Source organism: Aquarana catesbeiana, linkage group LG03 (assembly GCF_042186555.1).
Source record: "Aquarana catesbeiana isolate 2022-GZ linkage group LG03, ASM4218655v1, whole genome shotgun sequence".
NCBI classification, from domain to species: Eukaryota; Metazoa; Chordata; class Amphibia; order Anura; family Ranidae; genus Aquarana; species Aquarana catesbeiana.
Window position 1 is genome coordinate 118,406,489 of NC_133326.1, and position 262,194 is coordinate 118,668,682.

The window sequence follows — 262,194 nt, forward strand, 5'->3', positions numbered from 1 at the left end:
CAGTATAAATTTGCTGTCCCCTCAAAATAACTCAACACACAGCCATTAATGTCTAAACCGCTGGCAACAAAAGTGAGTACACCTATAAGTGAAAATGTCCAAATTGGGCCCAATTAGCCATTTTCCCTCTCCGGTGTCATGTGACTTGTTAGTGTTACAATGTCTCAGGTGTGAATGGGGAGCAGCTGTGTTAAATTTGGTGTTATCGCTCTCACTCTCTCATACTGATCACTGAAAGTTCAACATGGTACCTCATGGCAAAGAACTCTGAGGATCTGAAAAAAAGAATTGTTGCTCTACATAAAGTTGGCCTGGGCTATAAGAAGATTGCCAAGACCCCGAAACTGAGCTGCAGCACAATGGCCAAGACCATACAGCAGTTTAACCAGTGGCGGCTGGGGAAGTTTTAGGATGGGGGGCGCCAGACCCCGCACTTCCTTTTTGACCACTCCCACTTGGTGAAAATGGTGTGATTTCAGCTAAATAGTGGGCGTGGCTCTAAGATGGTGTGGTTAGCATCTAAGATGAAGGAGGGATGGAGGGAGAGAGGGATGGAGGGACAGCAGGCCCAGATCCTACACAACAATAGAATTATGTGTATTCTAGAAAGTTTAACAATCAGCAGATAAAGATATTCCAAACACCTAGTGTTAGCACTTCAATCATCCCGGCACCATGGTTGTTATGGTGTCAGGATGATTGAAGCGCATTATTTCTATTATTACATTGTTATATAAAATGAAATCATTCAACCATAATGCAGAATCAGTGGGAGCCCTGAGCATGTCACTAGCCACATTGCCTCCCACCAGATGACATCAGGTGTCCCCAGTGGAGTCCGTCCTTACATCAGGTGCCCCCAGCGGAGTCCCTCCTTACATGCAGCCTGTGTGACATAAAATGCAGCCTGTGTCACCACCAAATGCAGCAGCCTGTGTCCCACCAAATGCAGCCTGTGTCCCACCAAATGCAGCCTGTGTCCCATCAAATACAGCAGCCTGTGTCCCACCAAATGCAGCCAGCCTGTGTCCCACCAAATACAGCAGCCTGTGTCCCACCAAATGCAGCACCCTGTGTCCCACCAAATACAGCCTGCCTGTGTCTCACCAAATGCAGCCTGTGTCCCACCAAATACAGCCTGCCTGTGTCTCACCAAATGCAGCCTGTGTCCCACCAAATACAGCAGCCTGTGTCCCACCAAATGCAGCCTGTGTCCCACCAAATACAGCCTGCCTGTGTCCCACCAAATGCAGCAGCCTGTGTCCCACCAAATGCAGCAGCCTGTGTCCCACCAAATGCAGCAGCCTGTGTCACCACCAAATGCAGCAGCCTGTGTCATGACCAAATGCAGCCGCCTGTGTCCCCATGCAGCAGCCTGTGTCACCACCAAATGCAGCAGCCTGTGTCCCACCAAATGCAGCAGCCTGTCACCACCAAATGCAGCAGCCTGTGTCACCACCAAATGCAGCAGCCTGTGTCCCACCAAATGCAGCAGCCTGTGTCCCACCAAATGCAGCAGCCTGTGTCCCACCAAATGTAGCAGCCTGTGTCACCACCAAATGCAGCAGCATGTGTCACCACCAAATGCAGAAGCCTGTGTCACCACCAAATGCAGCAGCCTGTGTCACCACCAAATGCAGCAGCCTGTGTCACCACCAAATGCAGCAGCCTGTGTCCCACCAAATGCAGCAGCCTGTGTCCCACCAAATACAGCCTGTGTCCCACCAAATGCAGCAGCCTGTGTCCCACCAAATGCAGCAGCCTGTGTCCCACCAAATGCAGCAGCCTGTGTCCCACCAAATGTAGCAGCCTGTGTCACCACCAAATGCAGCAGCCTGTGTCACCACCAAATGCAGCAGCCTGTGTCACCACCAAATGCAGCAGCCTGTGTCCCACCAAATGCAGCAGCCTGTGTCCCACCAAATACAGCCTGTGTCCCACCAAATGCAGCAGCCTGTGTCCCACCAAATGCAGCAGCCTGTGTCCCACCAAATGCAGCAGCCTGTGTCCCACCAAATGTAGCAGCCTGTGTCACCACCAAATGCAGCAGCCTGTGTCACCACCAAATGCAGACACCTGTGTCACCACCAAATGCAGACACCTGTGTCACCACCAAATGCAGCAGCCTGTGTCACCACCAAATGCAGCAGCCTGTGTCCCACCAAATGCAGCAGCCTGTGTCCCACCAAATACAGCCTGTGTCCCACCAAATGCAGCAGCCTGTGTCCCACCAAATGCAGCAGCCTGTGTCCCACCAAATGCAGCAGCCTGTGTCCCACCAAATGTAGCAGCCTGTGTCACCACCAAATGCAGCAGCCTGTGTCACCACCAAATGCAGCAGCCTGTGTCACCACCAAATGCAGCAGCCTGTGTCCCACCAAATGCAGCAGCCTGTGTCCCACCAAATACAGCCTGTGTCCCACCAAATGCAGCAGCCTGTGTCCCACCAAATGCAGCAGCCTGTGTCCCACCAAATGCAGCAGCCTGTGTCCCACCAAATGTAGCAGCCTGTGTCACCACCAAATGCAGCAGCCTGTGTCACCACCAAATGCAGACACCTGTGTCACCACCAAATGCAGACACCTGTGTCACCACCAAATGCAGCAGCTTGTGTCACCACCAAATGCAGCAGCCTGTGTCCCACCAAATGCAGCAGCCTGTGTCCCACCAAATACAGCCTGCCTGTGTCTCACCAAATGCAGCCTGTGTCCCACCAAATACAGCAGCCTGTGTCCCACCAAATGCAGCAGCCTGTGTCCCACCAAATGCAGCAGCCTGTGTCTCACCAAATGCAGCAGCCTGTGTCCCACCAAATACAGCCTGCCTGTGTCTCACCAAATGCAGCCTGTGTCCCACCAAATACAGCACCCTGTGTCCCACCAAATGCAGCAGCCTGTGTCCCACCAAATGCAGCAGCCTGTGTCACCACCAAATGCAGCAGCCTGTGTCACCATGCAGAAGCCTGTGTCACCACCAAATGCAGCAGCCTGTGTCACCACCAAATGCAGCAGCCTGTGTCCCACCAAATGCAGCAGCCTGTGTCCCACCAAATGCAGCAGCCTGTGTCCCCATGCAGAAGCCTGTGTCACCACCAAATGCAGCAGCCTGTGTCACCACCAAATGCAGCAGCCTGTGTCACCATGCAGCAGCCTGTGTCACCACCAAATGCAGCAGCCTGTGTCACCATCAAATAAAGCAGGCTGCCTGTGTCACATCAAACCCCTGTTACTTACCTTGCTGTGTGTTGTCCTCTCCAGCGGTGTGTCCTTCCAGCGGCGATGGAGAGGTCCGCTCCTCTCATACTTCCTGTTTCCTCTCTCCCGGGTGCAATGGGAGAGAGAAAACAGTAAGCGACATCAAACTCAGATGTCAATCAACCCGCCCAGCTGTAGTAATACATACTACGAGCTCCGGGCGGAAGCTACTCGGCGCATCAAAAAGCTAAACGCCCACAAATGAAGCGCAACGTCTGCAATCTCGTGATTGCATAGACGTGGCACTTCCCATAAGTGCAAAGTGTCCGGCGTCGCACTGTGTCCAGCGCCCGAACACAGTGCACTTAAAGACTTTTTTTGTATTTTTTTTTCAAAGGGCCAGTTTTAAAAAAAATTTTTTGACATTTTTTTTGTGACTGCCTGGAGGGGGGGCGGCGCCCATGTGCCCCCTATGGACGGGCCGCCACTGGGTTTAACAGGACATGGTCCATTCAGAACAGGCCTCGCCATGGTGGACCAAAGAAGTTGAGTGCACATGCTCAGCATCATATCCAGAGGTTGTCTTTGGGAAATAGAGGTATGAGTGCTGCCAGCATTGCTGCAAAGGTTGAAGGGGTGGGGGTGGGGGGTCATCCTGTCAGTGCTCAGACCATACGCTGCACACTGCATGAAATTGGTCTGCATGGCTGTCGTCCCAGAAGGAAGACTCTTCTAAAGATGATGCACAAGAAAGCTCGCAAACAGTTTGCTGAAGACAAGCAGACTAAGGACATGGATTACTGGAACTATGCCCTGTGGTCTGATTAGACCTGATGAGACCAAGTTAAACTTATTTGGTTCAGATAGTGTCAAGTGTGTCAAGCGTGTGTGGCGGCAACCAAGTGGGGAGTACCAAGTCAAGTATGTCTTGCCTACAGTCAAGCATGGTGGTGGGAGTGTCATGGTCTGGGGCTGCATGAGTGCTGCCGGCACTGGGGAGCTTCAGTTCATTGCGGGAACCATGAATGCCATATTGAAGCAGAGTATGATCCCCTCCTTTCGAAGACTCTGCTGCAGGGCAGTATTCCAACATGATAACGACCCCAGACACACCTCCAAGATGACCGCTGCCTTGCTAAAGATGCTGAGGCTAAAGGTGATGGACTGGCCAAGCATGTCTCCAGACCTAAACTCTATTGAGCATCTGTGGGGCATCCTCAAATGATAATGATAATAAGCAGCATCGAAAGCTGTCTGCCTGTTTAACTGAGCATTAATGTTTTCTTGCAGCCAAGCCAAGAGACATGCCTCAGGGTTTGTTGGATTGTGCATTTATGTCCAACAGTATCATTTTATATCTGACCAGTTTAAGGGCCAATTCATACATATTTCTTTATTCCAGGTGTGTTTCTGCATACGAGTTTATGATGCGTTCCTGTATATGTTTTAAATGCTTCCTGCTGCGCTTTTCCCCCTCTTTTTTCTTTCATCTAAATTCAGCACGTGTGCAGCCAGTGCACTTTTGATGCATTTTGCTGCATTCTGATGCATTCCTTGCAGAAAAAATGCAGCATGTTCTAGTTTTGTTGTCTGCACTGGAACACACTGCACTGAGTACTTCATATTCATGTCCTTCATGTTCACGGTGCTCTGGTATAATAAAAGGGTTCTTTTTCACATATTTTAATTCTGGCAAAAGGAAAAAAATATGAAGGGTGGTTTCAACTGTCCAAGGCCTTGGCACCTGGGGTTGGCGCGCTTTATGCAAGTGGGTAGTGCAGGGAAAGGTACCCTGTCTGTTAGGGATAGTTCTAGTAGCAGGGAAAGGTTCCTGAGGAGGAGGGAAAGCGTATGGTCGCATCGCTTCTAGACATCTTCCCGTTTGGGCACAAGATGGCCAGGCCGCATTCTTCCCCCCTCTACTAGACGCTGTCACTCTGGCTGAAACCTGCTCTGTTCACGTTGCTGTAACTTTGAGTGCACCTGCTTGGGCAGTCTTCCCACCAGAATTGTTGTGAATTGTTGCTGCATTGCTTAAATACGTGTTTATAATTGCACCTGACTGTGTGAAATATTGTTGCCGAACCCACGCTGCACCCCACCTACATACATGGCCCCTTGTACAACCATGCCAATAAGACTGATAGTAGACTCCTGATAAGCTCCTGTGAAACAGTACCTAGGCACGGTCATGGGTATGCAAGTGCTCTCCTGGATCTAATGAGGGTTTATAGGATAAAACTTCTTACTGATTTGCTCTGCCACTTTAACCCCTTCTCACCTTAACTATAGCCGAAAGATGGCTACAGCGCAGTTCAATGGACGTCCTCCCAGAATCAAACCTTCTGCCCACCCCCCCGGCGCACGCATCGTGGTCACTCTGTGACCACTTTCGACACAGATGATCACAGATCGTGGTAAAGGGTCAATCAAATCGCCCTTTACCCTGATCAGCTTTGTCCAATCACAGCCAGACATATATAAACAGACTTGAGGGTTAATGGCAGTCCTTTCCTCATATGTTGTCTCTGTGTGAGGAAAGGAGAGCTGGTAACTGGCAAGCCAGAGAGGGCACACTGATAATCAGGGCACTAATTAAATCTACAGCCCCATCAGTGCAGATCAGTGCAGCCTCATCAGTGCCCATCAGTGCAGCCTATCAGTGCCCATCAGTGCAGCCTCATTAGCGCACATCAGTGAAGAAGAAAAATTACTTATTTCCAAAGTTATAGTCATTATATTATAGTCAATATTTCCAAAGTTTAAGCCATAGTTTTTGTTACATCCATATACAGAATAAAAACGACAATACAAATGGTTAAAATTGAGTCATCAAGAATGAACAGCTAAATTATTATAGCAATATACATATATTGGTGATACTATCTTCTCTACCTTCCCAACGCATTTCAGGAAAATTTTCAATCCTTTCTTCAGGGGTATTATGGGGAGAAAATCACACATTTTAATTTCTATAACAAAACATAACAATTGTTATAAAGAAGCAACAACATCATGAAAGCATGAATTCGACTGCAGTAAAGCTTAATGATAACATACTATTCTAGAAGAGCAGCATATGATAACAATTTCATTTTTGTTACGGTGTTGCATGACTGCGCAATTGTCATTCAAAGTGCGACAGCGCTGAAAGCTGAAAACTGGCCTGGGTAAGAAGGGGGTGAAAGTGCTCAGTATTGAAGTGGTTAAACTGCTAATGTCCTATTCCAGCCAAACTTTAGGTTTTAACTATAGACCTGCTATAACCTTTTTCAGCGACTACCAAACTCTGCAAAAAATGTAAAGTTGGTGGGGAAAATATCTACCTATGGCTCCATGTCTCCAACTGAGCTAAAGCCAACCCCTGAAGCAGGGCTGTCTTAATAGCAGCGTGGGCCCCTGGGCAAAGTAATGCTCTGGGGCCCCTACAATGGAGACAGTGCAGGTAAACAGACATCAAGTAGGTAGGAGGCAGACAAGCAGAGTTTCCCCTTTTGGGTGGAGCTACACATTAACTACAGTTTGGCCGGACGGCCAGCTCTAGGAAGGGTTCTGGTCATCCCAAACGTCTTCCATTTAAGGATTTTGGAGGTCACTGTGCTCTTAGGAACCTTAAGTGCAGCAGAATTTTTTTTGTAACCTTGGCCAGATCTGTGCCTTGCCACAAACAGGCAGTTCCTTTTACCTCATGATTCTCATTTGCTCTGACATGCACTTTGAGCTGTAAGGTCTTATATAGACAGTTGTGTGACTTTCCTAATCAAGTCCAATCAGTATAATCAAACACAGCTGGACTCAAATGAAGGTGTAGAACCAAGGATGATCAGAAGAAATGGACAGCACCTGAGTTAAATATATGAGTGTCACAGCAAAGGGTCTGAATACTTAGAACCATGTGATATTTCAGTTTTTCTTTTTTAATAAATCTGCAAAAATGTCAACAATTCTGTGTTTTTCTGTCAATATGGGGTGCTGTGTGTACATTAATGAGGAAAAAAATTAACTTAAATGATTTTAGCAAATGGCTGCAATATAACAAAGAGTGAAAAATTTAAGGGGGTCTGAATACTTTCCGTCCCCACTGTACATGAACAATCATTCTGTACAGCAAGGAAACAGTGGGAAAATACTACATACATAAAGTAACAAAGCTGTCCTGTGCATATAATATATCTGCTAGATTGATGCCTCCCCAGCACTATGGCTCCTCTACACCCTAGATATCCCCCCAGCGCTCTGACCCCTCTACACCCCAGATATCCCCCCAGCACTCGGACCCCTCTACACCCCAGGTATCCCCCCAACACTCTGACTCCTCTACATCGCAGATATCCCCCCAGCACTGTGACCCTTCTACATCCCAGATATCCCCCCAGCACTCTGACCCCTCTACACCTTAGATATCCCCCCAGCACTGTGACCCCTCTACATCCCAGATATCCCCCCAGAACTCTGACCCCTCTATACCCCAGATATACCCCTAGCACTCTGACCCCTCTACATCCCAGATATCCCCTCAGCACTCTCACCCCTCTACACCCCAGATATCCCCCCCAGCACTCTGATCCCTCTACACCACATATATCCCCCCAGAACTCTGATCCCTCTACACCCCAGATATCCCCCCAGCACTCTGACCTCTCTACATCCCAGATATCCCCCAGCACTCTGACCGCTCTAAATCCCAAATATCCCCCCCCCCCAGCACTATGACCCCTCTACATCCCAGATATCCCCCAGCACTCTGACCCCTCTACATCCCAGATATCCCCTCAGCACCCTGACCCCTCTACACCCCAGATATCCCCCCCAGCACTCTGATCCCTCTACACCACATATATCCCCCCCGCACTCTGATCCCTCTACACCCCAGTTATCCCCCCAGCACTCTGACCCCTCTACACCCCAGATATCCCCCCAGCACTCTGACCTCTCTACACCCCAGATGTCCCCCGAGCACTCTGACCGCTCTAAATCCCAGATATCCCCCCAGCACTCTGACCGCTCTACATCCCAGATATCCCCCCAGCACTCTGACCGCTGTAAATCCCAGATATCCCCCCAGCACTCTGACCTATCTACATCCCAGATATCCCCCCAGCACTCTGACCCCTCTACACCCCAAATATCCCCCCAGCACTCTGACCCCTCTACACCCCAGATATCCCTCAAGCACTCTGACCCCTCTACACCCCAGATATCCCCCCAGCACTCTGACCCTTCTACACCCCAGATATCCCCCCAGAACTCCGACCCCTCTATACTCCAGATATACCCCTAGCACTCTGACCCCTCTACATCCCAGATATCCCCTCAGCACTCTGACCTCTCTACATCCCAGATATCCCCCCAGCACTCTGACCACTCTAAATCCCAAATATCCCCCCCCCCCAGCACTCTGACCCCTCTACATCCCAGATATCGCCTCCAGCACTCTAACCCCTCTACATCCCAGATATCCCCCAGCACTCTGACCCCTCTACATCTCAGATATCCCCTCAGCACCCTGACCCCTCTACACCCCAGATATCCCCCCCAGCACTCTGATCCCTCTACACCACATATATCCCCCCAGCACTCTGATCCCTCTACACCCCAGTTATCCCCCTAGCACTCTGACCGCTCTAAATCCCAGATATCCCCCCAGCACTCTGACCCCTCTACATCCCAGATATCCCCCCCAGCACTCTAACCCCTCTACATCCCAGATATCCCCCCAGCACTCTGACCCCTCTACATCCCAGATATCCCCCCAGCACTCTGACCCCCTCTACATCCCAGATATCCCCCAGCACTCTGTCCCCTCTACGCCCCAGATATCCCCCCCAGCACTCTGACCCCTCTACATCCCAGATATCCCCCCCAGCACTCTGACCCCTCTACACCCCAGATATTCCCCCAGCACTCTGACCCCTTTACACCCCAGATATCCCCCCAGCACTCTGACCGCTCTACATCCCAGATATCCCCCCAGCACTCTGACCCTTCTACACCCCAGATATCCCCCCAGAACTCTGACCCCTCTATACTCCAGATATACCCCTAGCACTCTGACCCCTCTACATCCCAGATATCCCCTCAGCACTCTGACCTCTCTACATCCCAGATATCCCCCCAGCACTCTGACCGCTCTAAATCCCAAATATCCCCCCCAGCACTCTGACCCCTCTACATCCCAGATATCCCCCCAGCACTCTAACCCCTCTACATCCCAGATATCCCCCAGCACTCTGACCCCTCTACATCCCAGATATCCCCTCAGCACTCTGACCCCTCTACACCCCAGATATCCCCCCAGCACTCTGACCCTTCTACACCCCAGATATCCCCCCAGAACTCCGACCCCTCTATACTCCAGATATACCCCTAGCACTCTGACCCCTCTACATCCCAGATATCCCCTCAGCACTCTGACCTCTCTACATCCCAGATATCCCCCCAGCACTCTGACCGCTCTAAATCCCAAATATCCCCCCCCCAGCACTCTGACCCCTCTACATCCCAGATATCGCCTCCAGCACTCTAACCCCTCTACATCCCAGATATCCCAAAGCACTCTGACCCCTCTACATCTCAGATATCCCCTCAGCACCCTGACCCCTCTACACCCCAGATATCCCCCCAGCACTCTGATCCCTCTACACCCCAGTTATCCCCCTAGCACTCTGACCACTCTACATCCCAGAAATTCCCCAGCACTCTGACCGCTCTAAATCCCAGATATCCCCCCCAGCACTCTGACCCCTCTACATCCCAGATATCCCCCCAGCACTCTAACCCCTCTACATCCCAGATATCCCCCCAGCACTCTGACCCCTCTACATCCCAGATATCCCCCCAGCCCTCTGACCCCCTCTACATCCCAGATATCCCCCAGCACTCTGTCCCCTTTACGCCCCAGATATCCCCCCCAGCACTCTGACCCCTCTACATCCCAGATATCCCCCCCAGCACTCTGACCCCTCTACACCCCAGATATCCCCCCAGCACTCTGACCCCTCTACACCCCAGATATCCCTCAAGTACTCTGACCCCTCTACACCCCAGATATCCCCCCAGCACTCTGACCGCTCTACATCCCAGATATCCCCCCAGCACTCTGACCCTTCTACACCCCAGATATCCCCCCAGAACTCTGACCCCTCTATACTCCAGATATACCCCTAGCACTCTGACCCCTCTACATCCCAGATATCCCCTCAGCACTCTGACCTCTCTACATCCCAGATATCCCCCCAGCACTCTGACCGCTCTAAATCCCAAATATCCCCCCCAGCACTCTGACCCCTCTACATCCCAGATATCCCCCCAGCACTCTGACCCCTCTACATCCCAGATATCCCCCAGCACTCTGACCCCTCTACATCCCAGATATCCCCTCAGCACTCTGACCCCTCTACACCCCAGATATCCCCCCAGCACTCTGACCGCTCTACATCCCAGATATCCCCCCAGCACTCTGACCCTTCTACACCCCAGATATCCCCCAGAACTCTGACCCCTCTATACTCCAGATATACCCCTAGCACTCTGACCCCTCTACATCCCAGATATCCTCTCAGCACTCTGACCTCTCTACATCCCAGATATCCCCCCAGCACTCTGACCGCTCTAAATCCCAAATATCCCCCCCAGCACTCTGACCCCTCTACATCCCAGATATCCCCCCAGCACTCTAACCCCTCTACATCCCAGATATCCCCCAGCACTCTGACCCCTCTACATCCCAGATATCCAATCAGCACCCTGACCCCTCTACACCCCAGATATCCCCCCAGCACTCTGATCCCTCTACACCCCAGTTATCCCCCCAGCACTCTGACCTCTCTACATCCCAGATATCCCCCAGCACTCTGACCACTCTAAATCCCAGATATCCCCCCCAGCACTCTGACCCCTCTACATCCCAGATATCCTCCCAGCACTTTAACCCCTCTACATCCCAGATATCCCCCCAGCACTCTGACCCCTCTACATCCCAGATATCCCCCCAGCACTCTGACCCCCTCTACACCCCAGATATCCCCCAGCACTCTGTCCCCTCTACGCCCCAGATATCCCCCCAGCACTCTGACCCCTCTACATCCCAGATATCCCCCCAGCACTCTGACCCCTCTACACCCCAGATATCCCCCCAGCACTCTGACCCCTCTACACCCTAGATATTCCCCCAGCACTGTTACCAAATACCGTAAGATACTACTTGTATTGTGACCCCAATACATCCCTGATACCCCCTACACTGTGGCCTCTCTACATCCCTGATACCTCTAGCACTATAGCCACCCAAGCTACCCCAAGCATTGCTACCCCCTATACATCCCAGATCCCCCCTCAGCATTGTTTTCCCCCATACAACCTTAATATCCCCCAGCACCATTATTCCATCCATGTAGTACCCCCTTTTCCAGTGGAGATACAGTGCATCTAAACTTTTAGCTATGTGCCCACCTCCAGCACTGGACTCACTTATATCAATCAAGCAGGCAGAAGAAGGGGCAGAGGAGCGAGCATCCCTCTGGGCATTCCAAGCCCTTCAGTGCAAACAGTGCTGGACACCATCCACAATGCTACTTCCGCAGGTGGGCTCTCAGTGCTGCCGACTGGGGCATAGGTATCGTTCTGCACAGCATGGCTCACCGCTGCCAGCCTGCCTCCCCTGTGTATCCATTACTCTCAGTGCCATCAATTTTGGGGCAGCATGGGCTCAAGGACCAGCTGCTTTGGGGAAAGTGCAGGGGGCCCCCATGCAGCCGGGGCCCCTGGGCGGTGCCCAGGTATGCCCACTCATTAAGACAGTCCTGCCCTAAAGTATTCACGATGCTCCATCTACCTACACGACCTTCCTCAGCCATCTGCTAAGAATCTCCATCACCTCTTATTTTTGCTATGGATCATCCCTTTCTAGGCCTGAGTTCCTATTTCCTACACTTACTTTAGAATGTGAGCCACACTTATGTTTTGAGAATATTTACATTACTGGGGGGTTTTCTGCCTCTTTATTATAATACTATTTGTATTCAATTAACTCTTGATGTATTACCAACTTCCAACAAAAGTTCAGAATTCTGCATTCTCCTCATGTATTGCCTAATATAGTCATGAATATGGTTATTGTTTGGTGTCCCTTTGGTTACAGCACTATATAACATTTCTGGGTACAGAGACTAAACATCAGAGTACACTTAATTAGTGTTTAGGCAGATGATGTTTAATCCCCACTGTTCAGTCAGTGCACTGGGATAAATTAAATCTTTTACACTCAGACTACATATATTCAACCTCTAAAATCTGTCTGAGTGAGATAAGAATGGTAATGTGATTGAATGTCCTGCTGGAAGATGAGGAATCCTGTACTTTGAACACAAAGTTTGATTAGCTAAATCCTTCTTACATAAATGTTAACGCTAAAAAGTTTAGGTATTCCTATGTTGTTATCTCTATCCTTCAGTGGAATGGCTCAGACTATGTTTAGACAGTATTGATGGGAAGATGTTGAGGGCATGGCACTAATTTCTATTGTTTTGTTTATTTATGTATGTTACAATATTATTTTTAAAGACCCTATGGGGGAGATTTACTAAAACTGGAGCACTCAGAATCTGGTGTAGAAGTGCATGGTAGCCAATCACCTTCTAACTACAGCTTGTTCAATTAAGCTTTGCCAATAAAACCTGGATGCTGATTGGATTCAATGCAGAGTTGCATTTTTCACTCTCCAGCTTTAGTAAATAACCACGTATATGTCATCATTGTGTTCAGAACTGTAAATCATTGGTCTATAGCAGAGGTCGTCAACCCCTGGGCTGCGGCCCAACACCGGGCCGCTGCGCTTCTGCAGCAGCGCAGAGAGATGACCTCATCTGTTATTGCCCAAACCGATGTCCCGCCCTTATTTACAGGGCCATGAAGGCTGCTCTACACAGAGGAGCAGCCGAGCAGAGAGAGAATGACGTTATCTCTCACCGCCCGCCCTCAGTCTGGGACAGTACTGCTAACTAGTTTACCCGTGCTGAGGAGAGGCTGTCAGCACCTGTACTGTACTCAGGTAACAGTGACAAGCTGCATCTGGTGGCAGGTGACGTGGCAAGTGACAAGCTGAATCTGGTGGCAGGTGGTGTGACAAGCTGAATCTGGTGGCAGGTGACGTGGAAAGTGACAAGCTGAATCTGGTGGCAAGTGACAAGCTTAATCTAGTGGCAGGTGACATAGCAAGTGACAAGCTGAATCTGGTGGCAAGTGACAAGCTGAATCTGGTGACAAGTGACAAGCTGAATCTGGTGGCAGGTGATGTGGCAAGTGACATGCTGAATCTGGTGACAAGCTGAATCTGGTGGCAGGTGATGTGACAAGCTGAATCTGGCGGCAGGTGACATGGCAAGTGACAAGCTGAATCTGGTGGCAAGTGACAAGCTGAATCTAGTGGCAGGTGACATAGCAAGTAACAAGCTGAATCTGGTGACAAGCTGAATCTGGTGGCAGGCGATGTGACAAGCTGAATCTGGTGGCAGGTGACGTGGCAAGTGACAAGCGACAAGCTGAATCTGGTGGCAGGTGACATAGCAAGTGACAAGCTGAATCTGATGGAAAGTGACAAGCTGAATCTGGTGGCAGGTGATGTGGCACGTGACATGCTGAATCTGGTGGCAGGCGATATGACAAACTGAATCTGGTGGCAGGTGACGTTGCAAGTGACAAGCTGAATCTGGTGACATGTGACAAGCTGAATCTGGTGACAGGCGATGTGGCAAGCTGAATACGGTGGCAGATGACGTGACGAGCTGAATCTGGTGGCAAGTGATAAGCTGAATCTGGTGGCAGGTGATGTGGCAAGTGACAAGCTGAATCTGGTGGCAAGTGACAAGCTGAATCTGGTGACAAGTGACAAGCTGAATCTGGTGGCAGGTGATGTGGCAAGTGACATGCTGAATCTGGTGACAAGCTGAATCTGGTGGCAGGCGATGTGACAAGCTGAATCTGGCGGCAGGTGACATGGCAAGTGACAAGCTGAATCTGGTGGCAAGTGACAAGCTGAATCTAGTGGCAGGTGACATAGCAAGTAACAAGCTGAATCTGGTGACAAGCTGAATCTGGTGGCAGGCGATGTGACAAGCTGAATCTGGTGGCAGGTGACGTGGCAAGTGACAAGCGACAAGCTGAATCTGGTGGCAGGTGACATAGCAAGTGACAAGCTGAATCTGATGGAAAGTGACAAGCTGAATCTGGTGGCAGGTGATGTGGCACGTGACATGCTGAATCTGGTGGCAGGCGATATGACAAACTGAATCTGGTGGCAGGTGACGTTGCAAGTGACAAGCTGAATCTGGTGACATGTGACAAGCTGAATCTGGTGACAGGCGATGTGGCAAGCTGAATACGGTGGCAGATGACGTGACGAGCTGAATCTGGTGGCAAGTGATAAGCTGAATCTGGTGGCAGGTGATGTGGCAAGTGACAAGCTGAATCTGGTGGCAAGTGACAAGCTGAATCTGGTGACAAATGACAAGCTGAATCTGGTGGCAGGTGATGTGGCAAGTGACATGCTGAATCTGGTGACAAGCTAAATCTGGTGGCAGGCGATGTGACAAGCTGAATCTGGTGGCAGGTGATGTGGCAAGTGACAAGCTGGATCTGGTGGCAAGTGACAGGCTGAATCTGGTGGCAGGCCATGTGACAAGCTTAATCTGGTGGAGAGTGACGTGGCAAGGGATAATCTGCATCTAGTGGCAGGTGACATGGCAAGTGACAAGTTGTATCTGGAGGCAGGTGACGTGACAAGCTGCATCTGGTGGCAGGTGTCGTGGCAAGTGATCAGCTGCATCTGGTGTCAGGTGACGTGACAAGCTGCATCTGCTGGCAAGTGACGTGACAAGCTGCATCTGGTGGCAAGTGACGTGGCAAATGACAAGTTGAATCTGGTGGAATGTGACAAGCTGAATCTGGTGGCAGGCGATGTGACAAGCTGAATACGGTGGCAGGTGACGTGACTAGCTGAATCTGGTGGCAAGTGATAAGCTGAATCTGGTGGCAGGTGACATGGCAAGTGACAAGCTGAATCTGGTGGCAAGTGACAAGCTGAATCTGTTGGCAGGCGATGTGACAAGCTGAATCTGGTGGAGAGTGACGTGGCAAGGGATAATCCGCATCTAGTGGCAGGTGACGTGGCAAGTGACAAGTTGTATCTAGTGGCAGGTAACGTGACAAGCTGCATCTGGTGGCAGGTGACGTGGCAAGTGACCAGCTGCATCTGGTGTCAGGTAACAGTGACAAGCTGCATCTGGGGGCAGGTGACGTGGCAAGTGACAAGCTGAATCTGGTGGCAGGTGGTGTGACAAGCTGAATCTGGTGGCAGGTGACGTGGAAAGTGACAAGCTGAATCTGGTGGCAAGTGACAAGCTTAATCTAGTGGCAGGTGACATAGCAAGTGACAAGCTGAATCTGGTGGCAAGTGACAAGCTGAATCTGGTGACAAGTGACAAGCTGAATCTGGTGGCAGGTGATGTGGCAAGTGACATGCTGAATCTGGTGACAAGCTGAATCTGGTGGCAGGCGATGTGACAAGCTGAATCTGGCGGCAGGTGACATGGCAAGTGACAAGCTTAATCTGGTGGCAAGTGACAAGCTGAATCTAGTGGCAGGTGACATAGCAAGTAACAAGCTGAATCTGATGACAAGCTGAATCTGGTGGCAGGCGATGTGACAAGCTGAATCTGGTGGCAGGTGACGTGGCAAGTGACAAGCGACAAGCTGAATCTGGTGGCAGGTGACATAGCAAGTGACAAGCTGAATCTGATGGAAAGTGACAAGCTGAATCTGGTGGCAGGTGATGTGGCAAGTGACATGCTGAATCTGGTGGCAGGCGATATGACAAACTGAATCTGGTGGCAGGTGACGTTGCAAGTGACAAGCTGAATCTGGTGACATGTGACAAGCTGAATCTGGTGACAGGCGATGTGGCAAGCTGAATACGGTGGCAGATGACGTGACGAGCTGAATCTGGTGGCAAGTGATAAGCTGAATCTGGTGGCAGGTGATGTGGCAAGTGACAAGCTGAATCTGGTGACAAATGACAAGCTGAATCTGGTGGCAGGTGATGTGGCAAGTGACATGCTGAATCTGGTGACAAGCTAAATCTGGTGGCAGGCGATGTGACAAGCTGAATCTGGTGGCAGGTGATGTGGCAAGTGACAAGCTGGATCTGGTGGCAAGTGACAGGCTGAATCTGGTGGCAGGCCATGTGACAAGCTTAATCTGGTGGAGAGTGACGTGGCAAGGGATAATCTGCATCTAGTGGCAGGTGACATGGCAAGTGACAAGTTGTATCTGGAGGCAGGTGACGTGACAAGCTGCATCTGGTGGCAGGTGTCGTGGCAAGTGATCAGCTGCATCTGGTGTCAGGTGACGTGACAAGCTGCATCTGCTGGCAAGTGACGTGACAAGCTGCATCTGGTGGCAAGTGACGTGGCAAATGACAAGCTGAATCTGGTGGCATGTGACAAGCTGAATCTGGTGGCAGGCGATGTGACAAGCTGAATACGGTGGCAGGTGGCGTGACTAGCTGAATCTGGTGGCAAGTGATAAGCTGAATCTGGTGGCAGGTGACATGGCAAGTGACAAGCTGAATCTGGTGGCAAGTGACAAGCTGAATCTGTTGGCAGGCGATGTGACAAGCTGAATCTGGTGGAGAGTGACGTGGCAAGGGATAATCCGCATCTAGTGGCAGGTGACGTGGCAAGTGACAAGTTGTATCTAGTGGCAGGTAACGTGACAAGCTGCATCTGGTGGCAGGTGACGTGGCAAGTGACCAGCTGCATCTGGTGTCAGGTGACATGACAAGCTGCATCTGGTGGCAAGTGACGTGGCAAGTGACAAGCTGCATCTGGTGGTAGGCGACGGTGGCAAGTAACATGATCAGGGCTTCCTCTGATTCTGATTCTACATTATGGTTGAGTTGAACTATTTCATTCTATATTGTAATTCAATAATAGAAATAATGCGCTTCAATACTCCTGACAACATAACAACCATGGTGCGTGATGACTGAAGCACGAACACCAGCAATTGCCCTGACAAACTGCCAGCGAAAACCCGCCTTGGCATAATTTTCTTCCACGCAGCCGATCTCCGGTGCCAAAAAGGTTGGGGACCGTTGGTCTATAGCAATAAAAAAATTTTATTCCACAAACATTTAACACTGAAGCCTTCCAAATATCAGTTTTATTGCCTATTACTTTCTAACACAATTGTGCCCATTGGTGCACATAAAAATTGGGGTAAAATTGTGGTAGGATAAAAGGATATATACTCTGTTGGCACTGTAAGGGTTATCGGTTTGGCAGCCTTCCCACTGGGTTATTATTTAACTGTTCTTGCATTATTTCAATGCAAGTTCTTTCAATGCACTGGGACTGTGTTATTCCGCCGCACTGCGCTGGACCCCACCTACATGTCAAACAGAATTTGGCACTTGTCCCCCATGGCAATGCCCAGCCCCTATGATATTTGTTTGACAATCTCTTACCTATTTGTAGGCAGGCACAGTCTATTTTCTCCACTGTAGGTTGCACTCGACTGCAGCAGCATTGCAGTTGGAGGGGAAGTCAAGAAGGACATGGTTCCACAATGGTTACTTGGGTCACTGAGGAAGCTATCCGATTGAATGTTGCCACCCCATTTGACTCTGGCAGCCATCTTGGGTCAGGCAGAGCCTATTTAAGGCCCTGGCTCCTAGGCTTGGCACGCATTTCGCATGTGGGTAGTGCAGGGACTGGGCACCTGTCCAACAGGGACAGTGATTGGTGGCAGGGAGAGGTTCCAGATGAGTAGGGAAAGGGTAGGGCCTCGCCCTCCTTCCTGGAGACCACCCCATTTGGTCATCAACCAGTTAGGCCTCATTCTGCCCCTAAAGACTGTTGGCACATCTGACATCTGCTTCACTATACATTACTGTTTTATTCTGTGAGAATTCCCGGTTGGGTGCCGAACTTTAAAGGGTAAGTTCACCTTTACAAAAAATATGCAAGGTGAACTTACAGTGGACCCCCTCCCCAGCCCCCCCGTCCCGCTGTATGGGAGAACCCCCACTATCAGGCACCAGGACGCCGCTTCACCGGTCTGGGGATTTAAAAACCTCCTGGCTTTCTCTCCTCTATTCGCAGCGCTGATAGGACAGGCTAGACGTATTCTGATTAGTCGGCGCCGTCCATGTGACGGTGCTGACCAATTAGAATGCCTCTTGTCTGGACACTCTGAGAGGTACATATAGGAGATTAAGCTGCAGAAATTTCAGATCCCTGGACGGGTGAAGCGGCATACCGGTGCCTGACAGCGGGTGATCTCAGGACTCCAGTACAATAGGACCAGGGGGGCTAGGGGGGGTCCTGTATAAGTTCACCTTACAGATTGTCTGTAAAGGTGAACTTACACTTTAATACAAGTTCTGTTTTCTGCAACTGGACTTTGAGTGTTTATTGCTGCGGCACCGCACTGCCCCTCCCCACATATTAGCCTAGAAAATGTGCATTACTGTTTTGGGCATCCAAGGTTTACTCATGTTCGCGTAGCTGAACCCATGTACATGCGGCTCATCACTAGTCAAGTTTTTCTAATTGTCTGAATGTTATGTACAATATTGTACAATGTTCATATAAAACCAACAAATACAGATTGATCACAAAACCCCAATGAGTTTTTTCTGCCTGTGCCCCATTGAAGAGATTTTCAAATAGAAACGGTAAATCTTTCCAGCAGGGATTGTATTATTCATACAGCAAAATGAATAGGTTGTTCACAATTGAGTTTTTATTGCACTTTATGTTTACACATTAACCACTTCCGGACCGCCGGATACGTCCTGACTTTGACGGGGGATATCGTTCTGGCAGCAGCTAACTGCCATAACCCCGGTATCCTCATGTTCGGCCGGCGATCCGGTTTCTGATAAGAATTGTCTCTCCGGCGGATTCGCCGCAAGATCACTTTTATCGGCGTTGGGAGAGGGGGCCCCTACCACCGCGCTCCAGTGCCCTCCGCCGCTTACCGGATCTGTCAGCAGCAGCTGAGGCAATTGGATCTTCACCCTGGCTGGGCATGGAGACGAGTGAGGGGAAGATGGCCCCCACCCATTTCCATAACCATGCAGGGCAGAAGCAACGTCAAAAGTCACTTCCGCCCACAGCTCTTAAAGGGCCATTTTTTTAAATTTTTTTTTTAAATGACAATTTTTTTTTTTTTTATTGCATTTAAGTGTAAATGTGAGATCTGAGGTCTTTTTGACCCCAGATCTCATATTTAAGAGGTCCTGTCATGCTTTTTTTTCTATTACAAGGGATGTTTACATTCCTTGTAATAGGAATAAAGTGACACTTTTCTTGTAAAAAAAAAAAAAAAAAAAAAAAAAAAAAAAAAGGTTAAATAAATAAGAAAAAAAAAAATTTTAAACACACCCCGTCCCGCCGAGCTCACATGCAGAAGCGAACGCATACGTGAGTAGCGCCTGCATATGAAAACGGTGTTCAAATCACACATGTGAGGTATTGACGCGATTGGTAGAGCGAGAGCAATAATTCTAGCCCTAGACCTCCTCTGTAACGTAAAACTTAAAATTTTTTAAACGTTGCCTATGGAGATTTTTTTTTTTTTCGCCATTCCACGAGCGGGCGCAATTTTGAAGCATGACATGTTGGGTATCAATTTACTCAGCATAACATTATCATTCACAATATAAAAAAAAAATTGGGCTAACTTTAATACTTTCTTATTTTTTAACTCAAAAAAGTGTATTTCTTCCAAAAAAGTGCGCTTGTAAGACCGCTGCGCAAATACGGTGTGACAGAAAGTATTGCTACGACCGCCATTTTATTCTCTAGGGTGTTAGAAAAAATGTATAATGTTTAGGGGTTCTAAGTCATTTTCTAGCAAAAAAACCTGTTTTTAAACTTGTAAACAACACATCTCAAAAAGAGGCTCGGTCCTTAAGTGGTTAAAATATATTAGTATATAAATTCATAATGGTACTAGATAAAAAGATTATGCCCTGTACACATGGTCGGACATTGATCGGACATTCCGACAACAAAATCCATGGATTTTTTCAGACGGATGTTGGCTCAAACTTGTCTTGCATACACATGGTCACACAAAGTTGTCGTAAAATCCGATCGTTCTGAACGCGGTGACGTAAAACACGTACGTTGGGACTATAAACGGGGCAGTAGCCAATAGCTTTCATTCCTTAATTTATTATGAGCATGCGCGGCACTTTGTGCGTCGGATTTGTGTACACACAAACGGATTTTGTTGTCAGAAAATTTTATAGCAAGCTCTCAAACTTTGTGTGTCGGAAATTCCTAAGGAATAAGTGTGATGCAGCCTACACACGGTCGGAATTTCCGACAACAAGGTCCTATCACACATTTTCCATCGGAAAATCCTATCGTGTGTACAGGGCATTAGACACACAATGATCAAATCGAATGCTAAATTAGAAAGTTCTACATTTGGTGCTATTTATACAGATTTGCTGTGGATGCAACTAAAAATGACTTTGCTGTGCTTTACATTACATATTTCACATTCAGGAAATGGACATAAATTCCACATAGGTCTTTATATATGAGCCCTAAGTGACACCTGGTAATAGACCACCGGTCATAGATGACATGTATTGAACTATTTAGTTGCAAAGTATAAATCAGCTTGCTATTGTGTAGCTCTGTATAGCATTTACAAAAAAAGGGAAGTCATTTTTATAACCTTTCTTACTTGAAGGGACAGGACGGATAGACGTATAGTCATTGACTGTGCCTTAGGTCACCAGGTAACCTGGCTTGTCCCAAACAAACAGCATCCAGGTGAATGTGATCCTTCCTTCACTACCACTCCCTGCAGGTGTACAAACTTTTAGCAAGGACAAAAAAAAAAAGGGAGGGGGGAGGAATGAGAAACGCATACAGACAGAAGACTGTATAGAAAAGGAACAAGTGAATATGAAATGTATGGAACTTTGATTTTCTATTCCAAACATGCCAGTTCCAGCTGCACGACCTGCTGTCCCACCTGGGCCCCCTCGCCTGCGGTTAGAGGACAAGCTATTATCGTTAGAGTTCCGGCTCCTGGATGCCCAATTTAACGAGCCAGGACAGTACCAACTGCACCTTCGTGTAGAGAACCCTTTGCTGGAGAACTCAGTGGAAGGGATCACAGTGAGAGTCAACAATGGAGACATGATTGAGAGTAACCAGGCTGGGACTGACATTGCAGAGCAAGGAGATCTCACAGACACACTCGCATTTGAAAAGAATAGCTTCTTCTTTGTCCTGCCAAAAGGTAATGTCTTCAAACAATGATCTGATTCCTTTGTATATAAAAGTGATGGGTATGCTAGTATTTCTAGGCTTCTTACACACACAGAAAAAGAAATGTAGTGTTTGTAGCCATGTAGCATTTTTTTAATGGATCTGAGCACAGGTGTATTGTTGTCTCTGGGACAGTGCACATACCAGTTATGCAGCAGTGCATTCAGACCTGTAAAACAATTGAAAATGTTATGTTTGAGTGCAATAATGAACGCGTATATGCAAGTACAGTAAAACTTTGGATTGCGAGCATAATTTTTTCCGGAAACGTGTTTGTAATCACTCTTATATCACAGTGAATTTCCTCATAAGAAATAATGGAAACTCAGATGAATCTTTTACAATCATTTATTCATATAAAAATGTTTACATCAATACAAAATACAGTATAAAGTGTACTGTAAAACTAAAACAAATGAACCTGCACTTCAGGAGCTACAGAGTAAAAACAGAGAAGAGAGGCGGTTCACACACCGGCGACCTGAAAGTCAGCCAAGCAACTTCGAGGCAACTTCAGGGAATGCCTGGTTAATCTTCCTGTAATGTTAGATCCAAATCACATCAATTAAGATAAAGATCCGATTTGGAGGCAACTTCCATTAAAGTCTATGGGCACAAATCGGATAGAATGAAGTAGTACAGCAACCTTTTCTAAAGTCGGAGAGACTTCAGTAGTGCTAATTAAGACCGCTCTCATTTACTAAAATGGGATTTCACATGCCACACGACTTGGATCCAAGTCGGATCCAAAGTCGCGACAGTATGAACCGAGCCTTATACTCAGTTGTGATGTGGCACTACTCGTATTGCAAGACCTCGCTCATTTATCAAGTTAAAACTTATAAGCAAATCGTGCTCGTCTTGTGAAACACTCACAGACCAAGTTGCTCGCAATACAAGGTTTTACTGTACGTATGAGCTTATACCTGTAGATTGAAACAATGGCAGCTAGATGAGGATGAAAAAGAATTTGTGTCCCTGTATGTGTATATGTGCAAGGTCTTTAAAGTGGGAGTAAACTCCCAAGGATGATTTTTACCTATAGGTAAGCCTTATGCCCCGTACACACGGTCGGATTTTCCGACGAAAAATGTGTGATAGGACCTTGTTGTTGGAAATTCCGACCGTGTGTGGGCTCCATCACACATTTTCCATCGGATTTTCCGACACACAAACTTTGAGAGCAGGCTATAAAATCCGTTGTCGGAAATTCCAATCGTGTGTACACAAATCCGACGGACAAAGTGCCACGCATGCTCAGAATAAATAAAGAGATGAAAGCTATTGGCCACTGCCCCGTTTATAGTCCCGACGTACGTGTTTTACGTCACCGCATTCAGAACGATCGGATTTTCCGACAACTTTGTGTGACCGTGTGTATGCAAGACAAGTTTGAGCCAACATCCGTCGGAAAAAATCCTAGGATTTTGTTGTCGGAATGTCCGAACAAAGTCCTACCATGTGTACGGGGCATTATAGTAAGAGCCCTTTCACATGGACTGTACGATCAGGTCCATCTGTCAGATTTATAGGCAAACCTGATCGGACCCTCCATTCTACCCTATGGAGCAGCGGATGTCAGCAGTGACATGTCTGCTGACATCCGCCGCTATCCGATCTGATCCTGTCTGCAAAATCAACAGAGGGTGGTCCTATTTTCCATCCGTCTCGCGGATCGGATATGATTGAATGGAAACGGACCGGTGGTCCGTTTTCACCCGATTTCCCCATAGAGGAGAGCGGGACTGTGTCTGTCTCCGCTCTGCACAGTGAGCGGAGACAGACATGTCATCTGCCTGCTCAGCAGGGATCAGTGGAGCGATCCCCGCTGAGCAAGCGGAGTCCGTCAAACGGAGGCGCCCGTGTGAAAGGGGCCTAAGGCTTACCTGTAGGTACAGTAAATATCTCCTAACCATACAACATTAGGAGATATTGACTTGTGAAGCCTCCGGTAATGTCACCGGCGCATGTGCTCTGAAGGAATGGTATACCCGTGCCGTTCCTTCAGAGCCCTGTGCCGTGAACAGCAACTTCCGTATGCATGTGCAGGAGTGACATTGCGACTCGTCAAATCAAAGGACCAGAGCCCACCAACCCGGAAGGAAGACCAGGTGAAGATGGAAGCCCTGTCAGCGGTGACAGCGCACCACTGGAGGGCTGTGTTTTAAAGTAAGTTTCACATAATGTGCTATAATGCGATGCATACTAGCACATTATAAATTTGCCTTGCAGGTTTAAAAAAAAAACAAAAAATAAAACAGTGATTTACTACCGCTTTAAGGAACATAACTTGCATTTTATATTCAGGATCTTGCTGCCAGCCTCCACTAGGAAGATCCTAGGCATATACATCAGAAAGGCTTCATGCACTTCTACCTGTACATCCTAAAAAATTCTTCTAAAAATGTGCAAAGGGGTGCTGCATTCTAGACATTGTGCGCATGTGCCACTTTACGCAAGTAGCGCAGCATAGCTGTGCACAGCCGCCTTCACCCATTCATGTCTATGGGCAGCTGCACGTAGCACCAAGATATCTGGGCACAAAAATATGCAGCCCTGTGTGGGCAAATGTTCTCCTCTGCATGAAGCCTAAATTATTTTGTCCGTTTGCAAGAGAGGAGTAAACACTATAATGTTTTTACCTAGGTTTCCTGTGATACAGAGGCAGAATAAGATTTCTGCAACCATAAAACAAAACAGAGGGTGCACCAGCCTAATGCATTACCCTTAGATATCTTTTATTAATAAAATTAAAAAATGTAATATATGCTCACAAACAAACATGTGTACAAGCACGTCAGAACAAATCCAGGTACAGACCGCCTTGAATCCTTATTACTGATATTATCGCATGAATATAAAAGGGTAATAATGGAATAAAAATAAAAATAATAATTGTATATTTAATAATAAATATTAATAATAACAGAGGAAAAAAATAGATTTTCATGAGTTAATGCAATATAAGGGGTATGGTGAATAATGAGAGGAGCTCTAGGGATGTATCTGTTATGTCATTTGGATATTTAAGTGTAGCGCTAAGCCACAGGTCTTTAAGCTCTGAGGAAGAGGACAAGTCCCTCGAAAGGCGTTAGCCTTACAGATTCGTATAGGTCTTCTATGTGATGTGCTATAAATATACAGAAATCTGGCGGTCTGTACCTGGATTTGTTCTGACGACCTTATACACATGTTTGTGAGTTTGTGAGTATATATTCAATTTTTTGATTTTATTAATAAAGGATATCTGAGGATAATGCACTAGGCTGGTGCGCCCTCTGTTTTGTTTTATAGTTGCAGTCTATCTGGACTACCCCATTCTTAAGAGGGCAGCAAAGCGTGGCATTTCGAGTCAAGATGAGAACAAGAAATTAAGAGCCAGTAGAAACTGAGTACCACTTTCAAGCGTAGGAGGTCATTTTGTGTGGAATAAAATTTCTGTCTGTTTTTGATATGATGTAATGTTGCTTAACAAAATTTCCTGCAATGGCATGAACAAGTGGGGTAATAATAGAAATGGCATCATATGAGTTTAAAAAAGGCTAAGCTAAGAAAGGTGTTAATAAAACTTATAGGGTAAAGGAATTGTAAAGGTAATTTTTTTTTTTAAATATCAAACATTTTTACCTACCTGGAGTCGCACAGAGCGGCCAGGAACCTCCTCTTTTCGGGTCGCCCGCCTGCGCTCCTGGCCCCTCCCCTCAGTCCAGTGCCCCCACGGGAAGCCTCTTCCCCTGAGGGCACTCTTGCATGCTCGCACCCTAGTCCCTCTGCTGTGTCTATTGACATAGACAGAGGGACTCGGCCCTGCCCCCGCTCCCTCATCACTGGCTTTGATTGACAGCACTGAGAGCCAAAGGCTCCCAGTGCCTCATCAAAGCCAGCTAGACCCAGAAGTGAGGGGAGAAAAGATCTGCAAAGGTGCACGGCGCTGGATCGAATGAGGTCTCAGGTAAGTAAAAGGGGGGGGGGGATGCTGACACCTAAATGTTTTTTACATTAATGCAAGGAATGCATTAAGGTAAAACATGTTTAGACTTTACAACCACTTTAATAAGCTTCTAAAATTTTGTTTAAAAAATATATTTTTTTTACCAATGTACAAATACATGACTATAGCCTTCAATCCTAAATGAATGAAGAGTGTGGGCAGGGCTCCTCACCCTGCACACTTACGTGGGTACCTCTCCTCTCCTCTTGTGTACATGCTCATCAATGCCTGCTACCAGCAGGGGGCTGCGTCCACGTGTAAAGTCAACGTTGGGGCACAACCCTGGCTAAGAGATGAGCCGTATACTGTGTGTAGCTGTGGAACATACAGGGTTCCTCTGTGAGCATTACGTCCTATATCACTACACAGCTTCCTCATTGTTTGTTGCATTTAGGAGGGACACCGCTGAGCCTATGTACACAATGTACACCTTTGTAGGTTTATGTGCTTTTGTATGTATTAGCGTTTACTTAGCTCCAATGTTTTTATTCCATTATTGTTTGCCCTTCTGGGTTAACTGATGAGCTTATTGCACCAGGTGGAGATTAATCACTCTGCTATTTATTGTGCTGTTTCCGTTTGTAATAATTGTTATGAGTAAGGAGGATTAAGGCTGAAACACGTTAACTTGCTCTACTAAGGTTGTGTTACTGTGGAGTAGCTAATAAAGTGGAAGGGGAGACCCTCACCATGCCAACATCCAAAATATATATACAGTATAGGGATTGAACAAGTCAACAAATTGGTGGACTTTGTGGGCACATAATGCGAGGGAGAATCAATAAAAAGGTATAAATTTTATTACAACATAAATAAAAAAACATAAAAACAACATACAAACAACACCCTGTATGTTTTCCAGTTACCCAATAATGCAGTTACAGAGGGCAGGATCTACGGTACAAGGATTGATTTGATAATATATCAAAGTGATGAAAAGATTTCTGATCCAATAATGCCTCCAAGAACTTGCTCGTCTACGAGTTTCACTAAAATTTTAGCTTCCTCAGGACAGATACTGGGTAGGTGCTGGTATATTTAAAAACAAAAGAAGTACATGTGTAAGTATTTAATGTAGTATATATCTAAATAAGTATAGCTTTAGTTATTATAACATTTCTCCAGGAGGAGTACATATACACACAGATCAATTGCATGTAGAAATGACAACATATATGCTTGCCTGGTGAACTTGTGGCTCAGGGTATGGGAGAAACTCACAAAACTAACAGACAACCGGAAAGACAAAATTTCTAATTTCATATGTATGTGTGTAGTAGTGAAATACACACATATCATGTAGTCTATGGTAGGTACCACTAAATAAAACAGAAACATATGCATTATGGACTAGGGTGCTGCTATACATTTAATTAAAGTAAAAATCCCCAAATCAAAAAAGCGGATTATACTAGAATAGCTCTCACCTGATGTATAACAGTCATATAGATTGAGGATGTAAAAGTATTAGGGTATAGATCACACATAGAGGTAAGTGGTCACAGATTCCCACTATAAATGTTTCCAACACAAAATCTGAAAATAGATGAAGTCTATAATTAGGTGTTAACCCTTTGAGCAGGGTATACTATATATAGTGAAGCAGAATAAAGGAAAAATACAAAAAGTATATATGAGTGGTACTTACCAATAGTACCAAAAAATGGACCATAGGAATAGAATCAATGAATTAAATGGGTGAGTACAAAATCCCCTCGTATAGAGGCCAATGGTATGTCTAAGAGAGGGGGTATAACAACCTATTAAGTACTTTGCATATACGTAAAAACGCCCAAATGCAGACACAACTAACAAAGAAGAAAGGGACAAAGAAGAGAAGTGAGCACCTACCCAGTATCTGTCCTTAGGAAGCTAATATTTTAGTGAAACGCGTCGATGAGCAAGTTCTTGGAGGCATTATTGGATAAGAAATCTTTTCTTCACTTTGATATATTATCAAATCAATCCTTGTACCTTAGATCCTGCCCTCTGTAACTGCATTATTGGGTAACTGGTAACTGTGTCCATAGAGGGTGTTGTTTGTATGGTATGCTGTTTATATGTTTTCTAATTATGTTGTAATAAAATTTATACCTTTTTATTTATTCTCCCTCTCATTATGTGCCCACAAAGTCCACCAGTTTTTTAACTTCAATCCTTATGTAGCTAATAAAGTGAAGATTTTTTTTTTTTTTTTTTTTTTTTTTTAGAGCAATACACAGTTGCGGATCATCTATCCGGACTGTATTGAAGCAGCTCTGCAATCTCTGCTTCTACTTTCTTGTGTGCAGCTTCTGCCTCTGCTTCCATCAATGCTTGCTTGAGTGCAGTTTCAGCATCTTCTGCTTCAATCTCCACTTTCTTTTGGGCAAAGCTTGTCTGAATTTTAGAAACTTCAGCATCAGCACAGGCTGATAAATTGTTGGCTGAGAGTGGAAGATCTTGAGTGTAGAAACTTGATGGAGCTGGAGGAGATACAATTTCAAATTAATAAAGCACTTGGACTTTTAAGGCACCAGGTATCAAATAATGATAACCACATATCAGCATACATCATTTTATTTTTACATAATAAAAAGATTGTACAAAGGAGGGGAAAAGATTCTGAATCATTAAAGTAGTTGTATCCTAAACACATATCCAGCCCTGTACAAGCTTATTACAATTGTAAATCAAGATATCCAAATAATCTGTCCAAAAACCGACTATGTACAGCACTATAAGTAAATTAATTCTATACAAAGAGGGAGGAGAAGAGTCTCACTGATGAGCTCTACACCTTTCGCAGTCCAAGCCACTTCATCAGGAGCAGTACATATCAGAATCTATATTTCAATCTATAAAACAAAAACACTAAGTGTATACAATAACAGATTGGTAACAGTGTAGAAGCAAATACACGTCACATTTTTTCTTTACAACTTCATTTTCTTACCCAAGATGCATGTGACTATTCAGGCGTAACCATCAGCCCAAGACCCCCCAGAGGGGGAGAGATAGCTCCAGAACTATGCGCTACCCCCCCCCCCAAAAAAAAAGACCACTGGAGCATACTAGGACAGATCTGGAGGAGCGTCTCGTAGATGTGATTTAGATGCATGAAGCTGTGTGATTCTCTTCGTAGATTATGCTCATCAAACTCCTAGTGCTTTTGATACAGAGCGGGCCAATGTCACGCTGACAGCAGAGCTCTGCTGATTACAGTAAAAGAGTTGCTCTCCCAGAGTAACCTGCAGGACTGTGATACAAGTTTTACAGGTTAATCCTTCACATTGCAGGAGATGGCTGGGCAATATGGCTCAGAAGTAGAGTTGCCACCGCATCCCTTTAAACCCGAACACCTTTGAATTACGTAGGTTCTGAGGCTAATTGAATGCAGATAAGGCACCAAATGAGTTTAATTACCACCTTAATCAGCCACAGGACCTGTGTAATTAATATGTGCTCAGGTTTAAAGGGATGAGGTGGCAACCATACTCCATACTACATACTCAAAAGAGGCTTCTGCCCTTGCTGCACCCCACTCAGCACAGAGTCCCCAGGCAACCACCTTTCCTGCCTCTACTTTTCTCTGGCACTGAAAAAAATATGGGCTCTGTCATGACAAAATAAAATGGGAGTTTTACCAAAATGACAAGAGTACCAAGGTTTATATAGAAAAAAAAAAGAGGGAAGAAACTGTGCTTAAGTGAAGTGTATAAGGATAGATAAGCTGCAATTCCTCTATGCAACATAAACACATTGAGAAAAATTTGGAAAAAACGGAATTGCACTAAAAAGGACTCGTGACCATGCATATGGCCACCAATCCACAATAATCTTGAATTGTGTGAAAAAAACAAATTGAACACAAATTAATTAATAAAGTGACAGTCCATCAAATATACATTGCTATATGTGAAGTATTGGCAATATAAAACAAAAAGTCCATATAATCAAGTGAAAAGAATATCACCCATGTGATAAATAATCAATGTAAATTGTGATTCTTGTCAAGAGTAGACAAAAGTGCTTGTTCCACCACCTTAGGTAATCATTGGCCGCTTACCAGAAACTCATGATCCCCCGCCACAGAGGATCAGAGAAAGCTGTATAGAAAGATGGTAATCTGAAAACATGAAAATGATCATGGCTGAGTGAAGACGTGCTAGATCAGAGCTCCCGACCCCCCACCGAGCTACACCAGCTGCTAATCACTATCCTTGCTAGCCACTGCGGTATGCCCGTTACCAGAAGGAGGAAGGCACGGGGGAGCTTGCAGAGCGTTCAGAGCGTTCAGAGAGGGAGAGGGAAGACAGCAACGGAAAAAGCAAAGGCAGCAGTAAACTGCCAAAAGATGGATCATTACCTGACGGATCCTCTGGCTGCACTCAGCGCCTCTCCCACCTCTCCTGTCTCTCTCGTTCCCTCCCCCGCTCCGAGGACGGTGGAGCAACAAGACTCTCCGCTGGCTTCCCTGCTGGCTTCCCCTGATCTCAGAGCTCCACTGACGGCTGTTACCATTCATGCCGCTGCTGCTGCTACTACTGCCGTCCGCGCCTCCTCTGATTCACGCTCCAGCTCTGTGACGGCTTCTGGGACACTCACTGGTTCACTCACTGGGTCACTGCCGGGACTTCCCTCCCAACCACCCCCCCAACCTCCCCCCCAACCTCTTACAGTCCAGATTGACTCAGACCTGCGAGCATTGCTGCAAGCATTGCCGACTAAAGCGGACATTGAAGCCCTTATCGGTCGTCTGGAGGAGCAACACCGAAGGGACTTTGCTGAAGTGAGACGGGACGTGCAAGTCCTGTCGTCCCGTATGAACACCGGTGAGGCATCACTTGAAGGGCTGCAGCAACGACTTACCAACTTAGAGACGCTGCAGGACACCCACATACAGACATCAGCATCCATGCAGCTCCGTTTGGAAGAAATAGAAGACAGGAGCCGACGCAATAACTTACGGCTACGAGGACTGCCAGAGGTCACAGGCATGGAAGACCTGACAGCGAAGGCAATTGCGATCTTCCGACAGTTGACAGGTGAGGTTATCCCTGTAGACCTAGAGTTAGATCGGATACATAGAGCACCGGGTCCAAAGCAGTTAGACCCTAAACGGCCACGAGACGTCATATGTAGAGTACACCGTTTCACTCAAAAAGAAACCATCGCCCGTAAGGCCTGGGAAGTAGGTGCAGTGGAATACGAGGGTGCATCAATTAAAATTATGCCTGACTTATCAAGAGCAACGCTTTACAGAAGAGGACTGTTACGACCAGTCCTGGATATAGCCCGCCGCCAGGGAGCTACATATAGATGGGGTTTTCCCCTTTCAGTTATATTTAGGAGAGACAAAAAAACTTTTATTCTCCATACACCAGGCGATCTGCCGGCTTTTTTTGTTTTTATGGACACCGAGCCGATCCAAATGCCAGACTGGCTGCAGTCCATTCCACAACCGATGCACCGCTTGGGCCGCTCGGTTTTCAACGGCACTGTGATATAGTGAGGGAATGAGGGAGTCCCTAATCATGCTAAAAAAGGAAAACCGAGTAGCAGTACAGCAATAGTACAACACCGGATAAGACGATTATACATTTTTTTTTTTTTTTTTTTTTTTTTTTTTTTTGTTTTGGACTCATGTGAACTTTACAATATTGGCTGTTGAACAATATTAGTATTGTCATTGTTCCTTTTCCCTTTTTTTTTCTTTTTTCTCTCTCCCTGTGGTTCGCAATTGTATTACCCCCTCCTTTTTTTTTTTTTTTTTTTTCTCCTCTCCTCTGTGGGGAATCCCCACTAATTGCTCCTGGTAAATGCCCCTAGTGGAACTCCTGGGAAGCACATTGGATAAATAGACACATGGATATATGTATGATATATGTTATGAAATATGTATGATGACCATATTTGTTACCTTGTCTGGTGCTTTCTTGTTAGTAACCTCTCTCTGACTATCTAGTTATTGAGAACTTATTGCAATGACCCTGAGTAGTATTTTTTTCTTTTTTTTTTTCTTTCTCTCCCTCTTTCTCCCCTTTTTTTTTCCCCTCTTTTTCTTTCCCTGGGGGGAGGGGGGGGGGGGTTTATTTGAATTTCCTTCCAGGATTGAGACCTAGGGTCGATTAAGGGATAGGCCTATAGGACTTAGTGCTTCAATGCTGGAATAATTGCTGTTTATTATTGTTTGACTTATTTCCTATTAAAGTGTTATATTTACTTAAGGGTATTTACACTAAAGGGAACTATTATATATTGAGAATATGTATATAACCTCTCCCAGGGAATGTAGGGGGTGGATGAGGGCCATTGCTCGATAGATATACCAGTTGCCTCAGTGTTCCCCGCCTAGCTGCATCTAAGCCTACCATGATTATGAATGATGAAAGTATGAGATGCTTAAGAGGGAAATGGCTCTGGGTTCCCCTCTACTGAATAAGCTCTCCAGTGTGATAGAGGGTATCAGCCCCAGCTGAGCAGAGTGCCCTCTCTTACTGCGGAGGATGAGATGCTTGGAGACGTGGAATCGAAAATCTCAGAGAGGAGTTTTCGCTATTCCCTTAGTTGAGATGAGGTGGGGGGGGGTTGAGGCGGGGAATACTGAGGTAGCGACACTGGAATGATAAAATGTTCCTTACGATTCGATGCCCCGGGTTGAGTCGATTTCTGGTGGTGAGCTATGGATTAAGAAACCGGGTCTAAATCATCTCTTGGAGAGAACAAGTAAATTATCTTAAAGCTAACCCAATTCACTGGGAGAGGTACTTATCAGGGATATGGGGGCCCCCAACACGGGGCGGGGGCATTTCACGCACAGGAAGACATGGAGGACAGGGGGAATCCGGGGGGGGTCTGCTCCCCCCCCGGTCAGACAGGCCCCACCTTGTTTTTGGGGGTGTCGGGCTGGGGGGGGCTGCAGACCACTCCGGTTAATATTAATATTACTTTGAGATTATTGTTATTAAGTACCACTACCCGAAATACGGGTGGTAAAATGGTGATGTCTTTGGTTTAAGCTTAGCAAACGCTTTGAATATATATTCCTATAAGGATAGAGGTGGGGTGGGAAGGATAGGGGTGGGGGGGGGATATGGGACGCTCTCACGGAGTTTGTCCTACACACTTCCCCACATAGGTCGTCACACAAGCCCCCCAATTCAGTTGGGGGAGTAGATGTGACTTTTTATTTGGTGTTTACCAATTTAGTGGTTTGAAGTAGAGTGGCGTGTGGAACGGATTGTTTCCGTCCCCCGCTCCATTTCTCTTTGGATTTTTTTTTTTTTTTTTTTTTTTTTTTTTTTGAGATGGATGGCCTTAAGGTGCTTTCACTCAATGCCAAGGGACTAAATACCCCAGAGAAACGGAAAATGTTGCTACACGACCTGAAGGCCTCTAAAACTGATATAGCATTCATACAGGAGACTCATTTTAGAGCGAATAAGGTACCTGTACTAAAGAACAGATTTTTTCCTGAAATATACCATGCCACTAATAAATTTGCTAAAGCCAGAGGGGTATCTATTCTCCGATCTAGTAAGTTTTCATGGGTATGCAGTGAATCTCTGTTAGATGAAGGGGGACGTTTTGCGTTTATAAAAGGGTTTCTGGGCGGAGTACGGGTGACTCTAGCAACGATTTATGCGCCTAACGATCACCAGGATATCTTTATCCGTCGAATATTGGTCAAACTAATGGACTTCATGGAAGGCCCACTGATCTTGGGAGGGGATTTTAATGTCCCCCTGACCCCCCAAGTAGATACATCATCAGGGAAATCATCAGTTTCTATAAGCTCCCATAAACGGATTAATCAGGCTATACATAATGCCCAACTCATCGATGTGTGGCGCCTTCAGCATTCGGGCGAGAGGGACTACTCATTTTATTCTCCACCCCACAAGGTGTATTCGAGAATTGACTTTTTTTTAATCCCCCACGCCCAGTTGCATGCTGTTCGTGAAACCTCTATTGGTTCGATCACGTGGTCCGACCATGCCCCTATATCAATGACATATGCCTTATCACAGGTGGCTTCACATGCAACTCGCATGTGGAAATTGAATGAAAGCCTCTTGCAAATCCCAGAAGTAGTATCAGAAATTACCAAAGAATTGCCTCTATACTTTCAGACAAATCAAACTCCTGACAGTAACCCAGGCATAGTATGGGAGGCTCATAAGACAGTTATACGAGGCATTTTTATTAAACACGGCTCTAGAATTAAAAGAGACAAGGAACGACAATTAAATCTGCTCCTGACCAAACTTCAAGCTACAGAATCTAAACACAAAAACATACCTTCTCAGGTAATAGAACGAGAACTAGTCGAAATTCGGACACAAATCAACGACCTTCTACAATACAGAGCTAAGGCGGCATTGCAGAAATGCAGGAAAACCAGTTACGCATATGGGGATAAATGTGGGAAAATATTAGCTAAGTTAACTAAGGAACAAAGACTCCAATCATACATACCACATATTATGTCCTCAAAAGATCAGAGAATAGCTTTGCCAATGGAAATTTCGAAGGCTTTTCGAGACTTCTACGCATCTCTTTATAAAATACCATCTGTTACAAACCCCCAAACATTGATAGATGAATATGTGCAATCAGCTCAAATACCTACTATTACCCCTGAAATTAAAATGGAACTAGACAAACCAATAAGTTTAGAGGAACTGACATCAGCAGTAAACTCTACAAAACCAGGAAAGGCCCCCGGTCCGGACGGTCTTACCCTGCAATACTACAGAACCCTGCTTCCTATATTAGGACCCTTTATGGTAGACCTGTTTAATGGCTTGGGCAACGACGAGACTCTCCCTAGAGATATGTCAAAAGCATATATATCCGTTATTCCGAAGGAAGGCAAGGACCCGACTCTATGTGGCAGTTATAGGCCAATCTCCCTTCTAAACTCGGATATTAAATTGTTTACTAAAATTCTGGCGACTCGTTTAGCAATTCATTTACCAGATTTGGTGCATTTAGATCAAGTAGGCTTTGTTCCTACTAGAGAAGCAAGGGACAATACGACTAAAGTCTTAAATTTGCTACATGTGGCTAAAACTTCCCACACACCATGTGTATTCCTCAGCACAGACGCGGAAAAAGCATTCGATCGGGTGAATTGGCAATATATGTTTATAGTTCTTCGATATGTGGGCCTAGGAGATACGATTATTCAATGGATTACTACAATTTACTCACAACCTACGGCTCAGGTTAAGGTAAATGGGGTCCTTTCGGATCCCTTTCCTATATTAAATGGCACCAGACAGGGATGTCCGCTTTCCCCCGTGCTATTTGTTCTGTGCTTAGAACCATTTCTAAATAGAATTCGTCGGAACCCGGACATCCAGGGCATAAGTGTCGGAGGTGATCAGTACAAAATCTCGGCCTATGCGGATGATATGCTCTTTTCATTGACAAATCCTGCTATCTCCTTCCCCAACCTACTACGTGAGTTTGAGACCTATGGACGTCTATCCAATTTGGAAATTAATTTCCATAAATCAGAAGCTATGGGGATAGGGATACCCCTCTCTATGCTGTCTACATTCAAGTCTAGTTTTAAATTCAAATGGACAGCGACAGCTTTGCAATACCTAGGCACTTATATCCCGATGGAGACGTCTCGCATATTTGAAATGAACTTCCCATCACTGTTGTCAAAAACCCGTATGCTTTTAGAGACTTGGAACAGGGGCCTGTATTCGTGGTTTGGCAGAATTAGCCTATTAAAAATGAGTATCCTACCGAAATTTCTGTATCTGCTCCAAGCCCTACCAATTAGAATCCCCATATCCTATCTTAAACAAGTTAACGCACTTTTTATCAAATTTGTGTGGGCGTATAAGAAGCCACGATTTTCTTTTCATTTAATGACCCTACCTAAACAACATGGGGGACTAGCTTTCCCAGATATCCGAGCATACTATCAGGCAATCCACATAGGTAGAATTGTAGATTGGTGCCGCCATAGTCGATCTAAACTATGGGCTTTGATAGAACAGGCCCAAACATGTATCCCACTCTCAAAGGCCCTGTGGTGCTATGACCATGTCCAACCACCATTGAAAAGTCACCCACTAATAGGGATGACGCTCCGTATAGGATCGGTAGCTAGTAAACAATACTCTCTTTCTTCTTCGGACTCTCCGTTATTTCCTATTTTAGGGAATCCACAATTCTCTCCCGGCCTCTGCCTTCACACGTTCGGCAAACTACGCCGGACGGGCATAACTCAAGCATCCCACTTTTTAGTGAATGGCAGATGGCCTTCCATCAAGGAACTAATGACGGAGGAGGGTCCCTTCAAATTGACCCTCTGGCCAGCACTTCAGCTACGACACTTTCTGGATACAATACCTAATCCACGTAATTTCACCCGCTCCCTGACGAGATTTGAAGAATATTGCTCTGATGAAGGCAATATAACGCGGGTCCTATCTAAAATATACACCATGCTGAATTATCCGACAACTCTATCACATCCGTCGTTCTTGGAAAAATGGGAACAGGACCTACAACGGAAATTCACACCGGCACAAACCCAGAATATATTTAGATTAGCGTGGAAGACATCAATCTGTACAAAAACACAAGAATCTAACTACAAATTACTGACGAGATGGTATTATACCCCTTATCTTTTGCACCAATACTACCCTGATACCACTGATATCTGTTGGAGATGCTTGGGGGACAGAGGTACACTACTCCACATATTCTGGTCATGCCCCAAACTGACTAACTTCTGGACGACAGTCCGGGAAGTGTCTCAAAAGTTCACGGAATATAAGATACCTGGTGATCCGGCATTTTTCTTATTACATGTCTCTAATATTCCTGCCAAATGCTATCAAGAATCAATTCTGGGGCATCTTCTTAATGCTGCAAAGTCCTGCATTCCACTTTACTGGAAAAAATGATCATCACCAACGGCAGCCGACTGGCTACGTAAAGTGATAGACATTAGTAGAATGGAGGACTTGCTGGCGGCTGAGCGAAACCAACAAGACAAGTACTTCATGACTTGGAGTGGTTGGAAACAGTTCATAAATTCTACGGAGGGAATAGCCCTCCGTAGATAGGAGACTCATGTATGAATGCTATTCTTTACACACCTTGGCCATCCCTCTCGGCTTGAATTTTTTTTTTTTTTTTTTTTGTTGTGTTTTGTTTTGTTCGGTCTTGTTTTGTTTGTTTGTCTGTTTGTCTGGTCTTGTTTTCTTTGTTAATCGATTAGAAACAGGAAAAAAAAAGAAACGAGCGTAGTTGGGTTTTTCTTTTTTTTAACCTGAATCCCTTCTATATATGTCTCTCAGTAGACAACAAAGGGCGGTGCCGGTTGGGGACTGGCCCTAAAACAACTATACTGAACTCTATTGTAGACATAAACAGACGGGTTTATATTGTAGTTGTAATCCATATGTTATATTGTTTATTTTTTCTGTTGTACCGACCTGACTTTGCCCGTTGTGGGTGTTAATAAAAGTTATATTTGAAAAAAAAGAGAAAAAAAAAAAAAAAAAAAAAAAAAAAAAAAAAAAAAAAGAAAGATGGTAATCTGGATCACAACCATAAAAACGGGAGCCTTGGAGTAGGATAGTGCCTCAGAAACCTTGATACCGTAGTGAAGGAATTCCAACTGACCGGTAAGGGGGACCGACCCGCAGTAGAGTGGATATGATCATAAAAGATAAAAAGGCTCCAATAGTGTAAAACCGTAAAAACTTTTATTAAATATAAAAGAAAATCAATGCACTCACATGTGGGTATTGTAAAGTAAGCGCCTGAAAATGTCTGGAGCGCCGGCCGGAGGCTCACAGACAAACAACCCATCCTACTGGTAACCACAGCAGCGATGAGAGGTGACGCGATTGCGTCGCTCCGCTCTACGCGGCGTTTCGTAATAGAGTTACATCATCCAGGGGCACGGGTGGCGCATCGCGTCACCTCCCTTTATAGTACAACGACCTAACCAAGCCTCACTCTGAGTTCCACTGCATCTACGGACATGCGCAGTATGCCTATGTCCAAAGCAAAGAGTAACACCGAGTGCGCAGGTGCACCCACAGTGAGTGAGAATCCAATCCGTCAGACAGAGAGGACGAAACCTTCCTAATTAAAAGACATACTTTAGGGTCATAAACCAGGGAAACATAAAAAATCCCACAAATAAGGCAAAATTACGCCTACAACGAGGCATTGGATACACTTGCACAAATCTGTGTCATGATATAAAAGACACACAGAAAGTGCAGCTGGTGAATACCGATGGCCAATAAAAATATCTAAACAAAAAATATTTATGGGATAAATGAATGGGCATATCCAAATTTATATGCAGGGACAAAAAATGGATGTATTAAGGTCCAGAAAGGAGACAGACACCGACAGAGCCATAAATCCGATCACGGCAACCGGCGTGGTCCGTATCAAAGCCGGAAGTACTAAATAAACACACCAGGGGGACACGCTCCTGAAGAGCAATGGCCATCCAGTGGTCATATTGATTATTGCAAGCAACTCAACCATCAGATCATAACGAATGGTAATCCACTGCCAAAGTTGCTGAGAGTGAGGCCTACGGAGATCTTTTATTTTTGTCTTTATAAAATCATTTTTTTTCCACTCTCAGCAACTTTGGCAGTTTGCTTTCACTCTTTTATTTATTCTAGCTTGCAACTCTCATTTATTACCAGCTAGGCCTAGAGTTGTGTTCAAGGGAGTAGCCTCCCTTGGGAGTAAAATAGCACCCTCTGTTCAGGACCCTCCACGGGAGAACAGATGTTTCCTTCGGAACCTCACTGGATATTACAGATGTGGGAAATGCCAAGTCTGTTCTCTAAATGTCAATAGGGAAAGGCGGATCACTACGTTTACATCCACCAGTACCTTGTGTTCGTATGAGATTGAACCCTTCATTGCATGCACCTCCGAAGGGGTGGTCTATCTCCTACAGTGCCCTTGTGGGCTACAGTATGTGGGGAGGACCAAAAGGGCATTACGTGTCCATTTGAACGAACACATAGGGAACATAAGGAGAGGATATGACAAACATCCAGTCTCCAGACATTACGACCAGGTACACAAAAGGGACCCCTCCAACACATTATATGTGGGGATTGACAAATACAGACCACACTGGCGAGGCAGTCTGATGGTCAGGGAGATCTCTAAGCTAGAGATGTCCTGGATCCATAGACTCAAAACCTACGCCCCATTTGGCATGAATATCGACAGAGATGTAAATGCTTTCATTAACAATGCCTGATTGGGGTCATCATGCTGCCCCCGCCATCCCTATCTCTATGAAGCCTCTTTGACAACTTCATTTCTTGTAGATTCTATTAGAATTAGAAATTAGAAATATATTTTGGTAGTGAGCATTTTTTAGAGGCATTTTTTGTGAAAGCTTGGCTCTGAGTTTCCATGTATCTGGACTATTTTATTATCACCTGATGGTACCTTTGGCCTTTCACCCGTACACATTATGTGCATTTATATACACATTTATATATATTCCCCTTTTTTTCCCTTTCAGTTTGTTTTCAATTAACTATTTTTCAATTTTTATATTTTTTACCTTTTGTATGTGGACATTTGGGCCCAGTTATGTCCATACAGACTATGAATATTAATGAATTGCCTCTGGATGCCCACATCCTGAGGCCTACGGAGATCTTTTATTTTTGTCTTTATAAAAAAAAAAAAATTTCCACTCTCAGCAACTTTGGCAGTTTGCTTTCACCCTTTTATTTATTCTAGCTTGCAACTCTCATTTATTACCATTCGTTATGATCTGATGGTTGAGTTGCTTGCAATAATCAATATGACCACTGGATGGCCATTGCTCTTCAGGAGCATGTCCCCCTGGTGTGTTTATTTAGTACTTCCGGTTTGATACGGACCACGCCGGTTGCCGTGATCGTAGGATTTATGGCGCTGTCGATGTCTGTCTCCTTTCCGGTCCTTAATACATCCATTTTTTGTCCCTGCTATCTTGTGTGGATATATAAATTTGGATATGCCCATTCATTTATCCCATAAATATTTTTTGTTTAGATATTTTTATTGGCCATCGGTATTCACCAGCTGCACTTTCTGTGTGTCTTTTATATCATGACACAGATTTGTGCAAGTGTATCTAAGGCCTCGTTGTAGGCGTAATTTTGCCTTATTTGTGGGATTTTTTATGTTTCCCCGGTGTATGACCCTATAGTTTGTCTTTTAATTAGGAAGGTTCCGTCCTCTCTGTCTGACGGATTGGATTCTCACTCACTGTGGGTGCACCTGCGCACTCGGTGTTACTCTTTGCTTTGGACATTGGCATACTGCGCATGCCGTAGATGCAGTGGAACTCAGAGTGAGGCTTGGTTAGGTCGTTGTACTATAAAGGGAGGTGACGCGACGCGATGCCCGTGCCCCTGGATGACGTAACTCTATTACGAAACGTCGCATAAGGCGGAGCGACGCGATCGCGTCACCTCTCATCGCTGCTGTGGTTACCAGTAGGACGGGTTGTTTGCCTGTGAGCCTCTGGCCAGTGCTCCAGGCATTTTCAGGCGCTTACTTTACAATACTAACATGTGAGTGCATTGATTTTCTTTTATATTTAATAAAAGTTTTTACGGTTTTACACTATTGGAGCCTTTTTATCTTTTATTAATTGATTTGTGTTCAATTTGTTTTTTTCACACAATTCAAGATTATTGTGGATTGGTGGCCATATGCATGGTCACGAGTCCTTTTTAGCGCGATACTAAGATTTATATGCTCTCCTTGATTGTGTTTGCATTTCCTGAGTTTCAGTGTTCTTTTACGGGCCTTCAACAAGCTGTAATAAAAAGGGAAGACCTAGTCCACTGGATGCAGAAGAGGCTCTTGCCATGTATTCTAGTGATCTGCCCTGTTGGGGATGTTCAGTACTCTCTTTGAGCCTAGGGTGTCAGAGAGTGCTCAGATTTGACATTGTACACAAGGCCTAAAGGTAATCGGATTGTGCCAAGTATGTCTACATGGCTGAATTTGCCAGAAATTGATGTGATTGGTATACCAAAAGCTGTTTTTATTTTAAGGGCATTCAGCTAGGAAATATGTGAGAATCTTTATCTTGAAAATTTCAAGAAGTTAACCTTCTGATATTGACTCTCACATGTGTATAATAATGAAAAATCTTAGGTAGAAGCAAACATAAGATATTATTTTCTGTTCATTTATTTCACTTTTGCTCTTATTTTTTATCTTTTTTTGTATTTTGTGTCTAGGGCTATGTAAAAATGATAAACACCATGATGTCAGGCTGTCTATTGATGTGCTCAAGTTTGGAACAGGTCTTCTTAAGTCAAGCAAGATCGTTGGACAAGCATTATTTGCCATCTACCCTCGAACAAATCAGCCTCGCATTAATCTGCGTGCAGCCCCCTTTGAACCACTCTACAATTATCAGGGAGTGCTGGCACTTCTAAGAGTTGGAGGTGATCATTTGGCAATGCATTGTGGACGCCTTGCATATAATGTATGCTTTAGGGAATACCAACCTCCAAAAATTGAGGAAATTCCGGAATCAGCCTCTCCTATACCACCTGTGATAAGAACTGGGAACTCTCATCCTGGAACTGCTAGAACTGACCAACTCCAGCTAAGCACTCATCAAAATGTCACACCTAGAGTACCTAGTCCTAAATCCAGCGAATCTAAGCCAGAAACTAGTAGGTCAACCCCTATGCCAACAGATACACCAGCTCCAAGGTCACATCACAATATCCCTGCAATTTCTGTAGATCAAGAAACTGAGGAGTATGAATCTTCTGATGAAGAAGGACAAGGCAGTGTATCACCTCAAAGGGGCCATTCACAGAAAGATCAGGTAAAAGCTGATGAGTCTTTTTTCGAATATATGAGTATTGTGTAAGTCCTGCCTTACAGCAGATAAGGGCTCTTCGGTGTCTCTCTCTGAATTAAGTCGGCCATAGATGGTTAAAATCTTGGCCAGTTCAGCAGGGATCGGCTGAGATTCAAAACATCTATGGGCAGGCTAATTGTACCCAAGTCAATCAATCCATAGATCGACTTGGGTGCAACCGGCATGCTGGATTTTTACATGTGATTATTGCCATTGGCTATAGGCGCTCACAATAATCACTGTGTTCTCCTGGTTGGGACGGCTCCCTGTGCCCCCCCCACCTGGACAAACAATAGCTCCGTGAGAGGGATGGGTTGATGGGGAAATCAAGGTTGCAGGAAAGAAAATTGCATAATTTATGGCCTGCCTTAGTTCAACTTTGATACTGGGAATTCCCTGACTTCATTGAATCAGGGAAGATTAGCTTTCTAGTTGATAATAATAATAATAGCAGGTATGTGGTGGTGTCTGACTTAAGCAAGATTGTTACAGTTTAAATTGCAAAATAGAGTTCCGATCCACTTTAATATTTGAAAACACTCTAATTGCACTTTTTGGGTAGGCATTTTTCAACAGAGTGGGATAGAATTTATTTTGATGATTAAAAGGACCCCTAGTGTTTTATATTTAGTTTTTTTAAGCTGATGTTTTAAAGTGATTAATTACTCTACCTACCTGTAAAGTGATTGTAAAGTATTTTTTTTTAAATTAAAAATAACAACATGTTATACTTACCTGGGCCGCTTCTTCTAGGGTCCCTGCTGGCGCTCTAGGCTCCTTCTGCCTTTAAAGTGCCCCATAGCAGCCTGCTTGCTATGGGGGCACTCGTGCAGGCTAAGTACTGAGCTGGCCTATATGCATCCATTGACACACAGCACAGCTCTGCCCTGCCACCTGCTCCCTCCTCACTGGATATGACTGACAGCAGCAGGAGTCAATAGCTCTTGCTGCTCTCAGCCAATCCTGTGCAAAATGAGAGAGCAGAGTGGGGCTGCCGGCATGGACAGCGCTGGATCCAGAGTGGTGTCAGGTAAGTGTTTGGGAAGGGGGGCGGGAGGGAGGGCGATTCACAAACAGTGGAATGTTTTTTACTTTGATTGTAACAGTGGCTTCTGCTTGGAGGAACACTGTAATTGATTAAATGACATGAGCTTTCTGTAGGCATATTTATGGTAGCATTGATTTGGCTCTGAAGTGTGTGTTTTTGGTAAAATGTAAGTCCTCCCAAAACTGATGTTTTTGTTATGGAAGAAACGTGCAAGATGAATCATGTTTTGGTTTCTTACACCTCTTAAAACCTATAAAATCAATCATTTTTGTTTTGTACAATATTTACAATATTTTAACATCATTCTAATATATTATTATAGCTTTGCATATTATACCTTACTTGCACATGATTAGGTGTCCTTTACAAAATTAATTCTTAGGACTTAAATTATACCTGACCAAATAGGCAGAAAAAAGTCTTCACTGAACCCAAACAAATTCTATACACAGGCCAACCGCTGGGACACGTTATTGGCCCGAAAACTTAACCCCTGACCATTACGATCTGCAAAGACTGTTTCAAAACTTACGACGCCTGATGGCTCCCTTGCCCAGAACCCTCAATTGGTTCTTAGCCTCTTTTATGCATATTACTCTAAATGATATAACTAAATTATATAACGCCCCTGAGGGACTAGAGCCTTATATAATAGAGGAAGTCTTTGACCCTTTTGAAATTACCTTTTCTTTTGGCGGCACATAAAGATATTTTCCTGATCAATTGTGATTTCTTGTGATAGAGACTCTGGCAATAGCGATTGGATCCAATCAAGGTATCCAGAGTGTACAATGGGCCACAAAAGTGCTTTTTTTTTGCAGATGACCTGTTTATGTTTATTACATCACCAACCACAACTGTCTAAACCTATTTAAACTTTTAAGCGAATTTGGGGGCATCTTAGGACTCTGAGTAAACCAAGAAAAATTGGAAGCACTTAACATTAACCTTCCCGATGCAGTTTTGGCTACTCTAAAGTAATCTGTTTCCTTTAAATGGTGTACAGGTACTCTTTTATATTTGGGCATTAAACTTACCTTGGACTTATCTATGTTGTTTAAGGCCAATTATACCCCCTTTTATAATTTCTTGGAAATGGATTTAAGATGGAAAAGAAAAAGGTAACAGCACTCTCTGCAGGGACAACCCAATCCATACACCAGGTCCACTCACAAGTGCCGAGGCTCGATGTATCCCAACACACTCCAATGCAACAATAGTAAGAAGGGTCGGCAAGACTGTAATCCTTTATTGGTACATCAGAGTGACAATAAAACAATAATTCTGATGCGTTTCGGCAATAGCCTTAGTCGTAGCTAGTTTGAAACAGATATGGCAAGATATATATATACTCACATACACAAGCTCCACCTCTACATAATTGGCCTATCAGGTTAGTGTCACAGAAAATTAGCATATTTAATTGATACCACCAATCATTCAAGTGGTTGGTGACTACACCTGTTTTCAGCCAGCAAGAGAAGGGGGAGAGAAAAGGAAGATAATATAAAAATCGGTGAGACTAAAGAGAAGTGTGTAAAAATGCTACATGAGATGTTAGGACCTTATTATTCCAAGGGAAAAATGTATTCCTTAGAAGAAAGTGAAAGTGTAGATTAATATTTAAGTAAAATACTTAAACACAACGTAAAGTCAAGATTTATGGCAGGATCAAAAAAAAAGGGGGGAAAGATTCACAAATGATTGGTCAAAAATGTCAGGAGGAAAAAAATAAATAGAAGGCAGAAGACAAGCACAGAATGAACCTACTAAGAGAAAAGGGCAAAATCTAAAGCAGGTGAACAATAAAACTAAAGATGGGATAGGAAGGATGATTTCATTTGAGAAATGGATCCACGTCCCATCTGTGGTTCATGCCTGTGGGGGTGCGTGTCCATGCAAAACAACAGCCTTAATCTTGAAAATTCTCTTATGTGAGCAATAAGACCACGATTGACTTTCTAGATATCACACTCAGGGGGGACTCCAGCACTGGCCTTATAAATACTGGAACTTTCCGCAAACCCACAGGGTGAGTTCATTAGAGCCAAGCGCAACTGCTCTACCCCAGAAAGTTTTCAGCTAGAATGTTCCAACATCTCAAAACTATTAAGTGATAGAGGCTATCAGAGGTGGCATGTCGATAGAGCCATTTCTATAGCCCAGGACAGGAACAATCGCCCAAGGACAGGAACAATAGCCCAAGGACAGGAACAATCTTATACTGTATATAACAAAGAGAAATCCCCTTACTCTTTAAAATATATAAAATGTATAAATCAAAAGAACAAGGACAAAAGTTCCCTTACCTTTTTCACCAGAGAGTTTAATCAGATAAAACAGATCGTTAACAAACATCTTCCCATCCTCTATGACGACAAGGACCTAATAGATGTGCTTTTCAGAGGGTGCAATTTTTCTTGTCGTCGTGCCCCAACTTTAGGTAACTCTTTGTCCCCCGGTCTACATCAAACCACCACTATTCCCAAAACATGGCTCAGTATTAATGGCTCGTATAGTTGTGGTTTGAATACTTGTAGGTATTGTAACAAACATAACAAGAATCACAAGTCTATCACCTCGTACCATAACAATAAGGTATTCCCTATTAAGGACTTTATAAATTGTAGTACTCAATATGTAGTCTACGTGATAGAATGTGATGTTTGTAAATTACAATATGTAGGATGCACCACCAGGCCCCTTCGCACGAGGATTAGCGAACATTATAACGAAGCAACGTATAGTAATGAGAGAAGGTTGTCCAATGTATCAAAACACTTCAAATTTATACATGAAGGTAACATGGATTGCTTCTCTTTCTCTGCAGTTCAAAAAAACAGAATGTTGGTACGTGGAGGAGACAACTGGTACCGACTTGGTCTGTGAAGATGAACCATGCACTTGGACTTCACGCACCTCTCTGCGGATGAGAGAGCCCTTAGGAGGAGCGAGAGTTTGTGCCTTAATTGTGGTCAGGCTGGTCACTTTTTGAAGTCTTGTCCTACCGTCCAGGGAACGCCCGAACCTTGAGGTCCTGTCACGGACAGACCTTAGGTGGTTTTGTTTCGTCTCCAGTTTCCCAGAAAGATAAGCCCCTGGTTTCGGTTACCCTGTCTTGGGCTGAGTCATCCATCGAGATACAGGCTCTAATCGACTCTGGGGCTGCAGGCCTGTTCATTGATGCTGCCTTTGTATCGAATCACTCGAATCCGCTGCAGCTGTGTGACACTCCACTTGCCATTGAGGCTCTTGATGGGAGACCTCTACAGCCTGCCCATGTGACTCATGAGACTGTTCCATTGTCCATGGCCGTAGGGGCCCTTCACCATGAGATAATCCAATTCCAAGTTATTTCCCCACCTAAGTTTCCACTGGTTATTGGTTATCCTTGGTTACAGAGGCACAACCCTTCTTTTGATTGGCTCCGTGCTAAGGTTCTGTCCTGGTCGCCACAGTGCAGTGAGAGATGCTTCCAGAAGGTAGCCAAGGTCCTGTGCACCTCTTCACTCTCCTCCCTGCCGGAGGAGTACCGCGATTTTAGCGATGTCTTTGACAAAGGTCAAGCCGTTACTTTGCCTCCACACCGGTCGTATGATTGTGCAATTGACCTTGAACATGGTGCCATACCCCCTCGTGGCCGGGTTTACCCTTTGTCGGTCTTGGAGGATAAGGCCATGGAGGAGTATGTTGCAGACGCACTTTCTCGAGGTTTCATCCGCAAATTCTCGTCTCCTGCTGGTGCTGGTTTCTTTTTTGTGAAGAAGAAGAGTGGTGAGCTGAGACCTTGTATCGATTATAGGGGTCTCAATCGTTTCACGATTAAGAATGCCTATCCCATTCCGTTGATTATGGAGTTATTTGACAGCCTCAAGGGAGCAACGTTTTTCACAAAGCTTGATTTGAGAGGGGCATACTATCTCGTTAGGATTAAGGAGGGCGACGAGTGGAAAACTGTGTTTATTACCATATCAGGTCATTATGAGTATCTCGTAATGCTTTTTGGCCTTTGTGACGCTCAGTTTTCCAGGAGTTCATTAACAATGTCCTCCGAGATTTCTTGCAGTTATGTGTGGTGGTTTATCTGGAGAGCCACCATACAGATGTCTGTTGTGTGCTTGAGAGACTAATAGGGCGTACACACGGTCGGACTTTGTTCGGACATTCCGACAACAAAATCCTAGGATTTTTTCCGACGGATGTTGGCTCAAACTTGTCTTGCATACACACGGTCACACAAAGTTGTCGGAAAATCCGATCGTTCTAAACGCGGTGACGTAAAGCACGTACGTCGGGACTATAAACGGGGCAGTGGCCAATAGCTTTCATCTCTTTATTTATTCTGAGCATGCGTGGCACTTTGTCCGTCGGATTTGTGTACACACGATCGGAATTTCCGACAACGGATTTTGTTGTCGGAAAATTTTATCTCCTGCTCTCCAACTTTGTGTGTCGGAAAATCCGATGGAAAATGTCAGATGGAGCCCACACACGGTCGGAATTTCCGACAACACGCTCCGATCGGACATTTTCCATCGGAAAATCCGACCGTGTGTACAGGCCATTAGAGAGAACAATCTCTATTGTAAATTGGAAAAGTGCGAATTCCATTGTGAACAGGTTAAATTCCTGGGCTATGTCATTTCCACTGCTGGTTTTTCGATGGACCCAGAGAAACTTTCAGCGGTCCTACAGTGGCCTCGACCCGTGGGTTTACGTCCTCTGCAGCGTTTTCTTGGCTTTGCCAACTATTATCGCAAGTTTATTTGTAACTTCTCGTCTCTGGTTAAGCCCCTGACTGATCTGACCAGGAAAGACGGCAACCCACAGAGTTGGTCTCCGGAGTCTATTAAGGCCTTTGAGAGTCTCAAGGCTGCTTTTGTTTCTGCTCCTGTGTTGGCACACCCTGATCCTACGTTGCCTTTTATTCTAGAAGTTGATGCTTCTGAGAAAGGAGTTGGCGCCCTTCTGTCTCACCGTCCTAACTCTGAGTGCGCTATGCATTCGTGTGGCTACTTTTCCAAGAAATTGTCACCGGCAGAGTGCAATTACGAGATTGGTGACAGAGAGCTGTTGGCGATCATTTTAGCCCTGAAAGAATGGAAACATCTCCTTGAAGGTACCACTATGCCAGTTGTCATTATTACTCACTATAAGAATCTCACATTCTTGTCTGAGACTAAGGGCCTCTCTCCCAGAAGGGCGCGATGGGCTCTTTTCTTGTCGAGTTTTAATTACATTGTCTCATTATTACTACTAAGAATGTACTATTAGTAGTACTAATGTACTATTAGTAGTATTAGTACTAAGAATGTAAGGGTTGACGCCTTGTCACAACAGTTATCCTCCTTTTCCAAGATGGAGTTGGTTCCGGTTCCTGTGATTCCTCTTGATCGTATTGTTAAGTGCAATTCTCAACTGAATTGCCTCTAGTTTATATTGCTTTGCCAAATCTAGCTCTCAAAGAAGTAAGACACAGAATCAGGAGTATCTGTATGTCAGTTCCGAGCATTAAAGGTCCCGTACTGAACTGACCTGCTTTATTTAAAGCATTTATAGGGCTGGTTAAAGAAACATATATTTCAGCAAATTTCCATATAAGGTAACAAGCAGTATATTTCAACATACATCACGCTGGACTTTCATCTGGAAAACCTCAAGCTAGTCTTGCAACATATGCTGACACGTACACATAATGCAGAGAAATGAAAAACAACTTAAGTAGAACTCTAGTCCATTATTTCCAACCTTATCAATTTCCCCCTTTGACATCATCCCCTCCACGATTCTGGGTCCTTGCAAACAAGTGAACAGCCGATACTTCAAAGAGTACTATCCCTGACCGCGGGTTGTCAGAGGAGGATAAGTCTTCTCTATTTACCCTGATCCCTCAAATCCATACCTGCATCTTATAAGCAAAGAGAATAGAAAAGGGGTGATGTCAAGTTACCCTTTTTGTCATTAGAGTTCCTAATACCTTTCTCTTTCTATTCTGTCTGTTTGTGCCTTAATCTTCCTATATAAGCAACAGTTTATCACGGTAAGCAGTACAAAAGCTAAAATTAGAATAAGTATCGGATTGAGCATCCAGTTAAGAATTGCCGTAGCAGTGGGTGACCATCCAGCAAATACATCATACCAATGATGTGTTGTTTCATCTCTTATTTGTGAGGATAAATGTATTAATTTCCCTTTATCTATAACCGCAGATATTAGATTATTTTGAAGGGTATGTTCTTGTGTCTCTATGTGTTTTCTAAGTATTTCGGACTCATTTAAGATTTGCCGTAAGGGCTCTAATGATATTATAAAAGGTGTAGTATCAGTAAGATTATCTACCGTCCATTCTAGATTAAATATTCTATGTGCATCTGGTTCAAAAAGGAAAGTGTCATTTTGCCATTTAAGCATTTTAACATTCTTTACGCATCCTGAAAAAAGGGGCCGTTTTATTTAAACTTTCCATAGTTTCCTGATCATTTGTGACTAAACAAATATGTTGTGGTCCTATATCCATAAATCTGTTTCCTACACCTACTGGTAATCTCTGAAACTTACATATGTTAGATTGATGTTTCAATAAGCAAGGTTCATAGACTGGAGAACTTCTTCCACAGACTATTCCCTTATTAGTTTTAGCACATAAACTTAGATCATGAGTCATGTTTTGTGTATCTACATAGTGTCCATAAATCTCAGGGTACCAAAATTCAGGTAGATCCTTTCCTATCAGGAGTGGCATCACTATTAACTTACACATTACCTGGACCTCCTCCACTTTGTATACATCAAACCTTCCAGCACACCATCTTTCCTCACATTCAACTTCTTTTCCTGGTACTTCAAACCATATACTTTCTAAATTTAAACCCTTGAAATAGTTCATCCAAGTGCGATAATTCCCTAATCGTAGCTCATCTCGAGCTCTATTAATTTGAATGTGATAAGATAGTGTAGAAAAAGCACATTGAGTAGTGTTTATGAACTCCTGATTTGCTTTCCACAACTCCAGACTGGCTAGTGCTGTGTGATTAACCATAATATTGAGATATTTAGTTAATTGTACCTGGCTAATTTGTGTTTCGAATGTTGTAGGTAACCATTTGCTTGTGAATTAGCTTTTATCCACACTACTGGTGATTCCATATTCTGCATCATGTAAAAAAGGACCCTCCTGTCCTGACACCGTGAAATTTCCTACCGTATACCATTCGTAGTAAGGATATTGTGTTATACTCTTATCCTGATTTACCCATCTAAGATCACTATTTTCATGAACTGTTACATTGATACCGGGAGTCCATGTATAAACAAACATTTGAAAAAATTCAAGCACTATTATCATAGTTAGAAGGATCTTCATTCTGTTTATCTCGGTTCAAGACTCTTTTTGCAGTGTGATGCGTGGATCCAGGCTGCTTTTCCTTCCAATTTCCCTGAAGTGGCTGTGGTCAAAAGCACTTGATAAGGACCTTCAAATCTAGGTTCCAATGTCTTTCTGGTGTGTTTCTTAACATATACATAATCTCCTGGTAGCAGTGTATGTGTACCTGCTATTGAGTTAGGGTCTGGAAGAGAAGAATGCACACTTTTGTGGATCTTAGTTAGACGTTGTTGTAATTGTATCACATATGCAGTCAAACTATCACATTGCAATTGCATACTCTGTGGAAAGTATAGACCTAATCTAGGTGCATTCCCAAAAAGTATTTCATATGGGGACAATCCTGTTTTCCCTGTTGGAGTGTATCTTATGGAGAACAAAGCCAAAGGCAGGCATTCTGGCCATGGCTTGTTTAACTCTTGCATGGCTTTTTGTATTTTCAACTTTATTGTCCCATTTACTCTTTCCACTGATCCTGAACTCTGTGGGTGGTAAGGGGTGTGAAAACTTTGTTGAACCCCTAACATGGTCATCACATTCTGCATGATTTCTCCTGTAAAGTGTGTCCCCCTATCTGATTCTATGGTTTCAGGAAGACCAAACCTAGGTATTAACTCAGTGATCAGTTTCTTGGCTGTGGCTTTTGCTGTAGCTGATTTTACTGGATAGCTTTCGGGCCAACCTGAAAATAAATCGATACACACGAGGACAAATTCAAAGGGGCCGCTCTTAGGCATTTGTATGTAGTCAATTTGCAGTCTCTGGAAGGGGTATTGGACCCGGACCTGGTGTTTTCGTGGGGTTTTTACTCTCTGTCCTGGGTTATTCAGGAGACAGATTTGGCAGGCTGCACAGTAGTTTCTCGCAGTACTACTGAATCCAGGGGCGAGCCATCCTTGGTTCACAATCCTATACATGGAATTGGAACTGACATGTGTGGGTAGGTGAACTGCCGCTGCCATTGCTGGGTACAGAGAGGCAGGTAGGCATACTTTGCCTCCTTCCCTCCATACATTGTCAAGGCCTGGTGCTGCTCCCATCCTGACCCACTTATCTTTCTCGCTCTCCCCTGCTTGCTCCTGTAATTTACTCAGCTGCTGCCATGTTGGTTCTGGGATACTCACCTCTACCGCTGCTAAGGTCTCAGGGCTTCCTTCCCCTAGAGCTGCCTGTTTTGCAGTCAAATCTGCAAATGCATTTCCTTTTGCCTCAATTGTCTTTGCGCTCGTGTGTGCCGCTATCTTCATAATGGCCACTCGTTTAACCTTTTGAAGATTGTTCATGACTCTCTTAATCCCTTCTCCATGTTTTACAGGTGTACCTGCTGCTGTCAGATAACCTCTAGCCCTCCATATGTGGCCATAATCGTGCGCTACACCATAAGCGTAGGCAGAGTCAGTATAAATATTCCCTTCTCGTCCTTTTAAATATTCTAGGGCTTGTTCTAAAGCTTTTAATTCTGCTTCTTGTGCTGACATGTGGGCTGGTAAGGGCTGTGCTTCAATCACCTGTGTATCAGTCACTACAGTATACCCTGTGTGATATTTACCCTTATCATCAGCAAACCTACTGCCATCTATGTACAAAGTGTGCTCAGCATTTAAGATTGGTGTATCTGTAACATGTGGGAATCCCATTGTCTCCTGTTCCATGAGCTGAAAACAATCGTGCTCATCTATCTCTTTAAACAGAAGGGTGTCAGTTTCCTCATCTCCTTCCTTATTAGCACTATTATTCCCCCTTGCCAAATCTGGTGACTGAAGAGGCAAAAAGGTGGCCAAATTTAAGGTTGTACAGCGCTGAAAAGTGACATTTGGAGGTAAAAGTAAAGTACACTGTAACCTTAATTGCCTAGCCATTGAAATGTGTTTGGGCTGAACTTGAGACAAGATTGCATGTATGTCATGTGTGGTGTGCACTACAACTGGATTGTCTGATGACTTATCTAGGATTATCGACACCGCTGCTACCGCCCGTACACAGGACAGTGAACCTCTGGACACTGGATCTAATGCTGCTGAAAAGTAAGCATATACGGTACAGTTTTCAAACAATCGTATAATGGCTGCATCAAAGCGCTAGCGTGTGGTATCCATTGTCTACAATATGACACAATACCTAAAAACATACGCAATTGTTTGAAATTCCGTGGGGGTAACATTCCCTTTATCACTTGAACCCTCTCCTCAGTGAGATGTCTTGTACCCTGTGATATACAATGTCCCAAAAAGATAACTTTTTTCTGACACACTTGCAACTTTTTCTTATTAACCTTGCAACCTTTTTCTGCCAAAAATCGCAACAAATTAAGGGTGGTGGCCAAACAAGTTTCCTTGTCCGGGCAGCATAACAATAAATCATCCACATATTGTAACAATACACAGGAATCTGGTGGTACCCATTCTCCCCTCAAGTACAGGATATATCTTGTGTGGTTTACGTTCCATGTCAGTATATGGGGGTGGGATGGCTGAGCTGGGGTCAATCAGAACCTCAACATTTTTTGTTCTTCTATCTTTCATATCCCAACCATCACAATCTGGATTATATTTCCACCCCTCTTCTTTCGCTCTATTTGAGACCTTAATTAAGCATTGAACCTGACGCATCCATTGCTTCTCTAACACCTCTCCTTGTTTGTCCCTTTTTATTTCACTCCATACATCCGGGTCTAAACCCGCTGCTCCTTTCACCTTAAATTTATGAAGGACATCCTTTAAGTCCCTCGCTTCATCTTTCCCATAGATGTTTTTAATTATCTGTGGCACCGTATAATGCGCCACAATTCTCTGATGGGGTTTCGTGTTCTGCTGGCCCATTCTGACAGTCCGTGCCTAGGTAGCGTGTGGGACACTTAGTGTACAATACAAAGCACTAAAAAAGCTACACTAGTTCCTCATTGCCTTCCTCCTAGGGTGCCAGAATACTAAAAACCTCTCCGGATGAGATTTCTGAAATCGAAATTATATGCTAGCCAACTGACAAATATTATGACCAGACTGACGACTACAACATATACAAGCATTCCTTTAAGTGACCAGGTATCCGACTAGATCTCCGGGCTTATGGAGACCTTATTCCCCCCCGTATCTGGGATCCCTCTCGTACACTCTTATCCCTGCTTTATGGAGCAGACAGGGCTTATACTCTCAACCCGCCTATGGTTTATGAATTAGATGTGAGGTTAAGCATAAGCGTCAGACCCCCCCGGAAGGGCGCATTCCGTTGCTTAGTTCGGCAATCCCCTTCTAACTCATACCATCCTTGACAAGGCTCATTCACTTTCTCAACAAGACAGACAGACAGACAACAAATAATTCCAGCAATATAAACCAAAATGTGCAGTAATTCTAGACTCACCACTACAGAGGCTGGTGTTTTAAAACCAGGAGAACCGTAACTGACAGAACGAATAGGCACAAATCAGGGGAGCACAGAATATAAGAAAAATAAAGCTTTTTCTTACCTGGCCAGGTTTTCAATCTGTGGTTCCCGGAATGCCTGTCCTTTTGTTCCGTCAGTCTCATTCATCCACCTCTTGTAGTATCATCGGTAAGTCCCTGTTTTCGGGCGCCAGAAATGTTAAGTGCAATTCTCAACTGAATTGCCTCTAGTTTATATTGCTTTGCCAAATCTAGCTCTCAAAGAAGTAAGACACAGAATCAGGAGTATCTGTATGTCAGTTCCGAGCATTAAAGGTCCCGTACTGAACTGACCTGCTTTATTTGAAGCATTTATAGGGCTGGTTACAGAAACATATATTTCAGCAAATTTCCATATAAGGTAACGAGCAGTATATTTCAACATACATCACGCTGGACTTTCATCTGGAAAACCTCAAGCTAGTCTTGCAACATATGCTGACACATACACATAATGCAGAGAAATGAAAAACAACTTAAGTAGAACTCTAGTCCATTATTTCCAACCTTATCAGTATTCTGGCTACGGTTCGCACCAGTCTTACTTCTCCTTTGGGTGAGAAAATTCTTGCTGCTCAGGTCGATGCTCCTCCTGAGAAACCTTGTGACCGCTGCTTTGTTCCAGAGAGTCTCCATACTGCTGTGCTCCAGACTTACCATTCTAACAAGGCTGCTGGCCACCCTGGGAAGAATCAACTCTTTTGGGCCATTTCCCAACAATTCTGGTGGTCTAGTCTTTGTGCTGATGTAACCGCCTTCGTAGCTGCCCGTTCCGTGTGTGCTCAGAGTAAGACTCCACAACACCTTCCAGTGGGCCCCCTACAACCCATACCCAATGGAGAGAGGCCCTGGACCCACCTGTCTATTTATTTCATTGTGGAGTTACCCAACTCCCAGGGCAACACAGTTATCCTTATGGTGGTGGACCGGTTCTCGAAAATGTTGCATTGTATTCCACTCAAGAAGTTGCCTACTTCTAAGGAACTGGCTTCTATTTTTGCTCAAGAGATCTTCCGCTTACATGGGCTACCCAAGGTGATTGTCTCAGACAGGGGTAGTCAGTTTGTGTCTCGGTTCTGGCGAGCCTTTTGTGCACAGTTGGGTATTCAGCTTGCTTTCTCCTCTGCATGGGGCCGCAGAACGAGCCAATCAGTCCTTGAAGCAATTCCTATGTTGCTATATTTCTGACCATCATTACAACTGGTCAGACCTCTTACCATGGGCGGAGTTTGTTCACAATAGTGCCTTGACTTCAGCTTCCCGTTTGTCCCCGTTTATGGCGAACTATGGTTTCCAACCTTCCGTGTTGCCTGCCTGGTTTGTTCCGCATTAGAGGAGCATCTCCGTGGCCTTCGTTCCACTTTGGCACAAGTCCAGGAGGCTTTGCGACATGCTAACGATAGGTACAGACTCCATGCTAACCGCAGACGCCTGCCTGCGCCTTCCTACCAGGTTGGGGACAGGGTCTGGCTGTCGTCACGCAACCTCTGACTTCGTGTTCCTTCTTTGAAGTTCAGACCTCGGTTTATTGGGCCTTTCCGTATCCTTCGCAGCATTAACCCAGTGGCTTAGGCGTTGCACCTTCCTCCTAGTATGCGCATCTCTAATGTGTTTCATGTCTCCTTATTGAAATCTTTGGTCTGCAACCACTTTACCACCTCGGTGCCACGTCCTCACCCTATACAGGTTGAGAACCATGAGGTGTATGAAGTTCAATCCATTGTTGACTCCCGTAGGTTCTGTTGGGGCATACAGTACCTGGTGCATTGGAAGGGGTACAGTCCGGAGGAACGCTCTTGGGTCTCATCCTCGTACGTATATGCCCCTGTCCTCATCCGTGATTTCCATAGATGTTTTCTCCTCAAGCCCAGTGGTTCTCCGAGGGGGAGGGGTCATTGAGGAGGGGGTACTGTCAGGGCTGGGCTCAGCCCTTCCTTCTCTGAGCTGGCCGCTCAGCTGTCGGCTAATTGCCAGCTCCTTTCTGTCCACAGTGACTCAGCTGTTGATGATCTGCTTGTCAGTCCTGGCTACTTAAAGCCATCCAGCTCACTTCATCTCTGCCTTCGCCTTTGGTCACATCTCAGAGACTTTCTCCTGCTTTCCTGTTGAAGACTTGCTCGGCTGATGTCCCTTCTGGCTCCTGATCTTGCTTGCTGTACTACTATGTTGATTTCTGGCTCTCTGACATTGGCATTGGCTGACTACCCGATCTGGTTACTGAACTCTGGCTATGTATTGACTACGCTTACTCTGTTTACCTTTTTATTATTATTAAACAAGTGTGATTAACTGTACTTCTGTCCTGGTCTGATTCGTGGTTTCTGACAGATGGGCTGAATTGTCGCTATAAAAATGACCATACTTCCAAAAAGTTTATACTATCGCTTTTATCTTCCAGTTCCCTCCTCACCCTTAAAATATTTCAATCTCTTATCTTTAAATGTTTCTGGGGATCGAAAAGGCTGTAGAGTGGTGCATAAAACCCTGTATGCTATAATATTGTCAGGTGGTCTGGGGGCTCCACAACTTCAGAGATTTTACAGGGCGACTCAACTAACCCAGTTGACACAAATTATTCCTCTTTTTATAGTCATGATTGGGTCAGGCTGGAAGCCAAAGCGGGTTCTCTGCTCCCCACACAGTACCTTAAAAAAGTATTCATACCCCTTTAAATTTTCCACAATTTATCATGTTACAACCAAAAACGTAAATGCATTTTATTGTTTTTTTTGTTGTTGTGATAGACCAACACAAAGTAGCACATAATTGTGAAGTGGAAGGAAAATGATAAATGGTTTTCAACATTTTTTTACAAATAAATATGTGAAAAGCGTGGCGTGCATTTGTATTCAGCCTCCTTTACTCTGATACCCGTAACTTAAATCCAGTGGAACCAATTGCCTTCAGAAGTCACCTAATTAGTAAATGGAGTCCACCTGTGTGTAATTTAATCTCAGTATAAATAGAGCTGTTCTGTGAAGCCCTCAGAGGTTTTTTAGAGAACCTTAGTGAACAAACAGCATCATGAAGGCCAAGGAACACACCGGACAGGTCAGGGATAAAGTTGTGGAGAAGTTTAAAGCAGGGTTAGGTTATAAAAAAAGATCCCAAGCTTTGATTATCTCACCGAGCACTGTTCAATCCATCATCCGAGAACTGAAAGAGTTTGGCACAACTGCAAACCTACCAAGACATGGCCGTCCACCTAAACTGACAGGCCAGCCAAGGAGAGCATTAATAAGAGAAGCAGCCAAGAGGCCCATGGTAACTCTGGAGGAGCTGCCGAGATCCACAGCTCAGGTGGGAGAATCTGTCCACAGGACAACTATTAGTCATGCACTCCACAAATCTGGCCTTTATGGAAGAGTGGCAAGAAGAAAGCCATTGTTGAATGAAAGCCATAAGAAGTCCCATTTGCAGTTTAAAAGAAGCCATGTGGGGGAGTGTGGAACACAGCAAACATATGGAAGAAGGTGCTCTGGTCAGATGAGACCAAAATTTAACTTTTTGGCCTAAAAGCAAAATGCTATGTGTGGTGGAAAACTAACACTGCACATCGCCCTGAACACACCATCCCCACCGTGAAACATGGTAGTGGCAGCATCATGTTGTGGGGATGCTTTTCTTCAGCAGGGGGAAGCTGGTCAGAGTTGACGGGAAATTGGATGGAGCCAAATACAGGGCATTCTTAGAAGAAAACCTGTTATGCCCTGTACACACGATCGAACATTGATCGGACATTCCGACAACAAAATCCATGGATTTTTTTCCGACGGATGTTGGCTCAAACTTGTCTTGCATACACACGGTCGCACAAAGTTGTCGGAAAATCCGATCGTTCTGAACGCGGTGACTTAAACACGTACGTCGGGACTATAAACAGGGCAGTAGCCAATAGCTTTCATCTCTTAATTTATTATGAGCATGCGTGGCACTTTGTGTGTCAGATTTGTGTACACACAATCGGAATTTAAACGATCAGATTTTGTTGTCGGAAAATTTTATAGCCTGCTCTCAAACTTTGTGTCAGAAATTCTGATGGAAAAAGTCCGATGGAGCCCACACACGATCGGAATTTCCGACAACACAATCCGATCGCACTATTTCTATCGGAAAATCCGACCGTGTGTACAGGGCATTAGAGTCTGCAAAAGACTTGAGACTGGAGCGGAGGTTCACTTTCCAGCAGGACAATGACCCTAAACATACAGCCAGAGCTACAATGGAATGGTTTAGATCAAAAAATATTTATGTGTTATGCCCCGTACACACGGTCGGACTTTGTTCGGACATTCCGACAACAAAATCCTAGGTTTTTTTCCGACGGATGTTGGCTCAAACTTGTCTTGCATACACACGGTCGCACAAAGTTGTCGGAAAATCCGATCGTTCTGAACGTGGTGACTTAAACACGTACGTCGGGACTATAAACAGGGCAGTAGCCAATAGCTTTCATCTCTTAATTTATTATGAGCATGCGTGGCACTTTGTGTGTCAGATTTGTGTACACACAATCGGAATTTAAACGATCAGATTTTGTTGTCGGAACATTTTATAGCCTGCTCTCAAACTTTGTGTCAGAAATTCCGACGGAAAAAGTCCGATGGAGCCCACACACGATCGGAATTTCCGACAACACAATCCGATCGCACTATTTCTATCGGAAAATCCGACCGTGTGTACAGGGCATTAGAGTCTGCAAAAGACTTGAGACTGGAGGATGTTGGCTCAAACTTGTCTTGCATACACACGGTCACACAAAGTTGTCGGAAAATCCGATCGTTCTGAACGCGGTGACGTAAAACACGTACGTCGGGACTATAAACGGGGAAGTGGCCAATAGCTTTCATCTCTTTATTTATTCTGAGCATACGTGGCACTTTGTCCGTCGGATTTGTGTACACACCATCGGAATTTCCGACAACGGATTTTGTTGTCGGAAAATTTTATAGCCTGCTCTCAAACTTTGTGTGTCGGAAAATCTGATGGAAAATGTGTGATGGAGCCTACACACGGTCGGAATTTCCGACAACAAGGTCCTATCACACATTTTCCGTCGGAAAATCCGACCGTGTGTACGGGGCATTAGAATGGCCCAGTCAAAGTCCAGACCTAAATCCAAGTGAGAATCTGTGAAAAGACTTGAAAATTGCTGTTCACAGATGCTCTCCATCCAATCTGACAGAGCTTAAAGTGACACTAAAGGTTCCATTTTTATTTAAAAAAAATAACAAACATGTCATACTTACCTCCACTGTGCAGCTTGTTTTGCACAGAGTGGCCCCGAATGGTGTTCTCTGGGGTCCCCCGGGGCTCGCCTAGCTCCTCCCCATCTCAGATAACTCCCTGGGAGAAGCGCTCTCCCGGGGGGTTACCTTGCGGGCGTGCTCCCGAGTCCTGCAATAGCTGTCCATAGCCGAGTGCAGGACTCGGCCCCGCCCCCCGTTGCCCGCGTCATTGGCTTTGATTGACAGCAGCACGAGCCAATGGCTGCACTGCTGTCAATCTATCCAATGAAGAGCCGAGAAGACCGGGCCGAAATCCAGCGCGTTCTCGACGCAGGACTTTCGAGGGCTCAGGTAAGTAAACGGGGGGGCTGGGGGGCAAGTAAGCATCAGATGTTTTCTCACCTTATAGGATGCATTAAGGTGAAAATACGGGAACCTTTACAACCCCTTTAAGCTATTTTGCAAAGGAGATTGGGCAAAAATGTCACTCTCTAAATGTGCAAAGCTGGCAGAGACATCCCCAAAGAGGCTTGCAGCTGTATTTGCAGTGAAAGGTGGTTCTAAAAAGTAATGACTCGTGGGGGCTGAATACAAATGCACCCCACACTTTTCAGATATTTATTTGTAATCATTTTCCTTCCACTTCACAATTATTTGCCACTTTGTGTTGGTCTATCACATAAAATCCCAATAAAATACATTTATGTTTTTGGTTGTAACATGACAAAATTTGGAAAATTTCAAGGGGTATGAATACTTTTCAAGGCACTGTAGGTCTCCATCTGTGGATCTCCTCCAAAGACCGCAAGGTGATATTGTGCATGACCCGTCACATTCCCTCCATCTCTTAGACTCTATCTGTAAAACCCATGCTCTTAGGTCTGAACATACTCCAGTAGCTCCTCTTTTTAATAATCCTATGTTCCTCCCAGGCCTCTCCCCTCACTGTTTCTCGTGGTGAATCAACAAGGGACCATACAGAATAGGACATTTCCTTGATTGCAGAGGGATAAAAACTGAATATTTTCTTCGAACTCTCGCTATGCCCTCAACAGAAATGTTCTGCCTTTGCCAAATACTTTGTTTTCTGAATCTTCTTAAGCAAATATCAGACTACATTTCATCAAGGACACTCTTTTAGAATATTATATGCGGGACATTGACTCGAGACAGGGCATATTGACAATGTACCTTTTCCTTTCCGAAAATTACCCCATTAGTTAGCTTGGGGATGGGACCAGGGAACAGACGTAGATGTGTCTTATATAGTGCACAAGTGGATACTCATTTCCATGCTGGTAGGGGCAAATTATAAAGTTCTGTCTCGCTGGTACGTGGTGCCAATGAGACTTGCCAAGATTTTCCATGATGCTTCCCCTCTATGCTTCAGATGCTGCGGAAATGTACCATATTTGGTGGACCTGTTGGAAAAGCAAGTGCTTCTGTATCAGAGTTTATCCTTACTATGAATGCTAAAACAGCGTTCTTTAACGATTTGGTGGATGACATCTCTAGACACATCCAAACTCTTATCTTTTATATTATACACGCCACATATTATGGAACAGAAATAAACTGCTATATTTCAGCAGAAATTCAAAGCAAAGGGTAGATTTTCCAGGATATTGCAAAGGTACAATCCAATTTCTAAATATCCCTTGAAGTGGTAGTAAAGTCTTTTCTTGGACTTGTACCTGCAGGTAAGCCTATAATAAGGCTTACCTGTAGGATTATCTCCTAAACTTGCAGTGTTTAGGAGATCTTCCCAATGGATGCAGTTGGTGGCATCACCGGAGCATGCGCTATGAAGGTCTGGCATACCGTGCCGGACCTTCAGAGCTCCTTGCCACAGCCGATGGCTCCCGCGCGCATGGGAGTGATATCATTCCGGCCCGGCCACTCATACAGCCGGAGCCCACAAACCCAGAAGGAAGTCCAGGTGAAGATGGAAGCCCTGTCAGCGGTGACAGCACAATGCTGAAGGGCTAAGGTTCATTCTAAGGTAAGTATTTTATAATTATATTAATATATTAATTATATTAATTATATTATGCCTTTGCCTTTGCAGGGGATTTTATTTTATTTTTTATGCCAGCTGCAGTTTATTACCGCTTTAAGATAGGAGATCTATTTTGAGTTTAGATCTACTTTACCACAGCATGTCTTATCAAATACAAACAATATTAGAGTGCAGAAAAAGCCAACATGCTTCCGAACCAAACCCATTTGACTGAGTAGTAAATAAGTGAAAATCAACCTTTAAAAATCAATTTCAAAAACAATTAATTCCATAGTGTTTTCCAGGTTCACTATCAGCAACAAAAAAGCAAATACTCTTGCGCACAGGTGTGTTGATTAGGTAATCCAAGGGATCAAAATGGACAATGGCTTTCGGCCTTGCTGCCCTCCAGGGTAGGGATAGCCTAGTGATAGATAGAAACAAAGAAAAGAGGGCGCACCAGCCTAGTGCATTATCCTTTAGTACATTTATTCAAAAAGCAAAAATAGAACTACTCACAAAAGTAGAAAGAAAATCTAGCTTATAACAGTCTTTGACGTGTAGCAGTCTGTCCACTGGTAGCAGTCTCCGAGTCCTAGAGAGGGGACATGTGAACCACTTCTGGCTAAGGCGTTTCAAAGGTTGAACATTCTTCATCAGAGGCTCTTGGACACTAACTGACACTTTTGACACTTTTTTTGGGACCAGTGACACTAATACAGTGATTAGTGCTAAAACTATGCACTGTCACTGTATTAATGACACAGGCTGGGAAGAGGTTAACATCAGGGGTGATCAAAGGGTTAACTGTGTGCCTAACTAGTATTTTAGTGTAGTGAGGGAGGTGCTTTTACTAGCGGAAAACAATGATCTTTGTCCCTGCTTTGCAGGAACACAGAATCCGTGCCTTACATACTGACAGAATGGCAATCTGCCTTGTTTACATAGGCAGACTGGCGTTCTGCCTGTGTACAGAATGGTCAGCGGGTGCCGGTGGATATCGAGTCCATGGGACTTGTTGATCAGCTACCACTGTGTATAATCACAGCAGGAACGAGCCGCCAGTGGCACGCACTTGTGCCCGCTACCCAGAAGTACAGGATCATGTGTATATACAGTATCTCACAAAAGTGAGTACACCCCTACATTTTTGTAAATATTTTATTATATCTTTTCATGTGACAGCACTGAATAAATTACACTTTGCTACAATGTAAAATAGTGAGTGTACAGCTTGTATAACAGTGTAAATTTGCTGTCCCCTCAAAATAGCTCAACACACAGCCATTAATGTCTAAATTGCTGGCAACAAAAGTGAGTACACCCCTAAGTGAAAATGTCCAAATTGTACCCAATTAGCCATTTTCCCTCCCCAGTGTCATGTGACTCGTTAGTGTTACAAGGTCTCAGGTGTAAATGGGGAGCAGATGTGCTAAATTTGATGTTATCACTCTCTCATCCTGGTCACTGGAAGTTCAACATGGCACCTCATGTTAAAGAACTCTCTGAGGTTCTGAAAAAAAGAATTGTTGCTCTACATAAAGATGGCCTAGGCTATAAAAAGAATGCCAAGACACTGAAACTGAGCTGGAGCACGGTGGCCAAGACCATACAGCGGTGTAACAGGACAGATTCCACTCAGAACAGGCCTCGCCATGGTTGACCAAAGAAGTTGAGTGTATGTGCTCAGCGTCATATCCAGAGGTTGTCTTTGGGAAATAGACGTATGAGTGCTGCCAGCATTGCTGCAGAGGTTGAAGGGGTGGGGGGTCAGCCTGTCAGTGCTCAGACCATACGCCACACACTGCATCAAATTGGTCTGCATGGCTGTCTTCCCAGAAAGAAGCCTCCTCTAAAGATGATGCATAAGAAAGCCCACAAACAGTTTGCTGAAGACGAGCAGACTAAGGACATGGATTATTGGAACCATGTCCTGTGGTCTGATGAGACCAAGATAAACGTATTTGGTTCAGATGGTGTAAAGCGTGTGTGGCAGCAACCAGATGAGGAGGACAAAGACAAGTGTGTCTTGCCTACAGTCAAGGTGGTGGGAATGTCATGGTCTAGGGCTGCATGAGTGCTGCCAGCACTGGGGAGCTACATTTCATTGAGGGAACCATGAATGCCAACATGTACTGTGACATACTGAAGTAGAGCATGATCCCCTCCCTTCAGAGACTGGGCCGCGGGGCAGTATTCAAACGTGATAACGACCCCAAACACACCTCCAAGACGACCACTGCCTTGCTAAAGAAGCTGAGGGTAAAGGTGATCTCATCATGGAGGAGTGGAAGAGGAGAAGAGGACTCCAGTGGCAACTGTGAAGCTCTGGTGAACTCCATTATTATTATTATTATTATACAGTATTTATATAGCGCCAACAGTTTACGTAGCGCTTTACAACTTGAGGGTAGACAGTACAAGTACAATACAATTTGATACAGTAGGAATCAGAGGGCCCTGCTCCTTAGAGCTTACAATCTAAGAGGGGAGGTCAAGAGATACAAGAGGTAATAACTGTGGGTGATGTGCTGATTGAGAAGATAAATGTACAGTTGTTAGGTGGGGGCCAGATAGGCTTCTCTGAAGAGATGAGTTTTCAGGGATCGTCTGAAAGTGGATAAAGTAGGAGAAAAACGGACGGATTGGGGTAGAGCATTCCAGAGGATGGGGGAGGCTCTGGAGAAGTCCTGAAGGCGAGCATGGGATGAGGTGACAAGGGAGTTTGAGAGCAGGAGGTCTTGGGAGGAGCGAAGAGAACGATTAGGTTGGTATTTTGTGACTAGGTTAGAGATGTAGCTAGGGGCCAAGTTGTGGATGGCTTTGTAAGTTATAGTTAGTATCTTGAATTTAATTCGGTGACTGAGTGGCAGCCAATGGAGGGATTGGCAGAGGGGTGTAGCAGACGCTGAGCGGTTTGTGTGGTGGATGAGCCTGGCCGCAGCGTTCATGATGGACTGAAGTGGGGATAGCCTATTTAGAGGTAAACCAATGAGGAGGGAGTTGCAGTAGTCAAGGCGGGAGATGACCAGGGAGTGGATTAGAAGCTTTGTGGTGTCAATGGTTAGGAAGGGGCGTATCTTGGAGATGTTGCGAAGACAGAGGCGGCAAGCTTTGGATAGTGATAGAATGTGGGGTCGAAAGGTTAGTTCAGAGTCCAGGATTACACCTAGGACCTTGGCTTGGGGAGATGGGTTGATAGTTGAACCGTTGATCTTGACAGGGAGATCAGGGGAAGTGGCACCTGAGGGAGGAAATATCATGAGCTCGGTTTTGGATAGGTTGAGTTTGAGAAAGTGATGTGACATCCAGGCTGATATGTCTGCTAATAAGTTGGTAATGCGTGAGGAGACAGATGGAGAGAGCTGGGGGGTGGAGAGATAGATTTGGGTGTCATCAGCGTAGAGATGATATTTAAAGCCGTGGGAGGCAATCAACTTACCCAAGGAGGTGGTGTAGATTGAGAAAAGGAGAGGTCCGAGAACAGAACCTTGGGGGACCCCAACGGAAAAAGGAAGAGGAGAGGAGGAAGTAGAGTTGTAAGTGACACTGAAGGAGCGGTGGGATAGGTAGGATGAGAACCAGCGAAGAGTGCAGTCACGGAGACCAAAGGAGTGGAGTTTTTCGAGGAGGAGTGGGTGGTCCACTGTGTCAAAGGCAGCAGAGAGATCCAGGAGAAGTAGTACAGAATAGTGTCCATTGGCTTTAGCCATTAGTAGGTCATTTGAGAGTTTAAGGAGAGCAGTTTCCGTGGAGTGTTGAGGGCGAAAACCGGACTGAAGGGGATCAAGAAGTTTATTCATGGTCAGATGGTCACTTAATCGGTTGTAGACCAGTCTTTCAAGAAGTTTGGAGGAGAAGGAGAGTAAGGAGATGGGACGTAAGTTGTTGAGATTGGTGGGATCCAGTGAGGGCTTTTTTAGTATGGGGGTGACTAGTGCATGTTTTAGAGAGTTTGGGAAGATGCCACAAGAGAGGGAGAGGTTGAAAATGTGAGTTAGAGAGCGTAGAATCGAGTCAGAGGGTGAGCGTAGCATTTGCGAGGGAACAGGATCCAGGGGGCAAGTGGTTAGATGAGTGCTAGATAAAAGTTTAGCAACCTCAGTAGTAGTAGCAGGGTTGAATGAGGGAAGTAATGACTGTATCTGTGGACATGGGGTGTTGCATGCCCAAGAGGGTTAAGGCAGTGCTGGAAAATAATGGTGGCCACACAAAATATTGACACTTTGGGCCCAATTTGGACATTTTCACTTAGGGATGTACTCACTTTTGTTGCCAGCGGTTTAGACAATAATGGCTGTGTGTTGAGTTATTTTGAGGGGACAGCAAATTTACACTGTTATACAAGTTGTACACTCACTACTTTACATTGTAGTAAAGTGTCATTTCTTCAGTGTTGTCACATAAAAAGATATAATAAAAATTTACAAAAATGTGAGGGGTGTACTCATTAAGCTATTGTATATGTGATCCTGCGCTCTGTAGCAGTGAAACTGCTATAGGGCTGTGGGCAAGTGGTCAAGTGGTTAATCTTCATTGTTCAAATATATTATTTTGTTGTTATTCCTTTGTTAATGTGAACAGTTTTTGAGCTACATCATATATTTCTAGGAGCTAGAAATGTAGCTGAATTGTGGTATTTGGCTGAACAATCTACAGGGAAAGCCATGTGGACCATTTGATATTCTCAGATCGTACTCCTCAAGCTGCCCAAGTTTCTTGGCTCTTTATCACAAGTGATACTTAAAGCGGAGTTCCACACAAAAATGGAACTTCCGCTTTTCGGAACCCCCCCCCCCTCCGGTGTCACATTTGGCACCTTTCAGGTGGGAGGGGGTGCAGATACCTGTCTAAGACAGGTATTTGCACCCACTTCCGGCAAAGACTCCCATGGGAGTCTACGCCTCTTCCCGTCCCCACCGCGCTGTCTCCTGGGAACACACAGCTCCCAGGAGAGAGCGGGGACCATTTGGGACGCGCAGCGCGACTCGCGCATGCGCAGTAGTGAACTGGGAAGTGAAGCCGCAACGCTTCACTTCCTGATTCCCTCACCTATAATGGCGGCGGCAGCTGTCGAGAACCAAGCGGGTTCTCGGCGTCCCCTGCCGACATCGCTGGACCCTGGGACAGGTAAGTGGCCATGTATTAAAAGTCAGCAGCTGCAGTATTTGTAACTGCTGGATTTAATATTTTTTTTTTTTTGGCGGTGTGGGTGAACCCCCTCTTTAAAGTGGTTGTAAAGGCAGAAGGTTTTTATCTTAATGCATTCTATGCACTAAGATAAAAAAAACCTTCTGTGTAGCAGCCCCCCTAATACTTACCTGAGCCCTGTTCTATCCAGAGATGTCCATGATTGCCTTGGCCATCCAGGACCCTCCATCCTGATTGGCTGAGACACAGCAGCAGCACCATTGGCTCCCACTGCTGTCAATCAAAGTCAGTTAGCCAATCAGGAGAGAGAGGAGGTGGGGCCGAACCAGGGCTCCTTGTCTGAATGGACACACGGAGTTGCAGCTCAGCTTGGGTGCCCCCATAGCAAGCTGTTTTGCACTTAACAGGAGGGAGGGGCAATGAGCGCCGAAGAGGGACCTGAGAGGAGGAGGATCTGGGCTGCTCTGTGCAAAACAACTGCAAAGAGCAGGTGAGTATAACATGTTTATTATTTTTATAGAAAAAAAAAAGAGACTTTACAAATCAAGTTCATTCCTTTCTATAAACACGCTAACAGTTAAAGTGCATGTAAAGCCCTAGATTTTCTGTTTTAGGTAGAATGGGGAAGTGTTAAAATCTCTGTCAAATTCATATCACCATCTGTATCCTGTCTGCAGAGATTTGAAGATTATATTTGTTCTGGCAGTGACCAATGTCTACAGTGCAGAGAGGGATGGGAAATCCAAGATTTTTGACTTGGGGACACCTGTACTAGTGACAGCTTATCAAATGAAGATCCCTCTTGCTTTTGGGACACTTCCTCGTTCTTCCTGTAGTATCTGTGGTAGGGTCAACGGTGACAATAGGTTTCATTGGATCTTACATAAAATATGCCTAAGGACAGGCAGCAGAACTACATGGGATCAGTGTATTGGATAAAAATTAGTGTCTAAAAAAGTGAGAACTATAAATATCGCACAAATACAGCGCTCAAACCTGGAATGAAATAAAGTTGCAAAAAATACTGTATAATACAAAATAGCAAAACAAAGTGCTACAAAATAAGCAGTGTTGTCACTTGTGCATCACTACAAATGTTCAAAGATTAAAGTGTTACTAAACCCACAACAGTAAAATCTGTCTGTGTATACAGTATAGCATGCTTGTTATACTCACTGTGAAACTTAAGGGGTTAGTCCTCTGCATTGTGTAAAAAGGCTGTTTTATCCTGTAAGCACAGATCCTCCCCCTCCTACACTGTCTATCTGGGGAAGGCCAGCTAACATAGGCAGGGTAGCCAACCTGCACATGCTCAGTTGTGTCTTTTATGCTGGAGAGAATAATTACTTGTTCTCAGAGATAGCCAGGTCACATGATATTGGCATCACACATGTGGGAGTGTATACAGGCTGCAGTGGAAATCTCCACCTACCTGAACTCTCAGTGTGTCGGGGGGGGGGGGGGGGGGTCGAATGAGCTATTTTCATATTACTGGGTTTAGTAGCCTTTTAAATAACACCAAGAGTCTCATCCACACTATTTGTGGGATTAAAACACTCAAAAAAACTACGAAAAAAATGGAATTTCAATAAAATCCAAAAGCAGATGTTGCTGAATCTATTTCCAAGAAACACCTGATGAATCTTCAGATAATGGTGACTTTGCCTATCTTATTAAAGTGGTTGTTTTAAACCTTACAGACCACTTTTTGCTACAGGTAAGCCTATAATAAAGCTTACCTGTAGCTACCCAGGATATCTCCTAAACCTGCGCGGTTTAGGAGATATACCCTGTATTTGCATGTTCCAACGTCATCGGCACATACAAACTGAAGCAAACTGAAGCAATGGCACGTATGTGCCGTTGCTTCAGTGAGTGTGCCATTACCTGCGGCTCCCGTGGGCATGCGCGGGAGTGACGTCATCGCGGCTACGGCCAATCACAGCGTCAGAGCCGCGATACCCGGAAGTAACCCCCGGGAGTGATGTCGCCAGCTGGTACTGTGTATGGGCACCGCAGGGAGGGCTTCGATCTCAGGTGTTATTACATGGTGGTATTACATAACGAGCTAGTATGCTATGCCTTTGTCTTGCAGGTGTTAGTTTTTTTTTTAAGTGGGTTTACAACCACTTTAAAGAGAAGCTCCAGGCTCCTTCAGAAAAAAATGAAGTCAGCAGCTACAAATACTTTAGTGCTGGCTTTTAATATAAGAACACTTACCTGTCCACGAATCCAGAGGTGTCTTTGATCAAGCCAATTTTTTTCAATCAGCTCTGGGGTGCTGGCGCTGCCATCTCGGCTAAGGGAAACCGACAATGGCTCCACAGTCGGTTCCCTACTGCGCATGCACAAAGCACACCATGCTGTGTGAATGGCCCAGTGGCGGGGGAAGGAGGAGGGGGGCCAAACTTCCAACTGAGTTTGCACGGCGAAGCCAGCTGGAAATGGGAGCGAGTGCCTGTCAACCCCCCCCCCCCTCAGAAAGGTGCCAAATGTGGCAGGGAGGAGGCAAACAAGAAAGCACCTTTTGGGTGGAGCTCCACTTTAAAGTTTAGGCCGACAGGGCTTGTATCTCCTTATTCTGATTACGGCACGCCACCAAAACGGCCTCTAAAACCGCTGCAATCTTCCACTTTTAGACAGTTGTCACTGTAACAGGTCTCTCCATTGAAGGGTTTCCCCTCAACTCTTGTTCTGGTGACAGGTGTAAATGGTTCTATTTTTCATCGCTCTCTGTTTCGGTGACATCAGGACAAATAGAGAAGGTGATTATATTCAGTAGGGACACAGACAGTAATAAAAACATGACAGAGGGCCTAATTTCCTACTCTAGCCGAACTGTAGCCACATGCCCTATTTTTAAAAATAAAAGTGGACCTCCTTCACATAAAAATGAATGTACCACTCATCCAAATAAAGAATTGTGTGAGACACTAAGGCTTTAAGGGGTTCTAGTCCTGTGCCCACCGATGTGAGTACAGCTGAGTGCCGGCTGGTGAAGGAGCTCACCCCGGCTCCAGACATCAATGTATAGTGAAAGAAATGTCCCATGAGCCGCACATCAAGACAGACCCGCTGTAATGTAGTATGTGGCAACTACAGACCCGCTGTAATGTAGTATGTGACTTCTACAGACCCGCTGTAATGTAGTATGTGACTTCTACAGACCCGCTGTAATGTAGTATGTGACTTCTACAGACCCGCTGTAATGTACTATGTGGCAACTACAGACCCGCTGTAATGTAGTATGTGAGAACTACAGACCCGCTGTAATGTACTATGTGACAACTACAGACCCGCTGTAATGTACTATGTGTCAACTACAGACCCGCTGTAATGTACTATGTGTCAACTACAGACCCGCTGTAATGTAGTATGTGGCAACTACAGACCCGCTGTAATGTACTATGTGACAACTACAGACCCGCTGTAATGTAGTATGTGTCAACTACAGACCCGCTGTAATGTAGTATGTGACAACTACAGACCCGCTGTAATGTACTATATGACAACTACAGACCTGCTGTAATGTAGTATGTGTCAACTACAGACCCGCTGTAATGTAGTATGTGACAACTACAGACCCGCTGTAATGTACTATGTGACAACTACAGACCCGCTGTAATGTAGTATGTGACAACTACAGACCCGCTGTAATGTACTATGTGACAACTACAGACCCGCTGTAATGTAGTATGTGACAACTACAGACCCGCTGTAATGTACTATGTGACAACTACAGACCCGCTGTAATGTAGTATGTGACAACTACAGACCCGCTGTAATGTACTATGTGACAACTACAGACCCGCTGTAATGTAGTATGTGACAACTACAGACCCGCTGTAATGTACTATGTGACAACTACAGACCCGCTGTAATGTAGTATGTGACAACTATAGACCCGCTGTAATGTAGTATGTGACTTCTACAGACCCCCTGTAATGTAGTATGTGACAACTATAGACCCGCTGTAATGTAGTATGTGACTTCTACAGACCCCCTGTAATGTAGTATGTGACAACTATAGACCCGCTGTAATGTACTATGTGACAACTACAGACCCGCTGTAATGTACTATGTGACAACTACAGACCCGCTGTAATGTAGTATGTGACAACTACAGACCCGCTGTAATGTACTATGTGACAACTACAGACCCGCTGTAATGTAGTATGTGACAACTACAGACCCGCTGTAATGTAGTATGTGACTTCTACAGACCCGCTGTAATGTAGTATGTGACTTCTACAGACCCGCTGTAATGTAGTATGTGACAACTACAGACCCGCTGTAATGTAGTATGTGACAACTATAGACCCGCTGTAATGTAGTATGTGACAACTACAGACCCGCTGTAATGTACTATGTGACAACTACAGACCCGCTGTAATGTAGTATGTGACAACTACAGACCCGCTGTAATGTAGTATGTGACTTCTACAGACCCGCTGTAATGTAGTATGTGACAACTATAGACCCGCTGTAATGTAGTATGTGACAACTACAGACCCGCTGTAATGTAGTATGTGACAACTATAGACCCGCTGTAATGTAGTATGTGACAACTATAGACCCGCTGTAATGTAGTATGTGACAACTACAGACCCGCTGTAATGTAGTATGTGGAAACTCAGCCTGAGTTCCAACCAGGCCACGCCCCAATGCATTTCGCTCCACCCTTTGGAGCTTAACCTTGGGGATGGATACCACATTCCATACATGCTTATAACAGTTTTAGCAACTAGTTTCTTTCTTTTTCTTTTTTTTTTTTCAAAAAAGAAGATGTAAGTCATGGAATTATAATGAATTTACAGCGGTGCTGTAAATCGTCATAATCCCTAGACTGCCTGTAAATGTGGAGAATAAATGGATATAAATGAATATAAAGGAATGTGAAATTTAAAGAAGTGAATAATATTACAATCCAATCATGGTTACATACATACATTACAATATGGCTGTACAATTTACTCAATTTAGGTTGGTTAGTGCAAAAAATAAAATATCTTATGACAAACTGAAAGAATGATTTTAAGGTGTATGGTGTTTGGCTCAGTTTACAATATTCTTAGCTCTAATAACATATCCACCCAGTGTCTCCATATTAAAATGTTATAAATACAGTGTCTATTATATAATTCTACGCACATGTCTGTATAATTTTGTCAACTCTCAATAGACTGTGCAATCAGATTGTGACATGTGTGGCCAGTCTGTAAACATTATGGATGTTCGTTGTTCATCTGTTCTATGGAAAAAGGCTCCAACCTGACAGGCAGCCTGAAAGGGGAGCCCAACGCCATCTAGTGGTCATGAGGCTGCTGTTGTTTTAGCATTTGTTCAATGTAGTGCACCACTGCTAAGTATACAGCCATGACAAAAAGTTTTGAGAATGACACAAATATAAATTTTCACAAAGTCTGCTGTCTCAGTGTTTATGATGGCAATTTGCATACACTCCAGAATATTATGAAGAGTGATCAGGTGAATTGCAATTAATTGCAAAGTCCCTCTTTGCCATGAAAATGAACCCATAAAAAAAACATTTCCACTGCATTTGTGAAGAAGGCTTCAGGGCGCCCAAGAAAGTCCAGCAATGCTGGGACCATCTCTTACAGTGAATTCAGCTGTGATATCGGGGCACCACCAGTGCAAAGCTTGCTCGGGAATGGCAGCAGGCAGGTATGACTGCATCTGCACACACAGTGAGGTGAAGACTTTTGGAGGATGGCCTGGTGTCAAGAAGGGCAGCAAAGAAGCCACTTCTCTCCAGAAAAAACATCAGGGACAGACTGATATTCTGAAAAAGGTACAGGGATTGGACTGCTGAGGACTGGGGGATTTTCTCTTATGAATCCCCTTTCCGATTGTTTGGGGCATCCGGAAAAAACCTTGTCTGAAGAAGAAAAGGTGAGCGCTACCATCAGTTGTGTGTCATGCCGACAGTAGAGTATCCTGAGACCAGTCATGTGTGGGGTTGTTTCTCAGCCAAGGGAGTGGGCTCACTCACAACTTTGCCTAAGAACACAGCCATGAATAAAGAATGGTAAGGCAAAAGTGATAACTAATTGGCTTGGGAAACAAAACATCAAACTTTTGGGTCCATGGCCAGGAAACTCCCCAGACCTTAATCCCATTGAGAACTTGTGGGCAATCCTCAAGAGGTGGGTTAAAAAAAAAAAAAACACAAATTCTGACAAACTCCAAGCATTGGTTATGCAAGAATGGGCTGCGGTCAGTCAGGATGTGGCCCAGAAGTTGATTGACAGCATGCCGGGGTGAATTGCAGAGGTCTTGAAAAAGAAGGATCAACACCAGTGGCAGCCCATCCATTAGGGGCACGGGGGCACTGCCCCCCTATCCATGCGTCCGCCCCCTAATCTACATTAGGGGTGCCGGATGCATGGATTCCAATGGGGGGGGGGGTTTAAGCACATGATTAGAGCCAGAGGCTCTAATAGGCTTCAAAAAAGGGTGGGCTCAGGGCGCAGAGCTTACCTAGTTGTGTGATAATAGCAAATTAATATTCGCTATTGTCACACTGAATCTGCTCCCCGCCAATCAGGAATCGGGTCCTGAGACACGTTTCCCGATTGGACAAAACGACAATAGATTCTATTGGACCACAACCTGGAGGCCATCGGAGGAGACGCAGGGGACAAAGCTGCTGCCTGGGGGAAGCGCTGCCTGCGGCTAAGTGCGGAGTGCATTGACCGACTGATGGCTGTGGTGATTGTGTGGGGTGGGGGGGGGTAACCTGACCGACTGGGGGGGTGGCTGTGAGTGCATTTGTTTTATGCCCCCCCCAAATATACCAACTGCCACTGGTCAACGCTGCAAATATTGACTCTTTGCATAAACTTAATGTAATTGTCAATAAAAGCTTTTGACACATAAAATGTTATGTTAATATACTTCACTATACCATAGTAACATGTGACAAAAAGATATAAAACACTGAGGCAGCAGACTTTGTGAAAATTAATATTTGTGTCATTCTCAAAACTTTTGTCCACAGCTGCAGACAGATTCCTGCACAGTGTTCACTGCTTACAGCTTTTTAAAAACACATACAAAAACTGGATGCCCTACAAAACCCTTGCATTTATATTTACATATAAGAAACTTTATGTACAAAAATTGAATAGTGTTAAAGGATACGTTTTTGACAAAAAATAATAAATGCACATTTTTTTGCAGGTAAATAAATATGCACTTATTTTTTGTTGCAGGAGCCTGTAAAGCATTGCACCAGTGAGCAGATTACTGTTGCCATGTAGGTCTCCTGCAGACCTGTGATGTCGCGTACACACGAGCGAACTTTCCGGGAGACTTGGTCCGGAGGACTGGACCCCGTCCGACAATTCGATCGTGTGTGGGCTCCAGTGGACTTTTTTTCCCCAAAAGTCCGACGGACCTAGAAATAAAACATGTTTCAAATCTTTCCGACGGACTCGAGTCCGGTCGAAAAATCCGCTCGTCCGTATGCTAGTCCGATGCACTAAAACTGACACTAGGGCAGCTATTGGCTACTGGCTATCAACTTCCTTATTTTAGTCTGGTCGTACGTCATCACATACGATTCCGTTGGACTTTGGTGTGATCGTGTGTAGGCAAGTCCGTTCGTTTGAAAGTCCGGCGGACCTACGCTGCAAAGTCCTTCGGAAAGACTGTCGGACTTAGTCCGTCGAAAAGTCCGCTTGTGTGTATGCGGCATAAGTGTATTGGCTTGGTCGTACCTCGTACAAGCAACCTGATACACTCTGACAGGAAGAATCAATGAACTACCACAACGCTCACAGTGCCGTGGTAGTTAATAGAGAACTACAAGCCTACAGCCACAGAACATTCACGGAACATATAAAGGAGTGAAGTTTTTTTTAGTTGTGACAGCTAGCGGGGGGAGATGATCCCCCACTAGCTGTCAAAGCGGGGTAGCGAGGGCCGATCCTTTCATAACATGTTACACCCCGAATATGGGTGTAACATGAAACATGTTATGAAAGGTAAACTTATCCTATAATTGAATATCTTGAATATCCAATAAATGGGAAAGGGTCCACTCAAGGGCTTTTTCTGAATGCAGTGGGCCTGAGTACAAGATCATAAGGTGGGCCTACTATTAGCCCACAATAATGCAGAGCCATGCTTATGCTATACTCCAGCCACATATACAGTCATGGCCGAAATTGTTGGCACCCCAGAAATTTTTCCAGAAAATCGAGTATTTCTCACAGAAAAGTATTGCAGTAACACATGTTTTGCTATACACATGTTTATTCCCGTTGTGTGTATTGGAACAAAACAAAAAAAGGGAGGAAAAAAAGCAAATTGGACATAATATCAAAATGTGTCAATACACACAAAGGGAATAAACATGTGTATAACAAAACATGTGTTACTGCAATACTTTTCTGTGAGAAATACTTGATTTTCTGGAAAAATTTCTGGGGTGCCAACAATTTCGGCCATGACTGTACATATATGGCTTTTCAGACAACCAGCCCCCATACAAGGGCTGAATTGTGGGTGTTGTCAGATTGCAACAGTGGGAGGGTCTTAAAGGGGCACATTTAAACAGCACCTCAATTTAATAGACACATACTACACCCACCATTTTTTTTTAGAAAATGAAACTCTTCCATCACATGCTGTTCAGCCTACCTTAATAATACTCACAGTAAAAAATGTGGTCAAATGTATTGGTGGCAATTTTTTTTACCATTCAAATAATCATATGTTTTGTTTGAACATCAATTCGGACATGTTTGTGTTCGTTTGATTTATTTTTCAAACTTCAACACTGAGAGTGTGGCAATATCTCGTTTCATATATCCTTATACCCTTTCACCAGCTACACCTGTATGTTTACATACATATTTTTATATCAATTTAACAGGTGTTTTTAAAATATATATATATATATATATATATATATATATATATATATATATATATATATACATACATACATACATATATATATATATATATATATATATATATATATACACACACATACATACACACACATATATATATATATATATATATATACACACTGTATACACATTATATATATACATTTTTAGACATTGCAACCTTTTTAAACATGTCAGTAGAGCTGTTTTTGCATATAGCACCTCCCGGGACAGGTGTTTTTTGGGCATTGCCTAATTGGGGCGAACTCCTTAAATATCCGGCCTGGTAGGTGCTATCTTTGTTGTGAACAAGCAAGTTATCGCTTCTGAAACGCGTCAACTGCTTTTCCTGTCTGTCTGACAAATTCATGACAATAAAGGTAACATCAAGCAAACTTTGGAGTCTCAGATTGCAACCATTCCTTTGTCTTATTCGCGTTGAACGGTGGTGAGCCGGGGTTTGCACCTGATATCTATTTTGCACCTGATTATTGCTTGGAGGGGTGTGTTTTCCTTTTTGTTTCTCTTGGATAGTTGTAAGTGGCACTGAACAAGTGAGCCTTCCCGCCGGGCCTGTTTGTGGTGTTAAGCTGCTGTTTCAATACATCGTTCTTTGAAAATTGGGACTCTGACTGTTTACTACCTACCACACCACGCTGCACCTACCCAACAAGCTGATAAGTGGAGAGATAGATTTGGGTGTCATCGGTGTAGAGATAGCATTGGAAGTCATGCAAGGTATCAACTGGCCCAGGAAGGCAGTATAGAGAAAGAAGAGAGTATTTTTTTGGTGGAGAGTTGATTGTAGCTGTAGCTAAGCTGTGTGTACTGTGGAATTATACCCCTATTTGTACTTCAATAAATGGGATTTTAAGCTGTCAAGTCACGAGTTGCTTATCATGTCTTATATGAATTGCTATTGTACGGTGTGTGGAGGCCGGATAGCTTGCACCGGTGCGGAGTCTTTCCATCTGATTGGCTGTGGGTTTAGTAGCGCTTCTAGTATTTTGCATTTGTAATTGCAGCTGGAACACTGGAAACTCCTTTAGTTCTGATAAGAATTTATAATCATTACATTTATCTGTTGTTAAATAATAAGCCACCTCATAATTTATTGTTTTTATTGTGTGTGTTATTTTATTTTCATTTTTTTTTTCATTGCATTTAACTCGATTTGCATAAATGTTCATTAGAATATGACATCTTTATGTTGTCATTGGTTACCATATAAACCTCGACACAATTATCTGGTGGAATCAAGGGTAACATAAATCAATAAGTATAAATTACAGGAATTAATATATTTATTTGTGTGTATTTTCCTGTTGTTATTGTATTCTACATATTATCTTTTTATGGTTTCTGTTAACATTTGACAATTTTTTCTGAAAGGATGAACATAAAGATGAAACTCATAGAACTTTGCCTCCTACTGTGGTGTATCCTGTAACCCATAGGGCACCCTACGATGCTCCTTTGCTACTCCCTTCTCCTCCAAAAACACCGGCCTCCTTTCGAAAGACACACGTGAGTACGCACTTTTCAAGGGCAAATAGCAGCAAAAAGGGGGATGGGAGGGCAGTCAACTTTTATCAGGAATAGTCAAAAATGAGTCTCTACTCTGTTCATAACCTGCATATACTGTACAGTATATGGTCACTTGTCTCTATAATGTGAGATAAATTTGAGAACTGCAAATACCATTCCATTTATTCCCAAATTATGACTTTTCTATGATGGCAAATTACCAGCTACCCATTTGTTGCCCTGTTTTTATTACAGTTAAACTACTCCCTAAATGGAAGTAGCAATGGACATACATAACTGCATACCAGTTTTTAAATTATTTAAAAGGCAGCCATACATGTCTCTTTGTCTTCTGGTATGAGCATCCATCTCATAGCATTGAGCAGAACGGACGCTAGAAGCTGATCAATAGGCTACTTTTACACGCATGCCAACACACAGCCAACAAGCAGTCCACACGTTCTAGGGTCCTGTAGAGGCACAGGCCCTATCAGCGTTGTCTTCCAAGGACAGGCCTTACTGGCACCATCAACGGGTTCAAAATTAATAAATACATTTGTGTGTAAGGAAGGATATATATAATATATTTTTTAAAATGTTGCTAATACATGCAAGTATATAATTATATATACTATATATATATATATATATATATATATATATATATATATATGAATAATTCTCTCCCTAATAGGCCACAGCCGCAGGTGCCTTTAATGCGCCTCTCTGCCACTCTCCAAACAAGACTGGTTGACCAAAGTCTAAAGTGACCATTCATGTTTAGGGATGTGTTGGACCTCTTTGATGCCCGAGGACAGTTGCATTGCACTTGCATATCCAACCATCCTTTAGGATCCCAATTAAAACCTGCCCATCCCATTGAATTTCCACACAGGTGTTTTTCTCGCATTAATGTGTTTTGCATTATGACAGCCCATTCAAATTAATAGGCACTAAAACTGACCAAAAAGCAGTCATGCCCTTTTTTTTTACCAATCATTTTTATTGCAAAGTTTACATGGTGTACAAAAGCATAAACATTGTCAAATAAATGTCAAAGAGCCAAAGCATCCTCGTATACATTATAGACCAATGTGGTGACCGAGAAACACCAAAATCAAGAAAAACTTGGCCTAACGTTCAGGCTCTACCTATTGAAGCAACATGCCCTTTTTTTTTTTGATGAAGTAGAGCATGACTGGTGAGAGGGGCTGTATATACTGTAGCTTCCTGAAGTGCTCACAGCATCTTCCTTTAGTATTCCTCTTAGCTATCAGCCCTGATGCAAACAGTAGGCTGGTTCTTGGAAGGAGTAATGCAAATATCAAAATACCTTTATGGTTGGGTGTCATGGGTGGACATTCCTAGGCAGCGCGCATTTGCACGCAGACCATTCTAGGTAATGCCAATGTGTGATGCTCAGCCTCCATGATTGAATGAACTGAAGTCCAATAAATTAAAGGGATGGGCCAGGGACAGTAGGGCCCCTTTCACATAGATCAGCAGGGGATCTGTCTGCTGATCCCCTTCTGATCAGAGCAGAGCGGGCAGATGGCAGGTCCATATCTGCACTGTTCATGCAAGATGGACACAGAGCCCGCTGTGCTCTATGGGCAGCTGGATGTAAAGGATTCTGCTGTTGGTCTACACCCAACTACCCTCTGATCCGATCTGCCTAGATGGAGTAGGACGGATTCCCTTCCATTTTTTTTTAGCGGACCTAATCGTATCGGAAGTAAACAGGAGTAAATGACAAATGTTCATTTACACCCGCTGATACATAGGGGTGAATGGACCGTCTGATCAGGTCCACCTAAAAAACTGACAGGTGGACCTGATCAGATCACCTGTGAGAAAGGGGTCTAAAGCTGGCCATACACTATACAATTTTCTTGTTCAACTTTTAGATTTACTAAAACTATATAATATAAGGTCAAACCTAAATCCTTTCAATTTGTATGCAATCAGGCAGGCCCTTGCACTACATAGTTGAAGGCAAATCTAAAGGAAATTGAATAAGATACTTATATAGTGTAATGCCAGCCTAAGGCCTGGTTCATACCTATGAAATTTGCCTTTGATTAGTTTCTGCAGTGCTTGTTGCGGTGCATTTTGCATTTTTGCACACACATTTTTGACACATTTTTCGCACGTCTTTTGATGCACTTTGCATTTTTTATGCTTTTTTATAATTTTTTTGGCCAATTTGTTGTTGGGTGGATTAAAAAAAAACGCAAATTGTGGTAACATTGCGGCAAGAACACACTACATGCTTTTCTGCAGTTTTTCCAATGAAGTCTATTGAACCAAAAACGCACTGTTTTGGTCTTAAAAAAGTCCCTAAGCCCTGGTTCACACGAATGCGATGCTGGAAACGCACAGAATTTGCTGCGTTTTCCCGCATCGCACTCCAATGCAAGTGCGTCTGTGTGATCTGCTGCTGGTGTCAATGTTAGATTAACGACACCCTGAAACAGCAGTGCAATTGCCAGAATTACATTGCATGGGTGTGAACACCCATGCAATGCGATTCAGGTGCAAGAAAAAAAGGGTCTTGCAATTTGAGCACAGATATCGCATGTGATGTGTACATGCAATCACATGCAGTGTTTTCCATGCACCAGCGTGAACCTAGGCTCACCCTTTCCAAAAACGCATTGGCTGAAAAAAGCATAGATGTGATGGTGTCCCATGAGAAACCATGTTAAATGGACTGTATTGTGTTTCTGCAAAAAACATTAAAAACACATAGATATGAACTGAGCCTAAGGCTGGGAAGCAAAGTGCTAGATGTTGCTAGATGTCCTACAGTCAGGAAATGAATAAGGAACTTTCTGGCTTGCTGCAGCTTCTAATACACACTGTGTACTGCTCACAGTATACAGTGAAATCAAAATAAGTATTTTCAGTATAAGAGAGGAACCTATACAACTGTGCAAGACTGAAGGGAAGGCTATAGTTCAGCTTTCTCTATAAGAAAAATAAATGAATGTAGCACAGACATTAATGTAGTGCACCTTATAGGAACAGAAGGAAACAGCATGAAAGTTCAATATGCATAGCAAACTGGTACTGCAACATCAGTGTACAATCAGCTAGATAAATTCTGGGATCACAATCGCTATGCACCTTGCAAGTAAATCAGACCCCATGTGAATAATTACACTGCAAATAGATTAGGCAGAGCAGTACATTTGAATTTCTAGGTGCGGAAGAAAGGAAGCCACTGCCATAAGGAACTTGTTGAAATTACGTAGAACTCATATCCCAACAAATGTGTAGGGGAAAGTGCACAGTGCATTCAGATAAAGGAAAGTACAAGATGTCCAAGGAAGCGGCCTTTGTAACACTGCTCATGATGAAAGAGGCAGGATGTCAGATTAGATGGCAATGCAGATTGTAGCAAAGTATGGAACATATCAAAAGAGAAATAACTCCAGAGAAAAAAAAAAGTTTAATGTGTATTTATAACTATTTTTTTTTTTTTTTGGTTTTGAATAGGGTGGAGAAAGATTAAAACCCACATCAGGTTCTATTAGTGTCTGAAGCTCCAGTAAAGAGATTTCCCTGACTTCCTGTGCCAGGGACAATATTTTCACAGGAAATTAAGGAAAATCTCCAGCAACACAGAAAGTAGTAAAAAAAGTTTTTCCTGACAGACTCCATGGCAGCCTATGTGTGGGTTTACCCCGCCTCCTCTCCAATGCTATAGGATCCCCATTCCCATAAAGTCCTCTATGGACCCTATGTGCTTACCTACACAGCGGTGGATTGTCGTCCCAGTCTTCAGGAATAAGCCCCAAGCACAAGTGGCTGGATTCAGGCATCATGGATAAAAGCGTTGCAGCAGCCCAGGGCCCAGACACGGGTGGGCGAGTGGCGTTTCAGGTGGTAAATCTCTGTGATAATGGGTGGCCTGTATATGGCCATGATGGACATCCTCCCAGTGCAGCTGGCTGGCAAGGTCTGGAAGATGGAGCAGGATGGATGACAAGCCTCCATGGCAGCTGTCTGTGTTTATTTGCTATTTCCGCATCCCTGGATCTAGTTTTCGGCCTCTCATGGCGGCTAGAATGCTCCTGCATTCCAGGCTGCTGTGGTGCTTCCGGGTGCCGGCCACGGGTGTCCCCGTGCATGCGCAAAGCCTTGGGCGATATCGAGGCTTGGTTCCACGCATGAGCCATCCGCCTGGGACCCGGCGGACACGCAGGCGCTTATTGTTCGGCGGTGTCTGCGCTAGAGTTGCCACCTCATCCCTTTAAACCCGAACACCTTTGAATTACACAGGTTCTGAGGCTAATAAAATGCAGATAAGGCACCAAGTGAGTTCAATTACCACCTTAATCAACCACAGAACCTGTCTAATTCATATGTGTTTGTGTTTAAAGGGATGAGGTGGCAACCATAGTCTGCGCATGTGCGATGGAGGCACGGTGCTGAGGAGATTGAGGAGGAATAGTATAGTCAGCATAGGCAGTCTTTAAGGGATCCCAGATCCATAGCAAATTCAATCAGTTACATCAGCATCAGGTGCTTGACAGCTACTGATCCAAGACTGATTCATTTTGATGAATGTGAGCCTATCAACAGAGTCTGTGGACAGACGCACTCTTTCATCCATTACAAACCCTCCAGCAGCACTGAATGTGCGTTCAGAAAGCACACTGGATGCAGGACAGGCCAGTAGCTCAATTGCATAATGAGTAAATTCTGGCCAGTGGGCCATGTCACAAATGAGGCAGTTGGTGGGCAGGTTGCATTCCCTTTGAATGTCAGCCAGCTGAGCACTGGCATTGCATGACCGGCGAAAATGACCACAGACTTTTCTGGCCTGCCTCAGGAGATCTTGTAAGCCTGGGTACCTGCTCAAGAACCGCTGCACCACCAAATTCAGGATGTGTGCCAAACATGGAACATGGGTCAAGTATCCTTGTGTCCCTGAGAGAAGGTTGGTGGCATTGTCACATACAACCATTCCTGGCTGAAGCTGGCGTGGTGTCAACCACCTCTGAGCCTGCCCCTGCAGAGCTGACAGAACCTTTGCCCCAGTGTGGCTCCTGTCCCCTAGGCAGACCAACTCAAGCACCGCATGGCATCTTGTGTAGCCCCTTGAACGCTTACGGAGCACCACTGGTTCAGAGGACAAATCTGCAGAAGAGGCCATAGAGGAAGAAGAAGAGGAGGTGGTGGAGGAAAGATCTGTGGCAGAATCACCACTAGCATTTTGAAGGCGTGGTGGCGGAACAAGCTCCAACAACACTGAACCCTGTCCTGCATCCTTCCCAGCTACCAGCAGAGTTACCCAGTGTGCAGTGAAGGAAAGGTAACGTCCCTGCCCATGCCTGCTGGACCATGAGTCAGCGGTAATATGAACCTTACTGCTGACCGCCCTGTCCAACAAGGCCAAAACATTGCCTTGCACATTCCGGTAGAGAGCCTTCCATGAAAAGAAATTGCTTTGGGAACCTGCCACTGAGGTACAGCACATTCCACAAATTCACGAAAGGGGGCAGAGTCTACCAGCTGAAAAAGGCAGCAGTTGCAGTGCTAGCAATTTGACCAAGCTAGCATTTAGATGCTGAGCATGTGGATGGCTGGGACCGAATTTCTTTTGACGGTTCAGCAACTGGGGTAGGGAAATTTGCCTGCTAAAATCAATTGGTGGTGTACTGCTAGCAGATTGTCTGCAAGTACTTGGGACACCTATTGACATACCTTCATTCCTCTCAGTGCAGGTTTTTGAGAGGACTGGTGGTATAGTAGGGTTGGAGATCCCAGATGAGGAGCAAGGAGAAAGCACTGCGGAGCTCTGCGGTGTGATGCAATAGGGTGGCTGCCCTTAAGCTGCCCCCTAGAGAACATCTTGCCTCGTTAAAGTTGTGCCTCCTCCTCCCTTTCCTCCTCTCTTCTCTTAGGCACCCAAGTACAGTCAGTGACCTCATCATCCCCTCCCCCCCCCCACTGAAGCAAACTTGGCAGTATGCTGCAACTGGGGGAACATGACTGCCAGTTTCTTGTTCTTCTGTTGCACCTCCTTCTGTTGTCCTTCTCTAGGCTCGTTACTCCCTTCCTCAATCTGTGATCCAACATCGGAGCCTTCAAATCGCTGCGCATCCTCCAGCAGCATATAACTGACACTGTGGTCAAATAATTCTGGGGACTCCTCTGTGCATGATGGTGGGGCTACGGAAGGAGTGACTGTGGACAAGGAGCTGGTGGAATAGGCCACTTTGGCAGCTGCGTTGGAAGGCAAACTACTGTGAGCCTGGGTGACAGAGGATGAGGAGGATGAGGACGGCTTCGTTATCCACTCCACCAACTATTCTGCATGTTGTGGCTCAATAACACAGCCAGCAGCAGCAAAAAAAGACAAGCGTGCCCCGCGGCCACTTGCAGAGGATGCACCATGTCCACGACCACCACTGTAGACACAGAGGCTGCTTGCCCTCTTTTGGTGGCCTGTGAGCGTCTGCCTCTCCTTGGTGGCCTTCCGGACATGATGTATTTTTTGTTTTGCAACACCACACTACACTATTAGATACTGTGTACACCGCCTGCACTGTATTAGAAACTGTACAATGGCTGCACTGTATTGTATACTGTGTACACCACCAGAAGTGTAGTAGAAACTGTACACACTGTATTAGATACTGTGTACACCGCCCACCGTACACCGAAGTATATTAGAAACAGTACACTGGATGCAGAGTATTTATATATATATATATATATATATATATATACTAGACTGTATATATACATTAATACACTGCCTGCACTGACTGAATATAGAGTAAACACTGAATATATAGTCTATGCTAAATGCAGAGTATATATATATATCTATATATATATATATATATATATATATATATATACACTAGACTGACTGTATATATATATATATATATATATATATATCAAATACACTATCACTAACTGAATAACCTGCCTGCTTAACCACTTGCTTACTGGGCACTTAAACCCCCCTCCTATCCAGACAATTTTCAGCTTTCAGCACTGATGCACTTTGAATGACAATTGCGCGGTCATACAACACTGTACCCAAATGAAATTTTTATCATTTTTTTCCCACAAATAGAGCTTTCTTTTGGTGGTATTTGATCACTTTTGCGGTTTTTATTTTTTGTTAAAAAAATGTAAAAAACATTTTTTTTTTTTTTTTTTTTAATATTTTGTTATAAAATTTTAAAAAAGGTAATTTTTCTCTTTCATTGATGTACGCTGATGAGGCAGCACTGATGGGCACCGATAGGTGGCAGTGATGGGCACCGATGGGTGGCAGTGATGGGCACTGATGAGTGGCAATAATGGGCACTGATTTGTTACACTGATAGGCAGCACTGCTAGGTGGCACTGATTGGCACCACTGGTGGGCATTGATAGGTGGCACTTGTGGGCATTGATAGGTGGCACTTGTAGGCATTGATAGGTGGCACTCATGGGCATTGATAGGTGGCACTGGTGGGCACTGTGGGCACTGTCAGGTGGCAATGGCAGGTGGCACTGGCAGGGGGTACTGGTGGCACATATGAGGCATTATTGTGTCTTCCTCTTTGGGACCGATGTCCCTTGCTGATGAGCCGGTGATCGGCTTTTTTTTCTCCTCACGCTGTCAGCGCGAGGAGAAAAAAAATGATCACAGAGCTTTTGTTTTGATCATGTGATCAGCTGTCATTGGCTGACAGCTGATCAAATGGTGAGGGGCCGAGACTGGCTCCTTACTCGGATCGGTGATCACAGCGCGCTCCACGTGCGCCCTGTAGGGGCAGGGCGCAAGCATAGGGGAGGCCCTCATATGACGGCCTCCCAGGAATTCAGGTCCGCGCTGTAGCCGTCATTGGGCTATAGTGCGGATGTCAACTGGTTAATCTAACTCAAGCTATCTCTCTGTCCACGTCAACAACACTACACACGGCCACTATGTAAGCAGCCTTATATAGTGTAGGGTGTTGACTTAGTCCCCCTGAGCCATGATTGGCCAAAGGCACCGTGTCTTTGGCCAATTATGGCTCTCTCAGCAGAGCGCGCTGTGATTGGCCAAAGCATGCCGTTCAGGTGCATGCTTTGGCCAATCATCATACAGCAATGTACTGCGAACTTGCAGTGCATTATGGGGCGTTCCGCAGCGTTCAAATTTTCCGCGAATGCCCCATAATGTTCGCTGTTTGGCGAACACCTGATGTTCGAGTCAAACTTATGTTCGACCCGAACATCGAGCTCATCCCTAGTGAGCATTACTTAGCCCTCATTCACACTTAGGGTGGGTTTGAAATCGTGCGAGTTCAGCTGATTTCAAACCAGCATTTCAGTGCGAGTTAGGGGGCGTTTTGAAAGACATCTGTGCGGGTTCATGCACAGATGTATATTGAAATCGCCCCCAAAGTCGCCAAAAGTGGTGCAGGGACTACTTTTGGGAATCAGTGCGGCGCCGCAATGTCGGTGTTGCACCAATTGGGATGGTGCCATTTCCGGCAATAGGCTACGATTTGTAATGCCAAATTGCATGTCAAATTGGCCCAATGCGAACGGAGACTTAGGGTGACTGGTATGCAAATACAACCTGCCTATTAGCTCTCAGTCTTCCAGATTGACATCTACCAATCAAAGCATTTTAAAATGTGCACAACTCCTCCCAGTAGCCAATTCACTGCTTGCCTCAGGGCCAAAGGACTACCCAGAGAATGTGAGGCTTGATGTTTTCAGGAAGCTATGTATAGCACCCTATCATCCCCTCGTACTGGTCATGACCTGCCTGCAATGCATAGACAAGCACAGAGACCCAATAATGATATTTTGAATAAGGTATGTAATGAAAAAGGGAAAGGTTTTATTTAAAAATGTCATTAGCATGTTGATGAGGAAGGGGGGCCAGGGAAGGTAAAAATAATCAGATTACACTTTGGTATTAACATATTTGCTGAGCTAACTCTTTTCTCATGCTAAGCATTAATGAGAAGAACCTGCTGCAGCTCTACTGTGTGTACACGGGGAGAATGCCACGTTTCTTTATACTTACATATACTTTAGTGGTTCATAGTGCAAATTTTAGATGGAAACCGCACAACGACTGCTGGTCTTTTTCACCCTCCTCATTAAATGTATTATTATTTTTTTTCTAGGTTTCAGAGAAACCTCCAGCACAAGGGGACCTCATACTCGGGGCTGATAAAGAGAACAAACTCTTACCCTTACCTGGAATGGAGAAGATTGTTGTTACACTCCACTCAGCCAGACAGATCCCATTAAATAGTGCGGGTTCTGTGCCATCCCCATTTGTCAGTCTGTAAGTATGAGGTCATCATCCCAGGAGCCCCCAGGGAGATTACATTTCCAGCTTCATTTCCAAATTACTGGCTGCGGTGTTCTACGTTATCATTCTGAAAATCTCTATTGTATCAGGGCTTTCCGGCAAATATCTAATGAGAAAAAGTAATATGGAGAAACTTTATTTCAGTTACATGAATTATACAGTTTATATTTTATATTCCATTTGTACTTGGAACCACACAGCAAATATATCAATAGCCACCAATAAATGTCATTGTCAGGACTGGGTCTGAACCTGCAAACTCGATGTCCCTTCTTGCTGAGCCACCTGGAATGCTGGACAACTCTATGGGCTATTCCTTGAATGATCTTCCTTTGAACCCTGTTTTTCTTGCACTCTTTGCTCCTCTCATGAACTTCCTGATTTAAAGTGTTACTAAACCCACAACAGTAAAATCAGTAATATGCAGTATAGCATGCTTGTTATACTCACTGTGGAACCTAAGGGGTTAATCCTCTGCACTGTGTAAAAAGGCTCTTTGATCCTGTCTTCTCTGATCCTCCCCTTCTTCCACTGACTCCAAAACAGGTCCAGATAAGACAGTTACTGGAGTCGGAATGCACTTGTTCAGTTTGGTGTGTATTGCTAGAGAGTTTTTTTTTTTTTTTTTTTTTTTTGGGAAGAGTGCATGTGATCAGCACAGGGCCAATCAGCACTGTCCAGACAGAGTGTCAGTCCTGCATCCTAATAGGACAGCTCAGTGAAGTATAGACACTCCTACAAGCTTTAACCAGGAACTGATAGAAGTCACAAGACTGCTATATACTGCTGATGAGAAAAGGTATTTAGCAGTTTATATTTACTAAAATAATTGCATTTCCATGTTCTGTGTACTGTGGGAGACCACATATAGTGAATGCAGGGTCCTTGGTTTAGTAACACTTTAAGCCATGTCTCGGCACTTCCAGTTTTTTGTGCTCTCTCCAGCCAATATCTCACTCTTGTCAGTCCTGCTGCTGTCCATATATTCGCTACCACTCACTGCTGACCCTTGGCTTGTTCCTTGACTACGTTTCTGCTTGATCCCAATCTGCCACCACTCGTTACTGACCTTTGGCTTGTCTACTGACTACACTTTTGCTTATCCCTACCTGCTATACCTGTTACTGGACCCCAGTTTGCTCATCTCTTGGTGGGGTGATCTGTGGTGACCCGATACTAACATGCATCAAAAACGATCTCCCCTATCAAGAGCTTTGCTGAACACCGGTTAGTACAACTCAGATGAGATGAGCCCGTGTCACCTGCCAGGGTGACCTGCTTCTGTACTTATCCAGATGGTCAGTGGGCGCCTCTCTACTGCTATAGCTACTGGCCTCTGAGCCTGACTCCAGACTGTGAAAGTCATGATTCTAGCATTTCTACTTGATTACTACTGGATTACTACACAAATCTGCACTTAAATATCAGAAGTTGATGTTGACACACAAGAGCCAGGGGAATTTCAGCCTTCAAGTAAAATTCCAAATTTCATTTGACTTTTAAACAGTTGCTTTGGGCCAAGCTGGCCCAAACAAACTATTTTCAATGCATGTCTATTTGGCTGTTGTGCATTCTATTTCATACTGTTGTAGAATAGGCTACATACAGTATGCAGCACTTTGTCCTGGCAGCAGTACAGGCAACTTCCCATCTGCTGCCAGAACAAAATCAAGTTGGTCTAAATGCTTCTCTGCCATTCAGAGGAAGCCTTGTATTTTTATCAATTAATACAAAGCTTCCTGTGATTGGCAAAGGTGGAGAGGCAGGTGGATCACATCACAACTTCTAACCTCTGTCAATCATAGGAAGCCTTGTATTCATTGGTAAAAATGCAAGTCTTCCCCTGAATGGAGGGGAAGCATTCAGGCCAACTCGATTTTCTTTCGGCGCCTGTACTGCTGCTGGAACACAGTATAACATACTGTATGTAGCTAATGCTACAATATGATACAGTGCACACAGCAGCTGCATAATTTGTAATAGAAATAGTTTGTTTGGGCCAGCTTGGCCCAAACTAACTATTTAGGCCTTGTTCACATGGGCCTTATGGATGCCTGCCCCTTGTCACAAGTGTTCCGTGCATCAAAGTGCTGACAGTCCCATAGGCAGGGCAGGATTAACAAAGGAGCTATTGGAGCTGCAACCAGCTCCAGGCCCCTTACCTTAAGATAGGCCCATGTGCCCAGAAAAAAAAAAAAAATTCACAAAAAAAAAAAAAAGATCAACTTCGAGGGTCGTGGCTCGGCGACCAGGGGGATAGGGGGGTGGGTAGCTGAAGATCTACCCCACCACTGATCAAGATTTGGGGCTCCTATCATCTATGTTTCGGGAGATACGGAGCTCCTTGCGCAACCTGTCAGAAGCTACATAAAGAGCACACTGTGTTTGCAGCAGACTGAGAGGATGAGATCACAGTGCCTCTCCTCACTTATTGTCAGAAGCACAGAGCTCAATGGACAGCTTGGAGCCTGCAGAGTTTGGCAGTCAGCACTGCCTACCAAACTCGCTTTTTGATTTCAATGGGGTCACTCTGCAACTGCAAGCCAAACTTGCTTGCAGCAGCAGCATAGTCCAACAATGTAAAACTACCATTCAGCAATGTAAAAAACCCTCCACATTCCTCTCCTGTACATACTGCTCACTGTCATACTCCACACTCCTCTCCTGTACATACTGCTCACTTTCATACTCCACACTCCTCTCCTGTACATACTGCTCACTGTCATACTCCACACTCCTCTCCTGTACATACTGCTCACTGTCATACTCCACACTCCTCTCCTGTACATACTGCTCACTGTCATACTCCACACTCCTCTCCTGTACATACTGCTCACTGTCATACTTCACACTCCTCTCCTGTACATACTGCTCACTGTCATACCCTCCACATTCCTCTCATGTACATACTGCCCACTGTCATATCCTCCACATTCCTCCTCCTGTACATTCTGCCCACTGTCTTACCCTTCACATTCCTCTCCTGTACATACTGCTCACTGTCATATCCTCCACATTCCTCTCCTGTACATACTGCCCACTGTCATACCCTCAACACTCCTCTCCTGTACATACTGCCCACTGTCATACCCTCTACACTCCTGTCCTGTACATACTGCCCACTGTTTTACCCTCCACACTCGTCTCCTGTACATTCTGCTCAGTATCATACCATCCACACTCCTCTCCTGTACATACTGCCCACTGTCATACCCTTCACATTCCTCTCCTGTACATACTGCCCACTTTCATAAACTATTCTACTGTACATAGTGCCGGCTGTCATACCCTCCATACTCCTCTCCTGTACATACTGCCCAATATCATACCGTCCACACTCCTCTCCTGTACACACCGCCCACTGTGATACCCTGCACACTCCTCTCCTGTACATACTGCCCACTGTCATACCCTCCACACTCCTCTCCTGTACATACTGCCCCTATCATACCCTCCACACTCCTCTCCTGTACATACTGCCCCCATCATATCCTCCACACTCCTCTCCTGTACATACTGTCCCCATCATATCCTCCACACTCCTCTCCTGTACATACTGCCCACTGGTTTACCCTCCACACTCCTCTCCTGTACATAGTGCCCACTGTAAACCCTCCACACTCCTCTGCCGTGCATACTGCCCACTGTCATACCCCCCACACTCCTCTCCTGTACATAGTGCCCACTGTTATACCCTCCATATTCCTCACCCTCACCTGCTCATACGTCCTACTTTTATACCATCCATACTCCTCACTTACGCCTCTTACCCACAAAAACAGCTCTTTATAATTATATTTAATATCCTCAATGTTACCAGCTCTAGAATGGGCACACTTTGTTAGTTCAACTAGAGGAAATCTCAGTCCTCATATTTGTTCTGCCCATTATTAGTACTCATTTAATTTTTTTTTTTTTTTTTTAAATTGTTTTTATTCAATTTTCTGACACACAATACATATACAACTTAACAACAACTATGGTGTATGTCTGATATGATACATACATTGAATGACAAGGTATTACATTGTGGTAAGCGACTCGTTAATAAGCTGACTTATGGTGTATCTTTACCAATATATCTTCATATTTTCCCAGACAGACTTTCTGACTATTCTTTATAGTGATACCAAAAACTCTCAGGTCTGTAATACATAAGCTCTCCATATTGCAATGTACCTCAACCAGCTGTGTCTTCTTTATCTAGCCAAACACGCCAGACTCTTTCGTATTTTGCCGGGCACCCTCTATTTGAATAGGTGTCTTTATAAAGGGGAAGACTAGCATTTATCAGGTTTTTCCATTGCGTCAACGAAGGTGGGGCTTTTTGTTTCCATTTTAGAGCAATGGATTTGCGGGCATAAAAGAGCAATATACCAACCAGTGTACGTTTCGCTATCATTGGTATGTGTGTTTCAATTAGCCCCAGAAGACATAGTTCCATAGCACAGGGCAGTGCGGTGGATGCAACCCTATTTACCACTTCTAGCACTTCACTCCAGTATTGTTGGATTTGTGGACAGTGCCAAAAAATATGTGAGAAATCACCTGGGGAGATTCCACATCTCCAACACTCCGCTGAGCATGAAGGGTTCATTTTAGAAAGTCTATATGGGGTGAAATAAGCTCTATGGACTATTTTAAATTGTATAAGGCGATCCCTCATAGAAACTAGTGATCTAAAGGGAAAATCCCAGACATCATCCCAATCGTCGTTATCTAGTGCAGGGATATCACGCTGCCAGTTAGACCAAATTTTGTCAAGCGGTGGAAGAGACACATAAACCAAGTGCTCGTATAACTGTGAGGTAGGTTTTTCTGCACACTTCATTCTTAGCGTCCTCTCCAATCTGGATTGGACCATGATACTGGCAGCATGAGGAAATTGTGCGGCAAATGCATGCGACAGTTGGTGGTAGCGGAAAAGATAATGAGGTGGTAGATTATATGTCAAAGAGAGTTGTGGAAAAGAAAGCATTGACATTTGTGGTGCAATATTTGAGAGGGCTTTTATACCATGTTTGGTCCATGCATACGGGTCAGGAAGTTTGTACATATGAGATAATGTGGGGTTCAGCCATAACGGCGTATTAGGAGAGAACTCGTTCGCTTTATATTTTTCTATGGCCAAACCTGCCTGCCAAGCCCGCAGGGTGGTGTGCATTGAGGGAGTTAGAGGATACGGGGCCCGGAGACCCCTAAACAAAAGAAGTTGTAGAGCTTCCAGCGAACCTAATATCGTCGCTTCTAGTACTGTGGACGAGTTAGTTTTATCAGGGTGCAACCACCAGGCTGCTGTCACCAGTTAAGTGGCTAAGAAATATTTGTAGCAATCAGGAAATGCCATACCACCCTGCGTTGTCGGCCGCATTAATGTTACTAAATGATATCTGGGTGGTGAGAGGCCCCATATAAAGGATGAGAATAATTGATTTAGCTTATTAAAAAAGGATTTAGGTATCCACTGGGGGGAGTGGCGAAACAGATAAATGAATTTTGGAATTATTTTCATTTTGAGGAGATTCACTCGTCCCCAAACTGAAAGAGGTAAGTTACTCCATGTTTTAAATTTTTTCTTAGTTTCTAAGAGTACTGGGGCTAAATTAAGCGAGACATAGTCCTTTTCTTGAGTGGAAATGTGGACGCCCAAGTATTTAAAAGTTTCCACCCACTGTAGGGGACAATGTGAGGGAGATGTAGTTTTGGCTTCTTGGTCTATTGGAAAGAGTATGGACTTTGACCAGTTAACTCTTAGCCCCGTGACTTCTGCAAACTTGTTTAATACATCTAGAACTCCCTGCAAGGATGGACCGGCATCATTGAGAAACAACAACATGTCATCCGCATACAGGGCTAGCCTCTCCTCCAGCAAGCCAATACGGAGACCTCTTATATGCGGGGATGAGCGTAGTGCTTCCGCCACCGGTTCAATAGCTAAGGCAAATAATGCTGGAGAAAGAGGACAGCCCTGCCGCGTTCCCCTTGTAAGTCTAAAGGGAGCCGACAACCCACCCCCCAATCTCACTGATGAAGTGGGGCACTGGTATAGTATCTGAAGCCATTCAATAAACAGCAGAGGAAATCCCATTCTGCACAATGTTTCCCAGAGAAAAGGCCACTCCACTGTGTCAAAAGCCTTTTCTATGTCTAATGAAGCTATAGTCCTGGAGCCCGTGTTGTGATGTAGGGTATGTATATTAGTAAAAAGTCTTCTGAGATTAACATCTGTAGATCTGCGAGGCATAAAACCAGTTTCATCTGGGTCGATCACTGACGGTAATAGGGGATATAAACGTAAAGCAAGTAATTTGGTCAAAATTTTAAAATCATTATTTAATAATGCAATGGGTCGATAAGAGGCGCAAGATGTTGGGTCCTTAGGGGGTTTGTATATTAGGGTTAAATATGCGTGATACATAGAGTCAGGTAACTTTCCAGCTTTGAGACATGTACTATAGAGCTGGGCTAGCAACGGTGCTAAAAGATCTCTATGTGCTTTGTAAAAATCAATTGGAAGGCCATCTGGCCCTGGTGCCTTTCCAGTGGGAAACGATTGAATGGCGTTCAGAACCTCCTGCACTGTAAATGGTTGAACCAATGCCTCACGTTCCTGATCAGAGAGCCAGCCTAGCGCCAAGGGGTCCAACAGGTCCCGTAATTGTTCAGGCCTAAAATCAGAGGCCAAAGTGGAGGTGTATAGCTTGTTATAAAAGGCATTAAATGTTTGTAGAACCTCTGAAGGAGATGTCGCTATTCCACCGTCCGAGGTCTGGAGTGTGGAAACGAGTGTGAGGGGTTGGTCATTCTGTGCCAATAAGGCCAACAGGCGACCGTTTTTGTCGCCTTGTTCAAAAACCCTCTGCCTACCTTTATGCGTGTCAAGTCTTATGACCTCTGCCATATGTAGATTTAGCTCCCTCTGAGCCGCCATAAGCAGATCAAAATGGGCTGGTGTAGGGTCAGAGCTATATGTAGCTGTATTATTTATCACTGATTGTTGTAATAGTTGGGTTTCTTTTTTTTGTTGCTTTTTTACGTGGGCTATAAGCCTTGAAGGCATCCCATGTAATTTCAGGGGAAGTGGACCCTGTGTTCTGCTCCCAGAATTCGACTAGCAGGGGGGGCATTTTTTCGGTTAGTTCTGGGTGAGAAACCCAATGTGCTCCCAGCCTCCACAGTGCTGCATTGCGAGATGCAGGAGAGCGGAGCTTCACTGCCAATGGGCTGTGATCGGATAACCCACTGGGCAAATAAGATGCCTCCAGCACATCGGCCAACAGCGGGGTATTCGAAAATGCCAGATCTATACGGGATGCTGTTTTGTGTGACGCAGAAAAACATGAGTAGTGTTTAGTTGCAGGGTGTTTCCACCTCCAAATTTCCTCCAAACCCACAGCCTGGGCCCAGGCTGAAAGGTCCGTGCAGTGATTTTTGGGTGGAGTAGGTCTATCCAATACTGGTGACATTATAGCATTAAAATCCCCCATTATTAGAATTTTCCCTGGGCAAAAAGGTGCAATCTTATTAATAACCGCATATAATATTTCTGGCGAGAAAGGTGGGGGTATGTACATGTTAATAACTATATACCTATGCGACCAAAGTGTGAATACAACAATCACATATTTCCCTTGTGGATCCGTACAGACTTCCTCAATCATGCAAGGGAAGTTTTTATGTATGAGGATTGACACTCCCCTTGCATAAGTGGAGTATGTAACATGCACCGCCCTCTGTATACAGGGCTTTTTAAGTGTGAGGATTTTGCTGCCCATAAGATGGGTTTCTTGAAGAAGTATAAGTTGGGGTGATTGAGATTTTAAATACTGAAAAAGGAGAGCTTGTTTAAATTTTGATCCCAGACCCCTGACGTTCCAAGAAAGAACCGTGAAATGATCAGCCGAGGGGTTAGCCATCTGATATATGTCTCAGGATCCAATGAGGATAAGGGGGAAGTCTAGTCAGAAGGAAAACCATGAGCAGCAACATCCTCAAAATAGCATACCTTGTTTTAGTAACCGTTATAATATATTCCGGGTCATACACCAAAAAAAAAATAACAAACTCAAACCAAAATTTTTTAACAAACATTTCTAAACAACCCAGGCACAATGTGCCTTTCCTACTATGCCCCATCTCACTCACTGAAAAAAAAAAAAAATTTGACAAAAAACCTAGAACCAGGGAGACAGAAAGGGATAGTTTTACCCTTAAACCAAAAACTTATTAGAGCTGTAGTGGCGACCTAAGGTGATGCACTACACTCACACTCAGTCCAAAGTTAATGATAAACTGCAGTTTGTCTTTTGCAATTTGTGAGGCCTGGTAGTGGCACACTCAGTGCGGATGCAACCGCCTCTCGAGTCCACCACCAGGGGACGTAGACAAAAGAGATTTTCACAGGGAGGAGAGAAAAAGGGGGAAGGGGGGGGGGGGGGGGGTCGGGAGGAGGGACCGTCTCAAAAAAGACTTTTGTCTGGCATATCCACTAATGATTATACCTGCATTGTAAGGTGAGCAGTCCAGCTCGATGTAATGGTCCAAAAACTCAAAAAGAAAAGGGCTGAGAGAAAAAAAGTGAAATGAGGAAAATATAACAAATTAAAGGACCAAGAAAAAGGGACATCCATCCAGGAGGAACCATATAGGTCCTATTGAAAACTTGATCCTCTTTATGACAAGTGCGTCTATTCAGTTGCACCACTGATCCAGTCAAAAGAACTTAACTGTAGAAAACCCCAGGTAGCAAGAAACAAATAAGGGCCATGCTAGGTAATACATGTTCCGTCATAACTTGCAGGGTTATCCCTTACGACTGTCCAGCCAAGCTAATGCTGATTCTGGATCAGTGAAGAAATGAGCTCTATCACCGTCGATCACTCTTAACTTGCTCGGGTACAACAGGCTAAATTTCAAACCTTTCTCCCGGAGGCAGCGTCTGGCTTCGGTGAAAGAGCGGCGACGTTGTTGTATCTCTGGCGAATAATCGGGGAATAGCATGATCTTTCCGTTGTTATATTGTAAATCTTGCTTTGCCCTTGCAGCTGCTAGTATCCTGTCTCGGTCCCTGTAATTCAGTAGTCGCAAAAGAAAGGGTCTCGGAGGGGCCCCAGGGACCGGTGGTACCGGAGGTACCCTGTGTACCCTTTCGACCACGAAGGTAGGCGGCATGGCGGGCAAGTCTAGCAAGGATATCAGAAAGGTTTCTGCAAACTCTGCAGGCCTGGTTCCTTCCATGCGATCCGGGAGGCCTATTATGCGTATATTGTTTCTGCGAAGTCTATTTTCGGTATCAATAGACTTTTCTTGCAGGGCTTTGACTTGCAGTTGTAACGCACGTAAGTCCCTGGAGTCTGACCTCGTGTCGTCTTCTAATTGAGAAATGCGGCCTTCAGCCTCTGCAAACCGGGACCTGAATTTATCCATGTCATGCCTAATCAGGCTGACATCCGTCACTAGGTGGTCGATTTTGACCATTACTGAATCATTCCCCGTTTTTATGGCTGCTAGGAGTTCAGCATGAGATGCTGCCTGTGTTGCAGTAAGGTCAGAGGGGGTCTGAGTACTCACAGACATCGTGGCTGTGTGAGGCCTCGTTTGCAAGATGGCGGCCGACAACCAGGTGATTGCCGTGGAAGAGGAACGGAGGTGTCCCGGAGACGGCGGAGGAGCCCTCGGGGTGCTGGTGTTCCTCTTAGACCCCAGGATGCCGGAATGGAGCCGATAGATATGAGTTTTTAGCAGTGAAATAGCTGTCAGGATGGAAGTAAGAGCGGAGCTCAGCCTCAGCACGTCTTGTTCCTCTCACATCCGGCCACGCCCCATACTCATTTAATTTTGTGATTACTACTGTGATGTATAGAGGAACGTAGGGGATGTTAGCTAAAAAAAGTTAAAAAAGTGTCCCTGAAAAATTTTTGAAATGTTGGCAACTATGCACTTGGGCACTGCCCAAGGGCCACCGGGTCAGTAGGGGGCCCCATGAGAGGCTCCTGGTATCCTATGATATTAAAGCGGTAGTAAACTTCGCCAACATTACTACTTTTTAGAGGCCCTGAGGTAGGTTATGCCATAATGTACTAGTATGCACAGCATATTAGCACATAAGGTACACTTACCTGTCAGACTGAGCCCTCCAGCGCTGCGCTGTGATCAATTTGGCGGGTCCTGGACGCTTTCATCTTCACCCGGTCTTCCTTCCGGGTTCTGTGCCTTCGGTCACTTGCCTTGGCCGGGCTGCATTGCTGTAACTCCCACGCATGCTCATGTGTATCCTCTCTCTCTGTCATCCCCCTCTCTCTCTCATCCTCCCTCCCTTACCCTTCACCCCTCTCTCATCCCCTTTCTCTCTCTCTCATCCTCCCTCCCTTTCTCTATTTAATTTACGTTGTTATAACAAAAAACTTTTGCATTTTTATTTATTTATTTTTATAAAAAGCCCCACCAAAATCCTCAGCACCGGGCCCATGAAGTTCTTAATCTGGCCCTGCCCATAGGTGTCAATTGGGACACAGCAGCTACTCCCAACGTGCACCTGCACTTGCATGTTAGTCACATTGCGAGTAGTGGCTGTGTTCGTGCAGGCACTGCATCAGAATTGACAGCTATGGGACTGCCTGCACAGGACAATTTTGCATCCCCATATGGGTAAACACGGCCATCATATGGGGCATGGATTCATACTGTCCATGTGAACCAAGCTTTAAAGTCAACTGAAAATGGAATTCTACTATATATTTAATACACACTATTTTGTCAAAAGCATTTTACATGCACATAAAGTTTAATGGCATCCCAGTCTTAGTCCATAGGGTTCAATATTGAGTAGGCCCAACCTTTGCAGCTATAACAGCTTCAACTCTTCTGGGAAGGCTGTCCACAAAGTTTAGGAGTGTGTCTATATGAATGTTTGACCATTCTTCCAGAAGCGCATTTGTAAGAACAGGCACTGATGTTGAACGAGAAGACCTGGCTCACAGTCTCTGCCCTAATTAATCCCAAAGGTGTTCTATTGGGTTGAGGTCACGACTCCGTGCAGGCCAGTCAAGTTCCTCCAACCCAAGCTCGCTCATCCATATCTTTATGGATCTTGCTTTGTGCACTGGAGCGCAGTCATGTTGGAACAGGAAGGGGCCATCCCCAAATTGTTCTCACAAAGTTGGGAACATGAAACTGTCCAAAATGTCTTGGTATGCTGACGCCTTAAGAGTTCCCTTCACTGGAACTAAGGGGCCAGGCCCAACCCCTGAAAAACAAACCCACCTGATAATCCCCCCACAACCAAATGATTTGGAGGGGTGGCCTAATACTTTTGGCAATATAGTGTGGACAATTGTCAGCTGTACAGTGACTGCATCCCATTAGATCCTATCAGAAAACAAAAATAATACTAGATAGGTGGTGTTCAGTGTTTCTATTCTCTTTACAAACACATATTTTTCTGAAATGAAAAAAAAATACTTTGTTTATACATCTTACGTTGCAGTGTTCAATAGTCTTTTTTTATTGTAATTTGTATTTATTAACCGCCTCTGACATTTTCTTGGCACTACCATGTTTTATGCCAATATACAAAATCTGGGCAATGCGCCATATACAAAAGAAAGCTGTTAACCCTGATTTTATGTATATTCAGTGGAGTCTCCCCATCCTCATGTATGCTCACCATATCACCATAAGCAATTCAGCAGCAGGAAAATCAGATTTGTCTACATGACCTGCTTCTCACTTTGTATATTAAATTATGGTGCAATTTGCATGTACAAAGCATTTCCTAGCTTCCTGATGCCCTTTGTCATCATCTTTTTACTCATTTCATGTTTTCTTTGCCCTTTTTTCTCCACCCTCCCCCACTTATGCTATTCAATTCTCTGCCTAGCACAGCGGTCGACTCTTAGGCCCGAAGCCTTAAAAACATTTCCTTCAACAGCAGCTAATCCACACAGAAAATTGTTTGTGTGGTGCTGCTAATGGGATATAGCTGCCCCTCCTTGTCTTCTCAAGGGGTTCAGTTGGCATTAATATTTCATCATGTTAGTCCACAGCATGCAGATCACATGGCACGGACCCCAATCCAATGCCTCCCCCACTCATTTGTCAGTCTCAACCTGATGATTGACAGCATGGACAAAAATAGCAGAAATGCATTATTTGCTGTTAAAGAAATGAATGCTTACGTACGATAAAAAATTAGAAAAGACAAGATAGGAAAATACAACTTTAATTGCATGCCTAGCCATAAATGTTTTAAAACTCGTACGGCCAATGATTATTTATTGCACAGTTTTTTTTTTTGCTGATCACTAAAGTGTGAAACAATAACCAGTCATATCTTAAATTTTAAGCAAAACACGACATGAAATAACTTCTAAATGTGTGATTTACAGAATGAGCAGCATTGATGAGAAGACAGGAACTCCAGCAAAAAGTGTATCACATGTTGCCCTTACTTCAACCAACAATCCTGTGTGGGGGGAGACCTTAACTATGACAGTAAAGGAGCAAGAGGCAGATCAAGAAGGTACCCATCTATGCTCCTTCATGAAGTTGTTTATTTCAAAATCATTTTTTTTTTCAGAAATTTAACTAATTCCATTTACTTTAAAGGCAGTCCACCTGAAAGTGTTTTTTAGTTATTGGTGAATCTTAGTGGGTTCAACCCCTGGATTTTTGGATAGTCCAAAAGCAAGCTTGTTAGAGAAGTGTTGGGCTGTGGTTTGTCCTCAAGCCTGAAGGTGGTGCTGTGTCACTTCGTCAGACTAGCCGGAACTTGACTGGGACCAATGTATTCCTTATTATGGGCTCCAGGCAGGTTCATTTTGGGGAAACCGGTGTGTCTCCTACTGGATGCTAAAATCCTATGAGATTTAGGTGGCTATCTCTGATACAGAAGTGTTTAAATAGCTCTTCCTGCATCGTTCTGGTGCACCCACTGTGTGGGAGTAGGTCAAGGACAGAGCCTGCTGGGTAGGGAGAGAGCAGGAGCAGCATTATGGAAAGGTACCCAGTGAGGAGGGAAAGGGCAGGTTCCTCCTTACAGATCATCTCTTCCGTCAGCTTCTTGGAACTGTCTACTGTAGAGGGGCTGTACGGTGTAGTGAGGTGCATTTCCACTTTTGCAGCCAAACTGGGATAACACTACCTTATATTTGCTACATTTCCACATTAACATAGCGTAACTTAAAAAAAACATTTAAAAATGTCAGCTTACCTTTTTTAGATGATGTTTTCTGGAACGTCCAGCAAGGAAAATCCTGCTTAATTCTCCTTGTTAAAGCGGAGGTCCAACAAAATTTTTCTTTTTAAATGTCAGCAGCTACAAATACTGCAGCTGCTGACTTTTAAAATAAGGACACTTACCTGTCCAAGGTGCCTGCGATGTCGGCACCCGAGGCCGAACCGTCCCTCGGTCCTCGGGTGCTTCCGCCGCCATCTTCGATAAGGGAATCAGGAAGTGAAGCCTTGCGGCTTCACTTCCTGGTTCCCTATTGCACATGCGCGAGTCGCTCTGCGCAATCCGAATGGTCCCTGCTATCTCTGGGACCTGTGTGTCTCCCAGCAGACAGTGAGGTGGACGGGAAGTGGCGTAGACCCCCCGCGGGAGTCTATGCCCGGAAGTGGGTGCAAATACCTGTATTATACAGGTATCTGCAACCCCCCCTGAAAGGTGCCAAATGTGACACCAGAGGGGGGGAGGGTTCCGAAAAGCAGAAGCTCCATTTTTGTGTGGAACACTGCTTTAAGAGGGGGCTGAGAAACTGTGTTTGCCATAACCTACCCTGTATGTACTGTGCAGACAGATTCTTCGTTATCAATTGTAACTACATTTGAACACTCTGTTCTAACAAAGGGTTAAGGGTTTAGAGGCTGGGCTTTTTGCATTGTATGTTAATGAGGACAGACTTAGGACAGACTCACTCTGACATTTAAAAATTCTTGTCATTAGCCATGACACCTTCTCCTGAGAAACATCTAAAAGGTAAGATTAATTTTTTTGTTTACATGCTGTTTGAATGGGAACACATAACAAACGTATAGTGGCTTTTTCTCAAATTTGACTGCAGAAGTGGAAATAGCAATAGACAACAATTTGGATAGTAATTTCTGTAAAATTTCCCTGTATAAACTCACAATTGTGTGTGTATATATATATATATATAACTATATTATCAATCTGGTCTAAAATCTTGATGTGTAATAAGGCCTACTATTAGAATGTCTACCAGCATCATGTGTGTTACTACAAAAACAAGCAAAAAGTGGAGCCATTTTGGATAATGAGTTGCAGACTATACATTTTAAGACAGAAATATCTAAAATATTGATCAAATGTAAACAAATAAAATGTTGTGTAAAGGAGAAGTAGGGCCAAAGCTCTTTTGGTCATACTTCTCCTGTGGGTCAAAAGAAGTGCCTTTCGTTCTGCACTCCTGTGACCCACAGGAAAAGTAGGGCCTATAGGGCTAAAGCCTGCTGTTGGCTGAGATCACACAGCTGGTCCAGGCTCTGGATCGATCCCGACTTTAATGTACCGCACCGCTGAGAGGCTGAGCCAGCTGCTCCCGCCCCCCTCCGTCAGCCAGGTTTTGCAGTGAGCGCTCATCGGGCAAAGCAGAGAGCTGGTGTCTGCTGGTTACTGGCTCTCTGCTCACTGAAGACCAAGCGCTAAATGATGGGCAGTGTTTGATTGTTTAGTTCTCAGTGTAGAGGCGGCAGGGTACAGATGCAGCATCAAACTGATGATGCATTCACCTAGATGAGTATGTATATTTGTTTTTTTTTTTAAATACCACTCTTCTCTTTTAAGTAGATTGTTCCTGTGATCACATACTGTAAATATATATCGTATTTATCATTTTTATGTAGATCTTATCCTGACTGTGGCTGACAATCTTTCGCAGGAATTTCTCCTTGACTACCGACTACCTATACATATGCTGCAACCTTTCCACCCATATCATCTATGTCTGGTGCAGGTACTACAAGAGTGTGAGATTATCTGCAGTTACATATTCAAGACTAGTCTAAAATCTCCAATTACACACAAAAAAAAAAAAAACAACTGATCAAAAGGTTCCAAAATCAAAATATTTTCAAGAGTACCTGTTGTTTATGCTCTAAAATACATCAAAAGGATGACTGCTTCACAAGAACTTGAATAAGTCCAGTAAGAATTTATTTTACATGACAAAAAGTCAATCAACATCTTTTGGGGGGCTCCAAACTCTCGTTTCTCCTGGGCTTGAATACTGGTACTAGTAATAGATGCAAAGGAATACTGGGCAATATAGAATGCCTAAAATGGAAGCCACAGCACACAGGGGTTCATTTACTAAAACTGGAGAGTGCAAAATCTGGTGTAGCTGTGCATAGAAACCAATCAGCTTCCAGTTTTTTTTTTTTTTTGTTAAAGCTTAATTGAACAAGCTGATGTTAGAAGCTGATTGGCTACCATGAACAGCTGCACCAGATTTTGCACTCTCCAGTTTTAGTAAATCAACCCTACTTTAATATATTTCACTCAATAGGGCTTAGTCATAGATCTCTACAACTAGGCCCTATTCTGTTAAACTCATTAGCCTGTGAGAAGGACAGCTTGTATTGCCCCCAGAACTTGTTTTTTAGTGACAGTGGAAAGCAGCAGCTTGAAGCGGGGAACATTTACCTCTAAAGATACTGGACGATAGTTGAAAATCAAGTGTATAACATGGTACTGTATTTAGGTACCAGTCTGACATGCCAACTGGACTCATTCAAGTTCTTGTGGGACTCTCATACTTTTGTACTTTTGACTACTCCAGGAACCCTCTGTCCTGGGACACCCCAGTTAACAGAGCTGACTCTAAAAGTTGGACTCTAATTTTAAGATTTGATTACTTTGGGATTTAGTGCTCCATCAACACTTTCTATTGTTATTCATGCTCAGCAGAGATACAGGTTTATTGGTTAGCAACAATTCCAAAGGTATATTCTAGGTAGTGGTTCTGAACTTGATTACATAATGAGCCCACCTATGATATCAGATATTTTCAACGTACCCCCAGCATATGTCATTGTAATTCCCAAAGTCTGTACACTTTTTACCGTTTTCTCTGTGTTCACTTTTTTTTTTTTCTGTATTTTTTTAAAATAAACTTTCTGGAGGTCCTTCATAGAAGGCATAATAATGGCAAAAAAATGTAAACAGGTAGAAGTATCCTCGCCTTTGACAATACTCCTACGACCAGCTGAGAACTTATGCTGTAGGATAATTAAAATGTTCTCCCTTTCATGTGGTAAGATGAACGTTCTTTACATGCTCATGAGCACAAACAGATTTATTCCCTACTGATGAATAAATTATTCAAAATCCTGTGTGTGAATTCTGTGATCCTAATATGTTATATTCACTTCTCAGCCACATGATCAGGGTGCAGGTGAATGCCATCTTTATGCCAGCATTGAACGCAGAAGTAGCTCTATAGCTCAGCAGAGTGGGTTCACTTATAGCGCTTTACAGGTAAGTTTAACAGGTCAAAACCATTCGGTGCATTGTGGTTAAGTCTATATACAAAATCTCCTTGGTTTCCCCACTAGGTTCTTCTTGTCGGGATAGAGTCACCACTTCAGGGTTTTTCCCATCCTCTTTTGGCAGTAGCACGAATTGTTCCCAACTACAAAGATTACAGGTATGAATATTGTACATGGTACATCACAGATACAAACATTCAACTTCCCTTTTTCACTGTCTAGATCTGCCATACTCAACCAGGGTTCTGTGCCACTATAGGGTTCCTCCAGAGGTTACTAGGAGTCCCTTGAGCTGGGGCTGAATGCCCTCCTTTCTGATGGTGCCTGCATGCCTCTAGATTCAAAATCAACATAATCAGAACACCACTGATCTTAGCTGTCATTAAGAGTGGCATTATGACCACCACTGTAAAGGGTTATTCTTCCCACTGACCGCCAATGTAAAGGGCATGCTTCCCACTGACCTTTGATAAATTCATTTTAACAGGGGTTCCCTGAGACCTGGAAATTATTTCAAGGATTCCTTAGGGGTTTAAGGCTGATAGATAAGGATAATAAAAGCATCATAAAAGGTAAAATGTGTTCCCCTTACTGAACCAGATATGGAAATATTTATATAATTCAGTCTCAAGTCTAAAAAGCTTAGTCATCCCATCAAATATATTCTATATATTCTACAAGTGAAATGTTTCATATAAGCTATTCAAGTATAGGATTTAGACCTGAGGCCTTTAAAAAGACCCTGTTAAAAAAAATACAGGGAGGCACAGAAAAACCAAGTATTTAACATATTTATTTGCAATGTTTTCTCTTCCATACATTATTTATTATTCACTTGCAAGTGCATGTGCTTTTGAACATGATAGAAAATTTGACTGGTCAATTCCTAAGTACAGCCCTCTCCCTACTTGCACTTCATAACCTTCTCCTCTTCTGATAGTGTCTAGTTATTGTTTGTGCTGGCCCAGCTCCTCTGCTCCTCTGCCTCCCCACCACCTTCCTATATAACATTTTAAGCAGCTGTTAGGGGGAGGGGGTGGAGCTCCCAGGAACACTATAAAGTGTCACTTGAGTCTGCTGGAGCTGCTGCCATTACACCCATATTGGTGGACACCCAGCAGCAGTTTTAGGACTTTTGGATGTCTACACAAGGGAGGCTTTTGCAGGTAAATAAATGCATTAAAAAAATGTTAAATGTCATATAATCTTCTGGGAAAATATTTACTGAAAAAAAAATTATCTGGCAACAGGGTCTCTTTAAATTGAAGGTGTCCTGAAATTCCTAAAAAGAAGAGTCAAATAATTCTTTGATCTATTTTCTTTACAATGGGAAGGTATCTAATTGGCATATCTGCATTCCACGGCTTCGCACCCTTGTGCCTATGCCCATCACACTTGGTACCTCATGCAGACTGACAGCACGGCTTACACATACCAGAACACCAGTGGTTTGCAGGAGTGGAGGTCTCGATCTGTATCTAGTTTCATGAGAAATACCATAGAATAGAAATGGTCACTTTTTGTTGTCCTAACATGAGGACTCCTGTACATCTTTTACAAGACAGGTTGTAGTTTATTTTTGAGTTTATGTTCAATTTAAATATACAGTAAGTATTACTCAGCAGCAATCTAGAAACATAATTGTTGTTTAAAATGAAGCTGTCATATAGGTATAAATTATAAAAAACCTATACTTTGTATATAAACCATTTTTGTATTAGAAAAGACCCTCCCAATTTTCTTGGGCTAATCCCCAAATCCCAATTTTTGGACACGGAATTTGGCAGCAATGGTTCCTGTATGGCTCATGCAAATATAAGTAGATTGGCAGGGACTTTACAGAACGGGGACAGGGTTACAAGCTGAACACCAAGCAGAAAAAGAAAATGCAAATTCATGCGGTTATGTATTTATTTACAAACATCGTTAATTTTAACTTTAAAACCCAACTTCAGGCAAAATGTTTTATTTGTATAGACCTGGGGGGGGGGGGGATAGAACCACAGTAAGATTAAAATGCAGTCTGTGTCCCCAAAGAGAAGATTTCCCTTCATTTCCTGTTCTGTATGATGCTTATCACCAGATCAAGATGTAAAGTGGAATTTTAACAATGGTAACACAGACAGCAATTATAACTATATAAGGCTTGCGCAGTTTGTTCTCCCTGCTATAGGTGGTGCTGCTCAGCTGGCTTCTGTACAGATGGAATGGGGGTTGAGAGGAGCTTTGTTCTTCTGAAGCCTCGGTAGGCTTCATCAGGGGAGTGGGCATCCGATTGGACTCATTTGTGACATGGCTAGGGTAGGGACAGGATCCCCGCTGGCTAGAGACAGTGCACTTAGCACTAGGGAGAGGTTCTGGTCAAGGAGGGATAGTGCAGGGATACCATGCCTAGTCTTGTAATCTGGGAACTCTAGAGAGCAGTGGCAGCTGGTCCTCAAAATTTTTTGGGGGCCGCTAACAAAATGAAAAATTCTGAAAAAAAACATAAATTGCAGCCTCATTGTGCCCATAATATGCAGCCACTGTGCCCATCAAATGCAGCTACTGTGCCCATCAAATTCAGTCACTGTGCCCATAATATGCAGCCACTGTGCCCCATCAAATGCAGCCACTGAGCCCCATCAATTGCAGCCACTGTGCCCCATCATATGCAGCCACTGTGCCCCATCATGTGCAGCCACTGTGCCCCATCATATGCAGCCACTGTGCCCCATCATGTGCAGCCACTGTGCCCCATCATATGCAGCCACTGTGCCCATCATATGCAGCCTCACTGTGATGCCCCCCCCCACCTGCCTGCTCCTCCGCTTGCTGTCTGACTGGCACTTAACCCATCTTGGTGGGGGGTCAGGCAGCGGGTGATGGCGGCCTCTGGCTCTAATCGGTGCTTCAAAAAATCACCCAACCCGCATTGGAATCCATGCACCTGACATCCTGAAAGGGGCCGAACGCATAGATAAGGGGGTGGCGGCGATGGATAGGGGAGGCCCGTGTGCCCTTAATGGACGGGCTGCCCCTGATAGAAACTAATAAGACCCTGCTGCAGTGCACATACGCTGACAGTAAACATGCTTACAGGAGGGCAGAGTGAGCAGAGGGATACCCTCATCAGTCTCCTGCTGTTGCTATACTGTCAAGCTGGCAAGTGTTCTGGACCATCCTGCATTGTGCAGGGGTTCAGGCACAGCATAGCACAGGATAAATGGCACTGTAGTGCAAAAATGTGTACTGCGCACATTGCTGCCTATTGGGGCAATGCACGTAACCACAATGCCATTGTGTGAATCCAGTCTTAAAGTAACAAATAACATATTATAATAATATCTTTTAACCAACAGCCAGACCCACAAGCCCCCTGGTATGAGTGGGGTACCTCATGTCACAGCTACGTTTCCAGATCCTTCACCATCTTCATTCCTCGTGCCACAAACAGCCACACAAGGACACCCACAGGTAATATTGATAGCATAATATGTTACCTATATCATTAATATATCACTGTCTCTTCTGAGGCCTGGTTATTATTGTTCATGCTTTGATTTTCTGTCACAGAACTCCACTCCCTACATCTGTTGGCATAGAACACATAGTTACAGATTTCAGCACATCCCACACATCAAAGGAATTGTTTATATTGTAAAATATTAATGGAAACCTGTGCCTGTCCTTCAATCCATATTTGTAAGCAGCTACTCACCATCTGGGAGTCCTTACACCGGTGGATATTGTTTTTTGGGAACATGCATTAAAGTGGTTCTAAAGGCAGAAGGTTGTTTTATCTTAATACATTCTATGCATAAGGATAAAAAACCATCTGTGTGCAGCAGTCCCCCTCAGCCCTCCCTAATACTTTCCTGAGCCCCATCTCAATCTAGCAATTTTGCAGAAGTGCCTCGGCCATCCGGGGCTTGCCCTCCCGATTGCCTGAGACACAGCATTGATGCCATTGGCCCCCGCTGCTGTCAATCAAAGTCAGTTAGCCAGTGAGGAGAGCGATGGGGCGGGGCTGAACCGCGGCTCCGTGTCTGAAAGGACACAGAGCTGCGGCTCGGTTTGGGTGCCCCTATAGCAGGCTGGTTGCTGTGGGGGCATTCGGCAGCAGGGAGGGGCCAGGAGCATTGGTGAGGGACCCGAGAAAAGGAGGATCTGGGCTGCTCTGTGCAAAACCACTGCACAGAGCAAGGAGTGGGGGCATGGCCAAGCCACACTGTGTGTGTCTATGAATGCACGCAGCCAGGCTCGGGAGTGTGCTCACACAGGTGCCCCCTCAGCACATAGCTTGCTGAGAGGCCACTCGAAGAAAGGGGGGCACTAGTTTTAGTAAATCCCTCCATTGCTGTTGAAGAGATATGTAAAAAGAAAGGAAATATATAATGTTTGTAACAGGTATTTACTTGTAACGCTACATTAGTAAAATCTTAGTTAAGGATTGTCTGTGACCTTGTGCCTGAACTCTGGACTCTCTAGAAACTTAGTGACTGGGGTAAACTCACACCCCAGGACCCAGTATGTGAACCTGCATTAATCAAAGCTGGGGCCTCCAAAACTCCACAGGGAAGCATGGCAGAAACTGATAAATTCAATCATCAATCTAAACACCTCTACAGTGATTGTCTCCACATGTCCTCAAGATCTCCTTATGAGGAATATTTCTGAGAAATAAAGGCATGTCCACACTGGAGGACACTTGCCTAAACCAGGATTCCTTTATTATTATGAAGTTTGCAATATACAGATTTTCAGCATTTAATGCTGCTCTGTTACAGGCAAAATCTTTTTACCAACAACTCCATTAGGAGACAATCCCTGCTCCACAAGAGGAAAAATCCCTACGCTATGGGTTTTTTTTACGAAAGGCAAATCCAATTTGCACTACAAGTGCACTTAGAAGTACAGTCTCTGTAAATCTGAGGGGTAGATCTGAAAAGAGGGGAAGCTCTGCTGATTTTATCATCCAATCATGTGCAAGCTAAAATGCTGTTTTTTATATTCCGTGCATGTCCCTCTCGTATCTACAGTGACTGCACTTTCAAGTGCACTTTGCACTTGTAGTTTGCACTTGTAGTGCAAAGTGGATTTGCCTTTCGTAAATAACCCTCTATGTGCCTTGGGTGCCTTTTCCCCAGAAAACAGAGTCCCCCCCAGGTCTGCTTCCCACTTCAAACCACCAACTAACTGCACAACTACACCCCTCTCACCTTATATATCCTCAGTCTCAAGCCCAAGCACCTTGAGGGCAGGACATCAATGAGGAGGTACTACACTCTTCAGCATGTTTTATGTCAATTTTATTTATGTTACTTTCAATTCTTACTGTCAATTTTTTGTTCTTCTTGTATAACATTTTACTTTAGAAATAATGCTTAATGTAGCAAATGACAATGTTTAAAGAGCATTTTGGACTTTCTAAAAAGACAATCCAGCAGCAGCTGCTTGCTTTTGGACTGTCTCTCTCTTATTGATACTCCATTCAGAGCTCACTGAACTGGGAAGAGGTGTGTCTTATGTCTGGATCATTCAACTGTGTGTTCTAAACAAAGCTGAACAGCATGGGAACAAATTTCAAATGTGTTGTCAGCAGACTCTAGGGCTCCGCCTGCTGGCTGCATGTGCTAATTCTAAGATATGTATATCCTAATATGTCATATACACTTGAATAAACCAATAGTGAGCCCATCAATAAACTAGTGGACGTATTTAATCCCCACTGTCCTTAGATGTGAGTGTTAATACTAGTGATAATAATATATCATTGTGTCTGAATATAACAGATGACTGCACCTCCAATACAACTGCTACAACCCCTCCCCCCCTCCAGCAGTATTAGTGGCCGAGTCTGACCGTATCCATGCTCTGGAGTGCTTATACGGAAGTAATAGTGTGCTGGTGGGGCTGATAGGGAGTGCTAACAGCTCTCATGTGATAATGCGGGGGCCGGGTCAAAAGTATTAATTGTAAATTACAATATATATGTTTTTCCTGAACAGAAATCACATTCACAGTTACAGTTTTGTTTGTTCAGATAAGAAATGATAAAATATTTCCATCCCAAATTTTCAGACTTTCTCATTGCTAAAAAACGATCGTTGATATGACCCACTAACCATGAGGAAATTAAATGAATGACATAAAATTTAGGAACAAAAACTCTACACATGTATGGCCATCGTAAGTCTAGTTTTTTCATCTTGTTTATCATCTTTATCTTCCTCTCCTAGTCCAGGATGCCGAAGAAACTGATAATGTCCTCCAAAATTCTGTTTTCCTTTACACAATATTATAATAAAGAAGGTATAAATCACTACACATTTAGGTTTTGCCAGAGCAAATTTAAAAATCCTCACCCTTTTGGAATTAGTACACATCATGATGGCTATAGCGTGGTCGGCCAGTTCTGGGAGGGCGTCATAGGACGTCCTCATGTGATCGAGCGCGCTGTGGCCTACGGGCGGCCTGCTCCGTGATCGTTGTGTCCTTAAGACACAGCTGATCACAGATCGGGGTAAAGGGCCAATCACAGCAGCCCTTTACCATGTGATCAGCTGTGTCCAGTTACCGCTGATCACGATGTAAACATAACTGTGTGAAATTGTGAAATCAATCAGCGCAATCAAACCCTAAATAACAATTAATGTGACAGTGACTAAAAAATAGTAGCTGCTATCACTCAAAGTGTTTTCACTCCACCTATATAAAAATGCATAAATAAACAGTGCTGCGCTACTAAAAATACAATGTGCATAAACAATACAATAAAGACATGAACTAAATATTCCAGTCCATGAAAAAGGATGAGTAAAACAGGTGACAGAAAACAATCCACCATTCGTGTAAGGTGATCCAAATAAACTGTGCTCGTCTCCACCTGTGTATTAGGCTGCTCACCTCACAATTTAACCCGTGTTTCACCAGCCAGTCAAATAAAGCAGTTCTCCTTTGGGGATATCACAATGGACTGGCATAAAGCTCACACTGGAAGTCCTCAATTCCATACACTTCCTCTAAGTCAGTGGTTCTCAACTTCGGTCCTCAGGACCCACTAACAGGCCAGACTTTAAGTATTACCTTGGGGAGATGCAGACTAGAATACTGCAATCACAGAGCAGCAAATTATATCACCTGTGATGTGTTTCAGTTATCTTGCAAATCTGGCCTGTTGGTGGGTCCCGAGGACAGGAGTTGAGAACCACTGCTCTAAGGCCCCTTTCATACTGGGGCGGTAGGGGGCGTCGGCAGTAAAACAGTGGTATACCGCGGTATTGCCGCGGTATAGCCGCGCTGTCCCATTGATTTCAATGGGCAGGAGCGGTTTAGGAGCGGTGAATACACCGCTCCTTCACCGCTCCAAAGATGCGGCTGACAGGAGATTTTTTCTTCTCCTGCCAGCGCACCGCTTCAGTGTGAAAGCCCTCGGGCTTTCACACTGAACAAACAGCGGAGGCTGTTTTGGGGCGGTTTGCAGGCGGTATTTTTAGCGCAATAACGCCTGCAAACCGCCCCAGTGTGAAAGGGGCCTAAGTGGTTGATAAGCTCTCCAAGTGTACAACGATCAGCATATGTATAAAAACAGAATGGCGAGATCTAGTGCTCTCCGTTTAAAACCAATTTATTCCCATAAAAGATGAGTCAAACAAACTCACAAGTAAGGCACTATAAGCCATGCTAGCTGTACAGGCATAGATACAAATCAAACTGGATAGCCGCGGTGTTCTGACATCGTTGTATTGTTTATGTACATTGTTTTTTTAGTTGCGCAGCACTGTTTTTTTATGCACGATGTAAACAGAAGCCGGTTAGCAGCATTCCTTTTCTCACATTGTCAGAGGAGAGCGGGTAACTGGCTTGTGTGAAAGGGGCATCTACATAAATAATCAGGGCACTGATTACCAGTGTCCTGATCACCAGTGCTGCCAATCAGTTCCCACCAGTCCTGTCAATCAGTGCCCATCAGTGCCTCCTCATCAGTGTCACCTATCAGTGCTGCCTATCAGTGCCAATCAGTGCCACCCACCACTACCCAGTGGCAGCTGGTGAAGTTTTAGGGTGGGGGGGTGCCAGACCCCGCCCTTCATTTTTGGCCCCTCTCACTTCTAATAAGCCACACCCCTTATAGAATCCACCCACTCCGTCCCCTATATTCCACTTGCATCCACCCATAGTGCCAGGAGTATACAGCTCAGCATCACAGGACAGAGTATACAGCCCCAGTATCACAAGACAGAGTATACAGCTCAGCATCACAGGACAGAGTATTGTCAGGAAAGGGTCCATCCGCTGGTAAGATATATCGTTTGGCATGCAGTACTGGGGTCCGCCAGCAGGTGTCTCCTGGCAGTGTTGAACTGTCAGGAGAATATTTCCCTGCTGGTGTCATTTCATCTTTTGGCCGCAGTACTGATGTCCACCAGCGGATGGATCCTGGCAGTATGGAGCAGACAACACTCCCTGCGCTCAGGTGTGACTTGAAGTCAATCATAGTCAGTCCTATAAATACCCGGCAAGCCCTCATATGCTTGCCTTGGTATCTCTCTCCTTGAGCCCTGACCTTGTTCACCTGTTACCCGATCCTGAGCCTGCATCTGACCTTGTGCCCGAGCTTATCCTGACCCGATCCCTTCTGTGTTCCTGTACCCTTCAGCCCGATCCATCCCCTCTCTGTCCTGTTGGTCCCCTGTCCCTCATTTACTGATCTTCCTGTGTATGACCTTGGCTTGGCTAAACGTTTATGTCTCTGGTATATCCCTTGTTCTTGCTGACCTGCTGTGTATGACCCTGGCCTGGCTGACATCTGTGATTCCGGTATTGCCCCTTGCTCTAGATATTGTTGTTTGTAGTGTGTTTGTTGTGTTGGTGTTGCACTGTTTGTATTTCCTGAATTATCACCTATTTTAATAAATATCACTATTCACTTACATGTGTTTTGGGTTATCTCTGTGCAGTCCACACAGTCTGGTCTACTAGTCTCCTGACAAGTATATAGCTCAGCCTCACAGATCATGGTATACAGATCATGGTATACAGCTCAGGGTATACAGCTCAGGGAATACAGATCAGGGAATACAGATCAGGGAATACAGATCAGGGTATACAGATCAGGATATACAGCTCAGGGTATACAGCTCAGGGTATACAGCTCAGGGTATACAGCTCAGGGTATACATATCAGGGTTTAATACAGCTCAGGGTATAAAGATCAGGGAATACAGATCAGGGTATACAGATCAGGGTATACAGCTCAGGGTATACATATCAGGGAATATAGATCAAGGTTTAATACAGCTCAGGGTATAAAGATCAGGGAATACAGATCAGGGTATACAGATCAGGGTATACAGCTCAGGGTATACATATCAGGGAATATAGATCAAGGTTTAATACAGCTCAGGGTATAAAGATCAGGGAATACAGATCAGGGTATACCGATCAGGGTATACTGATCAGGGTTTACAGCTCAGGGTATACAGCTCAGGGTATACAGCTCAGGGTATACAAATCAGGCAATAATACAGATCAGGGTATACAGCCTCACTTATCTGTACAGGCTCACAGCTCCCGGAACTGACAGCAGTCCCCCCCTCACTGCTCAGAGCACCAACCCCCCCCCCACCCCGTGGGTGGTCCAGCACGTGCCGCCAGTGCTGAGTCCTGTGTCTCCACCAGAGCAGCAGTGGCGGGGATGTCCTTGTGTCTCCTCTGCTCCTGCCTCCTCTTCCTAAGCGCCAGGCATCCAATAGGATGGCCTGGCACTATGGCCAATCGGGTAACAGGTCTGAGTGATGACCTGCCTCCTGATTGGCAGGGAGGAACGTTAGTGTGAAAATAGCAAAAATTCTTTCGCTGTCGTTACACGATTGGGTGGGATCAGGGCGCACTCTCTGCGCCCAGAGCCCACCGTATTTTGAAGCTTATTAGAGCCTCTGGCTCTAATCAGGTGCTTCAAAAAATACCAACCCTCTCACCCCTGCCATAGGAATCCATGCGTCCGGCGTCCTGAAAGGGGCCCGTGCACCCACAATGCACGAGTTATCACTGCCATTACCCATCAGTGCTGGCTATCAGTGTCCCCTCATCAGTGTCCACCAGTGCCACCTCATCAGCACACATCAATGAAGGAGAAGCATTACCTGTTTGCAAAATTTTATAACAAACTATGAAAAATGCTTTTTTTTCCCCAAAATTTTCAGTCTATTTTCATTTATTTAGCAAGAAATCAAAAACCCAGTGGTGGTTAAATAACACCAAAAGAAAGTTCTGTGTCAAAAAGATGATAAAAATTTCATATGAGTACAGTGTTGCATGACCGCGCAACTGTCATTCAAAGTGTGACAGTGCTGAAAGCTGAAAATTGGCCTGGGCAGAAAGGGGGTAAAAGTTCCCAGTAGGCAAGTGGTTAAGAGTGAATTTCCATAATCACATAATTGGTGTAATGGAGATAAACAAAAAGTAACATTGTTTAGTGTTCTAAGTAGATAGAAATAAATTAAATTAATGTAATTGTGGACCTTTTTTTCTTTCCTTCAGATTTCCTCTCCTGGACTGCCACCATCCCAGCCTATATGGAATTCCTCCTATCTGTTTCAGGGAAGAGATGGGGTGACCCTCTTCAGCGAAGGAGCAGCACTAATCCTGGAATATTACCCTGTCACTTCCGGTAAATCTGATGTGCTACTATTTCATCTATACTAAAGAAAGCTTGAAAATAGCACACAAATATAAATAATTATTGATGTTAAAAAGGTTGTGTGCGCATTGCAATGCCAATATATACAAGATGACACCCCGATATATGTTGGGGCTTACAACACCCCTGTTACTATTAGAGCACAGCACCTTCTCTATTGCATCATAGTACAGTTGGCTACTCTCTGTTAGTCATTTGTGTTAGGTTGTGCCCATTGTAGCTACAACATTTTAAAAACGGACAATTTTTGAGGGCCTGTTTACACTATATGTGTTGGGCTGCACTTGCCACACAGTCACAAAGTATTGACATGGCAATTTGCCTTGAGTCCTATGAGTTCACTTCACACCACTGCACTGCAGTGTATAAGGATACATGAAATGTTACTTTGTGATATTTCAATATAATAAAAAAAGAAAATGAAACAATGCAATGTGTCTTTTAAAACGTGGCCACTTGTGTGAAAGAGCCATAAAGGAAAACTAAAATGGTTCTAAAACAATTTTATTGGCGTTTTTCATTTTCTAATCTGATACTTGATACCATTTTTAGTGTATACAGTATATACACATTTTTGGAGTTACCAATAAACATTTAATACATAACTAAATATTTACTGAGCACTGTGGCTAAGCTAAAGACACAGCACAGCAAATGTAGCTCCCTTTCAGGCTGGCCCTATCTGACCTAAACTTCAGACTGAATCGCCCTATAGCAGAGGTAGGCAACCTTGGCCCTCCAGCTGTGGTGAAACTACAAATCCCATCATGCCACTGCCTCTAGGAGTCATGCCTGTGATTGTCAGGGTTTTGCAATGTCTCATGGGACTTGTAGTTTCAAAACAGCTGGAGGGCCGAGGTTGCCTACCCCTGCCTATAGGGACAAATTCTGTAAGTTTCAGACTGAGCTGATCTCCTTAAACAACATCAGGTGATAGGGAGAAACATGCTAAAACCAATACAGTGGAACCTTGGTTTACGAGTAACGTGGTTAAAGAGCGTTTTGAAAGACGAGCAACTTTTTTCGTGTTGTCTCGCAAAACGAGCAGAATTCAAGCGAATGCAGTGTGCAGTACTGCATTTGGCCAGAGGTGCGGGGGTGCTAGTGACACACTGAATGGTTCGGAGCCGTTTGGAAATACTCGGAATCACGCAGAAATACTCTGAAACACTCGGAAATACTCCATTCCTGAGTGTTTCCGAGCCTTTCCGAGTTCAGCCGAGTTGTTCCCAAGCATTTCGGAGGCTCTCTGGCACCCCCCCAACCTCTGGCCACATGCGGTATTGCATGCAATAGAAGTCAATGCGGAACGAATTATCTTCGTTTCCATTGACTTCTATGGGGGAACTCGCTTTGATATGCGAGTGCTTTGGATTACAAGCATTCTCCTGGAACGGATTATGCTCGTAATCCAATGTTCCACTGTATACACTCCAGATGATACATTTGTTCTATGTGGAATTTTTCAAAACTAAATTATAGCATTGCCTTTTCAGATCAGAAGGTATTTACATATCCTCACTTCCAGCACAAAACCCAAAAACATAAGCTTAGTCTCTGCTAATAGGTTAGTGGTATGGAGTCATGAAAATCATTCCTTTTTGCCCCTTTTAGCCACCTGTGAATCCAGCATAGCTGGTGTATAGTAACCACATACACTCACTGGTCACTTTTTTAGGTACACCTTGATAGTCCTGGGTTGGGCCCCCTTTTACCTTCAGAACTGCCTTAGTTCTTCATGGCATAGATGCAACAAGGTGTTGGAGACATTGCTCAGAGATTTTGGTCCATATTGACATGAAAGCATCACACAGTTGCTGCAGATTTGTCGGCTGGTGAGCCTGTGTGAAATGTAGCCTCAGTTTCCTGTTCTTAGATGACAGGAGTGGCACCCGATGTGGTCTTCTACTGCTGTAGCCCATTTGTTTCAATGTTCGATGTGTTGTGCGTTTAGAGATGGTATTCTGCATACCTTGGTTGTAACGAGTGGTTATTTGAGTTACTGTTGCCTCTCATCTCGAACCAGTCTGCCCATTCTCCTCTGACCTCTGACGTCAACAAGGCATTTTCCTCCACACAACTACCACTCACTGGATATTTTCTCTTTTTTGGACCATTCTCTGTAAACCCTAGAGATGGTTGTGTGTAAAAATCCCAGTAGAACAGCAGTTTTTGAAATACTCAGACCAGCCCGTCTAGCACCAACAACTGTGCCGTGTTCAAAGTCACTTAAATCCCCTTTCTTCCCCATTCTGATGCTCAGTTTGAACTTCAGAAAGTCATCTTCACCACGTCTAGATGCCTAAATGCATTGAGTTGCTGCCATGTGATTGGCTGATTAGCAGTTTGTGTTATCAAGCAATTGAACAGGTGTACCTAATAAAGTGGCCGGTGGGTGTATAGCCAAATGCAGACAGCTGTTTTAGGCTTCTTAAGATTTCGCTGACTTCTGCAAGTTCAATGCTTGGTAAAAAGGGTGTGTTAATGATCTCAGACACTTTCATCTAACTGAATGGTGCTAACTACAAGATCTATTACCTAGAGGTCAGGTAGTGTCCTGCCATAGTTTACAGCTGTCACTATGTGCTTAAAGAAAACTGTTAATTATTATAATAATGGTCACAGCAGGAAATGGACAAAGAATTCCATTCATGGATGCGGTCTCTAGAATTATATGTCTTGGAAAGTTTTTTAATACACCGTATGATGCTTAACAGTGAGTATTCGGGGGGATCAGTAAAATCAGCGTATTAATATGAAATGCCGATTGTCTGCACTGGATACAAACAAATGTTTGAAGGATCAGCTTAAGGCTTTTAGTCAGTTTAAGAAATAAAGCACACTTTTAGTTATTCATTAGGCATGCCTGAAAACCAATATACAGTCGCACAGTGAAATGGAAGGGTAATTAAAGGTCATCTTTAAATAACCTCATTACAGATCAATCAATCAGCGTCTATAAAGATGCAATCCTGGTCACAAGGTTAATAGCTGCACTAACAAAGAGATGGAGAAATTTAAAAAAATGACACTTTTTGCATAACTCAATATATTTTTTAATCCCATCTTTCTTTTGTTTAGAATCCAGGCGTGTTCCGTGGCATCTTTCTGATCATTGTGGCTTCTCAGTTATCCCTTTGGACACGGAGATCTATCACAAGTTGATGATGGGCAGTAGTAACAATGCTCTCACTTTAACTAGTGTGCCGATACAGGTAAGTCTGGATGAAATCAGTGAAATGGTCAACAGCCTGTCAGTGTTAAAAGGTGTTTGTTATTGAACTTGGGGCTGTTAAAAAAGATTAGCCCTTTTTGGGAAGTAGATCAATTGCAGTTGATATTAACAGATAAGTGGAGCTGTTATCGATAGCATCCTGTAAATTATCATATGAAAGCGAAGTTGAATATATGCCCTCATGATGAGTCCCAGTGTATCCAGACGATAGCATCTAAAGTATAACTGCCATCCCATCTAAAAGTGTTTAAAAGGAGCATTCCACCTTTTGCAAATAAATAAATGCAATCATACTGCAAAAAAAGTGCACTTGTTATTTTTTTTTTTTTGCATTGCATTGCTTTTGCATGGCACTGCAACTGCAATTAGTTAATTTTGGGTGCATTACTCCTGCAGACTTTGTTATGGAGCTGAAGGATGTATCAATAAACTACAAGTGTAGTGACATCACTGCATTTGTGCTGCATTGAGAACCAAAGGCCCGTTTTTTAATTCAAAGTTGTTGAATTTAATGAATGTCCCCAAATTCAAATATGATAAGATCAAGCAGGAGGGGGGATGCAGTGCGGTGCGGCAGCAATAACACACACTGTCCCAGTGTGATGAAATAACTTTTATTGAAATAATGCAAAGATAGTTCAGAAACACCCCATGGGAAGGCAGCCCAGTCGGGAATACTCACAGTTCCAACAGCGTATAGAAAGCAGGTTTCAGCCGAACTGACAGCATCTGTAGAGAGGGGCAGAATGCGGCATAAAGCATAAAGCACTCACATAAAGCACACCAACCCTGGGAGCCAGGGCCTTAAATGATGGCTGCTTGAGTCCAAGCAGGCAGATGTCCAGAGAGGTTGTAAACCCCCCACACTTACCCTCACTCATCAGTAACCTTTCCCTAGCTCTAGTACTGACCCTAACAGATGCGGTACCTTTCCCTACCCTGTCCACTCGCATAAAGCACACCAACCCTGGGAGCCAGGGCCTTAAATGATGGCTGTTTGAGTCACATGAGGTGGCAGCCTCCAATGGGATAGCTTCCCCAATGACCCAGGAAACCATAGAGGAACTTAGTTCCTTTCGACTTCCTCTCCAACAACAGTGCTGCTATGGAGAGTGGCCCTGCCATGGAGAACAAAGACTCTACCTGCTTATAAGCAGGCAGGGAGAAGAGCAACCTGATTCTGTAACGGGGGGTGGAGGGGTGGTTTGGAAATGCAGGGCTACAGTGTTTTATATTACACCCTAAATGTGGGTGTTACATGAAACATGGTTAGAAAGATGGACTTAGCTTTTAACTATTTGTGTGATGTTGGCATTCTTAGTATATATCATTCTTTCTTATAAAAAGGTTGTTATAAGGAATTCCTTAAGTGGACCAAGATTTTTTTCCCTTTGACTCCTCCTCTTCAAAAACGGCAAAAGCACATTTTTCTATGCAATAAGTACCTACTGTATGCTTTTTTTTTTTTTTTGGTTTTTGCTTCCTCTATGCCCACCAGGATAAGGATGATATATCCAGCTTGATGTCTCAACATATCCTGCACATGGGTTTATACGTGTCAGTCTACAGGCACTGAAAGAGACATTCAGAGTGTCTGTGCATGTGTAAAATGTTATGATCTCCATGCATGAGCAGACACATTGCACATCTCTCTGTTGTTTTCTGTGCATGCAGGGGGAATTTAGCATGATTATGTGCATGCGCAGACATGTCAAGGGTCTTTGACAGGTCCTATGGATCTGGCAAGAGACCTGCAGTTTGTCTGCTTACACCTCCATCTTATTCCAAGATGGAGGCGTGTGAGGTACAAGCTACAAGAAGAACTTTGAGCAGGAAGAAGGGCAATGATGAACTCCATGGACTGGTAAATATGTTTTTTTAATCCTCATACTGGAACAATAACTAGGGATTACAAATTAAACTCTAGTTAGTTAGGATAAAGTTACTCTTTAAGCACTGAGCAATTTCTGCTTCCCAGATAAGTGACCACCAGGGTGCTCCATCAGTCAGGGTGGCTGTGGACGCACACCATACACACAAACACACACACACACACACACACCCTGGTCGCCTTACCTTGTGCTGGCTCGCCGGCGGTGGCTTCCCCCTTTCGTGTCCTGGCCTCCTTGTCTCTCCCCTCTCTGTCTTGAAGCCTACCCTGGCAGGGGATGGGTACAGCTGGCACAGTACACAATCATCCCCGGCTCCGTTCTGAGCTCCGGCTGGAGGGAGATGACAGCCTATAGAGTGCTCCTTCATGGCGACTAATGGGTCGGGCTTCCCCTGCGTGACGTCTCCTCCCTCCTCCTCCCTCCTCGGAGGCCAATCAGAACGCTTCTCCTATCGGCCAATAGGGAAACGAGTCTCAGACCCGCTTCCTAATTGGCCGGGAGAATCAGCGTGAAAATAGCGAATATTCATTCTCTATTGTCACACAACTGGGTAGGCTCAGGGCGCAGTGGTCTGCGCCCTGAGCCCACCTTTTTTGAAACCCATTAGAGCCTCTGGCTCTAATCCCATGCTTCAAAAAAAATAAATGCCTTATTGGAATCTATGCGTCCGGCGCCCTGCATGTAGATTAGGGGGCCAGACGCAAGGACGGGGGGGCCCCTGCGCCCTAATGGATGGGCCGCCACTGTTAACAAAATAAAAGGGGAGTGGGGATAGGACCCAAGGTGTCCTTACCTTCAGTGAAGGAAAAGGAACAAACTGCGGTTTAACCTGATATAACTTTATTAGAACAATTAGTAGAAAAACATTTTAATCATTGAAAGGAAAGCATAAACAATAGGAGATTGTATAAGGTAAAAACTGACAATGTTGTCACTTAAAAACGCATGCCCATGAGCTCAGCCATATCCCAGTCATCCACACGTGTCAATCATCTCAGGTCATTAAGTGTGACAATATATAATGCTTACATATGTTTAGGCAGGTGAGTTCCGGAAAACCTAGGTAGCACAAGTCGGTACCCGTATTGTGCTTAACCATGGACCTCCAGACTCTCTATATGCCTATAGAGTTGCTGCATTAAGTCTTTACAATGTTAAAGAAAGCATTGGTTATCTCAGACAAATAAATGCAATTTTGGCTAGAAAGTATTCCTGATAGTTAGTGAACAAGACAGGTTTGATTTCTGGATGTAGCACTGTCAATCATAGAGATAATATATATTAAAAAAAAAAAAAATGCAGCACGCTGTGATGCAAGCATGCGACTTGAGTCAAGGAGAAACAATAGATCCACAACAAGCCTGTCAGTCATTCAGCACCATGTTTCCATGAGACATTAACCACTTGAGCCCCGGACCATTATGCTGCCTAAGGACCAGAGGTCTTTTTCCAATTTGGCACTGCGTCGCTTTAACTGCTAATTGCGCGGTCATGCAATGCTGTACCCAAACGAAATTTGCGTCCTTTTCTTCCCACAAATAGAGCTTTCTTTTGATGGTATTTGATCACCTCTGCGGTTTTTATTTTTTGCGCTATAAACGGAAAAAGACCGAAAATTTTGAAAAAAAATGATATTTTCTACTTTTTGTTATAAAAAAAATCCAATAAACTAAATTTTAGTCATACATTTAGGCCAAAATGTATTCGGCCACATGTCTTTGGTAAAAAAAATGTCAATAAGCGTATATTTATTGGTTTACGCAAAAGTTATAGCGTCTACAAACTAGGGTACATTTTCTGTAATTTACACAGCTTTTAGTTTATGACTGCCTATGTCATTTCTTGAGGTGCTAAAATGGCAGGGCAGTACAAAACCCCCCCAAGTGACCCCATTTTGGAAAGTAGACACCCCAAGGAAATTGCTGAGAGGCATGTTGAACCCATTGAATATTTATTTTTTTTGTCCCAAGTGATTGAATAATGACAAAAAAAAAAAATATTTACAAAAAGTTGTCACTAAATGATATATTGCTCACACAGGCCATGGGCCTATGTGGAATTGCACCCCAAAATACATTCAGCTGCTTCTCCTGAGTATGGGGATACCACATGTGTGGGACTTTTTGGGAGCCTAGCCGCGTACGGGGCCCCGAAAACCAATCACCGCCTTCAGGATTTCTAAGGGTGTAAATTTTTGATTTTACTCCTCACTACCTATCACAGTTTCGGAGGCCATGGAATGCCCAGGTGGCACAAAACCCCCCAAAATGACCCCATTTTGGAAAGTAGACACCCCAAGCTATTTGCTGAGAGGCATATTGAGTCCATGGAATATTTTATATTTTGACACAAGTTGTGGGAAAGTGACACTTTTTTTTTTTTTTTTTTTTGCATAAAGTTGTCACTAAATGATATATTGCTCACACAGGCCATGGGCATATGTGGAATTGCACCCCAAAATACATTTAGCTGCTTCTCCTGAGTATGGGGATACCACATGTGTGGGACTTTTTGGGAGCCTAGCCGCGTACGGGGCCCCAAAATCCAATCACCGCCTTCAGGATTTCTAAGGGTGAAAATTTTTGATTTCACTCTTCACTGCCTATCACAGTTTCGGAGGCCATGGAATGCCCAGGTGGCACAGAACCCCCCCAAATGACCCCATTTTGGAAAGTAGACACCCCAAGCTATTTGCTGAGAGGCATGGTGAGTATTTTGCAGCTCTCATTTGTTTTTGAAAATGAAGAAAGACAAGAAAAAAATTTTTTTTTTTTCTTTTTTCAATTTTCAAAACTTTGTGACAAAAAGTGAGGTCTGCAAAATACTCACTATACCTCTCAGCAAATAGCTTTGGGTGTCTACTTTCCAAAATGGGGTCATTTGGGGGGGTTTTGTGCCACCTGGGCTTTCCATGGCCTCCGAAACTGTGATAGGCAGTGAAGAGTGAAATCAAAAATTCACGCCCTTAGAAAGCCTGAAGGCGGTGCTTGGTTTTCGGGGTCCCGTACGTGGCTAGGCTCCCAAAAAGTCTCACACATGTGGTATCCCCGTACTCAGGAGAAGCAGCAGAATGTATTTTGGGGTGTAATTTCACATATTCCCATGGCATGTTTGAGCAATATATCATTTAGTGACAACTTTGTGCAAAAAAAAAAAAAAAAAAAAAAAATGTGTCTCTTTCCCGCAACTTGTGTCGCAATATAAAATATTCCATGGACTCGACATGCCTCTCAGCAAATAGCTTGGGGTGTCTACTTTCCAAAATGGGGTCATTTGGGGGGGTTTTGAACTGTCCTGGCATTTTATGCACAACATTTAGAAGCTTATGTCACACATCACCCACTCTTCTAACCACTTGAAGACAAAGCCCTTTCTGACACTTATTGTTTACATGAAAAAGTTATTTTTTTTTTGCAAAAAAATTACTTTGAACCCCCAAACATTATTTATTTTTTTAAAGCAAATGCCCAACAGATTAAAATGGTGGGTGTTTCATTTTTTTTTTTCACACAGTATTTGCGCAGCGATTTTTCAAACGCATTTTTTGGGGAAAAAACACACTTTTTTAAATTTTAATGCACTAAAACACACTATATTGCCCAAATGTTTGATGAAATAAAAAAGATGATCTTAGGCCGAGTACATGGATACCAAACATGACATGCTTTAAAATTGCGCACAAACGTGCAGTGGCAACAAAATAAATACATTTTTAAAAGCCTTTAAAAGCCTTTACAGGTTACCACTTTAGATCTACAGAGGAGGTCTACTGCAAAAATTACTGCCCTCGATCTGACCTTCGCGGTGATACCTCACATGCATGGTGCAATTGCTGTTTACGTTTGACGACAGACCGCCGATTGCGTTCGCCTTAGCGCGAGAGCAGGGGGCGACAGGGGTGCTTTTTTTTTTTTTTTTTTCTTTATTATTTTTCTGCTTTTTTTATCTTATTTTTAAACTGTTCCTTTCATATTTTTTTTTTTTAATCATTTTTATTGTTATCTCGGGGAATGTAAATATCCCCTATGATAGCAATAGGTAGTGACAGGTACTCTTTTTTGAAAAAATTGGGGTCTATTAGACCCTAGATCTCTCCTCTGCCCTCAAAGCATCTGACCACACCAAGATCGGTGTGATAAAATGCTTCCCCAATTTCCCAATGGCGCTATTTACATCCGGCGAAATCTAAGTCATAAAATGCTCGTAGCTTCCGGTTTCTTAGGCCATAGAGATGTTTGGAGCCACTCTGGTCTCTGATCAGCTCTATGGTCAGCTGGCTGAATCACCGGCTGCATTCTCAGGTTCCCTGTTGAGACAGGAGAGCCAGAGAAAAACACGGAAGACGGTGGGGGGGGGGCATTCCCTCCCACGGCTTGTAAAAGCAGTCTAGAGGCTAATTAGCCGCTAGGATTGCTTTTACATGAAAGCCGACCGCTGGCTGAAAAGAATGATACCAAGATGATACCTAAATCTGCAGGCATCATTCTGGTATAACCACTCAAAGTCGTGAATGGCGTACCTGAAGACAAAAAAATGGTTAACAATAAAGCACAGTAAACGGTAAAGTATAAAAAATTGCATACCTGAAAAAGCAAACATGATAAAACATAATAACAATAAAACATTGCAGAATAGAATACAGTAAAAAAGAGCAGAACAATAGAGAGAGAATAGAGAGAGAGAGAACAATAAAACGACAACTATTTTTTTTTTATTTTATATATATATTTTTTTTTTGACACTTTTTTTGTAACTAACTTTTGTAACTGTAACCGGTTCCAGGTTCGGGTCTCACAAAATGCGATGGCATCTTGGGAGACCCTGTGAAAGTGTGCCTAGTCTGTGCAATGCTGTACCCTACGCTAATACTCAACTAGTGCATGGTAGCGTTCAAAACATTCACCAATGCAAAGACCAGGATTGTCAGGACAGGAGGGACAATAATAGCGGGTGTCACGCCTATATCCGCGCTTCCTGCAGACACAACATCTTTTTTGGGGGTTCGTTGGGTAGGGGTACTCGGGAGGACATAAAGAAAATGCCTCTCATGCAGCCGACTGCATTTGATTGGGGATGTGAATGGGGGAAGTACGGGCGCTGCAGAAGTGGTGGGTTCCCAATTAGGATTGGCGAATGCAGCAGGAAGGGCACTATGGGCACGACGGGCCTGTGTTTGTCTTTTTGGTGGCAGCGGGACACTACTTGTGCTTGTCACCTCACCAGCTTGAACTGCACTTATGGGACTCGCCACGTCACCAAGTGTTGCTGCAGTGCTGGTTTGACTACGAGCGGGGTGTACTAGGCCGCTGGTGCTTGCCAGTTCACCAAAACGCTACCAAAAAAACTGTTAGCGATCGCAGGGATCAAGGCCTGACTCTGCAAACGCTGCAGTTATGCGTTTAGTGTTTTGTAAGTGTCAGTGATCGATCGATACTGCACTTGGGTGGGCTGGGCTGGGCTGGGCCGGGCGGAGGGGCAAAACGCAGGTGCTAGCAGGTATCTGGGCTGATCCCGCTAACACTGCGTTTTTGGGAACCCTAAACTGCTGGGGACGCTAGTATAGATCTGATCGGATCAGATATTGATCCGTTCAGATACTATACCACTAAGGGAGGTGTATGCTGCATGCGTGGGTGTTAGCAGTACTGGCGCTAACCTGACGCTGCCTGGGGCTGGTGCTTGCCAGTTCACCAAAACGCTACCAAAAAAACTGTTAGCGATCGCAGGGATCAGGCCTGACTCTGCGAACGCTGCAGTTATGCGTTTAGTGTTTTGTAAGGGACAGTGATCGATCGATACTGCACTTGGGTGGGCCGGGCCGGGCGGAGGGGCAAAACGCAGGTGCTAGCAGGTATCTGGGCTGATCCCGCTAACACTGCGTTTTTGGGAACCCTAAACTGCTGGGGACGCTAGTATAGATCTGATCGGATCAGATATTGATCCGATCAGATACTATACCACTAAGGGAGGTGTACGGTGCGTGCGTGGGTGTTAGCGCTACTGGCGCTAACCTGACGCTGCCTGGTGCTTGCTTGCCAGTTCACCAAAATGCTACCAAAAAAACTGTTAGCGATCGCAGGGATCAGGCCTGACTCTGCGAACGCTGCAGTTATGCGTTTAGTGTTTTGTAAGTGACAGCGATCGATCGATACTGCACTTGGGTGGGCCGGGCAGAGGGGCAAAACGCAGGTGCTAGCGGGTATCTGGGCTGATCCCGCTAACACTGCGTTTTTGGGAACCCTAAACTGCTGGGGACGCTAGTATAGATCTGATCGGATCAGATATTGATCCGTACAGATACTATACCACTAAGGGAGGCGTATGCTGCGTGCGTGGGTGTTAGCGGTACTGGCGCTAATCTGACGCTGCCTGGGGCGACGCATATCACCGCCGGGCGATCAGGGGGCTAAACCTTTATTCGGTAATAAACGGCGGGTGCCCTGACACTATAAAAAATAAACGAACTAACCAGCGTCAACCGTAACGTTTATACGGTGATCAGTGGTGAAAGGGTTAACTAGGGGGCAATCAAGGGGTTAAAACATTTATTAGATAGTATATGGGGGTCCCTGACACTATAAAACGCTGACGGCGAACCTAAATATTTAGGTCCCTAACTAGCGTCACCAGTGACACTAATACAGCGATCAGAAAAATGATCGCTTAGCAACACTGGTGACAGGGGGTGATCAAGGGGTTAAAACTTTATTGGGGGGGTTAGGGGGTACCCTAGACCTAAAGGGGGGTAATACTAACTGTCCCAACACTGTAACTGTCACAAACTGACACTATGCAGTAATCAGAAAAAAAAAAAAAAAAAAAAAAAAAAACCTGCTGGTGTCAGTTTGTGACGGGGGGGGGGTGATTGGGGGGGGATCGGGGGGCGATCGGGGGGGGGATCGGGGTGTTTTGTGTGCCTGGCATGTTCTACTGTGTGTGTAGTGTGTTGTGCACTTACATTGATGTCTTCTCCCCTCGGCGCTGGAACGGAATACCGAGCCGAGGGGAGATGACATCATTTCCTTTGCTGCTGTTTAGCATACAGCAGCAAAGGAATGTTCCCATTGGCCGGCGGCGATCGCGAGGGGGGGGCCACGAACGGATGGCCTCCCCCTCATCTCGGATCGCCGGGGAACAGAACGGGACCGCCTCGGGCACCGGGGGGGGGTCCCATCGGACCCCCCACCCGCGGAAGGCAAATCACGTACATGTACGTGATTTTGCCTGCCCGTGCCGCTTTGCCGACGTAAATCGGCGTTAGGCGGTCCTTAAGTGGTTAAAGATAGCACCGCATATAGATTGGATAGGAAAATATAGTCAGTTGAGTCAAAATACAGAGCCTCCAAAAAAAAAAAAATTTTATTTTTTATTTTTTTATTTTTTTAAAAGTTCAGGCTGTGATTGCTTGCTGGATATACCAGTTGAAAAGAGACTCACTGTTTAGATGATATTAGATTGGTCCTCAATAGCAGTGACAAGGTGGTGAATCCAGAGTCCTTTGCAGGGGTCCACAGGTGTGCAGGATGCGAATCTCTGTATTCCTAGTCCTGGTGACATGCACAGGATGTTATCCACTCAAAACGAGCATGGGGCCACCTGGCCATTTACTTCCAGTTTTCGGTTGTTTGTGGATTTCCAGTTTGCGGAGATAGGATGAGGGCTAAGGAGTGATGAAAAGCCCAAGTTGGCTATCAGCAGAGGGCATGCGTAGGCACACACACCGACATGTTTCACCCACTTGTGACGTGGGTTTCTTCACCCTATAGGCATATAGGGAGTCTGGAGGTCCATGGTTAAGCACAATACGGGTACCGACTTGTGCTACCTAGGTTTCCCGGAACTCACCTGCCTAAACATATGTAAGCATTATATATTGTCACACTTAATTACTTGAGATGATTGACACGTGTGGATGACTGGGATATGGCTGAGCTCATGGGCATGCGTTTTTAAGTGACAACTTTGTCAGTTTTTACCTTATACAATCTCCTATTGTTTATGCTTTCCTTTCAATGATTAAAATGTTTTTCTACTAATTGTTCTAATAAAGTTATATCAGGTTAAACCACAGTTTGTTCCTTTTCCTTCACTGAAGGTAAGGACACCTTGGGTCCTATCCCCACTCCCCTTTTATTTTGACTACTTCTCCTGTTCTGACAAGGAACACCATCCTATTAGGTGAGCTGGTAACCTGTTACCTGAATTGACCAACGATACTGGTCATCAGGACCCCGCCCATTGCGTTTTTTTATTACGATCTGTCCGCCACTGTTAACCACTGACACAATTTACCGTTTTAGCCATCTGTAACGGGAATACGGTATACTTTTTACTGACCATCAATATAATAGTGTAATGAGGCCTTTCTACCACTGACCACCAATTTAAGGAGGTCCTTTTGTTTTTCAATGTAAGAATGCATTAATCCACTCACTACAATGTGAGAGAACACTACAATTATCACTGTGCTTTTTTTCTGATCAATGTTTTTTTTAATTTCATGAATATTACTAAACTCATTTTCTTGTATAGAACATCCCTGGGTGTCAAATATGGGGAGAATGCAAAATGTATTTTATATATTCTTATATCTAAAACTTTCTGTTCATGGTAATGTACCACGAGGCATAGATATAATAATTATCAGCAGGGGTTTCCTAAGAAATCAAAAAACGATTTAATGAGTTTTTCCATGTTAAAAATATTGAGAAAGGTTGGAATAGACAAAGCTAATACCCCATCTTACACCTCTTTAGGGAACAGAACTGAAGACTGCATCCGGTGGGACTCCGACTGTATCATTGCAACTGTTGCTACTGAAGTCTGAGGTAAGAAGTGTAAAGTACAATTATTCATATAATTCATTTTATTTTTATTTTATTTACCAATAGTTAAATACCTAAAAACACTAGCTACTTTGCTGTCAGTTCATGCATGACCCAGTGGTTGGATCATTAAAGTGACACTAAACTATAAACTTTTCCCCCAAAAATAACATATATTTATCCACTTCTTAATAGCCTTGTAATCTATTTTTAATGAGATTGTTTCTTACTGTGTTTTGCTGCCTCTTTGTAATGTCTTCAGTGAATTCCCAAAGCTCTCCTCGTCCCCCTTCACCCCAATAAGTTTGGGACAAGCTGTGTATATCAGTTGGAGTCATGTGCACTGCACTATGCACTCTTCAAACACCTTAGTCCCTAGTCAATCTTGGGAGTGAGCAAGAGAGGGTTGTTATATTCCTACATATACTTGAACCAAGGAGAACAAACATAGCCACCATGTAACAGGCAGTTTTATAAAAATAAAAGAAACTGTGAAACAAATGTGGAGGTTTGGAAGAGGGTGAGAGCAATAGAGGGTAGTTTTTAAGTTAAGAATGCATACTTGAATAGGATAGTTCTCTTTAACCGGAGTTTAGTGCAAATGTATTGTTCCAGTAAACACTGTAAAAACAGGTTTACATGCTTGTTCCTATGGAAATGGAAGGAGAGAGTGATCAGGAACCAGCCTATCATGGGGAAAACCATAGTGGTTGGACATGCACATTCCATTCCCAATGATTGACTTTCCATCTAAGATGTTTTGGCTAATGGGTGTCAAAGATAGCCTACAGACCTACAGAAATGTCCCAATCCAACCATCAACACCTGGTCAGCTTGTGATCTCTATTGCCTGTCGGAACCTTTACTCATATTTAGATTATGTGGAAGCTTGGCCAGAAATGTTTATGAAAAGTGCCTGAACAACTGGTGACAGTATGGAATCTAACCACCTGTCAATCTCTTCCTCTCCCCTCCTTATGTTCCTTAGCTTTTCTCTCTTGTCTCATTTATAATCTGAACTAACAAGCTGTCGATATCTTTTCATATCACCCCTCAGGGCTAGTGGGAGGTGGACAAGGGGAAGCTTCTGCCTAATTTCCCCCATGAGACAGTACAGAGTAAAAAAGGAGGGGTCCTGTTGAATAATTCAAGGAGTTTCCTCCCCTTGAGCTGCAATAAATAACATCCCTCCTGCTCTAATGTCAGGCACTGAATTAATTCAGAGACACGCCACTTAAACTCAATTTTTATCATAGTGGAAGATGAAATGAGTCTGTGAAGAAATGTCTATACATTTGGGATATTTATAAAGCTAGTGGGATGGATAAGGGGGTTATACTTCCGAGTGTCCCTGTAGTTATTATGCTATGTATAGTGAGGCTGGCATCTCATTCCTAAAAAACAGGTAGACCGGGTATGTTGTATACTAGGGAGAGATGGATTACCGTGAGCAATCGGCAGACTTGAGATAGAATTCATTGTGAATAGATAAAAAGTGAATGCTGGTAAATATTATTTATTTTTGTCCTTGCAGTACTGTGCTCTGAATTTCCATGTTAATCAGTATCTAATGAGCGGGGCTCATGCAGGCACACACTGTGATCTGCACACAGACAAATACACTCCAGATGTCTGTCTACCAACTAATGTCCCGATTTTAAGGGAAATCACAAAATATAGAAGAGCAAGATTGATCATTTTACTGTTGCAACACTAAACCTGTGCATACCAAGTATTTTCAATAAAAAAAGCGTGTTTTTTAAAATGATCAACATCTAATCCAGTTATGCATTCAATAAAAGAAAAAAATCTTAAAACTATTTCAAAATAATAATGCAACCAGTTTTTATATCAATCTGCTGTAATTCCCTGTAGAACAGAACTAGGAGAGAAAGGGGCAGCAAGGTAAACCAATCAGGTTCTACAACACTGAATAATGCTGTCAGTCTAGCACAGAAAGCTTGGTGATAGGAGGAAGAAGCACAGGGATGACTTCATAAATGTGCTGCTGTTCTTTCACTGTCCAATTACTGGCTTCAACAGATCATTTACAAAGTTGTATTGCTTTAACTGCAGTGGAGGAAATCAAAGTTAATGACCTGACTATGCTGTCTGACAGTATTTGGCGAATCTTAACAATTACCAATTTTCTGGTGCATAAAAAGATGCATATGTGTGTTTCAATTGTGCATGTACGGAACTGCTAGCCTATAGTCATGCTTTAAGTGCAAGAGCCCATAGCGTCCAATCAGAACTACAATACAGTACATTCCAATTAATTGCTATGAGCTCTTGCCCTTAAGAATTGCCACCAAAAAACTAGATTTATTTATTGAACTAAGCCAGTCACACATATCTAGGTGGTCTGCATTAACAAATTATTTGATTTTCTCAGCATCCAGAGGTTTTTTTGAGTCCATCAGAAGTGCAGTCTTCTATTGAACAACACCCTACAAACAACACACATGAGACCCTTAAAAATGCAAGCAGGGGTGAGGTGAGTGTGTACCAGGAAAAAAATACATATATACGTATATATATATATATATATATATATATATATATATATATATATATAAAGGAGAAGTAGAGATATTAGATCTTTGTGGTCAGTGTAACTGGTGCCGTGTCTGGTATGTGTCCTTTGCCTACATAGAGTGTACTAAAAGGTGTCCTTCTATATCATTTCAAAAAGTTGGGAGGTAATTTGATAGATCAATGAACAACCCCAAGCTCAAAAAAGATCATTCAATAGGCCATGCTGTGTTCTGTGTGGTCCCTATTACACAATGGATTTTGTATTGTTCATTGCTATTCTATAAAATCAAAGTGTAGCTGTGTATTGTGGGATTACTGTCAATAAATGCAAGACTACAGTCATCATAGAAGCCCCCCTTTTAACAATCATTGCAGCTCAACCAAAGTTTCTATCACAGAAACCACATTAACTTAAACATTCACCTTTTTTATTAGGTTAGCATAATGTAGTATTCTAGCATAAGAGACAGATTACATATTCACATCAAAATATTGTTGTTCTGTGTAGTTGTTGTTACAATCCATACACACACCTGCCATGCTATATAACCAGAAGGTAACATTTCTATTCAGTCTCAGCAACTTCCTGTGTTATCTACTGGTATGTTTCTGGTATATGGAGCTGTTAAAGAAGATCTATGGTTGCAGCATACACTGTTATTTTATAACATCAGCATTGTAATAACAATACAAATAATAGTTATATTTGACAATGCAGGCTAGGCTTACTTGAAAAATCTCCTTTCATGTTGTAAGTGGTGCCTATGTGCTGGCCATCTCTTTCCACAACTTCCTGAATTCTCTGAAAGCTTTGCAACTTCTCCTCTGCTCTTAATTTTTAATTTCTAAAGACTACATATCCCATGGTACCTTGCTACCTGCAAACTGATTTGTGTACTGACTCCCAAAACTCCTCCTCTCAGTACCTCTGTAGCTCAGAAGGCAGGCTTAGTGAAATGTGTGACACAGCAGTGCCTACCCACAGGGCATAACAAATATGTGTCACAGAATTCAAAGAAGTAAATGCGAGGCTATCTTCACAAAGTAAGTTTACATACTTTAAGATCATTCCGATTAGTAGGAGTAGTCTAGAAATAATAGAAATAGAATGTGGAAATTAATATTTGGTTTTAAATTTTGACCGTAAATGCGCTTTAAATTTGGAAGCAGCACCCATGCAGCAAAAAACAATTCCCCACCTTAAGCACCCATTTTCATTGGCCTCACTGTAATACTTACCTTAACACTAACCCTCCTAGTAATCCCATGTAGTCCTCTTTTCAGGGGTTATGAGAAATGGCCCTCTCCAAACAGGATATTGCGCTAAGCATGCAGGTAAATAAGAGAACCAGAATCTTCTGGAAGTGGAAAAGTGGGGTTCATAATAAAGTAGGCAGTGCCTCCACCCAGGACAGTGAACAGAGGGATTTCCTTCCTGGGAAATTAATCAGTATTCGTAGGCGTGCGCATGGGCTCTGGCGGATGTGCCTGGAAACACCCTAATCACCCCCTGTGCATTAGTGTGCCAGGTGTCTCTGGCTACGTGTTTGCCTTCTCACCTGCCCTCGCCCCACTGGAGCTACTGCTGTACAGAGCGACTGTTCTCAGTAGTGACAGGACAGCAGGTTGTGTTGTTGGAGAGCAGGCTGAGCTCTCGTGCCTTCACTCTTTCTCGCTCCTTAAGCCAGGAGGCTAAGGTATTGTTCAAGTTAAAGTAATGGTGGAACCTCTGCATGGGAAATTGCTATCTTTTGTGAAGTTTTTTAATTTCCTTTAAATAAAAGGGGGCTGCCATGCCCTTAAAAATACAGTTCTGGAATGGCACAACTTCTGGAATAATTAGCAAACACAGTGAATCAACTAGTGATAAATAAAGAGTTCAATAAACAAGTGTCCATGTGTATCAAAAAATATTCCATTAGTATTCCACCAACTGGATGTGCTATCCATCCTTCCATAATAAAGTATAACAATCCAAATTAAATTTAAATTGGCCTCTTACCAAGTCCCGATGATCTCTAAATTATAAGAGATCATCTAACGCATGAGGTAAGAAAATGCTGGATGCCTGGCCACATCATCTGTGTGTCTCCCGACCTCCAAGATGGATGGATGGATGGATCCAACAGCTCCAGGCTCAGCGTCCCAACACCTCTTATAGGGTGTACACACGGTCGGACTTTGTTCGGACATTCTGACAACAAAATCCTAGGATTTTTTCCGACGGATGTTGGCTCAAACTTGTCTTGCATACACACGGTCACACAAAGTTGTCGGAAAATCCGATCGTTCTGAACGCGGTGACGTAAAACACGTACGTCGGGACTATAAACGGGGCAGTGGCCAATAGCTTTCATCTCTTTATTTATTCTGAGCATGCGTGGCACTTTGTCCGTCGGATTTGTGTACACACGATCGGAATTTCCGACAACGGATTTTGTTGTCGGAAAATTTTATCTCCTGCTCTCCAACTTTGTGTGTCGGAAAATCCGATGGAAAATGTCCGATGGAGCCCACACACGGTCGGAATTTCCGACAACACGCTCCGATCGGACATTTTCCATTGGAAAATCCGACCGTGTGTACGGGGCATTACTCTGAACTCTGGCTCCACACTGAAAGTATAATCCACAGTGTCCCAGCACAGCTTGCCTCACTTAGGATGATCACTGTGCTTCACTCAGGTGTGTGTGCAGGATAACGGAACACAGAAAGAGAGCTCATCGCATAGTATGTAAAAACGGGGGGTTTATTTAAGCTAAAATATGCACTTACAACAGAGATGGTAATATTAGGCAGTAGAGAGAGGATGATCCAGCATGGAGATCACCAACAAATCTGGATGCTCATCATGTCACAGCTCCCGTCTCCTTCTATCATGTTTCCCCTTAACAGGCTACATCTGGGAATGGAAGATCCTCTCATATGTTGCTTGTCTGCCATGGGCTAATCCTCTGGTTGAAATGTTACAGTACAAGTTTTAGATATGCATCCAGTCTGTTACAGCAGTTGCTCTGAAAGACTATGGCTCTTGCAGTAAAGAACCCTTTGCATGCTATAGTCGTCTAGTTGGCCCCTTTTTCTGTTCCTCAATGGAATTCAATGAATCGGTGTTCTACAATAATTCTTTGTTATAAATATCTTTTTTAATTTTTTACAAGTCATCTTCATACATTTATTTTTTCCATATTTGGACTGTACCATACAGTTAAGGTTGCCACCTCATCCCTTTAAACCTGAACACATATGAATTACACAGTTTCTGAGGCTAATTTAATGCAGATAAGGCACCAAGTGAGTTTAATTACCACCTTAATTATCCACAGAACCTGTGTGATTAATATGTGTTCAGTTTTAAAGGGATGAGGTGGCAACTCTACATACAGTTTACAATTGTAAATATTATTTAAGTTAGTGAAGGTATGCTATTCTTAAGGCCCGTACACACGATCGGACTTTTTGACAACAAACATGCAAATTAGCTGTTTTGGAGCAACATCCGACCGTGTGTACGCTCCATCGGACAAACTTTTTCTGTTTTCATCGGACTTTTGTTGGCTGTGCGAACGCGCAAACTTTCCGGTAACAAAAGTCTGATGGAGCAAAGTCCGATCATGTGCACACAAAACCATCGGACTTTTGTACAAACTACAGTACGCAGCCGCGAGAATGTTTCCAGCGCGATCCCATCGCGCTGGTTGCCGGCGACAGGGTACTGTACATCTTGCGCTAGCTGCAATAGGAAAAACATATTTTCCTATTGCAGTGAGCGCAAGAGGGAATTCCCCTCTGGGAGCATACCAGGCCCTTAGGTCTGGTATGGATTTTAAGGGGAACCCCCTATGCCGAAAAAACGGCATGGGGGTCCCCCCCAAAATCCATACCAGACCCTTATCCGAGCACGCAGCCCGGCCGGTCAGGAAAGGGGGTGGGGATGAGCGAGCGCCCCCCCTCCTGAACCGTACCAGGCCGCATGCCCTCAACATGGGGGGTGGGTGCTTTGGGGGAGGGGGGCGCCCTGCGGCCCCCCCTCCAAAGCACCTTGTCCCCATGTTGATGAGGACAAGGGCCTCTTCCCGACAACCCTGGTCGTTGGTTGTCGGGGTCTGCGGGCGAGGAGCTTATCAGAATCTGGGAGCCCCCTTTAATAATGGGGGCCCCCAGAAACCGGCCCCCCACCCTATATGAATGAGTATGGGGTACATCGTACCCCTACCCATTCACCTAGGGAAAAAAGTGTCAATAAAAAAACACACTACACAGGTTTTTAAAGTAATTTATTAGGCAGCTCCGGGGGTCTTCTTCCGACTTCGGGGGTCTCTCCGGCCTCTTCTCCCGATGTCCGGTTCTTCTCCGCTCTCTCCGGCCTCTTCTCCCAGTGTCCGGTTCTTCTCCCGGTGTCCAGTTCTTCTGCCGGGCTCCTCCGCTATCTTCTGCTCTTTTGCCGCTCTCTTGCTAGCGGTGGCCCGGTCTTCTTCGCCGTCTTCTTCTCTCTTCACTTCTTCTGATGTTGACACGTCGCTCTCTCCCGCTATAATGCTGTGTGAGCGCCTCGCAATGACTTATATAGGCATGGGGCGTGGTTACCGGGTGATGTCATCCGGTGATCACGCCCCCTTATGACATCACAGTTCCGGGGCATGATGGGACTGTGACGTCATAGGGGTGGGGTCACCGGATGACATCACCCGATGACCACGCCCCATGCCTATATAAGTCGGAAGAAGACCCCCGGAGCTGCCTAATAAATTACTTTAAAACCTGTGTAGTGTGTTTTTTTTATTGACACTTTTTTCCCTAGGTGAATGGGTAGGGGTATGATGTACCTCATACTCATTCACATAGGGTGGGGGGCCGGGATCTGGGGGCCCCCCTTATTAAAGGGGGCTCCCGGATTCCGATAAGTCCCTCGCCCGCAGACTCTGACAACCAACGGCCAGGGTTGTCGAGAAGAGGCCCTTGTCCTCATCAACAAGGTGCTTTGGGGTGGGGGGGGGCCGCATTACTAGACATTACTACTCCAGTGATCTCCACTTGCTTCTGTATCCCATGCCGAGTGGCTGCCCTGCTGCATTCTCAACACAGGACATCGGCTGCTTGGTATTGGCACCATTTAGAGAATGCTTTCCATTTTCTTAATTAACACAAAATATTTTCTGATTGGACTAGCTGGGGAATGTTACATCACTGCTCCTCCTCTGCACCTCATCCATTCAGAGAATGCTTTGCATTTATTGATAAAATTAATAGTATTCTCTGAATGGTGTGCTGAGCAGCCGACCTCCTGTGTTCAGTAAGCAGCAAAAGGCACGATACCCGCAAACTAGGTGAGATCACTGTAGTAGTTGTGCCTACTACAGTGACTTCCAGGTTCTAGAGGCATACCACAGGTATAGAAACAAACTACTGTACTACTACTAGTACATACTACTGTACTACTCAGAAATTAGTAGTACATCGAGTCTGCCCATTTTTAAATTTTTTTATGTTATTAAGGTATGGTATATGTATAATTATGTTAGTGCAAGCTGGACCAATGGAACTATGTAAAAAATGCCATACCTGAAATTCTTCTATAGCTTTGGAAATGAGGTAAAATTCACGTTGCAAAGAATACAGTATTTTTGCTTGCAGATGATTAAATGATGGAAGTCAGTAGAGCTTCACTTCATTTACAAAGCTAAGAGAATTTCCTCTGCAAAGTGAAAAGCTTATTTGTCTAAGTAAACTTCAGTATGTACATGCATATCCTGTCACTTTAAGACCTTCACCAACACATTGTATTATATATTGTGAGATTGGTTTACTCCTGCTTGCTCTTATAATATGCAGTTATTTTCCTGTATTTCTGTAGCCCTGTACATGAGATTGTGTGCTATTAATGCTGAATTGTGGCAAGTCACTGACGTGTGTCGCAGAACATACTGAGAAATAATTGTTGTGTTCTCAGACACTGCTTCATAGCCCAAAGCTGAAATCTGTGAGATTACTTTACCAGTTAATGCTGTATTTTCGAATAGCTGCTCCTTCCAGTGATATAGACAGAGATTGGCTTGTGATGTATATGAAGAAATTGCTGCTTAGCTTTGTGTTCTTAACAGATTTTCAATGACATTGACAAAACACACAGGAAATTATCACTGAATTAGAAGTCGGATGATGGGGGGGGGGGGATGTTACAGTTGGGATGAGCTGAGGAAATGGAGAAGAGAGGACAGGGACCATGGTTTACTAAGCTCCATCTTGTCTTCCTTGGGGTGTCTCCACATTTGGATTAGTCCATATAAGCAAAGGATGAAAGGAAGGGATGAAAGGCAAACAGCAGCTTTATTGCTTATCGCTGGTGTCCAGAGTAGAAACTATATTCCTACAGAGACCACTGAGACTATTCATCTAGGCTTGTGTCTTTGAGGAAACTGCTGAGTCTGGTCTGTTGGGGCTGTTTAGCGCTCCTCTGTAATCTAGCTTCTCTTTTTGGGCACATCCTATTGATATGACACTGTTTAGGCTTAGATCTGTGTCGGTCACGTACACTGTGTTTGCTGTTAAACAAGCCTGTCTGTTTATTTATATGCTTTTTATGGGCTTTTTATGGGCTGTCACCAGGGGCGTTGCTAGGTCTGCAAAAGATTTGGGGCTAGAGCCCAAAACAGCGGTCACTAACCTTTTTGCAGGCCAGGCAGGGGGACGCGCTTCAATCATCATGGCACCATGGTTGTTATGGTGTCAGGGTGATTGAAGTGCATTATTTCTATTGTTACATTGTAATATTAAATGACTCACAGCTGGGAGGTGGGTAGAGGCAGAGCCATGGGGGCAGCTGCCGCTGACACCGGCAATGATAAGGTTACAATTTGGAGATCATGGCAGGCCCACTGCTAACAAAACTACAGTTAAAGTTACTTCTCAGCCAGCAAAAAACTTCCACAAACGAAAAAGGAGAAAAAAATTTAAATAAATAAAAAATATTTTAAAAATATTTTATTTATTGTAAATAAAAAACAAAAACAAATGCATACAATAAATCAATTAAATTGAATTGAATTGATGACTGATTCTAAATTGAAAGTCCATGAATAACACCACTGAAATGTTACAGTTCGCAAACTCATGTTTACAAAAGGCATTTGTCACTGCAAGCAGTCAACCCAGTGTGTCCCAGAGAGTCCACATCATATACGGAGCTTTTACAGGAACTGCAAGCAGAAAGAGCAAGGTAGCCAAAGTTCAAATAAATAAAAAAAATATATATAAAAAAAAAAAAGAAGAGAATTCACTTTATTAAAAACAATGATCGATAGTCCAATACCATATTTAGGTTGCTCTTATGTGTGTGCAGAACTTAGGATCCCCAGATGCATGGCTCAGCAGGTCTCCTGGCCACTGAGACAGAGAGCCACACTGCACACACCAGGGATACCAGGGGAATCTGAGTGTGTGAGATACCTGTTGCCAGGTCAACGTCAGGAGCCACCATATCCCGCTTATCCACGAAGGGCTCCACTGAAGAATGGACTGAAGAAACCATCAGGGGAGGATCACAAGTAACCGTCACAGGACACAGGGGTTGCCAGGAGACCATTTATGCGAGGAAAGCTCCGTCCGCCTGCTCGCTTCTCTCATCGGCTTGCCTGGCTCTCTCATGCAGCCCACCACACGTGCGGCCAGGCTTCAGAGACGCTGGTTAGGCAGGGACCCCTGAGGCAAGAGACTCGGAGCTACGGGCCCCAGATTCGGGGCTATAGCCCCAATAGCCACCCCTTAACTATGCCTCTGGCTGTCACAGTATTACATGCACAGCCATACTTGCGTTTTCTTCCTGCTTCACTTCATAGTGTGGGGGTTCCATAAGCCACCCATCCATTCATTGGATGATTTTTTTTGCATATAATGATGTTTAATAACTAAAGTTGCACTGGGCTTTCATGAACAAAAGATGTAAAAGATAATGGTTGAAGCAATTGTAGGAGATCTATACCTTTTCATCATATATGAACAGCTGTGTATATTTCAAATGTTTGCCATAAGTGACAAAACAAATGAGCTGCCTTACCCACTGCATATTAAAATGTGGCATAATGTGTGTTAATGTGTGTGTTTTAATGAACTGCACAGGTGTGACCTTAACCACTAGCTTATTGGGCACTTATAACCCATTCCTGCCCAGGCCAATTTTCAGCTTTCAGCTCTATCGCACTTTGAATGACAATTGTGCGGTCATGCAACACTGTACCCAAACTACATTTTTATAATTTTTTCACACAAATAGAGCTTTCTTTTGGTGGTATTTAATCGCCACTGGGTTTTTTATTTTTTGCCAAAAATACTTTTTTGAAAAACAAAACAAAACATGTTTTATAGTTTGTTATGAAATTTTGCAAATAGGTAATTTTTCTCCTACACTGATGTGGCAAAAAATGTGAACACCATTAAAGTCTATGGGACGCAAACGTGAAAAATCCAAAGTGCTAATTTTAAAGGCTTATATACAAGTTATTGCCATAAAAAGTGTTTGGGGACCCGGGTCCTACCCCAGGAGACATGTATCGATGCAAAAAAAAAGTTTTAAAAACGTCAGTTTTTTCGGCAGCAGTGATTTTAACAATGCTTCAATTAAAATGAAATATTCCTTAAAATATTGTGCCTGGGGGGTGTCCTTAGTATGCCTGTAAAGTAGCGCATCTTTCCCATGTTTATAACAGTGCCACAGCAAAAAGACATTTCTAAAAGAAAAAATGTAATTTAAAACTGCTCGTGGTTGTAATGTATTGTGGGATCCCGGCAATATAGATAAAAATACCAAAAAAAAATGGCGTGGATGTCCCCCCCCCAAAATCCATACCAGGCCCTTAGGTCTGGTATGGATATTAAGAGGAACTCCACAACATTTTTTTTTTTTAAATGGCATGGGGGTCCCCCAGGCACTATATGCTCTGAACAGCAGTATATATACTATACGGCCTACCCTTTATACTCTGCAGAAAAACTGGGCCTTAGATGTTGGTGGTACCAGCACACTGTAAGCCCTCACAGTTACTCTTGTTGGGGGCAGGAACGGGCCCTGCTGTGAAATATTATATCAAAAATTGTAGTTACATGTCCTTGTTAAACAGGGGCAGAAAAATTGGGCCTTGGGTGGTGGTGCCACAACACTGTAACCCCTCATAGATACTCTCGTTGGTTGCAGGAACTGGCTCTGTTGTGAAATATTATATCAAAAATTGTAATTACATGCCCCTGTTAAACAGGGACAGAAAAATTGGGCCTTGGGTAGTGGTGCCACAACACTGTAACCCCTCACAGATACTCTTTTTGGGTGAAGGAACAGGCCCTGCTGTAAAATATTATATCAAAAATTGTATATACATGTATGTATACATGCCCCTGTTAATTTTTGTCCGGTGCAGGAACGGGCCCTGCTGTGAAATATTATATAAAAAATTGTAATTACATGCCCCTGTTAAACTTGGGTCTTGGGTGGTGGTGTGCCACAACACTGTAACCCCTCACAGATACTCTTGTTGGGCACAGGAACGGACCCTGCCGTGAAATATTTTATATCAAAAATTTTAATTACATGCCCCTGTTAGAACACAATAGCACAGCAGTAAGATTACTGTACCAACATTGCATAGTTCCTTGCAAACGCCTCTGTTTTTTTCATTCACCCTGCTGGGCTGAACGAATAAGAAAACTTAGTGTGTACCAGGCATTACTGTTTGGCTGACTTTTTTCTGTTCGGTTTCTTTTATTTCTCAAGCAAAGTTTTCTGAGTAGGTTTGAATGTATCTGATTCACAGGAATCCGCCATAGTTCAAGATGTATATGACCAGCTTTAGTCACCAGGAAGTCAAAGGTTACCCAAGGACTAAGGCTGGGTTCACACTATTGCCACATGTGGCTCAGAGCAGGGGTCCAGTGCGTCCCCGTTCACGGTTTCAGGTTCGATTTCAGCCCAAAATTTGGGGCTGAATTTGGATCTGAAACAGACCAAAAGACGCACAGGACCCCTGTGCAAATTTCGCACCGGAGCCGCAGCAGAGATATGTAAACTGGCTCCATAGAGAGCCGGTCACAATCTCCTACCGTGGGAATTGGTTGGAGAAAACCCACATCCAATTCACATAGGTGTGAACCCAGCCTTACACGTCTCATTAAGAAATTTTTGGAAAGACATTCTCAAATGCTCTGCCATGGTCTTCTCGCCAATTCAAATGGCATACCTACTCATTCCCTTTTCTTCAAAGGAAAGAGAATGATTGGTATCCAATCATTAACAAAAAATGTTTGAGTATGATAATGTGCAATTCTGACAGAAGCTTACATATTTGTTCTCTAACTTGTATACAGACCAAACTTTATTTCATTGGTTGGGTTATCTAATCAAGCACATCCCTTGCAAGGATTGGACATGTATGGCTTTTTCCATATAATGGCCTTTTATGCCTTCAGTCAGGGGCAAATGCCATTGTAAAGCTTCCCTGCTTCTGGGAGAATCCAGTGCAGCAATTCAAGTATTGTACATCCTTCAGGGCCCATTCACACAGGGGCAACTTTGGATCCGACTTCAAGTCGCCCCAAGTCGCCCCTAGTCGCCTCAAGTCGCGCTACATGAATAAATCAATGTAAGTGAATGGATCTGTCTTAATGCACACTACTGCAGTCGCTCCGACTTCAGAAAAGGTTCCTGTACTACTTCAATCCGACTTGAAGGCAACTTGTACCCATTGATTTCAATGGAAGTTGCCTCCAAGTCTGATCACTGTTCATACTGAGGCAACTTTACAGGAAGCAGAAAGGAAACAGAAAGTAATTTCCTCTACTAAACAGCCAGCCCCCTCCTTCTCACACACAGCTGATAAGCTCTGATTGGCCACTTGTAAAGTTCCCTGTCCTGGAGGCGACTTCAAGTTGTGTTGTAAGTTGCCCCAAGTCGTGCTGTGATTCATACTCAAGTCGTGTCCAAGTTGCCTCCCAAAGTCGTGCTGGAAGTCGTGTTGCCCCTGTGTGAATGGGCTCTATGGCCAAGCAGGGTCTTACCTCAAATCGGATACTATGTATGTACATTGCTGTCTGTGGCTAGTGCATCTGAAGTACAGATTTATGGTCCCCAGGGGAGGCTCTGATTAAAAGCCAATTCTTAGTTTGTAAATACAGAGAGGAATAATGAAAGAGAGAGATTTATAGTGATGAAGGGAGGGGAAAGCAAAAGGTGTAAGGGAGGGGTGCTGGTTTAGAAGAAAGCAAAGGCTATAGTGACACAAGATACAGTTACATACTAAAACAAGTGTGCTTATTTATCTGTGTTTTTGATATGTTTCTGTTCCAATGAGTTAGTTCAATGTGTTTTAATGTCTTACAGACTAACCTGTTAAATATTCCATTTATCTAGCTTTTATTCGCTTTTATTGCAAATATTTTACACTTTAATGTATTACTGGGCCTTCCCTGCCCCATATTTCTCATTATCAAAACAGAACTGATTTAAGATGTTGATAAGCCCTAGGCAAAGTTTAAATTACTGAGCTGCCTTCGATAATATATTCATCCACTCCTTTTTTTTGCAGCTCTTCTGCTTCTCTTCCAGCAAAAAGAATATTTGCACTAAAGGCCTCACAAAGCAGCTTCATGCTGTGCGCCCAGGTCATGGGAGAGAGAGCTAGCACCATATAAACTGTAAAATGTCTTAAATGACTGAGGTATAAAAGCCATTATAATGGAGGACGTTCAGAAATAAAAAGGATGTATTCATATTAATAAAACCGTACATTTAACAACCAAGATCTGAAAATATGTTTTGCAAACAACTGGCTTCTTGTTGTGCAGACAGTGTATAAGGATCAGCAAGAAACCGATTTGTAGCAATGTCTGTGAGTAGGTCCAAATTGGGTAAACCTTTATTGAACACTCATGTGGGGGGGTCAGCTTACAAGTCTAGAGACCACTTAACCCCTCTTAAATTGTATAGGTATTATATACACAATATATTAGTATCAAAATCAAATTAAAAACAACTAAATACTCCATATCCTTCCAACGTTGAAATAATATTACATCAATGTTCATGAGTTGTGTCCTCCATGCAAGGGCGTCCGCAGAACTTTTTTCGGGGGGGGGGGGGGGACAGACTGAGAGCAGCCCCAGGCCAGCAGATGTAGAAAAAAAGTCCACGGCTGACGCGGAGGCGGCGGAGGCGGCCATTACGTTACACAGGGCAACTGTCTTCACTCTTCAACACCTTCTTATAGAGGTTGACCGATATGGGTTTTTCTCTGGCCGATTCTGATATTTAGAAATCGGGGCGGCCGATGGCGATATATGATGCCGATTTTTGCGGCCGTCATTTTAGGCCGATTTTTTTTTTTGGCAGGTGGCACTGGCAGGCACTGACAGGTGGGACTGGTTGGCATTGGCAGAAGGCACTGGTTGGCCACAGCAGGTGGCACTGACAGGTGGCACTGGTTGACACTGATTGGCAAGTGGCACTAATTGGCACTGGCAGGTGGCACTAATTGGCACTGGCAGGTGGCACTGGATGGCACTAATTGGCACTGGCAGATGGCACTGGTTGGCACTGGCAGATGGCACTGGATGGCACTGATTGGCACTGGCACTTGCAGGTGGCACTGACAGGTGGCACTGGCAGGCACTGATTGGCACTGGCAGGTGGCACTGGATGGCACTGGCAGGTGGCACTGGCAGATGGTACTGATTGGCACTGGCAGGTGGCACTGGTTGGCAGGTGGCACTGGTTGGCACTGGCAGGCACTGGTTGGCATTGGCAGATGGCATTGGCAGGTGGCACTGGCAGATGGCACTGGCAGGTGGCACTGGCAGATGGCACTGGTTGGCAGGTGGCACTGGTTGGCACTGGCAGGCACTGGTTGGCATTGGCAGATGGCACTGGCAGGTACCACTGGATGGCAATGGCAGGTTTCACAGCCGATAGTGTAACTGTGTAAAACTGTATGGAGAGAGAGGGGAGCTGACAAATTCAGCGTGATGTCGGAGAGGGGCGGGGCCCGGGGTGGGCGGGACCCGGAGTGGGCGGGACCTGGGGTGCGCGGGACCCAGCAGCTATCCAGCCAATGATTGGGCTGTTTAAGAAAGGGGCAGGGCCACATACACGTAGCGGCCCGCCCAGATCCCATCCCATTGGTTGGTGTTGGATAGCTGGGTCCCGCCCCCCCAGGTCCCGCCCACCCCCGACATCCAACCTCAATTTTGACAGCTCCTCTTTCTCTCCATACAGTTTCACACACCGCGGCGCTGCTCTGCCAACAGTGTGTGGAGAAGGGAGGAGGAACCCCACGTTCCTCCTCCCTTCTCCGATATATCAGTCGACCTCTACCTTCTTACGATTCCAGGGGGGGAATTCCCCCCCCCCTTGCCCTATGCTGCGGACGCCCATGCCTCCTGATGATTATTGATGGCTGGAGATGTCCTTGGCTTTGTGCCTTGAGGTGTTGACTTGTCTAGACTTGTTCTCTAAAATATAGAGACATCTCTAAAATGGCTGACATTGTTACCAAATGGCGGATGATGCGGTGATTTAGCAAGAATCATCTTTAAATTTCCTACACATCAGGTAAAGATTACCAGATGTCCCCGTTCTCCCTTCCTCAACTTCTGCCCTCTGGTAATATTTCCTGATTCCTCCCCTCTTCCCTACTGTTCCCTTTTCTCTACCAGTTTTCACCATAACCCGCCCTTTCCCACCCATTCCCTTCTTGCCCTGACCTACATACTCAAACTAATGGTCCAGAGTAAACCATCTATTCCTGATTTTGGGTCCAGGAAGGGTCCTTTAGCAGCAATCTCTGAAAGTTTATGGCATTGTCTTTTATCGATATCAGAAGGTTTAGCCCCTTTGTGGGCATGACTATTATTATCCCCTTCAAGAACCAAAAAACAATTGTATCAGAAAAGTTGATCAAACATATTCACTAGAACCAGTATAAGTTTCATATTATTCCCATTTGCTCAGTGGGGATATTCATTATTTTTTCAGACAGTTTTTCTTAAAATCTAAATAAATATAAAGTGCAGGGTGCAAAAAATAAATAGCTAAAAGGTATGAAATAAATAAAATAAAATACAAAAATTATTCATCATTCATATGAATGAATAATCGTGCATGAAAACCAATTCATACACAAATCAAACCAACAGTTTATTTGGTATGGTTTATTTGTGTATGAACTGGTTTTCACATATGATAATTTTTTTTATATATTGATGTATTATTATTGTATTTTATTTATTGCATACATTTAAGGTATTTATTTTCTGCTTTTTTCTTGAGCGGTGCACTTTACATTTATTTAATTGTTCACTGAATGTAAGATGTCACTTGTTGCCTCTGAAGCCAATGTGTCGGAGTATGAGAGGATGGGTCAAAGGGAACGTCCATATTCAAAGAAAAGTCTGAAGGAAGGACTTGGGCAAGTTGTCTGTGGCCCTCCTTACACCAAGGTCCAAATCTCAACCCCTGCAGGGCTGGGAATTTGGCGTATTGACCTGTGGTGCTAGCGGCTACTGTCCTCCACTGAGCACTGACTGACCATGTTTATATTTTTTGAAAATCTGGTTGTCCTTTGGTGGCCCTTCTCATCTACCCCTGCACCTACCTTCTCTTTCTAACAAGAGGGATTATGAAAGCAGAAAGATGCAAATGTTTCCCACAGGATGAACAAAAACACCTAACAAATTCCTTCATCCACACTATACAGCACAGATGGACAAATCCCCAGTGATTAAGTGGCAGCTGTTAGAATACTCAAACAGCGGCTTCATGTGATTGAATGCAGATGCTGTTTGGATGACAATTTTTCACCTGCCTCCCTCGATTGGAAAACTCAGGTGGGAGAGGGCTGACAAGGCCACCCACTAAGTGAATTTTGTCTGGTTGATCAGGAACCGGGCAAAATTCATACAGTGTATGGCTCACTTAAGCCTCCCATACACTGCTCCAATTTTGGCTGGTTGAAGCTCAGTAATCCTCCACAAAATATGGATTCACATACCCACCTAAAGCAACAGCTTATGTACATCCCATTAAATAAGGTTGCAGTGAACTTCAACAAATGTCTTCTACTGGCATGTAGGATCAAATTATTACTCTCTACTGTCTATATAGTATCTGTTCTTTGACATTCAGAGTCTCCCACCGTACATAAAATACTGTATTTAATGACTTGGTAATTGTTAAGCCATTTTAAATTATGGCATTAGTTTGATTGAAATTGCAAAAAAAGGCCATTGTTAAATTTTGGGCGATGAACATGTTGAATGAACATGAACATGTTCTCCCTGTAAATATGTAAGTCTAGATATTATTTTGTGCAAGCAATGTATTCACTTGTGATGGTGTGGCACATCCGATGTACTATTTTATTGTTTCTAAACGTATCCTTTAATTAGTAGTATGTAGCTGATCCCACACTGAGACACCAGCGATGGATTTAAACTAATTTTGGCTCTGGCTGCTACACCCATCATTGGGCCCCATGTCCACAAATTACTTTCAGTGCAATCTTATTTTTTATTGAAGAAAAGTGTACATTACACAAATAGATTGTTCAATAATACATAGAAACAAACAATAATGCATGTAAGAGTATCATATGTTCTTAAGGTATAGAGAATTCGTTAGCATCAACAGAAGTAGTTAAGTATATAAGCCTAAGAAGCTATAACATCTAGCATAACACATTAAGAGTCGATGAAAACCACTATCTACTCAACGAGCGGTGCCCACTAGTCGAAAACTTGATAAGGCTTTTGATATTGTGCTAAATGCAGTTTCTCGTAAAGGTAAACACTATATGAATTGTAGATTTCTTGTCTGGTAAGACTAGAGGTTATGGTTTGGGTGTTTGTGTAGCACTTCAACATATAAAAGAGAGAGGAGGGAAAGAAGGTGAAAATAATGGGGTCAAGAAAGTATAGTAGGTTGATATAGAAAGGGAGGCATTCCACTTAGGCTAATCAGCGACGTTGGTAGAGTCCTCCTCAGCCCAGGAGATAAATTCTGAGGAATACCTAAATATAGCCCACGAGGTCCAGGTTTTGGAGAATTGCTCCTCTTTACCCGATTCAAGTAACAGCAGTCGTTACAAAATATTAATTCGGTCCACTTCAATTGCCCAATCCCCCAGGGAAGGCAAGTTTGTCAGCCTCCAGTGTCTGGGTATAACCGTTCTAGCTGCTGCCAAAAAGTGGCGCAGAACATCTTTTTTGACCAATTTAAACGGTCCAGGGAGCATAGGTAACAGAACTATCTCAGGAGAGGGTGTAAATGAGGTCACCATGAGTCTGCAGTACAGGTCGAGGATCATTTGCCAGAATTTCCGCACAGGGAGGCAATCCCACCAGATATGAAGTAAAGTTCCCCTGGACAACAAACAGCCCCAACAGGTGTCTGGGAGCGTCAGGTTAATCCAGCATAAAGTCAAGGGGCATCTGTACCAATGGGTCATTAACTTGAACCCTTTTTCTTGAGCCTTGGATTTTAGGGATATTTTTGTTGTGTGTGTTTTACCATCCAGGCCTGTGTGTATGGGAGAAGGTCGGGATTAGAAGCCATATGTATGAGAGAGTAGAGTTGGGAAACCACATGCGTAGAGGGATCAGCTTTTTCTCCAAATCAGTTAAATTGGTAAGTATATCTGGCAAAGATGGGAAGGTATGAATGTAAGATGTCACTTGTTGCCTCTGAAGCCAATGTGTCGGAGTATGAGAGGATGGGTCAGAGGGAACGTACATATTCAAAGAAAAGTCTGAACGAAGAACTTGGGCAAGTTGTCTGTGGCCCTCTTTACACCAAGGTCCAAATCTCAACCCCTGCAGGGTCTCAAACAGAGGCGTCATAGATCCCTTTGTTGGAGATAAGACCTTGGAGGAATTCAGTCGGGTCCAGATTTGTATTGTTTTTCGGGTGAGGTCGCTAGGGAGTAATCCGCCCTTCAGGAATTCAGCAGGCGTCCACGACAAAGCTCGGAGATCTACTGGATTCAGATGGCTCTCTAGTTGTACCCATAATTTGGTTGAGAAATGGTGGAACCAGTCAAGTATACATGTGAGTACTACTGCTCTATAGTATATAGAGGCATCTGGAGCTCCAACTCCTCCACAAATCTTTGGGATTGATAGAGTTTCATAGCGTATCCATGGCCGAGCCCCCCTCCACATAAAGGAGGAAAACATTTGGTGGAGCTTCTTAAAGAAGGAGGAGGGTATGTAGTTAGGAATTGTCTGAAACAAATATAGAAACCGAGGAAGAACGTCCATTTTTAGAGCATTCACCCTGCCTAGCCATGACAGACATTTCTTCGTGCAGTTTGAGAGATCCATCTTGGTTCTAAGAAGAAGGGGAGTGAAGTTCATGAAGAACAATTGAGACCCGTCTGTGGGCACTTGGATTCCGAGGTAACGGATGGAAACGGAACCCGTTTTAAACGGAAACTTCATTGAGACTTGACAGAGGACCTCCTGGGACAGTGAAATATTCAGGATTTCTGACTTATTATGATTCACTTTGAAGTTGCTCATCTTCCCAAACCTCTTGAACTCCTGCATTATGTACGGTAGGGATAGATGGGGTTGGGTCACAAACATTAGTAGGTCATCAGCAAAAAGAGCCAGTTTAGAATGAGTGGGGCCTACTGAGATACCTGAGATGTTGGGGTTATTGCGCAAAGCAATTACCAGGTGTTCCATGACAAGGACATAGAGATGGGGAGACAGAGGACAACCTTCCGTGTCCCATTGTGGATAGAGAATGTGGGGGACAGTGAGCCATTCACCCAAAGTCTGGCAGATGGAGAGGAATAAAGAGACATAATTCGAGACAGCATATCTGCATTAGAGACATCTGGAGGAATTGCCAGTTGACCCGATCAAATGCTTTTTCCACATCGACTGTCAAAAAACATAAAGGGACAGGGCTTTCAAGGTGTTGTCCCTTGCCTTGCAACCACTTACAAAACCCACCTGATCCAGGTGTATGAGGTGGGGTAGCAGCGACTATAGTCTATTGACAAAGGTTTTAGCATGTATTTTTAAGTTAACACCAATTAATGATATGGGCCTATAATTTGCGCACAAAGTCAGGTCCTTCTCTGGTTTTGGGATAAGGGCAATGTGGGCTTCAAGTGTTTGTGGAGGAAACACAGAGCCTTCTGATAAGGAATTGAACACCTTAGTTAAGAAGGGGGTCAGTAGGGGAGCAAATATTTTATAAAATTTAGGAGTAAAGCCATTGGGGCCCGGGCTTTTACCAGATGGGGTGGCTGCTATCGCTCCTGCGACCTCGTCTTCAGTAATGACTGTCTCCAGCTCTTCTACAGTGTCACCGTCCAATGTAGGAAGTGCCGTTTCCGCAATATAAGACTGACTATTAGTCACAGGGGTAGGGGAGGGACTATAAGAAACGCTAGGTGATGTTATATAGCAATTGGTAGAAATCTCTGAATGTTTGTGATATCTTAAAGAGCTCACTGATCGTTTCCCCAGATGGGACCCGAATATGAGGTATATGTCAGGGCTGGGCTCAGCCTTTCCTTCTCTGAGCTGGCCGCTCAGCTGTTGGCTAATTGCCAGCTCCCATCTCTCTCCAAAGTTACGCTGTTGATGATATCCTGCTCGTCAGTCCTGCTTACTTAAGCCGTCCAGTCCAGAGGAGCTCTGCCTTCGCCTTGGTCAACATCACAGAAACTCTCTCCTGCGATCCTGTTCAAGATCTAAATGAACTGTATGTAGCCTCAGCTACATAGAGCATACAGTGTTGTTTTCCGCAACTAGAATGGGAACTTCCAGTCCCACTCCCAGAACTAAATTGAGTCAGGCTGTGTCAGAGATCTTCCCGCCTCGGGAAATCAGAGGAAGCTTTGTATTCATTCATAGAAAACAAAGCTGCTATGAATGGCTAAGCAGGGCTCAGTCGGACTCAAGATCAGCTCTAAGGGCTTGTTCACACATGTGTCAATACTCTGTGTTCAAGCATAATTTAAAGCGGGAGTAAACTCCCTTGGTTGATTTTTAGCTATTGGGAAGCCTATAATAAGGCTTACCTATAGGTACAGTTTAGGAGATATTTACTTTAGAAGCAGCTGGTGACATGACTAGCGCATGCTCTCTGAAGGAACGGCATACTGTTGCTTGTTAAATGCCTCTTGAAAAACTCAAGAAAAAATTGTCAAAAAATGCTATAGGCATTTTAATGAGCATTGTTTCATTCTTCATAATCAACACACATGTGAACAAGCCCTAGGGGTGCACCTGCTCTCATGTAAAATAACTGATGTGACAACCCAGAAGACATTCTGCAGGTGGTAGTTTAGGAAAAGATTTTTAAAGCATTGCCCTATTTTATTACATCAACTCCACATAAAAAGATTATTCCACATGGAAATCACCATGTAAAAATATCTAGACAAGGGTGTGGATAGGAGAAAAAAGAAACATAATTTTCCGTGTCTTTCATTCTCATCAGACACATTTGTTTATAGAAACGTTGGCTTTTAAATCACCCTAAATTGTATTATTTCTTATAATAAAGGATTGCTTTTTCACTCAACACAAGGTGTTATCTTTACTAGGACCTGCCCCTGTTATTTGAATGATTTAATGTCTGCAATAATATTAAGGCTCTTACTTTTGAATGTTGGACTGGTGATTGATATGCAGCATGCTAGCTTCTAAACTAAAATCCTCTGATGAACATTGGGATCCAACACTGCTTTTCATCTCTGGTGGCTTAGCACAGCCCAAGAACAATCAAATCAGTAAACTATGTTCAGACAAAAACACTAATATGAGGTTCTATGTAGATGGCCTAAAGCTCACCACACATGTTACAATCTTATTGTAATACCTCCTTTAGATCCATCAACAACTAACTAGTACAAAGGTCTGTCTGATTGAATACACATTGGTAGGGCCTCATATTACATCATTTTGGTAAATCTAGGGTTGATTGTACAAAGATTGTATGGCCAAATTTGAATGTGTATGATGGCATCAAGAATGATAGTAGATCCTTTATGCCACGTATACACGAGCGGACTTTACGGCATACTTTGCCCGGTGGACTTTTCGACGGACTTTACGACGGACTTTACGAATGAACGGACTTGTCTACACACGATCAACCAAAGTCCGACGGATTTGTACATGATGACGTACGACCGGACTAAAACAAGGAAGTTCATAGCCAGTAGCCAATAGCTGCCCTAGCGTCGGTTTCTGTCTGTCGGATTAGCATACGGACGAGCTGACTTTTCGACCGGACTTGAGTCCGTCGGATAGATTTGAAACATGTTTCAAATCTAAGTCCGTCAAACTTTTGAGAAAACAAAGTCCGCTGGAGCCCACACACGATCGAATTGTCCGACGAAATCCGGTACACCGGACCAAGTATGCCATAAAGTCCGATCGTGTGTACGCGGCATTAGGCTTACTACTGTAACAGCCCTGGAGGACTTGAGAGTTTATCCCCTCGTGACGCTGATGGAGGATTGTAAGAATTGTATGATTGTACTACATGGTGAGTCTTGAGGTGCCCTTACTACTCACTGGAAGCTTACCAGAAGTGTCACTCACTCAGGTTAAAAAAATATATATAGAAAAATAGGGGGGAAATACAGCGCTGTGTAAAATAAAACTTTATATAGCAGCTGACACAGCTTTGGACTAAAAGTAATATGTATGGGTGTGAAAAAGTGTAGCACTAATATACCAAAACAAGTATAACAAAATAGAAGAATGTATGTAAACGGGGGGGTATGCATAAAGTGCATAAAGGAATACCTTAGTTAGAATTAGTGACTTATACCAAAATAAACCATGCTACGCGAACAACATGATATGTGAAGAAATAAAACGTAGAAAAGCTAATGGGATCAGTGAATATTAACCAGGTGCACGAATATACTCATACCACAGCAAATGTTACATATGAAGACCAAAGTTGGTACATATATTAAATAAAAAAGTCCAAAAGTGCTAAACATGTGTTCACACGGATATTCTGAAGGACTGTAATCTCAAATGAACTACCACCAGTAAACAAGAGGCTTACCAGATGTCGATGACCTGGAGAGGCTTACGCCCCCTACAGTAGGTCATATAGGATTGTAAGTCAAATGACTTGATGGATACACCGGACTAGGCTGGCACAGCAGATCTTGAATCAAAACGCCGACTTAACACAGATGTTAGGGGTCATCAGATTTGAGGATAACATTCCAGTAAGTTAAAGGCTCAGTGTTTAAAGGCCATGCAGGGATAAATTAAAAATTCCCATAGTGTGATACCGTTTGGATAAATTTTATTTAAAAGAAAGGTAATAAACTCACATGTTAGAGGATCATCAATAAGGCTCGATAAATACAGGAACAAAAAGCGGTATATGTATGTGGGTCCACCCGACACGCGTTTCAACTAACTATATATATAATTGCTAACTAATATATATAATTGCCGTGAGCAATGCGTGAGTAAATGTTGGAGCAACTTGAATTCCCAAACAAAGAATATAAATGGTGAAAAAATATATAAGTAAAATACTTATTGTCAAGCAAGTGCACAGCGAAAGAAAGTTAAAAAAAATGGTTTGCAGGGATGTGTAAATCAGCCAATGGCTCACACAGGCCTGCAAACCATTTGGAGAGGATTTTAATATTGTATGTTCTCTATAGCCTGGTGCGCTGCAAGCACCCATAAAGAGTGAGTACCCTGATGTTTACCTACAATAAATTTCTATATTTAACCACTTCCGCCCCAGAAGGTTTTACCCCCTTCCTGACCAGAGCACCAGAGCACTTTAACTGAGTGAGTGATATATCACATGGCGCTGCATTTGTTGATTTTGAATATCTTATACACAGATTATGGGCGTTTGAATATGCTTAGTGGCTGTGGATTGGTTCTCTTACGTTTAAAACATTCTTTGGACATTGGTAGCTTGCAAGACATCTATCTATATCACACTCTTTACCAGAAGTGTCGCTAGGGTCATGTGTTCATGGGCTTTAATCCTAAGAACTTTGCGCCCCTCGCATATCCCGGTAGCTCCTCTTTTTGGCAATCCCCTGTTTCCACCAGGTGTGCAACCTAAAAGGGTTTGGTTGGTGGTTAAACAAGGGACCAAAAACAGATGCATGCAGGATGCTGCTCTGTGAGGAGGCATCTCCATGCTACACAAACTGTTTGTCGACTCCACTGCTAGATTATCTTACCAGGTGGCGTGGGCAAGGGATCTGTCCATAGCCCCTGAGGTGGAGAACTGGCTTAAATGGAGTACGCAAATCCATAAAGATTTCCTTAATGTTGCCTTGATAGAGGCAGGTCACAAAGTGCATGCCAGATGGTATTTAGTGGTGGTATTTAGTGTCAAAAATGTACCCAGGCACCTCGGCTACCTGTTTCACTGTTGCATGTGTGGTGGTCGTGCCCAAAGGTTTGTTGTTGTTGGATGAGGGTTCACTCATTTATTTTTTCAGTCACGATGGTCAACATCACCAAAGATGCAAGTATTGCCCTACTAAATAAACTTGTTGAAAATGTTCTGCGTCATACTCAGACCTTAATTTACTTTAAATCACTATAGCGACAGCGTGGAAAAGCCCTGTCATAGACGTTGCGAGAGTAAAACAAAAACTCTCATGGATCATGAGATAAAAAATCCGTTTTCGACAAAATATGGTCCCCTTGGCATGCTTACTTGTAGGTCCTGGATGAATAAATCTAATCGTACGAATAAGTTGATGCAGGATCCGCGGACAGAATCCATTTTTTTTTCTCTTCTCTTTTCCTCTTCTTAGCTCTTTCATTGTTTCCTTGACTCCTGCCAGCCTTGGCAACAGGCTCTATTAGCCCTTTTTTTGTTTGTTTCCCCTTTCTTGTTTAAGTTACTGGTATTTATTAAAGAAATAACAAAGACAGAAGTAAAGGCAGACCCCTGGATAGTATTACATCATGGGATAGGAGGAGAGGTCAAAAAGTATAAAGATTCCCTGGTACCACACCTGCTAAATGCGGCTAAAAAAATCATCCCAAAAAAGTGGCAGACGGTAGAATGCCCATCATCTTGGGAGTGGGTTGATGCAGTGGAAGGTATTCGCTATATGGAGGAAGGGAGATATGGGAGGGAAGGCGGCAAAGTAGAGGAAAAAAACAACTGGCAGTGTTGGAAGGAATTTAAAAAATTGTGGAGTATTACTGAGGGTCTGAAAACTAGATTTGATTGAAGAGAATAAAGTTAACCAAGTGTGCACAGATGTCTGGGGGTGGGGGGGGGGGGGGGGGGGGTAGGTGGGAATGGGGAAGGGTTGGGGGTCATAATGGGGTAGTGCTGGGGTAAAAAGGGAAAGTAAGGACCTCTAGTATGAATCTGTATTTTGTATTGTTAATAAATGATTTATATATTCGCAAACAAAGCTACAATGATGTGAAAATGAGAAGGGACATGGATGACACTGATAAGGTGGATTTAGTCTCTCATAAGACCCACTGAGGTGGCAAAAAAAAAAAAAAGTTACTGGTATTTACATTTGGGGGTCCATAGTCCCTTCTATGGGACCATTACAATGCTTGATAACAAGTAATACTTTGTGAACCATGGTCACTGGACGTGGGCTTTCCTACCTGTGGGCCTACATCCAGTGATTACGTATTAAGGTGGTCTTGACCTCGAAACATATGGATGACCACCTCTCAGTGTTTATAATGTTCTTGTTGTTCTATGCTTATGTTATAACACAAAACATGGTATTCCTGTCCACTTCTGTTAGTGGCCAAATGCTCACCTGTGGGCTTAGAGAAGACCTACCTAATTGCCAAGATTCTCTGTTGTTCCGTTTTCCCCCACTTACAGTATCTCACAAAAGTGAGCACACCCCTCACATTTTTGTAAATATTTTATTATATCTTTTCATGTGACAACACTGAAGAAATGACACTTTGCTACAATGTAAAGTAGTGAGTGTACAGCTCGTATAACAGTGTAAATTTGCTGTCTCCTCAAAATAACTCAACACACAGCCATTAATGTCTAAACCACTGACAACAAAAGTGAGTACACCCCTAAGTGAAAATGTCCAAACTGGGCCCCATTTTCCCTCACCAGTGTCATGTGACTCGTTAGTGTTACAAGGTCTCAGGTGTGAATGGGGAGCAGGTGTGTTAAATTTGGTGTTGTCGCTCTCACTCTCTCATACTGGTCACTGAAAGTTCAACTTGGCACATCATGGCAATGAACTCTCTGAGGATCTGAAAAAAAAGAATTGTTGCTCTACATAAAGATGGCCCAGGCTATAAGAAGATTGCCAAGATCCTGAAATTGAGCTGCAGCATGGTGGCCAAGACCATACAGCGGTTTAACAGGACAGGTTCCACTCAGAACAGGCCTCGCCATGGTCAACCAAAGAAATTGAGTGCACGTGCTCAGCGTCAAATCTAGAGGTTGTCTTTGGGAAATAGACATATGAGTGCTGCCAGCATTGCTGCAGAGGTTGAAGGGGTGGGGGGTCAGCCTGTCAGTGCTCAGACCATACGCCGCACAGGAGTATAGGGATGCAAAAGCAGCTTTAACCATTCTAGAACAATGTTAAATGCAGGTCAAAAGAAGATAAAATGCATATGTGAATTTGTCATAAAGTGATCTCAAATGCAAATTGAATTCCTCCTGAAAGCATGCTGCATTTTACCATCTACACCAGTGGTTCTCAACCCTTCTAGTGCGGTGACCCCTTGATAAAATTTCCCATGTTGTGGGGACCCCTAACAGTAAAATTATTTTCGTAACGTGGGTTGTCAGTCCCTTCCACTTGTACAGTATTATCTCTATCTATCCTAATTTCTTGGGGGGGGGGTTCCCCCATTGCTCTCTCTAGCCATCTTTCTTGTTCTTTCTCTTATTTTTTCTCTCCGTTTTTCTTTGTTCCTCCTCCTCTTTTCCATGTATTCTCTATTTTTTCTCCTTCTCTTACTCCTTGGTGGGGGGGGGGATAAATGGCAGTGCTGGGGGGAGTTCTGATCAGCCAACTTAGGTGCTCTTGATCAAGGTCATCTGCTGATCTGGTAGTGTTACTCATTGTGTCTCCGGCTTCACTGGTATGCCGAAATCAGGAGATGGTGTCTCCTCCAGCCCCTCCCACTTCACATTCCTCAACAGTCAGCTGACCTCTAGTCTCTGCCCCCCCAGCCATGCCATCAACTGAATGGACGGCTACGGGCTCAAGGAACAGCCCAGCTGGGCGACCGCAAAAAGACTGGAGAGCGGTGCGGGCTTCAGGAACAGCCCAGGATTCGGTGACCCCTGGCAAATCGTCATTCGACCCCCGAGGGGGTCCCGACCCCCAGGTTGAGAACCACTGATCTACACAAACCCACTGAAATAGTGCACAACTGAAAAAAAAAAAACTCCAGGCACCCTAAGGCCCCTCTCACGCTGATGCAGTGCGGTTTGTGTAGTGCAGTGTACCCGTGGGTTAGCTGTGCTTTCCTATAGAGCTCTATTATGTCCTGCAGTTTTGGTGAGATTTCTGAAAGCGCACCAAAACTCTTTTGGTGCCCTTTCAGGAGGCACACCATAATAGAACTCTATGGGAAAGTGCAATCCGCAGCTACACTGTGCTACACCTGCAGTGCAGTCAAACCGCACTGCATCAGTATGAAAGGGGCCTTAGGGCTTGTGTTGTCTGTGAAAAGCGATCCATGGTGGTACACAGTGGTAATGGGTCAGCTGATAGGTCTTCAGGAGGCAACACTGCCGCCTCCTGAATGCCTGTTTTTGTTTTTTTTTTACCACTTAATGGCCTTTGCTGGGAATACTGATCTGTAACTGCAAGCTGCGTTTGGCTCACAGTTGTGGCACGGCTTTATTTACGTAAATCATTTGCGCTCTGTGGGGGTTCTGCTTTCTGCACACAATCGTGGGGGAGGCGGTTGTGTAATTTGTAATTTTTGCCACACCATGATGCAAAGAATCGTGGCCACTGTGCATTGAATTGCAACCCTGGCATGTGTGCACCCCTGTCTATCCGCCTTTGCAGGTTAAGAGGGCAGTAAAAACACGGGTCAACCGCAGGTGTAAAAAAGCCTTAGGTTGCTTGTGTAGCACTTAATAATAAGTGCTAAGTACCACTGAAATAGTTTAAAGATTATGATTATGTAGGAACTGTTCCCTGCTGTGTCTGTACTCAAAATTATACATACACTTTATGCTGCATCACAAAAGTTTATGTTGTACATACCAGAGTCACTACAGTGTTTCCTTATTTTATACAAAGCTCAAATCAGTTTAATGTATCTACAGAGCACTATGAAGGTAGGGATGCAATAAGAAAGCAATCAGGGCGGCTAAAAAAAGACCATGAAAGACTAATAGCAGAGGAGAGTAAAAAAAATCCCAAAAGTTTTTTTTTTAGATATATTAACAGTAAAAAGTGAGTTCAGAGCACATTGGCCACATAAGACAATGAAGGGAGGATGGTTACAGATGACACAGAGAAGGCAACTGTACTGAATGCTTTCTTCTCCTCAGGTATTACACAGAAAAAGGAGGGGTATACCAACCACGACTGTATTGTTAGAAACACGTTGCAGGATGTACCCTTGTGGCTAACAGAAGCCAGCGCCCAGAAAAGACTAGAAAAACTTAACATGATTAAATCACCATCACCAGATGGCTTACACCCCAGAGTCCTCAAAGAACTCAGTCAGGTTATAGCCAGACTATTATTCCTAATCTTTATGGACAGCATATTGACAAGAATGGTACCAGCTTATTGGAAGAAAGCCCATATGGTACCAATATTTAAAAAAGGGCAGAGACATATATCTGGAAATTGCAGGTCAGTCAGCCTAACATTAATAGTATGTAAACTATTGGAGGGGATGATAAGGGACTATATCCAAGAATTTGCTGATGAAAACAGCATTATTTGCAGTAGTCAGCATGGATTTACGAAGAGTCATTCCTGCCAGACCATTCTATGAGGAAATGAGCAGCCATCCGTGAGCTGCCAGGGGAAGGCCTGTGGATGTGGTGTATCTGGGTTTTGCAAAAGCATTTGATACAGTTCCCATAAACGCTTAATCTACAAACTGGCATGGACCATGGACCATAGGGTTTTGTTCATGGATAGAAAACTGATTACAGGGGTTTGTCCAAAGGATGGTGATAAATAACATGCACTCTGCTCTGTCTTGGAACTAATTCTATTTATATTATTCATAAATTATATAGAGGTCGGTATAAATAGCTCAATCTCAGTTTTTGCGGACGACACAAAAATAAGCAGGGCAATAACTTCACATCAGGATATAGAAATTTTTACAGGAAGACCTGTATAAAATACTGGGGTGGGAAACTACATGGCAGATGAGGTTTAATGTTGAAAAATGTAAAGTAATGCACTTTTGTGCTAAAAATATAAATGCAAATTACTCACTAGGGATAGAACCTCTGGGGGAATCAAGGATGGAGAAAGATCAGAAGGTCCTGGTAGAAGACAGACTGAGCAATAGTATGCAATGTCAAGTTGCAGCAAGCAAAGCCAGCAGACTATTAGCTTGCATAAAAAGGGATATTACTCCAGAGATACAGTAAAATGATAATCCTGCCACTTTATAAAACTCTGGTTCTCTCACATCTAGAGTATTCCATCCAGTTCTGGTCACCAGTCCTAAGGAAGGATGTGCTGGAGCTGGAGAGAGTCCAGAGAAGGGCAACTAAATTAATAAGCAGACTGGAGGACCTCAATTATGAGCAACGACTACAAGCACAACATTTTTTCTCCCTGGAGAACAGATGCTTGAGAGGAGATATGATAGTGTTATATAAATACCTCAATGGTGATCCCAGCGTAGGAAGAAAACGTTTCAGTCTCAGGGAGTGTAGGAGGACACGGTGCCACACAATGAGATTGGAGGAGAAGCGGTTTAATTTTAAGCTGCATAGGCGTTTTTTCACTGTCAGGGCGATAAGGATGTGGAACTCTCTTCCGTAATTGGTGATGTCTGCCCATCATATGCAGCCACATGTGCCCATCATATGCAGCCACATGTGCCCATCATATGCAGCCACATGTGCCCATCATATGCAGCCACATGTGCCCATCATATGCAGCCACATGTGCCCATCAAATGCAGCCACTTGTGTCCATCAAATGCAGGCACTTGTGCCCATCAAATGCAGCCACTGTGCCCACCGACCCCCCCACTCGCGGGGTTTGCGGCTCTGGAACCCTCCCTTGCGCGGATCGCGGCTCTGGCAAACCCCCCTGCGCGAGGATCAGGGCTCTGGCACCTGAGGGGGTGCCAGAGCCGCAATCCGCGTGCGGGGGTGGGGGGGATGCAGCCGAGGGGACTTACCTCTCAGCGTGGTGGCAACCTCCACTCCAGCGCGAGACTCCTTGCTCCTCTTCCTAAGCGCTAGGCATCCAATAGGTTGGCCTGGCGCTTTGGCCAATCAGGAAGCAGGTGTGGCGTCCTGCCTCCTGATTGGCGGGGGAGGAAGGTTAGTGTGAAAATAGCGAAAATTAATTTGCTATCATCACACAAGTGGGTGGGATCAGAGCGCACTCTCTGCGCCCCAAGCCCACCCTTTTTTGAAGCCTATTACAGCCTCAGGCTATAATCAGGTGCTTCAAAATTTACCACCCTCTCCCACCCCCGCCATAGGAATCCATGCGTCCGGCGTTCTGAAAGGGGCCAGGCGCATGGATGAGGGGGCGGCGCCCATGCACCCACAGTGCACGGGCCGCCACTGGTCAGCGGGGAGTAATGATATTTTTAAAGGACTGGATGTGCATCTTAGTGAACACAACATACAGGGATATGAGAAATGATTACCAACATTGACACACATACACCTTCACAGGTTGAACTATTATCTTTATTCAACCTTACTTACTATGATACTGTGATACTATGAAATAGCACGTTTCCACTGTAAAATTTGACCACCTGTTGTAGAGCTACTAGAACTGCTAATTGCTATCCAGAAAAATTTGCAACTGTACTGATGAGCTTTCCCAGGCAACAAGGCATGGCAGTACGCTAAACAATACGCAAATTTAAAAGTGCATGCTCCAATTAGTCAGTGCAAACATACCTAATTAAACTGTTTAACATTTAACATTTAATACTAAAACCAGTTTTTGTTCCATGCATTTGAAAATATAGCTAAAGCTACCCTGTCACTTAACAGCACCTCTGCAAAATGTATTTCCTAACTCCAAACTAACTTATCTCCTAACTTGGGATGTATGTATACAACAGTGCCAACAGTGCGCCAACAGTTTGCGCAGCGCTTTACAACATGGGGGCAGACAGTACAGTTACAATACAATTCAATACAGGAGGGCCCGGCTTGTTAGAGCTTACAATCTAGAACGGAGGTTCAAGTGGAACAAAAGTTAATAGCTGTGTGGGATGACATACCTCCATAGACCCAGTCTTTCTGGACAGTATGGTCACCTATTGACTTGGCAACATCCACGGGCAGCTTAACTCTTCAATAAGACAAGAAGGTTAAGCCAACATAATTTTACTTCATCTAATTGCAGTACAGAAGATGTTTTTCCAGTCTTCATGCGTACATCTATAACCAAGAAAAACCTTGGATTGTAATGGCTATGGAACTTTTAACCACTTGCTTACTGGGCACTTAAACCCCCCTCCTATCCAGACCAAATTTCAGCTTTCAGCGCTGACGCACTTTGAATGACAATTGCGCAGTCATACAACACTGTACTCAAATGAAATTTTTGTCATTTTTTCCCCACAAATAGAGATTTCTTTTGGTGGTATTTGATCACGTTTGCGGTTTTTATTTTTTGTTAAGAAAATGTAAAAAGGCTGAATTTTTTTTTTTTTTATATTTTGTTATAAAAAATGTAAAACAGGTAATTTTTCTCCTTCTTTGATGTACGCTGATGAGGCGGCACTGATGGGCACTGATAGGCAGCAGTGATGGGCACTGATGGATGGCAGTGATGGGCACTGATGGGTGGCAATAATGGGCACTGATCATTTACACTAATAGGCATCACTGCTAGGTGGCACTTATTGGCACTACTGGTGGGCATTGATAGCTGGCACTTGTGGGCATTGATAGGTGGCACGTGTGGGCACTGTTAGGTGGCACTGTGGGCACTGTTAGGTGGCACTGTTAGGTGGCACTGTTAGGTGGCACTGTTATGTGGGCACAGATGAGGCAGATGTGCCTCTTCCACTTCGGGACCCTTGTCCCTCGCATCTGAGCCGGTGATCGGCTTTTTTTTCTACTCACGCTATCAGCGTGAGTAGAAAAAAAAAAACGATTACCGATCTTTTGTTTACATCATGTGATCAGCTGTCATTGGCTGACAGCTGATCACATGGTAAGGGGCCGGGACTGGCCCCTTACTCGGATTGGTGATCGCCCGAGTCTCAGTGACTTGGTGATCACAGCACGCTCGGCGCACGTCCTGCAGGGTGCGCGCAGGGCGCGTGCACAGGGGAGGCCGTCATATGCAAATCAGGTCCGCGCTGTGGCCGTCATGCGACCATAGCGCGGATGTCAAGTGGTTAAAGTGTTACTAAACCCACAACAGTAAAATCAGTCTGTATGTGCAGTAAAGCATGCTTGTTATACTCATTGTGGAACCTAAGGGGTTAATCCTCTGCGTTGTGTAAAAAGGCTATTCGATCACATCTCCTCTACAGTAATCATCTCCTTCTTCCACTGACTTCAATATAAATCCTTATATTTACAGAGCCAGGGGACAGACTGCACATGCTCAGTTTACTGTGTATTGCTAGAGCAATAAGAGCTAAAAATTTTCACAGCACACCTGAAAAGACTTAACAATTTTTGTGGTGAAGAACTTATTTATTTTTTCATATATATTTAATTTTAAATTTAATGTGAAGGATGTGCCTGCTTTCGAGAGCAAATCAGATTGAAGCGATTGTAATCTTCTTTGTACTTTCACTTGCTTCCTTGCTTTTCATTTAACAGTTTCTTTTTCAGAGTTCCAGACTTAATTAAGTATTTCTACATCGCTAAACAATGAACAAACTTTATTTATAAGCATCAAAGTTGGAATAAAACGATCTTTATTTTTATAATATAATTAGAGCGATCGAGTTCTCCCGAGATCTCACACAAGTCTCGCCTTACGAAAGGAACCAATGAATGAGACTGACAGAGATTGCATTTTTAGATGTGTTACTTTTTTAACTTTTCCGACATTGATTTACCATTTAATTTTTCAATATGTTCAAGGTTTCAAAATGCTAGCAATTTAAAAAAATGTTCAAAACTCCCATGGCACACCTGTAAATCTCACGCGGCACACTAGTCTGCCATGGGACACAGTTTGAGAATCACTGTGCTAGAGAGGTTTTTTTTTTTTTTTTCTTGGATGTGATCAGCACAGGGCCAATCAGCACTGTCCAGACAGAGGGTCAGAGGTCCTGCATTCTCATAGGACAATCATGGGAGAATGAAAACTCCTCCTACAAGCTTTAATCAGACACTGATAGAAGTCACAAGACTGATCTAACTGCTGATTAAAAAAGGTATTTAGCAGTTTATATTTACTAAAATGATTGCAGTTCCATGTTCTGTGTACGGTGGGAGACCAGATATAGTGAATGCAGGATCCTGGGTTTAGTAACACTTTAAGGTGGATATGCTCTCAAAGATGCAATACAAAATGCATATAGATTATTTATTTTCATCTTGAACATATTTGTTAGTTTTTTCTAACAAAAATGTTCAGGATGAAAAAAAAAAGTGACTTTTTAAATTAGTTAGTGATTGCAGTTGCGCTTTAAGTCACCAGTATGCAAAGCAAACGTTCTGACTTCCTTCTGACTTCAGTGGGTGCATGTTTCAGGTCAGTGAGTCTGAAAATACCGAGGCAAGGAAAGCCAGACAACAACCATTTTTAGAAGGAGGTCAGTAATGGATTCCTCACTACATGTGTTGAGTTGAAGTTTTCACTAGCTTAATTTCACTATCTAGATGAAAATTCTTTACAGTCCTGCATACTGGTCTCTGTGCATGTGAACCCCAAACTCCTCAGAAGCCCATAATATCAAAGTGCTGACAGGCCTTTCACTGAAGCTGGAGCCTATTCAAGGAGGAAAGTCTTTGTATCACTGTGATGCAAAGATTCTCATCTCCTTTAAAATATATTATATACTGTATATGTCCAGCATCACGTCCTAAACCGCTTCAGCTCTCGCACTTACCCTTTATGGACCATAGTAATTATTATATTTTAGCTATGGGTCTACTCATTTGCAAAAAACTTTGCCATTTCGAAATAATTAACTTAACAAAAAAAAACAAAAAAAAAACACGTATCATTTTTTTGGTACAAAAAAGGATGACTTTGGACAGAATTGTCTTGCAAAAATGATTTTATTTACTATGCAATGCATAGACAAAAGATGTAGCAATATTTTGAAATAATGTGCTTTTTCTAGTTTGATCAATGTTAGTTTTTAACACAAAAAGTGTTTTTGTAGATAAAAAGCGCACATTTTATTCTATAATCTGCCCAGTTTATAATGACACTATAATTACACCTCTTTTACAAAGGATGGCAAATTTATTTTCAAATGGCATAAAGACATTTTTTTCAATTGCATGCTTTTTAAAACTGTATCACACAAAATGAAGCAATGAAAATTCATGAGAATGAAAAAAATATATTGTTATAAAAAAAAATTGAAAATAAAAAAACAGCGGCAGAGAGGGGCGGGAAGGAGTTAATTAGGGCTGTTTAAGGTAACAAAGGGTTAATACGGGAATAAATGGGAACACAGTTTACTTATTTTGATGTGCAAAGTTGCTTTAAAGTGTATGTAAACCCTCACCTTGTAAAACAACCTATTCAGTTTAAAAAAGAAAAGAAAGGCAAACCATTTGTATATACAGTAGATATAAAAATATATCAATACCCTTTTTTCCTTTTTATATAAATGATCCCATGGCCTCTGTTCTCAGCAACACAGAGAGGTGAGGGAGGAGAAACAACTGAACACTGATCTTCCCAGTGATAGGCTGTACAGGGGAGGTGTGTCAGAACAAGTCTGGTCAGTGGAGGAGAGCAGGCAGTGGCGGAATTATCAGGGTCGCAACAGTCGCGACTGGGCCCTGTAGTTCTCAGTCACTTCAGGGGGCCCATCGGCCGCCCCCCCCGCCGCATGAGGGGCCCACCAGACTGTCCGGGGTGTGTCCCAGTCTCACTGTCGGGTTCATTCATGCCGTGGAGACGGAGGCTTTCACCCGCTATGCCAAGGGGAGAGACAGTGAGAGATAAGCGCTGAGTTTGTGGGCTCCGCCCCCGCCTATCCAGAAACAGAGAGACTGTAAGGGAGGCGGGACGGACACTGAAAAAACTCAGCAGACCAATTCAGTGAAGGTGGGGGAGGAGCTCTCCCCTCTGCTACTGCGCAGTGTGTAGAATACCTACCTGAGGACCTGAGGCAAGCAAGGCATTCCTGGAGGAGACACGCTGTGAAGGATAATCTCTGAGGAGGGGGGATCGATCGATTGATTGGCGGTAAGTCACCATTTTGCACTGCAATCAATCGATCCCAACCTCTACCACCTCTGTGGCTCTGCCTCTTACTGGTTGCATTGGTGACACAGGCTGCACTGGGGACACAGGCTGCACTGGAGACACCGGCTGCACTGGGGACACAAGTTGCATTGGTGACACCAGCTGCACTGGGGACACAGGTTTCATTGATGACACAGGCTGCACTGGGGACACAGGTTGCATTGGTGATGCCGGCTGCATTGGTGACACAGGTTGCATTGGTATCAAAATCATGCTTTTTTTGGGGGGGCCTTCATGATTTCTTGCACCGGGGCCCTGAGGTTTCTAATTACGCCTCTGAGAGCAGGCTGTGTTCCCAAGATAGCTAGAGAACTGACCATGATGTGTTCTGCTGCTTAGTGTGGTCAATTTTTAATAGGAAAGCAAGGGGACTGATAGGAACACCAGGTTTCACACAAAGAAAGCAGTACCAAGATAACAGGATACTTTTTCATGCAAGTACATGGTACAGCAGGCACATACCAGGTATATGAAATGTTGGGTTTACATGCTGTTTAAAGCGTGTTAAACTCTGTTAAACCACTTGTACCTAAAGGTAAGCCTATAATAAGGCTTGCCTGTAGGTACTGTGAATATCTCCTAAACTTGAATAGTTTAGGAGATATTCAGAATGCATGCAGCCGATGACATCATCGGGGCATGCGCTCTGAAGGTCCAGCTTACAGTGCCGGACCTTCAGAGTCTGTGTCAGAAACGGCGGATCCCGCGCGCATGTGCAAAAGTGAAGTCATCATGGCTCCGGCCACTCACAACACCAGAGCCCGCGAACCCGGAAGAAACACCGGGGGAAGATGTCAGCCCTCTCAGCAACAACAGCTCACCACTGGGAGGGCTTTGTTCTAAGGTAAGTATTTCATAATGTGCTAGTATACGATGCATACTAGCACATTATGCCATTGTCTTACAGGTTTTTTCTTTCTTTTTTTTTTTTCTTCAGCGGTTTAAAACCACTTTAACTGACTTTATTTGTTGAACCTCTTTGATCTGATATGAAATAACCAGAGTAGTTACAGTGTAGCAAACTAACATTGCTATATGTAACTCTAATGCCTCGTACACACTACTTTTTTTCCAGTGAACCGAGCTGGTTGAACAAAAAAACTGACAGCTCGGAGCTACTGTACTAACGATCTGACTAACAATCTGATAGCGATCTCTCCCGCTGAACTGTTGTGTTCTGACAGCCATTGGCTGAGAGTGCTGATTGGGAGCCAGTTGGCTGCTGGTTTCCCAGCATTTTTGTCCAATAGAAGCTGGCCAAATGGTCGCCTTCTGTCGGACTGGGTGCCATACACACAAGCCGAATGTCGGACGGTTTTTATTGAATTGGCCATTGTCGTCCGACATTCGGCCCATGTGTATGGGTCTGCCATACCTGTGGAAAAGAAACTCAGATATCTTTTTTTGAGCTTTGCACTTTTTAACTGCACATTTTTTCTCATACAAAACTGCATGTCTTGCTTCTGTGGTGTCATTAATAAGCCCTACAAGCGTAATGTGTTTTTGTGCATTTTGTGCCCACACACAATCTCATATGAGTGTGAATGATGCATATTGACACTGCAGACACTGTTCTGCAAGTGTCTTTTTACAGGGGAGCAGCAAGTTCTGTTTCTGTACTACATACTGTACATAAGTCCCGGGTGTCTAAATAACAATCACAATCAGGAAGCTGTGGGGGGACTAAACATGCCAAAAGATTAGATGATGTTTTCTGAACATGTATAGTCTCCCCAAAGTCCACACCTGGATAAAAACGAAATCTCACCAACTTTATTTTTAGTTTTGGATGGTGTGGGGAAGGAAAATAAATGATATCTCTGTTCCTGATGGAGAAATATTTCTGTCAAATTTTAAATGTTGTCTGTATATGACGTACAGTATATGCTGATATTTATTTACTCCCTAGTGGAGACACTGATATTAGCAAAATTTAGACAGGTTTGAAATGATTGCTACCAGTGTCCCCTTTCCTGTTATAACTCCAATCAAAACTACAAAGGAGAATTTCCCAAATAGAGACACAGACAGCAATACAAAGTTAGCAAAGGTTCTAACCCTTCCCCACCATACTTAAAGTCCACCTTTTGCTAAAAAAATAAAATTACATGCACATACAGTCAGGTCCATAAATATTGGGACATCAACACAATTCTAATCTTTTTGGCTCTATACACCATCACAATGGATTTGAAATGAAATGAACAAGATGTGCTTTAACTGCAGGCTTTCAGCTTTAATTTGAGGGTATTTACATCCAAATCAGGTGAACGGTGTAGGAATTACAACAGTTTGTATATGTGCCTCCCACTTTTTAAGGGACCAAAAGTAACGGGACAGATTAACAATCATCCATCAAATGTTCACTTTTTACTACTTGGTTGCAAATCTTTTGCAGTCATTTACAGCCTGAAGTCTGGAACGCATAGACATCACCAGACGCTGGGTTACATCCCCGGTGATGCTCTACCAGGCCTCTACTGCAACTGTCTTCAGTTCCTGCTTGTTCTTGGGGCATTTTCCCTTCAGTTTTGTCCTCAGCAAGTGAAATGCATGTTCAATCAGATTCAGGTCAGGTAATTGACTTGGCCATTGCATAACATTCCACTTCTTTCCCTTAAAAAACTCTGTGGTTGCTTTCGCAGTATGCTTTGGGTCATTGTCCATTTTGCTGAATATGAGCAGATAATATTGCCTGAAACACTTCAAAATTTATCCTGCTGCTTTTGTCAGCAGTCACATCATCAATAAATACAAGAGAACCAGTTCCATTGGCAGCCATACATGTCCACGCCACGACACTACCACCACCATGCTTCACTGATGAGGTGGTATGCTTTGGTTCCTTTCCTTCTCTATACTCTTCTCTTCCCATCACTCTGGTACAAGTTGATCTTGGTCTAATCTGTCCATAGGATGTTGTTCCAGAACTGTGAAGGCTTTTTTAGATGTTGTTTGGCAAACTCTAATCTGGCCTTCCTGTTTTTGAGGCTCACCAATGGTTTACATCTTGTGGTGAACCCTCTGTATTCACTCTGGTGAAGTCTTCTCTTGATTGTTGACTTTGACACACATACACCTACCTCCTGGAGAGTGTTCTTGATCTGGCCAACTGTTGTGAAGGGTGTTTTCTTCACCAGGAAAATAATTATTCGGTCATCCACCCAGGGGCGGATCCAGAGTCTAGTCTCGGGAGGGGCACTGCCAGAAAATATATTTTTTTGGGGTACATCTATCGGGTAAATGGCTGGTGTTGGCGCTTCAATCATCACGGCACCATGGTTGCTATGGTGTCAGGATGATTGAAGCGCATTATTACTATTATTACATTGTTATAAAAAATTAAATAGTTTAACTCACCATAATGCAGAATCAGTGGGAGCCCCGAGTGTGTAACTTGCCACGTCACCTGTCACCAGATGCATATTGTCACTTGCCACGTCGCCTGCCACATGTTGCGGATTGTCACTTGCCACGTCACCTGTCACCAGATGCAGATTGTCACTTGCCACGTCGCCTGCCACATGTTGCGGATTGTCACTTGCCACGTCACCTGTCACCAGATGCAGATTGTCACTTGCCACGTCACCTGCCACATGTTGCGGATTGTCACTTGCCACGTCGCCTGTCACCAGATGCAGATTGTCACTTGCCACGTCGCCTGCCACATGTTGCGGATTGTCACTTGCCACGTCGCCTGTCACCAGATGCAGATTGTCACTTGCCACGTCGCCTGCCACATGTTGCGGATTGTCACTTGCCACGTCGCTTGTCACCAGATGCGGATTGTCACTTGCCACGTCGCCTGCCACGTTTGCGGATTGTCACTTGCATGTCACTTGCCACGTCGCCTGCCACATGTTGCAGATTGTCACGTGCCATGTCGCCTGTCACCAGATGCAGATTGTCACTTGCCAATTGCTAAGGTGGTCTCTTGTGTCCCAGAGACAGGCAGCAGAGAGATGATGTAATCTCTCTGCTGCCGCAGCTGCCTGCATGGTGGGGGGGGAACTGCAGGGATGCAGGGCGGGCGGTGAGAGATGATGTCATCTCTCTGCTCCCCCGCCCGCCTGCTCCCTGATTGGCCAGCAGCCGCTCACAAACACGTCAGCGGTGGCTCTGTCACCTATGGAGCCGCCCGGCGGCTCTTTTACTCACAGAGCCGCCCAGCGGCTCTCTCTCTCACGGAGCCGCCCGGCGGCTCTTTTACTCACGGAGCCGCTCAGCGGCTCTTTTACTCACAGAGCCGCCCAGCGGCTCTTTTACTCACGGAGCCGCCCAGCGGCTCTCTCTCTCACGGAGCCGCCCGGCGGCTCTTTTACTCACGGAGCCGCCCAGCGGCTCTCTCTCTCACGGAGCCGCCCGGCGGCTCTCTCTCTCACGGAGCCGCCCGGCGACTCTTTTACTCACAGAGCCGCCCAGCGGCTCTCTCTCTCACAGAGCCGCCTAGCGGCTCTCTCTCTCACGGAGCCGCCCGGCGGCTCTTTTACTCACAGAGCTGCCCGGCGGCTCTCTCACAGTGACAGTGACACTCACCTGCATTTTTTTCGGAGGGGGCAATTGCCCCGTTGCCCCCCCCCTGGATCCGCCCCTGCATCCACCACGGTTGTTTTCCGTGGTCTTCCGTGTATTTTGGTGTTGCTGCGGTGAATTCTTTCTTTTTAAGGATGTTCCAAACAGTTGATATGGCCACGCCTAATGTTTTTGCTATCTCTCTGATGGGTTTGTTTTTTTTTCAGCCTAATAATGGCTTGCTTCACTGATAGTGACAGCTCTTTGGATCTCCTATTGAGAGTTGACAGCAACAGATTCCAAATGCAAATAGCACACTTGAAATTAACTCTGGACGACCTTTTATCTGCTCCTTGTAAATGGGATAATGAGGGAATAACACACACCTGGCCATGGAACGGCTGAGCAGCCAATTGTCCCATTACTTTTGATCCCTTAAAAAGTGGGAGGGACATATACAAACTGTTGTAATTCCTACACCGTTCATCTGATTTGGATGTAAATACCCTCAAATTAAAGCTGAAAGTCTGCAGTTAAAGCACATCTTGTTCGTTTCATTTCAAATCCATTGTGGTGGTGTATAGAGCCAAAAAGATTAGAATTGTGTTGATGTTCCAATATTTATGGACCTGACTGTATATTTGCAGAAATAAATGTACAAGTGAGCCTGCAAAGTGAAAGCATCGCAGATCAGTGGATTGCAAGTGCAATACCAGGCTCCTGCATACTTTTCCTGTACCTCCATGTCCATATCGGACTTTCAGTTAGAGAGCTGGAGGGTGTCAGTGGACTACAAGGGCAAGTGAATTTCACTGAGAACTAGTCTTGTATGCTTGCCCAGTGGTAGATGTGATTTGTAGTTTATTCATTCATAGATGTATGTGAATGAGTGAGGTGGATGTATGGGTGGAGCTCTGCACAGTCTTGCTGATTTCAAATCTGACAGCTGTTGCGGGGAAAAGAACTCCCACATGCTATCCTGTCGGGTGGGGGGGGTCCGCTTGGCACCATGTTACAACCTGAAAAGCTGTTGACCCATTTTGCTGCCACCGCCGTATGTCATATGTCAGTGGCAGCGGGGGGTAAAGTTTACACACTGTAGTAGCCAGGAGTGTGTGTATAGTACATCCCACATGCCGACTGTTGGCTTTATGTAACCCCTGGAACTGTGCCCCACCCTACGCTTCTCTGGGCTTCCAGGTGTTCCTGGGTGGAGGTGGACGGGAGGGAGACCAGTGAACATCTGTTCGCTGATCTCCTCTAACTCTAAGGGCCCTTTCACACTGGGGCGGTTTGCAGGCGCTATTGCGCTAATAATAGCGCCTGCAAACCGACCCGAGGGCTTTAACACTGGAGTGGTGCGCTGGCAGGACGGGAAAAAAAGTCCTGCCAGCAGCATCTTTTGAGCGGGGAAGGAGCGGTGTATTCACCGCTCCTTCCCATTGAAATCAATGGGGCAGCGCGGCTATACCGCCGGCAAAGCGCCTCTGCAGAGGAGCTTTGCGGCGCTTTACCGCCGACGCCACCCCCGCCCCATTGTGAAAGGGGCCTAAAGAACCCAGAAGCAACATGCATATCTTCACTTCTCTTTTCTGTTATCACTTTCCACGGCTGTTGTGGGAAGAAAAGAAACTAATGGAGTAATGGTTTTACAAGCATGACATGTTGGTTATCTATTTTACAGCTTCATCTTTTATAGTTTACAAAAAAAAATTGGTGTTTACAATAGACTTTGTCAGTTGTCTTGTGGTGGATGTCCCTCCTTATCTGTACCCTTTATACAGTTTTCTGTTTTATATTGTGAAAACTGTAAAAACAGTATATATAAAAAAAAGGGTTATATATTGTGTTTGTGTGCCCTAAAATGAACTTAAAGAGGTGTTCCCCCCCCCTTCGAAAAAAATGAAAAGTCAGCAGCTACAAATACTGTAGCTGCTGACTTTTATTATTAGGATACTTATCTGTCCAGGGTTCCCACGATGTCGGCACCCAAGTCAATTTTCAGAACGGCTGTCGGGTGCTGCCGCTGCCAGTCCTTGTATGGAAAACCCTACTGTGCATGCGTGAAGTGTGCTGTGCTTTCTAATTGGCCCAACGGCGGAGGAAGGATGAGGGGGGGGGCGAACTTCTGAGGGATGGTGACGCGGCGCCATCTCCAGAAGTGGGGAATAGTACCTGTCAAAAATAGGTACCCGTTCCCCCCTCCCTCTGAAAGGTGCCAAATGTGGCACTGGAGGGGGGGAGGAGACAGATGAGTGGAAGTTCCAGTTTTGGGTGGAACTCCGCTTTAAGTGTGAAAAGTTGTACTTGATAGATCATTGCACAAATATTATGTGACATAAAACAACTATTACCATTGTATTTTTCAGGGCATCTGTTTATATAAAATATGTTATGTTTGGGGGGTTTAACTAGTCTTCAGGCCTAAAATTATTTAATAAACATATGTGCAAAAAAAATTACAAAAATTACTCTGGCCACAAATTGGTTAAGTTGAAATGTAATTTAGAATTTCTTACAAATAATTTATAATTTTTTAGAAAGTAAATGATAAGCTATTTGATAATAATTATTTTTGGCGTGGACCTCTATAATACAAGGGTGGTTGTATTCATGTGTTGCTATTCTTGTACACATTTTAGGCATTTCAGCTACAAAATAGCCTTTTGATATCCAGGCCCTGTTGCTATCACCTTATGTTGCAGTCTGATTTGATAGAAATATTGTTATTAAATATAGACATGCTTGGTAATCTTCTCAATGAAATCAGACTCCTGTTCTTTCTTTGAATACAGGAAAGAGCATGCATAGAAATAAATGGCTGAGCTTGACAAGGCTTGATTGCAGTGCTGTGAGCTTATTACAGGCTTGTGGCCCGGGCCCTGCCCTCTTCCTCTTGGTCACGGTTTCTAGGGAGACTCAATGTTGTGACAACCTGCATTCGAAGCGAGATGTCTCTAAAGAATTAGACGACAGAAGAAAGCAGATATAGAGAAAAAAATATGAAAATATGTAGAAAGACTGGGTAAAAAATGATCTGGTGTTTACAAATTTAACGACCCAGACTATGAGGGAGTGAAAGCGAGGAGGAAGGATTGATCTTTTAACAGCAGAAACTAGACACATAGCTCAAGGCAGGGGGAGGTGGAACAGGTAAGCCTAACAAGGTATGAAGTAGACAGCCAAGAACTATAGATCAAAGGTAGTAAAAGTAAATACAGAACAGAACAGAAGGCGTGTATGTTTGCCCATCCTCTTAATTCTGCCCTCAAGCATACTGACTGCACATCTTAACCACACTGGCTACCTTACAAAAGGTGAGTAGGATGGCTGAAGTGAAGCTGTGGTTGCTATTTGGTGTAAGGCGGAGGGTGTGTGTTTGGATGGGAAGGTAACTGTGCAACCCTTATCTCTCTAGGATACTGTACAGGGTTGGGTGCTGTTATCCATCATTAGTCTGTGACAGGTACACTGTATAGTGTCTAGGGGAAACATCTTCTATCATACGCACAGCACAGCACACTTTAACCGATAATAACAGCAGGTCTAAACTACCTACATGGTGACCTTATCTTGATATACACATATGCAGCAGCAGTTTGCTAGCTTGGACCTGGGTTGAAAGTATAGATTTTCAACCTGTTATGATTAGACCTGTGAACAAAGCCTTTTAGACCCGTGAGCAAGGCTAATTCTTACTATTTAGACCTGTGAACAAGGCTATTTGTTACTGATATTGCTTGGGATTGGCTCATTACGAGTAGAGGATCTGCTAACTCTCATGGATGGACAGTTTTTATAGACCATATTCCTCCTCTGTAAGTAATATTGTTATCATTGTTTTGTTCTATATGGCTTGGTGTTTGAATGCTCAAATTGTTTTCCTTTTCTTTTTAGTTACAAAAAGATGGACCTTCTTTTCCTTCCTACAATGCACTGGCGGATATTCTTCCAGACCCATGGATTCAGCAGACACCAAGAGAACAGAAGCCTGCAAACACTGCGAGGCTTCCAGAACTTTCCAACACAAGCCTTCCTCAACAACACCTGAGGTAGGATCACCTTAATAACATTATTCAATATATGAAATAGACAAAACATTTCTTTTAACATTATAGTTTCAGAGTATTTTTAGAGACACAAAATGTGCTTAGGAATGTCTTTTTTTTTTTTTTAATCAAAATTTACATAATGTCAGGACTTTTATTACCATAATGGCACTCCTGGGGCCGTGCCTAAGGCAGTATGGTAGAGGCACAGCAATAAAGCTGGTCATATAATAGTAGAATTTACAAATTTTTAATTTTAAGAATATTCAGTTGATTTTATAATTGTTAGTGGGGTCAAATCAATGCTTGTTTTCAAACATAGCGATGAAAGATTTCAAACAAGCAGGATGAGAATTTGATTTGAACAGACACATTTTAACAGTGCATGTAGTTTTCATTTGGGAAAGTCCATTTATTCCAAATCGAATGTTAAAAGCAAATGCAATTTTGAAGTTGTTTTAAAAAATATTTATTAAATCATCAAATATACAGAGAATTTTCATACAAACATTCGCTTGAAAATCTACTAGCATATGGACAGCTATGGAGACGGGACTGTATTTACCAAAATGGCAGTCCTGGGGAAGCCCCTAGGCAGTATGGTAGGGGCACAGCACTAAGCCTGAAATATATTAACTGCGATATAATGTTTCCTTATTTTGCCTCCTCCTTCTAAACATCTCTGGACATTTGTGGCCAAGGAAATATAGCAAGGAGTGTGCACAGCGCAGGGGATGCTGCACAAGTTAGAAGTTTCACTATAGTTCAGAATCATTAAACCATCTCTCCTTTCCCTTGTGTGTTGTTATGTACCTGTATATTTATTAAGTAGCTGGAAATATATGGCAGACAGCATGTTTTTGAAACAAGGTTTGTATCTAGGGCAGCATGAAGTCTATATACAACTCTCCATATACTGTTAAGAGAACCACTATAGTTTAAGGCTGCGTGCACACCTGAACGTTTCAAAGTTGTGCGATTTTACTGCGATTTTGCAGCGATTTTGTTCAGGTCACCAATGTAAAAGGCAGAAAAACGCCTGTAATCTTCCCCAAAGAAGCTCATGTTCTTTTTTGAGCTTAGGGCGTTTTTAATGCGTTTTGCTTCAGGTGACAAAATGCTCAGATGTGAACAGGTGCCATTGAAATGAATGAGATTTTGCTTGTTGGGCATTTTTCTGGTGTTTTACGAGCGGTTTATGAGCTGAAAATGCTCAGGTGTGAATGCAGCCTAAAACTCACAATAAAGAATGATGAGAATCAACAAAATGTCCATTTTCCCTGATTGAATTTTTGTAGAGGTCTAGGTCTTATGTGAATATGGAAGTCAATATTTGCCCATGAAATTGAGTGCTTCCTGAAAAATGGATCTAACATTGCTCCCACCTCTTCTGTTTTCTAGTAATAATGTGGAACTGCCAGCTGACCCTGTGATGGAGCATCAGGAACAGGTGTGTACTATACACCATGTGCATGTACAGTTGTGCTCATAAGTTTACATACCCTGGCAGAATTTATGATTTCTTGGCCATTTTTAAGGGGATATGAATGATAACACAAAATCTTTTCTTTCACTCATGGTTAGTGTTTGGCTGAAGCCATTTATTATCAATCAACTGTGTTTACTGTTTTTAAATCTTAATGACAACAGAAACTACCCAAATGACCCTGATCAAAAGTTTACATATCCTGGTGAATTTACAGGAACTGGAGGCTTTTTGCCAATAGGAATGGGCAGCTTTACCATGTGAGAAGATAAAGAGCCTCATCCACAAATACCACAAAAGACTTCAAGCTGTCATTGATGTTAAAGGGGGTCAATACACGGTATTAGGAACTGGGGTATGTAAACTTTTGATCAGGATCATTTGAGTAGTTTCTTTTGTCATGATGATTTAAAAAGAGTAAACAATGTTGATTGATAATAAATGGCTTCAGCCAAACACTAATCATGAGTGAAAGAAAAGTTTTTGTGTTATCATTCATATTCTGTGAAAATGGCTAAGAAATTATAAATTCTGCCAGGGTATGTAAACTTATGAGCACAACTGTACGTATCATTGTGTGTGTATGTGTTAATGTATTTCTTTTAATTTTTTTAATTCCATATTTACAGCACAAGGCACAACATAGAGCATTAGTCTGAGGTGGTAAACTGTTATTCCTTACCAGCCTGAGGGTCTAGCTGACCTTTCTTCTAGTGAAAGGTGTCAGGTTTACTTGAAAAATTAATAGCTGAAAACAAATAATAATCATGCACTGCATGTTAAGCATGCATCCTCCATAGTTCTAGCAGAATGTTTGAGTGTGGGATTTTATGTGTGTGTGTGTATGTGTAAATATACAAGGTGTGACATTTAATTCCTGGGAATGGACAGTAAAAAAAGTAAAAAAAAATGTTTGTGCAGGAGCGTTGTCGTGGTGGGCAATCCACTTATTAATCCAAAGTTCCAGTCTTTTGCTCCAAACAGATTCCCATAAACGTTTCAGAATTTCCAATTAACAATGTTGGTTGACCGTCCTCGTATACAGATAATGTAGCAAAATACCTTGATCTTGCATGTCTGCCTCCTGTTCCCACCTTCTTACAATGATGATTAAACAGGGGTTGTGCGGCACTGCCCACATTGCAAAACCAATCTTTCTGGCAAGGCTTTTACAGCATGCATAAAAGTTGTAGCAAAAGAGGGGAAGGGGAGAGAGGCGCCAAGCGACCAATAATCTTAAACAATTTAAAGTGGTTGTAAACCCTTACAGACCACTTTTTGCTACAGGTAAGCCTATAATAAGGTAGCTACCCAGGATATCTCCTAAACCTGCACAGTTTATTCGAATAAGCGCACCTGTTAGCGTGTGAAACGCGTCTACCATTTGAACTGTCTGTAACACTTGGGATGTTCGTTCATTAAATACGAATTTTGATGGATCTTGGAGTGCAGCCATTTCTTCAGTGTTGACCGCAGCGAGGGCTTCAATCTCAGGTGAGTATTACATAATGAGCTAGTATGCTATGCATACTAGCTCATTATGCCTTTGTCTTACAGGTGTTATTTTTTTTTTTTCAAAGTGGGTTTACACCCACTTTAATGAGTGAATATAAAACAATGTAACGTGTTCGACCTACAGGGTTATAATGAGTGACTGTCTGTGCCCAGGTGGGCTGTGTGAAGGATCCTGCACAAGATGGTGGAATAGTCCTAGCCACAGCGGCAGCTCGGTAAAGACAGGAGGGAGGACACTGGAACCACGAGCTGCAGGGAGCCGAATGACAGCTGTCAAACCCAAAGTAGAACTGACCAATCAGAGAGCGTTTCAGAGGCAAGTCATGGCTCCTTCCTCAACCAATGACTATTCCACTATCTGGTGCCGGATCCTTCACACAGCCTACATGGGCACAGACAGTCTCTCATTATTACCCTGTGAGTTGAACATTTTACTGTGTTTTAGGCTAGGTTCACACTGCTGCAAATTTTATTGCGAATTTGAGCCACTGCGATCGCTCAAATTCGCAAGTCATTTTAATAACATTGTTTTCCATGAGTGCTGTTCACATCAATGCATTGCGAATTTAACCTGCGTAAAAAAAGGGTCCTGTCCGAGTTTGATCCGTGTGCAATGCGAATTCAGCTCCATAGATTGCAAAATTTGCAGTAGAATCGCAAGAACACACAAAGAATTCGCAATGCAAATTCGCAACGCAATCGGATCAAAATCGCGCTAAATTCGCACTGCAGCAGTGTGAACCTAGCCTTATAGTCACTCATGAAACTGTTTTACACTATTGGTCGCTTGCCGCCTCTCTCACCTACCCCTCTTCTGTTTCAGTGTGGATTTCCTAATCCCAGGGCAGGCTGCCAGGGTCCAATGGATACTACAGACATTCCCCACTGATTTTTTTTTGTCTTCCATTCCCATCCAGATGGAGTATATAGGAGACACTGTTTCATACACTATATAGGTGAATATAGGTGCATGACTATTTTAATTTCCACAATTCTGGACATTTCATTCACCATCTTTTGGACCATTTATCAGACAAGCTAGGACAGCTCTGGGAATTTCTGAATTTCTATGAATTGGCTCGCTGATTTTCCCAGAAGTCTACACCAAGATATAAGTCAGATATCAGGAATCCCCTGCAACAAAAATGACATTTTTGGTGAGATACTCCCAATAGGAAAAGGGATAAAGTCTAAAGGGATGCAGACCCTACAATTTTCCTCATTAGAGTCCTGCAGGTGCAGCAGCTGACTGATAATTATGAAAGCAGTCCCATTAGATTCACTTACCACATGGACAAACACACAGGGATTTCTTCAAAATAACAAAAGGCAGGAATCTGCAACAAAGTTTGTTAAAATCCCTGAAATGTACAAAGATCACCCAGAGGAGAATGTTTTTTTTCTCAACAAAAGTGGAGCTACACTTTAACCACTAGCTGACCAGCTCACGCAGATATACTGCGGCAGGTCAGCTTTCCTGCGAGAATCGCCATACCTGTACAGGCGCAGTTGCGGGCGCGCGCCACCAGGAATGCGCTTTCGCTTCCCCTGCAGGACCGTGCCCGCGGGTTGGGCGGACTTGATGTCCCCTGGTGACCTGCGATCGCCTAGTACAGAAGCAGAACGGGGATCTGCCAGTGTAAACAAGCGGATCCCTATTCTAAAAGGGGACCATGACAGAGATCTACTGTTCCCAGTGATCAGGAACAGTGATCTCTGTTATGTCCCAGTGAGCCCATCCCCCCCCTACAGTTAGAACAAACCCAGGGAACACACTTAACTCCTTGATCGCCCCCTAGTGTTATCCCTTCCCTCCCAGTGTCATTTCTATATTGATCAGTGCATTTTTATAGCACTGATCAATGTAATAATGTCACTGGTCCCCAAAAAGTGTAATTTTGGGTCAGATTTGTCCACCGCAGTGTTGCTGTCCCGCTACAAATTGCAGATTGCGGCTATTACCAGTAAAAACCATTAAAAAAAAAAAAAAGTCCCTAAATGTATCCCATAGTTTGTAGATGTGATAACTTTTACGCAAACCAATCAATATACGCTTATTGTGATTTTTTGTTTTACCAAAAATATGTAGAAGAATATATATCGGCTTAAACTGATGAATACATTTTTTTTTTATATAGTTTTTGGATATGAATTATAGCAAAAAAAGTTTTTAAAAAAAATGTTTTCTTTTCAAAATTGTCGCTATTTGTTTGTTTATAGCGCAAAAAAAAAAAACGCAGAGGTGATCAAATACCACCAAAAGAAAGCTCAATTTGTGTGAAAAAAAGGATGTAAATTTTGTGTGGGTACAGCGTCGCACGACCGCGCAATTGTCAGTTAAAGCGAGGCAGTGCCGTATCTCAAAAAAATGGCCTGGTCATTAAGGGGGCAAATCCTTCCAGAGTGCTGAACAATTAGTGTGCTGATGACTGTGCTCTAAGGACTCTACTTGATTTATCCTTTGTTGTAAAAAAACAAAGGATACATTTTTACAAAATAATATTTTTCCAAAATGAGCCACAAAAACTATGTGGGTGAATCAGTCATGTTTGCTGGGCTGGTGTTGTTTGGGGAACACTGCATGTCTAATTTTTATTTTATTATTTTTACAAAATGCTTGGTTGTATTAGTTATCAGCAGATGATCAAAGGTAGATTGAAATACATTTGCAAATCTCCTTCTTATGTGAATCGTCAGGAGACAATCGATCTAGTAATTTTAAGTGTTTACTGAAAGTACACTATAGGTTCCCTTAAGAATTCTGGTTGGCTTTAGTTTCTCTGCAGGGGGTCTAGGGGCTTTGTCCATTATTGGCCGCTTGACTTTTCCTCTGTGAAATCATCTAGTATCTTATGTCACCGCAATAATCAAAACTATGGTCCATCTCCAGTGCTTTACATAGATGGAAACAAGATAACAAATTCAGCCTCTCATGCTACAACCTCTGGCCATATGGATAAGAAAATGTCACAAGCAAACCTTTCTGAAGGCCTAAACTATTACAATCAGTATAAAAACAAGCAGAAAATACTGTATAAAGTAAAATTATTCATGTAAATCACTGGCTTTTGACAAACTATTTCTTCTTCTCTGGATATGAATGACAGAAAATGTGTGCCTGGAAAGTTAGGACATGCCAGTGTTAAATGACTGTTGTGTCCATATGGCTCTTTGTGATTATTTGGAGAAAGAACAAATATCTTATCATTCTTTATATTAGACAAATTATCTCTGTATATTTGCCCACTGCAACAGAGTGCCAAGAGTTTTTGTCAGGTGGTCACCGTTTCATTAAAGTGCATGTAAACAATAATTTTTTTCTTATTTTCCCCCTTTTTTATGTTATATTTACCTTTGAAAGTGTTTTATTATATCTGTTCAGTAAGTAAAAAATAGATGTGTATCCATCTAGACATCCAGTGACCTAATAACTTCCTGTATTCTCTGCCTCTAGACTGTTATCAGTAAGCATTGTTCCCATTCATCTACGTGGACTATATGTAGCACCCAGCTAGTTGCTAGGTGAGGTAAATTTAGTTGGCTCCTCTGTAGGCAGAGGAGCAGGGGTTAATGTGTTTTCGGCTGGGCAGTGCTTCAGTGCTGTGGCTCTGTTACCTTCCCCTTGCTTCTTGAACTCACGGGATAGTTCTAGAACTTAGAGGGTGGAGGAACAGAGGCTGCAGACTGAATGTTTATGGAGTTTCCACCAATCCTTGAGGGTGCAGGGCTCAGTAGGTGGGGAAATGGTTCCAAAAATTGAAGCCTGGCAGTCTGGGTACAGATTTCAGGGTCCAGTTACCTGGAGGGAACCCCTGGGCTAGGGGGCTCTACCCCTGCGCAGAAGGAAGGAATGGAGAAGGAAAAAGCCGGTGGAAGAGAGATGGCACAACTGGACGCCTCACCCCTTTTGCCAGTTTCAGCTAGGCTTAGCTGGAGCCATCCTGAAAGACAAGATTCAGCCTGTGTAGCAGAAAGCCTGTACAGCAGCCCTTTGGACTCCAAGCATCACCAAAAAGGGACTGAGCGAGGAACTTCCTCATCATCCCACCCCAAGCCTACAGTATATAGAGAGGACATCAAGGTGCAATATTTTGCTTGGCTATGACCAAGAAACAGCATAGTGCCAGCGCAAAGCAGCCAGAAGCCACTCTATATCTCTAGCATGGGACAAAAGCAGCCATGTGCTTTAACATTCCTGCAAGGAGCAGCGCCTACATTCTTCAGTTGGAACTCTTTGTTGTTATGTTAGCTGTGCCATCAATACCACAGGTGGGCAGCACCAATTACGTTAGTACTTAGCAGACAGAGACATTAGCAAGTCTTCAAGAGCTCAATCAAGTTCTACAGTTCTGGGCATCATATGCCACCCCATTCCCTATCCAAGTTTATCCCTTAAATAAACAAAAACAAAACCCAGGCTGTTCCTTTAGAGTCCTGTGCCATAAGTGGCAGCTCTGTGCGCATGCATGGGAGTGACATCATCACGGCTCCAGCCATTCACACAGCCACAGTCCGTGGACCCCGAAGGAAGACCAGGTGAAGGTGGAAGTCTATCATAAGGATTCAAGAAACTATGAGCAGCTGCAGTTAAACTATTAGAACATAGGAATACTTGCCTAATAGTCTCTGCTTCTGCTCCTGGTGAAAATACAGCAGCAGTAGTAGCTTCAGTTTGTATAAAGTTATGTGACTCAGTCCTCTTGTCGATTTTTCTCCACTTCCTCCGCCTGGATAGGGATGAGCCGAACGGTTCGGTTCACACCAGAACGTATGAACAGACAAAAAATTTGTGTGAACGTGCAAACACTGTTAAAGTCTAAGGGAAACGTGAAAAATCAAAAGTGTTCGATTAAAAGGCATATATGCAAGTTATTGCCATAAAAAGTGTATGGGGACCCGGGTACTGCCCCAGGGGACATGTATCCATGCAAAAAAAGCTTTAAAAATGAAATTTTTCAAGAGCAGTGATTTTAATAATGCTTAAAGTGAAACAAAAAATGAAATATTCCTTTAAATATTGTGCCTGGGGTGTCCCCTTAGTCTGCCTGTAAAGTGGCACATCTTTCTCATGTGTTTTACTGTGTCACAGCAAAATTACATTTCTAAAGGGAAAAAAGTCATTTAGAATTGCTTGCAGCTGTAATGTTCTGTCGGCTCCCGGTAATATAGATGAAAAACCATTGAAAAAAATGGAGTGGGTCCCCCCCAGTCCATACCAGGCCCTTCAAGTCTGGTATGGATTTTAAGGGGAACCCCATGCCAATATTTTTAAAAAATGGCGTGAGGGTCCCCCCAAAATCCATACCAGACCCTTATCTGAGCATACCAGGCCACATGCCCTCAACATGTTGATGGAGATAAGGGCCTCGTCCCCACAACCCTGGACCGGTGCTTGTGGGGGTCTGCGGGCGGGGGGCTTATTAGAATCTGAAAGCCCCCTTTAACAAGGGGGTCCCCAGATCCCCCCCCCCATGTGAATGGGTAGGGGTACATTGTACCCCTACCCATTCACCAAAAAAGTGTGAAAAAAGTAAAAAAACACAAAAGACATTTTTTGACAATTCCTTTATTAAAAAAGAAAAAAAAGTTTCCTGCGATGTCCATCCTTCTTCAATCACGGCGCTGACGGACCCGAAAAATAGAGAAAAAAAAGCTTGATGGGAGGCGTCCCACTAACTTCTGTCTTTTCACGGTGACAGCTGTTACATAGGCAAGGGCAGGGCCGCTCGGTGAAGTAACCGGATGACCCCGCCCCCTCTGACGTCACATGACGTAAGAAGTAGCTGGGGTCACCCGGTTACGTCACTGGGTGGCCCCGCGCTTGCCTATATAACAGCTGTCACAGCCAAGAGACAGCAGTCGGCGGGGCGCCTCCCATCGAGGTGGAGCTTTTTTTTTTTCCTATTTTTCGGGTCCGTTGGCGCCATGAATGAACATTGATGGATATCGCAGAACACTTTTTTAACTGTTAAAAACTGTTAACTTTTTTTAAATAAAGGAATTGTCAAAAACTGTATCCTTTACTTTTTTGGTGAATGGGTAGGGGTAAAATATACCCCTACCCATTCTCATAGGGGGGGCCGGGACCTGGGGCTCTGATAAGTCCCCAGCCCACAGACCCACACAACCACCGGGCAAGGGTTGTGGGGATGAGGCCCATGTTGATAGTATGTGCTCTTGCTTGCCGTCCCCCCCCATCTTGACCTGCCAGGTTGCATTCTTGGATAAGGGTCAGGTATGGATTTTGGTAGGGACCCCCACACTATTTATTTTTTTACATTTTGCTGCGGGGTTCCCCTTAAAATCCATACCAGACCTGAAGGGCCTGGTATGGATTTGGGGGGGGACCCCCGCAGCATTTTTATTTTGGCGCGGGGTTCCCCTTAACCATCTCAATACACTGTGTTATATATACTACACTGCCTGCACTGACCGAATATAGAGTCTACGCTGAATATCTAGTCTACACTAAATGCAGAATATATATATATATGCCTGCACGTCACTAACTAACCTGCCTGCCTAATCTAGCTCAATCTATCTCCGTCCACACACTATACACGGCCACTATGTAAGCAGCCTTATCTAGTGTGGGGTGTGGACTTAGTCCCCCTGAGCCGTGATTGGCTAAGCAGGGGTAGGCAACCTCAGCCCTCCAGCTATTTTGAAACTACAAGTCCCATGAGACATTGCAAGACCCTGACAATCACAGGCATGACTCCTAGAGGTAGAGGCATGATGGGATTTGTAGTTTCACCACAGCTGGAGGGCCAAAGTTCCTACCCCTGGGCTAAGGGCACCTGCCTTTGGCCAATTATGGCTCTCGCAGCAGAGCATGCTGTGATTGGCCAAAGCATGCAGGTCAGGTGCATGCTTTGGCCAATCATCTGATGTCAATGCACTGCGAACTCGCAGTGCATTATGGGGCATTCCGCAGCACTCGAATTTCCCACGAACGCTCCATATGTTCGGTTCGCTTTAGAACAAACGAACACTGCGGGCTTATCCCTATTGCTAGCACAAAGAGATGAAGCAACACATGATTTTCAGGAAATCGTTCAAATGTCAAACATTGTTTGCATTTGTTGAATGTTGATGCAATTATACAATCACTCGCAAAAGTCACTTTTTGTTGTATTGGGAGTAAAATATTTCATTCCACGGCCATCCTTGATTTTGGACATTATTTGGATCTTTTAAGGCTGGCAAATATTATTTTGAAAGCACATAACATGTTACTTTAGATGTAGATACTATACGACTATATATTTCCTGCTACCTTGATCTGCCTCAAGGACTTATGAAATATCCTGTACTACACTACAATAATCACATAAAATACACTATACATTCCCTTTAAGTGCCAAACACTATGTCAGCAGTATACAAGTAAATACTGTTAATCAATAAAAACGCATACTCTGCACAGTTATAGGTCTCCCTCTTATGGCCACAAACTGAACTTCAGCCAGTTTTATCTTTTTAACTAACTATACTGATAACTGTATTTGCAATAATGGCAATAATGGGTCAGTGCCTAGGACAGCAAAGATGTATAAATTGTTTATTTTCATTTTCCTTATTTTGCTTTCTTTTTATACCTACTTCTCAAACTGTATGGCCAAAGTCAACAAGAGAAATATAGGGATTGTAGGGAAGTCAGAAGGCTCTTATTTGTTGAGGAGAAAATAAACAGTTTCTCCTTTCTGTTTCAGTAGAACTTATTAAGGTTTTAGGCTTCATGTACATTAGCAGCTCCTAAACTTGAGTTTAGGAGCTTTTGGCATTTTGTTTGCCAAAGTTCCCAAACACAACTCCATAAAAGCCAATGGGGTTGATTTACTAAAGGCAAATAGACTGTGCACTTTGAGCAGATGCTCCAGAGCTTAGTAAATGAGGTTAAGCTTCACTTTGCAAAGAATACCCAATCACATGCAAGGAAGATAAAAAAAAAAGCATTTTTGCTTGTACATGATTGGATGATGGAAGTCATCCAAGGCAAATAGACTGAAATAGACTGTGCACTTTTGAAAGTGAATTTTCACTCTGCAAGTGCAGTTGCTCCAGAGCTTAGTAAATGAGGGAGAGCTCTATTGACTTCCATTGCTGCTTTTTTATTTTATTTGCATGTGATTGGGTGTTCTTTGTAAAGTGAAGTTTTACCTCATTTACTAAGCTCTGGAGCAACTGCACTTGCAGAGTGCAAATTCACTTTCAAAAGTGTGTAGACTATTTGCTTTTAGTAAATCAACCCCATATGCTTTTAGCAGAGTTTAGGAGCTGCCACGTTTAGGTGAGGTTAAACCTCCCTCAACTTCCCTCTCCTGAACACGGAAAAATCGCATTCGGGATAGGAACATTTTGACCAGAGGCCATGGGAAAGCATGGCAAAAAACTTGCCGCAATTTTGCGCTTTCCTGTGGCCGCGGTAAATGTAGGCCAAGTGTACATGAAGCGTTACAATGTAGCAAGACAATTGGTACTTAGCATTCAATCAGGGTAAATCATAAATGGTACTGTTGACACCCTTTATAATTTAGACGCGGCGCAGCACTGAAAGTGTGTACCTGCAGGAGTGATCTCCCCTGGATGCTAACATTTGTGTCCAGGGGCGATCATCCATCCCTAACCTCATGTAATCGCAGCATGTGTGTTTACTCACAGTCATATCTGGCCACTGTCAGCCTGTCATTCACATGAGCAGGGTGCTCACAGCTTAACCTAAGCACCGCTGTTTCCGTCTTCAAGAATCCATTGATTCCTGCTGTCGGAATCACCCATGTGAATGAGGGCTTATTGTTAAATTTATAGTAGTAAAACGTCTTAGACAATCCGGTTTGTTCTACAGGGAATTCAGCATTTTTAAATAGAGCCTTATGCCGCGTACACATGGTCGGAATTTCCAACAACAAATGTTCGATGTGAGCTTGTAGTCGGAAATTCCGACGGTGTGTAGGCTCCATCGGACATTTGTTGTCGGAATTTCCGACAACAAAAATTTGAGAGCTGGTTCTCAAATTTTCCGACAACAAAATCCGTTGTCGGAAATTCCAATCGTGTGTGCACAATTCCAACGCACAAAATGCCACACATGCTCGGAATCTAGCAGAAGAGCCGCACTGACTATTGAACTTCATTTTTCTCGGCTCGTTGTACGGGTTGTACATCACCGCGTTCTTGACGTTCGGAATTTCCGGCAATATTTGTGCGACCGTGTGTATGCAAGACAAGTTTGAGCCAACATCCATCGGAAATAAATCCAGGTCGAAATGTCCGATCGTGTGTGTATGCAGCATAAGTTTGCTAAGAAAAAAAAAATATGAATGAGCACCAGGGACATTAATTACTTACCTTCAGTGTCCCCTGTGCTGCTGGGTCCTTGTATAGCAGAAATATTCCTTCTCCGATGCCTTCCCCCACCCCTGCCGTCATAATCTTCCAGTATGGCAGGATTTAGTAGAACTAAGGGAAATGTCACAGGTGCTCATGAAAGTGTGCCTAACTATGCCCACCTTTTTTATCCAGCTACTTTATTTACAGAAGGCTTCTATGACTGGATCAGCTAGGTGGAAAGGGTGGGCATAGTTGGGCGCTCTTGATGAGTGCCTGTCACAGCTCCTTGATTTATTAACCCCCGCCACACCAGAAAATTACAGCGGAGGTGGTGGTGGTGGTGGTGGTGGGGGGGGGGGTGTAGGATGAAGATTTCTCCTTAACAAGGACGCAGCAGCATGAGGGACACATCTCACTGATGAGAGTTATACTTATTCTTTATTTAATTTTTTTGTAACCTTAGGCTTTAATGTTTTTGAACACCTTAATCATGCAGTGGCAATATATTCAGTATTTTTTCGTTGACATTTTACTCTCTTGAATTTAGATCTGAAAGTGGAGTTCCACCCAAAAGTGGAACTTCCACTCATTGGATTCCTCCCCCCCTCCGGTGTCACAGTTGGCACCTTTCAGGGGGGGAGGGGGGTGCAGATACCTGTATATTACAGGTGCCGACATCATGGGCGCCCTGGACAGGTAAGTGTCCATGTTTTAAAAGTCAGCAGCTGCAGTATTTGTAGCTGCTGACTTTTAAAAAAAAAAATTTGGCGGAGCTCCGCTTTAAAGGCACCTTGTGTTTTTTACCTGCATAAGATGTGCACTGATCATGTAGTTTCATGGTGTCATTTGTTGGCCTGTATGCACAGCCCTTGGTAAAATAAATTTTCGCATTCCAGTGTCAGATGTTTTTGTTTATCTAGAAACATGAGGCATGCCGTAGGGCACTGCGCATGATAATGCATGACCTCTGTAGTGTACGAACCGACACCCTGCAAAGAAACTACATATCCCGCAATCCCTTGGTCTCTTATGCCCTGTACACATGGTCGGACATTGATCGGAGATTCTGACAACAAAATCCATGGATTTTTTCCGACGGATGTTGGCTCAAACTTGTCTTACATACACACGGTCACACAAAGTTGTCGGAAAATCGATCGTTCTAAACGCGGTGATGTAAAACATGTACGTCGGGACTATAAACGGGGCAGTAGCCAATAGCTTTCGTCTCTTAATTTATTCTGAGCATGCGTGGCACTTTGTCCATCGGATTTGTGTACACACGATCGGAATTTCCGACAACGGATCCGTCAACGAATCTCCGAGTGCCGGGGCCACAAACGTTATATATTCTGGCTACCTTGGAGAGGATAGGGAGGGGGGCGGGACGAGTGCCGTACATACAGGAGAATTTCCTGTTTACGCAGCGGCCTCTGTAATTGGAAGTCCCATCTCCTGCGCTGCCATTGGACGACTGTTCTGTCCATCATAGGAGGTGGGAATTTGTATTAAATAGGCCTCCGAGAAAACAGGAGTTTCTCCTGTATGTAATCTGTTGGCGCTCATCCCGCCCCCCTACCTGTCCCCTCTGAGGCTGCAGATGGGCATCGATCAGGCTGCACTGATGGCAATGGTGAGTCTGCATTCATGGTAATTGGGGTGCTGCATTCATGGCAATGGGGGTGCTGCATTCATGACAATGATGGGGCTGCATTCATGGCAATGGTGAGGCTGCATTCACAGCAATGGGGGTGCTGCATTCGTGGCAATGAGGGTTCTGCATTCATGGCAGTGGTGGGGCTGCATTCATGGCAATGGTGAGGCTGCATTCATGGCAGTGGTGGGGCTGCATTCATGGCAGTGGTGAGGCTGCATTCATGGCAGTGGTGGGGCTGCATTCATGGCAATGGTGAGGCTGCATTCATGTCAGTGGTGAGGCTGCATTCATGGCAATGGTGAGGCTGCATTCATGGCAGTGGTGGGGCTGCATTAATGGCAGTGGTGAGGCTGCATTCATGGCAGTGGTGGGGCTGCATTCATGGCAATGGTGAGGCTGCATTCATGTCAGTGGTGAGGCTGCATTCATGGCAATGGTGAGGCTGCATTCATGGCAGTGGTGGGGCTGCATTCATGGCAATGGGGGTGCTGCATTCATGGCACTTGTGAGGCTGCAGATGGGCACTGATTAGGCTGTATTGATGGGCACTGACCCTTATTTTGCTTCACAGTTCTTTATATATACAAAATGTAATTTTTTTCCTGAAACTTCCCTCTTAAAGTGAAGGTGCGTGTTATATGCCGATAAATACGGTATATCCAAATAACACGCCCAAGATCTGCTCTTCACCACACAGCCACAAAGGCAGGAGAATTCTTGTGGGGCAGTGTATTAGTGCTCGGACGAACACACTTAGACCGAATTTTAATGGTTCAAAGAATGTCAGGCAAAATGGTCGGTCCTCTTTGAAAAAAGTTTGGACACCCCTGCCCTATAGTGTTCATGTCAAAAATCTGATGGAGAAGGGATTGAGGTTAGAGCCCACAGTTCAGTACTGAGAATCATTGTTGCTACTACCCTATCACTAGTGTTAATAGTAACCAATGCTAGCGATTAGACTTGCTACATATTGAAACCCTCTGACCAACTCCATACATACAGAAGGACTTACCAAGTGTCAAACAGATTTAACATTCTGGAGAGATACTTAGGGCCAAATTTACACCTTGTGCTGCCCCTATCCAGGTTCTCTGGATAACTTTAGTATGACCGAAAATCACGTCACAGCCACAAGCGGTATACCAAGTCTAAGAGCAGAGACTAAAAGAGCCAGTGTACCCACTCTACACCAGTACATCTAGAACTAATCACATCATGGGATTAAGGCAAGTTATTGCCCTATTCTGCTGCAGTTTGGTTCTGGGTGTACAGATGCAGAGTGGGAAGACAATCTACTATGCCACCAACACCTATGCCCAGCTGCAAGAATAGCACCAACTGGGGTGCAGTGGCACACATGGCAGCAGTTTGGAACCATTACTTATAAAAGGGAATGTTTTATGACATGATGTGTGATTGGCTGCCCTAGGCCATGGCCTGTGTTGGCTCTGCATAAATCAAGCCCTAGAGGCACTTCATGTGAAGCTTTTAAAATGCCAAGGACACCACCTTCTTGACTGGGCAGAAACATTAATAGCGCTTTACTGGAATCTGGGGAAACAATTGGCACTTTGCGTTAACATTGTTTGCAATCAAGCAACTAACGCAGTTAAGGGCCATTGCAATCTACTAATCCTGCCTAAAAATGTAAATTCTCATTGTATTATTTTTTTGTGTGTGTTTTTTTTTTTTTAGATGATCGCATTTTCACAGTTTGATGCTGAGCCTTTATCCAAATGCAAAGATTTTTAAGCAGTGCACACGCAATGTGCTGCACTGCATAGAGTTGAATGAAATGTCATTAAAGTGGTTGTAAACTTCAGGACATGAAATACGAGCAAAGCATATCCCTCTATAGTGTTTACTTGTCTCAATTAATAGCACTAAGTGTCATTTCTGTCTGCTGCTTCATTCCTCTGCTATCTGCATGAATCACTTTTGACAAGATTTCCTGTTACAAAGAGAAAAAAAATGACAGGGGAGGGATTTCCAGCTGATTGACAGCCTCAGCTCTGTTCCTGTGTGCTGTGTGAAGGGGGGTGTGTCCCTTCCCTCCAATCAGCTGTCAGAGCTCTGCTCACAGAGTGTAATTTCAGCTCCCTACCCCCTTTTTATCTGACCGCTCAGAAAAGCTTTATGTTTTGATAATGTAAGCAGCACTGTGCACTGTCCATATTATCACCTGCATAGGTGTTTGTGGAGCATTAAAAATGCCCCTAAAAACGCCCGCTTTCAATGCCAGTGTGAACTAGGCCTTAAAGCAAATTAGATACTGAATATCATTTACAGAATTTATTGTTTTACTGCTTGCTGTACAGTATCTTATTTCTCACTAAATGACATTTTACAATAATGTGTGATATTAAGTCAATGAACAGACAGAAGATTATTGCACGAAAACAAGTGCATACTTTTAAAATGTTGCTCTTTTGCATCTTCTGAATAGGAGTTGGCAAACTATCGGCTGGCAATGCAGCGTATGGCAGATGACATCATTACTCTTCGCCGTCAGATGAGTGGACTGGAGGCAGAAAACAGTGCTCTTCGTAGTGAACGTAGCCTAAACGAAGATCTGGGACGCACCCTCCTCAGTGACACAGACATTGATGTCATGACCAAAGCTGAATTAGCTGACCGATTGGGTAAGCAAGTTTTTTTTTTTTTTTCTTGCGCTAAGGATGCATTTAGCTTTCATCTTGTTCTATTTTAGTGTGTTCCAAAACAATTTTAAGTGCATTCCTTACCAATTTTAATTAAATCTGGTCAATTGGTAAACATCTAAGCGAGAGGCCTCCATAAGTAGAAATCATAATGACAAAAGTAGACTTGTACCATCATCCAGAAATTAATAAATAAAAAGATTGGAAGCCTGATCCCCAGTCAGGCGACCAAAAAAGTGGGGGCATGTTTGGACTATTGCGGTACAGTAAATGTTGGTAACACATTAAGGCATAAAACAATAATAATAATAAAATTGATAATTATTTATTGATGCAAAGGACAAATCAAGGTTGATGCAATGAAAACTTAATATAAGTACAAGTATGTCAACAATGGGATCATTGGTATACAGTACAACACGAGATCTCAGATATCATATTCCTCGACTAGTTTCGCGGACAACCGCTTCATCAGGAGGGAATCTGAGGATAGTTGATTCTGACTAAACAGTCTGAGCCTAACAGATAAGAAAACATATAATGAAATTAACCAAAAGACAAGAACATTGCAATTAAAGTTTATATTACAGCATCAAAATAAACAAAGATAATATACAATGCATGGGGAGAAAGGGGACGAGTCTGCTTACCCATGTCCCAACCGAGCCCAGGCGCAAAACCCCACCACCATGGGGTGATCTCCCACGGCGACCTGGGGGGGCTAGAAAATGACGGGAATAGAGAAAATAATATATGTCATAATAAGGTAAACTAGATTGCCACACACGGGATAGGTGAAACATATGGTGAGAATAGTGAAATTGGTGATGAAAATACGGGGAAGGTGAAAGGTGAGGATGTGGAGAGTGAGAAAATAAATGGCAGTGTGTAAAGAGTGAAAAAAATTATATTATTGTGAAAATCAAGGATAGGTATAGTTGTTAAGTGAAGAGTGTAGTGTGGTGTAAGATAAGAATTGGGTAGAGGAAGGAGATGGAGTGGGAGGGGAAGGGGTGAAGGACCAGAGGGGGAACGGGGAGGGAGGAGAGAAGGGGGAGAGGGGGGGAGGGGGGGAAGGGTGGAAACGGGATAGAAAAGGGGGAATGAGGAAAAAGGAGGGGAGGAAGGGGGGAAAAAAGGGAAGGAGGCAGGAAAAAACGGGGGGGGGGGGGGAGGGGGGCAAAAAGGGGGAATGGAGGGGCAAGGAGGGAAGGGATGTGGCCGTGAAAATTGTGAGGTGAGATTGGGCATAAGGATACCTGATGCTGATAAAAACATAGGAGGGTTCCCGGGGGAGGCGTTATGCCAGGAGTTGAAGCCACGATGGGGTAACTGAGGGGGGTAGAGACTGCAAGTGGCGGGCGAACACATGTCCACCCCAGCTTGGAGAATCTAAAGGAAAAGCACGGTATGTAAGATAACCCATGCTGGTGCCCTGAATTGCGGGACTTACATGAAAAGATACATTAGGTAATCCCCTCAAACTTACCAATGGTTGGCTAGCATACAAGGACCCGGGGACCAAGAACCAGACCGTCAAACAGACAGGTAAAGCCCGTCACTTATAGCCCCCTACCCTGCGACGCAGCGCCGCACGCCGAGACGCCGGCGCATTACGTCACAGGGTCAGAGGTCCCACACAGAGCGCGCGCGCGACAGAGCCGCGCGCGCGCGCATGCGCAACCACCCTACGGCCGTAGGAACAAGTCCCCGCCAAGATAGGTGCAAGAGGAGGGGGCGGTCCCGCGAGCGAGACCAACCCCTCCACCAGGGACCTCACCAGGCCGCCGCGGGAGAACACAGGGGGAGGGGCCCGCACCGGCGCCCCAGCCGGGAACAAGAAGAGGGGAAGCAGAGGGTCCCAGTGCAACGAAAGGATAAAACGACTGTTAGAAAGTGTATTGAAACATAGACAAAAGGATGAATAAAATTACATTTAAGATAGAAAATCTGAATAGGTGAATTAGGGATTGAAGATACCCTAAAGAACCGGTGCAATCGCCCCCCCCGGGACATAAACCCATGGGACCTAACTGCATAAAAATGCATAAACGTTAAGAAAGGCCACAGGCAAGCCACATGATCGGGTAGGAACATGTGAATAAAAGGGCGGGTAGCCAAGGTAATAATGCCTGGCCAAACTGATGGGAATCTGTCTCGGAGGGTTGCAACGGGGCTAATTAATAATAGACAATAATAATATGAGAGAATAAATTCAGTAGTAAGAGGCCCAACCCCCAGAGAACACAAACCATATGTGTCAATGGGGGTGAATTAAAAATGAGGGGTGGGACAGCCTGGGTCCATGAGGTGGAAGGCAATTAGCCATGTCCACTCAAACGGCTCACCCAAACATCCCACTCGACATGGTGCCGGGTGTGTTATCCACCCAATGTATACGACTAAGCGAGAGGCCTCCATAAGTAGAAATCATAATGACAAAAGTAGACTTGTACCATCATCCAGAAATTAATAAATAAAAAGATTGGAAGCCTGATCCCCAGTCAGGCGACCAAAAAAGTGGGGGCATGTTTGGACTATTGCGGTACAGTAAATGTTGGTAACACATTAAGGCATAAAACAATAATAATAATAAAATTGATAATTATTTATTGATGCAAAGGACAAATCAAGGTTGATGCAATGAAAACTTAATATAAGTACAAGTATGTCAACAATGGGATCATTGGTATACAGTACAACACGAGATCTCAGATATCATATTCCTCGACTAGTTTCGCGGACAACCGCTTCATCAGGAGGGAATCTGAGGATAGTTGATTCTGACTAAACAGTCTGAGCCTAACAGATAAGAAAACATATAATGAAATTAACCAAAAGACAAGAACATTGCAATTAAAGTTTATATTACAGCATCAAAATAAACAAAGATAATATACAATGCATGGGGAGAAAGGGGACGAGTCTGCTTACCCATGTCCCAACCGAGCCCAGGCGCAAAACCCCACCACCATGGGGTGATCTCCCACGGCGACCTGGGGGGGCTAGAAAATGACGGGAATAGAGAAAATAATATATGTCATAATAAGGTAAACTAGATTGCCACACACGGGATAGGTGAAACATATGGTGAGAATAGTGAAATTGGTGATGAAAATACGGGGAAGGTGAAAGGTGAGGATGTGGAGAGTGAGAAAATAAATGGCAGTGTGTAAAGAGTGAAAAAAATTATATTATTGTGAAAATCAAGGATAGGTATAGTTGTTAAGTGAAGAGTGTAGTGTGGTGTAAGATAAGAATTGGGTAGAGGAAGGAGATGGAGTGGGAGGGGAAGGGGTGAAGGACCAGAGGGGGAACGGGGAGGGAGGAGAGAAGGGGGAGAGGGGGGGAGGGGGGGAAGGGTGGAAACGGGATAGAAAAGGGGGAATGAGGAAAAAGGAGGGGAGGAAGGGGGGAAAAAAGGGAAGGAGGCAGGAAAAAACGGGGGGGGGGGGGGGGGGCAAAAAGGGGGAATGGAGGGGCAAGGAGGGAAGGGATGTGGCCGTGAAAATTGTGAGGTGAGATTGGGCATAAGGATACCTGATGCTGATAAAAACATAGGAGGGTTCCCGGGGGAGGCGTTATGCCAGGAGTTGAAGCCACGATGGGGTAACTGAGGGGGGTAGAGACTGCAAGTGGCGGGCGAACACATGTCCACCCCAGCTTGGAGAATCTAAAGGAAAAGCACGGTATGTAAGATAACCCATGCTGGTGCCCTGAATTGCGGGACTTACATGAAAAGATACATTAGGTAATCCCCTCAAACTTACCAATGGTTGGCTAGCATACAAGGACCCGGGGACCAAGAACCAGACCGTCAAACAGACAGGTAAAGCCCGTCACTTATAGCCCCCTACCCTGCGACGCAGCGCCGCACGCCGAGACGCCGGCGCATTACGTCACAGGGTCAGAGGTCCCACACAGAGCGCGCGCGCGACAGAGCCGCGCGCGCGCGCATGCGCAACCACCCTACGGCCGTAGGAACAAGTCCCCGCCAAGATAGGTGCAAGAGGAGGGGGCGGTCCCGCGAGCGAGACCAACCCCTCCACCAGGGACCTCACCAGGCCGCCGCGGGAGAACACAGGGGGAGGGGCCCGCACCGGCGCCCCAGCCGGGAACAAGAAGAGGGGAAGCAGAGGGTCCCAGTGCAACGAAAGGATAAAACGACTGTTAGAAAGTGTATTGAAACATAGACAAAAGGATGAATAAAATTACATTTAAGATAGAAAATCTGAATAGGTGAATTAGGGATTGAAGATACCCTAAAGAACCGGTGCAATCGCCCCCCCCGGGACATAAACCCATGGGACCTAACTGCATAAAAATGCATAAACGTTAAGAAAGGCCACAGGCAAGCCACATGATCGGGTAGGAACATGTGAATAAAAGGGCGGGTAGCCAAGGTAATAATGCCTGGCCAAACTGATGGGAATCTGTCTCGGAGGGTTGCAACGGGGCTAATTAATAATAGACAATAATAATATGAGAGAATAAATTCAGTAGTAAGAGGCCCAACCCCCAGAGAACACAAACCATATGTGTCAATGGGGGTGAATTAAAAATGAGGGGTGGGACAGCCTGGGTCCATGAGGTGGAAGGCAATTAGCCATGTCCACTCAAACGGCTCACCCAAACATCCCACTCGACATGGTGCCGGGTGTGTTATCCACCCAATGTATACGACTAAGCGAGAGGCCTCCATAAGTAGAAATCATAATGACAAAAGTAGACTTGTACCATCATCCAGAAATTAATAAATAAAAAGATTGGAAGCCTGATCCCCAGTCAGGCGACCAAAAAAGTGGGGGCATGTTTGGACTATTGCGGTACAGTAAATGTTGGTAACACATTAAGGCATAAAACAATAATAATAATAAAATTGATAATTATTTATTGATGCAAAGGACAAATCAAGGTTGATGCAATGAAAACTTAATATAAGTACAAGTATGTCAACAATGGGATCATTGGTATACAGTACAACACGAGATCTCAGATATCATATTCCTCGACTAGTTTCGCGGACAACCGCTTCATCAGGAGGGAATCTGAGGATAGTTGATTCTGACTAAACAGTCTGAGCCTAACAGATAAGAAAACATATAATGAAATTAACCAAAAGACAAGAACATTGCAATTAAAGTTTATATTACAGCATCAAAATAAACAAAGATAATATACAATGCATGGGGTAAACATCATAAAAACATAACAAGCACATACACTATATTACCAAAAGTATTGTGACGCCTGCCTTTACACACACATGGACTTTAATGGCATCCCAGTCAGTCCGTAGGTTTCAATATCGTGTTGGCAAACCCTTTGGAGCTATAACAGCTTCAACTCTTCTGGGAAGGCTGTCCACAAGGTTTAGGAGTCTCCGCTCTAATTCATCCTAAAGGTGTTCAATTGGGTTGACGTCGGGACTCTGTACAAGCCACTTAAGTTCCTCCACCCCAAACTCACTCATCCATGTCTTTATGGACCTTGTTTATGCACTGGGGCGCAGTCATGTTGTTCCCACAAAGTTGGGAGCATGAAATTGTCCAAAAATGTCTTGGTATGCTGATGCCTTAAGAGTTCCCTTCACTAGAACTAAGGGCCAAGCCCAACTCCGGAAGAACAACCCCACATAATAATCCCCCTCCACCAAATGATTTGGACCAGTGCACAAAGCAAAGTCCATAAAGACATGGATGAAAGAGTTTGGGGTGGAGGAACTTGATGGACTGCACAGAGTCCTGATCTCAACCCGATTAAACACTTTTGGGATGAATTAGAACAGAGACTGCGAGCCAGGCCTTCAGCATCAGCTTGCAACATCCATGCACAAAAGGTCTATAAAAGTGTATAAAGGATGTTGGACTTGAGAATCTCTTTCAAAAAGTTCTAATGACATGCACATTAATTTCTTATGGAATACATTACAAATGTCTTCTTTTCCGCAGTTTCTAATTCTTCCAAATAAAAGCTTAAATATAAGTTTCGCTGGTTGGCTTATACACAGATTTTTTTTCTATAACAGTATACAATTGTATCATGAAAGAGTGTGCTTGTTTTGCAACTGCAGGTGAGCAGAAAATAAAGTTTCTTTCCTTTTTCTTCCCCTCATAGTGACTCTCAAACAGAAACTAGCAAGTGAAACATCGGAGCTGCGCAGTATGAGAGACCGGGTCCAGCAGCTGCAGAATGAATTAGTCAGGGTAAGCAATGTAATGTCAATTGTCAGAGAATCTATGGACAACCAAAGAGGGCTGCCAAGCTGCACCAAGTCTATTGATTACAGATGAAAGGTCAGCAGACATATAGGTAAGGTTTGGATTTCCTTCAACTCATATTTGGGATTGTAGAGGTTGATATTTAAAACAATTCACCATATGCACCTTTAGCTCTGAGAGATTCAGAAATGCAGAAAAAGAATAGGGCTGCCAACTAACAAATGCCATTGTTGCTGTGCAGGCTAGAAAGCCAGCACTAGCAACTATGAAACAAAGGCATCAACTACTACATTAGCACAAAAAGTGACAAAGTGTAAGATTTAAATGCTATAAGCATAAAAGATAAATAACCACAAAATACTCTGCATATTTCTTATAACAAGAGCTAAATTAGAGTATTTTAAAATCCTTCAGTGAGATACTGCTACTTAGACCATGAGGTCTACGAGGTGCTACCGCAGTAGTAGATGAAGGTTGGGGTTCATCCGCAGACTGCCTGCATTGACTCAGGTGCTCATTCCAACCATCAGTTGCATCGGACATTGACATGGGAAGGACTAAAAAGATACTTTCCATTAAAGGGCAAGTGATGTCACAGGAATATAATCAAAGTGTCAAAAACATGTACACCACCTCATGTGAGACACAAGTTTAGATGCTTGTTAGAGGTCATCACAGTTAAAGCACAGAGCTTCAGACATTTGTTCCAAAAGCTGCCTTCTTACATATCAAAGCCTCGCTGCCAACAAAGGATGGATAATCACTCTAGTTAATTCAAAGTAAGACCTAAATAGGGAGTTCAATTGTCTGTCAGTGAAATGCTTATGGTAAGAGCGCCATCAACCTGTTTGATGGCATGCTTGTTAAAGGTGTCTGACTGGAATGTCTAGATTGGGCAGAGATGACGTAGCCGTAAATTCCCTTTAAAATAGAAATGGCTTCTTAGGGAGATGGGCCCAAGAGTCTATAGGCTGTTTCCCATTTTAGTGGTAGAATGTTTTAAATACTGAGTGTAGTGGGAAGTAGACTCTGGTGTATATGGTTTGCTTAGAGCCCCTGCAAGCAGATTTCTCCATTGCACAAACTGGATATAGATATAAGAGGCCTTGTGGACACAGGATAGGACTCAACCTCACCTGACAGGGCTACAGAAGATGCCAATAAGGACAACCTTATCATAATGGTGGTCCCAAGAACTAGGGTATCAGTTCTTTTTGAGGATTCCTAGAAATTGTCTCTAAAAGTAGAATAGGAGTATGGGCTGAGGTTAACCATTGCAGCAGGACTGTCCTCTGTGTGTCTTTGACAACACATGTTGCTTCACATAGTAGAAAACAACTGGGCCTGAGATGAGGCAAGGCCTTGCATGCTTAAAAACTCAAGCAGCAGGTGCTGATTAGGGTAGCAGGTGATCAAAGGTGGCCAAGTCACTGTAGGTGGGCAGTGGAAAGAGACTGGAGATGGGATAGTCCATGAGGTGCTTAAGCAGCAAGATAGTGCTTTTTCTAGGATAAATGGCAGAAGAAAGGGTGTGGAGCGTGCGTGTATTACACTCCATGATAATGATAGCCATTACTGGGGTAGGATGGCAGTGGCAGGAATTTTTAGAATAGCGCTCAACGATAACAACTGTGAAGTAGCTCCAAGCCCGACTGGCCTTCAGAGACTGGGTCACATTAGAGGCTGTGCCACGTTTCTGGACCTGGACATCAGTCTACAGATGTCTGGAAAGTGCAACAATGCAGAGTGCCCAGTACCCAAATGTCACATTTCAGGCTAGCCCTTCAATCTTCCAATTCAGCGGGGTCTGGGTACATCCTCCAAAAGCTGTTTCCGAGGATACATTAATCCAGATAGCTGCTGTGTAGAGCCTGTCTTGATTGAAGTCACCGGAAAAAAAAAATCTATAGTGTACTGAGTATCTTGACTGAAGAAGCAATACAATGAAAAATCAGGGATAAAAAAATATAGATAGAGGTTTTCTCAGAAAGCTAAGGAAAAGGTGTCCAACTTCCTAGAACACTAGCAAAAAAACTGAAGCCAGTTTAATGCTTCATGTCTGCCAGTGTCCCGACCTCCTGTGCAATCTGATTTTTTAGGAATTTATACAATTCCTGTGTCCCTCAATGTACAATAAAGGCATTTCTGATTTCCCCTTACTTTCTGTTTCAATTACAATGGTCACCAGAACAAATAAAGGGGTGACCCTTACCAGGAGGGACACTCTAACATAAAAAAAAAAAGTTTTACATTTTTTGTACAGTTTAAGTAATAATGTTATTCTTGATTCCCCCAGCAATATGAGAAATGTGTCAGCAAGAAATATTTATTATCCTTACATCTGTCAATGGATGGGTTGCTAATTAATACTATTGAGTGTGTTCATTTTGTGTGGAGTCTTTTGAACAGCTGCTCTCTAATGTTATCAGCAGCGAACAGCCCTGGAATAACTAGAGCAAATGACAAGGTTTTTGTCTGCGCTGTAGTTTATGAGCTCCAGAGCTTTGTTATGTCTTGGCCAATAACCAGCTTATACACCAGCACAAGTCAATAAGAATCTCATTATAAATAATTCAGCGCTCTGCCTTTACAGGACAATGTACTCACATGGAATTCAGTGTATCTATCTATTCTCAGCAAACTTTGTTATCTTAGCATTATGCATTGCTTGTGTTGTTTTCCAGAGAAATGATCGGGAGAAGGAACTACTCCTACTGCAAAGAGCACACCAACAGCAGCAGACTGTGCTAAACCAGTACCACCAGAAACTGGGACGGGCTAAAAATTTACAGGACACTGTGCGGAAGCAGGAGAAGGTGAGGCACCTGGGTTAAGATGCAGGCTAGAGTAATGCTTTCAAGCTTAGTATATATCAGTGGCGGCTGGTGGTTTTTTTTTGGGGGGTGGCGGCAAACAACCCCCCCTCCGGTCGGCCGGTGCCCACCGTGGTCGGTCATTCAGCCCCGAACTTACCCCATCTAGGTTACGGGCGGGCAGCACTCCTACGGGCGGCGGACAGCGGCTTCCATCACGTCCCCTCCTCCTCTGCATCACAACGGCTTCCGCTGTGCGTCTCCTCCCTCCTCCTCCTAGGCGTCCAATAAGATCGCCTGTCCTTTCAGTCAATCGGGTGATGGGTCTCATGCAAATATTAATTTGCTATTGTCACACAACTGGGTGGGCTCAGGGCGCAGTGTGCTGTGGCCTGAGCCCACCCTTTTTTGAAGCCTATTAGTGCCTCTAGCTCTGATCACGTGCTTCAAAAAAAAAACCTATTGGAATCCATGCATCTGGTGCCCTGCATGTAGATTAGGGGGCCGGACGCATGCATGGGGAGGATTGCACCCCTGCGCCCCTTATGGACGGGCCGCCGCTGTTATACTTATATATATATATATATATATATATATATATATATATATATATATATATATACATATATACACACACACAACTTCAGGGACAATTTCTCCCATGTACAGTCTATAAACACTCCTTGCTTCCTTCGGCACACTTGCTTGCAGAATTTCAGCTGCCACACTGCTTGTGGATCTGACAAAGCACTCGTTTAGATTTAGAGCAAACGCCTGTTATAGGCAGGAACCTGAGGCCCCTTTAAGTGTGAAGCACTATTGCAATGGTCAGCTTCATCACTCCTGTGGCTACTGATCCCAGTACCACCTCTTCAGGCACTGCCAGTCTGTCTGGCTGCAGCTGCCCCTTTCACTAGCCCTCCTGGCTACTTCTCCACAATCCTCCCAGACTGACACACTCTCTCTCTCTCCACAGTCCTCCGACTGTTCACTCACCACTCACCACCTGGATGTGCGGACCTGGTCCTGCTGTCCTCTCCTTGCTTTTGTGCCTCCAGGAAGGATTCCTCTGTGTTGTATAGGGTCCTTCCATCACCTGAGCCCCAGGCCCGAGGTCACCCTCCCCCCCAGACTAGGGGGCACCCTCAAGGGCCACGACAGTCTCCTCAGCACTCCTTCTTCATCTTCCACCCTACTGCCCCCTTCTGGCCTGACCCATGAGTATTTATGAGGTGGCCTGTCCCCTGCCAGCCTGGTTTGCTGGGAATTGGCTGGGGTCCTCATCAATACTCTAAGCAGCTCCTCCTAGACTCTACCCTCTACTTCTGGAAGCTTCTCCAAGGCTCCAGAAAGCAGGGGGAGTCACCAGAGATGTGTCTTGCTGAACCATCCAGCCTCCATCCAGCCTAATCTTGCACGCTAGAGGGTTCTTTTTTCTTAACCACTTCAATACAGGGCACTTTCGCACCTTCCTGCCCAGGCCAATTTTCAGCTTTCACCGCTGTCACTTTTTAAATGACAATTGCGCGGTCATGCTACACTGTACCCAAACTAAATTTTTATTTATTTTTTATTTTGTTCCCACAAATAGAGCTTTCTTTTGGTGGTATTTGATCACCTCTGCGGTTTTTATTGTTTGCTAAACGAATAAAAAAAAGACCGAAAATTTTTGGAAAAAAAAGTTTTTCTTTAAAAACGTGTTATAAAATTTTGTAAACAAGTACATTTTCTCCTTCACTGATGGGCACTGATAAGCTGCACTGATGGGCACTGATAAGGCGGCACCGATGAGGCAGCACTGATAAGGCGGCACCGATGAGGCGGCACCGATGAGGTGGCACTGATGGGCACTGATAGGCGGCATTGATGGGCACTGATAGGCAGCACTGATAGGTGGCACTGATATGTGGCACTGATGGGCATTGATAGGCGGCACTGATGGGCACTCATAGGTGGCACTGATGGGCACTGATAGGCGACACTGATGGGCACTGAAAGGCTGCACTGATGGGCATTGGTGGGCACTGATGGCTGGCACTGATGGATTTAACTGATAGGCATCACTGGTGGCACTGGCACTGACAGGCATTTTGATTTGGCACTAATTGGCAGCTGCCTGGGCACTGATTGGCATTACTCTGGTGGTCTAGGGTGGCATACCTGGTGGTCCAGTGTGGTGGAATCCCTGGTGGTCTGGTGACATCCCTGGTGGTCCTGGGCGGGCATTCGAGGAGGGCTGTGCTGATAAACGATCAGCACAGACCCCCCCTGTCAGGAAAGCAGCTGATCGGCTCTCCTCTACTCGCGTCTGTCAGACGCGAATGAGGAAAAGACGATCAACGGCTCTTCCTGTCTACATCGTGATCAGCCGTGATTGGACACGGCTGATCACGTGGTAAAGAGTCTTTGTCAGAGGCTGACACGCCACAACAATAATCGTCGCAATGCGCAGCGGCTTGATATCCTGAAAGATGTCATATGACGTCTGGTCAGGATTTCGCAACCACTTTTCCAACGTCATTTTATTATATGGCAGGCGGCAAGTGGTTAATGGTATGGAAAATGTATGTTGTGCTGGTGGCTACTGCCTTAGGTAAAATCTTCCACAGCAATAATTTACCAGTGCTGGGGGTGTTAATGCAAGCCATTGGACCTGTCACAGGCACTTGTCAAGGATGCAGACTATGCCTGCCCTTTCCACACCCCTCCTCCATTTATAGAAGTTGAACTATAGCTTCCATCAATGAAAGGGGCTATATGAATTGAAGAGGTGGACCTTTCATTCATCCACCTCCTCTATTCACAGAACACTTTGGGGTTGATTTACTAAAGGCAAATAGACTGTGCACTTTGCAATTGCAGTTGCTATAGAGCTTAGTAAATGAGGTAAAACTTCACTTTACAAGGAATACTCAATCACGTGCAAGGAAAAGAACAGCATTTTTATTTGCACATGATTGGAAGATGGAAGTCAGCAGAGCTTCTCATTTACTTTGCTCTTGAGTAACTGCACTTGCTGAATGCAACTGCGCTTGTAAAGTGCACAGTCTATTTTCTTTTAGCAAATCAACAGAAATAAAGTGTTACTAGATCTACTGATTACCAACATTACAGTTATAGGTGGGGGCAGTGGCCAGATTTTTGTTTTTGCTACTGTTCGTATATATGGTCCGGGGACACACTGGGCACCTTCGCTGCCATTGTGCTCTTGCTGGGTGTCCAATGTGCTCCTGTTCCTTTAAGGGGGCTTGGGCTGCCTCCAGGATCACCTGCCCTACATCTATCCATTCCATGCATGTGCTTCCACTGTGGAGACACTTATAAATTTGTAGTGTTAGGACTGCAAGCAACACAGGGTGCCGTGACGAGGCCTTGCAGCTTTCACATGCGCTTGTAAATGTGTGCTAATTAACCCCTGCTTTTAACAGACGGTTAGACAGGTTAATTTGGTTGGTCAGCAGACTGGTTGGTGAGTTGAGCTATGGAATTGTCTTTGTCTTACCAACAATACAGAACTGATCACAGATGTGGAAATACGGGGCAATTTAGGAAACAGCGATCACAGGTCAATTGACTTCAGTATAATTCACACAAATAGGAAACATAAGGGAAATACAAAGACACTGAATTTCAAAAGAGCCAACTTCCCTAAAGTACGAACCTTGCTAGAAGGCATAAATTGGGATAAAATCTTAGGAACAAAGAACACAGAGGAGAGATGGGTTCGCTTTAAGAGCATATTAAATAAGGGCATTAGCCAGTGCATCCCATTGGGTAATAGATTTAAAAGAGTGAACAAAAGTCCTGGATGGCCTAACTCCAATGTAAAAATGCATATAAAAGCAAAAGAGAAGGCATTTTCAGACTTTATAAAGAATGCAACAAGAAATGTAAGGGTGCAATTAGGGCGGCTAAGATAGAACACGAAAGACACATAGCGGAGGAGAGCAAAAAAAATCCCAGGAAATTCTTTAAGTATGTAAACAGTAAAAAAGGGCGGACAGACCATATTGGCCCCATAAAGAATGAGGAAGACATCTGGTTACAAAGGATGGGGAGATGGCGAAGGTATTGAATTTATTCTTCTCCTCAGACTTCACGAGGGAATTGGGGGGCTTCAGTAACCAAAACTGCAGTGTTTATCCTCATGACACAACACAGGAAGCACCTCCAAGGTTAACAGAGGACAGAATTAAAATTAGACTTGGGAAACTTAACATTAATAAATCACCGGGATCGGATGGCTTGTACTACCCTTAGGGAACTCAGTCAAGTAATTGCCAGACCATTATTCCTAATTTTTACTGACAGTCTACTGACTGGAATGTTACCAGCGGATTGGAGAAAAGCCAATGTAGCACCGATATTTTAAAAGGGCCCAAAATACATCCCTGGAAATTACAGACCAGTTAGCTTAACATCAATAGTTTGCAAGCTCTTGGGGGGATGATAAGGGACTATATACAAGATTTTAGAAAACTGTATCATTAGCAGTAATCAGCATTGATTCATGAAGAATCGTTCTTGCCAAATAAATCTATTAACCTTCTATGAGGAGGTGAGTTGCCATCAAGATAAAGGAAGGCCCGTAGACGTGGTGTATCTGGATTTTGCAAAAGCATTTGGCCCAGTTCCGAGTTCAGAGGGTGGTGATAAATGGGGAGTACTCGGAATGGTCAGGGGTGTGTAGTGGGGTCCCACAGGGTTCTGTGCTGGGACCAATCCTATTTAATTTGTTCATAAACGACCTGGAGGATGGGGTAAACAGTTCAATCTCTGTATTTGCGGATGATACTAAGCCAAGCAGGGCAATAACTTCTCCGCAGGATGTGTGTCATGGTTATGTTGTAATCTTTGTCTGTCAGCTTACCTCTCCTCCATGTGTTCACCTTTAGAGGCCAGCCACCCTCACCTGACTGCTTATATAATCTTCCCTCAGCATAGCTCCACCTCAGCCTCCAATTAGGAACATTATATTAACCTGTGCATTGCAAGCCAACCTTGCTGATCAACCATTGTGTGTTAACTTTCATGTGCAACTTGCTGTGTCTCCTACGTCTGATTCCAGTTACTGATCTTGGCCTGTTCTCGACTATCCCTGTCTGCTTGTGACCCTGACCTTTGGCGTGTTCTATATTTATCCTTGTCTGCTAGTCGCCCCCACCTTCGGCTTATCCCTTTACTATTCTTGTTGTTCCAGCCTGCTGCTTCCTTCCTCTTTCTCCTGTAGTCTACCGTGAGCGTGAGCTGTGAGACCCTGGGGGCCGCGACCTGGAGCCAGACTGCAGCACAGTCCATCCTCACCACTAGAGGCTCTGGTGAACACCTGCTGGCTCTTAGACTCTGCGCCCTGGGGAATCTATGCTCTAGCTTCCAGTGGGATCTGTGTTGGTGCTCCAATAGACCTGCTTCCTGAATCTCCCAGAGTTCAATCCGCAGCAGTCAGTCCTAGGGTCAACTACCATAGCGGTGCACTCCTGACTCCTACGGAGTGCAACTTTCACTTGTACTCAGGTGACCTGACAATGTGGAAACCTTGCAATAAGATCTGGACAAATTAATGGGGTGAGCAACTACATGGAAAATGAGGTTTAATTTAGAAAAATGTAAAATATTGCATTTGGGTGGCAAAAATATGAATGCAATCTATACACTAGGGGGAGAACCTCTGGGGGAAGCTAGGATTGAAAAAGACCTGTGGGTCCTAGTAGATGATAGGCTCGGCAATGGGATGCAATGCCAAGCTGCTGCTAACAATGCAGAATATTGGCATGCATTAAAAAAGGGATTAACTCCAGGGATAAAGCAATAATTCTCCCACTCTACAAGACTCTGGTCCGGCTGCACCTGAAGTATGCTTTCCCGTTCTGGGCACCAGTCCTCAGGAAGGATGTACTGGAAATGGACAGAGTACAAAGAAAGGCAACAAAGCTAAAAAAGGGTCTGGAGGATATTAGTTATGAGGAAAGGTTGCAAGCACTGAACTTATTCTATCTGGAGAAGAGAAACTTGAGAGGGGATATGATTTCAATTTACCGTACTGGTGACCCCACAATAGGGATACATCATTTTTGCGGAAGGGAGTTTAACAAGACTGGTGGCCACTCATTAAAATTAGAAGAAAAGAGGTTTAACCTTAAACTACGTAGAGAGTTCTTTACTGTAAAAGCGGCAAGGATGTGGAATTCCCTTCCACAGGCGATGATCTCAGTGGGGAGCATCAATAGTTTCAAAAAACTATTAGATAAGCACCTGAACGACCACAACATACAGGAATATACAAGGTAATACTGACATATAATCATTAATCACACACATAGGTTGCACTTAATGGACTTGTGTCTTTTTTTCAACCTCACCTACTATGTAACTATGTAACACCATTTATCTGGATCAAGTATGCAAGATATGGATTTTTGACTTTTGTGGTCTTCTTATATATTCTGAGTCAGTAACTGGTCAGCATAACAGGTAAATCACCAATGGCAGCCTCAGATTTTTTCATGACAGGTGCACTTGAATACAGACCCATAAGTCAGACTTTATATATTCTACAGTCTATCCAATGCTTTCACATAATATAATTATAGTTTACTATGCTCAGATCATTCTACCTTCACATCATAACCAATGAGTACATTTCTGTACAACTAGTTTAAACTTAAAAAAAAATCTGTGCTTTTTGTAAATGAAAATGCTCTTCTTTGTACCAGTAGATCGTCAGCCCTTATGTAAATGCAATAATGTTCATAAAGGCCTGAACACAGTTCTGATAGGGAGCATCCACAAATAGCATATCCTATTATCCTGCCTATCCTGTGTACAGAGGATGGCTCTGTCCTAACAATCCACCCTTCTCATAAGACATGGTCTTCAAATTAACCTTCCATCACCAGAATTTTACAAACATCAGTTAACACCCATCAGTCAATATTTCTCATTTACTGTGCTACGTTTTCTGTGAAGATAAAAAAGCCATACTACAGGAAAACACTTACCTCTCTGTTCAATTCCTCGCCTAGCACAGATCATTTGTGTCTAATGGTAAATTTATGTTGGCCTTGTTTTTATCTAGGTAATTGAGAAAATGGAAAAACTCTTGGACAATAAACTCAGGGATGAGAAGAAGAGTCGTATTGACAAAGGAGACAGAGGTGATAATACCAGTACTGAATATATAAAAGGATAGTGTTGACCACTGTTATGTTTACCCCATCTAATTACTTTTGTCAACAAATCCACTTCAGCCCCGGAAGATATGGCTGCTCAATGACCAGAGCATTTTTTGCGATACGGCACTTCGTCGCTTTAACTGACAATTGCGCGGTCGTGCGACGCTGTACCCAAGCAAAATTGAAGTCCTTTTTTTCACACTAATGGAGCTTTCTTTTGGTGGTATTTGATCAGCGGTTTTTATTTTTTGCGCTATAAACAAAAAAAGAGTGACAATTTTGAAAAAAACACAATATTTTGTACTTTTGCTATAATAAATGTCCCCATTAAAAAAAAAAAAAAAAAAAAAATTTTCTCAGTTTAGGTAAATATGTATTCTTCTACATATTTTTGGTAATAAAAATCGCAATAAGTGTATATTGATTGGTTTGCGCAAAGGTTATAGCGTCTACAAAATAGGGGATAGATTTATGGCATTTTTACTTTTTTTTTTTTACTAGTAATGGCGGTGATCTAGGATTTTTATCATGACTGCGCCATTATGGTGGACACATCAGACACTTCTGACACATTTTTGGGACGATTGACAATTATACAGCGATGATTGCTACACTGATTACTGTATAAATGTCACTGGCAGGGAAGGGGTTAACACTAGGGGGTGATCAAGGGGTTAACTGTGTTCCCTGACTGTGTTTTCTAACTGTAGGGGGAGGGGACTGACTAGAGGGGATGACAGATCGTGGTTCCTAGCTATTAGGAACTCACGATCTGTCTCTCCTCACAGAACAGAACAGGGATTTGTGTGTTTACACACACACACACGTTCCTTGTTCAGCCTCTCGTGCCCGCGATCGCTTGTGGCCGGCAGTCATCGTGACCATTGGCCACGAGCATCAGCACCCCTGCAGTGTAGCGGGCGTACGCGCCAGCTATCCCGCTTAAAGGAGCCGGCGTATAGCTACAATGGCTTGTGGGAACGTGCCAACCTGCAGCAGTATATTGACGGCAGCTGGTCGGCAAGTGGTTAAAGATGTTCCTTGAAATCCTCATTCAACTGCCCCTAGATGTGATTTTCTGGTGCTGCAGGGGTTAATATAAGTGGCTCCACCTGTCGCAGGCACTCAACAAAAATGCCCGCCCTTTCCGCCCGCCTGATCCATTCATAGGAGCCGCGATGAAAAGCCCTCCATGAATGGAGCAGGCAGGCCTTTCATTTATCCTCCTGTTCTCTGTATGTATATATACACTGAACAAAATTATGAATGCAACACTTTTGTGTTTGCCCCTATGTATCATGAGCTGAACACAAAGATCTAATACTTTTTCTATCTACACAAAAGGCCTATTTCTCTCAAATATTGTTCATAAATCTGTCTAAATTTGTGTTAGTGAGCACTTCTCCTTTGCCAAGATAATCCATCCACCTCACAGGTGTGGCATATCCAGATGCTGATTAGACAGCATGATTATTGCACAGGTGTGCCTGAGGCTGGCCACAATAAAAGACCACTCTAAAATGTTCAGTTTTACTGTATTGGGGGGGGGGTCCGAAAACCAGTCAGTATCTGGTGTGATCACCATTTGCCTCACGCAGTGCAGCACATCTCCTTCGCATAGAGTCGATCAGGTTGTTGATTGTGGCCTGTGGAATGTTGGTCCATTCCTCTTCAATGGATGTGCGAAGTTGCTGGATATTGGCAGGAACTGGAACACGCTGTGGTATACGCCGATCCAGAGCATCCCAAACATGCTCAATGGGTGACATATCCGATGAGTATGCTGGCCATACAAGAACTGGGATGTGTTCAGCTTCCAGGAATTGTGTACAGATCCTTGCAACATGGGGCCGTGCATTATCATGCTGCAACATGAGGTGATGGTCGTGGATGAATGGCACAACAATGGGCCTCAGGATCTCATCACGGTATCTCTGTGCATTCAAAATGTCATCAATAAAATGCACCTGTGTTCGTTGTCCATAGCATACGCCTGCCCATACCATAACCCCACCGCCACCATGGTCCACTCAATCCACAACATTGACATCAGCAAACCGCTCACCCACACAACGCCATACACGCTGTCTGCCATCTGCCCTGTAGAGTGAAAACCAGGAACCATCCCTGAAGAGAACACCTCTCCAAAGTGCCAGACGCCATCTAATGTGAGCATTTGCCCACTCAAGTCGATTATGACGACTAACTGCAGTCAGGTCGAGACCCCAATGAGGACTGCGAGCATGCAGATTAGCTTCACTGAGATGGTTTCTGACAGTTTGTGTAGAAATTCTTTGGTTATGCAAACTGATTGTTGCAGCAGCTGTCCAGGTGGCTGGTCTCAGACGATCTTGGAGATGAAGATGCTGGATGTGGAGGTCCTGGGCTGGTGTGGTTACACGTAGTCTGCGGTTGTGTTGGATGTACTGCCAAATTCTCTGAAACGCCTTTGGAGACGGCTTCTTGTAGAGAAATGAACATTAAATTCAAGGGCAACAGCTCTGGTGGACATTCCTGCATGACAATTGAACACTCCCTCAAAACTTGCGACATCTGTGGTGTCTATTGTGGCCAGCCTAATGCCGCGTACACGAGCGGACTTTACAGCAGACTTTGTCCTGCGGACTTTTCGACAGACTTTACGACGGACTTTCCGAATGAACGGGCTTGCCTACACATGATCAACCAAAGTTTAACGGATTCGTATGTGATGACGTACGACCCGACTAAAACAAGGAAGTTCATAGCCAGACTCGAGTCCGTCAAAAAGATTTGAAACATGTTTCATTTCTAGGTCCGTCAAACTTTTGGGGAAAAAAGTCCGCTGGAGCCCACACACGATCGAATTGTCCGACGGACTCCAGTCTGCCGAACCAAGTATGCCGTAAAGTCCGGTCGTGTGTACGCGGCATAAAGCACACCTGTGCAATAATCATGCTGTCCAATCAGCATGATTATTACATAGAAGAAAATGTAGATCTTTGCGTTCAGCTCATGATAAATAGGGGCAAACACAAAAGTGTTGAGTTTATAATTTTGCTCAGTGTATAATTTTTTTATTTATTTTTTCAAAATAAGTACAGTGCAATAAACAAGATGGAAATCAATTTGAAAGTTGAGACAAGACCGATTCAAGAGTACAGTAAAAGGGGTAACCGTCCCCACGTATACACATAACAGTCTGGTGTTATGTGCAGGCAATGTAAATGACAGAGAATGTGACTTGGCAAAAAATAAAGAAACCAGAATTTATAGAAAATATGATGGCTCTGGAGAAACTTTATGACCATCTTAGGGCGCACAACAAGATAGGCAGATAGAGCCAAACTCTGTGCCTTAGAACCATGTTCCCAATTCAATGTGTCATGAAAAAGATCAGTGAGCACAGAGTGTGTCTGTGTGCCCATAGGTGTGCCCATAGTCTATTGATGCAGGGGATCAGGGCCTACATGGATAGGAGAAAGGGAGAAAGGGAGAGAGATATAAAAAAAAAGGGGGGGGGGGGCAAGTGTGAGACGGGGAGGGAAAAGTCATCAAATAAAGAAGGGTTCACCTGAAGTGCCCCCACCTCTCTTAAGTGAAGAAAATTGACACAGAAGGTAGGGGACCGCCTGGGAAATATGCCTCCCTGGTACTTCCCCCTCTACCCCTCCTGGTGACAGTCAGGAGGGGTAGAGGGGGAAGTGCCAGGGAGGCCGATCCAGGACTGGAGCATCCCAATAAGTACGCTCCATTGAGTGACATTGGTGTAACCAGTCAGGGACCAGCACTGCTGGAGATGAGGGACTCTCCTAGCTGCCAGGGGAAGAACTCCTCCAGTGAGAGTGGGGGGGCAGCAAAGGGAAAGGAAAGACAGATTCTGGTGGTAGGGGACTCAGTTCTTAGAAGGACAGAGAGGGCAATCTGTAACCAAGACCTGAAGCGCCGAACAGTATGTTGTCTACCGGGCGCTCGGGTTCGGCACATCACGGATCTTGTGGACAGATTACTGGGAGGGGCTGGGGAAGACCCGGCTGTCATGGTGCACGTTGGCACCAATGACAAAGTCAGAGGCAGATGGAGTGTCCTAAAGAACGATTTTAGGGACTTAGGAGCTAAATTGAGGAAAAGGACCTCCAAGGTAGTGTTCTCAGGAATACTACCGGTACATCGAGCCACACCAGAGAGGCAGAGGGAGATTAGGGAAGTAAACAAGTGGCTGAAGAGCTGGTGTAGTAAAGAGGGGTTTGGGTTCCTGGAGGACTGGGCCGACTTCTCAGTCGGTAACCGGTACTATAGAAGGGACAGACTGCACCTAAATGAGGAGGGTGCAGATCTGCTGGGAATGAAGATGGCCAAAAAGTTAGAGGGGTTTTTAAACTAGGCGATGGGGGGGAGGGTCCAGAGACATTGATAGCCAGCGCGGAAGATATTCCAGAGGGTAGTATAGGGGCATTAGTGGTAGGTTAACCAAAGCACAAAAACACAAGGTAAGTATAGTAGCAAGTCCAAGTTGCAATCTTGAAACACCCAATACGAGGACAATATGCGACCGGTCTAAACTATGTGGCATGTTCACCAATGCCAGGAGCCTGGCGGACAAGATGGGTGAACTAGAGATACTGTTGTACAAGGAGGATTTGGATTTTGTGGGAATTTCAGAGACCTGGTTCAACAGCTCTCATGATTGGCTGGCAAACATTCAAGGGTATACCCTATACCGCAAGGATAGAGAGGGTAAAAAAGGGGGAGGGGTATGCCTATATATCAAGAATAATGTACAAGTGAATGTGAGAGATGACATCACTGAGGGGGCTAGGGAGGAGGTGGAATCTTTATGGGTAGAGCTCCAAAGGGATGAAGCTAAGGGGAAAATAATACTGGGAGTATGCTATAGGCCCCCTAACCTGAGGGAGGAAGTGGAGACGGATCTCCTATCACAAATTGGATTAGCAGCAAGGATGGGAAGTGTTATCATAATGGGGGATTTTAATCATCCAGACATAGACTGGGCGGAGGGAACCGCGCATTCATTTAAGGCTCGCCAGTTCCTTAGTGTCTTGCAGGACAATTTTATGGGTCAGATGGTAGACGCACCAACTAGAAATAAAACATTACTAGATCTACTGATTACCAACAATACAGACCTGATAACAGATGTGGAAATACGGGGCAATTTAGGTAACAGCGATCACAGGTCAATTAGTTTCAGTATAAATCACACAAATAGGAGACATGAAGGGAACACAAAGACACTGAATTTCAAAAGAGCCAACTTCCCTAAACTACAAACCTTGCTAAAAGGCATAAATTGGGATAAAATATTAGGAACAAAGAATACGGAGGAGAGATTGGTTTGCTTTAAGAGCATATTAAATAAGGGCATTAGCCAATGTATTCCATTGGGTAATAAATTTAAAAGAGCGAACAAACATTCTGGATGGCTTAACTCCAATGTAAAAATGCATATAAAAGCAAAGGAGAAGGCCTTCAAAAAATACAAGGTTGAGGGATCATCCACAGCATTCAGAATTTATAAAGAATGCAATAAGAAATGTAAGGGTGCAATTAGGATGGCTAAGATAGAACATGAAAGACACAAAGCGGAGGAGAGCAAAAAAAATCCCAAGAAATTCTTTAAGTATGTAAACAGTAAAAAAGGGAGGACAGACCATATTGGCCCCATAAAGAATGAGGAAGGACATCTGGTTACAAAGGATGGGGAGATGGCAAAGGTATTGAATTTATTCTTCTCCTCAGTCTTCACGAGTGAATCGGGGGGCTTCAGTAACCAAAACTGCAGTGTTTATCCTCATGACACAACACAGGAAGCACCTACATGGTTAACAGAGGACGGAATTAAAATTAGACTTGAGAAACTTAACATTAATAAATCACCGGGACCAGATGGCTTGCATCCGAGGGTACTTAGGGAACTCAGTCAGGTGATTGCCAGACCGTTGTTCCTAATTTTTACAGACAGTCTATTGACTGGAATGGTACCAGCTGATTGGAGAAAAGCCAATGTAGCACCAATATTTAAAAAGGGCCCAAAAAACATCCCTGGGAATTACAGACCAGTTAGGCTAACATCAATAGTATGTAAACTCTTGGAGGGGATGATAAGGGACTATATACAAGACTTTAGTAATAAGAATGATATCATTAGCAGTAATCAGCATGGATTCATGAAGAATCGTTCTTGCCAAACCAATCTATTAACCTTCTATGAGGAGGTGAGTTGCCATCTAGATAAAGGAAGGCCCGTAGACGTGGTGTATCTGGATTTTGCAAAAGCATTTGACACAGTTCCCCATAAACGTTTACTGTACAAAATAAGGTGCGTTGGCATGGACCATAGGGTGAGTACATGGATTGAAAACTGGCTACAAGGGCGTGTTCAGAGGGTGGTGATAAATGGGGAGTACTCAGAATGGTCAGGGGTGGGTAGTGGGGTTCCCCAGGGTTCTGTGCTGGGACCAATCCTATTTAATTTGTTCATAAACGACCTGGAGGATGGGATAAACAGTTCAATCTCTGTATTTGCAGATGATACTAAGCTAAGCAGGGCAATAACTTCTCCGCAGGATGTGGAAATCTTGCAAAAAGACCTGAACAAATTAATGGGGTGGGCGACTACATGGCAAATGAGGTTCAATGTAGAAAAATGTAAAATAATGCATTTGGGTGGCAAAAATATGAATGCAATCTATACACTGGGGGGAGAACCTCTGGGGGAATCTAGGATGGAAAAGGACCTTGTGGTCCTATTAGATGATAGGCTCAGCAATGGCATGCAATGCCAAGCTGCTGCTAATAAAGCAAACAGAATATTGGCATGCATTAAAAGGGGGATCAACTGCAGGGATAAAACGATAATTCTCCCGCTCTACAAGACTCTGGTCCGCCCGCACCTGGAGTATGCTGTCCAGTTCTGGGCACCAGTCCTCAGGAGGGACGTACTGGAAATGGAGCGAGTACAAAGAAGGGCAACAAAGCTAATAAAGGGTCTGGAGGATCTTAGTTATGAGGAAAGGTTGCGAGCACTGAACTTATTCTCTCTGGAGAAGAGACGCTTGAGAGGGGATATGATTTCAATTTACAAATACTGTACTGGTGACCCCACAATAGGGATAAAACTTTTTCGCAGAAGAGAGTTTAATAAGACTCGTGGCCACTCATTACAATTAGAAGAAAATAGGTTTAACCTTAAACTACGTAGAGGGTTCTTTACTGTAAGAGCGGCAAGGATGTGGAATTCCCTTCCACAGGCGGTGGTCTCAGCGGGGAGCATTGATAGCTTCAAGAAACTATTAGATAATCACCTGAATGACCGCAATATACAGGGATATGTAATGTAATACTGACACATAATCACACACATAGGTTGGACTTGATGGACTTGTGTCTTTTTTCAACCTCACCTACTATGTAACTATGTAACTATGTACTAGGGGTTTGGCAATAGTCGGGTGAAATCAGCTGTTGTTTGGTAATGGAGCCAACAGACCCAAACGCAAGTGAATATAGAGGGGGTATCGTGTGCCATATGGATAAGCTCTTCCATTTCTGCAACTCTTTGAATACATTTAAACCAGTCAGAGAGCATTGGGGGTCCGTAGAGCCCCACCTTGCCGGTATGCACATTCTAGCTGCATTAACAAGATGCATTGCAAGGGATTTGAAGTATGCCTTTTTAGAAAGGGAGGAATGGTGATGGAGGAACGGAGCTTGAGTGTAGTCTAATGCAGTGTACACACGACCGGACTTTTCCACAGCAAAGGTCCAACGGAACGAATCCGCTGGACAATTCGATCGTGTGTGGGCTTCATCGGACCTTTGCTGTCGAAAAATCAGACGGACTTTAGAAATAGAACATGTTTCAAGTCTTTGCAACAGACTGGAGCCCGGTCGAAAAATCCGTTCATCTGTATGCTAGTCCGACTGACGAACAACGACGCAAGGGCAGTTATTGGCTACTGGCTATGAACTTCCTTATTCTAGTCCGGTCATACGTCATCACGTTCGAATCAGTCGGACTTTGGTGTGATTGTGTGTAGGCAAGTCCGTTGCGTCGGAACTCCGTTGGAACTCCATCGAAAGTCCGTCAAAAAGTCCTTCGGAGTTCAGTCCGTCGAAAGTCCGCTCATATGTACACGGCATTAGGCATAAGTGGTTATCCTGGTAGTGATAGCATGGGCTTCCTTCCAAAAAGGTTATGGAACAGGGCAGGACCACCAAATATGCAAAAGGAAACCCACTGCCTGATTTAACCCTAAAAGACTGCACTACCATGCCAGAATCATGTGCATTGCACGTGGTTGCAGTGTGGCTCCTTTTGAACTCAGTGGGTGAGTTTGGCAAGCATGCCATTCTTAACTGTACATACAGAGTTAAAAATGCTGAAGCCCATCTTTACCACCCCTGACAGCCATTCTAAAAGAGACCTAAGGATAAATGACATGTTATATTGGAACCTCCTATCCCCAAAAAACAATGTACTATATATTTCAGCCTTCAAGGTGCTGACATTTAACCCTTAGCTTTTTAGACATACAAACAGTAGAAAAAACTGAAAAAGGAGGGTGATGACAAATTCCAAAAGTCATTTGATCTTACAGCTAGTAAATAAAAGGTTGGCGCAGTCATTGTATGATCCACGGATTACATTGGCCCAGGTTCAAGTCCTTTTGCCTTCAAGCACCGCTTGCTGTCTTCCTGAAGCATCTTTTTTTATGAGCCCCATAGCAGCTTGTCAGAATGCATGGCATTTTAAAAATGCAGCGAAGTTGACTTTTTAATTCTCTGTATTTGTGACAGTGATGACTTGTTTGACAGTTTTGTTATACTATGGATAAAGCTTTGCTGCTCAGCCAGAACTGGTGTAAGATGTATAGCTTGCCATAAGCAGATGAAAGGGGACATTAATCTTAAACTGGAGGGTAAATGTGTAGTTAGAGAAATAGCTTTGTAATAAGGCACAATACAAATGAAAGAGAACACTGAGAGTGACAGCTGGAAGTGAGCACATTAGGGAGCATGTTTAGCGTGGAAACATTGAATACATCATTGTGAATTCATGTCTGACATCTGAAGGATTTCTCTTCCGTTGTTTCAGCTCTTCTGGCATGTTTCAGCCAGTCCCTCACTGATCAATACTGCAGCCATACCCTAGGTGGCTTACCAAAAATCTTATAATGTCATCTGAAATACATTGTACAGCATAAGAGCAATAACACTTGGAAAGGACAGTTTATGGATTGTTACCGCTTAAAATAATTTAGACAGGCAACTAGTGAGAGAAACATCTTAGGGAATATTGTTAGGTCAAGAATGTACCATAGTGCTCCCTAATTTGTAAAAATACAAATAATGGGCAGCACAGTGGTGTAGTGGGTAGCACTCTCGCCTAGCAGTAAGAAGGGTCGCTAGTTCGTGTCCCAACCACGACACTACCTGCCTGGAGTTTGCATGTTCTCCCTGTGCCTGCGTGGGTTTTCTCCGGGTACTCCGGTTTCCTCCCACACTCCAAAGAAATGCTGGTAGGTTAATTGGATCCTGTCTAAATTGTCCCTAGTATGTATGAATGTGAGTTAGGGACCTTAGATTGTAAGCTCCTTGAGGGTAGGGACTGATGTGAATGTACAATGTATATGTAAAGAGCTACGTAAATTGACGGCGCTATATAAGTACCTGAAATAAATAATAATAAATAATAGGAATGGTTGGTTTAAACACTCAATTTTTATTTAACAGTTTTTATGTTTTATATCTCCTTTTTGATATATGCATACAATCTTTGTTTTTTTTACATGGAAACGGGACACCCAGAGCACTTTAAAGCCTAGTACACACGGGCCGAATGTGGGATGACATCGGCCGGTTTGTACTACAGTTGGTCCGACAGAAGCTGGCCTTCTGTCAAAGGGGCATGACCAATCCACTGATCGGCTCCCCATCAGCACCCTCTGCCAATGGCTGAGAGTGCTGACCGGAGTGTTCTGGCAGGGGGGGGCATCCCCCCCACAATAACACAGCAGGGGAGATCGCTGTACTAACACCGGAGTGAGAGTACAGTGGCTCCATCTGAGCTGTCTATCAGGTTTTTTTTATTCAGCCCCGCTAAGTTGAACCAAAAAACTACTAGCGTGTACAAGACTTAAGTTAAGTAATAGAAAGGTAAAGTGACAGCAGAGCATTAGCAGCCTGCTTTTTGTCTCTTTTTCTCTGATTGAAACCCAGTAAAGAGTCACCTAATAGGGGATGGGCCATTGCCATGAGTCATTCACTTGTGTGTACAATATCCAGCTTGAGTTGAGTACAGTAAATAGGCTTTTTAAGCAAAGTTGGTAAGGAATTATAGCTAAATATGTGAAAAGAAGACTAGAGGTATATGCACTTGGCTATATGTAAGAATTCTAAATATTCCAATGCAATATTTTATATTAACCTAGCTAAAAAATGAAAAAGCAGGTTTGTTTTTTTGTTTTTTTTATTCCTGACCATAATAAAAAAGAAAGACAATATACAGTATATATGAAACTATTTCACATTCCTTTTTAAAGGTGGCATTAGATATCAGTATGATGGCCATTACCTTTGACTTTAACATGATGTCTATGGGCCTATGATGTATCAGATTGATTGGATATTCTTGGTTAATAAACTACTGTTCTTAGTGCTGTAATAAGAATGCAGACACGGGTCTGTAAATACTCACACTTGTAACCTGGTGAGCCAGAATATTGGTTTAAAAAATGTTTTTTCGTTTGAATTCAACGGACACCCAAAACACCTTGTATTGGCTAACCAATAATTTAAAAGAATGGAAAAAAACACTAAGATACAGCAGGGATACACCAGGATAATAGGGTTAATGTAAGTGGTGATAGGAGAGACTATGGTATAAAAAAGTGAACAAGGTTATGATACATACTAAGAGTAAGAGAAAACCTAGAAAAACATTGTGTGCACACAAAAACAGTATTAAACAAGACAGCACTGTTAAAGTGTATGTATGTGCAGTCCTGTCTTGCGGACAGAGCCTGGAAAAGTTGAAACCACTGTCAGTTTATTTTTTGTTGTCCACATGGGGACACCCGACTATAACAAAAACCTGATGGCTTCTATCCCTTTTCCATTCCAAACAAAATGAGAAAAAAACATTTGGGATATACAAACACTTTAAATGAGAATACAACAAGATCTGTGGTGAAGGGTGAATTATGAAGATAAAAGATATGACTGTTAACCTGACTAATGACACAGTATTAAACACTATTGTGGTAATTGTTAACTCGTTTTCAGGAGTTCGAGTTGATGCTCTGCAGGGAGAAGTTTATTCTGCATTGCTAGCTGAGAATGCACGTTTAAGGGAAGAGCTGGATAAAGCTCAACAACCGACGACAGTGTTCACTCAGATCCTGCCGGTGAGTAGGATAATTTGGTTAGGTTTGCATCTTAGTGTTTCCTTGCGTTTTATAATGCGTTTTTGATGTGCATTTTGCACATGCATTGATGCGTGTTTTTATGCATCTTGCATTTTTGATGTTGGCCAATAACCAACCATTTGGGTTTTGTAACCAGGGGGCTCAAATTGCATGCAAAACACATCATGCATGCGTCTTCATGCATTACTATTGACTTCTATGTTCCTCAAAGTGCCTAAAAGTGGACCAAAAAAAAATGAATTGAGATAATTTCAAACAACGTGCTGGAGCGCAGTGCACAGATGTGAACAGGCTCCCTCTATAACATTGCCTTTGATGACACATGAGTTTAGCATTCTCTGAGCTGCAGGGTAAAATGCAAATGTGTGAGTGTTGCCTTAGAGTCAGTATGACATACTGATATGAAAGTCAGCTTTTTAAAACCAATAATAGACACTTAATACTCAAATAAGAACTCAGGCCAAAAAAAGAAGAACCAAAGCTAACTGTGATTTATATATACAGTATATGAACCTATTAGTGTTTTTATAAAGGGCACGCTGTAAAGCATTTTATATGCTCCAACAACACTGCTGTGCATCTGGTACTGTGCAACGTCTTATGCACCTAAGAAAGCTGAAGAACTTTAAGTAAGCAGTACAAAGTGCAGTGATTGCTTTGCAGAGTGTGATAGCCAGTAGCAACCAGTCAAGTTTCAGTGTTCTGGAATCTAATGAAGAAACAGTGATGTCTCATTGGTAGCAGGTAGCATATGTTCGTCTTAACCCACCTGAGCTATCCCTCCAGGGAGTCAATCATAAGCAGCAGAGGCATTTCCCACAGCCTCACGTGTACCTCGGCCCACAATATTTGACGGTCAACAGTGACAGTTTCCTGGTGGATACAGTAGCTCAAGGTGGTTCAGATTAGTAGCCAAAAACACAGGACGCATCCCTAAATGTAAGTCATGAGTTACTGTTAGCCCTGACTGCAGAATGTCCTTGTGCCAAGCAGTTTAACTAGACCTGGGTTCTTATCAGTTAAATAGATGTCTTTATTTCTACATATTTAAAGTACACCATTGGCTTCCTGTCCCATAGCCAAAACAGGAAGTGAGAGAAAATCCCTCCAAAGTGAGGGAATCTCTGGTGTCACTAAATCAGGTGTCCCCATGGGAAGATTTCCCTTCTATTGATGTCCTGGGGACAACCCATAATTTTAGATTTTCTTTCACTTTCATTCTCAGTGATAATGGTAAACAGGACAATTAGAGAGGGTGAATCTCCCTAATGGGAACACAGACAGCAATAAAAAACCTGCCTGGTGCTCTAATCCCTCTCCAGTCTATCCAAAACTGAGAAAAATGTCTTTAGTTATACAGTAAAACCTTGGATTGCGAGCATAATTCGTTTCGGAAACATGCTTGTAATCCAAAGCACTTGTATATCAAAGTAAATTTCCCCAATGGTTCCACAACCATTTATTCATAAGTCCTTTAGTTTATAGTTCATATAAAAAGATTATAGCCATGTGATAGGTTGTGTAACCATAAAATGTCCATCCACAAATGGAAGCCTCCACAAGGGGATTAGAAGCAAAATCCAGCAGGAGCTACAGAGTATAAAAGACAAGAGAGGCGCCTCCAAGTGTAGCAATATGTTGCTAAATGATGTAACCATATTGCTACACTTACAGGCGCCTCTCTTCTCTATTATAATCAGTTGTGACATGACTTTACTTGTATATCAAGTCAAAATTTGTGTAAAAATGTTGCTCGTCTTGCAAAACGCTCTCAAACCAAGTTACTCTCAAACCAAGGTTTTACTGTACTTTGTGCAAGGCAAAAATGTAGTATTGTCCGCCCTTCTATCCTAATATAATCAGTCTTATAGTTTATCTGCTCAACTTAAAAATGTTTAATTAATTCATTAAGTATAATTTTGCACTTATTTTATAATACATGATTAGAAAATCAAATATTTTTTTTCCAGATTCCTGAACAATTAACCGACAGTGAGAAGTTTTCTCTTCTAAGCAAATTGGAAAAGTCACAAGCAAGAGTACAGAGCCTAGAGAGAGAGGTAAGCTCCCATATTATACAGTTATTGGAGAGAAAGGCAGAGAGATCAGATAGAACACCACATCCCAATAATGACTAGAACAAAAAGGGAGAAGAGGTAACAAACCTCAGGACTTTAAAGGTGTACAATAGAAAAAGTGTGCAAGACACAAATACAAATAGATAAAATTTAAATATTTTATTATAAAAGTACAAAACATGAGGGAAACATTCCATCCATATCAAAAGTTGAAGGTTCTATTCAAAAGCAGAAATACAGACACTACCACTCAACATGTTTCGCTTTTTAAAGCTTCTTCAGGAGATGCAGGTGACGTATAAATTGCTATAAACAACAGAGAAGACAGGAATGAAAACTCATGCTTGTGATTTAACAAAGAAATAAATCAATCAAAATATTGGCATATGGTAAATATGCAAATCATCAAAGAGAATTGTGAATTAACATCATTAGCGAATATCAATAAATATAGATGTGGGAAAAAATGAATCTTACCAAGGCTGCTTGAAAATAGTTTAAAAAAACTTGATTTAGATGAAAAAATATGTATATATGTCCCATGCATATTCAAAACACTCAATTTTTCATGTCCTAAGTGGTCGGAGGAAGAGAATTTTAAATTTTAAATGTCAAATTCCTAAAAAGGAAGCAAGAAAGATGTTCCATGTACAGAAAAAACACATTGATTCTGTTGTACTCAAATAAAAAATAATAAAAAGCCAGCAATTATTCAAGAGGGAAGAATGGCGGCAGGTAAATTTCCTCTGTCAATACTTGAAGAGTTGAATCAATTTTATTGTCTTGCTGGTCACAGATCAAGTCCAGCATAGCATATATACCTAAAGAAAGTGAATGTCCAACTGGAATGTGAGATGGACATACAGTGGGGATGGAAAGTATTCAGACCCCTTAAATTTTTCACTCTTTGTTATATTGCAGCCATTTGCTAAAATCATTTAAGTTAATTTTTTTCCTCATTAATGTACACACAGCACCCCATATTGACATAAAAACACAGAATTTTTGACATTTTTGCAGATTTATTAAAAAAGAAACACTGAAATATCACATGGTCCTAAGTATTCAGACCCTTTGCTCAGTATTTAGTAGAAGCACCCTTTTGATCTAAAACAGCCATGAGTCGTTTTGGGAAAGATGCAACAAGTTTTTCACACTTGGATTTGGGGATCCTCTGCCATTCCTCCTTTCAGATCCTCTCCATTTCTGTCAGGTTGGATGGTAAACGTTGGTGGACAGTCATTTTTAGGTCTCTCCAGAGATGCTCAATTGGATTTAAGTCAGGGCTCTGGCTGGGCCATTCAAGAATAGTCACGGTGTTGTTGTGAAGCCACTCCTTCGTTATTTTAGCTGTGTGCTTAGGGTCATTGTCTTGTTGGAAGATAAACCTTCAGCCCAGTCTGAGGTCCTGAGCTCTCTGGAGAAGGTTTTCATCCAGGATATCCCTGTACTTGGCCGCATTCATCTTTCCCTCGATTGCAACCAGTCGTCCTGTCCCTGCAGCTGAAAAACACCCCCACAGCATGATGCTGCCACCATCATGCTTCACTGTTGGGACTGTATTGGACAGGTGATGAGCAGTACCTGGTTTTCTCCACACATACCGCTTAGAATTAAGGCCAAAAAGTTCTATCTTGGTCTCATCAGACCAGAGAATCTTATTTCTCACCATCTTGGAGTCCTTCAGGTGTTTTTTAGCAAAGTCCATGTGGGCTTTCATGTGTCTTGCACTGAGGATAGGCTTCCGTCGGGCCACTCTGCCATAAAGCCCCGACTGGTGGAGGGCTGCAGTGATGGTTGACTTTCTACAACTTTCTCCCATCTCCTGACTGCATCTCTGGAGCTCAGCCACAGTGATCTTTGGGTTCTTCTTTACCTCTCTCACCAAGGCTCTTCTCCCCGATAGCTCAGTTTGGCCGGACGGCCAGCTCTAGGAAGGGTTTTGGTCGTCCCAAACGTCTTCCATTTAAGGATTATGGAGGCCACTGTGCTCTTAGGAACCTAAGTGCAGCAGAAATTTTTTTGTAACCTTGGCCAGATCTGTGACTTGCCACAATTCTGTCTCTGAGCTCCTCAGGCAGTTCCTTTGACCTCATGATTCTCATTTGCTCTGACATGCACTGTGAGCTGTAAGGTCTTATATAGACAGGTGTGTGCCTTTCCTAATTAAGTCCAATCAGTATAATCAAACACAGCTGGCCTCAAATGAAGGTGTAGAACCATCTCAATTATGATCAGAAGAAATGGACAGCACCTGAGTTAAATATATGAGTGTCACAGCAAAGGGTCTGAATACTTAGGACCATGTGATATTTCAGTTTTTCTTTTTTGATAAATCTGCAATAATGTCAACAACTCTGTGTTTTTTTGTCAATATGGGGTGCTGTGTGTACTCATGAGTCTCTATAAGGTAAAGCAGTAAACTAGCAAGAAAGAGAAAGACTGATCAAAAAATTGCTTACCAATGTTAAAAGGACAGATTATATGGACAGGAGTGGGAGGGATGTTCACTCTCCCTCTCCAGAAGCGCCTCTGACAGATGGTGGCAGCGAAAAGCTGCATTCATAACTTCCTCCTGGCCCAGCGGCGCCTGGCGTCACCGCTGGGACCTGGACGTATCGTAAGGATGCCCGTGCGCATGTGCCAAGTCCCCTGATGGCGTAGACGCTGTGATGCCGTAACGCACCATATACAGATCTGCCATCTTGGGTAAGGGATTGCCCATGGAGATGGAATAACTACACAGGGATAAAGCCTAGCAAGCAACGAGGTTAGCAGCAGTATAATAGCGGCTACCAGATTGCAATGCAAGGATAAAAAGGTGAAAAATAAGACTGGATTAAAATGGCCAGGGACTGATACCTATAGGGCTAAAATCAGTTAGATGATTGATTTGGCAACCAACTAGATTTGTGCCCGGAGCGTCCGTGCGGCCACTAAAGGAAACAGTAAAATGGGGAAGAAAGAAGAAAAGCATAATGGACACGGGGAGAATTTCTGCAAATTAAATTGGAATAGGCTAAAAAATCAATATTTAGCAATCAATTATTAGATTTGCAGCTTGAACCAGTTCATCTTTAACCACATCTAGAGTAGGAATATACAAGTACACAGTGAAAATGCAAAAATACATTTCAAATTACAAGACCCCAAAGGCAAATTAATGCATAGATAATTGGACATTGGATATATAAACATATGGTAAGAAAAACAAAATAGACACAATAGAGATGAAAACTACAAGAAAATAAATATATAAAGAAAATAAATAAATTAAGAAAAATGAATAAAAATAAATGGAAAAAAAAAAAAAAAAAAAAAAAAATATATATATATATATATATATATATATATATATATATATATATATATATAATGTTGATAAATAATAATGAATAAAACAAGGAAAATAATATAACTTGAATGAAAGTAAAAAAAGAGAAAAAAAAGAAAAAAGGAAAAAATGAACTATAAAAAAGATTTGAAACTTAAAGCATCGTTCAAACCCGGATGCTTTAAAGCAGATAGATCATGGATCCAGCGTGGCTCATGCTGTAATAATATTTTGTCGTAGTCGCCACCTCTTTCACCTGGGGGGAATATGCTCTAAAGCAAAAAAGTGCATTTTAGAGCAGTCAAAATTTTGGTGAAGACTCATATGGCGACTTATGGGTGTTTCCATTCTCTTTTTAGAGACATGATCTCTAATGCAATGAAAAAAGGGTCGCTTGTTTTTTCCCACATAAAAAACATCATCTGGTCCCCATAGCCACCCCCTGTATCTGGAGGTAGTGGGAGCGTCCAAATAAAAAACATTGTTAGTCAAAATAAACCTGAGCAAATCCAAGATGAACTTGTTGTATAATTTGGGCATTTCAATATTTTCAGAGATGAAGCCCTCCACAACTGCCACCCCAATTCATGGGGGATGGAGTTGTAGAGGGCCTCAACATCTAGAGCAACCAACCATGATCCCAAGGGAACAGTAATTCCATCCAGGGTCCTAAGGAGATCACTAGTGTCCTGCAGATAGGACACAAGGCCTTCAACATGGGGTCTAAGGAAATCGTCAATAAGTTCACTAGCAGGCTCTGTGAGACAACCATTGCCCGACACTATAGGGAGTCCTGGGGGATTGATGGGGTTCTTGTGGATCTTGGGAAGTGCATAGAGGGTTGGTGTCCTCGGTGTTGGAACATTTAAAAATTCCCAAGTTTTCTTGTTGATGAGTCCCTCATAGTTTCTATTGTACACCTTTAAAGTCCCGAGGTTTGTTACCTCTTCTCCCTTTTTGTCCCATATGACACAAATCATCAGTGAACTAATATACCTGATTCTGTTGTTATAGTTTTGTATTCTAACATTATCACATTATCACTTCTCCTACTGTCAGCTGGAGGATTCAGCCCGACGATGGGGCCGTGATAAACAGCAACTCCTTACACAGGTTTCAGAACAGCAGATGGGATTCAGCCGGACCCAGACCACTATCTTGCACCACTTTCCTACTGTAAGAAATATTATTATATATTATTATTACATTTCTCTTCTTTGCTGAATGACAGAGTATTTTCTGAAAGACAGTGTCTAGTCCTAAATTTCGAGAATAGCCATTCTTTAAAGTGACACCAAACAATATACTTATTCTCTAAAAATAATCCACACACATCCAATAGTTAAATCGGAACAAAAGGCTAAAAGTTAAAAAAGTTAAAAAAAATGTGAACAGGCAGGTTTTTTATTTCACAAGGAACATGCAATGCTTCTTCTGCAATAAAATAGAATTTACCTGCCTGTTCATAATGCTCTGCAGAATGTACACAGAGCACATTTCCCGCACAGTTCCAGTGTGCCAGGATGAATGGCTCCCACACATGCACAGGAGTGATGTTATCCCACACAGGCCAATCAAGACCCCAAAAGACCAGCACCAGGAAAAACCTGGGGAGTAGATGCCGAGACCAGCAAGGTAGCTTGTGGGTGCCAGACCATTGGGGAATGGAAGCGTATTCTTTCCTTTAAATCAATTTTAATGGCCCTGTAATCTATTTGTCCTTAAATGTTTTTGTGTATGTGTTTTTTAGCCTCCTTATAACATAAGTTTTTTTTTTTTTAAGCCAGGATTTTGTGTCACTTCAACCACTTCAGCCCTGGAAGAATTGGCTGCTCAATGACCAGGCCATTTTTTGCAATATGGTACTGCGTCGCTTTAACTAACAATTGTGCAATCGTACCATGTTTTCCTTTGTTCCCACAAATAGAGCTTTCTTTTGGTGGTATTTGATCACCTCTGCGTTTTTTATTTTTTGCGCTATATAACAAAAGAAGAGCGACAATTTCGAAAAAAACATAATGGGGGTTATTTACGAAAGGCAAATCCACTTTGCATTACAAGTGCAAACTACAAGTGTAAAGTGCACTTGAAATTTCACTGAAAGTGCACTTGGAAGTGAAGTCGCTGTAGATCTGAAATAAGGGGAAGCTCTGCTGATTTTATCATCCAATCATGTGCAAGCTAAAATGCTGTTTTTTATTTTCCTTGCATGTCTCTCTCGGATCTACAGCGACTGCACTTCCAGGTGAACTTTCAGTGCAATTTCAAGTGCACTCTGCACTTGAAGTTTGCACTTGGAGTGCAAAGTAGATTTGACTTTAGTAAATAACCCCCAATATCTTTTACTTTTTGCTATAATAAATATCCCAATTTTTTCAAAAAAACTAATTTTTTCCTCAGTTTAGGTTGATATGTATTCTTCTACATATTTTTGGTAAAAAAATCGCAATAAGGGTATATTGATTGGTTTGCACAAAAGTTATAGCGTCTACAAAATAGGGGATAGATTTATGGCATTTTTATTATTTATTTTTTTACTAGTAATGGCGGCGATCTGCGTTTTTTATCGGGACTGCGACATTATGGCAGACACATCGAACACTTTTGACACATTTTTGGGATGAGTGACAATTATACAGCGATCAGTGCTATAAAAATGCACTGATTACTGTAAAAACATCACTGTCAGGGAAGGGATTAACACTAGGGGGCAATCAAGGGGTCAACTGTGTTCCCTCACTGTGTTCTAACTGAAAGGGGGATGGGACTTACTAGGGGAGATGACAGATCGCTGTTCATACTTTGTACGAACACATGATCAGTCTCTTCTCCCCTGAAAGAACCGGGATCTGTGTGTTTACACACACAGATCCTGGTTCTTGCTCTGTCATCATGAGCGATCGCGGGTGCCCGGCGGTCATTGCGCCCACTGGGCACTCGCATCAGCTCCGGCGGCGGCCCCTAGTGGCCACAATGGGAAGCGACATAAGGTGACGTCGATTTGCCCAGCCAAGCCAACCTGCCACTGAAAACTGCGGCGGTTGGTCAGCAAGTGGTTAAAACAAACTCCTAATGCCATGTACACACGATCAGAAAATCAGATGAAAAATACCGCTTTCGAAGTGATAGTACGATAATCTGATTGTTAGTACACAGCTTTCGACAGCCGATAACAACAGTCCATCTGAAATTTTCCGAAGGGACAAACACAAACATTTTTCTCATACGATTTTCATTTAATCAGTACAGTTTTTGTCTGAAAAATATCAGAAGAGTTAAACCACGCATGCTCCGAAACTTAAGAATACATTACAATACAATACAACACATTACATCACTTCTGAAGTTGTATTCTGTCGTATGAGAATTTTCGTAAGTTTAGTAACCTCTTCATTTTCGATATGAGACTAGCATGCAAAAAAATGGATGATCGTTCATCCAATCTTCTCATTGCGTGTACAAGGCTTAAGTCTGCAAACATGGGTAGTTTACCACCAAAGCACCTGATATCAAATAAAGCTCAATGATTTGTAGCAAACTTGTCCACTACTTTTCTTCTGTGCTTCTACAGTCAGGTCCATAAATATTGGGACATCAACACAATTCTAATCTTTTTGGCTCTATACACCACCACAATGGATTTGAAATGAAACGAACAAGATGTGCTTTAACTGCAGACTTTCAGATTTAATTTGAGGGTATTTACATCCAAATCAGGTGAACGGTGTAGGACTTACAACAGTTTGTATATGTGCCTCCCACTTTTTAAGAGACCAAAAGTAATGGGACAATTGGCTGCTCAGCTGTTCCATGACAAGGTGTGTGTTATTCCCTCATTATCCCATTTACAAGGAGCAGAAAAAAGGTCCAGAGTTCATTTCAAGTGTGCATTTGGAATCTATTTCTGTCAATTCTCAATATGAGATCCAAAGAGATGTCACTATCAGTGAAGCAAGCCATCATTAGGCTGAAAAAACAAAACAAACCCATCAGAGAGATAGCAAAAACATTAGGTGTGGCCAAATCAACTGTTTGGAACCTCCTCAAAAAGAAAGAACGCACCGGTGTGCTCAGCAACACCAAAAGACCTGGAAGACCACAGAAAACAACTGTGGTGGATGACCGAAGAATTCTTTCCCTGGTGAAGAAAACACCCTTCACAACAGTTGGCCAGATCAAGAACACTCTCCAGGAGGTAGGTGTATGTGTGTCAAAGTCAAAAATCAAGAGAAGACTTCACCAGAGTGAATACAGAGGGTTCACCACAAGATGTAAACCATTGGTGAGCCTCAAAAGCAGGAAGGCCAGATTAGAGTTTGCCAAACAACATCTAAGAAAGCCTTCACAGTTCTGGAACAACATCCTATCGACAGATGAGACCAAGATCAACTTGTACCAGAGTGATGGGAAGAGAAGAGTATGGAGAAGGAAAGGAACTGCTCATTATCCAAAGCATACCAACTCATCAGTGAAGCATGGTGGTGGTAGTGTCATGGCGTGGGCATGTATGGCTGCCAATGGAACTGGTTCGCTTGTATTTATTGATGATGTGACTGCTGACAAAAGCAGCAGGATGAATTCTGAAGTGTTTTGGGCAATATTATCTGCTCATATTCAGCAAAATGCTTCAGAACTCATTGGACGGCGCTTCACAGTGCAGATGGACAATGACCCGGAGCATACTGCGAAAGCAACCAAAGAGTTTTTTAAGGGGAAGAAGTGGAATATTATGCAATGGCCAAGTCAATCACCTGACCTGAATCCGATTGAGCATGCATTTCACTTGCTGAAGACAAAACTTAAGGGAAAATGCCCCAAGAACAAGCAGGAACTGAAGACAGTTGCAGTAGAGGCCTGGTAGAGCATCACCAGGGATGAAACCCAGCGTCTGGTGATGTCTATGCGTTCCAGACTTCAGGCTGTAATTGACTGCAAAGAATTTGCAACCAAGTAGTAAAAAGTGAAAGTTGTTAATCTGTCCCATTACTTTTGGTCCCTTAAAAAGCGGGAGGCACATATACAAACTGTTGTAATTCCTACACAGTTCACCTGATTTGGATATAAATACCCTCAAATTAAAGCTGAAAGTTTGCAGTTAAAGCAATCTTGTTCGTTTAATTTCAAATCCATTGTGGTGGTGTTTAGAGCCAAAAAGATTAGAATTGTGTAGATGTCCCAATATTTTTCGGACCTTACTGTATATCTCAGTAGTTCTTTCAACTCTCACAGTGATAATATCAACTTTCTCTCTAGAGAGTTAGCAGCTTTCCTGTGCCAAGCTTCTGTCACTCCTATGATACCCACCTTCACACCAGTCAAACCAGCCATCTTGACAAATGCTGACAGCATTCTTGGTGTAAAGGCCAGTTGATAAGAAAAAAAAAGCCTTTAACAAGTACCACCTAGTTTTCAGGAGACTGCCATACTTTGAAGATCATCTGTACTGTCTCCTTGTAGATCAATCAGATGTCAAGTGTATACCTAATCACCTTAAACTGCCCGTTCTAAAGCCGTTAATCCATAAGATCTTGCAGAAACACCCGCAACAGTTCACAAATCATTCTGAACTGTTACACAGTGAGCAAACTTTCACTTTCACCCTTCCCACCACATTCTGGCATGGCTACTGACTTTGTTAGTAAGTTGCTAATGCTGGCCGTAGTATAATAATACAATCATAAGAATGTATAGGATTATACACTCACAAAAATTAAAGTGGTCGTAAACCTCAGACATAAAATAAGTACAAAGCATATCCTTTTATAGTGTGTACTTGTCTCAATCCAGAGCGCTAAGTGTCATTTCTGTCTGATGCCTCATTTCTCTGCTATGTGCATGAGCCACTTCTGACAAGTTTGCAGCTGGGAGGGAAGCTGCATGCAAAAAGTTTTTTACTTTAATGCATAGAGTGCATTAGGGTAAAAAAATCTTTCTACCTTTAGAACCATTTAAGGGTGTGAAGCACAGGCACTTTACCACATTGGATGTGAAGACAGCTGGCACATTTTTTCACTTTTGTGGAACTCATTACTCAAACACTATAGGGTGTATAGACTTCCAACTGGCTATACCTGATATATTTTATTTAATTTATTATATGTAATGTAGATGTATTAATCATGCACATTTCATGGATTTGCACTGTAGGATTTATGTGAACTATATGGGGAATTTTATGTACTGAATTATTTTTTGTGGGTAGCACTCTATGCTTTTTATATAATCTTATGCTGATATCCTAATACAACTGCTTGGTCTTGTTGGCTGTTCTGTTAGATTTTTTGGTTTTGATTAAATAATACAATTGTTTGATATAAAAATCATTTTGATGAAGGAACTGTATCTTTTGGAAACTGAACAAATTGGGAGGCTTCATTGATGAATTTGAGTGAAAATGGCAACCAGTCCTGATAGATAATCAATTTGAAACTACCCAAACTAACCTTTTTTCCTTTTTTGTGTGTGTTCAATGATTGCTTTTAAACAAACAGACATGTAAAATTATCAAATCTGTGCCAAATTAGTGTTACATGTATGGCAACCTAAGGCCTCCTTCACAGGTATTTACCCATATACACTGGATTTCAGCAGCAAGAATCAGCACATTCTTGCAGCTAGAATGACAGGTGCATGCAAATAGCAGAAGACACTCAGCCTGAACAAAGTAATGACAGGATGACAGCAGCCATCACTGTTTACGTGTACTGTAGCCACTAGGCAAGCAGTTACCTTTGGTTAGAGACTGGTGTTCAAGCCTGGATGCAGTTAGATATAGGCTGAGTGACAACAGCTATGTGCATGCACCTTTTATTGCAGCCACATGTACCTGTCATTCCGGATGCAACGATCCACTGTTTCTTGCAGATTGAATCTGGTATATGCAGGTAAGTGCCCATGTGAAGGAGACTTAAGGAGATTGGAGTTTAGGGAGGGGAGGTAGACAGTCTAAACCTAGCCCAGATAAAATGTAATCCATTAGAAAAGTTTTTAGTGACATTCAAAAGTGTCTTATGATAAATCCCTTAAATCGTTGTTAAAGGATTTTTATGCTGTTTAATTATTTGACTTGTGTAGTGGGCAGCATTTGTGATTGTGGAGTTTTACACAATTTTTAGGAGAGCATTTTTTAAATAGTTTAGTACTGTACTGTCCTTTTCATCACCTGACAAGTTCTCTTTAAATACTTTGTGAGCTTCTGTCTAATATTTATTTACAAAAGTAAATTGGGCATTATTAACAGAGGTGTAACTTTAGGCTAGCTAAATTCACTCTCACACACACACACACACTTGATTTTTATTTCAATAGGTGAATTTACTCTAATTACTCTAATTACTATCTACTTATGCTTATTCATCTTGCCTTTGCAGAAGGACCAAGACCCTCCCACGAAGAGACATGTAAAGCTTGATCCTTTAATTTGACTTTTACAGAACTACAAAAGAACAATAAATGTTTTTTAAACTGTTACAAAGCAATGGAGAGATACCGTTATCGAGGTGATAAAGTATTTTACTGGAATCCATTTGAAGCTCCCATTCCTGGTTATATAAGAGAGAGACTATAAATGGTCATAAAATTATTCTGAAACCACCCAGGAAAACACAGAGCAAACCCTAAGATGCAAGATGCAGGATGCCGGGAAGTGTATTGAATGAAAGAAATTATTTATGTTTTAACCTTTTTTTTTTTTTTTTTATTAATGCTGTGGTAAAATAAATTTCTTTATAAGGCAATAGCATCCATCTTTCCTTGTTGTTTTATACAGAACATGGAATGACTTGTCCACATGCACAAATAAAATATTAAACATTTTTTTGACACTATTACTAAGGTAAATCCTTAATTTTTATTTTATTTTTTTGAAAGCCAATGGCGTGTGAAACACACTCAAAAACTTCACCCGGTGTCAAAAACAGTGAAACACAAAAGCGTGCAACGGGTGTACACAAGCCCTCTAAAATCAGAGGGCCTTTCCCTGATCCCCTGGGGCGTGAGGCTCCAGACGGGGACTGGGGTACTTTACACTTGGTCCATCTGGACGAAACCAGACAGACCACTTTCTCTGGAGGGTCTGCCGGAACAGACCCACCCAAGTACTCGGTTGGTCTCCCCCAAAGGGAGAACCCATGACAGAGGGCGAACCAAGCCAGAAGGCCATGTCCACCCTCTCCCAAGACTTTCAGGGCAGGCCCGAATACCTACACCCTACCAGTCACATGTGCAAAAATGTGTACAAACATAAAAATACAAAAAGTGACAAACAAAGGGCTTAAATAAAAGAAAGTGGGGGAGAAGGAAGTGAAGAGGAGAGTGAAAAGTGGTCATTGTGTAAAACTAGGACCAGGCCCTCCAGCCAGGAATAAAAAATTCCTCCGGTCCCAGCCAAAAGGCCCAGCCCAGGGGGCAGGTGAGAAGAAAGTGTGTATTGGTGCAGTGACCATGGTGCCATAAATCAAAGTGACCCTCACTCACAGTGATTTACGGCACCTCTGGACTGCCACTCCAGGGGCACATACACCATAGGCTTTCTTTCCAACCCTGACCCACAGCCAAACAAGCGCAGCCCCTACCCTAACCAGAAAGGCCTGGAGTTCTGAGAGCTTAGGGAGAGCCCCTGACCCCAAGGCTCAACCACCGCTCGCGTCACTCCTACCTAATTACATTCGGGAAGTACTAACCGCCCCCCGGTGGGAAAGGGAGGCCAGTGTTCTCTCTCAAAAAGCTGACCGGAGCAAGGACTACACCAATCTAGGCCAGAAGGCGAGGGACACAACCCTTCGGCCAGACCCAGTGCAGCACCCATCCTCACCAGGAGCACCCTTCCAGATGGCTCAGACTCAACCATTGATCTGCCCCTAGTATCTGTCCGGTGGCCTGATTTATTCCCTTCTGAAACCGCCCTTCCAGGTACAATTACACCATTGGATTTGCATAGCTCTCCCCTTTGGGAGTAGCACAGCGCCTCCTCTGGCAACTGATAAAAACAGATCCTACACTTGATCTTAGCCAAAAAGCAGAGACTAAGGTAAACCCTTAATAATATAGAATTGGCGAAAAGGAAAATTCCTAAAACAAAATACAGACATAGTTCTACTTATAGTGAGGCAGCTAGCTTAAAACTCAGCTCCAGTTTGGGCAAACCCCCCACCTACTGCAGAGCCCTCACCACCTTGTAGTCCCCTTGCATTCCTTTGTTTCCTTTATGTTACATACCTTGTTTTGGAACTGTCATTGAACTGATCACATAAAGCCCCCAGGTCCAGTTCTTCATCCTTGCTGTTTTCTTCATTCTTCTGTGAACCCAGGGTGTCATTTACCTTTAGGGGAACAACAGCTGGAACCAGAGGAAGATACAGAGTGCTGCGCTGGAGTGTGGAGATAATGAGCACTGCTTTTGGACCCTTCTTTTTTTTAAACAAAGGTTTTCTTTAGAGGATAGGTGTGCTTTAACTCTATAACCTCCTGCCCTCCTTCAGCATCAGCAACAAAATATAAACAGTATACTGTAAGTGATCATTCGGCCCTGCCTTCCGTGGTTCTGCCTGTCCACAGCTGTACAGTTCATATTCTTTTCAGACCTAATTTCTATTACATAGCTTGGTACATAGCAGTGGAAACGCCATAATGATTGATGTAAATCCTCTGGAACGTGAACTAATGTACAGACAAGGACTTCCATTATTCTCTTAAACAGTAGCACCCTATACCTAGGTGAGTGCACAGTGATGCTTTGGGTTATGGTATTATTATTACATATCCTAGTATAAGGGGGAACTGCCAACAAAACAAATGAAGGTGCCTTTGGATCCCTTGATAGATACTTGATAGATACGGATACAGATATTTTCCATTTTCATAATTCTGGTACATGCCATTATTTATAAGCATTAGGAGACAAATCCTTCACTGCATCCTGTGAAAGCAGCATTGTGCAGTCATTTTGGCATGGGGTGCTAACTGTTTTTCTATTGCTGAGGTATTTTTCTCTTTTGAGGTGGGGAGTATTGGGTATTTAATATTTTAAAAGTAACTGAACTGTGGAAGTTGTGCTGAAAAAGGCAGGCAAAGGGCAAAATACTAGTGGCTTTCCTTCAGCTGATCTTTCCCCCATTACTGACTCACTATACCTTGTTTTACACTGTGTCTCTATGTGGAAGCAGCCATCCTAGTAGAGGCCTTATTTCAGAGTGACCCCCCTGTTGACTAGTGGTCTGATGACTAGTGGGGGAGTGTTAAAGAAGCAACAGGAGAGGCAGAGAAAGCAATGATCCACAAATTGAATAAAGCAGAAGCAGGAACTGCAGGTCCTCAGATGCAGCTTTCTCTACAGCAAGCATTGAGGAGAACAGTGAGCGGCAGAGTAGTGACATATAAAATCTTACTCTAAATCTTGTGAGACTAGCAGTCAAAGGCAGCAGTGTTAGACCCCTTTCACACTGAGGCGTTTTTCAGGCGCGACAGCACTAAAAACAGCCTCAGCTGCAAACCCAGTGTGAAAGCACGAGTGGTTGGCAGGGCGTCACAAAAAGTCCTGCCAGCAGCTTCTTTGCAGCGGTGGAGGAGCGGTGAATACACCGCTCCTCCCCATTGAAAACAATGGGGCAGCGCTACTATACCGCCGGTAAAGTGCCTCTGCAGCGGTGTTTTGCGGGTGGATTTAACCCCTTTAAATCCTCCCCACTAGCAGACGAATAGCACAGCTGAAACGCTGGTAAATAGTGCCGCTTTACCACTGACGCCCGGGGCGGCTCAGTGTGAAAGGGGTCTAAGATTCACCTTGCAGATATAGGTTATAATGCTTTAGGTTTACACCATTATGGGTGCAGGAATCGCACCTGTTCTTGCACCTGCAACCACCCGCAGCCAAAACATGCTGCTCTTTAAAAACACGAGGGACTGCCATTCATCCTTAATTGGACCCCATGCATCCAAAAACGCAGCACAATAGTGTGAACTAGGCCTAAGGCACAGGAGTGCTTAAAGAGGAGGTCCAGGCCCCCCACGAAAAAATTAAACATCAGCAGTTACAAATACTGTAGCTGCTGACTTTTAATATTAGAACTCCTACCAGTCCTGGAATCCAGCGATGTTGGCACCCCAGCCGAAGTTTCCATTGGCTCTCGGGTGCTGCCACCACCAAGAACCCGGCAGGGAAGCCTTTGCAGGTTCACAGCCGGTTCCCTAATACGCATGCGTGAAGCACGCTGCAGTTTCGATAAAGCCCGGCGGTGGGGGAAGGAGGAGGGGAGCCGAACTTTCTGGGGGACCTCTCTGCAGCCAGATCTCCCGGAAGTGGGGACGGGTACCTGCCAAAACCAGTCTCATGCCAGGAAGTGCACATGCTATTTCAAGATAAATAATACATTTGTTAAGGCACTACATACTGTAGGTACAAACAATATGCCCTATAATATAGAAATGTAGCGCAACCCCCATGAGGGTCACTTAAAGGATCTGTACCCCAGTGGTTGCCCTGACCTTGCAAGTCCTCCAACACCTCTGACACACTGGGTTCCGACATTCTTGTGATGACAAAAGATATTTAGAAACACACAAGTAAAGCAAATGCATCTTATTGACTGAAGGATTAATAGCAATGAAGTTCAGAAAGATAAAATTGTCACATGCTAAGAATTTTCTACAACAATTAACCCTGACAGCAGAAACAGTTAAAGAATGATAACGGATAGCAGTATAATTTGAACTCTTACACAGAACCAACAACTCTGCTTGAATTGAGCTCTATGGATACAGGCAGAAGTAGGGCAGAGGAATGACCAGCTTCTGTCAGACCACTCCCTTCTGTTCCCTAACACCACAGTCCCAAAAAACTGTATAAATCCTGTTTTTAGTTCTATTCAAATTATATGTAGCAAGGTCTTTTACCTATTTTGGTCTAATGAGGACCTCCAATGCCAAAGATAGCTGGTTTTATTTCTTTTGACAGTCCTTTTTATATTTTTGGGGGAAAGAGGGTTATAGCTAGGACACCCTTAGATATTTACAAACTCAATTGGCAAACTCCGAGACTTCAATAGGAGAACAGCAGTGCGGGAAAGGATCTAGCAAGGCGCCACTTCTGCACGTGCAGAATTCCTGTCTCCTGTGGTAAGTGAGTACACCCCTAAGTGAAAATGTCCAAATTGGGCCCAAAGTGTCAATATTTTGTATGGCCACCATTATTTTCCAGCACTGCCTTAACCCTCTTGGGCATAGAATTCACCAGCGCTTTACAGGTTGCCACTGGTGTCCTCTTCCACTCCTCCATGACATCACGGAGCTGGTGGATGTTAGAGACCTTGCGCTCCTCCACCTTCCATTTGAGGATGCATCACAGATGCTCAATAGGGTTTAGGTCTGAAGACATGCTTTGCAAGTCCATCACCTTTACCCTCAGCTTCTTTATCAAGGTAGTGGTCCTCTTGGAGGTGTGTTTGGGGTTGTTATCTTGTTGGAATACTGCCCTGCGACCCAGTTTTCCAAAGGGAGGGGATCATGCTGTGCTTCAGTATGTCACAGTACATGTTGGCATTCATGTAGCTCCTCAGTGCCAGCAGCACTCATGTAGCCCCAGACCATGACACTCCGACCACCATGCTTGACTGTAGGCAAGACACACTTGTCTTTGTGCTCTTCCCCTGGTTACCACCACACACGCTTGACACCATCTGAACCAAGTTTATCTTGGTCTCATCAGACCACAGGACATTGTTACAGTAATCCATGTCCTTAGTCTGCTTGTCTTCAGCAAACTGCAGGCTTTCTTTTGCATCATCTTTAGAAGAGGCTTCCTTCTGGGACGACAGCCATGCAGACCAATTTTATGCAGTGTGCGGCATATGGTCTGAGCCCTGACAGGCTGACCCCCCACCCCTTCAACCTCTGCAAAAATGCTGGCAGCACTCATACGTCTATAGACAACCTCTGGATATGACGCAGAGCACATGCATTCAACTTCTTTGGTCGACTATGGCAAGGCCTGTTCTGAGTGGAACCTGTCCTGTTGAACCACTGTATGGTCTTGTCCACCGTGCTGCGGCTCAGTTTCAGGGTCTAGGGCATCTTTATGTAGAGCAACAATTCTTTTTTTCAGATCCTCAGAGAGTTCTTTGCCATGAGGTGCCATGTTGAACTTCCAGTGACCAGTATGAGAGAGTGAGAGAGATAACACCAAATTTAACACACCTGCTCCCCATTCACACCTGAGACCATGTAACACTAACAAGTCACATGACACCGATGACGATGAGGGAAAATGGCTAATTGGGCCCAATTTGGACATTTTCAGGTAGGGGTGTACTCACTTTTATTGCCAGCAGTTTAGACATTAATGGCTGTGTGTTGAGTTATTTTGAGGGGACAGCAAATTTACACTTTTATACAAGCTGTACACTCACTACTTTACATTGTAGCAAAGTGTAATTTCTTCAGTGTTGTCACATGAAAAGATATAATAAAATTATTTACAAACATGTGAGGGGTGTACTCACTTTTGTGAGATAATGTATATACTAGACTGTATATATACAGTGCCTTGCAAAAGTATTCACCCCCTTGGCATTTTTTGTGTTTTGTTGCCTCACAACCTGGAATTAACATGGATTGTTTGATTGTTTAAGGATTTGCATCATTTAATTTACAGAACATGCTCACAACTTTGAAGATGTTTTTTTTTTTTTTTTTTTTTTTTTACTGTGAAGCAAACAACAAATAGGACAAAATAACAGAAAAAGTCAATGTGCATAATTATTCACCCCCCTAAAGTCAATACTTTGTAGAGCCACCTTTTGCGGTTATTACAGCTCCAAGTTGCTTTGGATAAGTCTCTATGAGCTTGCCACATCTTACCACTGGGATTTATGCCCATTACTCCTTGCAAAACTGCTCCAGCTCCTTCAAGTTCGATGGTTTGCGCTTGTGAACAGCAATCTTTAAGTCTGACCACAAATTTTCTATTGGATTGAGGTCTGGGCTTTGACTAGGCCATTCCAACACATTTACAGGTTTCCACTTAAACCTCTCAAGTGTTGCTTTAGCAGTGTGTTTGGGGTCATTGTCCTGCTGGAAGGTGAACCTCCGTCCTAGCCTCAAATCACACACAGAGTGGTACAGGTTTTGCTCAAGAATATCCCTGTATTTAGCACCATCCATCTTTCCCTCCTCACTGCTGAAAAACATCCCCACAACATGATGCTGCCACCACCATGTTTCACTGTGAGGATGGTGTTCTTTGGGTGATGTGATGTGTTGGGTTTGCGCCAGACAGTTCTGATGGACAAAAAGTTCAATTTTAGTTTCATCAGACCAGAGCACCTTCCTCCATATATTTTAGGAGTCTCCCACATGCCTTTTCGCAAACTCAAAATGTGCCATTTTGTTTTCTGCTGAAAGTAATGGCTTTCTTCTGGCCACTCTGCCATAAAGCTCAACTCTATGGAGTGTATGGCTTATTGACGTCCTATGTACAGATACTCCAGTCTTTGCTGTGGAACTCTGCAGCTCCTCCAGGGTTACCTTAGGTCTCTGTGCTGCCTCTCTGATTAATGCCCTCCTTGCCCGGTCCGTGAGTTTTGGTGTGCGGCCGTCTCTTGTCAGGTTTGCTGTTGTGCCATGTTCATTCCATTTGGTTATGATAGATTTGATGGTGCTCCTAGGGATCATCAAAGATTTGGATATTTTTTTATAACCTAACCCTGACTTGTACTTCTCAACAACATTGTCCCTTACTTCTTTGGGGAGTTCTTTGGTCTTCATGGCAGTGTTTGGTTAGTGGTGCCTCTTGCTTAGGTGTTGCAGCCTCTGGGGCCTTTCAAAAAGGTGTGTATATGTAATGACAGATCATGTGACATTTAGATTGCACACAGGTGGATATCATTTCACTAATTATGTGACTTCTGAAGGTAATTGGTTGCACCAGAGTTTTTTATGGGTTTCATAACAGAGGGGGTGAATACATACGCACATGGCAATTATTTTTTTTTATTTCTGAAAAATAGTTGTATCTATATTTTTTTCTAATTTCACTTCACCAACTTACACTATTGTGTTCTGATCCATCACATATAATTCAGATAAAAAAAAACATTGAACTAAAGACTGTAATGTAACAAAATAGGTAAAAAGCCAAGGGGGGTGAATACTTTTGCAAGGCACAGTATATCAAATACACTGCCACTAACTAACCTGCCTGCCTAATCTAGCTCAAACTATCTCCGTCCACACATTATACACGTCCGCTATGTAAGCAGCCTTATATAGTGTGAGACGTGGACTTAGTCCCCCTGAGCCATGATTGGCCAAAGGTACCCTGTCTTTGGCCAATTATGGCTCTCTCAGCAGAGCGCGCTGTGATTGGTCAAAGCATCCAGGTCAGGTGAATGCTTTGGCCAATCATCATACAGTAATGCACTGTGACCTTTCAGGTGCATTATGGGGTGTTCCACGGCGCTCAAATTTCCAGCGAACCCCCCATATATTCGGTTCGTTTTAGAGCAAATGAACACCCAATCTTCGAGTCGAACTTATGCTCGACTCAAACCGTGGGCTCATCCCTACATTTGATCTGTTTCTGATAGGAATATGGCTATAATTAATATTTCTCATTGGAATTATGGATGAAATATCATAGTTAAACTTGGTGTTACTAAACCCAGGGCCCTGCAGTCACTATATCTCCCACAGTACACAGAACACGTGAATGCAATCGTTTTAGTAAATATAAACTGCTAAATACCTTTTCTCATCAGAGCAGTCTTATGACTTTTATTAGTGTCTGGTTAAAACTTGACGGATGAGTTTTCATTCTTCTCTTACTGTCCTATCAGCCCGCAGGACCCCTGACCCTGTGTCTGGACATTGCTGATTGGCCCTGTGCTGATCACATGCACTCTCCCAAGAAAAAAAAAAACCCTGTAGTAATTCACACCAAACTGAGCATGTGCAGCTTGTCCCCTAGCCTCTTTTCTATGATTAGATAGATTGGGCACTGTGGAAGAAGGGGAGGAACAGAGAAGGCAGGATCAAACAGCCTTTTTACACAATGCAGAGGATTAACCCCTTAGGTTCTACAGTGAGTATAACAAACATGCTTTACTGCATATACAGACTGATTTTACTGTTGTGGGGTTAGCAACACTTTAATAAGGAACATATTTAACCTATTTCTGATAAGAATATGCAAATAATTATTTTCTTACATGGGGATTATTGGTGGAATATCGTGATTAAACATTCAAAAGGAACATATTTAACCTGTTTCTGAAAAGAATATGGATATAATTATTTTTCTACATGAGAATTATGGGTGGAATATCAAGGTTACACATGCCAAGGACCATATTTGACCTGTATCCAGGGGCGGACTGACCAGTCGGTCCATTCGGACATGGACCGAGGGCCCGGCCACTAAAGGGGGCCCGCCAGCACCACCTGCTGGACCCTTTAGGGCTGGTGATCACACGGGCCCCAGCGCTGCCTTGGAGGGTAAGGGGAGGAGGGCAGGCGCTGCGCTGCCGGATCATCTAGAGCGGGGATTTCCTGCTTACCGCTGTCATCCGATGTCCCGCCTCCTTTGATAGATTTCTCACTGGTCCAATGCCGGGACGCGTGACATCTAACAAAGGAGGCGGGACATCCGATGACAGCGGTCGCCAGGTGTCACAGCGGAAGTTACCCGCTCTGTGTGATCCGGCAGCTATCCCCCATGCACTGATCAGGCTGCATGGAGGGTGACCGTGCACTGTAGGTGAGGCTGCATGGAGGGGCCACTCTAGGTGAGGCTGCATGGAGGGGGCACTGTAGGTGAGGCTGCATGGAGGGGACACTGTAGGTGAGGCTGCATGGAAGGGGCACTGTAGGTGAGGCTGCATGGAGGGGGCACTGTAGGTGAGGCTGCATGGAGGGGGCACTGTAGGTGAGGCTGCATGGAGGGGGCACTGTAGGTGAGGCTGCATGAAGGGGGCACTGTAGGTGAGGCTGCATGGAGGGGGCACTGTAGGTGAGGCTGCATGGAGGGGCCACTCTAGGTGAGGCTGCATGGAGGGGCCACTCTAGGTGAGGCTGCATGGAGGGGCCACTCTAGGTGAGGCTGCATGGAGGGGCCACTCTAGGTGAGGCTGCATGGAGGGGCCACTCTAGGTGAGGCTGCATGGAGGGGCCACTCTAGGTGAGGCTGCATGGAGGGGGCACTGTAGGTGAGGCTGCATGGAGGGGGCACTGTAGGTGAGGCTGCATGGAGGGGCCACTCTAGGTGAGGCTGCATGGAGGGGGCACTGTAGGTGAGGCTGCATGGAGGGGGCACTGTAGGTGAGGCTGCATGGAGGGGCCACTCTAGGTGAGGCTGCATGGAGGGGGCACTGTAGGTGAGGCTGCATGGAGGGGGCACTGTAGGTGAGGCTGCATGGAGGGGCCACTCTAGGTGAGGCTGCATGGAGGGGGCACTGTAGGTGAGGCTGCATGGAGGGGGCACTGTAGGTGAGGCTGCATGGAGGGGCCACTCTAGGTGAGGCTGCATGGAGGGGGCACTGTAGGTGAGGCTGCATGGAGGGAGCACTGTAGGTGAGGCTGCATGGAGGGAGCACTCTGGTGAGGCTGCATGGAGGGCCACTCTAGGTGAGGCTGCATGGAGGGGCCACTCTAGGTGAGGCTGCATGGAGGGGCCACTGTAGGTGAGGCTGCATGGAGGGGCACTGTAGGTGAGGCTGCAAGGAGGGAGCACTCTGGTGTGGCTGCATGGAGGGAGAACTCTGGTGAGGCTGCATGGAGGGAGCACTCTGGTGAGGCTGCATGGAGGGGGCACTGTAGGTGAGGCTGCATGGAGGGAGCACTCTGGTGTGGCTGCATGGAGGGAGCACTCTGGTGAGGCTGCATGAAGGGAGCACTCTGGTGAGGCTGCATGGAGGGAGCACTCTGGTGAGGCTCCATGGAGGGGGCACTCTGGTGTGGCTGCAAGGGGGGGGCACTCTGGTGTGGCTGCAAGGGGGGGGCACTCTGGTGAGGCTGCATGGAGGGTGCACTCTGGTGAGGCTGCATGGAGGGGGCACTCTGGTGAGGCTGCATTGAAGGGGCACTCTGGCGAGGCTGCATTGAGGGGCACACTGGTAAAGCTGTATTGAGGGGCACTGGTGAGGCTGCATTGAGGGGCACTGGTGAGGCTGCATTGAGGGGCACTGGTGAGGCTACATTGAGGGGAAATGGTGAGGCCACATTAAGGGGCAATGGTGAGGCTGCATTGATGGGTACTGATCAGGCTGCATTGATGGACACTGATCAGGCTGCATTCACGGGCACTTGTGAAGCTGCATTCATGGGCACTGGTGAGGGTGCACTGATTGGCACTGGTGAGGCTGCATTGAGAGGCACTGGAGAGGCTGAATTGATGGGTACTGATGAGGGCTTTTTCTAACATAGACTCTCAAATGGGCACAGAACCGCACACGCAGGCAACGTCATTATGTGTTGCGCCATGTGTCTCCGCGCACAGGGTCTGCTGCAAACCTTCTAGATTTACTGTCCCGGATAGGGCAAAGGTGACCAGTTATCTCCAAGTACCTCCCTCACCTCTGCAAACAGTGCCCAAAATGGCGGAAGAGGAGAGGAAACACCAGCTAGGGTGCCAGCCAGCCACCCACCCATAGCAGGGCCAGGGTGCCAGCCAACCACCCATGGTGACCCACCCACAGCAGGGCCAGGGTGCATGCCACCCAACCATTCATGGTGACTCACCTACAGCAAGGCCAGGGTGCCAGCCACCCGCCCACGGTGACCCACCCACAGCAGGGCCAGGGTGCCAGCCAGCTAGCCACCCACGGTGACCCACCCACACCAGGGAGCCAGCCACCCACAGGAGCCAACCACAGAGGACGCGGGAACCAGCCACAGCTACAGTACCCATAATTAAGGTAAGAGGAGCTCTACACAGTGCCAATTTTATTTCTAGTTTATGAGAGGTTGGGGCAGGGGTGAGAGTCATGGCACAAGGAGGGGGTCCTGTGAGGACAAGAGGGAATAAAGGTGTACACTGTACACTCTGTTAGAAAGAGGCCCCCCTCCAGGTCCCATTATATTCCTTTGTAGTTTCTAATAGGTTCTAATAGGTCTTGGAGGGGGGTCTCTCTCTCTCTCTAACAGAGACTCTCTAATGGACACTGTTAGAGAGAGACCCCCATCCAGGTCCCATAAAAAAAAGGCAGAAGTTGTACTTTGTGCAAAATGTAGGGGTGAGGTCGGGGCGGGCCATGGGCGGGGTTAGGGGTGGGTCATAGGCGGGGCCTGACAGGGGGCCCTTGCTTTATTTGGTCCGGGGGCCCTGAGTGTTGTCAGTCCGCCCCTGCCTGTATCTTATAAGAATGTGAGTATAATTATATTTCTACAAGGGTATTATGGCGGGAATATCATGGTTACACTTAACAAGGAACACATTTAACCTATTTCTGATAAGAATATGTTACATAGTTACATAGTAGGTGAGGTTGAAAAAAGACACGCGTCCATCAAGTCCAACCCATGTGTGTGATTATATGTCATTATATGCATATAATTATTTTTCTACATCGGTATTATGGGTGCAATATCATGATTACACATACCAAGGAACATATTTGACGTGTTTCAGATACAAATATGGGTAATAATTCTTTTATATATGGGAATAATGGGTAGAATATGATGATTTCTCATACCAAGGGACACCTTATCAGAAACCAGTTACATATCTTCCTTGCTAAGTGTTTCCTAAGTGATTGTTATCAGAAAGAGGTCAAATATATTATGTGGGATTCATAATCATCATATTCCACACATAATCTCAATGTTGAAAAATAATGTTAGCCATATTCTTATCTGGAAAAAGGTCAGATATGTTCCTTGTTAAGTGTAACCATGATATTCCATCCATAATCCCCATGTAGAACAATAATAATATTCTTGTCAGAAACCATAATATTTCACCCATAATCTCCATGTTTAAAAAAATATTACCATATTCATATTAGCAACAGATCAAATAAGTTACTTGATATGTGTAACCCTGATATTCCACCTATAATCTCCATGTATAAAAATAATTATACCCATATTACGCTCAGAAACTGGTTAAATGTGTTTCTTGGCATGTGTAATCATAATATTCCAGCCATAATCCCCATGTAGAAAAATATGTATCTATATATAGGAACAAATGTGCTTTAGTGTGCTCTATAAAATTAAATGAATGAATAAATAAATGACACAACAGCAGCACTTATAAATATGTACACACCATATAAGCAAAAATATATAAGCAAATGTGTTGAATTGTCACTAGGGATGAGCCGAACACCCCCCGGTTCGGTTCGCACCAGAACCTGCGAACGGACCGAAAGTTCGCACGAACGTTAGAACCCCATTGACGTCTATGGGACTCGAACGTTCTAAATCAAAAGTGCTCATTTTAAAGGCTAATTTGCATGGTATTGTCCTAAAAAGGGTTTGGGGACTCGGGTCCTACCCCAGGGGACATGTATCAATGCAAAAAAAACTTTTAAAAACGGCCGTTTTTTCGGGAGCAGTGATTTTAATGATGCTTAAAGTAAAAAAAAAAAAAGTGAAATATTCCTTTAAATATCGTACCTGGGGGGTGTCTATAGTATGCCTGTAAAGTGGCGCGTGTTTCCCGTGTTTAGAACAGTCCCTGCACCAAATGTCATTTTTAAAGGAAAAAATCTCATTTAAAACTGCTTGCGGGTTTAATGTAATGTCGGGTCCTGGCAATATGGATGAAAATCAGTGAGACAAACGGCATGGGTACCCCCCAGTCCATTACCAGGCCCTTTGGGTCTTGTATGGATATTAAGGGGAACCCCACACCCAAATTAAAATAAGGAAAGGTGTGGGGCCACCAGGCCCTATATACTCTGAACAGCAGTATACTGGCGGTGCAAACAAGACAGGGACTGTAGGTTTGTTGTTAAGTAGAATCTGTTTGTCATTTTGAACGGGTACATTTTGAACGGGTACATTTTTAACGTGTTTAGCTCCAGCCAAAATATCTTTTTTAAGCTTTTTGGAAAACATAGGGAAGGGTTATCACCCCTGTGACATTTGTTTTGCTGTCTTTCCTCCTCTTTAGAAGATTTCACCTCACTTTTTGTCCCAATGACAAATGTTTTTTGAGAATTTGGGGGTTTTTGTGGAACAAGGATTGGAAAGCATCAGTGGAAAGGAGAAATGTTTTTCCCATATTAACTCTTACAGGAGAGAATTTCCCTTCCTAGGGGTAGATTTCATCTCACTTCCTGTTGTCTCTTTCCGTTTGCAAGTAGGAGTCGTTTGTAAGTTAGATGTTTGAAAGTAGGGGCCTGCCCTATATACTCAGCAGAAATTTGGGCCTTAGGTGTTGTTGTGGCCACAACAACGTAAGCCCTCACAGGGCCCTGCTGTGAAATATTAGATCAAGAATTGTAATTACATGCCCCTGTTGAACAGGGGCAGAAAAACTGGGCCTTTGGTGGTGGTGGTGGTGGTGCTGGTGCCACAACACTGTAAGTCCTCACTCGCTCTTGGTGGGTGCAGAAATGGGCCCTGCTGTGAAATATTAGATCAAGAATTGTAATTACATGCCCCTGTTGAACAGGGGCAGAAAAATTGGGCCTGTGGTGGTGGTGGTGCTGGTGCCACAACACTGCAACCCCTCACAGACACTTTAGTTGGAACGCAGGAACGAGCCCTGCTGCAAAGTATTGCATCAAAAATTGTAATTACACGCCCCTGTTAAACAGGGGCAGAAAAATTGGGCCTTAGGCACTGGTGCCTGGTGCCACAACACTGCAACCCCTCACAGACACTCTAGTTGGAACACAGAAACGAGCCCTGCTGCAAAGTATTGCATCAAAAATTGTAATTACACGCCCCTGTTAAACAGGGGCAGAAAAATTGGGCCTTAGGCACTGGTGCTGGTGCCGCAACACTGCAACCCCTCACAGACACTCTAGTTGGAATGCAGGAATGAGCCCTTCTGCAAAGTATTGCATAAAAAATTGTAATTACACGCCCCTGTTAAACAGGGGCAGAACAATTGGGCCTTAGGCACTGGTGCCTGGTGCCACAACACTGCAACCCCTCACAGACACTCTAGTTGGAACACAGAAACGAGCCCTGCTGCAAAGTATTGCATCAAAAATTGTAATTACACGCCCCTGTTAAACAGGGGCAGAAAAATTGGGCCTTAGGCACTGGTGCTGGTGCCGCAACACTGCAACCCCTCACAGACACTCTAGTTGGAATGCAGGAATGAGCCCTTCTGCAAAGTATTGCATAAAAAATTGTAATTACACGCCCCTGTTAAACAGGGACTGAAAAATTGTGCCTTAGGCACTGGTGGTGGCGCCCAGAACCAAAAATGTTCTTACAAGCTATCAGCGTGATGATTGAGGAGGAAGAGGATAATTACTGAGGGATAGTCACTCAGCATCAGCATAGGCAGTCTTTGAAGGGATCTGAGATTTCAAAAAAAATGATTCGGTTACATCAGCATCAGGTGCTTGGTAGCTGGTGGTGATCCAAGACTGATTCATTTTTATGAAGGTCAGTCAATCGACCGAGTCGGTGGACAGACGCACCCTGTGATCGGTTACCACGCCTCCAGCAGCACTGAATGTGCGTTCCGAAAGAACGCTGGATGCAGGACAGGCCAGTAGCTCAATTGCATACTGTGCAAGCTCTGGCCAGTGATCCATCCTCAAGACCCAGTAACCCAGAGGATTTTCGGTGGGAAAGGTGTCCAAGTCTGATCTTGCCCCTAGGTATTCCTGCACCATGTAAAACAGACGCTGGCGATGGTTGCTGGAACCGATCATACCTTGGGGCTGCGGACCAAAAAATTGTCTGAACGCATCGGTCAGACGGCCACCTTCTCCACTGCTCCTTCTTTGACTGACCGAAGCCTCAGCAACACGTTGTCCAGAAACAGGAGTTTGTAACCTCCCAGTCTCTGGGAACGCGTTGCACAGACCTTTCTGCAAGGCCTCCCGAAGATGTTTCATCCTCTGCTCCCTCTGCGATGGCAAGATAAGGTCCGCAACCTTACCCTTGTAACGTGGATCAAGGAGGGTTGCCAGCCAGTATTGGTCCTTCTCCTTGATACCACGAATACGAGGATCCTTACGCAGGCTTTGCAGGATCAGGGAGGCCATGCAGCGTAGGTTTGCTGAGGCATTCGGTCCGGAGTCCTCTGGGTCACTAAGGACGACATGGTCCGCAGACACCTCCTCCCAGCCACGTACAAGTCCATGTGTTTCTTGGGACTGACCCCTTAAATACTGCTGCTGATGCTGAGTGCCAGGCTCCACCTCCATACTGACACAATCTTCCTCCTCCTCATCCTCCTCCTCCTCGTCCTCTTCCTGTGTGATCGGCGGGCACGCAGGAACACTGTCTGGATAAAGGGGGCCTTGAGAGCTAAGGAAGTCCTTCTCTTCCTGCCTCTGTTCTGCCTCAAGTGCCCTGTCCATTATTCTACGCAGCGTGTGCTCCAACAGGTGGACAAGGGGCACAGTGTCACTGATGCATGCACTGTCACTGCTCACCATCCTCGTGGCCTCCTCAAATGGTGACAGGACAGTGCATGCATCCCTGATCATGGCCCACTGGCGTGGGGAAAAAAAAACAAGCTCCCCTGACCCTGTCCTGGTGCCATAGTCGCACAGGTACTCATTGATGGCCCTCTGCTGCGTGTGCAGCCGCTGCAGCATGGCCAATGTTGAGTTCCACCTGGTGGGCATGTCACAGATTAGGCGGTTCTTGGGCAGGTTAAACTCCTTTTGGAGGTCCGTCAGCCGAGCACTGGCATTATATGACCGGCGGAAATGCACACAGACTTTCCTGGCCTGCCTCAGGACATTCTGTAAGCCCGGATACCTGCCCAAGAACCGCTGCACCACCAAGTTAAGGACGTGAGCCAAACAGGGCACATGGGTCATTTGTCCCTGTCGGAGGGCAGAGAGGAGGTTGGTGCCATTGTCGCAAACCACCATTCCTGCCTTAAGTTGGCGTGGCTTCAACCACCTCTGAACCTGCCCCTGCAGAGCTGACAGAACCTCTGCCCCAGTGTGGCTCCTGTCCCCCAAGCACACCAGCTCAAGCACCGCATGGCATCTTTTGGCCTGCGTACTTGCGTAGCCCCTTGAACGGCTACGGAGCACCGCTGGTTCCGAGGACAAAGCACAGGAAGAGGCCATGGAGGAAGAAGAAGAGGAGGGGGTGGAGGAGAGAGGTGTGTCACAATCATTAGCATTTTGGAGGCGTGGTGGCGGAACAACCTCCAACACTACTGCACCTTGTCCTGCATCCTTCCCAGCTGCCAGCAGAGTCACCCAATGCGCCGTGAAACTTAGGTAACGTCCCTGTCCATGCCTGCTGGACCATGAGTCAGCGGTAATATGCACCTTACCGCTGACCGCCCTGTCCAGCGAGGCATGGACATTGCCTTCCACATGCCGGTAGAGAGCCGGAATCGCCTTCCGTGAGAAAAAGTGGCGTTTGGGTACCTGCCACTGAGGAACCGCACATTCCACAAACTCACGGAAGGGGGCAGAGTCTACCAACTGAAAAGGCAGCAGTTGAAGTGCTAGCAATTTTGCCAAGCTAGCATTCAACCGCTGGGCATGTGGATGGCTGGGAGCAAACTTCTTTCGGTGGTGCAGCAGCTGGGGCAGGGAAATTTGCCTGGTACAATCTGACGTCGGTGTACCAAAAGCAGATTTCCCACAAGTACTTGGCTGTGACACACCTAATTCTACACCTTCATTCCTCTCAGTGCAGGTCTCAGAGAGGACTGAAGGTCTAGTGGGGTTGGAAATCTCAGCTGATGAGGAGCAAGGAGAGGTCCTCTTTGTTCTTTGGTGTGGGTCTTTTAGATACGCTTGCCAACGAACTGCATGGCAGGTCAACATATGTCTGGTCAAGCATGTGGTACCCAAGCGGGAGATGTTCTGGCCACGCGAGATACGCTTGAGACATATGTTGCAAATAGCAGCGGTGCGATCTGATGCACTCGTCTCAAAAAAGGCCCACACCAAAGAACTTTTTGAATAACGCGCAGAGACTGCAGCGCCCTGCACATGTGGAGCTTTGGGGTGTGATGCAGTCAATGTGCTGCCCTTATGATGTGCCACCTCCTCCTCCTCCTCTCTCCTATCAGGCACCCACGTTGAGTCAGTGACCTCATCATCCCCTCCCTCCTCATCACTGGAGCAAACCTGGCAGTATGCTGCAGCAGCGGGAGCATGACTGCGAGATTGCTGTCCTTCTTGGGCACCCCCTCTGTCCGTGCTCATGTTACTGCCTTCATCGAGCTCAGTATCATCATCAGAGCCTTCCAAACGCTGGGCATCCTCCTGGAGCATGTACCCAACACTGTGGTCAAACAGTTCGAGGGACTCCTCAGGAGGACATGGTGGGGCTAGGGAAGGAGTCACTGATGACATTGAGCCGAGGGAAGAGGCCGCTGCTTTGCCAGACAAAGTACCCTGGGCATGGGTGAGAGAGGATGAGGAGGATGAGGACGGCTTGGTCATCCACTCGACCAAGTCTTCCGCATGTTGCGGCTCAACACGGCCAGCTGCCGAAAAAAAGGCCAAGCGTGTCCCACGGCCACGTGCTGATGAGGATGCACCGTCTCCACGACCAGCACTAGACACAGAGCCTGCTTGCCCTCTCTTATTGGCTTGTGACTGTCTACCTCTCCTTCTTGGCCTTCCAGACATACTAATGGCCTGTAGCTGCACTAAGCTGGGATATATATATATATATATATATATATATATGTACTGATACTGCAGCTAGCAAAATCAACTGCCTGCCTGTAGTATGAGAACACCACCAACCTTCTACAGGTAGCTTTAGCTGAACACTGTGAGGTGGACGCACCCCACTAACTTGTAGGTTTAGCTGAACACTGTGAACAGGACGCACCCCACTAACTTGCAGGTTTAGCTGAACACTGTGAACAGGACGCACCCCACTAACTTGTAGGTTTAGCTGAACACTGTGAGCAGGACGCACCCCACTAACTTGTAGGTTTAGCTGAACACTGTAAGGTGGACGCACCACACTAACTTGTAGGTTTAGCTGAACACTCTGAGCAGGATGCACCCCACTAACTTGTAGGTTAGCTGAACACGGTGAGCACTGCACTAACTGTAAATAGTCTAGGTGCCTGACTGTGGTACTAATAGGATAAAAAAAACACCAGTAATTTTCTTCAGGTAGCTGTATATACTGTAACAAGACAAGCCTGCCTGTCAGTAAGAAGATAACAGGAACGGATCTAGCTGAACACTGTGAGCAGGATGCACCCCACTAACTTGTAGGTTTAGCTGAACACTCTGAGCAGGACGCACCCCACTAACTTGTAGGTTTAGCTGAACACTGTGAGGTGGACGCACCCCACTAACTTGTAGGTTTAGCTGAACACTGTGAGCAGGACGCACTGCACTAACTGTAAATAGTCTAGCTGCCTGACTGTGGTACTAATAGGATCAAAAAAACACCAGTAATTTTCTTCAGGTAGCTGTATATACTGTAACAAGACAAGCCTGCCTGTCAGTAAGAAGATAACAGGAACGGATCTAGCTGAACACTGTGAGCAGGACGCACCCCACTAACTTGTAGGTTTAGCTGAACACTGTGAGGTGGACGCACCCCACTAACTTGTAGGTTTAGCTGAACACTGTGAGCAAGACGCACTGCACTACCTGTAAATAGTCTAGCTGCCTGACTGTGGTACTAATAGGATCAAAAGAACACCAGTAATTTTCTTCAGGTAGCTGTAAATACTGTAACAAGACAAGCCTGCCTGTCAGTAGGAAGATAACAAGAATGGATCTAGCTAAACTGAATACAGTGTATATATATATATATATGCAACACCTGGGATGCATATATATACACAATACACTGTAAGTGCAGCTAACTGACTAACTGTTCTGCCTAATCTATCTAACTCAAATCAAATGTCACTGTCTGTCTCTCTCTCTCTCTCAATGAACGCCGGAACACACACTGCACACTTATATAGTGTGGGGCGTGTACTAAATCCCCTGAGCCATAATTGGCCAAAGCCTCCTTGGCTTTTACGGCTCTCTGTTCAGGCGGCGCTGTGATTGGCCAAGCATGCGGGTCATAGTGCATGCTTGGCCAATCATCAGCCAGCAATGCACTGCGATGCCGCAGTGAATTATGGGCCGTGACGCGCCACACGAATTTGGCACGAACGGCCCATATCGTTCGCAATTCGGCGAACGGGCGAACAGACGATGTTCGAGTCGAACATGGGTTCGACTCGAACACGAAGCTCATCCCTGAATTGTCACATATGTGATAAAATGCTTCCTCAATATTTTGATAAAGAAAAAAAAACTGAAAAAAACAATAAAAAAAGTCCACCAAAATCAATCCGAAACCTTTAAATTAGATTTTGTGGTGAAATGAATGTCCAAAAACCAGCAAAAGTTCTTCAAATTACCAAAATGTGCAACACCCAGTGCTCCCCAAGGGATAGACAGGACAAATATATCTTCTTACCAGATATTTAGACTTTTTAAGACCTGTATACGCGACAGTTAGTATTCACCCCTCACTTCGGGTATATGCCAGCTTTGCTGTTCAAGCGACGCCAGTGATGCATATGTTGGTCTTTAAGGAACCTCAGACCCGATCATGCGATATGCCAAATAGAAGAGGAAACAAACTCACTGTGCAGGGTTCATTTAAAAGCACAAGAGTTTAATAGCAGAATCTACTTACAGCAGAGCAGCATATTGGAAAAAGCATTCGTCAAACACCCTCCACGAGTGCTACGACGTTACCACTATTGCCTTGCCGGATGTACGTTTCATCCAACAGAACGTCTTCTGTGAGGCAGTAGGGGACAGCAGTGTGCACATCACTTCCTTAAATAGAGTACTGGTAATTGCCACTGGAGGGCAACGTAACTCTCATGATGGTACTCAAACCATCATGAGAGTCGCGCTGCCCTCCAGTGGTAATTACCAGTACTCTATTTAAGGAAGTGATGTGAGCACCGTTGTCCCCTACTGCTTCACAGAAGACGTTCTATTGGATGAAACATACATCAGGAAAGGAAAGGAATGGCGGTGACATTGTGGAACTCGTGGAGAGTGTTTGACAAATGCATTTTCCAATATGCATGTGAAAGAACTCTCTGTTGTAAGTAGATTCTGCTATTAAACTCTTGTGCTTTTAAATGAACACTGCGCAATGAGTTTGTTTCCTCTTCTATTTTGCATATCGCATGATCGGGTCTGAGGTCCCTTTAGATCATTATATGCATCACTGGCGTCCCTTAAACAGGCTGAACAGCAAAGCTGGCATATCCCCGAAGTGAGGGGTGAATACTCTCTGATGCGTATACAAGCCTTGAAAGGTCTAAATATCTGGTAAGAACATATATTTGTCTTGTCTATCCCATGGGGAGCACTAGGTGTTTCACCTGTTGGTAAATGGAAGGACACTGCTCTTTTCTTCACTTAAAGACTTTTGCTGTTTTTTTACATTAATTTCAACACAATATTTAATTGAAAGGTTTTGGATTGATTTTGGTGGACTTTGTTGTTATTTTTTCTGCTTTTTTCTGTTATCAAAATATTGAGGAAGCATTTTATCACATATGTAACAGCGCAACACATTTGAAAAAATATTTATACCAATATTCTTACCAGAAAAAGCTTATACAGTGGGTAAAATAAGTATTCAACACGTCACCATTTTTCTAGGTTAATATATATCTAAAGGTGCTATTGGCATGAAATTGTTTTGGTAACAACCCATGCAATCCATACATACAAAAAACCCAAAACAAATAAGTTCAGAAATTAAGTTATGTGTAATAAACTGGACACAGGTAAAAAGTAATGAACACATGAAGAAAGGGAGGTGCAAAAAGGCATGGAAAGCCAAGACACCAGCTGAAATCTATCAGTAATTAGAAAGCAATCTTGCCCCTTTTCAGTGCAAAATTATATCAGCTGGTTCAGTCTCAACTGATGGCCTATAAAAAGGTGTCTCATTACCAAGGTGTCACACAAGAAACATCTCATGATGGGTAAAAGCAAAGAGCTCTCTCAAGACCTTTGCAACCTTATGTTGCAAAACATACTGATGGTATTGGTTACAGAAAGATGTCTAATCTTCTGAATGTTCAAGTTGTCATGCCGTGTCCAGGATTCAATCCTGGGGTTCTTTGAATGGTTTCCTATTGCCTGTGCCACCAGGGAACTTCCTTTAAGGTAGAATCCTTGTTATGTTCTGCTCCTTGAGTTTGGATACTGGCTCCACCCTGTGACCAGCTGTAGGCAGTCACCTGATCTAGTGACCCTATAAATCTTCACTTCCCCTTCCTGTTTTCGCCCTAGTATAGGTTCCCGTTACTGCTAGTGGTGTATGATATGGTTTTGCTGGTTTCCGACTTCCGTTTGTTCCTGACTCTGCTTCTTGGATTACCCCTTTGGACTTCACTGATCACTGTTGCCGACTCTGCCTGTTCCCGACCTTGCCTCTTGGACTACCCCTTTGGACTTCGCTGATCACTGTTGCCGACTCTGCCTGTTCCTGACCTTGCCTCTTGGACTACTTCTTTGGATTACTGTGATCAGGGTTTGCTGACTTTACTCTCTACCAATTGTGAGTTGTTTGGTGTTCCTTAATTTAGTCTGTTTGCACTTCACGTTGTGGTCCTGTATTTCTGGCTACAGGATGTCAACTGCCCTTCCACCTAAAACTGGGATAACAAGACTACCGGTCAGGAAACTGGAGGGACAGTTAGAGATTCCTGGCAGACCTGACACCAGTGAGAACAGTGGGCCATAATCTGGAAGTGGAAAGATCATCCTTTCACCGCAAACCGGCCATGGCCACATGCTCCTTGCAAGATTATTGTGCAGTGAGCCCTTGTATGTCTACGCGTTTCACCGTTAGGCTTCCTCAGGACACGGGCAAGGTTCACAGACGAGACAGATAAGAGAGTATGTCTCTCTATCTTGTTTTGAAATGCAAAATCATGTAGGTCACGGTAGGGTGAGTGAGTTCACTCACAAGTTAGAAAATATATTGGGTATAGCTGAATATATAAACAGAGGCATGTAAATAGTATTCCTGATTATGGGAACGGCCATCGAAAGGAAGAGGGCCATCAAAGGGTATCCCACGCTGAATCCTGGGTTTAATCTCAGCATTGCTGATGGCTAAATACAGCCCAAAAAGCCCATCGCTGTCTATTAAGAATACAAATATCACAGCATGCCCCTGGGAGACAGCAATCTTTTTTGCCGCAGTTGAAGACCCCTTAGTGTCGAAACCGGTCGGGCTAGCATTTCTTGTATCCCACATTGCTTTTATTTAATTTTTACTTGTTCCTGTGATCACTTTTATTGATTGGTGTTTACCATCTGAACTTTTATTCTTAATAAACCTCATTGGTTTTTGACCTGCACCATTGGAGTCCTTCTCCTTCCTTCTGATTTACTTGATCATTCCCTGGAGCCCTCACGGAACATCGTTGAAGACGGCTATTTAACAGGGGAGTACTTGGAGCCTTCACGGTCCAGGAGCTGAGGATACCACCTTGAACGGGTTCTTCCATCTGTGTCCAGTATCTGAGCGACATCTGATGAATACAACAACATCTGATATACATAATACAAGATCCCAAGCCTGTCTGATCCCTCTGTCATATGGCATTTGGGGTCCATCACAGCTGGTAAGAGTACCAATTTATATGTTGAGTTCCGCTGTTGTTGACTACAGACAAGCCTTACACTGATTATCTCACGATTGGGATTACTCTCACCAGAGGAATATACCATTTAAGATTTTCTGTGGACATTCTTTCTCACGCTCTCACTGGGTTATATTCAGCATAGCCAATTTATATAGTTTTTTTGGTTTCTTTTTAGATGTGTCATTTATTTTCCATTTTTTTAAAATTTAATTTCACTTTTTAGTAGCGCTACACTATTATTATATTATTCACTTTGAACTTTGTATGTTTGAGTGTTAGCAGCTTGTGTTCTAATTTAGCGCAGTCTTTTTCCCCACCTCGTCTGTGAACCTTGGCCGTGTCCCGAGGAAGCCTAACGGCGAAACGCGTAGACATACAAGGGCTCACTGCACAATAATCATAGATGCCTATATGTTACTACTTTCATTCCTATTTTTTTATATATTTGTATTTTTCAATAAATTTATATTTTTATACTGTTATATCTTCTCCATTGTTTTTTTAGCCTAAAAAGTCAGCTTCCCTGGTAATATTCAGTACTACCTTATTTTGTATCTTCAATAATTTATGGACGTGGCTTATTTTTGATGCACTTTCTTTTTTGACTAAAAAGAATTATCAGAAGACCTGTCCAAGAGGCAAGGACCACTTATGGAGAGCTTCAGAAAGACCTGGAGTTAGCAGGAACAATTGTTTCAAAGAAAACAAGAAGTAATGCATTCAACTGCCATGGCCCATATGCACGCTCATCACGCAAGACTCCATTACTGAATAAAAAGCATGTTGCAGCTTGTTTAAAGTTTGCTGCACAACATGTAGACAAGCCTGTGAAATACTGGGAGAATACAGCCTGGTCAGAGGAGACCAAAATTGAACTCTGGATGCCATAAAAAAGGTCAAATGCATTACATAGAATGTGTATATATAACACATAATCCTAATGTAGAAAATTATTTAAACCCATGTTCTTATCAGAAACAGGTCAACAGTGTTCCTAGGCATGATTAGTCATGATATTCCACCCATAATTACCATGTAAAATGATAACCATATTTTTTTTCAGAAACAGGTTAAATATGTTCCTTGTTTAGTGTAACCATAATATTTGCCCCATAATCCCATGTAGAAAAATAATTATACACATTTTTTTTTTGTCAGAAATAGGTTACATATGCACTTTGGAATATGTAGCTATGCTATCACCCCCCCATAATCCCCATGTGGAAAAATAATTATATGACTATTCTTATCAGCAATAGGCGAAATGTGTCCATTGTTAAGTGTACCCATGATTTTTCACCCAGAAAACCCATGTAGAAAAATAATTATACCCATATTGCTATCAGAAACAGGTCAAATGTATTACATGTGTAGAATGTGTAGCCATGATATCCCCCCCCCCCCCCCCCCATAATCCACATGTGGGAAAATAATGATATGCCTTTTCCTATCAGAAATAGGGTAAATATGTTCCTTGTTAAGTGTATCCATAATTTTCCACCCATAATCCCCATGTAGGAAAATTATACCAATATTCTTATCAAACACAGGTCAAATATGGTCCTTGACATATGAAACTTGAAGGGTTAAATATGTTGCTTGTTAAGTGTAACCATGATATTCAATACATAATTCCCATGAAGAATAGTAATTATAACCATATTGCTATCAGAAACAGGTGCATTACATAGGATGTTTATGATATTCCACTCATAATCCCTATGTAGGAAAATAATGACACCCATGTTCTTACCAGAAAGAGCTCAACTGTGTTCCTAGGCATGTTTAGTCATGATATTCCACCCATAATAATTATATGCCTTTTCCTATCAGAAATAGGTTAAATACAGTGTGGATGGAAAGTATTCAGACCCCCTTACATTTTTCACTCTCTGTTATATTGCAGCCATTTGCTAAAATCATTTAAGTTCATTTTTTTCCTCATTAATGTACACACAGCACCCCATATTGACAGAAAAACACAGAATTGTTGACATTTTTGCAGATTTATTAAAAAAGAAAAACTGAAATATCACATGGTCCTAAGTATTCAGACCCTTTGCTTAGTATTTAGTAGAAGCACCCTTTTGATCGAATACAGCCATGAGTCTTTTTGGGAAAGATGCAACAAGTTTTTCACACCTGGATTTGGGGATCCTCTGCCATTCCTCCTTGCAGATCCTCTCCAGTTCTGTCTGTAATGGAAATTTGTACGTTCTGTATATAATTGTATTGTATTTTGTATGTATTGCACACTGCCCTCACTGTGCACACAGCACTAATAATGTTTTCAGTAAATGTTTACATTCTTTCGAGTCCTGATTAGAATTAGCCTGCCTATGTTACGCCCCTTGTTACCATAAACGTAATCATGTGCATAAAAACCTTCAATTGTGTCACAATAAAGCAGAACAGTTATTTGGAAAGATGCTGAGCGTATCTTTTATGTCTGTTCCCTACTGCAGTAGTTATTACTAATTTGGAACCACTAATCAATATGAGGATAGGAGTTGCCTATCATCAATTTAACCAAGTCAGCATGGCGAGCTTTGCCTTAGGAGGGGATTCCAGGTGACCCTGAGTATCTGAAACGAGGAGCTTGAGACGATCCAGGAATTTCTGATAATCAGCCGGCTGAGGTAAGCCTTTTGCTTACATTTGAGTTATCAGACTTCCTTGATCGATAAGGCATTTTCGGGACAAAGGGTACCTATTTTACTCCCCTTAATCGAACTGTATTGATTGGTGGTTATATGTTATGTTGTCCCTGTCTATTGTACATCGGAGTGTTATAGATAAGAAAGGGAAGAATAGTACTGTTCACAGGTATATGTAGTACATCTGCTAGATAAAGTAGTTTAGAGGCAAGAGGGTATAGGCATATGTAGAGAAGACTGGCCAGTCATTATGGGCATTGAATTAAGTAAGGGAATGAAGGGTAAGAGACCCTCAAAAATGCCCAGCACAAGAGGAGCGCTATATATGAACCGAAGGTGCGGTTCTGCCTATACTGAGCCCCTAGATTAATGGTTAGAGTCGACATGGATCCACAATGGGTAACTGGGTTACCAAAGGCCATAGGGACTAAGAATCATGCGGAGTAAACAGCTAGAGAAACAGCTATCTATGTGAGCAGGATGGATGAAGGTTGGATTATTAAAGTTGGTGGACAGCCATTTTTAGGTCTCTCCAGAGATGCTCAATTGGGTTTAAGTCAGGGCTCTGGCTGGGCCATTCAAGAACAGTCACGGAGTTGTTGTGAAGCCACTCCTTCGCTATTTTAGCTGTGGGCTTAGGGTCATTGTCTTTTTGGAAGGTAAACCTTCGGCCCAGTCTGAGGTCCTGAGCACTCTGGAGAAGGTTTTCGTCCAGGATATCCCTGTACTCGGCCGCATTCATCTTTCCCTCGATTGCAACCAGTCGTCCTGTCCCTGCAGCTGAAAAACTCCCCCACAGCTTGATGCTGCCACCACCATGCTTCACTGTTGGGACTGTACTGGACAGGTGATGAGCAGTGCCTGGTTTTCTCGACACATACCGCTTAGAATTAAGGCCAAAAAGTTCTATCTTGGTCTCATCAGACCAGAGAATCTTTTTTTCTCACCATCTTGGAGTCCTTCAGGTGTTTTATTTTACAAACTCCATGCAGGCTTTCATGTGTCTTGCACTGAGGAGAGGCTTCCGTCGGGCCACTCTACCATAAGGCCCCGACTGGTGGAGGGCTGCAGTAATGGTTGACTTTCTACAACTTTCTCCCATCTCCCGACTGCATCTCTGGAGCTCAGCCACAGTGATCTTTGGGTTCTTCTTGACCTTTCTCACCAAGGCTCTTCTCCCCCGATAGCTCAGTGTGGCCAGACGGCCAGCTCTAGGAAGGGTTCTGGTCATCCCAAACGTCTTCCATTTAAGGATTATGGAGGCCACTGTGCTCTTAGGAACCTTAAGTGCAGCAGAAATTTTTTTGTAACCTTGGCCAGATCTGTGCCTTGCCACAATTCTGTCTCTGAGCTCTTCAGGCAGTTCCTTTGACCTCATGATTCTCATTTGCTCTGACAAGCACTGTGAGCTATAAGGTCTTATGTAGACAGGTGTGTGGCTTTCCTAATCAAGTCCAATCAATATAATCAAACACAGCTGGACTCAAATGAAGGTGTAGAACCATCTCAAGGATGATCAGAAGAAATGGACAGAACCTGAGTTAAATATATGAGTGTCACAGCAAAGGGTCTGAATACTTAGGACCATGTGATATTTCAGTTTTTCTTTTTTTAATAAATCTGCAAAAATGTCAACAAATCTGTGTTTTTCTGTCAATATGGGGTGCTGTGTGTACATTAATGAGGGAAAAAAAAATAACTTAAATGATTTTAGCAAATGGCTGAAATATAACAAAGAGTGAAAAATTTAAGGGGGTCTGAATACTTTCCGTCCCCACTGTATGTTCCTTGTTAAAGTGTTACTAAACCCACAACAGTAAAATCAGTCTGTATATGCAGTAAAGCATGCTTGTAAAACTCACTGTGGAACCTAAGGGGTTAATCCTCCGCATTGTGTAAAAAGGCTGTTTGATCCTGTCTTCTCTGATCCTCCCCTTCTTCCACAGTCCCCAATCTATCTGCTGGGGGCACTCTGCACGTGCTCAGTTTGGTGTGTATTGCTAGAGAGTTTTTCTGAGTTTTTGAGAGTGCGTGTGATCAACACAGGGCCAATCAGCACTGTCCAGACAGAGTGTCAGGGGTCCTGCAGCCCCGTAGGACAGTCAGAGGAGATCAAAAATTCCTCCTACAAGCTTTAACCAGACACTGATAGAAGTCACAAGACTGCTATATACTGCTGATGAGAAAAGGTATTTAGCAGTTTATATTTACTAAAATAATTGCATTTCCATGTTCTGTGCACTGTGGGAGACCAGACATAGTGAATGCAGGGTCCTAGGTTTAGTAACACTTTAAGTGTAACCAAGAGATTCCACCCATAACCCCTATGTAGTACAATAATTATAAACATATTCCTATCAGAAACCGTTAAAATACATTACATGAGATGTGCAAAAATGATATTCACCCCATAATCCCCATATTGAAAAATATAAAAAATGTATACCCACATTCTTATCAATTAAAGGTCCAATATGTTACATGGGGAGTGTATCCATGCTATTCCACATTTGCTTACATTAGGAAAAGTTCAAATATTTTCCTTTGCCTGTGTAACTATGAGATTCCATCCATAATTCCCATGCAGATAAAGAATAATCACATTCTTATCAGAAATACATACATTTTTTTTCTTTAATGTGTGTAACCTATAATCTCTATTTTGAAAACATTGTTGCCAGGTTGCTAATAAAACAGTTAAAATGTAATGCTTTTATACTGCATTATTTCTGTAAATTTTTTTCCATCATTTCCATTTAATTTCCTATGATTCTATTGTAAAGCTGTTTATGCTGTATATATCAGCAAGTGACCAGGTAAACATTAGCAACTACTTCTAGCACTGCAGGAAAAAATAACAAAAATAACATATTTTGAGCAACAGAGCCATTACCATAAACTGTAATTGCAGTCAGGTCACTTAGGTCTACCCTGACTCATAGCAACCAGTCTGTAATGTATAATGCTGCTAAGTACTCCAAATATATGATGAGTGATCTGGATAACGTTACTACACATCATTTCTTTTTTCACTGCCTTATTAAAAACATTTGAGTGATGTTCTTTGTCAGGGAACTTGCAGTAAAACTACTATGTAAGCACTAGCAAACATACACTATATTACCAAAAATATTGGGACACCTGTCTTTACACGCACATGAACTTTAATGGTATCCCAGTCTTAGTCTGTAGGGTTCAATATTGAGTTGGTCCACCCTTTGCAGCTATAAAAGCTTCAACTTTTCTAGGAAGGCTGTCCACAAGGTTTAGGAGTGTGTCTATGGGAATGTTGTACCATTCTTCCAGAAGCGCATTTGTGAGGTCAGGCACTGATGTTGGACAAGAAGGCCTGGTTCACAATGTCTGCTCGAATTCATCCCAAAGGTGTTCTATGAGGTTGAGGTCAGGACTCTGTGCAGGCCAGTCAAGTTCCTCCACCCCAAACTTGCACATCCATGTTGTTGTTACATCCCCAGTTACCTTGAAGGATAAGCCTCTAGTTTTGGTTACCCTTTCGTGGCCTGAGTTGTCCATCAATACACAGGCTCTAATCGACTCTGGAGCTGCAGGCCTGTTTATAGACAGTGCCTTTGTATCTAAGCACTCGATTCTGCTGCAGCTTCATGCCACTCCTCTTGCCATTGAGGCTATTGATGGGAGACCTCTACAGCCTGCCCATGTGACTCATGAAACTGCTCCGTTGACCATGGCCATAGGGGCTCTTCACCATGAGATAATCCAATTTCAAGTATTTTCCCCTGCTCATTATCCAGTGGTTATTGGTTCAAGGGAGCAACGTTTTTCACAAAGCTCGATCCGAGAGGGGTATACAATCCTGTGAGGATCAAGGAGGGCGACAAATGGAAAACTGCGTTTAATACCAGGACAGGACATTATGAATACCTCGTAATGCCGTTTGGCCTTTGTAACGCTCCTGCAGTTTTTCAGGCGTTCATCAACAATGTCCTCCGAAATATGTTGCATCTATGTGTGGTGGTTTATCTCGACGATATTCTCATATACTCTAAATCCCTAGAGAGCCACCCAGTGGCGTCACTAGGGTCGGTGTCACCCGGTGCGATAAAACATGGTGTCACCCCCCCACTCCACCAACTATGGTCACCCCCCAGTACTGACCCCCCTCCACTAAGTATAGACCCCCCCGTCAGTGCAGACACTATACGAAGTATAAACCCCCTCCATCAGTATAGACCACCCCCCTCGGTACAGACCCCCCTCCCTCAGTATAGACCTCCCCCTCCCTCAGGATAGACCCCCCTCAGTACAGACCCCCCCAGAACAAACCACCCCCCTCCATAACAAACCACCCCCCCTCCATTAGTACAGACCCTCCCAGAACAAACCACCCCCCTCCATAACAAACCACCCCCCCTCCATTAGTACAGACCTCCCCCCAGAACAAACCACCCCCTCCATTAGTGCAGACCCGCCCAGAACAAACCACCCCCCTCCATTAGTACAGACCCCCCCAGAACAAACCACCCCCTCCATTAGTGCAAACCACCCCCCTCCATTAGTGCAGACCCCCCAGAACAAACCACCCCCCTCCATTAGTCCAGACCCCCCCAGAACAAACCACCCCCCCTCCATTAGTACAGACCTTCCCCCAGAACAAACCACCCCCCTCCATTAGTGCAGACCCCCAGAACAAACCACCCCCCCTCCATTAGTACAGACCCCCCCAGAGCAAACCACCCCCCTCCATTAGTGCAGATCCCCCAGAACAAACCACCCCCCTCCATTAGTCCAGACCCCCCCAGAACAAACCACCCCCCCTCCATTAGTACAGACCTTCCCCCAGAACAAACCACCCCCCTCCATTAATGCAGACCCCCAGAACAAACCACCCCCCCTCCATTAGTACAGACCCCCCCAGAACAAACCACCCCCTCCTCCATTAGAACAAACCAGCCCCCTCCATTAGTACAGACCACCCCCCTCCATTACTACAGAACCCCCCAAAACAAACCACCCCCCCCTCCATTAGTACAGAACCCCCTGGAACAAACCACCCCCCTCCATTAGTACAGACCCCCCAGAACAAACCACCCCCCTCCATTAGTATAGACCCCCCAGAACAAACCACCCCCCTCCATTAGTACAGACCCCCAGAATAAACCACCCCCCCTTCCATTAGTACCGACCCCCCCAGAACAAACCACCCCCCCTCCATATAATATAGCTGTGACCAGCAACATAAACCAACCTCATCAGCAAGCCCCCCCTCACAACATCTCACCTCAGGCGGCGGAGGACATCCGCCCCATCTCAAGCCGACACCCCCCGCCTGTTATCGCACCAGCTTGGGCGGCTCAGGTACACAGAACACCCGGGTGGCTGCTGAAGAGAGGACAGTGTGCAGCCACGCCGCCCGGGTGGAGAGCAGATCGAGATAGGCTTGGGCAGGAGTGAGAGACCGAGGAGAACACATGGCAGGCACGGCCGCGGCGCTGGAGGTGTGTCCCGGCTGAAGAAAACAAAAACTGCCAAAGGGAGCCAGGGCTTTCATTACCCTTGGGATGGTGTCACCCCTCTAGTGGGTGGCACCCGGTGCGGACCGCACCCCCCGCCCCAGTCTAGCAACGCCACTGGAGCCACCACACGTCTCCCGTGTGCTACAGGGGTTGAGAGATATTAACCTATATTGTAATTAGAGAAGTGCAAGTCTAATCGTGAACAGGTTCAATTTCTGGGTTATGACATTTCTACTGCCGGTTTTTTCGATGGACCCAGAGAAATTATCTGCAGTTCTACAACGGCTTTGACCCGTAGGTCTACATTCGTACACCGTTTTCTTGGCTTTGCCAATTATTGGAAATGTATTCAGAACTTCTCTTCTCTGGTCAAACTGATAAAACCAGAAAGGACGGTAACCCACAGAATTGGTCTCCGGATTCCATTAAAGCCCTTGAGTCTCTTAAGGCTGCATTTGTTTCAGCTCCTGTGTTGGCACATCCTGATCCTACGCTAAACTTTATTCTTGAGGTTGATGCATCTGAGACTGGAGTAGGCACCCTTCTGTCTCAACGTCCTACCTCTCAATGTCCCCCGAGATATGTTGCATTTATGCGTGGTGGTTTATCTCAACGGTATTCTCATATATTCTAAATCCCTAGAGAGCCACCACACATGTCTCCCGTGTGCTACAGAGGTTGAGAGATAATAACCTCTATTGCAAGTTGGAGAAGTGCGAGTCTAATTGTGAACAGGTTCAATTTCTGGGTTATGACATTTCTACTGCCGGTTTTTCGATGGACCCAGAGAAATTATCTGCAGTTCTACAGTGGCTTCGACCCGTAGGTCTACGTCCGTTACAACGTTTTCTTGGCTTTGCCAATTATCAGAAATTTATTCAGAACTTCTCTTCTCTGGTCAAACTGATATAACCAGAAAGGACTTGGCATTGGTCTCCGATTCCATTAAGGTCGGGTTCACACCAGGCCGGTGCGAGTTCCAGCTCCGTTTTCTCTGCAAAGAGATAAAGCAGCTGTTCAGCGGTGCCTCTCCGAGGAGGTGTAGTGAGGGAGAGGGGGGTGAGGGGGGAGAGGGGGGAGGTGTAGTGAGGAGAAGGAGAGAATGCCTGTTGCGAATCAGATGCGTTCCCATAGAAGATAATGTGCTTGTAATTTGCACCACAATGCCCAGAAAACGCACACTTTTTTGGGCAATGCGCAGTGCAAATGCAACGCACATATGTGAACCAGCCTCATTCAAATGAACGTATTTTAAAATGTCCTGCGAATTGGATGCGCTGTAAGCCGCATCTAATTCGCATAGGTGTGAACGGGGCCTTAAGCCTTTGAGTCTCTTAAGGCTGCATTTGTTTCAGCTCCTGTGTTGGCACATCCTGATCCTACGCTACACTTTATTCTTGAGGTTGATGTATCTAAAACTGGAGTGGGCACTCTTCTGTCTCAATGTCCTACCTCTGAGAGCGCTATGCATCCTTGCTACTTTTCAAAGATATTGTCTCTTGCAGAATGCAATTACGAGATTGGGGACCGAGAATTGATAGCTATTATTTTAGCTCTTAAAGAATGGAAGCATCTCCTCGAAGGTACCACTGTGCCAGTCCTCATTTTGACTGACCATAAGAATCTTACAATCATACAACCAGTGTGGAGGCAAACTACCAGTTGGACCCTTGTCAAAGACATCGCAAAATTCGCCAGACTCCTCAAGGAGGAGAGGGAAGAGGTGCACAAGACCTTAGCCACTTTTCGAAAACATGTCTTACTGCATTGTGGGGACCAGGAAAGAACCTCAGCACCAAGCCAATCAAAGAGGGGTTATGTCTCTGTAACCAAGGATAACCAATAACCACTGAATAATGAGCAGGGGAAATGACTTGAAATTGAGTAGTCTGGCAAATTTTGTGACCTGCCTGGCCACAATAAAGGCACAATCTCTCTCCTAAAGGTTCTCTCATTTGCAGAGAGATGCATGAAACCCAAGTGCATGGGTTCACCTTCACTGAACGACTCGGTACCAGGAGGCACTGGAGGTCAGGGAGGCAAGGGTGGGACTGCAAAGCTCAAAGACAGATGTACAGGAGGTTTCCGCAAGAGCTCTTTAAAAGAGAGTCTTTCTCTGAGTCTGGAGTCAATGAGGATGGCAAACGTGATCAACATTTCCAGCTCAGTGGGTATATCTCGGGCTGCTATCTCATCCCTGATGGTATCCGAGAGACCATGAGAAAAAGCAGCCA

The 262,194-nt window shown here is 43.9% G+C and overlaps 1 protein-coding gene across 1 annotated transcript; it reads left to right on the plus strand.

Annotated features, from left to right (window-relative positions):
- The first annotated feature begins 21,063 nt into the window (after positions 1-21,063).
- CCDC33 (coiled-coil domain containing 33) lies at positions 21,064-228,636 on the plus strand. The gene is made up of 23 exons (XM_073619065.1): positions 21,064-21,521; positions 40,805-41,406; positions 75,991-76,125; positions 85,269-85,432; positions 97,846-97,979; positions 100,325-100,434; positions 101,856-101,957; positions 102,035-102,126; positions 105,310-105,424; positions 112,493-112,622; positions 115,734-115,867; positions 126,536-126,607; positions 129,000-129,101; positions 171,184-171,338; positions 172,737-172,785; positions 187,773-187,968; positions 194,104-194,192; positions 196,892-197,023; positions 204,096-204,174; positions 215,479-215,600; positions 217,592-217,681; positions 222,093-222,209; positions 228,404-228,636. The coding sequence occupies exons 1-23, from the start codon at positions 21,218-21,220 to the stop codon at positions 228,455-228,457; spliced, it is 3,279 nt and encodes a 1,092-aa protein (XP_073475166.1). The 5' UTR covers positions 21,064-21,217; the 3' UTR covers positions 228,458-228,636.
- The last annotated feature ends 33,558 nt before the right edge of the window (positions 228,637-262,194 follow it).

What these genes read in the sequence shown, in the direction of transcription:
- CCDC33 (XM_073619065.1), top strand. Translation starts at nt 21,218, where the DNA reads ATGCCAGTTCCAGCTGCACGACCTGCTGTCCCACCTGGGCCCCCTCGC. An exon ending in CCTCCTTTCGAAAGACACAC is followed by an intron (nt 76,126 to 85,268) that starts GTGAGTACGCAC and finishes TTTTTTTTCTAG; the next exon opens with GTTTCAGAGAAACCTCCAGC. An exon ending in TAACTAGTGTGCCGATACAG is followed by an intron (nt 115,868 to 126,535) that starts GTAAGTCTGGAT and finishes ACACCTCTTTAG; the next exon opens with GGAACAGAACTGAAGACTGC.